Source organism: Empidonax traillii, unplaced genomic scaffold, assembly GCF_003031625.1.
Source record: "Empidonax traillii isolate 1590-97213 ecotype Southwest subspecies unplaced genomic scaffold, ASM303162v1 scaffold20:size5563877, whole genome shotgun sequence".
NCBI classification, from domain to species: Eukaryota; Metazoa; Chordata; class Aves; order Passeriformes; family Tyrannidae; genus Empidonax; species Empidonax traillii.
In genome coordinates, this window is record NW_020955213.1 from 6,158 (window position 1) to 284,923 (window position 278,766).

Sequence of the window (278,766 nt, forward strand, 5' to 3'; positions counted from 1 at the left end):
AAGAGGTGCCCTTTGCAGAAACAAGAGACTTTTTTAAAGAGTTTCCGTTGGCAGTGAGTGAAAGGTGTGACAGAGATTTTCAGTGTGATCTCTTGAGTAAGTCAGCCTTGGAAGCAGGAGGATCACAGAACCAATCTAGGAGCAAGGCCCAGCTCGAGGAGGTTTGGCCGCCAGTCAAGTTGGCCAATTGGTGAGGCAGGCAAAGAGCCGACAGCAGGGATTACTGCACAGCAAACTTCATTAGGCAACAGATAGGCAGGAAGTGCGCCGGTCATGGAGCCTGCAGCCAGAGAGAGCACACAATGGGGACAGTTAGCCAGGCAGAGCTGTGTTTGCAGTGGTAAAAGAGGCTGTAGTGCAAATTAGTTGGAAGTCAAGCTGAATGCGTGGGTCTCCCAGGCTGACTGTCAGTCCCTGCTTTCTGGGGAATGCCTGCGGTGTTTTTGGTGTGAATCACGGCTTTTCCTGGTAGATCAAAGGCTTCAGAAGACATAACAGGCTTGGTCATCAGTGATAGACAAGGAGAACATGCAGGACCTGTCTCTTTGTGAATGAGCAACTTTTTTGCTCATTCATGTTTGCTCGTGTCTGGGGAAGTGGCAGGGCTGACTGTCTAAACACTTGATGGTGAAGAAAATGAAAGAAAGGAAGAAAGGGGAATGATGGCGCTTTTTTTTTTTTTTTCCCAAATAAAGGAGCATCCAAATAACAGAACATAGTGGGAATAAGAGAAGAATGATAGCATGCAGGATACAAAAAGGTCTGGCTGAGAATCTGGGTATAAGTGTAAATTGTATAAAAAAATCTATGAAATGTTGGAGCACTTACCCCATAGGATGAGGGAGCAGCGGGCAGGAAGGGTGCAGCTCATCTGTAGGTATGAGAGTGCAGCGTGGCTGAGGGCAAGATGGCAACTTCTGAAAGGTCCTGCGTAAAAGATTCCCAAGTGTGACAAAAGAGAGGTGTTGGTAAAGCAAGAGTGTCAACTTCTCCCTTGACCTAATTCTGCAAAAGTAGGAGGAATACTCAGGTGTTTGTCAGCCTCCTCCTTTTTAAGCTGTTGATTAGAGACATTTTAGCTGTTGCTCTCTAATAAGTCATAAATCCATTGATAGAACAAGCATATTTTCACAACTATCCAGTGTTGAGCTGATTTGATGAGTGACATGTTACATACTGTTTGACATTCTCCAGAACTGCCAACATAGAAAACTTAAACTTGGAGGGGAGTTGTGAACTGTAACAAGAAAGGGATCCCTGAGTTGTACCAGGTATTTCATTCAGTTACTTGTTTTGGAAAAAGGAACATTTTAGTAGTCTGAAAAGCAGCATAGATACAAATGTCTTTATTCATAATGGGGGATTTTTGAAAGGGGCGTTTTTTAAAAATAAACAGAAGAGTGTTATCAAAACTAATAAACAAAAAGTCAAAGTAATTTAAAATTTTCTGGGTTTAATCCATAATAAATCCATTACAAATTATGCACAACTTTTGAAGGACTACTAAAAAGAAATATCTGGTTGTTTCTTAAAGCTTAATGTACTTTTTTTTTAAATGATCAAAGAGAACTGTCTAATAAAATGACAGCATGTGCTGAATTCTCAGTGTACAAGAAAGGAAGAATTTTTTAGTACCTAGTGTTTAGCACTAAGGGTGATGCAATTCTGCACTAAATTTTGCTTTTTGAAGTTCTATAAAGCTGCTGTGTTTTAAGACAGATCTCTTGGTTGTGTGTTCACATCCACAATATTCTGCTGGAACAGTCTAGCAGAACTTGTTCTGCTGTGTAGCTGAGCTGTGTTCTGTTCACCTGCCCCTGAAGCTGTGATGTGTTTTAGCACAGTGGCAAACCCTCCCCAGCACCAGATTTGTTCAGCTCTGTTGCCAGACAGCACCATCTGCCTGCTTGTGTGTCTGGGTGTTCCTATTTCCTGTCAGGTTCTAAAAACAGAATAAAAATTCCTAAATGTGGAAAAGACTGAGAAATACATCGGTCAGGATATTCTTGCCGTAGCTGTGTTTGCTGCAACTGCTACACTTAGGGGACAGATTTTGTTGTGAAAACAGCTGTAAACTCCAGGAGTGTACATGCTCCTTTGCTCTGGGAGGCAAAATATATCAGATTTTCAGACTTTACCTCTGTGTTAGACATAGTGAACCAAAGAGGTGCCTTGGGTCTGGGCAACAAACATAAATAATCCTGTTTAGTAAAGCGGGATTTTTTTTGCTTATGGATGATTTATTCTTTGTAGCCTGAACTCTTAACTGCAGTGATGGCTCTTTTGGATCGATGAACAATGACATGAGCCTCAGAAGTGCAGAAGTTATAGCTTGTGTACTTTGACAGATCCTTCCTGGGACATGCACAACGAAGTGGTTCTCAATGATTTGGAGCAGTGCAGTGATGCTTCTCATCCCTCACCCCTTCCTGTGCATCCCAGTGCATGTTTATCAGCAATCACATTGGAAACACTGTGGAATGCAGTTCCCCAAATGTACTGAGGACTGCTTACCCTGGCACCATGAACCACACTTTGGGAACAGCTGGAATGTCAATCAGGATATTTTTATATGGGAAATACAGGTAATGGGTATTTTCTAGGAATTTTTTAAACAGGTTTTGTTTTTAATTTGTGAAGCTTCATTTCCCTTTATGTGTTGTCTGTTCTGAATACCTACATGATATTGTGGCATTTCTTTTATTGTGATGACTAATGACTGAGGATCCAGCTGGGATGAGGGAAGTCCTGCAGTGCAGGGCAGTTACAGACATACAGTTGGTGCTCCAAAGTGCTTTCACTCTGTGAGAATGACTTTAGTTCCATGTTTCCTCAAGTTTTAGTAAGAAATCTGTTGCTTTTATTCAACTGTATTTTCAGGGAAGTAGGTGACTTCATAGAAAATATTTTGAAATAAAACTCTGAAAAGTTAGCACTCTGTATTCCTTAAGAGTCCTCTGAAAATAGTTAACCAATTCTTCTGGAATATATTTTCTCTCCAAACTTAGAGACAGTTGAAAGAGAAGATAGCAGAAGAGGTTGTCTTGTCTCTTTTTAATTAGGGCATATCTTCCTAACAGTACAAAGTGGTTTTGGAGGATGTCAACCTTTGGAAGATCCTTAGCAGTAGAAATACAGCCCAGCTTGTCTCACAGCAAATTCAAAATAAAGAAATAATGTCTGCATGCAAAATCAAGGCAGCAGGTGGTCATTCCCTGTATAGCTCCAGCTGCACTTGAGCTGTAAATCCAAAAGCATTACAAAACCAGCAATGGGACACCCAGTGGTTTCTCGCAGCCTTGGATCAGTGTTCCTGGGACTTTAAAGGCAATTTTCCTGAGATTTAATGTTTTCTCTTGGAACAATAAATGACATAAGTGTTATCTCCAGACTTTTTCCAGAGCAGTGAAGTAATTAAACTTCACTTGTTTTTCTAACATCAGGATTAAAACCTGAACTAATCTAGTCTAACCATTCCCTTCTCTTTTATCAGCCGGAATGTGCATTAACTCCTGAGAACCTTTGGGTAAATAGTAGTTCTGCTTACAGTGGCTTTATTTTATGCACTGGGTAACAAAAAATAGTCAGAGTTTCCTTCCCAGAGTTAATTTAGCTGCTGTGTTGTGCACTGTTTTTTCTTGCAGAAGCACATGTCAGGTGTACCACACTTAGGTGCCTTGAGACTGATTTCCTTTGCTAAGACAGCATCTGCTGTGCCTGGGCTCTGTCTGATGCTTTTGTTGGAAGGGGCAAGGAGAAAGAAGGAACATTAGGATTTTTTCCTGTCTTCTATATCACAGTGTAGTTTGCACTGGAGGAAAAAACCAGCATCATTCAAGAGTGATGATGCTTGAAGGATCCTTCCATTTTGTGTAACAGTCTTCTTTGAAACCTCCAGATCTGTGATGTTTTCCAGACCTCCTCTTTGAGCAGCACAGTTTTTGCCATGTTCCCAGGCTGTCATTTGCGGTGCCTCATCAGAAATGCTTAAAAGTGGTTTTCTTGCCTTTGCAAAATGAGTTTGGGATTTTTATTTCATAAAACATTTTAACGACTTCTGAGCGATTGTGGTGCTTGTTGCACCCATTTTAATGGTGTTTTGATGCTTAAAAACCTGCAGAGGAAAATGCAGTTTACGCAGAGTCTTTAATTCTTCCATCTTACACTTTTTCAGTAAATACATCTCTTGGCACAAGGGAAATTGGAGTGGGAGTGTGTTTCACTTTAAAAAATAACATCCTTGTTAAATAATCCTGCACTTAATTAAATTTCCTCTGTTTTAACAGCACATAGAAACAAATAGCTGTGACAAACAAAAATAAAGAATCTTGAGGAATAGTGACTTACCTCTGATAAGAACCTTCTGGCATATACATAATTTTTTTCCTAACTTAGGCTTTACTAACAAGCTTAGCATTTGGTTCACATTTCCTCTTCCTACTTTGGGCTTCCTTATGAGTAAAACCTAATAGATTAAAATATTTGACTGTAAGTCTAAAGCTCGTTTTTTAATCACTCTTTTTGTTACATATTAAAAAGTATATGGTACAACTGGCTTCTGCTTGATAATTACATGAACACAAACAGGTATCACAGTTCCCTAGTTGATAATTGTGAAGAGACTGAAAAGAAAGCAATGACCAGTTCTCATACTGTTAATAGTACAGCTGTGGTTATTATCTTGGTAGCCAGCTATGTTAATATAGGGATTGCTTCATCTATGGCCATAAAAATCGTAGATGACCTGGCAAAACGACCTTGGGAAAGTCGTTTCATGTTTCTGTGACTGTTTCCATTTCCATGGATCTCTGGTCTCAGCTGTTTGTCCCAGGGCTGCCTGGATTGCCTTCAGGAGCGCAGGTCAGAGACTCCCTCAGGCAGGACGTGTGGCTGGCACAGCTGTGGGAAGGTCTCCGGGAACACAGGTAGCTCACCACTCCATCACTCTTCAATTCCTGTCTTTTGGAGAGGGGCAGCTCCTTCTGCTTCCCACACCAGTTATGCTGTGAACTGCAAGGGATTTTGAGTGTTATGGCTCAGGCCAGGAACGTGGACCTGTCCCTTCCAAGCTGTGTGGGAGTGAGCGTGGGGCTTTCATTTGATCTGTCCCCAAACTGATCCGACACCTCCAGCTGTGCAGACACCTGGATCTGCCTGCCTGGGTGCCAGCAAAGCACAGGCTTCGACTTGAGTCAGGTCTACACTCAATATACAGTGCTGATCTGTCTTATAAGTTTACTGTTTAAGATGTCAGAGCACAAGGATGGAGTTTAGCTCAGAGAGGAGCCTGGCCCTGGTTGAGGGTGGAAACAACTTGCTTTTTGTGCCAGTGCTTGTGTGACCTTCAGCATTAGCTGTCATTGTCAGACTCAAATCAAATAGCATTGACAGCCTCACTGAGGACACAAACATGAACAGAAGCTGAGGGCAGTCAGGACATTGCAGGATCAGGTCTTCAAAACAGACTTTTCTTCAACCGTCTGTTGAATAAGTTTGAAGTCGTTTCATTTTAAGAAATTTGACTTGCAGGTCTGGGATTGAAGTGGCTGAGACAGTCCTTTAGCAAGCAGAGTGTCATGGGTGTGGTAGCATCTGTTTTGTGTGGGATACATGAAGCACAGCAGCGTCTTCTCTTGGCATCTGCCATTGATTTTTAACTGGGGTCATATTCCTCTTTGCCAGTGGAAAGGAGCTTATGTTGCACAGGAAAATTCTCGAGTTTCTTCAGGAAAAGGCACCATCAGGTGAGGGGAGGTTGTGAAGTTGGACCTTATCCACATGCACTCTTTAGAGTAAATCCTTCCTCTGTTCCTATACATTATGTTATTGGTGAAATACATCAGCAAATGTTTATAGTCAAGGAAAGTTTGTACTAACACTGTGTCATGCAACTAATCTGTTTATGTTATAAAGAGGGAACACTAAGTTAGCTGCATTTTGCTCCAGACACAAGCATCTTACTAAATATTTATACACAGACTAGACTGTTTACTTTGCACCTCATACTATAGTTGTATTGGGAAGATCCAGAACACCTGGGTTTTAGTGAGGTCTAAGGAAAGTTTGCTACAACTTGGCAAATTACAGATTAAGAGCTCATTGAATTACTGAATATATGCAGGAGAGTTTTAAATGGAGAAGTATCACTTCTAAAATAGTGAATAATAAAATATCAGTGAATACCAGGTCATGATTTCTCTCTGGTTCTGCTGCATTCCTACACTTCTTGAATAGAGAAGTGTCAGAAATATCAGAGAAATACCAGTTTTCCCTGATTTAGCTTTGTTGGAGGTCTTTTCTTTACATTAGTGAAAACCAGTTGCTAGGATTAAGTCACTTGGCAGACTTTGGTGATTCTACTCTAAATTTATGCAAAAAATTGTCAGTGGATAGGATCCTGGATCGCAGTCTCTCAGGTGTCCTGGCTTTGTAAAGCATCCTTTGCTTTTTTTAAGAGGCTGTGTATCTGCTCTTACTTTCCATCTTTAGGTGTAACTCTACATGTAATCTGATGTCTGGAAGTAGAGGCTAGTCAAAGTGGAAGCTCTTTGTTTATGTGTGGTCATCCTCGGCTGTGCTGGTGAGCACCAGTTGCAAGCCATGGCCAGTGTTTTTTAGTGTGCCCTCTCATCTTGCTCAGTCTGCACAACACTGAAAGCGTTGCTGCTGTCCCTTCGTTTTGGAAACCTGGCAAAAGCTTGTCTGGTCAGCACTCACCTCCAGCAAATATCTTCTCACTTGAGATGTGAAGATAAAAGGTTATTAACTGTTTCCCTTAACTGCAGTGGCCTGGGGTCTTAGGCAGCTTTGAATATAAACGGCCTCTGCTAAAATCTAATATCTAGTGCCCCTTGCTCCTAAATGCCACTGCACATCAGAAACTCCCTCCTAAGCACAACTGGCTATTCAAGTTACACACTTTGGAGGTTTTCCAAAAAACATAGCAAGCACCGCTTGTCAGAATTAATAGATTTTACTGCTTTTTGCTAAACATATAGCATTTGATCTCATTTCAGCTTTACAGAAGTTAATGTTTTAACCACTGTATTACAAGAGTGAAGGAGCCTTATCCCTGCAAAATGAAGTAGTAATGAAATGTGGTTATGACTAATAACGTGCTTTGCTTTTTTCTGGTGATTCTGAGCTAATGCTTCCTATGTTTAAATTAATTTCCAAATATTTTGCACAAGTTTTGGAAGTAAACAAAACCTACAGTTCTAGGTATGTACTCTTAAAAACTACTTTGTCCCCGAGTTTGTTTGGATAGGATTTAAGAGTTGTGTGTGCTGTATAAAATTTGTATTCCAGACTAAACAAAAAGTATATTTACAAATTGTCTGCTTAGTTTAATTTTTAAGCTTCTTGACGTGCAAGGTACTGTTTGAGATACTATTTTCTTGATATATCAGTATGAAAAGATTGGATTTTCCCAATAGTCTTGTGCTGAAACCTACTCAGAAAATTTAATTGTGGAAGAGATTTCATTTCAGTCAATTCCTTTTTCCTTACTTATCACTTGGTTACTTTTTCCTTGCATCAAATTTGCATGCTACTTAAAGTACTACAGACATTTCTTACACTATATCTGTAGAAGAATCAATTTATTCCAGTAAATTAGAAATATATCTGTCCTGTAACAACTGTGTTAATGTGGGAGGTAAAACACTCTTTCCGGAAGAATTGGGAGACACCATCCAACTGGATCGTTTTTTGAAAGGAGCATTTGTACAAAGACTCTGGTTTCTTTGGTCTGATGATTGTTTGCAATATTTATAGTACAGCAGGGCCTGGGGCCTGAGTTGCACATCAGGTTAAGTTGTACTTTGTATAAACAATTAAAAAAAGCCTTGCAGCAAAGAACTTTTCTTCTAAGCATTAAATGTCCTGATTTTTTTTTTCAAAAAGCACACAGCTGGGACAAAACCATGGAATGATCCCAAACTGTAGCTGGACACAAGGGCAGATCTGGATTTCTATCCGTCTGCGTTAAACTGTGGAGCATTTGGATTTAGTGTTCAGTGCAGACATAATAGGGATGTTTAAAGATCCATTTAATGGACCCACAGGATAATTAAAATAAAACACCTTCAGTACACACGCAGGCAATGGTGGGTGTGCTCTCAGAGTAGGCAAGCTCTCAGCAGAGTTAAGGAGCCATAAAAACACCACGTGACTCTGTGGAATGTCCTGTTTCCAACTGATACAGCATGGATCAAGTTTTAGCGTTCTTTTGTTAATTTAAAGGATGATAGATCACTAGTTTGACCCTAATTGGGTGGCTGAATGGGTGTAGACCTCATAATTTAGATAGACTTACAGTCAGTGGTGCAAGGTATCTTCAAGGTAGTGTTGTCTTTCCGAGCTTGCTAAGTGTTAAATACAGGGGGGATCCAGTCTCTCTGCTTTCATGGAAGAAGTCTAGTCTTGCTAGACTTTGAGATACTTACCAAAAAAAGCCTTTGAAGCTGCTCAGATTTGGAAAAGGATGTACACTTCACATATTGCCTCAGTGAAGAGGAAAAGAAAATAGTTGGTGTTAATGGTTAGTTGTTTTTTTAATAAATATAGTATGAGCTGTTAGCACTAGAGTGATGTAGTGATATTCAAAAAAATGCTATCAAAACAAGTAATGTTGATTTAATACTGGTAAATCACACTCTGAAGACTAAAAGTCCCAGATTTCTTCCCCACTTGCTGTTGGATCAAGTAACACAAAGACAAGGAAAATGTATTTTTTTCCCCCTCTTATTTGTTCAGCAAATACCAAGGTTCTGGATAGTTAAATTTCACTTTATCAGGATAAAATAGCTGTTGCTCCAGCTGACTGATAAGAGCTTTGACACTGCAGTGTTACTTATGTCAATAGAAAAATGTTGTTTCTGGAAAGCAAAGAGAAGATGATGCAACTTTTGAGACTCGAGTAAAATCACAGTGTTCAGGATGCAAATCCTGTGCTCGGGCACATCCTGTGTGGGAGCTGGAAAATGAATTCCAGGCTCTGCAATCTGCCTTTCCCGTGACCACCTGTGGAACTGCCACTGAGCATCCGTGTGTCTGTTCCTTGGCTTTACCATTTGGAGCAGTAGTAAAGTCAAGCAAGTGGCCACCAGACTCACGTAATAACCAGCTAGCAAGAGTCTCCAATGCTTAGTGTCATGCTGGAAACAAGGATACAGTCCATTTCCTCACCACAAGTTGAGACATTTCGCCTTACCCTACATGCAGGAGCGTTTGTTGACTTTTGTGGGCTTCCCTCTCGTGTGCTCTTCAGTCTGTGCTGCAAACTGAAGGTGGACAGTACAGCTGTGCCTCCTCTGTATTTCTTTACATTATCTCTAATTTCTCAGATTTTTTTTTTTCCTTTATTCTGCTTTTAAGCCTTGACCCTTTAGCCTTCCTCAGTGTCATGGTTCCTCTCAGTCTCTGGTTGGCAGACACTTGCAGAGCTGGCATTTCCAGTCGGTGGCAGATGTAAGAGAACATTTCTGCTGATGCTGATTCAGCCAGGCGAAGATCAGCTGTGCTGGCAAGAGCAAATGGCAGTGAAGGATTGATGCCTACTGGGCCTGATCTTCTGTGTCTGCCATCAGGGCTGTCCTTCCCTGCAGTCACCATTTGTCTGTAGGGATGCCACTGAGAAGACACCAGAGGCTTCATATGATCTAAAATTCCACAGAAGTGAATGTTTGTTCATAGATCCAGATCCAAGGGCTGCATAAGCTCACATTCACAGTTTTGCTGCTCTTGCTGGCTAAAAGATAGGTCATTATAAATCCCTACAGGGATCAACAACTTAATGTAGTGTCTGAAGGGGGCTGGTATGTATGTGTGGGGTTGAGGGCACAGTTTATTGCACACTATGCAAATGCAGCATGGTGCGAGGCTTTGAAAAATACCCTATGGAAAAACATGCAGCTAGCTGTGGTTTAACTGAAATTGGAGGCACGTCAGGAACAAAAGAAGTACAAAGCCAGTTTGTAGCAGTGATCAATAGAGGATTCCTTTTTTCTCTATTCATTCAAAGTATGCTTTGCTTATTTTTCTCAAACAGCAGTCTAATGGTTGTTCCCTAGCTGATGGCTCTAGGGAAAGGGCTTAGAGTAGTTTGTGTAGCTCAACAGTGGCTGTTCTGGCTGCAAAAGAAGCACTGGCAGCAACTTCCAAAGAGTCCTGCTGAGTCTGTGCAGACCAGATCCGCTTCCAGTGCTTGTCCTCCCAGGGTTTCTGGGAGGTTGCAATTTTTTTTGAGCTGCTGGGAGGCTATTTGCAGATCTGAGACGGTTTTGGTTCCTCTCAAATGGCATGTCATCATGTTGGCATATAGTAACACTGCTCTTTGATGTAACAGGATGATGTTGAACCAAAGCATCACTGTATTGTGGTCTCCATTTGTTATTTTTTTAGCAGAGTTTGCTGTCTGAAACAAACCCACAGAAGTGACTGCACTGTGAACTTTGTATCTCTCAGGCCTTAGATAATGCCTGTCATTTACTGCACTCCAAGTGAGTGCAAAATACCATGAGAAATGCAATATCATCTTTCAGGCCAGTATGGCTAAATCAACAAAACCAATAAAAACTGAGAGATGACAGTATTTACTGTTACAGATGTGCTGTCTCTGTACAGACTTTTCCTGATTTCATCATTATACTGTCCTGGCCACAGTAATTCTTTAACTTCGGAACTACTAAGTAGACTCAACCAAAGCTTGGAGTGTCCAGCCACAATGGAGTAAGATTAAGTCCTACTAAAGACTTCTGGTTTTTCGAGGGAAAAACAGTGGATAAAAAATACTCAATATCCTTAAGGTGTTTAAATTTATGTTGTTATTTCAAAGCTTTTTTTCTTGGTTTTATTTTTTTCTTTGGCATACAGAACTCTTAAGTATTCTGAAAACAATCAGCAGCTTTGATTAGGAGCTAAATTAAAATGACTGGTGAGCTACCATACCCCTTCCTTTGTCTTTTTGGCATGTTTGCTTAACTGCAGGATACATTCCTAACCCTTAGACATTTCAGTTCTGCTCGGTGCAGTGAAAGCCATTTTCTGGCTCGCCGTGTGTCAGAACAGGGAACGTTTTCACCTTTTATTTTAAGAAGGAAGAAGCTGCTGATCTGATTTGGAAATAGCAGGCTGGTTATTGTCTGTCTAAAGCTGCTGAGACCTGTGTGCAGGACAGCAGCAGTCAGGTTATCCTGCCATCATACACAGATCGCTGATTATCACACCCCAGTGTTTGTGATCTTCTGCAGCGCTGCTTCCTTCTGTCTCTCATCAAGGCCCAGTGAGCACAGACCGTGACAGGTAAAATCTTCTTCCAGACCTCAGATGCTCCCATACAAAGAGCCATGCTTAATCCCTGGCCTAGTGTGTAATTTAGTAATCTGCATGGTCATGAATTCCAGGGATATATGGGCAGGAAGCGCAGAGCAGTGTGGGTAGCAGAGCAGGCCTACAGAGTCATTTAAGTCTTTGTTGTATTGTGTAGTGAGGGATTTTGGGGACAATGAGACCTGTCTGTCAAAGATTAAGCAGACTGGAAGTGTGGTTTATACCAACAAATGAATGAAGCTTTTTGGAGTGTTAATACAGCCACGTAGTAAATGTCCAAGGACTTAAACATACAATTTATGTGATGACAGGCAACATTGGAATTAATCATTTATTCTATATACCTTAGCCAGTGGGAATTCAAGTAGGTGAAAAGTTCATTTCTGTCCTTATCTTGATCAATATGCAACACTTATATGGGAAAAATAAAAAATCCTCTATTTTTTTTCTCTCCCAGACTTTGGTTTTAAGTTATTTTTACTAACTGCAGTTTATTCTCTGAACACTGCCCAGTAAACTAGCCACTGACTGACTGGCACTTTGTGTTATCAGGCACTGCAATAAAATTTTGCCTGGACCTGCTCTGCTTAAGCCTCTAGAGATAACTGGAATCTTGCCAAATGTTGTCTGTAGATTTGCAGGCCTCTCCTACCCTCCACTCCCGCTTTGGTCTGTACATTTCCAAGCAATGTGTAGATGAGAATTCACAGACTCTATTTTTTCCTTTAAAGTGAATTGTTTACATGTTTGCAAAACTCCCCTCTGCTCTGCTGCGTAACAGGTCTGTGGGAAGAGATTTTGTTCTAAATCTGCTATCTTGAAAAAGCACAAGATGGTTCCCATCTGAGTTTTAAATCTTGACTAATATTATCTGTTCCAGCAGATAATTTTGTTTTCAGCCGAACCCTGTGCAAGGAAAGCTGCTCAGACCTTTCTGAAGTGCCAGGAACATGCTGGGAAGGCTATGGGAGGCAAAATGTAGGGGAAACTGCTCGCAGGGAATCTATTGTTCACTGCTGACCCCATACTGGCCAGATCTGTGCATGGCCTACTTTCCCCGCCTGCCTTTCTAACTAGAAGCATCCTTTGGGGCTGAATGACCTGAGTGGATAATGAGAAGTTTTGCTGTGTTTGTCCCTTGTAAACAGAGTGTTTAGCATGTGGAACATGGTCTGGTGACTAAAATGGATTTTTTTTTTTTTTAAGGGGGGGGGGGGAACTTTGTTGTTGTTGTTTGTTAGTTTTGTATTCTTTTGCTTTCCCCAAAAAAGGGATACTTTCTTCACTAGATGTTTAATGTAAATACATGATACAACAGTAAGGCTTAGAGGTAGTCATGCTGCATAGATTAGATGCCAGGTTCAGACTTGCTTTCAGAATTACATTGTACTAAGCACTAATTTGGTTGTAACAGCACAAAGACTGGGTATTAGACAGGGAATGGGACATAAGTAATGCATCAGTAAGAACAAAGGAGAAAAGACAAGATTGTTTTTCTGGAACATTGCTTAACTTGTGGCAATTTATAGATACACATTTTCTGTGTAACAGTGAAATTTAATAGAATAATTAGATTAGAAAAAGAATAGAACAGTCTGCTATGATAAAAGCGAGCCAAAAAAGCAGTCATAAGATCATCATCCAGAAAAGGTTTAGGCTATGACTTGACTTGCAAGCTAGAGGAAATGGTCAGATTTTAGATTTAGTTATCTCAGCATTTTACAAGCTTTTTTTCTCAGGAGTTTGAGAGGAATTAAGAGAAACTCCTAAAGGCACAAATGAATACAGGCATTTAAATCTGCTTTTAGAATATCAATGTAACATTTGCGATCCAAATCTCTGTTGTTTGTATTCTAATGATTCACTTTACATTCTTCAGAAACAGAGAACACGAGGACAATCATTGAAAAATTTTATTTAATTATTGTATTATTACCACCTGAAAAACCACAGCTATGTTTTATTCCAAATATTGGAAGAAATTTGTTTTATTTCAGTTAGTATTAAGCAGCCTCTGCAACAAATTTCACCTCAATATTTAATTTATTGCAAAATGCAGTAAGGCAAATACCACTGTGATATGAGCAGCCACATTACAAACTGGAATATCTGCTGATAGGCAAAGAGTAATGAGAAAAGACTGAGCAACTTTTGTGAAGATTCAAAGGCAAGCTGTTAAATCCTCGTTCCTTTCTTTACTGGTTGAATGTCGTGTTTGGGGCAGATCTGGTGCAAGGGGACACTCTCTGTTCCCACAGCATGAGGGGAATGGAAAGCTCTCTGTATCATCTGGAGCAGAGGTGGCTTCCATAGCTCCTGTTCCAGATCACACTTCTGGCTCTGTTCCTTATCTCTGAGTTACCTCCTTATCTCTGCGTTATCAGCGAAGCAGGACATATCTTGGCTGTGCTTGATTTCCAGTTCCCAGGCAGGAAAAGTGGTCAAATGTAGATATAACGTAGTACTAGAAACTGTGAGCCAATGGACAGGTACTTTTGACCTTTTTATTACCGATTCCCTGTTCCCTTCTGCCCTTCTTGTCTCAGTCTTCCATTCCAGAATCCCTGATGGGGGTGCAGGGGCTGAAGGACAGGGAATTCTGTGTATGGAAGGGCAAGCTGCCCCCTGAGATGTGCTGTTCCTCCTGCCAGTTTCTCTGTGCAGGATTCCCTTGGGTAGTGCCTGAGTGGGATGTGTGACAGTCAGTGGTTCTGCCCCTCAGTGCCAGAGGGAAGCCCAATCCATCCTATCTGCTAAGGAATAGCAGATGGGAAAATGCTGGTACGGGCAGTCACTTCCTGCTAGATCCTTGTCCACATCCCTGTTCTGTCTCTGAGGAAACACTACCTTTTCACAGCCTTTGCTCGCAAGGGGAGTTAGAAATTTAAAAAAAAAAAAATGGGTTTGCTGTAAAAGAAAGAACTGGAGAGGAGCCCAAAGCAAATTAACAGATCTGGACATAGCAGACCCTGTGGAGGTTTGGAGTCTGTTCGGCTTCAGCATGTGGCTGAACCCTCCCTGCCTTCCTAGATACAATGTCCCTTTAATAGTCTTAACAGGCCTGACACTGGCAAGATTTCACTTGTTCAGTACACTACTTAATACAGCTAATTTTCTACTGACAACATTTTTTTGCAACAATGAATCTTCTGTCACTTGAGCCCATGAGGAAGGCAGCTTGGAAATGCCAGCCAGAGGGGGAGGGAGCAAGTTCATTGTCGCTGTTCACTTAAACGGTTCTTTAGAAACACATTGGCTTGTTTGGTTTGTTCAGTGGGGTGCTAGGAATAAGTGGAAGGGAAAATAACACAACACTGCATGTTCTTTCCTCACCAGCCCATAGCATGTCCCTGGAAAAGTTGTGCCTTGTAGGGTGTATCTTAAGGAGAGCCAGAAGCTGTGGTTTTGTGGGACCAGCCCTGATCTGGATGTCCAGGAAGTTACTATAATTCAGTATCTGTTTTCCTCAAGGGACTTGTGGAATATAAATGATTAGTGTGGTATCTTCTCAGTAATGAGTTAAGGAAAACCCCTTTAGATGGTTTGTGAAAATAACATGCTTGATCTTAGCAAATTTGTTGGAGAGATGATACATATGCACATATGTGTTATTGTGTATATATATGTATTTACACAGTGTACATACTGCACGGCCTGCAGCCAGGGGTTGAGAATTGTATAAACTCAGTTAATAAAGAGAGTTGTCAATAGAACCAGTGGCATCTACACATCAGCCTGGTGAGGGAAAAGCCCTGGCAATGAAAGCCAGTAAAGCCAGGGGCTGTGACCCTCACTTTTCATTCCACCCATCTCCTGTTTCGGTGAGCTGTCATTTGGTCATTTCCATTGCCATGCTTTCATCAGAGGTGACTTATGTGCATTCTGGGGAGGAAAATACTTTGCATATGCTACTTTGTCTACTTTCCTGAACGGCCATCAGGAAAATGGAAAGAAGTCTTAGAGAAAACCCGTGTTTTCTTCTGAAATAACTAATTCTTTTGTATTAAAATTCAATTCAGGACTTGTGCTGCTGTCAAGAGATGTGCACAGTTCTCTTCCTGCAGTTAAGGGCAGGAAAATGTTATGACAGCTGCTGTCCTATGTGAACAGGTCGGGGAACTGTAAAGGCTTTCTAAAACATTTTTTAGAGATTAGGCACTGAGGGCTTGAGGGAGAGAAGATGAACTGAGTTGCAAAAGACCATAAAATCTCATAAACCATCCAAACCTTTGGCTGTACTATGCTCTTTTGTTAAATAAAAAAAAAAAAAAAAAAGCTTAGTTCATAAGTAAATTGAAGTCAGTTAGACCTCCTTGCTAAGATTTCACATTTTTGCTAAGATTTCATAATCAAGTAATCCAGTCTTTCAATATAAGCCCTATTTTTCGGAATGTTGATGAGTGTATTGTACTGCCAGAGCTCCATGAGGTGTAGGAGTGCTTCCTGCCTGTTACCTCCTCATTCATGCCTCATTTCCTCAGTTGCCTCAGTCAGGAGTGAACATGTGTGTGATTTCAGAGGAGTGCCTGTTATCAGCCTCATGTGCTGTCTACATGAATTCTCTCCATTTCTGTATGAACCTAGTATTGCCCTGCCAGTTTAAAACACAAAAAAGGCCCTAAAGGTATCAGTCAGACTAGCAAAAATTTCATCCTAGATGACCATGTGTATCACCTGAGCCTCATGGGCAATTAGCTTAAACAAACAGTGGCTGAGCTGGGGATTCAGGGGTGATCACCTCTGCTGCCATGATACACTGGGGCTGATGTTTCGCGCTGTTTCTGCTCAAAAGCAACCATTATTCTGGCTGATGATCATGGAAAAGGCAGGTAAATGTGATTCCAATACGTAGCATAGCTCCTTAAAAATAAGCTTCAACTCAGAGTTTTCATACATCGATAATTAATTTAATTGAAATACAGTGTGAGTCATCCCTGCACTTTGTAAATCCTGCCGTTGATTCTCGGTTTGAAAAAATCCCCATGACTGAAATCTCTCTGTTTCTGCAGTGCCCATCGTTTGGTGTGGTGCTCAGTGTTACACATGGACCCTCTCTGAAGCCCAGTGCAGGAAAGCTGTTGGATACCTCACTGCTGCATCTCTCACACAGATGTTCCAGCCCACACGGGGCTTTCACTGATTTTGACATTATCTGTGCTCTCTGGAGCCTTTCCACGTGCACTTAACTTTCTTATCTAACTCGGACGTTGCAGAACATCAAAGCAAAAAGGCAGTCAGAGTTAAAGCCATCCTTTTTTACTTTCGTATTTTTTCGTAGTTACTTCAAAAGTCATGAAGTATAAAATGGAATAACTAATTTAAGTTAATACTGAGTCACTCCTGGCATCGTCCGTGGTGGGGAAAAGGATGACAGTATGTGGTCTCTTTGTGTATTATAAATAGAAATAGCAAATATGTGGAATTGATTGGATCAGGATGTTTCATGAAAGTTTTTAACTGGAGATCGAGCATTCTAAGGAACAAACTTTTCATAGATTTAAATATCCGATTTAAAAATAAAGATTTAAAAAAAATTAAAATCTAGGCTTCATATTTATAATGTGGTAAGCCACCCATTGCAACTTTGTTACTGAAGGATGGGATTCATCAAATGAATTTATAGAATCAAATTTCATTGATTTTTTTTTAAAGCAGTTAAAAAATAGGGTGTAAAACCATATATATATATGTATATACACACATATACACATGCATTTTTTAATCACCTAGGTTTTCTGCTTGCAGTCATGTCTAGTGAGGCTTACTGGAAATAACAAGTATTTTTTGAAAATGGAGTTTATGACACGAACTAAAATTGGAAATTGTCATGAGAGCCAGCCTGCAGTTGCTCATTACTACATTAAAAGATTGCTCCTGAGATGACCAGAGTGGCCTTGGCAGTCGGCAGCGTGAACATGCCAACAGAAAACTTCTGAAAGGCATTGTGATACCAAGGAATTTCCCAAGGTACAGGAATAAATTTACTCTTTTCCTAAAATTTAAAAAAAAAAAAAATCATTATTACCCTAATATCTTTCCTTAAATTAAAAGGAGAGCAAAAAAAAAACCCAAACCAAACTATTAGATTTTTGAGAAGTTGCTGAATGAAGCAGGATTGCTGCACAGGATTTTTTTCCAGACCATTATTTTTGTGTGTATGTATAGTTTTGTGTATTCATCTCATGCTGTGTGTGGGCAAAAAGCTGTGCAGAGGAACAGTAAACTATATGGTGGAAATAAAGAAGCCATTTTGAACATGACTTCACCCAAATTTTTACAAGAAAAATTGAAGAATAATTTTCTTTAAAAGTACAAAGCGTTTTTCAGTAGAGAGAACAATTACTTTCTCTGGAATGTGAGCAGGGCACTGGATACCTGACCTGTAATTTAGGAAAATAGTGAAGGGGTTTTCATCAGTAATTATTATTATTATTACAGTAGAACTGTGGGGCCCCAGCTGAGACCAGGACTCTCTTGTGCTGGTCCATTTCTATCTAGCAAGGAATAACCACTGCTGCAGGTTTACCTTCATGTACTCAAACAGGTATAAGATGCTTCCATCTACAAAGCATTTTCTCTAAAAATGTCACTGAATTCTCATAGAGAAGAAACTACGTTTTAGTTTGAGGAAACATGAGCATCTTTAAATTCAGTTGCTCTTGTCATACACAGGATCTTAATTTTGCTGAGAAAATTAATAGTGCTTTGATGCTTGAAATAAGACAGTCTACAAATTTACTAGCAGAAGTAGGGATCAGTTCTGCCCTTCCTCATCAGTAGCATTTTCTGCTTAGTTACTAGACCTGCTGGATTTGTCTCCCCTAGTGAATCTCAGTATCCTTTGTGGTGATGAATCACTGAGCTGGTATTTGACAGGGAGTCAGGCCGGTAGAACTGTTCCCCAAGTAAGTATGTGCTTGTTTTTTGTCCTTGAAATCAGGGACGTGTCCGCTGGTTCCATAGCACTGCCACGTGTGTCGCTTTGCACGGTGACAAATCAAAGAGACAAATCAAATAGATTCACGCTTTGTCCTCCAAGCCCACAGAGGCAATGGGAAATAAGGAATGCTTGGAATTTGCAATGCTATGTGTAGCAGCTCTGCTTCAGTGGGCGAAAATTTATGTGAGGTATTAGAACTGGCAAAAGGGATAGGGACAATAGAGAAAACTGTGATGTGTTTGGTTGTGCAGCAGTAGAGAGGCCCCATCATTATCCACTGTACTGGACTTTCCTCATGACACCCTGGGATGCAGATGGATTAAAAGGGTGTAGGGAAGAAGGTCCATGCTGCAGAACCTTTTCCATCTTGAAAGACGCTGCCATCAAGTTACACTTCCAGGCCGCTGTTTTTACCACCTTCTGCAGTGTGATGACTCAGAAGCAATGGGAGGTTCCTGTTCCAGTCATTTTTTCCTCTTGCTTACCACACATTGAGTATGAAAAGCTGCATTTCTGAGCCAGCTGTGTATTTTTAATGGTTTGCAATGGATATGTGCATAGCAGAGATGCATACGATTCATGCTGCACTTGTTGCACAAACTGATTCAAAATCCTGAAATGATCCATGAAAACACCCTGGGTATGTAAAGAAATAAACCTATTTTTTACCAGCATCATATTTGTGATGGCAGGCATCTCTTCTAGTGCTGCAGCGCAGTAAAAGCCTGGTACACAAATACATTTGAGAATACAGGTCACAGTTCTCAAGTATATGAAATTCGAGTGGGCATTTGAGAAAACACTCACAAGTCACAGTAATTTCATTGGCTTTGTTCTTGCTGGATGTTACTACAGTCTATAATTTTCCTCTTTTTAAAAAATGATTGTCATGCAGGCAGGAAGACAAAATTATACAATTTGCAGTAATTACTAATGGCTTTTCTACAGGCTGCTGGACTACATGTTGAATATTAATGATAAAAACAGGGAGATCCATTGATTAACTGTAGGTTTTGCTTGATGTAATCCACATTTTATATTTAAGCTTGTCCTCACTGCTAAGAAATGTCTTATCCTTCCTGTCCTTTGATTAAGAGCAGTCCTGATGCCAAAGCACAGTAAAGACTAGGCACTTAACTTTCTACCACAAAGTAAACTCAGTGAGGTCAGGCAGTAGTTCCACCTGGTACTGAACTCTGTAAGTTTACCTTGTGGTAAAACCTGAGTCTTGCTTGTGCTTTTATCCTGGAACTGCTCCTGCAGCCACCGTGCCTGCTCTTCCCAATGTGCTGATCTTGGAACAGTTCATGGGAGCGCTACTGAGTGATGAAAAATGCTGCTTTTTCAGCAGTGGAGGCAAGTCCTTTGTTTCAGCATAGAAAACGTGATTTCCATCCACACAGACTTCAAAAGGCACAGTGAGCATTCTTGAGAGCCTGATTATCATGGTATAATCACATTATCAGAGAGATTAGAAGCACTTTACTGTGTCCTTATGCTTTAGTGACACTCTAAGGCACTGGACAAAGTCTTCAAGTGCTGTTAAAATCTTTCTTGTAGGGCACTAAGGCAAAGAGAGATTTTTAGCTGTGGGCCCTGAAATCACAGAGAACATATTTAATTCTTCTGTCAGAGAGCTGCTCATCCAAACACAAGCAGAAGGTGTAGTTGCTGGTCTTTACTGCCCCATCTTAGAGAGCAAAACAAAAGCCTCCTAAAATGTGAATTGCTATCAGTTCCAGTCATTGTGAAACACTATCATTAACCAGGCAATCAAACTAATTGAATACAGAAGTATTAGCAGTTCAAACAAGTGAGGAATTCACAATGTGTTTTCTCTACAAACCTGGGTGGACTCTTGGATGCTGTTGCTTTTGTGGTGGTGGTTGGCTCTAACTGTGCCTGTTTTTAGGGTATGTCTGGTTAGTGCTGTGTTGCCTTGAGGTAAACAGTCTACAATCTGTGATTTTTGAGTTGTTTCTTGAAAGACTGAATATCTAGTGATTATGGGAAATTATAAAGTTAAAGCTGAGACTGAAAGTGAGAGCAAAGCGTGTGATTTCATAACATGCTTCTTGTGTATGGTTGCCAAGGGCCACTGAAGATTTGGGGATTAATATTCTCATTGTATGGTTCCCAATATAAAGGATTCCACTGATAATTAGGCCAGAGTGAAGAGAGCTTAAATTAATCAACAGAAAAGCCTTTTCAGATGGGAGTCTGTGCCTCTGGAAGTGTATACTATGGACAGTGTCTAGACAGAAAAGGTATGAAATATCAAATATGCACTTGACCTCAGTTAAAAGGCCAGGATGAAACAATCACAACAGAAAGACTGACGTGGGAGAACTGTGGCACTTAAAAGAAAACTACTCCAGTAGTGAATAAACGTGGAATACAGAAAAAAAATATTTAAGCCTAAGCAGGTAGTAAAAATGATCCTGAAAAAAGAATTTTTGAAATCAATTACATTTTTTTCCCCTCCACTTTGTTTGATTTTAAACATGTAACAATGCATTTTTAAATTAACTGTAAAAGTCTTTTACCTGCCAAGCCATGGAGGCTGTGTGCCTCCAGCTGAGATTACTAAAACACTTGCAGCAGGGAGCTGCATTCCTTCTGCTGTTTTACAGAGTTAGGGAAATGGAAGAGAAATACTTCCATGGACATGAGTGTAGAGGATAATTGAGGGGGATTTTTTTGTTGTTGTGTTTTTTTTTTTTAACTTCGCCCTCCATTCTATATGTTTTAATGCAATGCATGGATGACTTCATGTAAGCCACTGACTGTCTTTTCTCAGTAGAAAGCAGAGCCATGAACTGCATTTTGTCCCATGGAAAGCAGAGCCATGAAGTGCATTTTGTACCGTTTAAAGCAGGGCCATAAAGTGCGTTTTGTGCCATGGAAAGCAGGGCCACGAAGTGCGTTTTGTCCCATGGAAAGCAGAGCCATGAAGTGCATTTTGGACCATGAAGTGCATTTTCCACCGACACATCCCTGCGGCTGCGGGAGCTGCTCCATCTGCCGGCAGAGCCCCGCCATTGCACCCTGAGGGAGAGCACGGAGCTCCTTCCCCCAGGGCTGTCCATGGCCAGGGACAAACCGCCTGGGAAAGGGGAGATTTCTGCTGAAACTCAGGACGTTGAGGTGTCCAAGGAAGGTTAACAAAGCAGCTGAAGGGTCTGGAGCACAAGTCCCATGAGGAGCGGCTGAGGGAGCTGGGGGTGTTTAGCCTGGAGAAAAGGAGGCTCAGGGATGACGTTTTCGTTCTCTGCAGCCTTCTGGAAGGAGCTTGTGGTGAGCTGGGGAAGTAGCCATAGGACTTGAGGGGAAATGGCCTCAAGCTGGGTCAGGGGAAGTTCAGGTTGGATACTAAGAAAAATTTCCTCGCTGCAGGAATGGTTAAGCACTGTTTTGGATGCCACAACATAAGAAATGTATAAAGGTGTTAGGATGTCCAAAGGAGAGCTTCAGAGGTAGTCCTGGTGAAAGGTCTGGAGGGGAAGCCAAAGGAGCAGCAGAGGAGGAGCAGGTACTGATCTCTCCTCTCTGTGACCAGTGACAGGACCTGAGAGAGTGGTCTGAAGTTGTGCCAGGGGCGGTTTAGTTTATATGTTAGGAAAAGGCTCCTTACATAGAGGGTGGTTCAGGACTGTATCAGGCTCCCCAGGAAAGTGGTCACAGCACAAGCCTGTCTGAGTTTTAGGTGAGTTTGGACAATGCTTTAAGGCACATAATGTGACTCTTGGGGTTGTCCTGTGCAGAGACAGGAGCTGGACTTGATGATCCTTGTGGGTCTCTTCCAACTCAGGATATTCTATTCTGTGATTCTTTGGCTTACCTGAAGTAACCTCTAACAACTCCTTATCTGAGAATGTACAGGGAAAACTTTAGGATGTCCTAACAACCTTGAGATGTATCAAATTCCATTGGAAATTGGGTCAGAAAGAGTGATTACAAAGGAGCTTGTGAATGTGGTGCATTGATTTATTTTTTATTCTATATTAGGGTCGACCAGGACCGGTTGGGCTTCAAGGACCAATAGGAGCACCTGGATTTGCTGGCCCAGAAGGTTTGCCAGGAGCAAAAGGTGAGAGAGGAGCAGTGGGCCCCCCTGGACCAACTGGACAGAAAGGTGACAAGGTAAGCTCAGTGGTGACTTTTCTGTCCCTGCAGTAGATCTATGGCCTTGTATATATTTTTGAGTGATTAAAGATAATCTTAGACTACCTGTCCAGGGGTAAGAACACAACAGCATTTCAAGTATTTCTCTGTAGAGAATTATCTGCATTTATTTTTGAATGAGAATACAGATCCCAAAGCTGCTGAACACTGTACCTGTCCTGGTAGATGAGCTATGGACCAATGACTATTGCTATTTCAAGCAGTCTTTGCCAGGTGCAAAGTTATTTCTAACAGAAAGGATATTATAAACTGTGTCATATTAAATGGAGTAGCCCATAAGGTGGAGGTGTCAATGATTGCAGTGTGCAAGAACAGGCAGAACAGTAAACAGAGAAATGTCTCAATGCCCACAGGATCCGTCGTGTTCCCTTCTTAGGAAGGAATCATCAAATGAGGAGTTTGGAGCAAGGCAAAGAATGAATGGAAGTATGAAAAGGTGCTTTCAGTAATAAAGAGTTGGATATACGTGGGTAGTTTATCTTCATGCAGTGCCTGGTTTCTAAAATCTGAAGGACATCTGGGACACTGGGATGCAGACTTGCATTCTGGGACCGTGTACAGATCTTGCCAGTCTGTTTGATTCAGAGTGCTCAGGTCCTTTAACAAATAGAACCAATTTCCTTGCACTCAAGATATCCCTTATTTACTCCAGAATTGTTCCTATCCACTGAAGTGGATACATGTTCAAGACCAACATGTCATAAGATTCTCTCTCTCTTTATCCTTTGTGGAAGCAATATACTCACCTCTCCAAAGCAGGAGCAATTTAGGCTGGATATTCTGCTTCCACAGTCTGTTTTGCTACTATCCAGAGCAGAGCAGTAAAACCAACAGTGTGGTAATTACTTGTGACTTGGGCAGGGTGGTCTGAAGTTAATGCAGTGGTCTGCATATCTCTGGGGGTCCTATCCACATATAGACAGAAAAACACATAAGTCCTGTTGAAACTCTTGGAAAGTCGAGGGTGACACTGAGAGTTAAGTTTATACCAGATTGTTTGTTTTCCTGGCATCTTGTTTTCCCCAGATGTGCAGTAGGAGATTATTTTTTTACTTTAAATTGCCTGATTAAAACATTCCAGAAACACTCATTTGGCATCCAGTTAGGCTCAGATGCTCAGTTCCTATCTTCCCTGACCCCTGTGGTCAGAGAGAATCTCCATGGGATAATTTTCTCCTTTTGGTTTTGAAAGCTGAAGTCCAAGACCAAAGTGTGGGAGGGAAAAATATCTCCCAGGTAACTGAAATGCACAGACAGATGAACTGAAATATCTGTACTCTTTTTCCTCAGGGTCCCATGGGAGTTCCAGGATTTCAAGGCATCAACGGGATCCCAGTAAGTTTGCATGTATAGAAATAAATTACCAGAATGTGAGTCACAAACAAAAGGACAATGAGACTGTCCTAGCACATGCTTAGTGTCCCTTGCAATTGCTTGCTTCTCGCTGGAGGACAATGGCAGTGCTTGTTAGTTTACCTGGTGATTCCATGCTGCTTTGTAAGAGGTTTGGATCCTCTTATAGGATAATAGAAAGTTGACACCTTTGAGGAATTGAGCCTGAGTTACATGGGGATCCACTGCATCACTGATATGCTTTTCTTTCAGCACCATGTTCCCTCAACACTATGTGTAGACTGTATCATGCAATCATACACTTACTGAATAGAAAGGGACCTCAGAGAGCCAAACAGGCATGATCAGATGTGCTCCAGGCCATTCTCAGGAGGTATTTTCTAATCAATTCTTAAAACCTTGTGATGATGGAGACCAATTTCTCTGTTAGAAAAACTTTGCTAATGCCTCACTTCAGTCTTTCTTTCTGCAGTAACCACTTTCCCTGACCATCAGGAATTTCTTGTTTCTTCCATTCTTTAGGACTTTAACTTTCTAGTGACAGTTGTTCACAAAAAATCATGTGCCTGGAGTGTTTTGGTCAGCTTTCTTCTGCTTTGGTTTTCCCCAGTGATTTTTGCAAAGATTTTTGCTCTACCTCAGGTGAATTGTAACTGGGCCAGCTTTAGAAGTTGCCCCCAAACTTCCTTGGCCTTCCTACATTATTTAGCTCATCCTTCTTTCTCCTTCTGGTATTATAATTCTTTTTATTTCCTTGATGACATTTTTCCATCCTCTGTATCATTGTGCCTTCAGACTACACTCATCCTCTTACTCATCCTCGTAGCTTCCTCAGCTGGCCAGGAGCTCCAACTGTTGAGCTGTGTTTTCTTCCTATCAACAGAATTGTTGTGATAGATTGTCTGAAAATGCTCAGTTGGCCCTGTAAATGAGCTTGCTTGATTCCAGTTCCTTCCTGGCCCTTGTCCTTCACTCCCCCTCTGCTCATCCTTGCCTGTTTTCTCTCCTGCTCTACTCCCTTGCTGCTATTTTTTTTTTTTTTTTTTGTTCTTTTACCACCAGCCAACTCTCTAGGTCTGAAGAGAACAAACAGTTCCCATAATACTTAATTTAATTGAACACACTGTGGGAACATGCTGTTCTCAGGGTATTTTTGCAGATGAGGCTCTGGAGAAAGGGGATTCCCAACAATGAGGGAAGGCAGAGATACAGCAACAGCCAATGCCAGGTAGTTGGCAGCAACAGGCATTCCAAGGAGTGAGTAGGGGAGGCAGATGAGAGGATTCAAAGCCTCCAGCATATGCAGATCTACTCTCTCTGCTTCACAGTGTTCTGCAGGTGGGTGAATGGCAAAGAGGCAGATTTGGCTGGTCATGAACAGCAAAGTGTTCAACACTGTGTCTCTTCTGTGCCACAACTGCAGGGCAGAAAAAGGGGGAAGGGAAACTAGTTCCTACTGTTTGCATTCTAGCCAGTAAGATAAATGCTTCCATTGTAGGGTGAAAATAGCAACCACCACTGCTTGAGAAAATATTTTTTCTTCTGCCATTGCATTTCAGGGTAGGGAGTAGCTTGGGTTTGTTGTGAAATGTATACAAACATATGCATGTTACATGGATATGTGAAATTCAGAGCAGAGGAGAGAGTGCCATGTGTGTGCTGGTAGAGAAAGAGAGAATGAAAATATTACTGCTTTCTCTGCACAAGAATTAACATCTGAATATGAAGGGAGATTCTTTGTATGTGCAGGTCTGTTAGGCTGGGCAGGTGTAGTTTAGTCATCTCCAAAGGACTGCAAGGCTGTTATGCAGAGGGGAATCCCACAGTTGACCTTAAGGGAAATGGTATTCCACAGAGTTCCCTTGGGGAATGCGGGTGGCAAGTAAATCATGTTGTTGCAGCTGGCCTGCCTAATCCCTTTAACCCAGTAAATACAGCAGCTCCATGTGTTTATTGCTGGACTTTCACGTCACGCTGTAGAAGGAACCCTTAAATCCTTAGCCCTACTCTGGGAGTTTTTTTTTTCCTATAGGACAAGATTCAAGGACACCTCTGGCAGAGGCTGGAACTGGGAAATGTGTACAGCTTTTCATGAACTGTCCAAGGAGTTGTAGAAGGAAATACTTTTATGATAAGTGGGCCCTTGTCTGTGCCACAAAAGCCAGAGCTACATGAAGAGGCAGTTTTGTGACCCTCCTAGAGGAAACACAAGCACCTGGTGATGGCTGCAGAAAGGCCACTTTGCCTTAGCAATCCACAAAACTGTTTATTCAGTTAGCTTTGTATTCACCCTTAGTTGTGTTTGTTTCTCTGTTTTTAAATATTTGTTGAGCTCTCCTCTTGGGATTGCCTTTGTGCTGTTTGATTTAGAAAAGGGGTCCCTTGGGATCACAGTGTCAGTGAACAAGCAGGAGTCAGATAAAGTGAGGGCCTACATAACCAGTTCAAGTTTCCTTATCTGTCTCACAGGGAATGTCTCCTTTTGTGAGAACAGAGACCAGGAGTGACCTCTCCAGCCTGTGTTTTAACTCAGATCTGTAAATTAGTCACCCTGACATGTATAAGTAAAGCCTGTGAAAGTCTTCTACCTTAGTCAATGGAGGTGCTCGTGTTGAATTGGCACATCTGCCAAAACAGGAATTAGAGGAGGTGAGAGCAAGGAAACTGTTAATCACCTTTTTTTTTTTTTTTCAGGTGAAAACAGCTCTTTAAATCAGTATTTTAAATCCTTAGGAAAAAGGGTAATTTAAGGCAGAACTTTACAGCTCTCAAGGAAGTCAGTTGTGGGTGTTCAGTATCTTCTCCGGTAAGGTTCTTAAAACAAAACATTATGAGTTCTGATAGCAGATTAGCTGGAAAGTAGGAAACTGTGGATTTTTTTCCTAAAGCAGGAGACAGCATGTGTATGTGTGTGCCTGTGTGTCAGCCTGTGTCACTCCTTGTCTCAGAACCACAGATATGAATGCCATGGGATTAAGTGACAGGCATAGATTTATTGAGCACACAGAACTGTGCTCAGCATACCTGACATCCTCTCTCTGTGAGCCCTTCTCTCACACTGAGAGGATACCAGAATCCCTTGGGCCACTTACAGACTGGGGCAGGAGGAGGAGATCTCACCCAGAGCGTTTCCCAGGACTGAGGACACCAGCCAGCTGTGCCAGGCTGGCTCTTGGCCAGCTCCGAAGCTTTAGCAGCTTGGCTTGCTGTTGCCTCGCTCTGAGGAGCAGATGTTGGCCCTCCAGCTTCACTAAACCTTGCAGCTGGTCACCTTATGCTGTAACCAGATATGTGTGCACTTGTCCCACATAGCTCCTGGTTTTGGTGATGCTGTAAATGAAGTGAAAGACCTGATAGACACTGGTGGGTTGCCACTGATTTGTTCCTGCTTTGGGAACCAAATGAAATAATTTCTAAGAGACAAACACAAGTAGCAATAAATCGGTGCTTCAATTTATTCCTGTGGTTTTACCAGGGCCTGGCAAGTCCCTGCTTGCATACCACATGAGGGTATTTTGACAAACTGACTTTAATCATCAGAGCAACTGGTACTGATGCTAATGCTTTGGGATAACTTTATTGCATGTCTTGTTAAGTCTCAAGCTTGTTTGGCTGAGCTGCCTTGATCCTGTAGTTGAGATGCACTTGACATTCACTCACTTTGTACCTTATTGACTGACAGAAAGCAGATCTGAGCTCTCTCCATTTTGTTGGCACAAATTTCAATGCAGTTGCCAAATGAGCTGGACCAAGGACCTCATTTGGCTGAAAATTAACCCCATTAAGAAACAGAACAGTTATTTCTCTGCTGTGTTTGTTTCCTGCTCTCACTCATCTGTTGTGCCTGTGCCTGTGCCATCACAGGGAGGAGGTAGGTATGAGTAAGCAGGAGTGTGCAGTAGTGCTCCTGGCAGCAGCTGGGACCAGTGATCAGCTTGAGTATTTACGTAATTAGGGCCTAAGTTGCTCTGCAACCTTGGGATAGTCACTCTGCTACTGTGTGCCCCCAACTTCCCACCCATAAAATGAAGACTATAGCATTCCCACATTTCTGCAAGGGGTTTTAAGATCCTTAGATAAAGGGCTTTTCATTACTGTCAAGTTGCAATTGAGTTTGATCAGAGCAAACACAGTTGGCGTAGATCAGGAAGACCTTTAGTGATGCAAATGTGTTTTGTTTTAAGTGTCAGGCATGAAGGATTGTTAATGTTCTGCTTTATCTCCATTTTATCCATTTTTTTTTTTTTTTCTTTGCTAGTGTGAGTCATACCTTGTTTAGTGCCATATCTTAAGGATGGATCTTTGGGATCAAAGTACTTTTGGGATGAGTCAAGATCACCATGTACGGAGAGGAGGGAGAGAACTGTCAAGTTACCGATACTGTCTCCATAAGTTTAATTTTTCTTCCTGCCTCAAAACACTGTCTTTGAGCACCACAGGACTCATTTATAGGGAAAAGGAGTATAGAATAAGGAGCTGCTTGAAACCTGGGCAATATGTGTGACAGCTCTGCCTTTGTGTGTTCCGCCCTCACATACCTGTACGACACTGAAGAAAAAGTAAATAAAGTCTCAAACTTTGATCTGTTTTGCACCAGCACTGTGTTCAGTAAACTCCAAATTACTAGAGCTGTACCAGGGCAAAAGAGATGTGAAATCAAAGTTAGGTACAATTGTATTCTGCTCTGCTTGATTAATAATTGGTATTACAAATACTTTCTAAAAATGTTGTTAATTGAATTGGTACTTTCTCCCAGTTGCTTTGCCTACAGTCTAAAGTTCAGTATAATGAGTAAAGCTATTTTGCTTGAATGGCCTGATGCTGGAGCTTTAACATCTGTTGATCTATTAAAAGAAAGAATCCATGCTGGAGAGGAAGAGAAGTCACTGAAACTCTAAGCAGATTGGAATTATAAATGCTCAGTATTGTTGAGTCTGCCTCTGCTCTTGTTTTCACATGAGCAACCCCCATTCCTGGTGTCAGGTGCACCCTTGTGTGCTGTCTGACACTGTTACGTGCCATATGTTTCAGAACTGCTGTGGGATGAGTATTGCCCTTTAGGGACCTACTCATGCACAAGTTATGTACTTCAGAAAATTATCCCTTGGAGAAAAAGGTAATGAGCTGAATGCAGCCAATGTTCTAGGATTCAACCTTGAGGGAGGATAAACAATGCTGGCTGAAGATGCTGGTTCTGCTGCAGTCTGCTTGACTGGGAGTTGTGCATTTCTTCTGGGTTGCGTTGCCATTTGGAGGGACGAGAGCAGTTTTCTGGAGACAACGTTATTACTAACAAAATAATGGATCCTGTTAGTCATTCTCTTCTTTTCCATTTACACAGGGTCACCCTGGGCAGCCTGGACCGAGAGGTCTGCCCGGCCCCGATGGCTGCAATGGTACCACTGGGAGCCCTGGCATTTCTGGATCAGATGGGTTTCCTGGCCCACCTGGGCTGCCTGTACGTCCCAACCCAAACACAGTGTTCTGGAGTCACCAAGCCAGGGTTTACTTTTCATGGCATTGCTGGAGAAGTAACTGCCAAGTGCTTAGGAAGAACCCAGATGACCCTGAGTTTATTACAACTGTTGGAGCTCAGTATAATTTTCTTACTGAAATCCCACTCTGAGGATGAAATGAAGATCCTGTGGATTCAGCATGATCCCACACCAAGTTATACCATTGTCACTGGCACTGTTCAAGCCAACTCAGAAGAAACAGTGAAACATCTTCTATCTGACACAGTTCAAGTTATTGGCTTGTATATGTATATGAACAGGGGTGTTACACCATGTCAAACAAATTCAAATAGGATCTAAAGTTGTCAAAGACCTAAAATAAAAGGGAAATGTAATATAAGCCGGAAAATTCCAGACATGTTTGCTGAACCTTGTGTTTCTAAAGCTGCAGGAAGCCTTTAGTTCTCATAATAGCACAGCTTCTCTGACAAAGGATCAGTGGTACTTTTACAGTTTACTGGAGCCAGGAGTTTGCCTTGTTCATTATAGATTCTTTCAAAGCTAAAGCAGTATTTTTTTCCCAGAAATTTATTTTTTACCTTTTTTTTTTTCAAACGCAGGGTCGTCCTGGCCCAAAAGGACTTAAAGGAGAACCTGTTTTTGCTCAAGGTGGTCTTAAAGGAATGAAGGTAAGACTTGTCATTACATAGGAGAAAATGCAGCACGAGGAATACTTTGATGTCCTGCAGGCTGCAGGGCTGATACTGCAGGTTTGATTGCTGCAGGTGTCTTGGGCGTGTCTGAATGCAGAGCTGTGCATGGTGTGTTTTGCAGTGTTCTTACAGTTAATAATTTTTGAAAGTTAATTTTCTCTTGTTACACATAAATAAAATGGTTGTAATTTCTCCTGAGTTTTGGAGGCTCTCCATTACCCAATTCAAATATGGTAGCACAGATTTCAAATTATTTTCCCTTTTACACTTAACATAGTGTTTAGTAACAGCAAATATTTCTAGTTATACAATACTTTATGATCCCTTTAGTTTGTTGCAATACTGTTGTGTAATTTTTACTCATGCATTTGTAATTTTTAGGGAGAAAATGGTCTTCCTGGATTGGATGGAATTCCTGTAAGTTATTTAATTTGGAAAATAATGATTTTAAAGAATGTTAAGTAGGTACCTTTTCATGTATTGGTTCTCAAGGACACTTTTCAGATTAGGGGGTATTATTTAATGTTTCTGAGACTCACTCTGTCTTTGCTTGGGGTCTGATGGGGTAAATGCTACACATTCTCTACTTGTCCTCTGTTTTTCTTGTAGGGCCCAAAAGGTTTTCCAGGTCCCGTAGGTTCTGCAGGCCCTATAGGATTACCAGGTTTGCAGGTGAGAGACCTCAGGTATTGCACTTGTTGACAGAACAGTTAAACTCGTGGTAGTTTTCCCTCCTGGTCTGTCTTTGTGTCCTGACAGTGAACAGAAGTGTGTGTGCATCTGACAGCACTGAGCACAGCTGACTTCAAGCCCAGAGTGCTCAGTCTTGGATGGTTTAATCTGATCACAGCTCTGATCTCTGGAGTGTCCAGAGCAACAGTCATGAGTGAGGGCTCCAGCAAAGCTCCAGAGTGCTGTGCACAAACACCACATTATAATGCTCTGAGCCCTTCCTGGTCTCAGGACTAGAGGGAATAGTCTGATCTCTGCATTTTTGGAGCCTTTGTTATCATGAACTGTGCTAGAGTTGCTTCTCAAGATCCTACAGAGAGTTTCCATTGGGAAGAGGTAAAAACAAACTACATGTTTGTTGATTTCAAGTTGAAGTTTGCTCTTAATTAAGGACAGTGTCAAAGGGCTGTGCTATTAGAGATGTAAAGACCTAAGACCACGTGTAGCAGTTTTGGTTTGGAGGCAAGAAAGTTCAGGCACCACTGCAGATCCCAGCATTGCTCCAGTTGTTTGCACCCTAATTAAATCAAGAGGAATAAAATCTTGCTCTTCTTCACATTTAGGGTCCAGTGGGTCCCCCTGGGCCACCAGGTCCAAAAGTAAGTACCTACCTTTCCTGTCTTCCTTTTACACCTGATTGTTGGGTTTTTAACAGTTCTGTGGGCCTAGAGGATAGTGATGCTGTTGTTGCTGTTGTTTTATTATTCATTCATCGTGGGTTTTTTTCTCTCCCAGGGTAACATGGGATTAGGCTTTCAAGGAGAGAAAGGAGAAAAGGTAGGTGAAACTTGTTCTGTTGTGGAAGGAGCATGAAATAATACTGTAGTGCTCCATCACAGCTTATTCCTCTAGAAGTTGTTAGATTCCAGCATTTTCTTCCTTTCCTTTTCCTTTACTTCTCTTGGACTGATTAACAGTCCAAATACTAAAGAGTCTTGCTGGTTCCTTATCTGTTGGTACACAAAAACAGAATGGGAGCTTTCTATGGGTGAAGAGGAGGAAAGGGAAAATATTGAGTATTTTCACGGTTATCAAGACATGAGGTCCTTAGACATCTTTTCAACCTTCTTTCAGTTGCTTTTAACACTCACCTCTTGTTTTGAATTATTCCACTGACTTCTTTCTTTTTAGCTTTCATGGTATTCTTTGGGTCAACCAATGTGTAATTTATTGTCTCAGTACCCTGAGTGAATGCCCTGCAGTCTCTGTGAGAATTTACACTGGCATAATGGGGCTTCTTAAAGTTCTCAATTTGGGACTTGATTTTGTTGCTGTTAAAATTAGTTCTCAGCATTCTACATTTCTAATAGTTCCTTCTCTTCTTTGATATTTCTCCCCAAAGTTTTTCTGGAGTGGTTTCCTGTTGATTTAAGTGCTGAGCCTTTTTTTTTTTTTCCCCTTGCCATGTTTTTTGGAAACAAATTTGTTTTGGTCATCTTAATTTTCCTTCTGAACTTCTGACTTCCATGACCAAGCTCCCGTGCCAGCATTCAGGCACACAGATTTAGATACATGAGATATGATAAGAATTGTTGTTCTCCTGATTTGTTCTGGGACAGTAGGTCACTTCCCTAGAAAATTAAACATGTCCTGACTATGATAATATCTTCCTCTTTTCTCAACAGGGCGACGTGGGGCTGCCTGGTCCTCCAGGTCCCCCACCATCCACTGGAATACTGGAATTCATGGGATTTCCAAAAGGAAAGCAAGGAGAAAAGGTCTGTAAATGCAGTTTATAGACCCTCTCCTCACGCTCCTTCACTCGAGAATTAACGAAATTACTGGACAGCGAGAGCTCTTACATTTCCAAATCAAAATAATTTTCTGTACTAGTTTATTCTGTCAAATGGCTATTGAATAAAAATATTCTTTCCTCAAAGTTGTGGGCCACTAGAGGATGTACACCTCTCAGAAGGAGAAATCTGAAAGCTATTTAAGGTTTTCATCATTAATCCTAAAAATAAATGAACTGTAGTCTGGTTTTGTTGGATTTGTGAAATTGTGTCAGCTGAAGCGAAAAACTCAGAAAAATAAATGAAAGCTCCAGCTCTTGCTTTGGTGCACACTGCTCTGAAATAATCAGATTTCTCACCTTTATGTTGTTACTCTGGAATTTGCTGAGATACATATTGAGGTCATCAGTGTTTTTATAAAAGCTGTATGGATCTTGTTAAAAATTCTCTATACACATTAAAATTAGGCATACTGAATTAACCTGGGATCTGTCCATCTGCTGAGAGACACTTTGTCTGGTACATGGTGACACAAATCCAATGTATTTGCCTTGCTTTAGGTGTCAGGAGTATGAGGGGTGGGCTGGGGAAAGTCTTGCTTTCACAGGCACAGGGATTTATTGTGCTCATGTCTTCCCCCTTGGCAGGGTGAGCCAGGCCCTCGAGGATTACCTGGAGACACAGGATTGCCTGGCATTCCGGTAAGGACAGAGGAGTGTTTTCAATCTGTGCTATAATGTGGGTTAGATGGTTCCACACCCTCTGAAGAACTCACAAGGTCTCCACAGGAGTTTCTAGGCACCAGAGAACTTTGAAAATCTGATAAGAATGTCCACAAGACCTTTTGCAGAGTGTACACACTAATCTGATAGCTTTTTGTGCTGTGGATACGAGGAGGATAATGCTGTCCTACTGTCCACTTAGAAGGCAGCCAGCATTTCAGAGGAAACCTGCATGTGGCTGTACCCAGGACTTGGCCACTTGATGGCAGTGTTCCTTGATGGCCCACAGACATCTTTAAAAATTCTAGTTTTTTCCCTTTAATTATGTCTAAACACATCTTTTGTTATTTTAATTTAAAGCTGTAAAGCACATGCAGATCTTTCTGTGTCTATATATATCCAGTTAAAATGGGCTGTTTAACATTAGTGCTCATAAACTCAGCAATGTTCAGCATCTTCTCTATATGAATCAAGAACAACAATTTATCCATGGATTCCAGAGAACTTTTTCCCAGCTTATAATCTTTTGTAAACAGGGGTTGTTCGCTAAGTTTAGGGTATAAATATTTTGAGGAACTTCTGACTAATAAGATAAATTGTTTGCCAGTTCTTTCAATGTACAGATGTTTCTGGTAGAAATACGTGCAAGAGAAACCTGTACATGAAGTACAATTTATTATTGGCCTCTCTGGACATGCTCCATTATGTGCATGTTTAGCTTTGTGCATCACAAGAGACCCATTGAAGCTGGTGAAGTTGAACATATGTGCAAACTTAACCTCAGCCATAAGATATTTTGAGACTGAAGCCTGAAAATTGCTTAACTACTGCAACTCTTGCTGAAATTAAATCCTGGTGTTCTGTCTCTGGATTTGATAGTTCTTGCTGACTGGGAAAGCCACCAAATGTTGAGCATGAAAATGCTCGTTCTGTGCCATTCTGAGGCTTTAGAAGTGAAAAGTGAGCTCTGAGCACATTGAGCTGCTGATGTTAGGAAATGAGATTTCAAATAATTTCTAAATGTAGAGTGGAACACAGAGTAGCATTGGAGGGTCTTTGCTGTCACTTGAATTTGTAACTGAAATATTTACTGTGATTTAAATGGGTGAAAGTCTCGGGGAATGAAGAAGATACTGCACTGCACGTACTGCCAACTCTGGTTGATAGAGGGTGTGTTTCTGGGGCAAAACAGTGCCAGCAGAAACAGTCTGTTCCCCTTGTCTCTCTGTTGTACTGTTTATATTCATAAATTGGTTTGTGCTCACTTTACTTAACGCTGTGCTATTCAGTTCCAAACAAACAGAACACAGATTTAATGTTGATGTTTTTCCTCAGGGCTTTGGAGGTGTTGGAGAAAAAGGAGAAAAAGGTGTGCCTGGCTTACCAGGTGGCAGGGTAAGTAACTTCCCAAAGTCCTTAAATGCCTGTTTTTAAACACATGAAGTGGGCCCTTCATGAACAGAAGCATTCCCAAAGCATGTAGGAGTCTCAGACATAGGGCTGAGTCCCACATTAGCCAGCACCATACAACAAGAGAACCAATAGATAGTCTTATCATAAGATAAGAATTCTTTTATCAGTTATTCTGTTAAATTCTTCCCATTATGATTGTTAATATTTGAGAGATATAGGAAAATCAGTGGTAGCTTCTCCTTCTGAAAATTTTAACTTCTCATTCTTTGGTGCTGAGATATTTGGAGCCTGATACAATAAGATCGAATTGAGATGAAACCTCTGAAAGGGAATTTTTTTGGCTGCTCTAGGGCCTTTTGGGACTGGATGGATCTGATGGGATTCCAGGGAGAAAGGTGAGATTTCTTTTATTTTTTACTGTACTTACAGAAACCACCTAACTGCTTGAGATCTACTGATTTCCTTATCTAGTGGCTCCAAGTTCTCTGATGGATTAAAATAGTGAAGCTAAGTAGAAAGTCCATGTGAAACTGTAGGTCTCTTGAACTGTCTCTCTAGTTAACCCTGTTAACTTGCACATCCTTGTGCTGCTCACAGGTTCTCACCACCTTTATAGCAAAGGAAGGCCTGAAGGAGCTCTGATATTTTGTGAATGCTGAGAAACTGATGCCATCAGTTTTCTCTTTATTTCTTCTTCAGATGTTTGGTAGGACAATGAGTTGGGTTTGTGAACCAAGTCCAGGCACTGCAGATGTCTCAGCTAACAAATAATGCCACTTATTGCCTCACTGTGTACCAGTGTTCCCTGTGTGATTTTGCAGGGTCATCCAGGTGTCCCAGGCTATCCAGGACTGGATGGAGTTGAAGGCATGAAGGTAACTTCTCACTAAAGCATTGCTCTTTTAAAGATATTTGTATGAATAAAGAAGTATTGTTGCCCTAACTAAACCTTCTCTTTACCTCTGTATTACTGTAATTTTCAGTATGTTTCAGTTCCTCATTTACTTTATTGTTAAGCATAAAAGTGAGTGGTTGTTGAACTTTTAGCACAAGGTGAACAGGTATCATCTACCTGATATGCTGATACAATAACTTCTCCAGTACAGATTGGATATACAAGTCCATGCTTCCTACTGAGGTAATGGGATGCCTTCAGAGGATAGCTGGGTAGTAGCAGCCATCAGCTTCATCAGAGAGGAGGGTGTAATTCGGGAGAGCAGATGATTATGAATAGTAGAACAAAGTGAATTCTTCACCAACACAAGGAATGATGGTTAGAGAATGACCACAGACATGGGTACCACAATACACTGTGTTTCCTGACAAGCTCTCCTCGTCTCCATCACCCATCTCAGTGTGGCATGAATCTGTTTTCTCTGCAGGGTGAATTAGGTGACATCGGTCCCCCAGGCCCTCCTGTCGTTATTGACAGGGAAGGTGTAGTCATTTCAGGTACCCATTTCCATTTTGTTTTGGAACTCATCTAAAGCACTTTCCCTGATCCAACTTACTTTCTTTCTGTATTTTACCACTTCTCCACATTGTATGTGGGGTCTAACCCATCCCTTGTTATTCTTCCTTTAATTTCTATGTTGTTGGCATAGGGATATGTTTGGTCCTTGGTTTATAACTTCAGAGTTTACAGAAAGCCTTTCATCCCCACATTGCAGGATGATCTGTTCCAAGGCAAGTTGACATTTCTTGCCTGGGAGGCAGACTGTGAGCACGGGGAAGTGCTGCGTGTCTGCTCTGTGTCTGTCTTCAGTGTACCAAGGAAAAGTGGCTTCCTTGTGTTGCTTGGTAATGGGTGCTCTGAATGTCATTCTGCTGTTATTTGTTGATTCTGCTGTTATTTGTTGTTCAATGTGGTAAGAATATTGTTGAGAAAATGAGCTTAATTAATGCCACAATTGATTGAGGCCTCAATGGGAACAGTCTGTGAAGCCATAAAGGTAAGGGGGCAAATTGTATAGTCTCTCCTATTCTTCTTCCTTCTCATGTGGTCAAGTTTGAAACAACCTCTGTAACAGCTCAGGAGGAATTTTCCTCATCATTACTAACTTTGACTAACAGGCTTCCTGCTAACAGCTTGGCAGCCCTTGCTGTCCATGAGATCAGTGGTCACTGCAGGAACTGACTGAAGAGGCTTTCAGCAGAAATTCTGACATTTTCTTCCTTGTTTTCCTCTTTGTCTAATAGGTGCACCAGGTGACCCTGGAAACCCAGGAATACCTGGTCCTCCAGGAGATGAAGGGATCAGTGGCTTACCAGGCCTTCCAGGAGCACCAGGGTTTCCAGGCCTGGAGATAGGTAAAGCAGATACTTACAGTGCCCTTACAAGCTGTTTGCTGTGGTTTTTGCTGGGAATTCTCTGGGTAGTGGCCTGGAGATGGTGAAGGTGTCGGAGCAAGCCTCTCCCTGCTCCTTCAACTTATTTGCAGACTGCTGTATGAGAAATAGGAGACAGGGATGACACATAGGGAGGCCAATTGTGTTGACTTGGAAGAGAGCACAGTTAGTGCCACAGTTATTACAGCCCAGGTAAGTCTTCATGTGTGACTATTTGGTGTAGCAGTGCACACAGGAGGCTGTTGTTTGATTTCCATTTTGACTGAGTTGGTTGGAAGAACCCTTCCCACATTTTAAATCCTAGTGAATGCTTCTGAAATCCTTTTAATGACTTTTCATATTTGTAATAACGAGCTAACAGATTATCTGGATAAACCCACAGCTGGTGCAACGCATTTGCCCTGTCAAAAATCTCACTCAGGAGTTTCTGTTTCACTTGAATGTCATCTGTTAAGTTGTGGCCTGCAATGATGCTGTGAGGTTTTTTGAATGACCAAAGGAGTGTGTAAATTTAAGGCTGTTGATGCCTCCAATTAGTACTTTTTCCTTTGTGTACAGTTACAAATTGTTCTGTGCTAACATGGTTGTAGTTCAGGGCCCAACAATCATTTTCCCAGCGTTAAAAATACTGGAATGTGTTTTGTGCTGGAGGACTGCTCATTGTGTCATTGTTGTCTAGATGGAATGGGCCCTGGAGGGTCTCCAGGTATTCCAGGTGTGAAGGGTGAAGTGGGAGAGCCTGGAAGAGCAACAGTTGGATTACCAGGCCCTCCTGGCAGAGGTGGATTACCGGGTCTGCCAGGAGCTCCAGGATTGCCTGGGCCACCACGTATGTACATATTTTACATCTGCTTTTATATTGGATTCAGAGTGAAACAAGACAAATTTATATGTATTTAGTAAATCTTAAATGTTTGACTGACACCTGATTGTAACCCACAAACTTAAGTATAACAGCAACCACTCCTGTGAGGTAAGGAAATAGAGCTAATTATTGTTAAGAGTGGTGGCCTGAAAGACTGAAGCACAAGGTTATGTAAACACAATTTGTGACACTTTGAATTCTAGGCTAGTCTCTTATTAGCTTAGGTAAAGAATAGACCATGATCTTATGAACACGTGAGGTAAATGTCTGTCTCATGAGTGGATACTTTGGGTACCAGGGGTCAGACAGGATGCCTGAAGAGACAGTTCTCAGATCTAATGAAATGTGATTTTATTTTTACACGTTCATTTGTATAGATGGCCTGATTAATTAATTATGCATTGTTTTGTTTTCCTCAGAAATTGAGTGTTAAATGAAAAGGGTTGATTTTACAAAACTTTGTGGTTTACCATTCTGCCATAAGCTGCATCCAAACAGCCTGTTTTATTTTTGAGAGCCAACCTTTCAAACAGGACACGCTTCAGTGATGGAGCCAGCGAGCATGATCTGATGGAATGATTTTCTGTGCAGAAGAAATAAGGGGTGTCGTATCAATAACTGTTTGCCAGTCAAATCTGGCTCACTTTTCTGCAGAGTCTGTAAAGCTCTTGTAGCTGTGTTTAGCTGATGATTGCAGTTTGTTTCCGTGGCACATCAGACGGTGCTGGTCAGCACTTGGTCTTACTGTTGTCACTGAGGGGAAGGGTTTTCAGACAGTGTAGTTTTAGATTGCTGGATCACTTTCCGCTGCTGTTCCCGTCAGCTTATGTTTCATTCTACTCAGCATATAAACAGATGTAGAAAATAATCCTGCAGTCATGAAGTGAGGGACAGGGCAAGTCCCCTTAACCTTTTTGCCATTTAGTGTCTTTCCTGAGCTGCAGCCCCTGAATGAGAAGTCATTTGCCCTTCTTTGTACTTGCTGTTCACAGTTTGATGAGTTCTTTGGGCAACTCAGTCTGTGAAAAGGTGCAGTGGCAGAGTAGAGGAATGAAACCCTGTTGCACCCACATCGTGGGAGCTTTTGCTTTTCTGTATGAGGAGCTGGAAGCAAAGGTGGCAGAGGAATGCAACCCATGAGACCAACCAAGTTCCACCTCCTTGTGTAACTTCCACAGTTACAGTTTCATCCAGTGCCACATCTGTCAGCTGCAAAAGTGACATTATAAGTCAGTAATGAGCTGGAAATCAGCCTTCTCATGGCTTTTCCTTGCCTTCTTTCTGCATATAGGCCCTTCATTCTCCCCAGAGATGATCCTGAGTGGAAGGATTGGGGCCCCAGGGGAGCCTGGACAAAGAGGACTTCCAGGAGCTTTGGGTCCAAAGGGCTACAAAGGTAATTGCCTCTTGTTTCAGGAGACCCTTTTAGCAGTCCCTGGGCCTCAGAAATACATTTACACATGGTTCATATTCTAAGGGATGAGATGTGTCTTTACGACAAATCACAGGAGGTTGAGCTGGGTTAAAGGAGCCAACAGCCTTTACAATTTAGACAGAGTTGTGCCCAGCACTGCTAATAAAATCCTATTTCTACTTCCCACTCTGCTCAGCCAAATAAGCTGATAAATATCTCATACCCAGAAAGTTAACTAAGTTATGCTTTAAAGCCATAAGATGCAGTGAGACTTAGAAATAAAATCTTGTTCACTGCTTTTTGCAATACAGGCTGTAAATGGCAGAGAAACTCAAATTTTATTCTCTTCTGTGCTAAAATTTGTGAGAATTTGGGTCTTAGTGTTTGACAGATTCAGCAGCAAAAGCCATTGTCATGCAGACACCACTGTGCTTGGTGATTGTTTGGATCCATGGCCAATTACACTTCAGGGAAATATAAAGCTTCAGCTGAAGGTCACTGTAACCTACTGTGACTGGGAGTATGGAGTTGCTTTCTCTGACATAATAACTATCTGTAAAAAAAACAACAAGACTTCCCTAAGCCTCTCCTAAACCCATCTGTTTAGGAGAGTTTAAACCTTTGGGAAGAGGTCTAGAAATGCTGAGGTTTATGCTGCACCTGATAATTTGGTGAGGGGCTCTGCACAGAAATTAAACTGGGGAAAATCTGGCTCCGCTTGCTTGGCACTCTCATCAGCTGAGCAGAGGAGGCATAAAATCAAATCATACGAGAATGGCTTTGTCTTAGTTGAATCAAATACTCCTTTTGAAGCTCTTGCAACTGAAAAGGGTCTTTATCCAAATGAAACTGAGTTTGGAGTGTTGACTGTATTTTCCAGGAGAGGCAGGTGATTGTGCTTGTGATGGAGGAGTTACAAGAGCTGGTCTAAAAGGCATCTCAGGTCCACCAGGTCCATCGGGGAGCCCTGGTGTGCCTGGTGCCAAGGGCATTGGTGGAGACCCGGGCACTGTGGGTGCACCAGGACTGCGAGGCCCTCCGGTAAGGCAGGAAGAGTTTATATTGGTTGTCATGAATTAAAGGAAAAGAAGTGCCCTTGTGCAATTGCTGGTGTTGAATGTAGTGAAAGCAGAACACTTTTTTTTTTTTTTTCCATAATGTCTTCTACTTGTTTGGATTTTTAAAAAAAAAAGGCAACCTAGAAACTGATCTGTGAAAAGCTGAAAGTAGGGGCAGTACCACCTACAAAAAACGGGAGAAGAAATGGTCCTTAAGTTCTGAGAACTGCACGTTCAGCAGTCAAGAGGAAAACAGTAGCAGTTATTTACCCCAGGACTTCTTGGACGTAGACATACATGGATTAGACCCAGGGCTCTTCCTGAGTGAGGGCTGGCTGGGGAAGCAGATGTACATGTGCATGGAGAGAAGATCTGAAAAATCAAAGGGTGAGACCTTTCCACATCATTGCTCAATGCTATAAAAACTGTGCCCTGTAGATGCAGTCTGCCTCCTGACTGCTGTATGCTCATTACATTAGAGAGAGTTCAGCTGGGATTTTTATCAAACAGCAACCATAACAAACAGGATTTTCCAAAGTGCTGAACATTGCTCATTCTAAGTATTTACTTTTGAAAATCATAGTCCATAAAGATACCAATCTTTCAGCTTCAGAGTATCTTTATCAGTGTCAGTAAATGCAGCACACCAAGGAATAGGGAAGAAGATTCAGTACTTGGGTCCTGTTATATCATGAGGGATATAATGTTCCCAGATGCCATACAAGATTGCTGTCACTGTAGCACTATATAATAGGGTTTGTCTTGCCATGTTAAGATGTAGTGACAGTAGAAACAGTTGAAAATAATCAAACCTCTCTTTTTTTTTTTTTTTTCTTCTTTTTTTCTTTTTTTTCCAGTGTAATGTATTCAATAGGAAACCCTTTGGAGATCCTTTCCAGCTCCAGTCGTTGTGCCCTTTTCTCATATGACGTTTTTAAGAAGCCAAGCCTTTTCTCTGCGTGTTCATATCCCTGGGGTTTTTATCTTTTGGTCTCTAGGCTTCAGCTGGTCAGCAAGGTCTGCCAGGCCCTAAGGGAGAGAAAGGGGATCCATCCTATGCAACAGCCAAAGGTGCTCGTGGGGACCGTGGTGCCACAGCACCCAGAGGACCTTCAGGCATCCCGGGAACTCCTGGCAGGGATGGACTTCCAGGCTTGCCAGGCCCACCAGGCCCTCCAGTAAGTCCAGATGAATTCAGCAGCAGTGCTTCAAAACTGTAGTAAGGAGCACAGACAGTAGCCAGGCCTAGCTAACTGGTTGTGATCAGCCCTGTGGTAGATCTTTAAATACATGAAAAGTTCACAGTCCCTGAGCACAAAGTTGTCTTCATCAGGGTTAATAATTGCCAGTCCTTAAACCTCTGGCTACCCAGTCAAAAGATAAACTTCAGTAGTGGGGTAGACCCTAATGCTGGTTTTTATTGTGTCCTAAAAGATAATAGACACTGGGGGCATAATCACAAGGGAAATCTCAAAATAGAAAAATCACACCAGAAACCTTTTAATTAAAAAGAAAGCAAAGTCTTTCAGAACTTTCAGAATATGTAATATTTGCATTATTTTGGCAAATAAAACATAAAATATTCTTTTTAATAGCCACTGAGTTTTCCTGCATTTTAAAATAAAGAGAGATAATTTACAGTCCTTTCCAGGCTCATCTGAACCTTTCCACAATGAAACTCTTATGCACTTTAAAAAATGATATATCTTTGATTTTCAGCTGTAATTGTCTTTGCTGCACAGGGTGATGGTGGGCTGGGTTTCCCAGGTGAGAAAGGGCTGCCAGGACTACCTGGCTCCAAAGGCCACCGTGGAGAAATAGGTTCCCCTGGTGTTGGATATCCGGGTCCGAGTGGAGTTCGTGGACCACCAGGTGACCCCGGAATGGATGGGATTCCAGGACAAGCAGGTCTTCCAGGCCCTCCAGGTAGGTGTTGCTGGGCCCTTAGCTTGAAAAGGTGCAATGCTGCAAGTCAAATTGCACTCAATTTACTGCTGTGCTTGCAGCCGGGTAGAAGATTGCATTAGGCTAAAGATTGCTCTTTAAATTAATTGAAACAGGTCTGTGGGCTCACCAACCTCACAGCAGTCACAGCTTTCTCAGGTTGTCATGATCAGGAGGACACAGATAATAAGCAACAAATACTCAAGCACTGCTCAAATACTAAGAGTGTTAGGTGGACCTACTCACTGACTATTGCTGGAGAATCATTTTACACCAAAGGGAGTTAGGAAGAATAATAAAATGAGGTTTTTAAAAAAGCACAGCCTTCTTCGTTGTCAGTGTGTGTACCTAAAGCATACCATAATGACAAGTGATAAAGTAAGTAAATATGGGTTTGATAATGCTTCATATATGATGTTTCATGCTCATTCTCAAATTGAGCTACTTCTAAACGTTTATGGAAAATGCTTTCATAACAAAATGACTGCAGAGAACTAGTCCCAGTGTCTTGATTCCATGTCAGCCATTTAAATATAAATTTAGACAAGCAGTATTTTTTCTTTGTCACTGCTGGTTTTCAGTGTATTTTTCATTCTGTGTGTACTTGGGCTTCTGGGTTTGTAATTCTTTCAGTATCAACAATGCAGAATAATGTACTTGCAGGCATAGGGTGGTACATTGGTTTGTATAGGTTGGTGTATTGTAGCATGGGTTTCTGGACTGATAAACTGATGCTCTGAGCTCAGAAACTTGGTGGTAAGACCAGTGCAGTGTGAGGAGTTGGCAGAGGACCCTCAGAGCCAGAGGGAGGTGAGAGCCAGGCGAGAACAGTGGTGGGAAGGTTGCTGGCTGTGCCGGATGCTATATTACCTCATTACCTCACACCAGTGTCGTGCTGGGTTGTTGGTATGGGCTGAGGAGACAGCATTAATGTCCCCCAGCAACAGTCTGCATAAGCTTTTTTTCCAATCCAAGTCACATGCTAAATGCTAAAAGCTTTACTAACTCATAGCTATGAAATGCTTACGTCTTTGTTCAGGAAATTGTCTCTTACAAAATCTGCCAAATTAAAATTGCATTGTGAGAGAAGTAAAAGTAAAATGCTCTGTGCGTGATGTGAACTCCAGATATTCTGTGGAGCACATCAGGAAACCAGCTTATTATGAATGCTACATCAAAGCTTTGGGAACAATGAGTGGTCCTTTGTAGAAGAGTATCTATAGTCAAAATATGTGGGAAAGTGTGAATAAGTCATTAGCCAGTTCAGTTTGCACCTCCATAGAGATGTGTAAGAAAACTTGTGAATGCATCATTCCCTCCATACTAGGAAATAATTTGCATACATTAAAAGACCCTTTGATGTAGGAAATTTCATCTAATATTAAAGAAACGTGGGTGGGTGGAAGAAATATTCCTTTCTTATGCTGTCCAGACTGAAAGGCCTGAACACAAAAATGTGGAAAGAGTCTGTGACCCACTGAAGTTACCATGTCAAAGATACCACTGAGCAATTTTGCTCAAGTTCATGTCACATCCTGTAAAACAGGGTGAAACTGTCTTGCTTTGGAAGTTTAACTCAGTGTTTCATAAAAAGCTAGACTGGTATTATGAGATAACCCAAAAATGTTGGAATTGCCCATGTTTCACTTTTCTGCCTGACACGATGATTTCATTATTGTTTAATTTCTTTGATACTCAGATATTATTTTGTAAACTGTGATAAGGTAGAGTGTTACGTAGTTGGGGAAGATAAAGTTTTGCTTATATAATTTTTGCAGTAAGACTTGCATACGTAGTTTTGCAAAACACCCAAGGAAACAGTCCTGTTTACATTTCAATGACCCTCCCATGAAATATCCGTTGTTCAAGTACTCTACTGCTGATTAATAATGTAAAATACAGGATATGCTGTTGTATAGAAGTGTTTTTGAAAAACTTGCACAAGGCAGTTCTTAAGGCCATGTGAGGTGAATGGAACAGTATTAATTAAAACTACCCTTTCCATGTCAGTTGTAACCCAAATGCTTGCTTTTTGGAACATGTCATTCTTTACTGTGCTATGTGTGAAGAGGAAAATGTCTCAGAGAAGTTCACTTACAGCCATTTGTGATGTGTCCTGTAAAAAGCATCTGGATACTAAATGTTCCTCTTCTGACCATCTCCCTGAGAGGGGCTGTGTGCAACCTGAGTGTTCCTTTGTTTTAGGCATCACCCTGCCCTGCATAGTTCCTGGAGCGTACGGGCCCCCGGGCACTCCCGGCTTTCCAGGACTGCCAGGTAGGGAGACAACTCATGTAATGCACTGGCTCACTACCAAGAAGCACTTATTCCTCAAGCAAGATAACACCTCCTAATTAATCCTCCTCCAAGTGATAGTTATTCCAGAGAGTTAATTGGCAGAACAATGTCTTTTTTTTTTTTTTTTCAGAGTAACTCAGCTCAGGTCCCATGGACTGTCATGATAACTGCACTATTATTTTCCTTTTCGAGTAGCCTCTGAACACAAACCCTCTGCTTCTGTGTTCATGTAGCCCATGAACAGCTATAGCTTTGAGACTTTATTTAGCTGAAATTGTGTATCCAGCAAGGGTATCCAGCATCAGCTTTGCAGAAAAGATCTGAGCCTGTTTTCTTGTGCTGTTATTTCTGTCTTCCACTATTCATTGTTAGTATTATTAATTAATATATTTCTACCCTTAGGTCCCAAAGGCAGCAAAGGCTTTTCTGGCATTCCAGGCCAACCTGGATTACATGGGTCTAAAGGACAGGCAGGATCTCCAGGAATAATGGGCTTGCAAGGGGAACCTGGTAAGAGGGAAGTTACTGGGGTGACTTTGTCACCAGTTACTGTTTCTAATTCAGTACTGAAACATTCTGCAGCTTTTCAAGCAACTTTTTTTTGCATGGAATTTTGAAGAATGTTGATTTTGTTCAAGATGCCAATGGAAGCAGCTATTCTGTGCTTCTGCTGAGTGTCTTTTACTGGGTTTGTCTTGAAGGTTTCCCTGGACCTCGAGGAGACCAAGGGTCACAAGGACTTCCAGGACTGGATGGAACAGATGGTTTGCCTGGGAAAATGGGAGCTTCAGGCTTAGCTGGAATAAAAGGAGCTCCTGGAGATGTATTTGGTGCTGAGAGTGGAACCCTGGGAGAGCGAGGCCGACCTGGACTCCCAGGTGATAAAGGGCATGCAGGTGATATTGGATTTCCAGGACCAAAAGGTGAGCACTGATACTGCTTGTGTGTGGGAACAGCAAACTGTTTGTCCCTCAAAGACCCTTCCTCTTTCCAGTCTCCTCAAGACTCTGCAACTCCTCAGAGTTGCTCACAGATGGTAATTTGCTGGTTTTCTCTTAGAATCTAATGCAACTCTAAGGCTTTTATTGAAACTCGCTTTTTAATTAAAATTGTGAATTTTGCTTTATTTGTTCTGTAATGTCATATCCCTCTGTTTCCAGGGCTGGATGGAAGACCAGGCCTCCTGGGCATTAAAGGTGAACAGGGTCATGCAGGATACTCAGGTGTCCCTGGACTGCGGGGACCTCCTGGCCCTGGAGGTCCTTTTGGCATTAAGGGAAAACCAGGACCTGTGGGATCAGCTGGCCTTCCAGGAGCACCAGGTATGTCACGTTTTCAAATGCAGACAACTTGCTGGGCTGAACTCTGCAGTGTTGAACAAGTGTGGGAGAGAGTTGGCATTTGCTAGGAGTGAGTTCCTACCTCTAGTTACAAATAACAGTGCAGATTTTGAGACTGTTGCCTTGGACTCTGGGCAGCTCCTAAAAATGTTGTCCCAAAGTATAGCAGAAAGAAGAAATCTTGAATGTCTTGGTATTTTTAACATCTTTGCTCTTACCTGCTGGCTGTATCATTGACTAATCTTCATCTCCCATTTTCATGACAATTAATTCCTAACGTGTGAGGTTGCTTGAAATGTGACTTAGATCAAAAAATTATTGGTTTCCTCAGCACAAGCACTTGTCTTTTCTGTCTTCTCTTCACTGGGGCAGGAGATAAATATATTTCCCTTCACTGAAAGAGAAAAAACCCACCTTTTGAGTATAGCAGTATCTCTCAAGCTGCAGAGACTAAAGTGTTTTGTAATGGTGTATGCCAAACTGGAGAACCAAGCAAAGAGAGACCTGGGAATTGGTAGACAGTGGTCTAGGACATAACTCTGGGATATAACAGTGCCATTGTGATATGTAGAATGACAGGGCTGGAGCACAGTGGCAACAAATGAATGAAAGCAGGAACATCATTTGAGATGAAAATCATAGAGTTTTTAATTTATTTTTAATTTTAATATTAGCATTCCTTCTGCCTCTCTACTGTTTCACATTTATGGTCTGTATACCACATATGACTTTTCTTCAAATGTTTTTAAAAAACCTCCCATTGCTAGGATGATAAGCTCCAAATAATCAAAGTTTTTTGCAGCTGTTGTCTCTCTGAATCATTAATTTCTTTTGTACCCTTGTTCTTTCTGTTCACATATTTTGTCGGTTTTTTCCCTTCACCATGTTTCTATTCCATTTATCATCAACTCTCCATTTCTGATGTCACACTGTTTGGTTATGGGTTCTTCACATAGGCTGTCAAGGTGAGAAAATGCAGTGTAGCATAAAAGCTCCTGGACTAACAACCCGGCTTTTAATGCTACAAGAATTGCATTGACCATAGGTGATACCCCTTATCATTGCTAATCAAACCAGAAGGCAAAGAACCATTGGAAGGAGAATGCTCAGAAGGTAACAAAGCTTCAAGCCTATAAGGAAATCCTTAATATGCAGAGATTTTAAGTGTGTGTGTGTTTTCTTTGTCTTCTTAAGTAAGGCAGCCCTTTCATCGTCTGCTTCAAAAAATACAGGGTTGTAGCTTAGAAGACTATAACAAAGTAGAACAAAGCTTGAATTTTGGGTGCTGCTACTGCTGCAAATGCCATTTTTCAGAAGCCACCCGATTTTTTTTTCCTTCTCTTCATTCTTTTGAATCTGAGCATTCTGTTTTCAGTGGTTTGAGCCTTTATTTAAAATCGTAAACTGTTACAAAGCTTCAGCTAGAAACATTTAGAGGCAAAACAGTGCATATGGTGTTGGTTTTGTGACAGCACAATCAGCTCGTTCCTTTAGTGAGCAATTTGCTCTGGAGTAACTACCAAGGTGGAAAAGAAACTTGTGAAAACAAGCCTCTCCAGCTGATCTCTGGTTCCCCCAGAGGCTGGGGTAGGTAGCAGAAGCTGACAATAATGGTGCTCCCCATTCTGGTGTGGCTGCCTTGATGATAAAGGTAAGGCTGTGCACTACAGGTCAGTGTCTGGTGGTCAGAAACGGCCACGTCATAAGGGGTTTCACTCTCGCCAGTTGTGTAGTGATGTAGGCAGTAACCCTCTCCATAGGTATTTCATCATTAGTTGACTAATGCTTTTGCAGTTCTGAGCTTTCTGCCTTCTCGTAGGCTGCATGTGCCGTAAGGTCCATTTGTCATTAAAAACAACGCTGTGTTTAAAGAGCTTGGGGAGCTGCCCCAGACTGTCCTGGTGCCTGCGTAGTACACTCTGTTGAGGTCCTTCTTGTGTTGATTCAGGGCTTCCTGGAGCCAAAGGCGTGGCTGGGGATGTAGGTCCACAAGGCCCTGCTGGTATGAAAGGCTTCCCAGGTCTCGATGGTGCTCCAGGATCTCCTGGGGAAAGAGGATTTGTGGGGCCACCCGGACCTTTTGGTCAAGACGGACATCCAGGTTTCTCTGGGCCAAAAGGTACGTGTTTCAGTCTTGAGATTACTGTGCTCACTAGTCATAGAGACTAATATGCCCTTTCTATTTCTATTTCTCAACATTTCTGTGCAGGTGAGAAAGGGTCTTCTGGCCTCCTTGGTTTTCCTGGCATGCCAGGACTGCCTGGTGTCCCTGGAGTGAACGGGTTTAAAGGAGCTCCTGGCACAGCTGGAGGAAAAGGAAGCCCTGGAGTTGTGGGACTTCAAGGTCAAAAAGGTGAGAAACAGCTGAAATGGTTTTTCTGGATGTGCAGCAGAGGGACTTGGGAGGCTGTTCTGAGATGTCTGTGTCTGGTACCTTGTTTCAAGCTCTTTTCTTCCCTGTGAAATGCTTTGGCCTGTTTGACAAAGGTGCTGAGCACTTACTGATGAATTTGCATTAGGAGACATGGAAGTTGTGTTTTTGTCTGCAGGCTTCTAGTGCTTTGTCCTTTCCCTGCTGGGTTATTTTGCAAGATTTCCTGACTTCTTATTTCTTCAGGTGACAGAGGTGATATAGGTCCACCAGGTCTTCCTGTTCTTGGGACTTCAGAACAAGCACTGCAAATCAAAGGAGACAAAGGAGATCCTGGATTAGCTGGACTTGGAGGATTCCCTGGACCTAGAGGTATTTCACAACACTGCAGTTGGTTGCTAGTGTCAGTTGTTCAGTAATTGGGCTTGTTGTCAGTGGAGCATGGTCTGCCCTTCTCACAGTGCCTGCAGTATCAGTGTTTTCTGTTCTGCCATTCCAGCAAGGCTTGCATCTGGCAATTCTGAATTTTGAGAAAACAATCTTCCTTTGCAGCTCTGTTCTGCAGATCTAATGCCAGCTCTGTTGTATTATTAACTGACATTACACTCTTCTGTATAACCCAGGTGATAAAGGACTCCCAGGAAGCCCTGGGCAGCCTGGTCTCCCTGGTCCAGTTGGGTCAGCAGGCAAAGAGAAAGGTCTTCATGGTGACCCAGGTTTCCCTGGCCCTCCTGGACAACCTGGGCTGCCAGGGCAGAAGGGCACACATGGTATCGTGGGATTTCCAGGAATGCCAGGAGAGAGGGTAAATACCTTCTTAAGCATCTTCATCTTCTCTGATGCTCTTAGCAGAATCCTGTGTTCTGATTGGTACTTCTGTAGCAAAGCAGCAGAAGCTGGCAGGATTTTTCCTTACAAATATTCCAGATTGTTTTTGTTTGGCTCATACCGTTAAATGACACTTTTGTGGTGTCATTTAATTATTACCATTAATTATTGCTAGAAATGCAGTATTTCTTCCTACATCTTTGTGTTCTGTTATCCCACATAACCCAGACTTGGGACAGCAAGAATGAAAGGGAAAGGCTCATTTTAGTTGGGTTGGTTTTTTTCAGGGTTCAGATGGCATCACAGGAACGCTTGGATTCCCAGGACCTGTGGGCCTCCCTGGTCCAAAGGGTAAGAAATCTTTCACAGTGTACATGGTCTTTCAGTATACACAGTCCTAAAACTAATGACATAAAGGAATGAGTGGTGTTCTGGAAGTGTCCACTGCTCTCCAGTGACTGGCCCAGAAATACATGTCCCCTTGTAAGGGGCTTCATTCAGACAAGACCCATCCTAAGCCTAAATACTTTATGGTCCATTGAAAGTTTGGCCACAGCACTGTGTGAACCATTTCGGACAGTGCAAGAGGCACCTTCTTCTCTCATGTCCTCACATCAAAATGTGAAGTGCAGGATGTTGTGGCATTACCTGTAAATGTCTGTCTTATGCATTTGCATGAGTGGATCTGCATCCATTGCTGGTTACAAGTGTTTTCAGACTCAGATGCATCACTTGCTGTTGACTTTGTTCGCTCCATGAATTTGAAGTTTAGCAAGGTTTATTTCCATAAACAAGAGAGCTCTGGAAACCTCTGTCAATAATCAGTTACAGAATGGCCTTTCTTTCGCAGGTGACCAGGGAGAGTCTCTTGGTGTTCCTGGCATTGCTGGAGCAAAAGGAGAGCGAGGGGACCCAGGGTTCCCAGGTAAAATATCCCTTGATTGCTCACTTGAAGAGTGAAATTCTAGACACTAAACAGGATGACACTGCCAAATTTGGGTATTTTTGTAATCTATGAATTTAAATACTTTAGCCTTCTCCTGGAGGTAAGATCTGAGGAGTCTGGAATCTGGGTGGGGCACAAATCTGGATGACAATGAACATGTCTGAGACCAGCCCAATTCTAATGCTGAGTCCACTTTACTTCTTGAGGAGGAACTTGTGAACTTGCACTGGTATTTGACATCCTGGGAGTCCAGCCCAGGGCCCTGACAATGGCTAAGCAAACACGAGTGCTGCAACCTCAACATACCACGTTTCTCATCCTCTTCACGCCTTTCTCCAGTCTGATTTGTGCTGTATGTTTTTATCCTTTCAGGAGAGAGAGGGAGAGAAGGACTCAAGGGTGAGCCAGGCTACCCAGGAAACACTGGGGTGAATGGACCCAAAGGCAGCCCAGGAGATCTTGGCCAAGAAGGACCAGCAGGTACAGGACGAGGCCTCTTCAGTTCTGCAGCTCAGGGTGTGACTGGAACAACCTCACCTTGATTTCCTTAGCCCTGTTTGGTCTGTCTCAGCTGAGGCTTTGGCAAGGAGACTGGAATTTCTTGACATCAGTGTCCTCTCAGTCAAATATGGTGAATCCTGCACGATCGAAACCTAAAGGAATTCCATTAACAAATAAGAAAGACCTCCCTTAGATACAAGCAGTAGGAGCTTCTTCACAGCTCTTTCATCTCAACACTTCTGTTTGCTCCCTCTCTAGAGCCAAACCTACCCAGAAGGACAGCTACAGGTGCCTTTGGGTTGTGGGGTTACTAGCAGGTAGATTCCCAAATAGTTATCAAGATCAAGGGTTGGGCAACAGTGGAAGTTATTATTGAAGTATTTTATTTGATAAACAGTTCAGTTTTGTGGTATGTGAATTGTTTCAGCGTCTCACTTAGTGGATGATAAAGAATGTCATTGCTATGATTAAAATAAAGAGCCATCAAATGTGATGTGTGATGCTGGTAGTGAGGAGAGATTTGGATCTGCTTTTGCTTTGTTTCAATAGTAGTTTATTCATCCATCTTAGGAGTCAAGTGCAGGAACAGAAGCTGTAAGATGGAGCTGTTTCAGCCTGAATGTGATGTGTAGTACAGAAATATTTGTCTGCTTTTAGGAATCCCTGGAAATGCTGGGCCCAGAGGAGTCCCTGGCCCACCAGGACCCCCAGGACAGCCGGGATCTGTTGGATTCCCTGGAGCTCGTGGAGCAGCAGGACCTAAAGGTATATCTGGAGCCTGCACATGGGGGGAGAAGTTGGGTCAGAAAAGCAGTGTTTTGGCCAAGTTTATCCCAGCAGGCAGGCAGGCAGGCAGCACTGATGTGTGGGCCAGCTGTGCGTGGGAAACCAGCTCTGCTCTTGGCAATCTGTGCAGCACCAGCTGCTAGAAATGAGCAGAGGAGTGGTTGGAAAGGGAGGGGCTCTTGCTTGATCCCAATCACTGGTGGGTGTTCACTGAGAGTAAAATTGGTGAGAACAGTGGGAAGAGCTTCCATGAAGGAAAACTTTGCACTCTGTGTTCCCCTGTGTGCCGGGTTTCTCTTAGGCATTGTATTCTCCATGAAGCATCTTGTGCGTTCCCATCTAACGAGATTGTTCGGTAATTTGTTCACTTACGTGTTCCCATTGTCTCCTCAGGCTTTCATGGATTTCCAGGTTTGAATGGTCTGAATGGCTTGCCAGGCACAAAAGGGTCTCCTGGAACACCAGGTAAAGGAAATGTGTAGTGGAAGTGTCATATCTGGGTAAATGCATACACTGCTCCATCATGAGAGCAGTGTTTCCCACAGAATTCCCCTATTTCATCCAGTTCTGGATTTAATTATGACCTGAGAAAAAGACTTCAGGACGCTGAATGTGCAGGAACAAATTCTCCTGTGCCAGTAAGAACAGGATGCAGCCTGTGGAGCTGAGGAGGCTTTTCTGGTGATGGTTCTCCTTGAATTCCTGAAGGACTATGTCACTGCTGGAAAACTGATGGAGTGAAATCATGAAACTCTTCCATTTCTAATGGATGTTTGATTTGAGCAGGGCAGCACCAAATGCTTGCTTTGAGTTGGGCTTAGTGTTGAAATGTTTCTGTACTGCTTTTTAGAGCCCTCCATTATATGGAGCTCAAGGAAGGCATCAGTAAAATCAGAAGCTTATTTCTTTGATTGTATTCCAGATTCTGCTTTTAGGAAGCTTTTGCTGGATTTTTTTCTTATTTTTGATCATATGAAATAGAATATTCTTCTCTTTCAGTTGCTCTATTGAAAACAGCAGGGACATTAGTAAATGGCTGATTTCTTTTTACCACTTTGTGTAATGATTTAACTGCTATTAGACAATTAGAATAGGCTCTCTTATCTTTGTTAACCGTGTTTATTTAGGTCTGAGTGAACCTGGACTGAAAGGACCTGCAGGTCTCCCGGGTACAAAGGGTGAAGAAGGTTCTCCAGGCCTGGGGAGAGGAGCTGTAGGATTCCCTGGACCAAAAGGCTCAGCAGGAGACATGGGTAAATATTGATGTTCTGTAAGCAAGATGTACTGCAGCTCAGATGAATGGGTTGCATGGTCAGCAGAATTAACAAAGAAAAGCCACAAAGGTGGTTAGAAGTTTGACAGATAAATGTTAGAGCTGTGATGTGGCCCTTTATTTGAGAAACAGTCTTCAAGTTCTGTACCTCTCCTGAACAGCACAATGTGTAATTTTTCCCCTCATGTAGTGAGATGTCTCTTTGTTCTCCTCAATAAAAGTGCTTTTCAGCCACTACTTCTGTCCATGTCTGAAATCCATGAAGGCCTTTGGGGACAGTCTCACTTAGTATTTCTTATCCTAGGTCCCCCTGGGCCTATGGGACTGCCTGGCTTGCCAGGAACACCTGGAGCTTCTGTTCCTTCTGATATCCGTGGGAGGCCTGGAGATGCTGGCCATCCAGGAACTGATGGCAGTCCAGGTATGTGTGTAATTTAAAGGTTTTGTCATGATGTCATTGGTACCCATTCAGTGCCTCACAGCCTTGCTGGGGAGGCTGAGACTTTTCCCTGGCCAAAGATTTGAAGCCACAGCTCTCCTTCTCCTAGGGAATTTCTGAGTCGCCAGGAGCTACCATGTAGGGCAAGGGCTACTCTCAGGCCCAGAATTTGGATCTGGATTATTGTGGTTAAAAGGATTAAAGTGGATATGAGCAGGTGGGGTTTGGATCCTTTCCTTTGGGAGGATGACACCCTTGGAAATGCAGACCCAAACAATTACTGTCCTCTAGAAAGACACACTGGGGGTAGCCCCAGCATTTATTTTGCCCCAGGAACAGATTTTGCTAATTAACTCTGTTGTCTCCAGGTTTTCCAGGTCTACCAGGACCACGAGGGCCCCCTGGCCCAGCTTCTGACCAAGGTGACACAGGCAGTCCAGGTTTCCCCGGTGTCCTTGGCCTGCGAGGCAGTAAGGGCGACGTGGGACTCACTGGTCCAGTTGGACTCCCTGGAGTATCTGGATTCAAAGGTAACCTTGCCTTGAAAGGATCGGGGGGTGGTTTGGCAGATGTCATCTCCCCAGTGTGAATGGCTGTTGGGTGGTGAGTGTGGCCTCATTCAGGTGTAACAGCTGAGTTTCATGTCTAAATCTTCCCTTTTGGCTCATGCAGGTTTTATCTACTGACTCTAAAAGCAGCACAATGAGGCCAGCTCCAGGGCTCCTCAGTGTGCTCTGGATGATTTTTTTCCTCTTACCTTTGGTGGTTTTTTTTCTGAGTAGATGGTGTCCACCTGCAATGGTGCTGTGCTTGTCATCACAGTTACCCCCTTGCATGTGCTCTCTAGGCAAAGACTGGAGATGCTCTTTCATCCCACCTGTCCTGTGTGCTCAGAGGCATTAGTGTGGTGGATTTACGTCTCCACAAGAGCCTAAGAGGATTGTAGGAGTTAAGAGATGTTCTGGGCTAAGGCAGGGAACGTGTTGCTCTCTCTTTGGTCTGTACCAAAGGAGGATAAAGGGCAGCTGCCCACAAGATCTTCAGGAACAAGGTTTCAGAGAAACCACACAGCTCAAAAGCGAGGAAAGGATGCAGAACCACTGTCAGATGAAGACCTGCTGTCTCTGTAGGCTGTTGGACCCCCAGGCCTCTGTGCTGTGCCCAGTGATGGATTCCAAATAGAAAAGATGTGTTCTCCCCAAACATTGTCCCTGGGTTACCCAAAGAAGCAGAGGAGTACTTTCAATCAAGTGTAATTAGGTAGCAGTGGAAATTCTTGCCTTGAGGCTCTGCAGCCATTCTGGATGTCAGAATGGGCACAGATTTCCTTAAGGGTTGTGGTCCCCTCCATCTGAGAGCCAAAATGCAGTGTGCTTCCCAGAGCCCCAGGAGCCTGTGCTGAGCCCCTGAGTGTTGAGCTGTGTCTTTGCAGGTGTCAGAGGAGAGCCTGGCCTGATGGGGATGCCGGGTAAAGATGGGCCCCCGGGGGATCCCGGTCATGCTGGGCTGAAAGGGGAAATGGGCCGTCGAGGTGAGTGCTGGGGGATTTAGAAACCTGCAATTTATTGCACATGGTTTGGGCTGGGGAGGATTTCAGAGCCCCCTTAATGGGATTATTTGGGAGACTCTTAGTTTCTTAGAGATTGAAGTAAATTAGAAAAAGCTTGACATACTTTTTACAAGATCCCCAGTGCTGATGTACAAAGGTGATTTTAATTTCTCATTCTTCTCCTTTGTATCAGAATTGGCACCAAAACTGTGATTGTTTTCTTTTTTTTGTGATGTATTTACACTGTCATTTGCCCCATGTGCAGGTCTCCCTGGCAGACCAGGGGCTCCAGGAATAACCCCACAGCCAGAAGAAGTCACAGCCCCTGCAGGCTTACCTGGTCTGCCAGGAATTGATGGTGTCCCTGGCTTTGATGGAGATCCTGGATTCCCGGGCCCAGCTGGAAAACCAGGTGAAAAGTACACTCAGATCACTGAAATGTAGCAGTCTGTGATGCAGCTGATACAATACCAGGTATTGTATCAGTGGTCAGCATTCAGCACTAGGAATTACTTGAATTGTCAGCAGAATAGAGTAACTGGGGAAGTGGTGGGAGCTTCAGCCTGAGGTTTGTATTGTTTAGCAAAGCAACTTTGGTGGGTCTGGCACCTCTTGGCTCTCCAAGGCCCAGCAAATCACTTTCTCAGCACTGCCATTAAGGTGATTTTTAAATGTTAATATTCTCTTTTACTGAAGCCTGAGTCTTAGGTCTGATGTAGCTTCAGGCTGAAGTTGGTCACTTATCTGAGATCTCAGTGTTGCATTTTCAGCCCTGTGTAAATTCAGCTGTACCTCTCGATCCTTTAAGAGACAGCAGATCAGGTGGAGTCCCTTATGGAGCTGGTTGGTTGTAACCACAGCTAGTGAAGAGTGAGCTCTCACTCAGCATGGCTGCTGACAACCTATTTCCCTTCTGGAAAATGATCACAGGAGTGAAGGCATTCATATGGGGAAATGATGATACAAATAATTGTATTTCAGGTGCAAAAGGTCTGCCAGGAAGATCTGGTTTGAAAGGACGTGATGGCTTACCTGGAACACCTGGCATAGCTGGGGATCCAGGACCTTCAGGTGCCCCAGGACCACAAGGATTTGAAGGTAATTTTATGATTTGGGGAGCACAGATCAAAAAGAAGCAATCAGTAGACTTCTGTTTGATTACAGAAGAGACCCTCCCCAGTAGCCAGTTAGGACCAGAGGGTGTCAGTGGTCTTGTGTTTTGTATCTTCATTGAAGAAAATTCAGTCTTCAGTGAGGAAAGTCTTGTCATATGTCCTTGTTGATGTCACTGCTGGTGTTTCCCTAGGTACAATTCTGAACCCCTTTTGGTTTTAGTGTTTTATGGATGTGGGGATCATCTTGAGAATGTAAAAGAGTGATATAGTATTCACAGTGACCAGAGCTGTGAGGGTTGGACAGCAGAGGAAAAAAGGCACAGTGAGAAAGAGAAGGAATATCATCCTGGAGAGCACTGTAACAAAAATGACTCCATTGGGTTTTGGTTGGTGCTCTGAGATCCTCAGAATGACTGTAGTGTGAGGTACACATTGTTGGGCAAATACAGAAAATTAAATGAGGTAGGGAATGGGTGGGTGCTGAGAAATGAATGATTTGTAACTGATAAGTAGTCTATTTATTCATATAACAACCATCAAAATCTGGGATCCTCCTTGTACAAGATGGACACAAACACAATGCCAGCAGTGCCAAGGTGGGGTAGAGGGCCAGCTGATGCCCACACTGGTTACTGTGACAGTGACTCCTTTTCTCTCTCCCAGGTGTTGCTGGGAAGCCGGGCCCACATGGTCTGCCGGGAATGCCTGGTCGGAGCGTGGGTGTTGGATACACCTTAGTGAAGCACAGTCAGTCAGAGCAAATCCCACCGTGCCCCATAGGAATGAATAAGCTCTGGGATGGCTACAGCCTGCTGTACGTGGAGGGGCAGGAAAAGGCTCACAACCAGGATCTCGGTGAGTTGACAGAATTCTCTAAGGCATAAACAAAGGAGCAATCCTCTCTGGCAGCACAGAGGCTGTAGCAGAGGTGATGGCAGCCTGCTCGGCTGGGATCTGTGCTGGGAGCAGCGTCACTCGTGCCCTCCTCCACCGTGAATGTGCTGTGTGTGAGCTGGAGAGTTTGGCAGATGCCTGGTCTGACCCCTTCTCCAACTGTTCCAGGTTTTGCTGGCTCATGTTTGCCTCGCTTCAGCACCATGCCTTTCATTTACTGCAACATCAACGAGGTGTGCTACTACGCCAGCCGCAATGACAAGTCCTACTGGCTCTCCACCACCGCTCCCATCCCCATGATGCCGGTGGACAGTGCCCAGATCCCACAGTACATCAGTCGCTGCTCTGTGTGTGAGGCACCATCCCAGGCCGTGGCCGTGCACAGCCAGGACATCACCATCCCACAGTGTCCCCTGGGCTGGCGCAGCCTGTGGATAGGATACTCCTTCCTTATGGTAAGGATTCTACTGCTGTAAACATTCCTAGATCTCCTCTTGGTGAGGTCACTGCGACTCTATTCTGTGAGTTACTTACAGGAACCTGAAGCCCTGTCTCTTCTTGCCCCAGTGCATTTCTTCTTCATCAGCTGAGGTGCTGTAGCTCTTGAAGTTTGTTCTGTTTAGCACCTGCCCTGATCAGGTTGGATGGTGATGCTGCTGCCTGAGTTCTGTATTGCCACAGATATTCTTTGTTCTTCATGCATTTGAGTGTGAAAATGCCAATTAAACTACAGCATTGACTTAATCCTCTCTCTCAGTGGAAAAAGTTTTCCATTGCACCCTCCTAGAGGCTCATTAGTGTAAGATTGTTAGGAAAATATGTCAGCATTATTATTTCCAGATGTTCCCAACTTTCAAGTGAAAAGCTGGTTTGCCATTATAACAGGCCTGTAAATTCAGCCTAAGTATGTTCCTTTGCTTCTTCCCCTCTAGCCCTGACTCAGAGGGCAGATGCACAGAGCCAAGGTGTAATTTTGGTTGCCTATTTCACTCCTTTTAGCATCAGAGCTGGCAGAGTCCCCTGGTTACCTCCCCTTCTGTTCCTTTGAGCTCACTAAACTCGCCCTCTTCATTTCAGCACACTGCAGCGGGGGCAGAAGGCGGAGGTCAGTCCCTTGTCTCCCCCGGCTCCTGCCTGGAGGATTTTCGTGCCACTCCGTTCATCGAGTGCAACGGTGCTCGGGGAACGTGCCACTACTTCGCCAACAAGTACAGCTTCTGGCTGACCACGGTGGAGCAGTCGCAGCAGTTTGTGAGTGCCCCCCCCTCGGAGACCCTGAAAGCGGGACAGCTGCGCACTCGGGTCAGCCGCTGCCAGGTCTGCATGAAGAACCTGTAGGAGCAGCAGTGCAGTTCCAGCAGCAGGCCTCGTAACCCCGGATTAGCCATTGCTGATTGAAGGAGGGTGAATCCATGAACCTGTTTGGTGTGTGTTTGGGTGAATCAGGACAGACGGAATTCTACAGAAATCAAGTGTCAAGTCCAGTGACTGCGCACAGAGGAAGGAAAGACCACTTTTTTTAACGAAAATGGTGCTATGCTTTTACTTCAGTGGGTTTTTTCCTCTCATTTGTGGCTACCTCAGGAAGTCTCTGTGAGTTCCTTGTTCAGACTGGAGAGCAGCTGACACCTCACACCACTCATGTCCGAGGCACTTGCCAGTCCTCATCCAGAGAGACTCGTCCAAAGCTGTGCTAATTAGTGTCTTAGCAAACAGTATTTGCTGTAGTGTAAGGGACTGAAGACTCATTCTCCTATAAAATACAGAACTGGCTAAAAATTATGTGTGTTGTAGGTGGCTTGGAAACACCATGCATTAATGGTTGATAACTGATTTTCTTAGAAAGACTCAAAAATTAACGTTTTGCTTTGCTTATTATCCAGATGGAACATTCTTTCTTCCAGTGACAGGTAATCATTTCTAATTCAGACTGTCATCCACAGTTGACCCTAAAGAGCTACGAAAAATGCAGTTTTTGACGTGAAGATGAATCCAAAACACCTCCAGTATTTTGCATAGCTTTATATTGAAATACGTTCCAGGTAAAGTGTTGACTTCACGGTTTGTGCTTATCTACCTGCAGTCAGCAGGAATACTTTTATTACTATGAACACATATTTCCTTTCTGAGGCAGCCTTGGCACATTTGCTTTGTAACTAATCAAGCTGTGTGAGTTTGAGAAGTAGAGCTTTTGCTGGATGGCACACGAGCTTATGCAGACATGAGAGTAAGTGGGTATGGGATGTACATTTTCTACTCCCAGTCAATGTGTTGTAAACTGCTTCCTCTGGGCTTTCTTACTGTTAAAAAACTGTATTTCTAGTGTACACACTGTCAACTAGTCATGCTTTCCTTCAGGGCATAATTAAAGAGAAGTGCCACCAATTGGATTATCCTTGTGTATTTTGAGGGAAAGGACATTTCAAAGGAGTGCCTAGAAAATACACTGTCACCTTGGCTTAAAAATCTAAAATTATTCAGACAATTTTTCTAATGCAAGACTGAGGCATTATTTTGAAGTATGATTTCTTTATGAGGCTCTAGGGCTCTAACTCTGTCCAGCAAAGTACTTGAGAACATATTTGCTTTTGAGCACATAATTTTTTTACCTTTAATGATGATTACATGCATAACACATTATTATCTTCCAAGACAGTGGGGCAGAGAGCTCTGCATGTTCTGGAGTTGAACCACACTGGAGATGAGCAGGGAATTTGTGAAGGACAATGTCGTCTTTCATTTCACTTATTCCTAATTGTGAACGATCAGCAACTGCTTTGGATGTGTTTTGCAGATATCCTTAAGGCATTTTAACCCCTGAGTGGCAATCCTTTCATGCTGGATACCCAGTCTACTTCTTAGCTGCCCTGACAGCATCGTGTTGGATTTACATCCTGGGTTCCATTCCCCATCAGCCCCATTTCCATCAGTTTACCCCACTCCAGAATCCTTCAGGAGCTCTGAGGGGCTCAGGCCTCCTCTGACAGTGCTACCCCATGGCCAGGGGTGGGGAATGAGCACGTTGTGCTCCCTTGAGGGGTTTCTTTAACTGCTTTTCTTCTTTAGCAGTCACTGCTCAAGACTGAGCATTTCAGAGCAAGGGCTCAGGTTTTTTAGTGGGGAGGAGAGGGCTGTAATTGCTGTCACAGGAACAGTAAATTCATGTATTAACAAGTCATGCTTTGTTGTTCTTTTTTTTAAAAAAACCCATGCAGCAAATCCACGGAGAGGGGGAAGAAAGTTCTGGTTTTCCTACGTGTATAGTTTCCAAACCATGATTAATAAACATTGAAGGCAAACAAGGTGAACTGTGAGCAGGTTATGACGATTTTTCTTGGAAATCACACTGGCCCTGATGAAGAAGTGCAAGTGAGAGCAGACAGCATTCACGATTTCTCTATGTTGTCATTTATTGCTGAAGATGAAACTGCGATTCACGTCCATTACACTATCGTGACACAATGACCACAGTGGGGACTGTCTGATAGTAAATAGGAACTGTATGATGGATTAAAAGATCTCTGCCTTTATTCTGAGCTGGTTTTCTTAGAGCTGCAAGAGAGATACTCTGCCTAAGGAACAAAACTGCACCAGCTGTTCTGATAAACCTGGAGAATTAAGGCACTTTTACCAAAACAGATTTCAAAAGGCAACAAGTCAAAACCCAACAATTAAGTAAGTTGCATATGCCTATATATTAAGATAACCTGGGTTATATTTAGTTCACACAAACAAATTAACAAAATATAGCAGCATACAACCTATGAAAAGCTTAAGAAATTTATTAGATGCACAGATAAAGTGCTGTAACAGAGAAACTTGTGTAAATCTTTTTAAAAATAAATAAGGTACAGTTAAACCACCTTTGACTCACTTAAGCTCCAAAGAAAAGTCAGCCTAAGTTGTAATGATTGAATTTTAAGGTCAAGGTGAAATATATCATAACTATAACAGTGGTTGTGATCTGTATCAACTATTTGAGTCTCCTGTTCCTCTTGAGGTTTCCCAGAAACAGGAAGGCTATTGCAAAACGTATACATTAGACATAGTTCCTTTCACAGAAACATTTTTGTAATAAAGTGTGGTTGCTCAAATACATGTTAAAATATTTAACAAGGAAACAATTTTCTCCTGATCCAGTCGATCTTTTAAACAAGACAATGCATTCTTTTCTACGATGCAGCCCATGGGAGGGAACAGAAGTAAACATCCTCCTTAAGTTGAGACTGTTTTGCTTTAAGAACTAAACTATTGCATTATAAGAGAGCAAGAAATACCCATTTTGTGTTATCCCTTTCTCCAAACATACAGCCCATTGACAGACTTATTTTTGCCTTAATGTCAGAGGTCCATTTGTCTTCAGGAAAGACACACATTAAAAACAGGTTCCCTTTCAGGGTCTTAGAATAAAATCTTTCACTGCCTTTCCCTCTGGGGAAGCTCTTTGACAGAAGGAACTGTCACTGTTGGAGTTTTGGATGCTACCAGGTGTTTGTGCTCTGTTATCCATGATTTCAGGCACTTTGGGGCTAACATGGCTGTGTGATTTAAGTCAATGCAGTAATATTAGCAATATGTTCAATACTCAGAAGGGTCACCACAGTTTCCTTCATACGCTCAGGATTTCAAATTCTTCTTCCAATTCAAAGAGCTTGTCTGTAGATTCAATGAGCTCTGGGAAAAAAAATTTAACAAATTAGGATCTAAAGACATGTTTGACTTTGTTTACTTAAAAAAATCCCAAAACAACCCTCCCACTTTTCTGAAATGTGGCCTTTGAAATATTTTGTAAGATTTAAAAATACATTGCGCTAGGAATTGTAAATTGTACATGGCCTGTCTGGATAACTGATACTCTGTAAGACAAATAATCATGTAGTGATTGCTTGATCCTCAGGAAAGCCCAGTTATTCCACCTGTGATGATTCTCCTGTTTGCTGAGGAGAACCACTCTCAGCTGGTACCACACCTGCTCCTGTGGTTGTCACTTCTGGCTTGGTTGGAGGTATGAAAGGAGGCCAGTGTGGTGGGTGCTTCTGGACCAGCTCAAACATCCGCAGACTCTGCTGCTTTAGGATCTCCTGAGGACAGAAGAGAAAACAAAAAAATGTCTTGCCTAATTAAAAACATTTTTAATTATGTATGTCTATCGAAGAACAAAGGCTGTGTGCAGCCAGACAGTGAATACCTGGTATTTCAGGTACCTGCCACTATGAATCACTGCTCACAGATGTCTTTTCCTACTTGAAAATACACCTGAAGGATGGATCTCTTAAACTGTCCTACAAATTATCAGTGTTGTTATTATAGGCTTTGGTATCCACTCACCCATAATTTTGTTTACATGGAGCAGACACCAAGAACATGGTATTTCCTGCCTTTTAAAAGAAAATTATTTGCATGGACCTCTCTTTGTTTAAGTTTTCTGTTGATCAATGAGAACAAAAGACAGATCCATTATCTCAAAAAAAAAATACCCAACAGATTCTGAAAGATAGGCTTAATCAGAAGAAACAAGTTATTATTGAAGCCAAATGTCACTCCTGTTAGGTAAGCTACATCATATCTTCTATTTCAGTTATTTACAAACTGCTTTCCTTAAGCCTTTTTTTTTTTTTTAAATAAATGCCTTTAGAGGTTGGTGTTACTTCACATTCGTATTTCTGTAGTTGGTATCACAACTGCTTGCAGAAATATCCTAAAAAAAATAATTTCCTGTGGCAGGAAGCACCTTCTTTGTATCCCACACTGCAGCAGGAGCTGAAGGGCTTCTGCATTGAGAGAATCAGATCTTTTGTGGTACCAGGGACCAACGCTCAGAATTAGAACACATATTATTATGTCAAAAAATAAATAAGGATCAGGAAACAAACAAATAAATAGATTGCTACAACATGGCAGTTTAACATGTATTTCTCAGTAAATGACCAAGAATCAGCCAGTAACACAGTACTGCTAAAAAAAGCCAAACTCTGTAGGGTTTATATGATCTTGTTTTCCCAGTGCCAGGGCTCAGGGCTGCAAAATGCTGAACAAGCTCCATCAGCAACTCAGCAGTGTCATCTTACCCCGATCTTTAGAGCAGCCTTTGCTGGTGCTTGTTTGATTTGCAAGCAGGGAATTTCCACTTTTAAAAAAAAGAAAAGTAAAACATGGTTTCATATAGAGCAAATAAAGAAAAGAGTATTACCTTTTGTACGAGACTACACCAGTTATCAAAATCACATTCTTCTTTGCAAAAGAAGCCCTAAGGAAAGAATGCACATAGTAGTGTTAAGGAATTACAGTGTGTCAGTCAGTGAGTGAAGGATGCTGTGGATCTATGTATTGGTTGTATCTCAAGTGACAAATCACTCCTAACCCAACCAAAGGATGCTGACATGTGATCAGACGCAGTATTCTTGTTATCTATACTGCATGACTCCTACAAGTAATTCTATTTAAAGATTTGTAAATAATATAAAACAAATTAAGCTCAGGTTAGTATCTTCTCCAGAGCAACCATGCATAGATGCAATAAAACTGATTCAGTTCCTTGCTTTCCCGTTCAAAATACTTCTAGAAAAGGTAATGGCTGCCCAGGAAAGAAAATTCGTTGGCTCCCCAGGATCCACGAGTCAATTCCCTGCTTGATCCAAAATTCATGTATCCAATGCAGTTACTACATAAACTACCACGTGTTGAATTTGTTTGTAGAAGATTGCTCTGTGATCAAGACAACACGTTACTGCCCTTACCAATACCCAGAGGTGCTGCTTTGAATAAAGGACACACATCATTAATTCCCAACACCTACTAAAGCTACTGAAGGGTCCAAGTTCATGATCTTCATTCTGTGTGGGGCTTGCTGGCAGTGGAAGCTCTCGTCATCAACTGTGCCGTTTTCTTCTGAATCTACAAAACTCTGAGTGGTGTGAGGGTCCAAGTAGATCAGCTCATTGCCTGCAGGGGTGAAATCCATATGGTGATAACAGGCAAGAGGCTTTCATAAGCACTTACTGCATCTACAATTGTACACCACCAACTGGATTATCAGCACAGTCCGTATTTTGACTTTCTAGCTGGGGAGTCTTTAAAAGAATTGGAAAATGAGGCACGGTAGCTTCCCACAGGGCATTTAATACACTTTCCTATTGTTACCTGTTAGGGTAGATGTTGTGGATGGTTTGTTGTACCTTTGTCACATCATCTGTGTGAGGTTCAGATTTTTTAGAAATCTCAACTGCTGTAATCCCTAACATTCCACAGGATGACCACAAATGCAATCTGTAATCCCATTAGGCATTCACTCAGAAATTGGAACAAATAAGTCTGACTAAAACAGCTCAGCTTTTACAAAAGAAAGAACAAAATATCCAAAAAGTTATGGATCAAACCAGGGTGAAATCTGAAAGACTGAATCTAGTATCAACTACTGCATTAATTAATAAAGGCAGGCATGGAAGAAGGTGAGAGAGATATTGCATTGAGAAAGTAACTTATGAAAACTCTGAAGCAAAAGGCTAAGCAAAGGCTAAAGCAAAACATCCTTCACAAGAAAGTACTTATCATTGGAAAAAATTCAGTATTCTAGCAGCAATGACACCTGACACCTGTTGAATGCTATCTGTCTTGTTCCTTCCTTCTTGTTCCTGTGTTCTTGTATCATCCCTTATTTTTACATCAACCTTTGCTGCTCTGTTCCTGTAAGGATGGTATCATACTGTTCCTGAAGTGTCCAGGGTATGTTTCTTCATTTCCATTCTCATGCTTAAACTGCTTCCCCTTCCCCAGGAAAACCCTTTCAGTCATATGGATATTCGGAGTAAGTTTCTTTCTTCCTTACCTAAAAATCCTATAAAATAATAGGCATTATTGGGTTTCCCTCCTAATGCTCCCAAAGACTGTGGCATCTTAAAGCATTCCTAGGAGTTCAAAGAGAGAAAAATGAAATTGAAGTTGATTTGTTTATCGATGTATCAGATACCTGAACTTATTCCACAGTAACACACAATCACTGAGAAAAACCCTTACTTTGAACGCGTCAATGTACACTGGGTTTATGTGATTAATCCCTAGGCGGAGAGGTATAATGAGCAGCAGGGGCTTCCAGCCCGTGCAGAGTCCTGCTGTGTTCCTGTTTCGGCCAAGAGCGCTCCTGTGCAGGTGGGCACTGCTGTGGGCAACGCTGCTGCTCTGGGCAGGGGACCAGCACATCTTCTCTGGGAACGGAAACACAGGTCAGTGAGTGCACAGAGGAACACAGAGCACATCTACCACTCCATCCTGGGTTAGTTTGCTTTTCCAGACAGCCCTACAGAGCTGCTGCTCTAAGGCAAAAGGAGCAGGGCATGGAAATCGTTAACACTCTGGTAGAAGTAATTCTGGCAGACAGAATTACAGTACAATACAGGCAGTATGTGCTGGCACATTAGTGAGACATGAGATAAATGGTAGGGGGGTGAAAATTTAGGACTGAAGTTACATTTACTACTAGCAGTATTAATGATGTCAAGCTTTGCCTGGGAAATGATATGGCAGAGATGAAGCATTAGAAATTCTGCAGGGAACTCTTTGCTTCCAGTGGTGCAGACATAAAACAAGCAGAAGTAGGGACAAAAGTAGAACCAGGCTGTGGCTAAACACTGCTTGTAACCCCACCTTTTTTACAACTGAAAATCAACCCTGTGTTTCTCTAGGATCTGACCCTGATTTCTCTTTTGCCTGACAAAAGCAAACTCTGTATTACAAGCAGTTCTCTGGATTTCTGCTTACTGTGCAACTTCATTCCATGGCTGGGGTGGGAGCTTGGATAGCACAGACCAAACTCCACTTTTTCCTCAACTGCACGTAAGTCGGCCACCAAAAAGGCCTCATCATTTTGTGCTAACTTCAGTTTTGGAAACCCCAAACCTGAATTTGTATTTCCTGTATTGCTTTTCTTACCCTGAGAACAAGTAGGGATGGCCCCAAGTATTTTGTTCATATTTAGATACATTCAGGAGAGTGGAGTCAAATCAAAAACTGTAACCAAAGAAATAATCACAGAATCATTTAGGCTGGAAAAGACCTTTAAGATCATCAAGTACTAATGTTACTCTAATGTTGCCAGAATGTAGTTTCCCCAAACAATTAGCCATGATTTTGAGCTACTTTTTATTATTTGCTGAGACATAAAAGTAGTTCTGAAAAAACTTTTGTTTCACTTACTGATGTCTTCAATGACCACTGTATTGTCCATAGACACATAAACTGCTAATGAATTCCATTCATCAAATAAAGCAAGCTTCCTAGAAACATGAAGGTAATACAGGTTAATTAGGACCATGAGGGTAGCTTTTAATTCAGGACGGTTAGATGGTTCTTGAGTAAAAAAATTGGTTTTTTCAAAAAACATACTTGTTGGCTTGGGAGATTTTTTTGTCTCCATATAATAAAAAGATAACTTTAATCCTAATATTAATAATTTAATATATTTAGAAAAAATAAGTACTGAGTGTTTCCAGGAAAAGCACACCCACTGCACTGTGTGAAAGCTGTTTTGACCTTTAGCCAAATGCAGTGATAGTAACAGCTCAACCACATAATTAGATTTATTACTTTTTATTGCATTTAACAGCCTCCACAGCGGGATCCTGCCCACAGTGCCTGGCATTGTCTAGAGAAGGAAAAAAAAAGTCAACTCTCTGAGTGTGGTTTTGGACTAGGAGGAGCTGCCCTGCTTTACAGAGCAGCCTCAGGCAGCACTGCAGCTCAGACAGCAGGGAACTGCACTTCAGGTCCTCCCTGGCCTGGATGGCTGCACTCAGATCCTTCACAGCAGCACTCTAATCTGCATGGTGGCACTCCTGACCTGTCAGGGCTGTGCCAAGGACTGCATATTCCTTGCTGGAGCTTACCAAGGTTAGGGCATGTTGACAGAGAGCCCTTTCTGCAGGTCTTCCCCAGGCTCTTGGTGTATTAAAATTTAGAACTCGCCCAGTCCTGACTCACTACTTGCCCTCCGAGCTGCACCACGGTCTGCACTGTGCTGGCAAACACACAGCACAGACAGTCCCGATTCTGAGGGAGAGGGAGGCAGGGAGATCATCCTCTGGCACAGCCCTGGGGCCTCAGCGTGGTCTGAGCTCAGCTGCCCTGGGGGAACGTTCCCAGTGAGCTCTGGGGACGAGACTTACTTGAGTACTTGAGCAACTGTGTTTGGTCCAAACCATTCTCCGATGGACTTCCCCTCTCCAACACCCATCTGTGCTGTTTGTGGGAGGGAAAACACACACGGTGTGTGTTAAACAGCATGGCCTACTTCTGACACACATTCCAGAGCAACTGCAAACTGTATTTAGCAACAACAATTATTTTCTCCATCTATGCTCTTTTCAAATCTTAATGACTCCTATTCCCTTACTAAAGTTCCTAAACTGTAACAAGAATTACAGGTATGTCCTTAATTACAAATTACTGCACTAAGCTTTGTGACTGTCTATTTTAATACTATCAACTCTGGTACCCAAAGATTGAATACTTTATCAAGAGCTAGAATCTAGCATACAGGCTTATTTAGGTCTTAGTGAATAACATTTCTGAATTACTACACTTTGTACCCACTTGCATGCATTTTTATTTATGTATTAACATATACACTGTCTTCACAATCACCTTTTAAAAATTTTTAATTAACTTATTTCAAAGGAGAAAGTTTCAACCCAGTAGGAATTCCAGTGGACAAAAAAAAGCTGCTGTGTGTTCTTACCCATTTGATGGATGGAATAACAGCAATCTTTTCTATCTAGAAAGCACCGTAAGATTCTATGATATTCTTCTGGTTGTTTTTTGTGTTTTTCCCATTGCCAATCTTACAGGAAGAAAAAAAGTTATACAGATTAAAAAAAATAATGTTTCCATCATACTGATCAAATTTCTAGATGGTAGAAAGCCATACACTGAGATGTTAAGAGACTAATGTACAATCCATCTCTAATATTTACATTTTATGTAGAGATCCTAGAAGTCACAGCTTTGTCCTCCCTCCGTTTCTGTTTCTCTGCTTAAGGCTGGCATGACTTTACCACAGTAGACAAGAATAGTTCACTATTAACATCTATCAGGGCATCAAGGAAAGTTTCACTAACGAATTTAGGTTTTATGTTTTCATGGAAAACTACGAAAGAATCAAACAGTCTCCAAGCAACACAAAAGTTCCCTCAGCAACAGTACTCACCCCTTCCTAAATGTCTGCAGATGAGTGCCTGGGCCAGCATCATCTGCCCACAGCGCAGCATACATCCCCAGCCCGCGTCAGACGAAGGGCCGGTGCCTCCTGAAAGCAAAGCTCATCACAATCAACACGGGCCTTACACTGAGTGCAGCCACTGGGAAAACTTCAAGTTAAATCTTTATCAACTGTCCTACAGACTAAAGGCACTGAGCAAGCTCTTTCCTTTCCATAGTGCTGGCGTAACTTTACTGCTTGCCCTATAAATGTGAAGACCTGATGATACACAGGTAGAGGCAAACAGGGTTTTCAACAGCTCTAATCTTCTGTTTGCATAAACAGTTAAAATTATGCTCAAAATGTTCTAATACTGTAAAAATAATTTTCGAGTCCCTAACATGATCACTCATCCTGCCAATCCATAAGCAGGCAGCTGGACTGCTGCATACTCACCAATAGGAGAAAACTTCCTTCTATACGTAAACCAGAGACGAGCACTTATATCCAACAGCAGCTTAGATTTGTCTGGAACAATTTTAAGAGGAAAGAAATTATTAAAACAGACTTTTAAAACTGAAAAATCCCAATGTGACCTGTGCAGTCTATATATGGAGTGTGTGGAAGGCTCTTGTTCACTTTTACATACAAGACTCTTAATACTTAAAACACTTTTAGCAGTTGAAACACAGAGAGCTTTTGTAGACTGAAAATTAAAGTTAACTTATTAAGGATGAAATAATTACTAGCCAGTGAAGTTTTACACGGTGTTTGGAATGATTATGCCCAGCCTGACTGAAACAGCTCTGGAGAACTATGTCCTCAGGAAAGAACTGGTAAAGCAAGTTAAGAAAGGTGAATAACTTCTACATGCAGACTATCACGGAATTATGCTCTACCTCCAAACCCAATTCAAAGTCACTTTAAGAGCAGGTTAATAACATTAAATTTAATTAAATCTCTTTTTGTTTGTTTGTTTAAACACATGCACTTACAGACTTCTCCCAAAGGCTCTGAAGAATGCTTAAGAATCTCATTTGCTCGTTTTCCCTGAGCTGTGGCTCAGACTGGCTGGGCTCTCCAGAGGCTCCCTCAGCTGATCAAGGCTGCAGGCGGCACCCTGGGCTGTCCTGAACACCAGGCCTGCAACTGCCTTTGACATTAACACAGGATGCCCTTGTCTTCTCCCCCAGGAGCAAAGCTCATCTCTGAATCCTTATTTTTATATAAATACATAGCTCTGCCATAACTTTTAGGTATTTGCTTTCACCAAAGTAGAGTATGTGCAGTAGATTAATTTATTATTCTTATGATATGTCCTTTCAGTTGCAAGTAACTGGCTGCAGACAGCATCCCTCGTGGGGGGGATGAGGGATGAACATTAAAGAGGCTGAACATTTCCCAAAATTTATTTATTTATCTATTTCTGAGGCAGCTGATGTTGGAAACACATAGATACCTGTGTTCAGGTGGTGTTGCCTTCCCAGAATCCACACTGGCTCGTCAGTTTCTGGAAATTCTTCTAAGTAGTCTGACAAAATAGTGATCTGGTTTTCATACCTAGATAAAACTAAACAGCAATACACAAAATTCACACTCCATTTTATCCCTTTGTTCTTTTAGGCACACCTTGGAGCTCTCAGACTGAACTAGTTGCAGCAAGTCCTTGCAGCCTTTGGGGGTTCTGACCAGTGCTGTCAGCTGCTTTGAGTTTTTTCTGTTCTGACACTGAAATATCCAATGCCTTGGCTGGTTTTTATTTTGATCCTCACCAGGACTAACACCTTGATTTAAGCAGTCTGACTTGAAGCCAGTGGCAGAAGTTCAGGATGACTGCAGCGAGAGTGAGATTTGATTCAAGATAATGAGGGAAGGAAAAAACCAATTTAGGCACAATGGCTTGATCTGAAATGTACAAAAAAAAAAAAATACAAATCAGAGCGATTACAGCCTCGTGCTTAATGGGAAGCATGTGAAAAGTGTTAGCAAGACTGGGCTTTACTTTCTCAACTGAAGATTTGAAACACTTCAGGAGGAAGAAAAAAAAGACATAATAATGTTATTATTCAACATTAGATCTATCTAGTGTGAAATAACAAATAATAATTAACACTACTAAAAGAAGACAGTCCAACCAATTTCTAGATTATTAAAGCAGTGCTTTCTGGAATAGTGAGACATGTCTTCAAGCGTAAAAATGAATGTAAAGTCCTTTTAGATAACAATCTTAAGGAATATATTGATAGAAAAATCAATAGCGAAAGCAGACACAATTCTGTTTTACTCTTAGAGTGCACATACATCCACTATAAAGAATGAACAATCAGCTGTTAAGTTCAGACCCCCCGGGAAAGCATAGCCGGGGTCTCTTTTCCCCGCCTGGGGTGTCCTTTCCCCTTCCAAGGCTCCCTCAGAGCGCTCCCGGCCGACCCGCGGCGCCTCCCGGGGCCGGGCTGGCAGCGGCCCCCCCCGGCTCGGGCTGAGCCGCCCCTCACCCGAGCTCTGCACCCGAGCCCCTCACCCGAGCCCCTGAGCCCCGTCCCCGGGAGAGGCCGCGGGACCCCCCGCTCCGTGCGATCCCCTCACGGCGGATCGCAGCCGCCCCCACCCCACTCCGTCCGTCCCTCAGCCCGCCGGCGCTTCCCGACGCTGTGGCCCCCGGGGTGCCGACCCGACCCCTCGCCGCGGCCGCCGAGACACTGTCCCGGCCCGTCGCCGCCGCCCCGCCGGCCGTGCCCGCGCCCCGCGCCCCTCACCGGCCTCCATCCTCCCGCTGTCACCATCCTCCTCCTCCTCCTCGCCCCGACACGGAGGCACGACACGGCCGCGCCGCGGGGCGCCCTGGGAGCTGCAGTCCCACCGCCCGCCCCTAGCGCGCCGCCCCTCCACCCGCGGGACTACAACCCCCAGCGGCCTCCGCGGCAGAGGGGGCGGGCTGAGCGGGCGGGGAGGTGCGATTGGCCGGGCCGGCCGCAGCGGCCTTGTGATTGGCGGGGGGGCGGCGAGGCGGAGGGGCAGCATGGAGGGCGCGGTGTCGGACGTGCCCGTGTGTAACCTCGCCTTCGCCGGGCGCCTCGACGAGCTGCGGGCGCTGCTGCTCCGCGACCGCGCACAGGCCACCCGCGCCGACCAGGTCAGCGGGACGCGGGGCCCCGGCGGGCTGAGGGGGGCGGCTGTCGGCGGGGCGGCTCGTGGCAGCCGCTCCCGGTGCTTGCCGCGCTCGCTCTCTCCATCGCTCTGTCCTTCCCTCCCGCTCTCCCGCAGGATCACCGCACCGCGCTGCACTGGGCCTGCTCGGCGGGGCACACGGATGTCGCCGAGCTGCTCCTCGGGCTCGGCGTGCCCGTGAACGATAAGGACGATGTGAGTGTGGCGGCCCTGCCCGGTTCTGCCGCGGCCCTTGGCTGCCGTGGCTTCCCCAGCCTTCCTCCCTTCCGTCCCTGCCCCTCTCCCGGTGCCCCCAGCGCGGTGTCTGTGAGGCTTGGGAAAGCCCAGGCTGCTGTGTGTGCCCTGGGAAGGCAGTGAAATACTTCGCTGTTCGTGTGGAAATGGGCTTAGAGAGACTTGATGAGTCGTGCTTGTTGTAAAGCAGTTTTAGGAGGACTCTTCTTATGAATGAAGCTGCGAAACCAGCAGTGTTTGTTTGGGTAGTTGCTGGGGTTTTCATGTTGCCTTTATCTCGGTGTGATCCTCCCAAATGTGTTGTGCCAAATCGTGAGGTGCCATGAAGATTTCTTACACTGGGGAAGGCATTACAGAGCAGGTGGCAGGTTCAGTCATTTCACTGAAATGACCCTTGGTGAGGATGGTCTGCTCATGTTCTAGAGGAAGGGTTGAAATATTTACATCCGAATATGTTGCAGTGTGAGCAGCTAAGTCTCAGTTCGGGTTATGCACTGTCATGGTTTTTTTCGCCCGAAACTCGTGTTTTGGATAATGTGGTTTTGTTCTCCCCTCTGTAGGCTGGTTGGAGCCCCTTACACATCGCTGCCTCTGCAGGCCGGGATGAAATTGTGAAAGCCCTCATTGCCAAGGGTGCTCATGTCAACGCTGTCAATCAGAACGGCTGCACGCCCCTGCACTATGCAGCCTCCAAAAATAAGCAGGAGGTACGTTTACCCAGGCTGCTGGAGGTGGTGGTGCTCTGGGAAGAAGGATTTCAATGTGTTAACTTCACATCCTCCTCCCCTGCTCCTTTCTCTTACTACACACTCAGATTGCAATCATGCTGTTGGAGAATGGAGCAGATCCCGATGCGACAGATCATTTTGAATCCACCCCGTTGCACAGAGCAGCAGCCAAAGGGAACCTAAAAATGGTACAGATCCTTGTGCAGCACAATGCCACTGTGGATATGCGGGACTCTGAAGGGAATACTCCCCTGTAAGTATTTTTTTCTTTTTACTTTGCTTGAAACAGCATAATCTCTGTGAAATGAAAGGCCATTACTTCAATTTCTTTTTTTTTAAATATTTTTTGTTGCCTTAAAATACTGCTTTGCTTCACATCCCTGTGCAATTAAAGTGTATTTGAGAAAATCATACTTAGTATTTTGCCTAAGTGTGTCTGTACATGCATACTTTTAATTTGTGTTACCACATCTACTTAAAGAGTGTAGAACACTTTTTGTAATAATTTGGAATACGTTTGGTTGCCACTAGAGGGTAGAGAGTGAGCTAATGACATCAAAGTCAGAGGAAACTGGTCTTGCAGGCTGGCCTACTCTGTCCTGCCAAGCAAGAACTCATTTTACAACCTTTTCTTCACCTCTCTAAGGAAAATAAGTTGCAATTTAAATACAACCAGCCCAGCGTTCGATGTTACCTTAGAGATCAGTTGGAATCTGCAGGGATAAAACCTTAGCTGCTTGGAAGTTAGTGGCAAAACTCTGCCTTGTTTAGAGTGGAATCAAGTGTTTGCTGTGAGTAAGATCAAGCAGTGTGTCTAAGCTGTACATAAACCTTGGAATGGCCCTGGAATGCACACAGTTATTCTCAGGATACTGTGCTGAATGGAAAAATGTGCTCGCTGCATTTGCAGTAACTCGTTACTTCAGATTGTTTTTTAGCCACAAATGATTTCTTTTATCACTTTTGATTCAAATGGAGGTTGCCATTATCCATTTTCACTGTGGATCATGTTCTCCTTTGCTTTGCTGACTGCAGAGCCAAATCCCAATCCAAAGAACTGTCTTAACATTGCAAGGGCAACAGCAGGAGGAATGTTCTTGAGTTGTGACAACAGAGTAATTGGACAGTGTCTGTGTAGGTAGTTGGTTTCGTGTGGTTTTGTTGTTCTAGGATGTATCTCCCCCCAAAATTCGCGCTGTCATTTTGACATGGCCTAATTATTGCTCTTGAGAAGCCTGGACTGTTTAACAGTGGCTGTGGGTTTCTTGTTCCCCCTGCAGTCATTTGGCCTGCGATGAAGAGAGAGTGGAGGAGGCCAAGCTGCTAGTGTCTCACGGTGCAAGCATTCACATTGAGAATAAAGAAGAGCTGACCCCACTGAAAGTGGCAAAGGGTGGCCTGGGAGCCATACTTAAAAGGATGGTGGAGGGCTAGTGGGGGCTTCCCACTCGAGCCTCTCTCCTGTTGCACTTATATTTAAGACTGCAGACTTCGTATTTTGATATTTCAACCAGGATGTCGTGTGTGGGTATCAGCATGGTAATAAAATGTTTTTATTGAAGCTGTTCTTCAAGTGCAGTGCCAAAACAACCGTTTGTACTTCCTGTTAATTAAATAGTTCACTGATTTTAAAGTATTTTTCAATATCTTGCAGTTTTCTTTCAGTTTACAGTATGATCTGTATAAATGTGGTCATTCTTTGTATGTCAGATCTTAGTTCAGAATATTTTCATTCAAGCAACAGGACCAAAAATGCTTTAACAATTTAAAGCAAATTTAATTTTGGAAGCTTGTCCTGGAGTCTTTGGTTTTGCCCTTAGATTTTGTGATTTGTGTGTGGGATTAGTTTTTGTGGGTACAAACTGTCTTTCTTCAGATGATTCTAAACTACACCATATCTCCCTTTGTAGAATGCAGTTTGCTCAGTTGCTTAGGTAAATGTATCCAGTTTTGTTACTCTTGGTCTATTCAAGTGAGATTTGACTGTTCAAAGCTCTTTTGTTGTTGTTATTGTTATTCTGTTTCTCTGCATCTTTAAATACACGTATTTGATGAAGTGCACTGGATTGCTTGCAGAATGCAGCAGCAGTTTCAGGGTTATCTCTGCAAATATAATGTTTTATAATGGATGGCTCTGAATAATTCTCTGGGATATACTTCAGATTTAATGTTTTTTCCTCTTGCTCCTTTTGTAGGTTCCTTTTTTCTGTTTTCTTTGACTCCCACATGCAGCACTGACACTTGCAATTTACCATCTTGTTTTATAACAGAAGCCTGGTTTAATCTCTATTTACTCATAGCAAATGCTGATATTAAGTTATTACAAGGCAAAACTAATGAGACAGAGTCTGAAAAGTGACCTCCTGTCCTGATGTTGGTAAGAGCACTTGTGGCACCAGTGGATAGATTTCCCCTTGAACAAATGATGCTGGTAAGATCCTGTGAAATAAAGAACTTTCCTAAACAACAGTCTTTGGTATTATAAAACTTTATTGGACCTGTATGTAACAAAACCAATATTTTCTAAATAGCTTGTAAGCTTGTACAGCAAGTGAGATGCAACTCTGCCATCCATTCCACAGTGTGGGAATGCAACATATTTGATCTTAAGCCTCAAGGAAAGGTTGAAAGGCAAGCTGGCAGTTTCTACAGTTTGACTTGTAGGGCTTAAGGTAACGCAGTTTATTTTGATAAACAACACAGAAACAACCAAACAGATATCTTCACCAATGACTTTAAACGTATCTTAGAACACAAAATGCAGGTTAAAATTCACTAAGGGGGCACACTGAGAGCAGGAGGGATAACTTGCCTGTACAGTAAGCTCTGGCCATGCAGACCTTGATTGAAGGAGGAACCTGACTGAGTAAATGTTTCTTGTGTATTGCACAGGCACTGCTGAAAATTTGATTTGAGAACAGCTGAAGTGTTCTGTGTTCATCCTTGATCTCTGTGGAGCAACAAAACCCTGCCACAGCTCTGTGGCTTTGTAAATACACTTCCCTAGAAGGTGGTAGCTTGAATGTTGGCTGAGCATCTGGTTTCCATCTGGTTAATGATGCCCACTCCCACAGGAGATGATAAATGGGCCACGCAGCAAAGACTGTCGGAACACGTAAGGCAAATTCTGCAAAATGTCTCTGTGTCCTGCGTGGCTCTGCAGGGTGTTGGAGTTACACACTGTGGATCAGTTCCTAATTTGAATTGTGCCTTGCCCAGAGCATCAGTGGAAAGCTAGGAACAGTGCTCCATCCTTTTAGTAAACGTTTACAGACTTTATAGTGAGAACAAACATCTGCCAGAAGGCTTCCAGAAACACCTCAATATGTTAAGAAACTCTGCTTTGTTTCTTATTTTTGCTTTTTTTTTTTTTAATACTATCTATTACACACTGGTGGGCAGAAGTATGGGAGGAATGATTAGTCATGAATTGTGTTGAATTGTTCTTTTGTTTTATATAAAAACATTAACGTAACTTGAGCAGTTTCTTCTTTTGAACAAACAGAAAACCTGTGACATTCTTGGAAGATTGTATTAGCTACAGAAGGTAATTACAACTTCACCCACATAAGCTCCCATCTTACTGCAGCAAGTTGTGTAAGGAATACCTGCAGATTAATTTGTGTAGGTGCGATTAAGGAAAGATTGGAAAAAATTATAGTAATGATCACATAATGTAGTCCCCTCTTTAATCACAATAATGCTGTTGCAGAGATGGGGAAGCTGGAAAGGTATTGCAGTAAGAAAAATGTGGCTAAGATGCATATATACAGAAGAAGGCTTTAGAAGAACTAATACAGCCATAGTGGTGACATGCAGACAGTTGTTTATAGTTTCCCACAAAGATAAAAAAACAAAGCTTAGGAATATCAGATAAGACATTGTTTTAAATTATTGCTGCTGTCAGCCAAGTCGTGGGCTCCCTCGGACTAATGATTGATTTGAGTTATATCATGGAGAAACACCTTTGGTAAGAAATAGCACCCAAACAGGAGTAGGTAGTCTCTCTCTCGCTGTTTCTGAGCATGTTTACTGTCATCATTCTGCACGTTGACACAACTTTGGGTGTCAATATCAGACTTCCTCAGTAAGCTGCTCAGCCCAGATTGAAGGACGTGAGTTACGGATTTTGCTTGGCACGGTTGCCACAAAAGTCAACAAGAGCTGCCTGATTAAGGAGATCATGACTTAAAGTGTACCCTGGATATTCAGGGAAGAGAGGAATGTGAGGATCCACCGGTAGAACATGGCAGCGTCGGTGTTAGCAAGGTTTTGACCCTCACAGTTTGGCACAAGCAGTTTTTAGCTGGAATAGTATAAGAACACTGTAAATGTCCTTTTACTCTGGAATGAAGCTAAGCACTATGACACACATAACAAAGATAAATATTTGAAAGCCAGAAAGCTGGGTGGAAAGGGCAATGAATACAGTTACGCTTGAAGATCCCAAATGACTCTTAACTAGGACCTTATGCCTTACATCTTCTTTAAATGTTGCCATTTTTTTTCTCCCCCCCCCCCTTTCCTTTCCCCCCCCCCTTTTTTTCCCCTTTTTTTCTTCTAGTTTTGTTTTGGGTTTTTTGTTTTTTTTGTGCTCACTTTCTTGATAAACATACTTAGAGCTGTAGGAACTGAACCTGCAAATTTTAGCCCAGAAACTTTCAAGATGAATGTTGCATGTGTCTGATGATTACAGGCTAAGAAGAGTCACCGATGGATTTATGCATGTTAGGTCCTATAAAAGATTTAAGTGCCAAAAAGTTCCAGATCCCTGAGCCAGATGCCTTTTTGTGCAGTGCATGAGACTGAAACCAGTGTTTCCCTGAGTCAGCGAGGACCGTCCTCGTGCAGTTCAGAAGGGAGCGACTGAGGCTGTGGGTCTGTGTTCACCTGAGCCCCACGGTCCCTGAGGTCTTCTGAAAGTGGAAAATCTTTGGAAAAAGCTCTTTGAAAAACTGTAACCTCAGAAATGAGGCCCAGAGAGAAGAGGTGTCTAGTGATCAAGGTGTGTGTGGCTCAGTTCCCTTTTCTCCTTCCAAGAGAGTGCTCATTATTTGACTGCTGGCTGTCGGTGTGCTTTGCTCTACTCACCTTTCCCCTTGATGCTTTCACCTACAGAAAACAGGCTGTTACACTGGGCTGAGAACTGGAAGAAAAGCAGCATGGGTCTGTTGCTCAGTAGGTAGGACAGTTGCCTGGAAATAGACTGAAATCATCTCAGGCAGAGGAAGCAATCGAAACTCGTGTGCTGTATAGTAGAGAGTATTATTTCTAAGTTTTGAAAGCAGCTGTATCTGCATGTCATGAGAAATCTGATGCTGTGCCTGCCTATTGGAATAAGCCTTGCAAGGGATTTAGATTTCCAGCTCCTGTTCTGTGGTAAACAGTCATTTGGTGTCTGAACTGGGTACCCCAGTGCCAGTTCCATTAAACAGAAAACTGGAACTGCTGGAACACACAACTCTGGAATGCTGGTGCCTTGGGAACTGTGAGCCAAGAAGGTCACTGCTAACAAAATGTATTCCATGTCAGGCAGCAACAGGGTAAAAGTTTCCAGGATCTTTTGTTTGTCTGTTTGTTTGTTTTAATTTAAGTAGAATTCAGACACACAAGATTTCATTGGCCCAGGTCTCAACATCTGTTTCTGCATTCTGATGACATTGATGTAACTGCTTTTTACTTCTGACGTGCAAAATCAGTTCCTTCAAACACTGCAATGTACTGACCATGAGAATTGCTCTTGGTACACAGGGACCAAATTGACCAACACTGTTTCTGGAGAAGGCTGCTGTGGTTCAGAACTGTGTGGATACACACAGCATTACTGGTAGTTGACTGGAAAGCTCTTACTTTGACAATTTCCTAATTAGTTTTGCAAAATAGGTTGGATAAACGTGGATGATAGTCTTTTGATACTTACATTTTTGTACAGTTATAACTAGATAATAAAAGAAATTTGATTAACTTTAAAGGCCAAATCTTCTGCTATTCACATGTAACAGACCCTTTTCAATCTCCAGCCCAGTGGTTCACAATGCAAATGCCCATTTAAGTTTTAGTCAAGCCTCTATGTTAATTCACTGACAACAATTTTTGTATAAAGGGGTCCAAAGCGGACAAGGAAAACTTAAAACTCTAGGCTGTTTCTTCTTTTTCTGCTGCTTGCTTCTCATTGTTTTCAGGTGTTCCAGGGGCTGTTGGTTCATCCACACTCGGGTATTCCATTGTTGCATTGCTGGAGGGGACTGTGGTGGCAGGAATGTTTTCTTCATTAGGTACCTGAACATAGTCTGCATTGGATTGTTTCTGAGCCATTTCTCTGCAGGAAGACAGGAGTAGGATTGTGATTTCACACATGTGGAAGTCTCATGTACACCAGAGTCTCTCAAAAGGATGAACCTTTGTATTTGCTGTCTAAACAGTAACCCCCTCATTATTATGACTGTGTAAAAAGGTAACAACATCCCTGCTGCTGAGACAGAAAGAAGGACAGAATATTAGCTAATAAGACCTTTCCATCACTGGTTTAAGTGATGCCATTAGAATAAAGGGGATTTTAGTACATTTAAATGCTACGCCAGGAAAGTGGAAAGGGAAACTGAGCGATGGCAAACAATGTCTGAGGAGGGGTAGCAAAACATACTGCTTGGTGTGAGCCTTCTGGGAAATTCCATGCAGATGTGGTGTCCCACTGAAGTGCATAAAAATAGAGTGCAGTCAGAAAAGAATTATGAAAAGGCTGAAATCTAGAAAAATATGCTAAAATACATTTAGTATTTTAGAAAATACTGCAATCTAGAAAAATATTTTTAGTAACAAGTATTAATTCAATTTATGTCACCAAAACAATAATAAACTCCCAATACTGAAGCACTGTCACATGCAAAAAATATCAGGTGCTAGTGGATTAATTCAATGCAGTAAGATTTATTAGGATCTGAGCACAAAATTAAATCTTAATGCTACATCAATTGAAAGCAGAAATGAGGTGCATGAGTGACGGGCCACTGGCCTGGGTTAGCAGAATTCCACGTCAGGAAGTCATAGCCCTGTGGTACAGGGAAGTAACAATTTTTTTTTCTGGCCTCAGCTGCATGTATTCATTTAGCATTCAACATGCTAAGGTGACCCTGAGCTGCTGTTTCTTTTTTACTCCCTCCACCCACTGTTCACAGACAGAGCTGATTTTCTAACTCGCCACTTTTAGCGTGTGTTGTTCAAAAACATTTACTTCACTATTTTAGATACTGCTAAGTAGTAGCTGCCTGTTAACCTAAGGAAGAGGGTAATGGCAACTTCTGTTAGGAGAGCAACAGAAGAAAAGTCCCACAAAAGCTAATGTTCTCACTCTGGAAGTTTTCTCAAAACTTGTATTATTTACCCTTCAAAAATGTTTACAGTAATTGTATTTCACTTTAGTTCTGGATTACCAGCAGTGCTTTTTAGAAATATTTGTCTTAAAATGAAGCAAAGAGAAACTCTTACTGCATCTCATTATTTGGTGACTTCCTATTTTTTGCCTTCTTGGTTAAGACCCAGACGATAATGCAAATGACAGCAGCTGCCAGGATCGCTCCAATTAATGCTCCAGCAACAATACCACTGTCTGAATCTGGAAGGAAAAACAAAAAGATTGCTTAACTTTACTTTTAAAAGTAGTAATATAGCAAAATCCCATGGAAATTTAGTGCAGGAGCTTTTAGCAGAAAGAAGGCATCAGATTCAAAGAACTCTTTCCAGCGGGGAGGCCAAAGGAAAGTGAGAATTATGCTTATGAGATCTTTGTTGCCTCCTTTCTTGTTGGTTAGCTCACTATCCCAACAAACTCTCTTTATGTCTGGCTAAGGGAAACTTTGGGCTGTAATACTGACAGCAGGTAAAAGCCTTTGCTCTTCAGTCCTTGCAAACACATTTTAAAATTCAAGTTGCCTTTATTTCTGTCTTTCAGCTGAGATATCAAATGTGTGCTCTGATCATTTGTTTTATTTCCACTTCAGTGCAGCTTCCAGCTCTGACCTGCTATATTCAGGTCATAGTCCACTGAATCACTGAGTGACCATTTCATGGACATCTCTCATGGCTGGTTGTACAACATAGGCTTGGCTCTTGTTAAATGTTACTGGTTCTGTGAAAAATATGCACGCAGGTGTGGTTCACCACTGCTTGAGAACACTCAGGATAAGGTATTTTTCTGTGACTGCAGTATTTTTAGCCAGTGGTTACATCTACAGTGCCCCTGTCCTTGTACTACCACGTTTCAGTGATGGTTTTAATTTCTGGGGTAAGGGGACCTCAGTGGGACCGATGGCTGGAAGGAATTTGCCAAAACTTCATGTCTGTCCATTGTCAGTAAAGGCTCTGCAATCAGAACCGGGTCCAGCTGCTGCTCCCTGTGGGAGTTAAGCTGGAGATGTTAAACCAGTTTTCTAGGTCAGTGTAAATTCTGGGCATGCCTGGATGAAAACTCCAGAGCTCTCCAAATCCTGTTCTGTTCTTACTTGAAGAAAAAAAAAAAATCTCTGCTTCAAAGCTGTCAGAGCATTCTCCTGCAAGCTGTGCCTGCCCTACCTCAGAGATGTGGCTCCTTTCATGCATTAAACTCACGTTTTGCCGTCAGGTCGAGCTCACAGGTGCTGTTCCCCAGCGCGTTGCTGGCTACGCAGCGGTAATAGCCACTTTCAAAGGCGGTGAGATTGCCAATGTAAAGAATGCCAGTGTTTGGATCTGGGACAAACAGGGAACAGGTACAAGTTACTGTTTGTATTCTGCAGAGGCAAACAGTTCTCTGTAGGTGGTAACACTGAGAGCTATTCAGGGATTAGAAATAGGGTTCTCTGATTATTTGGTTATTTGGGGGGGTTTAATATATAAATTCTTTTAATAAAAAACATTTATCTTCCTTGAAAATTGCTCCAGTGGATTCTGCAAAGGCATAAATATTTCTCCCATTTTAACAACTTAAGGTAATGGCATAGATAAGACTCCAACATGCCACACGTTTTTTTATTAAACAGGAAAAGTGTCCTTTGTTTTTGACAGCTGTTGGTCAACTTGAATAAGTAAAAATACAATTTTGTGACATTCGCCGTCAGAAGAGGAGGATCAATTTCAATTAGCCTATGTGGTACACAGTGTTTGAAATGTTGGTACTAGGGAATTTCAGATCTTGGACACAGTGCAATAGTCCTGTAGTTACGTACTAAATTGTTCAGTGGCAGGCTTGAGGGTGTTCCCCTCGACTCTGTACCAGCGGTAGGTGGGATGAGGCAATCCCTCTTCACATCTGCATAGGAGGTAGATTAGATGCCCTTTTTCAGGTGTTCCTTCTATTTTGCAGAAAGGTGTTGATGGTTTGACTGTAAAATAACAAGGAGGAGAACAGACACATCGTGAGTGCCTACCCGGGGCTGCAATAATCCACTTTGAGTTCTGGTACAATTTCATTTACAGATTTCCATCCATGATCAGAGTGTTATTTATGGATCTAACCAAAGCCTCTCCCATAAAAAATTGAGTAATATTAAATATATGTACAAGCCCTAGGATAGTCTGCATATTAACTGTTATTATGGAGGTGTTGAGACAAAGACTTATCAACGACTTTCATTATAACGGGCCACTCACAATTTCTGATACAGTATTCTGCCACACAAAAGTATAATTTTTTTTTTTTTAGGGACATGGCAGGAGCTTTTGCACAGAAGGGGAGAGGATCAAGTCTCGATTCTTTAGTATATTACAACTGTGGAACAAATAAATCAACTATAGTTCTGTTAAAAAAATATCTGTTTTGATTTCATTTCCTCACTTTTCACGCAAGGGAGGATTCTGTCTTCACTTACACTTAGTGTTTTTCATTTCCTACCCACAGAAACGCTGTTGTGGTTCTTTTGAGCACTGCCAGGGAAACTCTACCATCAATGAGCTCAGCCCAATTTTGTGTGCATAAATGAACAACCTTCCTTGGTTTTCGTATGTAAAGTGCAATCTTTAACTCAACTGCTCCAATATTTACTACTCATTTTGGGAATTTCAAATGAAAGTTATCTGTGGTACTTTGATTTTTCAGAGAATGAGTTGACATGTATCTTTTTCTTACTCCTGGAAGATTGGCAGGTGAGGTTGGAATTATGTTTTTTTATGACTGTGATTTGTCACTCTGGCCCTGTATGAACTCTCAAGACAATCAGTGATTAGATGGGGTTAGTACAAACTTTTGTCTTATTAAGACATAAAATATCTATTTCCACAGCTTTTCATCCTTTCTGTCCTGCCTGTTCATGTTCAAACTATTGCTTTCTTCCATCCACAACACACTTTCTACTACTTCCATCCAACACATCCTAAGTTTCTAGAGCTCTTGGGAATTGGTGTGAGCCAGAACTCTTGGGCTGTACTGCTGCCTCTCCCTGGATTTATGCAAATCACCATGACCAACATTAGGTAAAATTAGTGAAGTTTTGGTCTTTTCTGGGGCTGCATGTACTGATTTCAGAGAGAAGTTGTCCCTCCCAGCTAAAAGGGTGTTTTATTTTAATCAGAGCTAGCATCACTCTGTTTTCCAACACGAAAAGCAGAGTGAGCTGGGTAATTCCAGCTACCCTCTTACCTGCTCACAGTAGGTGAGTTTTTGTGAGCACAAAGTGAACCTGAAGGCCACTGGTGGGAGGGTGAGATGTGGCTGCAGGTCAGGCAAGGGCAGCTGTGCATTGGCAGCAGGTCCTCTCTGGCTGGAAGCTAGAGGGCACCCAGGCTCTGCTGCCTCCAGAGCCCTGCAAACCATCTGCGTCAGTGCATCTGGGAGCCTCTTCCCTGCATCACCGGCCTTGTTTACCACAGCTCTGTTATCCCCTCCGGCCCTGCGTGCTCTGAGCAGTTTCATAACACGGGGAGCAAACAGCGATCCAGCAACAGGAAGGGAAGGCACTTACCCAGCACACTGACAATCACAGATTTCTGACTCTGTCCAGCGTCGCCCTGAGGGCTGAAAACTTCACAGGTGTAGGAACCGGTGTCTGAGGGCTGCATGTTGGAAATTGTTATTGATGCATTCCCTGGACTTGTTGCAGCTGTTATCCTGTTCTTAAATGCTCCGTAGGAGTAAGACTGGCCTCCTGAATAATAATAGATCTGTGATAAAGAATCAGTTGTTAGTTTAATAACAAGAGATCTTCTTGCTGCTTGGTTTGGTACTCATAAGATTGTTGATTTCTGATTAAGCCAAGCAGTGTCTTGCCCCTGTATTCCTCCCTTTCCCAAGAAAGCAGAAATAAAAACACGATACATTTGAATGTATATTTGTAATGGTTCTTAAAAGACAAGCTTTTCAGAAATGGCATGTTTAATTGTCTAATTGACAGTAGATAGATCGAAGCACAGACTGATGCATTTGCAAAACAAAGGTGAGACCATTGACCATAAATGACAGTTCTCTGAAAAAATGCTAAGTCGTGGACAGTGAATAGTGGTATCAATTGAAGTACTGATAATTTGTGATAATATTAATAAGTGGCTCAACAGAAGATTATGACAAGGATGGACCTGTCATTGCAAAAACTGGGTGACAGTTCCCCGGTGTCTACATGCACAAACTGGGCTAAGTGAACAGTTCCAGCACACTCAGTCATTTCTTTAAACTGGTGAGAGGTAACCATATAGAATTACAGGTTGTGACCCAAGCAGATATACCATTGTTCCTGCTGACATTCCAGAACCAGCAGTGTAAACGTATTTATTGAAGCTGAACTAACAGCATGTTTTTTTAATGAAAATAGTGGGAAAATGTTTATGGGAAAAAGCTTCACAGACTCCTCTGAAATGCCATTCACACCTGACTAGTATCAAAATTTCCTGTTGGTCAAAGTTCTCTGCCTTTTAGGGACACTGCAGGTCCCCAGGCGAGAAATATAATTTGCTTTACTTTGCAGATCAACTGATTGCATTTTGAACTAAGAATATTTATTCTTAATCCTATTTATCCACCCTGATATGGTATTGACTGAAGTCTTTAAGCAATGTTATCTAAAAGCCTTTATTAGCTCAAGGCAAGGTACACCCCAAAACTGCCGGAGCACGGCTGGTTTATGCAACGATACGGCTTTGAAATGAAGGTCAGAACCCAACCTGCACAGCACCAGCAGCTCCAGGGCTGCAGCTCAGCCCCATCTCAGGTGCAGTTCTGCACACTCCTCAGCCAGGCTTTATCTTTCCCTGCCCCAGGATTACAAACAGCAGGTACAATTGCTGCAGGGCTCTGAACACCGAAGCATTCCCGAGGTGTGGGACCCTGGTGTTGCAGCGAGGGAGCATGAGAGGTCCAGGGGCGGCACAGCGACAGACTGGGTTACAAAGCCTGGGCACAGCTGGAGAGGCCCCCTGCTTTCCATTATGTGCATGTGATACCATCAGTTTTCAAACTGATTTTATGCTTTGCAAACGTTTAGAGATGTATCTCTGTTGCAGAACTATGGCCTGGATGCACACTCAGTGTATTCCCCAGGGAAGGAGAGCATTCAAAATAGGGAGTTTGGTTTAAACGAATTGCTCATCAAAAACCTGGTCTGCCTGGAATTACAAAAACACACTGGCCACATTGGTCTCATGCTACATTTATCTGAGTATGAGCACCAACAAAGTGTTATTTATCACTGTCTGAAGCTACAAGAACTGTGACTTCTGACTTCAGGCTCCTCTTAAGCTGTTGTCCCTAGATAGCTCTCAACAGTGATGGGCTGGATTTCCATCTCCATCAACCACACCTGTTGGAGTTTCCATCAGCTCTTTACACTAATGTGAAATCAGGTTCTACAATGATCTAAATGAAGTAATCTGTGTCTCACCACAGCATGAGAGGAGCGGCAGGCCCTTCATACCCTACTAAAAGGCCTGATTGCTGGAAAAAGGGGCTAAATTCTACTCCACCTTACTCAGAGTGATTTGGGATTTACACGAGAGTGAAGAGTAGCAGGAGGTGCCAATTGAGAATTAGCTTAGCTACAGCACATGTTCCCGGGAAACAGGACTGAAATGCAGTTAGGGCGTGCCAATAAACGCTGCAGAGGAGCCAGTGCTCCTTGGGATAGCTGACCTGAAGTCACGGTGAATGACGTGTAAGTCCTCATACAATGCACTGAGAAATGAATTCCCTGTGTTCTCTCTTTCTGATTGAATGAATGCTGTAAAAATATTTTGTGTACACCGCTAAATCTGAGGCAGGTGTCAACACAGCAGAGACTATTTTTTTTCTTCATGGATTTAAACAGAGTCTTTCTGGGTTGTTTGGGTTTTTTTTTTTGTTTCAAGTATGAACATAAAGGCGGTGGAACATCCTCAGGTAATTCAGTTCCTTTGCAGGCTCCTGCCTGTTCTCTGTTCTGCTCCTGTTTGATGCTTATCTTGCTGGCTCTGGAGTTCATTGCCTGAAGGAAGGTGGTAAACACCAAAAAAGGCTGAGTAATGTTGTGATTAATTACTGAGCGTATATCTTGTCCCAGAGGTATGATTGAATTGTGTACACAGGAAATTTCATTTAAGGGGAACATGTTTTAGTTAATTGGCTGTGAATTCACGGCCCATTTTAAACAATACACTCAAAATGGCTATTTTAAACCCTTGTTCAGAGCAGGTTTATGCTGTCCTTGAAAATCTTGTTGTGGCCCTCAAAAACCTCAAATTAAAATATTTGCAAAAATGTTTCTGTTCCAATTCAAGAGTAAAAAAACTTGTTTTCTGTTGAAGATATAGAAGACTATTTTGGGGCAACTGACAGTTAATGTTTCCTCCTACAGACACACATCTCATTGACATTTCTTTCCATTTTGCCTAAAATGTCTGTATGGGAAAACTGTATTTAGTCAGTGGCAGAATTTTTCTGGAAGCCTTTTAATCTGATGTGATAAATATATTTTAAGTGCACCGTCTTGAATGCAAAAAATATGAAAGAAATCTGTGCTTCTCTTGAAAAAATACGCTTTTCATGTCCTGAAGCAAATCATGAGCAGCTCTAGTGGAGTCGATGATTTACCACAGTAGAAACAACCTTGAAGGTGCAGTAATGGTTGCTGCTTCTCCTTTCCAGCTAGTTTGCTCAAGCAAGTTTTTATATTAATGGTGCCTTTTCACATTTAATGGGAGCAGCTGCCTGGGATGACTAATCAAACAACTGACAGCAAAAAGAGCGGAGTTTATCACTCCTAAAGCTTCTGCCCCTAATGACTGCACAGTCTGAAACACCAGTTTCTGCCGAGTTGCCCAGAAAACATCTCCCTGACTTTAGAAAGCGTTGCAGTTCAGTTGATTACTCAACCTGTGGGCTAGGTGGTGCCTGGAGCTGCTGTCAGCACCCACCCATCCTCGTGGGCTTTCTAAGGCATTGGTGCAGTTACTCTGCATTTCCACAGGCAGTTTCTGCTGCAACCAAGAAAAGGATTTTGGCTCATAGGCTCCCAAGGCAGTTGAGTCCATTATTTGTGTACCTGCTTGGGTTACAAACAGACCAGGGAATTGGGAATGATCACACTCATTTGGAAGAAAATCTTGGTAATCTCAATGCACTCCAGATGCTGGAGATGGTATTATTTGTGTCCCAAATTCTGGAGGATCTGGTACGTGAGATGACATGTGCTTTGCTTCTCCTTTAGCCTGACTTGTGGAGAGGCTGCTCCTCTTCTAGAGGGATGGTGAGGAAGGTTTTTGCCTGCAGAGGAAGCAGTTGGCAAAGCTGACGCTGAGTTGAAGATTTTCAAAAGCTGCCAGAGTGTGAGGAGCCCAACTGCAGGTTTTCTTTATACAAATTCTATAGAAATATCTTCCTTAGGGTGTGGAGGGGGTGTGTGAGAAAGCAGTCAGTAAATTAGGAGAAACTTGCTTCCATCTGCTTCCTTTCTTCTCGGGGCAGGACAAATATATACTCGGATTTGCATAAATATGTGTCTTTCAAATGTCTTTGGATGGACTGATTCATAACTTCCAGGTCAATACTCCTCCCATCCCCCCTCTCCTGGAGTCACTGCATCCCATTGCTGTACATGCCCAGTGCATATGGATATAAGATAAGATGTACTTGAAGATGTGTTAGAAAATGTCCACTTAATCTCCACAGAACTCTTGACTTCCTGACTAGGGGGCAGTTTTAGGACACGACTTCCTTTCCAATTCCCTCCCCCAGCCCCTTCTCCCTTTCCCCAGCAGCACATGCAAAGCTGTAGCATCCTGTTCCATGACGTTTCTCAAGGCTGATGGATTCAGTGTGTGACTCACAGCCTTTGCCTGGAGAGCTGGAAAGCTCAGACGTTCAGAGGGGCCCCATCATTGGGTTAGTTTGTCATTTGCTGTTTGACATTTTCTCAAGCTACCAGAAAAAGAACTGTTAAAGTCTCTTTCTCACTGATAAAAGCACAGGAGGACTGGTTTGAGATCATGATCTCATTTTCAATTCTGAGAACAGAAAGAATTTATAAAATAACAACAAGATAAAAAATTTTCATCACTCCCCTAAGCATCTTACCATCTAATTAGAGAACAAATGCCACGCACTCAGGGTGTTAATGAAGGCCCAAGGCTCAGATTCTGAACTCGAGGAGATGAGAAAGGAAATGCTCACACATGTGTTGGTTTCTCTGACAGTGTGTCACAGGATTGGGTCTGGGCCCACAGGCCTTATTTCATCCACAGCTTCTTTTCACACATTTTTGCCAAAACTCTGATCTGCCAGAAGGTAGTGGGGATATTATATCCTGCATTACTGGGGTTTTTGCATGGGTAATCAAGGGTGTTAACAGTGACTAGAAGTGTCTTGTTGCAACAGCGCTTTGGTAGAAGAGAAAAGGGAAGGAGTCAGAAGCCTTTAGAATCATTCAGCAGCTTTAGCTGGTGCAGAATAGTTTTGAGGAGCAGCTCTCTGATGTTCTCACAGTGTCATTCTTGGGGCTGAACTGTTAGTAAATAATTCCTACAGTGCATCAAGCACAAAACGTGATTTCTCAGTGCCTTTGGTGTAGCTGCTCTTCATCAGTTATTACTGGAGCTCAGTTTACACTGGGCTGTGCCCTGGACTTCATGGTGAGACGGGAATCCCGCTGCAGTCAAAGAGACTTTGGAAGGGATTACAGCTGGAACGCTGAGCTGACAGCTGAGAGGAAGCCAGTTCAGCAGGCAGCTCTGTGCCCTCTGTATCCACTGCATCTCCAAATGTTTTTATAGTCTATAAAGGAGGTCCAGGATGATTTTTTTTTTCACCCATGTAAATATGCAGCCCCAAATTTGGGCTATCCAGACTTGCTTACGTTCAGCCCAGAGACTCCTGGTGTGTGGATATGCCCTTCAGGTACCCTTTGGGTAGAATATTCCTGAAGGTGCTAGTTCAGCCACCTAGAATAGCTGTGGGGGAAAAAAAACCCAACCCAACTACATCCAAAATAATTTTGATAGAGAAAAATGCAATGAAAGAGAGAGTGAGTAAAAAATTCTGAATGATACATCCAATTCAACTTAGTCATGTGCTAGTTTTAAGATTTTAATCCAGAACATGAATATGGGTTTCACAGCAGCATAAATCTAGTAGAAGCTATTTAGGTCTTTTTTTTCCCCTTAAGATTATGGTGATTGTTTTCTTACCTTGTATCTCCAGCTACATCTTCCCCGTGCATCTGTCACATACACCATCTTTTGACATTGACTGACTGACTTTTCATCCATACTCAGAATACCGTGACACGGGGAGTGCTGTATTTGAGTAAAAACGGGCTGATCTGAGAGTTAAATGAGACTTTAAATGTTCCCCCAAAATCAAAGAGCCTCCTCTCCACACAGCTCCCCACCTGCCATCAGCGCTGATGACAAAATCTTCTGCAGATTTTGCAGAAGATGCCTCAAGCCTTGTCAACCGCGAGATGCAACAGAACCGTATTTCTGAGTTTTACCTAAAATTAGGCAAACTAAGATTGAAGTCTAATGTTTGCTCCAAATCCCCTAGTTACAACCTGATCATTTTCTGCTTATCTGCACTTTCCTTTCTGGTAAACAGAGGCAGTCCACCATAATCTCACTGACATCCAGGGAGTCACTCCAGCCGCAGTGATGGAACAACAGCATTTCTGTTCCTCTACACTGGCATTGTTGTCTCTCCTTTCCATGAAGCTGTTCCTTATAAGTGTCTGCTCAGTCATTTAAGTGTTAGATAAAACTCAACTTTAAAAAATCACCTCTGGCAAAAAGAAACGCTGATGTCTCAGAGAGGCCCTTTCCAGGAAGTTTTCCTGTAATACTTCAGGATGTGCTCTCACACGGTAGCCCAGTGCCCACAGCCGTGCCTTGCTTTGTGCTGGGCAGCAGAGCTGTGCTGGCACTGGGACCACTGCTAATCTGAATGTGGGGGTTCAGGGTGAAAGGAGCCAACACAGCTGTGCTCAGATCCCTCCTCTTGCCTCTTTTTCCTTCCTCAGGCTTTCCTTCCCTGGCCCCTGTTGCTGCACATGCCACAGGCGTGTTCCCACTTTGCAAAGTGGCTCCTCAGGCCTGCAAGGGTGGGTGGGTGTGAGGACAGGAGCAGATTGCTCACAAGGGAGCCATCCTCCTCTTCTGTAAGGGGTGCAGTGAGACCCTCCTGTCCACACAGTGCTACTTTCTTGGTAGTTCAGAGGTGAGAAAAGGACAGGGCAAGGTGAAAGCCAATATGTAAAGTAAATGGAAAATATTCTTCTTGTTACGTGCTGCCAACACTCTTCCCCTCTCAACTGCCCATCAGTAATTTTATCAAAGCAGTGTCAGTGTCACTGTGTGCAAATATTTCAAGCTTGCTTTTTTTTTAGAGAGCATTTTCATAAGAAGTCTATCAATAATTCTATTTCTCCCACAAATAACAGGCACCCATGGCCTCTTACTCATCCAGTGAATTTAAAATTTCGATCCAGAATCCTACCCTGGGCACACCTTGAGTAGCCAGGCATGGTCCCTGCTGATTTCATTCATTTAGGCTGTGGGTGGCCTGGGCTGGAGGCTCGAGGTGTGGCCCTGGTTGGGCTCAGGAGTTGTATTTGGCTTTCCAAGGCTGCAGCCCCGCCTGGGCAGAGTCAACAGAGGCTTCAAGCCTTCAAACATTTACTTAGGTGCTTTGCACCGAGGCCAGCCGAGTGACTCAGAGCGTGAAATGAAGCACAGATGTAGGTCTTAGCAGGAGCTGAGACTTCACCTTTTGAACCAGGCCGGGCTGTGATGTACCCTGGGTGAGCTGAATAAATAGTGTTTGCCTCAGTTTGTCGAGATGTAAAATAGAGAGAGCTCAGTGTTGGAAAGTCCTCAAGATCCTTGGCTGGGAGTTATTATTTAAAAATTAAATTTGTCATTAAAGGGCACGTTGCTAAGGGCTAAATGGAAAGCAGAAAAAGTCAAAAATACGTATGGCATCCTATTTTCCATGGTTTTATGCTTGCATGATTGAGTTCAAGCAAGGGGAATTACTTCTACTGGAGAAACTACTTAGGAAAAGAGCAGAGTTAGGCTCAATTAGTAAAAAGCTCTATATTCACACACTATATATAGCTGTGTTGCCTTCAAAGGAGTGCTGTGAACACCTGCCTTTCTGTTTGCTGCCTGTTTGTGATGTCTCACCCTCGCTGCTGTAACTGCCATGGGCTAAGCTGGGAGCACCTGCACCAGCCTTAACTGTAACAATATAGAGCTCGCTTTATTATTTGCTGCCACTGCTGAGAGACAGAGCCATATTCACAATTATTTGAGTAAATAGTATTTATTACAATTAAATTTTTTTTTCCCCGCACATAGTTGTTATGGAGAACATCCCCTTTGCTTAATCTTATTCTTGTGAATATACTGCCCATGTGAATAACAGGGTCATCAAGGCATCTACCATTTAGTAAGATGATAGGAATATTTTAAAATGTAGCAGGTGGGAGAAGAAGATGTATTTTTCTGCAATTTTTTGGAAAAATTGGAAGTTTCCTGTCTTCAAAATATCTGGCAGAAATTTTCAGGTTTCAGAAGTGGAATTTGAAAATGTTATCCATTTAGTTGATGAAAAAAAAATGGCAAATTTTGAATAGAGCCAGAATTGTCAACAAACTTTCTCAGGGCAAATATATGCTATTTATAAGCAGGTGTCTGTTTGTTTATTACAGACATGTTAGTAGAATCTAAATATCTCATACAATTAAATAAGCTTAGTCCACTTAAAATGCAAGCTATTGTTCTTGTATTTAGTAAGATATCTTTAGTAAGATGTCTTTTCAACATAGTTGGTTTCGTCATCTTACCAGCATATTAAATATATTTTTGACTTGCATTTTAGTATTGTTTTACCTGAACAATGAAAGCCAAAGGTGGCAATCTCCTCTATTGCCATACATATGTTCCATCTACTTGGAACAAAATGTGAAACTTAATTCACCTATGTGCCAAGCCACTGGGGCAAAGCCAGGTTTGTAGAGAGATTATTTTTTCTTGTTTAAACTTGTAGGAGAAAGACACGCAGGCTCTCAGGCTCTCAGTCCTTTCTGAAACTCAGAAAAGTCACCAGCCTGAAATAGAAATAGCAACCTCATGGGGAGGGAGGGTGAAAATCCAATTTCATGTTCATCTGTGTTGTGTAATTTCTTAAACCATATTTTCCACAGGCAGTCACAGTCTGTCCTTCCCAGTGTTTGCATTAACACCATTTATTTTATTGTGAATAGGTTCAAAATGGCAAGGAATTGCCATACTGTGGTAAATGGACACAGGGTCAAGTAATAGCAGACTGAATGGGCTGCTGAAAGCATTTTAGAAAGAGCAGTGCCCCAGTCCTGCAGCTCCTCCTACACGTGCACCCTCCAGGCACAGCTCCAGGCTCAGAGGAGCAAAGGGGACCCTCTGAGCTTCACTGAGCCCAAAGCCAAGGAGAAATGGCACTGCAGGAAAGGAGATTGTACCTTGGTGTTCAAGGAGAACAGGATTAGCAACTAACCCATGGCCTTTCCAGACTGAACCGACTTTATTTAATGAAAATGCAAATCATCCATTGCGGTGTGAAAGTGAATTTACCGTGAAATTACTTTCAGACGGGGGAAAACCAGCTGCAATTTTTCCCAGTATTGTTTCTTACACTCCTTGTAGGCACAGCTTTCCCAGGGAGAGCTGCAGCAGCCAGGAGTGAGCGCTGGAGGGATTCATCCGTCGGGTTTCGCTGACATTTGCTAGTCTTGCATCAGTTACTTCTTGTTGAGTGTATTCTGAACCACCCACAGCATTTTATGATTATAATTCTCAGAGGGTATTTTTCTCATCATTGGTCACAGTTTACAAATGGGTTTCCCCCCCTGGATCTCTTGAAGCTGTGTGATTCTCCCTCTAAAATACTTATAACTACAATCTGCTTATTTCCCTTGGTTGTAACCAGAAAATGCATTTCTTGTCTTGCAATATGGAAAATTTGACCCAAGTAGAACAGACACACTCCGACCAAACTTGGAGAAGATAGGCTTGATCCTATCTCAGTACTGCCCTTCCCACCTGAACAAGTGATTAAAATTTAAGATGTAACATATTGGATCAAGATGATAATATACTGTAATGCGTACAACTTACAAAACCTACAGCTACCCCCCTTTCATGAATAATTATTCATTTAATAAAATAGTTTTAACTTGAGGAAGGCAAACAATGAGTAACAGCTACTCATACAGTTAATCAGGTAAGGTATGTCTACATCAGTCTGGCATTCAGCCAGAGTCAGAATTTGGGATGGGCCCAGAGTTTATACTTGGCACGATAGAGGCTTTATCTGTGGCTGTGAGACACTGCAGGAGGGTAAGCAGTTCTGCCTTAGCTTAAATTGCCATTTCTTACATATTGTCAATTCCTGTTCAATGCCAAATACGGTACATCCTGCACATTCTGCCATTTACAGACGGTCTAATTCTGCTATAATTGATAAACCAAATAGAAAGTTTAACTCTATCAACAATGGCAAGCTTCCTATTGTAATATTATTAGGAAATTGGTGAACATGAGAAGAATATTGTCGGTGTGGACTGTGCCACTCCTCTCTTTACATCAAGTCTCAGCTGTAACACCAGGCAGGAGGATTGAACTCTTAAAAAAGAAATGTTAGAAACAGGATAAAACCAAACTGATTGATTCACAGGCACAAGCCTTACTCCAGGGCATGGGAAAAAAAATTCCCAGTCATCTTCAAGGATGCAGTAACACCTCTAATCATCATTTCTTCTTACAAAGGAAGGTGTTGCTGACTGCTCAGCACCTGTCACGACTGAGCTGATGGGAATTTGTACCCTGTGTGTTATGCTGGGAATGAATTCATATCCCCACCACAATGTAAGATTAACAGATATCTCTTGAAGTTTGGGCAGTAGTGTGAGTACACAGAGGAAGTTACACATCCCGTCCCTGACTCCTTCCAGGCAGACCAGGCTGCTCTGCAAGGTCTTCACTGCCACGTGAGAGGCTTGGGCAGTGGTTACAGCGTGGAGCTGTCTGGTTTGGGTGTCCCCTACAATCCCCTTGTGCCTCCGTGCTGACACTCCAGCCTACCACGCGGTCTCATTACACCCCTGGGGTAAAACACTGTTTGTCTTTGCAGCCTCTGGAGTTCTCGGGAAGGGCAGGGAGCATTTGCCTTTCATCTGTCATTGTTCTGCTTCCACAATGACAGCTGTGGGATGCCGTGAAATACCAATGCAAGTTTGCTGTGGCGAATTTCCTGCTGTAACAACTCTCTGCCAAAACACTCCCAGCTAACTTTGTGTTGATAGTCCGTTGTCAGGCATCGTTGCTCTTACTGAGCCACCGAATCAAGGAGCTCTTGTTTGACCCTTAAATGGGGAACACATTGTCATAGGCAAGGGCGTCTCACCAGGAAAGCAGCCTTCACAATGGCAGGAAATATCTGCCAGACAAGAGAAAAGGGAGCTGGTCCAGGGGGTGCAGTGCTTGTGTGATTTTTGGACACCTGGGCTTTGCTTCACACTTCCTGTGTGACTTGGAGCAAGTCCTTTGAGCATCTGAATCACTTTTGTGATTTCTCATCAGTTTCTAAAGGAATTCAGGATGCCAGTGGGATTTAGGAGCCCAGACAATTTGTGCATCTGCCCCTAAATTTCACTGCATCCCAGTCCTTAGTCCTTAGGGTAGGAGCACCAACACTACCTGCCTCCCTGGTCTGTAGTAAGGACAACCTATCAGATGTAACAAAACTCTTTGAGGACTTAAGGATATCTTAAATATAATTTCATAGCAATAATAAATAAATATCTTACAGTGTGCAGCTGGCTCTCCTTGGCACTGTAGAAGCTCCACTGAATGAAGAAGTTTCCCAGCGGTGCAGAACTCGTGTACGTGCACAGGAGGGTGACGTTCCCACCTGTGGTGACATTCACTGTCTGCTCGGGGACGGTCACCACAACACCCCCGACGTGGCCTGTGGGCAGAAAGTGTGGTGAGGAGAGATCCCCCAAGGAGAGATCAGGCCCTGGGAGCTGTGCAGGAGCGTCTCACTCCCGGTGTTAGCAAAGGAATCCATATGACGTGTAGTTGTTCTCCTTTCCAATACAGTTTCCCTTGGGCTTCGTGTGGAAATTTCAGTGGTAACAAGCTGGGAGTGGGTAAAAGCCAGCAGGCAAAGAAATCCCCCAGAATACCTGTGCCCTTACAACAAATAATCTGAAAAAGCAGAGTTCCTAAACCCGTGCTTGCTCTCACTTGCAGATACTCATCTTCTCACTAAGAGCTTGTGGTTAAACTGAACCCTTCTTCTGCACTTGCAGGGCTCTCCTGCACTTGCACTCTCATTCACAGCTGTCTCTTGACCTCTTTTTCAGCCTTTTGGGTTTTTGGGTTTTTTTGCTGTTATTCTTTTAGATGTCTGATCTCCTTCACCTTGGAGCACCATCACCTGTTGTCTCTGACTGGGACTCTGTGGCACTGTTGGGTCCCTCAGGCTGGAGCTGAGCAGCCTTTCTCTGCTTTTCTTTTGCTAATTACTTTGCTTTTGTTAAGATTTCTTAGGGCTGTTTTTTTTTTTTTCTCCACATCAAACCAAACTTTTGGAATGTGGGTTGTTCGAAGTTCTGTGATAACTCGATCAACCCTTTCTGCTGAGCTCAAAGCAGAGAGGGACAAACATAACCTGTGAGCCCTTCCCCATAATATTTTGTTCAGTCTTGAGTATGCAGTCATAGAAATGAAAGGAATCAAGCACCATGTTACAACATTTACCTGTTTCTGTCCTCTGAGTAACCAGCAGCAAAGCTTGAACTGTCAGAAATGTGTCTGAATTTCAGGGGTTTTGTTGTAGGTCGCTGAGCCCAGTTTTAAAGCTACTTTCTAAAGATTCAGAAGGAGGATCTATTTCTTTTGAATGTGATGGAAAGCATAGGTCTTTCTGAGCTTTCTGTGCAAAACAGGCAAGTTGAGAATTTCATCTTATAAATAAGTTCATGTGGGTTTATTGCATATATTAATGATAGAGGCAAAACATGTAAAATCTTCTTCTCAATGTAATATCTGTGCATTTTATGTTCAGATGCTGCTTTTGAGAGTTTAAGCAGAACCTCCGGTAATACCAAATGCTGAAATGATCAGCCCAGTGAGAGAAAACATTGTTTAAAAACCAAACAATCTATTTTGATATTTTTAGCCATATAAATATGGCAGATTTTTCAGTTGCTACAGTATGCAAACCTATCTGAACTCTGGGTACTATTTTCTTTGTTTGATGGCTTCAATAGTAAAAGCTCACTGCAAGGAAGGAAGGAATAATCTACTTTCCATGCTGATGGAGCTAGGAGGAGAATTAGTGGGTTAAACTACATCAAGATTTATATTATTTGTGACGATAGTCTCACAGGAATGGCTGGAGACTGACCTAGATGTGTCAAACCTGCCCTGGGGAAAGAAGGGATCCCAGGGCTGGCTGCCAGTCCTGCTTGTCTTGTGAGTTCACAGCAGCTTAATCCGTACTGAGATCGAATAGAAAAGCTGTGTCATATTATTTTAGGTATCTCAGTTCACAGTTCTCAGCTTTAAGCATTAGTGTTGGCCAGAGGGTGATGGTTTCTTGCCACACAGTTTACACGTGTTTATTTTCTGCTCTTTGCAGGATTAAAGCTACGGTCGTGCAACACAGTGTCGTTGCACTGAAAACATCCATTTTCCAGTCATCTGCTCCACATATTTCCTTTATAATTCTCTGGTTTGGGAGTCAGGAGTGCCACAGAGCCTGACTGTTATAAGCTTTTCCAGAAGAAATTTTTATCAGAGACAGGCATTCTAGTTTCCATAAAACTGTATATTTTGAAGAAAGACAATTAATTGAAATAGGCTTTGCTCTGGTAAAAAGATAAAGTCAAAGCCTATAAGACTGACCTTGTCCTGTGAGCTATTTAAAGCCAACACTAATTGCGAGATGGAGCTTTTGACTGACAGTGGAGTGAACTGGACCCACAGAGCCTGTTCCCTCATCACGGATCTTAATGGGAGTTTCGTGTTGCATTTAGTTCACTGTTTACAGTTTCTAACCCCTAATCCCATTTCATACACACAGGACTTTTGCTTTAAATGATGAAAGTGCATGAGTAAGAACTGGCTCAGTGAAAAAAGCTAGTGTGAACACGACCACAACTTGTTTGGAACAGTTGATCCATGTCTTTCACTCATCAATATTATTGTAAGGCCTTTTCCTTCCTACAGAGAAAGTCTTTGCAGTTAATTTGGAATTCCCCACTTTCACTGAAGTCTTTTGCAGTGTTTAACGCTCATGAAGTAAATCCAAGTTTGCTGACCTTTTTCTAGCCACGACAGAAAACCACAGTCAGCGGCACCCATCAGTCTGGACACACTGCTAGTCTTAAATCCACAACTTTCGCATTAGAAGACATTGTTTTGAAAAGTATTTGTACCAACTCTGAATTATTTTCCACTTCTAAGGCAAAAATCTGTTGGGTTTCTGTCTATGTGAGAGTCAGAACACTGAAACTCCAGGAATATTAATATTTAATATTTAAAATATTTCTATGGCATCCAAACCAGATAACTCCATCTTGAAAAGAACACGTGGGAACAAACTTCCATTTTCTGTAGTGGATACAGGGACTGTTCATCTCTGTGGAACATTAGACTTAAAATGCCTGCTTCTATATATATGAAAAGTAAAGCTTAGCACAATGAAATGTCCTTGAAACAGGAATAACATATAATCTTTAATATGCCATATAATTCCTAGATTCCACAAAATTTATGCGTCACTTAACGTCAGGGAAATCCAAAGATTATTTGCATGCTTAAATTTAAGCACCCCCCCCCAGATTTTTAGGTGGTGGTGGGACTGAGCCATCATTTCCCAACCCTATTACTAAGGGGAGACAAGAGTTGAATGTGGGAAAGCCCAACCTTAAAACACTTGAAAGACCCAAACGCTCCATGCAAGAACTCTTTGCCTCTTCCTGACGTTAGAGCAAAGCATTAATTAATCTACCAAAGCTGAAATTCTGTTCTTGAGCAAAAATCTCTTACCAGGCAATGGTCAGTTTGCAGATTTGCACAAAACGGCCTAGAGTACAGCCATGAGTTTCATTCCATCCTGAAATAAATCCCCTTGAATGCTCTAGTTTGCTGGTCAGGTTCATCTGCTCCCTCACTTCAGCAAGCTCCTTTAGCCCAGTGCTATTTCTATCAGTTTGTTATTCTTACCTGCAAGGACAGCAAGAACTGAAAATATCTCCAGCATCGCTGCACGCATTGTCTTGACTCTGGGAGAGAAAAGAGACCAGATGCTGCTTCTGACTTGCACTGAAACTCAACTATTTTTTTCAGTGGGTTTTTGTTTTCCTTATCACCACGTCAGTGAGCTGTTTCATACTCCTTTATCACATGTGTGCCTTTCTCCGACTAGCGGTGTGACTGTTCACTTGAAACCATTTTGTGGGGTTGGAGCAACTCAGGGGTCTGTTAATAATAAACCTTTAAATCAGAGAAGCCCAGGTTCCCCCACTTTTGCCAGGGCCCAGCAGTATTGGTCCTCACCTAAGTAACTCCATTGAGTACAAGGAAAGTATTTGTGGAGCTATTTAACAGTCAATCTGATTACCAGTTTTGGAGTCAGGCCTAATATGAATAAGAAATAATCTTTATTTCCTGTTAATTCTATAGTTTCTTTCCAAAAATGGGCATGTGGAGGTAAGACATTGTCAGTACATTTTCATTTTAAAACATATATCTTATACAGTTTTGTACAGAATGATTACATTGGACTCAGGATTGCTGTGAAATTTTAATACTGAATATTCAATATTATAATATTGAATATTGAATATTAAAAATTTAATTTTGAATTCACCAATAAGAAAACATACCAAAATATAGATCAAATAAAAGTTATAGTAAAACCTGCTTCATCCAGTTTTAATCCATGAAGTTCAGTGATACTAATTAAAAAAAGTGACAAGGTGAAAATGCTGATTTTTACTTAATTGTTAATACTGGATTTATACAGTGAAAAAGCGGTGGGTGGAGGTTGGAACCTGTCAGTGTGTCCTCTAATTCCCTCTCATTCATCAACACTGAAGTCCTTTCTCTGGCACTTAAGGCTCCTTCAGCAAATATATCTATATCTATATCTATATATATAGATAGATATATTTTACCCTATTACATTCTATTTTTGCCAATTACTACATTCCTGGAGGGTGAAATGCTCAGTCTGACAGAGAACAGGAGCCAAGAACCCAACTTGTGCACTAATCTGTGCCCGTTCAAGCTTGGGGCACAGGGCTGACGTTGCCAATTAGAGAATGGGTGTGGCTCACAGCAAATGATTGCAACCATCCATCCTGTTTTACAGGGGATACCAAACACCAGGAGCATTGACATTTGACTATTACTCGCCTGGGGCCCATTTCCCATGTCAGACCAGAGGTGTGTACCCCAAGACTGACCTTCCCAGCCCTCCGGGGTTATTCTCTCTCAAGGTAACAGATGGCACCTGTCAGCTGCTGATTTTGCATCTGGCTCATTGCTGCTGGAGAGCAGCACTGCCTGTTCACGTCATCTGAGGAGAATTGAACACAGAAGGCAAAAGCTGGTTTGGTTCGATGATTTAAGTGACAGTGGGACAGCAGAGAAGCTCTTGCTTACACTGCCAACCCTCGGCTGAGAGGAGAGAACAGCCCCGAGTGCAGCAGCACAGCAGCCACTTGGCCATGGGTGGAGCAAAGACTCTTATCTGCAGATAAAACAGAAGTGGCCAGTACCAGGAACTGCATGTTAACAGACTTTGTGAGTCAAATCTGTGTACACTGAAACATATTCAGAAATGTTCCCTTTCAAGCAACTCCCTGGTATTCACTCTCTAAATATAAGTGTTGGTCATTAAAAAATGAAGCCCAGAGGCCCACCCTGAGCAAGGCAGCATCATCCAGACAAGCATAGCCTGAATATTTAGGAATTGGTTCTGTTGGCCTGAAACCTAATTAAAAAACTTCCTGTAGAATTCCATGTTTCATTTGACAAAGCTCAGCAGCATTTCAGCAGCTTTGTCCTCTGAAATATGCTAAATCTGTAATTGTGTGAAGACACCAAACCCAACATAACCCAGTGATTTATAAAGCTCTCTGGTTCAGTATCACAGCTGATGGCTGGGGATGAAGAGAAGTGTGTAATTAAAGATTTAAACAAGTACAGTGAAAGAGCTGCTTTAAGCCTTTAAATCCATCATTAGGTTGATTTTCAAATGCACAGTACAGTTTTCCTGCCTATTGCACAACTGTGGTCTAAAAAGATATTTATAAGCTTTTCTGCCTAAAAGTTAATTCATGAACTCACTGCTATTTTTAAACTTGCAGAGAGTAAAAGAGTGTAAAGGTACCAATAATATTAACACTTCTGAGGAGAGCACCATGGCTTGTCACCTGTATTCAGTTCCCAGAATCGGCACAGCTTGTAATCAAAAAGCACAGTTCCATTTTCTTGTAAAGGGTCTGGACTGGTCTTTTTTTTATTGTCCATTTTCTCACTCTGGAAAGAAGGTCTTCTTTCCTTTTAACCATTCAAAAAACAAACAAACAAACAAAAACACCAGTTTCCTAGAGCAAGCTCCCTGTCCAACAGGCTATCCAAGGCTATCCACTTTCTGGGATAAGGAAAAGCACTGAAATGAGATAGAGCAGAACATTGATTGCCAGGAGATCAGAGAGCTGCAGGCCAGGCATCAGCACTTCAGGCACTTCGCCCTGGCTGTGCTGGGATTTCTGCTCAGAGAAGGGGGCTGGCACATCTCGTGCAGAGGGTGTCTTGGGGCAGCTGTTAATGGCCATTTTACATATACCCCTTGTGGGGCTGCAGTGGTCAGCACCAATATTCTAACATTTTCCACATTTCTGGACTATTGCAGATGGGGTAACTTGAACGTTTTAGATTGCTAAAAAATGTGGCAGTCAGTTAGTTCAGCGGGATGTCGCTGAGAGCGTGCAGAGTGCCAGACCTCTGCCATCTGATCTGGCCTGTTTGACAGACACAGATGATGTAAGAAGTTTTTTTATCTTGTATGGCTTTAGGAAGCTGATGCCTGCTGTAGTCAAAGGGATGTGTACAACACATTGCAATAGAACTGTAACACCTGTACCCACAGCAGTGTGTATTTAGTCACCAAGTCCCGTGTGAAATCACTGTGAATGTAAGCACCTGGATAAATTTGTGGATCTGGCTCAGGCCATTTGTGTTGCTGGTAACACTGCTCTGGTTTTCCCTGCCTTCTGTCCTGAGAAAAGCATGAAAAAGCAGAGAAGCAGCTGCTCGTGATGCTTCCCCAGACCTCCTGGGGATGCTGGTGTAGCATCCATGTAGCCTGGGATTGGGCTGTCTTGGACTGTGCTGGACCACGATGAAGGAGATACTGGAGGGAGTTTTGTCAAAGAAGCAGAGGGATGGTTCTGCAGCACTTGAGGTGTTACCACAAATGGTAAGTTTTAACCCCTTGTGTGCAGGTGAGCTGAGCACCACGAGTGCCTTGGCTGATGCAGGCTAAAGGATGACTTTCTAGCAGAAAGTGCCACCATCAAAGAATCCATTTACATGCTGTGGCTCAGGTGTGAAAACCAAAGCAAGCTCTCCACTGCATGATAAATCACAGTAAAATGGTTCTGTCTTTGTACAATTGCTGTTTGCTTGGATTTGCATGGCTGCATCACTTTTTTCCTGCGTATGATTAACTCTCCATGTTATGTCTTCTTTTTTATTCCCCCCCTTTTTCTTTTTCATGTGGTTTCAGAATTGAAGCTAATCAAGCAAAAAAAAAAAAACAAAAAACCACCACCAAAAAAAAAAAAAAAAAAAAAGAAAAGGGAAATTCACAATTAGGATCTGGGGATTAAACTGTCTGTCAATCTTATCAGAGAGAAAGGTCTTTCTTCTAATCATTGTTTGCATTTTCATAGATTAACAATTTTGGAAACTGTTAAATGATATTGTTCCTTCAGTTTGGCAGCATTTGTTGTACTTGTCTAAAATGAAAAATGCTTTCAGCTTAAGAGTGCATGGAACTGTATAATTTGTATGGTGGCTGCCTTAACAGGTATGATAATGTAATTCTAGGATTACTCTGCCAAATTAAAACCTGGCACAAAATTCATGTAATTGGGCTGAAGTCTAGGCTTTCCAGCATCTCCTGCTGCCTCTGAAATAGAGGGTTCAGGTGGATTCGTGTTAAAAGGATGTGTTTCATGCTTTCAAACACACCAGTTCATGCTGTCAAATGAATACAGGGTGATCTCATTCTTTATTTTAAAAAATAGCTGGTTTTTAATTTTCACTGATGCAAGGAAACACTTGGAAATAAGAGGTCTCAGTGCTGACCTCAGCTGCTCCCTACTCCATGCAGGGAGGAACTGCTGCAAATCTCTTTGCTTTTGGCATGTTCCAGTTTAGAAGAGAGACTAAAGCAGCCTGTGTGTCTGAGCATTGCTTTGCCTGCCCAGGTTTGACCTGGCTGTGAATCCTTTCCATTGGAATTTACGTAACTGGTGGAGGGAATCGAGAAGCTCTTTCTGTGTCCAGGCTCTGCAGCTTGGCTGCCCTCTGAAGGAACCTGAGTTTAGTGAGACTGTGTGGCCTTTTCCCTGAGGAGGCGGACTAATATTTCTATATGCCATTAATTATTAATTAATAGTTGTACAGCTCGTTTTGCCTCAGCTGCCCTTCTCCTGGCATGTGTGCCATGGGGTCTCTGGTGGCAGCTGGAGCCTGGCTCTGCCAGTTCCCAGCACTGCTCCAGCACTGGCTCCTCGAGGGGGGATGTGATGGGGCATTTTCCTTGAGAAACTCTGGATTCCTGGAAGCTGGGCAGTGCCTTGGAAATGCTGCAGCTTGATAAGGTGAGCGAGTTAATGTGAAGTGAACCAAGAGTGACTGCTTGCACAGTGCCTTTCTTAATGAGACTTTTCCTTTTGATTCCCAGGAGCTTCCTGCTGGGAGAAGGTTACTTGTTTACTTGGTTTTAATTCTCAGGAAAAATGATAAGATGCTTCCTTTCCTGCTTTGTTAATGATCTCATTAGAGTTGTCTTAATTGTTTTCATTACATTGAGTATGGCAGCACAATGATGTGATGAAGTTGTGGAGCAGAGGATCAGCAATCCTGAATAAAAAACAGTGTGGAAGGCCAGCTGAGATAAACCTAAGCACTTGTTTTGTCCTGCTTTTGATTTGCTTGTGGCAGGCAACCAAAGTTATTCATCAACTGATCCTGTAGCCCGGCAGCTTTGTTACATCTTGCTGTTCGAATTTTTTGGAAGCACTTGTTATCCTTCAGTGATCAAGTGAGTTTGCATAGTGGAGGGAAGTAATGGAAAATGAAACTGTCAGCAGCCTGTACATCGTGGGAGCAGCTGGGAAAGCAATCACTCAGATGACTTCATCTCAAAATCACATGAATCTTAATAGCGTGTAGGGTGTAACCTTTGAAGAACAACTGTCTAATTCAGCTGCACACAGCAATTTGCTTCAGACGAGCTACCAAAGGCAGTGGGGCAGCTCAGCCTGGCACAGTTACATCCCTGTCACGCCTTTCCTCATGGCAGCAGGGGTTTGCAGCTGTGCAAACACGTCCTGTTGGTGAGGAACCCACTGATCCGTATCTGGTCGGTAGCTGTGGCCCATTGCAGGCCAGCTTGTGCCCACAGCCCAGCTCCCTCCTGTGTGATACAGCCAGGCTGTGTCCTGCACATTTCCCATCTCCTTGTTCCTGGCTGGATTTCCCTGGGCCAGGCTGGCAGGTGCTGCAGAACCCCATGCACCAGGCAGTGTCCCCCCACTCCATGAGTGCCCGTGGCACAGGTACCCACAGTGCTGCCCACCAGCCCCTCTCACCAGCTGCCTCCCCTTGCCCAGCTGCTCACCTCTGCACCCACAGAGCACTCAACTTGCTGTAACAATCTTGGTTTGTAAACTACCCTGTAATTGCCAGGCTCTCACAAGGAGAAAGCAAAAAGCCACAGGCTTGTACGGGCATCCCCAAAGAATCAAATTGCTTTGTAAAATTCTCAGAAGGGCAGTTGGGCTCTTTTTTCTGTTTTTCTCCCCAAACACAGAGTACTGATTCTGTGCCAGAGATGATGTAAAACTCCTACTGGGTGGCCTTTGCTATAATGTTCATTAAGTGATATGTTCTTGGAGCCTGTATGAAATGCTGAAAAGCTTCCAATTCTATAAGCAGACAGCCCCCAGAAAGAAAGAAAGGCTTAAAACCTGGTTCAGGGACTTATCTATCAGCACCACTGATGTGACTGGTACTGAATTAGCACGAGCTTTTCATTCTGCCCCTTTTCATCCTGCAGGTTAACGTCACGTATCCAGCTGGGACTGTTCTGTTTGGCATCCATCACGGTCACTGTCTCTGCATCTCTACAAAAAGCTGTTTGCAGTTCACTGTGTGCAGTTCACCCCCCAGTTGAGAACTGACCTGTAGCAGACAGCTCAGAGTGGTTGTACATTGCTAACAGTAATTAAATGCAATTAAAATGCCTTCCTGGGACAGCAAGACCCTGACCTTCAAATGATCATTTGCAGCCTTGATTTGAGTCGTGTGGCGTCAGCGAGACGTCGCAGTGTTGGAGTCAGCCACGGGCACATGTGCTGTAGAAAGTTGCTGTTTAGCCTCTGTGTCTCATCATTAGAATATGTTGTATATGGGAGACATTGACCTGAGGTGTACCAGGATTGTCAAATTTATCATGAACTGTGTAATATTTCGTGGTTTCCTCTAAATCTCTGCCTCTGTGAGATTATTAGTGAATAATGAATGACATGAAAGGTCAGTTTCATTTGCTCTTTCTTGAAGAAAAGGCTGTTTCTATCCTTTCAGTTGCATGGAAAGAATCTTAAAATAGTTCCAAGTATACCCTAAAATAGCAAAAACCTGAAAGGAAATCAATGACATACATAATTTTTATTTTTTTAAAAAGTATGGCCCTACTGAAGCACACAGTGACCTTGAATATGTCATCATATGGCTTTAAAAAGGATGAAAAACTCTTAGCAGTTTCTTGCAGTTTGGACTTTAAAGCCAACCAGGACAATGCCTCTTCCTGGTTTTTCTACTTCAACACTGCATTACTACTAATAATAGTAACATAGCTGACAGTTAGTTGCTGATTTCTAGAAAGACATTTATTTGAATAATATAATCTCTCTTGCAGGTCAAATGCCATTCATAGGGTGCTTGCATTTTTGCAAACGTTCCCTTTTTTAAAACATTAACTGATCGAAGAGATAAACAAATGGTGTGGGAGTTCATCGCAAGGGCTGGCTCTCGATGATTAAAAAGGACTTTTTTAGATGTGCTTGAGCACAAGTACTTGTGACATTTTTTATATACCTTATATGTGTTCTCCCTTGTGTAGCATTAATTTGCACTTCCAAAGAACATCAGCAAATCTTTCCTGTTTCCTTAGAAAATGCTATTTTTGTCATCCCATTCCTGTAAGCAAACTCATTTCATGTAGTAGTCCCTCTGGCCAAATACAGCAAAAGCAATACTTCCTCTAAGCAAATGTCAGCATAATGCATTTAGGCTTTTTTTTTTTTTTCATGTTTTAATAATATAAAATTCTGGCAGAGTCCTGATTTATTCCGTGCATGTTAAGTAAACAGCCTATTTTGATACCCTTTTTTGCAATACAAAAGCTTTGCTTACATTAGTGACTTAAAACCTCACTGGACCCTTTTGAGATGGAAATACACCCAGGTAAGTGTTTCAGCCTTGCTTGGATTGATGGAGCAATGGAAGAAATCAAGGGGTGCCTGTTTCATTGTAAGGGGACAGGAAAAAAGTTCTGATATTTCATAATGAGAAATCATCCTCAAAATAATGCTCCTTTTTCCTTTTTAAAGAGTTATTCTTAAGAATTCTCCTTTCTGCTCTGACTGCTTCTTGAGGCACTACATACCAAATGCATTTTGTCCTTTAAAATTATGGTTATAGGCAGTTTTGAAAACCATTTGAGCAGAGTTCTCACACTGATGCCTGGCAGTTCAGTGGGACTTCTCTCAAGAAAGATGTTTACAATACTTCAAAACTAACTTGGCAAATGTGGACTTTTAGTTCAAAATGACTGTGTCATTAAGGGTCTGATGCAAAGCCCGGTAGAATCCATAAAAATGTCCTAAGAGACAGACAAGATGAGATAGGTTATGTTAAACATGCATGTTATAGGGTGCAGAAAAAGAAATTGCAGAGCTGACCGTGTGCAGTCGAGGTTGTGACAAGGAGTGTTGTGGACCTGAAGTGTTTGTGTGCTTTTGCCTCTGTGTTACCTTTCCTTGTGTGGTACTGGGCAGCAGTGTAGCCTTTACTTGGGACATCCTGTCAGAACCAAAGAGAAATCCAGTTCTAAAACGTGATTTGCACTGCAAGAGGGGCAGCGAATTCACTCGTATTTCAAAGAATGTGAGAGAAGATTTATTGTTTGCTTGTTTCTAAAGGCATGCCCAGGATGTGTTCCCAACAGGAGAGAACTTTGTATTGTTTCCTCTTAAAACACAGGACATTTTTAAAGCCAGTTAGCAGCAAACGTATCTCTGAGGGCTTCCTGCTGATGAGAAGGGAGCATGCAGGGCATCCAGAGGGCAGGGATGGGACAGTGTGCAGGAGGGATATCAGGCAGTGTCACTTTACCATCAACAACACGTTTTCATCTGAAAATGAACCTTTGCTAATTGTCTCTGTGAGAAGTTACCATCTGCTTTATGTTGTCTTCTGCTGTAAGCTGGGTTACTACATTTCTTGGAAGACAGAGAACAGATTTCTCAGGATGCTTTTTTGCTGTAGGCACCATCTGTCTGGCTTAAATCCTCAGTTCAGCACAGCAAACCTGGAGCAGCAGTGGTGGTAAGAGCAGCTGTGTGGTATTTGCTTTTCAGTGCTGGTTTCATTCTGTTGTAGCACTAACCTAGACACATATGGCCAGAAATAAGTGTATTGCAACCAGAGCAGTATGTGTATCAGTATACAATCCATGCTGGTGTAGCTCATGCATGTGTGAACTCTTCACTGTTTCCTTTACAAACACTGATCAATACCAGTCATATGGCTGGAGGTCTTGGGCTTGTTGGTCTGTTTTCCAGAAGGATTTTCCTTGTGCTTGCCAGGATTTGGATGATTACTTGGCTTTCTGGCCACTGGAATGAAATAAGCCTTAAAGCCCACCAGTGGTCTCGAAGGAATCTGGTTTGGGATCAGGCTTTGTTTACCTCGTTTTGAAGCAGGAACGCCTGGCCGTGTCGCCTCAGTTCCGTATGCAGCCGATGGAAGATGAATGGAAGAAGGAGGTTCCCCACATTGTAGGATGGGGAATTCATCTCTACAGGTGCCTGTGTTCCTGCATTTCTACAGGGAAACTTCACCTCTAGTAACCAGATCTTCTCACTCCAGAGAGGAGCCTGGACCTTGCCCCAGTACCTGGTGCAGACTCAAGCCCCTCCAGCTGCTCAAGCCATGGCTGCACTTTGCCATCCCACTCTGTCACTGGTAGCTGGGATGAATGTGGCCTTTAAAACCTGTTGGCTTTGCTGTCAGCAGTTAGTAACATCTTTCCCGTGACTTGGGCCACATGATTTGTAAGCCTCTTGGAAAGTTCCCTGAAACATGAGCCAATTTCTCTTTTAAAACTGTTATTACATTAAAAGAAAAAAAATCATCTTGCAGTGCCGAGCAAGATGGTATCAAAAAACTTTCATAGTTCTTGCTGCCAACCAATACAGATTTATACCTTACAGGGAAAGGATACAGAGCCTCAGTTTTCGATTAAAACAGCTCAGCTTTTCATCAGTAAAAACTGAGGTCCCCAGTGCCAAATAAAATAAGGCCAGGCTCTTAGCTGGTTTAAACTGGATGAGCTCCATGAAGCATCACTTGACCTGGACTGAATTTTACTTGCTGAATTTTGACTGTTACATGACTGTCCTTCTCTAACCAAGTAAGACATTCAGCAGGATTGCAAGGGATGTGTCTAAGGAGACACATTGCTATTCTCTACCTGTCCAGTCTTAGGTTACCAGTTACTGCAGATGCAAATAGGATCCTGCTCATACACAGATGTATCAGCAGGGTTTTTTTTGGTTCTCTCCTATGGAGTCTGCATTTATGTTTATGGCTTGCTGGTGGAGCATTTGTCCTAGTGGACCAGGGGGTTTATTTGTTTTGTTATTCTGGCAAGTTGTAAACTAAACTTTCAACACTCAGTAAGCAAAACTGAGATGCAGTTCTGTGCAGTACAATATTTTTGTGATGACGACACAGTGGGAAGTAAATGGCATCTCCAAAGCACCATGTTCTTCCTTTTGGTGCTTCCAGTAATTTCAGTACTGCAGTTATGTAGCTGGGGAGAAAAGTTACAGAAACCCAGTGGGTTTGCAAAAATTTGAATGAAAGCCCCCAATGAAATAGTTGCTGGTGGTTTTGTCATGCTTCCACATTTAGTTCCTCTAACAGAGCCGAATCGGGAAGAAACTCTGAGAGCATTAATCACACTGCTCTATACTTTCAGCTATCTTTTGGCAGCCTTTTGAAAGTCACAGCTAAAAAGACTGAAAACATTCTAGGCTTAATGGGTTGTGAATTAAGGAAAAGGGTAGCATGGAAAGAAAAAAGCCTGAGAGAGATGGGTTGTGCTATGGTTGTACTTATGGAGGTCCCAACACAGGCAAGGGAACAAAGGGACTGTTCATCCAAGCTAAAGGTGCATCTCAAGAGGAGTCACACACTGCACTCTGAAAAGTCATGTAGGCTTTGAGGCACTTTTCTCCATGATGGGAATATGAATGAAGAAATACCTTTGTGGTGGGTTGACCTTGGCTGGATGCCAGGTGCCCACCAAACTGCTCTATCACTGCCTTCCTCAACAGGACAGGACGGAGTGGAGGAAAGTAAGATGGGAAAAACCCCCGTGAATCAAGATAAAAGCAGCTTAGTAAAGCAAAAGCTGCACAGGAAAGCAAAGAAAAACAAAATATCTATTTTCTACTTCCCATCAGCAGGCAATGCCCAGCCACTTCCAAGGAAGCAGGGCTTCAGTACATATAGCAGTTGTTCTGGAAGACAGAAGTCATGATAATGAATGACATAGGGTCAGGCAGCAATCAGCATCTCTCTGACTCAAAACACCTCCTGGTGCTTTAAGCTTCATAGTCCAAACTATAGACTTGAAACAGGAGTTCATTTTAGGATACAAACCATGAAAGCCTAAATAGAGATCAGCAAGTAAATCCAATTTTTTTCCCACCTCTGCCTACTATTTCAATGTTTTACGTGGCTTCTGCTAGTTGTTCTTTTGAAGATACTAAAAGACTGAAAGTCGAGAAAAGCATGGGAGGCACTAGCTGTGGTAATAAAAAGCACTTCACTGATTTGACAGGCTGTTGTAAAGTTGTCCCCATGTGACTGCATTTACTCATTTCCAAGTCACATTTTTCTCTAGCATTGAACAGGACAAGTAAACCCTACACTAAGCTGTTCCTGCCTCCGCTTGATGCAGAGGCATTGACAGTGCAGCACCCAGAAATTCAAACTTTTAGTGATGTGCAAATGGGACTCGTGTTGCTTCAGCCTTCTCTCTCGTGGTAGATGCAGGGGAGAGGGATGCGTTTTGTTTTAGGAGGAGACTGCACCATCCCGGGAGATGGAGATGGGGCGGCTGCAGGGCTGTACCGAGCCCTAGGGCTGGGGCTGAGGTGGCCTTGCTGCTTACACCTGCTCTCCTAACACGTTACACCTGTTCTCCTAACAACTTACATCTCTCTTAGCACCTTACACCTTGGCTTGCCGGGGTGGGTCCTGCCCCGGCTGAACCAAGGGTGGTACTAGTTACTTTATCTTTACAACCCAAAATATAAAATAAGGGCAAACAACATCCGGGATGACTGAAAGTATCCCCAACCCAGGCCGTTCCCATACCCAAACTGCGCCCCGCCGATCCACCTGAGCCCCGCGCTCGGCCTGCATCTCCACCGGGCCAAGTTTTCCGCGGTGCTGCCGGGCGGGACAGGCACACCCCGCTCCCGCCCCATCCCGGGATAACCCCACTCCTGCCCCGGGATAACCCCGCCCCCGTGCGGGATAACCCCACCCCCTTCCCGGGATAGCCCCTCCCCGGGATAACCCGGCCCCCGCCCCGCGCTGCAGAGGGCAGGTAAGGGCCGGTGGGGCTCCGCTGTCCCGGGCACAGTCCCGGTGTCCGGGGGGGGTGGTGGGTGTGCGGTCCCTAGGCTGGGCTCGGCAGTGGCTGTGAGAGCTCGGGGTCCCTGCCCGTGTCCCGGGACGCTCCGGCACCGCTGCCGGCCCGACCTTGCTCTCCAGGAGCGGAGGCACCGCTGGCAGAGCCGTGCTCGGGGTACCCGCGGTTCCCGGGGGGATGCCCGCCGCTCCCGGGGCGGTTCGGAGCAGGGCAGGGCAAGGCAGAGTCTGCCGTCCGGGGGGACTCGGCAGCGGGGGGAGTGTGGGGCTGGACAGCGAGCGGGGCAGGACACGGGACAGCCCTCGTCGCAGCCCTCTCTCAGCCCTCATCTTCGCCTCGATGGCCGTGCGGGAGCGGCGGTGCCGGTGGGGACCGCGGTGCGGGTGCTCTGTGCTCCGCCGCACCGCTTGGGGCGAGGGGAACGTCTCGGGGCACGCAGGGTCAGGCGGGGATACCTCCCACGGGGTACCTCCCACGGCCCTTCGGGTCACGGCTCGGGGCGGGCCCCACGCGACAGGCTGGCAGGGCATCACACCTGCGGGTCCGGACAGAACGTGGGGCTGTTACTTAAATAAAAGTGTGGTTTTTTTCTTGCGTTGATGAACTGTATTGTCAAGGCTTCTTGCAGTTAGAGTGTTTTTGTGCCATCTCTTAGAATTAAGCTTGTGAGGGGGCTGCTGGCTTTCAGAGGAGAGATCATAGAATGATTTGGGTTGGAAGGGACTTTAAAGACCATCTCATTCCACCCCCCTGCTTACGCTAGATGAGGTTGCTCAAAGCCCTATCCAACCTGGCCTTGAACACTTCCAGGGATGGGTCACCCACAAATTTCTCTGTAGAGAAAGCCTAACATGAACAAGTCTTTAAAAAAGGAAAATGCTACAAAATAGGGAGTACTTCTGATGCTTTGTGTTGTACTTTTTGTTATTGCTTCCCCACTTTGTATTCTAAATTACCTGTGAAGACGTGGAACATCGTGTGTCACTTTCCTGTGACTTATGCTGTTTTGTCTGTATTTTCATAGTCTCTCCCTTCCATGCTGGTTTTATTTACTTCCTTATTTGTGCTTCATTGTTGTAAATATTTGGCATGGCAACAAAAGCAGCAGCATTTATTAATTTCTACTCCCTTTGCAGCCAGCTCTCCAGTGGGATAAGCCATGGTAACCTATGGCCACTGCTGTTTGGTTTACTGTGTCTTACTTTGAGTTTGTTTGGCAGTGAGTCATTTTTATATGAAATAGCTTGTAATGGAGCTTGTTCTCACCAGTGATGTTATATACCGTTCTGGGCCCCCTGAGCCTCTCCCCACAGGGTGTGGTCAGAGAGGTGCAGATCTACCAACCTACCCCGGTGAAACTTGTGTGAGGGTGTCAGCAGGCAGAGATCAGTTGGTTCTGAGGGCTGAACTCATCTCCTCTACCTCCCTCCCCATTTCACCTTTGGCAGAATATCTGAGAAACTCCACGTGGTGACCCAAGTTTCTGCTCTCCTGCACAATTCTGTAATTGAAGTGCAAACTTGTTTTTTGCCCCTGAACTCATAAATCGTGTCCCTTTAATGGGCCTCCATCCCTGGGAAAGAGGCAGCCCTTGCCACAGTATGGCACAACATGGACAAAGTGTTCATTGTCCATCAGACTCGCTTTGATTGCATTTAAATCAATATTGTTATCTGCAGTCAGAGATGTAGCGGGGGAGAAAAGCAAAACAATAATAAATGTTTGCAACAAAGTTGAAAGAAGTATGAGGGTGTCAAGGGGTGGCAGAGCCTGAGAGAAGTAAGGGTCTGTTAGTGATTCTTGAATCAAAAGCAAGTTACTTTTTGCAAGTTAAACCTAATGGTACAGTTGATCTTGGAGGGACAAACCAAGTGGGATTAGGACAGCAGTTCAGTGAAACTCACCCCCCGAGATCTGCTGTGGGAACTGCTCTGGGTGTCTGCTGGGATGAGCCTCCAGCAGGTTCAGCCCAAGCTGTTGCCTTCTCACAGACCTGCAGCTGTCTGGGCTGAATGTAGCACTGCAAAACAGGGTCAGCAGTGTGGGCAGGCATCTCACCCTCTGCAGTGTAACGTGCGCTTTACACAACAGCATCATCATACAGTTGGGTCTGGGCAGAATTATAGTTGTCACTGCTCACATAAAAGCTCCAAATCTTATTTGGCTTGAACACCTAGAAATAAAACTGAATTGTTCAACAGTTCAGGTGATCTTGTTATTCTTATCCAAAAAGTCTGTTTTCCCCACCTCCTTGCAAGATTGGCTAAGTATTCACGGAGCTGCACAGATGGAAAAAACACCTTGTCTGCACAAGAAAATGGTACCAGATGATCATCTGATACTGATTTTATTTTTAGTCATTTAATTAAATTGGTGCAATCTGTATTTGGACTCCTCACTTGAGTTTGCCTAAACTTTTATTTTAGGCTAAACTAAATGACAAGCCATGTCCACATGCAGATTTGTGCTAGTTTAAGCATATCTGTTTATAGCTGTGCCTCTAGCTAATTAATCTCCTGCAACTTTTTCCTGTAGGAAAAGCCTAACATGAGAGCTGTGGCCTTGTTGAAATCAGTGTGGCATCTGATTTATTTAATGATTAATTTCCTTGTGAATCGGGACTGCCCATCTCTGATGGTATTAGCCTCCTCATGACTGTGGGTGTTGTACATCACCCTTCACTGGATAGACTGAAATACAGGATTTTTCACCTAACTCTGAGCACTGCAGGGGACAGACAGTGGAAGCAGGTGCTTTTTTCTTCTTGTAGTAATTAGTGCTTGCAGGACCTCTTGTCCCACTGAAGTCATTCAGCTCCTAGAGCATGTACATGGCTCCAATAAGTGGATTAATGACTGAGTCTGTGTTTGCATTGGAAAGTTGCATTATTCCTGGAAGAAAAGTGACTGTGTAAAAAATATTCTCATGTATGACTTTCTCATAGAGTAAGATCTGAAAGCAGGTGATGTTGCAGCTTCAGCAATGGGCTTACTCTTTCTGGATCTTCCTTTTTACCGTATGTCAGGGTGACAAAGTAAAACAGCTTTATTTAAAATTTTAGTGTAGTGCATTTCTGTGCTCAGACCTGTCCAGTCCTCAGGACATGCTTGGGAATTAGAGGAGAAGGAGCTGTGGATCCCAAATCAGGCATTGGACTTCTGCAGCATTTTTCTCCTTTTCATGATGTGGGGAGTGACCCCAGCCCCTGGACACAGCCCCCTCTGTGTTTTGGCATCACAAACTAGAAACTACAGGTCAGGAGATTACTTCTTAGAATGTTGTATCCAAAACTCTTTTTCCCAGATGTTGGAGGGAATTATACCTTCCAAATACTTCAAGCAATAATGAGATGCACCCTACTGTTTTGCAGTTACTTTCATTCCAGTTTTGAGTTATTTCAGAATCATCCAGGCGTGGTTGAGGCTTAAAAATAATCATTCAGCAGAAGGAAGGATCCCTCAGTATGCAAAGTTTCCTAAACAAACAGTGCTGGTTTCCCTCGGGATTTATCACCGCTCTCTGCCTCGTGCCGTGGAGCTCAGCAGGAACAGGAGTAAACAGGAATCAGGCCCCACCATGTTACAAAATGAGGGGGTTTTGGTGTTGGTTTTATTTAAATAAAATGGCTTCTGATTCTGAGGGCTCCCGACCAGCTCCTCATGGCTGGGTAGGTGTTGCAAGCTCACAATTGCTGGGGCGTAACAATCAGGGTCAGGAAAGCAGTTAATGACATGTCACCACTGCAGGCAAACACGGAGAAATGATGTTTGGAAGGAAGCAAAGTTGAAGTCAGCAGATACTTTTCTGGGTCAAAACTAAAAGCCAGAACTTCTCATGGGTGGCTGTTTTTTCTTCATCTTCCAGTCCTGCAGTTTGTTTTAACTCAGCCAGAACTTATTGTCCATCTCGCCTTTTACATATTGAAAATACCTGGGTTCTGAGGATCAGTGAGTGACAAAGGGGGACAGGGAGATGGTTAGTCTGAATATGTAACCTTCACCTGCAGTGGTCTAGCTCTAAGCTGCTAATTGCTCAATTTTAGATGCCATATACTTATTTATTGTTGCCTTTTCAAGCATAAGAGCTGAGAAGATGCTTTTAGGAGTACCCCTCATACCACGTGGTGTCTAGAAACTGCTAGTGGGACAGCTGAGTTCCTTAAAGCTGATATAAGGTGCCAGGCTGAAAGGGAAGCCTGGACACCAGGGTATTTCTCAGATGGAAATGTCAGTGCAGCAGACACAGCACAACATGCACAAGGAGCCCTGAACTGGCTCCCAGCTAAGCTGTGGGGATACAGGCTTGTTGCAAACTTATAAATAGGGAATGCCAATTCTTGTAAAACTTTTTGAGTTTTCTTGAGGATGTAAATGCAGATTTAGAGCAAACCTCAGCACAAGCCCCTGCCCCCAATCCCAAAGCAAAGGCATGGGAGCACTTCCCTCTTGCCTCCAGAGCTCCCTGAGTAACACCTGGAATGAGCAGAGTGGGTCTGGCAAGGTGACAGACAGAGCAAAGTCTCTGAAATACTGGCATCCTCTCTTGCAGCTGGGAAAGGGCCATCTTTGTTCTCTGAGATCTTAGGGGATTTCTCAGTGGATGGGATATTCGGGGAATTCTCGGTGTCCCAGCTGGCTGTGCTTGTTTATTTGGGTGCTGGCAATCTGCAGAATTACAATGAACTACATCCTGCAAGCTCTGCAAATAATTCCCACCTATGAAATAAACAGAAGTCTCAAATATTTAAACTATAGCATTGGATTATCAGTTTATGACCAGTAAAAGGACTGGTTGCCCTTAAGGAGTCTGAGTCACACTTCTTTGATGTTTTGGTGGTTTTTTTCATTTTGGCAATGCTGGCTCTAGGAAATAATGATTAAGACTGAGAAGTTCAGTCTTTTGTTTATCCTAGGTGGTAACCACAGGATGGTTCATTTAATTAAAAATGGCTAAAAGGAAGTAAATTGTGTGTAATACAAATTCCCCCCATGCAGTTCCTTGCTAGAAGGAGATGAGTAGAGTTCAGTGGGCATAATTATTCATGTGGCAATTACACTGCACTGAGTAGAAATGCACAGGGGAGGAAAAATCCTGATGCATCTTTTTTTTACAAAAGGAAAATGAAGCCTTAACTGAACCTTCTGTAGTCTTGTGGGTCTCAGACCTTCTTCAGAAGCAGTGGAATTTCTGAGGCTGAGTGCAAATAAGCAGAGTTCACCCGCTTCTGATGTGGTCAGTGGAGCATTTCCTCAGTTATTGCATTCCCCACGTGCACTGAATAGGGGAGTTTGCTTGTTTTTTTGGCTTAGCATTGTATTGTTGTTCTAAAATATCTTCTGCTGGCTGCTCTCGAGAGGCTGGGCTGAAGACCTGCTTGCTCTGATAAATTCCTGCAATTCCTCTGCACCTACGAACATCTCAGGGCCATTCCTGATCAATGGACATCCTTCACTAAAGCTGCCCAGGGGGAGGGGGAGGGAAAAGATTTTGATAAAACAGCAGAGATTCTCTATTGTGTTGGATATTATTGGAAAGTGTAATGTGAGAGAATGACTGAATCTGGATGAAACCACCCAGGGCTGTGCTCACAATGAACTGAGCAATGTTTTTTGTTCTGGGATGCACAATAGAGGGGAGAGCCATCACTAGGGTCAGACCTGCTGTGTTCTAGCTGCCCCTTGGGCCTGCCAAAACTGCCCTCAGTGGTGGTTATTGGCAGGCACCAGCTGCTCATCAGCAGGTCTGAGGTGGGAATGGCATGTCGTGTCATGTGCAGCCCTCACTGAATGGAGAGAACTCTGTATGAAGTCTGTGAGTAGTTGAGCTTGAGTAATTCTGGCATTTGTGCCTGGCATTGCCAGAATTTGGCCTTGACATTCTCTATGTAATGGTAACAGATGCATTTATATGTGGGCTGCTCTGGGAGACCACAATTGCCTGCTTTGTTTGAGGTTATTCTTTATCTTATCAGCTGTCTCTCATCTGAAGGCCATTTCTATATGACTTAGCTGCTTAGGAGGTTTTTGGGTAGGAACAGTAGACCTGTTTCCCTCATTTGTCTGGGAAAGTCAGACAAAATATCATTGCACCCTGTGCAGCCACAGCATTTTCTGTGGAATAGCTTTTCAGATAATAATTATATTAAATATATTCTCTGTTCTCGTAGCTCACAGCTGCTCCTGGTCTGTGAAGGACTAGACAGTCCAGAGCTGCAAGTGGCATACGGCAAATTATGAGAAAATACTGCACCTCAGAAGAGCTCTCGTGATGCTTCACTTTGGAATGGCTAAACAAAAGACAGGTATTTTATATATTTATTTCGTTACAGTGAGAGGGGAGATGTGAGCACAGAGAGGGAGAGGGAGGGTTAGTGGTGTGAGTGCAGCCACGGGCAGAACAGTCCTGGGTAGAGGTGTCTGCTGCCCAGCCCTCGCCTTTTCAGTAGGACAGCCCTTGGTGCCTCAGGAGCATTTTCATCCTTTCCAGTGATTTCATACTTTAGCAGCAGTGTTTGTAGGCTGCTGCAGTGCCTCTCCTGTCTGTATTTTTGCACCTTGAGGGCTTGTCCAAGTGTAAAAGGGAGCACTTAGATCAGTCGAGCTGCCACAGGTCTGAGTGAAACTCACCGTGGGCAGGAGGTTTTGTACTGGTTTTCAGCCCATCCTTCCCAAAGAGAAAGACCATCCTGAAGTTTGCTTTTTATTTCTTCTCTGCTGGTAAAGTACATCCATTAAATGTCAGAGTGCTGTGCCTGTGAGCATTATAGTGTCTATCAGTATTTTGCCTGTAAAATAATCATGGCAACGCCTGTGCATATTTCACTGACTGCAGGAGAAACCAGATGGGGGGAAGAGTGGGGCTGGACCTTCCAGCATGAGACAGAGGGAGGTACAAGGCTGATCACAGACTCCACAGGTGTAGCAGTTTTGGTACTAAATCTTTCCGGTCCTGTTGGCTACAGCACATACTGGGAACTGCATTATAGCTGTGGGTGCCAGGACCACATCCATCATTCTTAATACAATGCTACTTTTGGTTTTGACTTGCCCCACAAGAGCTGTCTCGACTAATGAGGGTATTGGGAAGTGTCCACACATTGTAAAGCTAAAGGAGGTTATTTCCTTACATTGTGGCGTGCTGTGTGATAAAGAGGTATGGGCAGAGGCAAGCAGCCTTTCCAGCTTGCTGCTATTTTCATCTGGCTATGAATAGCCTTGTGAGATCAGCGTTATCTGTCCTAGGTTTGTGATGTTTTGGGTTGGGAGGTTTTCATATCTTTATTACATGGACCTGTGTGCAGCTCCAGGTCTCAAAGGGCGAGGTGGGTCTTGATGGTCCTACGCTCACCTTGGGGTTGAAACTGGGGTTTTAAATACTGGGTCCTGACTACCAAATGGGCAGTTTACAGTTCCTAAATTCATCCTTTTCCTTTATATGCAACACAGTGTCTAATCAGTGAAAGCTGCTTGGCCCATGGTGTGTATTATTAATCTGTGCACGTCCCAGTGCTGAAGAAGATGTGCAGGATTTTGAAGGAAAGGTGCACACTGAGAACTCAGGACTGAGACTGAAGTGCCCTGAAGGTGGACTACAGGTAATTTGTGTCTGTAGGCAGATGACATCCAGAGCACTGAGCTGGTACTGTGCATCTGAGCAGTTTGAGCTTGAGTGAAGAGCATTAACATAGTTCAGTTTTGAGCTGGAACTGAGTTAAACCTCCCAGAAATAAAATGAAAATGGAGCACAAAGAATGTGGAAGCCCCTTCAGCATCTGATTTCTAAAACAGGCTATGCTTCATGCCTGCTAGGCTAAACAAGCATTTCATTTTCACCTGATCAAACTGTTTGAAAGAGAGTTATTTAAAAAAATGCAAACAATTCCCCAAACAATGCCCTTCTCCACTAATAAAAAGAGAAACTTGAAGAAAGAGGATATATATTAATTCAGGCAAAAGGTCTGTAACATACCTTCTTTCATAAATAGCTCTTACTGCTGCAGAAACCCTGCATGGTCTTAGTCAAACTATTTATTTTGGAAAGTGCTCCAGAACTACGACACCTTCTTAAGCGTTTCTGTGTGGGCGCAGCTGCAGGCCCATGACCTGTGTGGCCAGCAATGAGAGGAGGCAGGCACTGGGAATTTGGTTGGGTTGGGTCACGTGTGGGGACACTGCAGAGCACCGAGGAACGAGGAAATGAGCGTTGTCCAGCCTGTCTGAGTGTGCTTTCACTTGCTGTGCCCCAGGGCAGGTGTGCTCCCAGCACCAGGATGTTGCTCTCTGCTGAAGAAAGGTTGGTGTTTGTTTGCCCCTTCACTTCTAGGGGCTGGATTTTGGGTTGGTGCTGGGGTAATTCTACCTGGTGCTTTGCTGAAGGGAGAAAGGGGCAGTTGTGGAGAAGTCACAGATGTCTCAGCTGGTGTAAATGGGAGCCCTCCCAGATCCATGATCAACACCTGACCTTTCCCTGTCTGTGAGCTCCAGAACATCTGGAGCTGCTGTTCTCCCTGAGTAGCACTGCTCTTCGCTGGTGCCCTGTCCAAGCAGCCGACAAAGGGAAGGCTTATTCCTTTTATTAGGATCCTTCTTAGCTTTTCTGCAGGTGATCAGAGCTCTCCTTTCTCCAAGGGCTTGGCAGAGCTGTTTTTTGTGCCCTGTGTGAAGACTGGCATTGCCTGTCTCCCTCCTGGTGGCAGAGCTGCAGCCAGGCACGACACCCACCACCTCTCCTGGCGCTGCAAAATCACTCTTGCAGGTGAAGATAGCGGGGGCTACAGTTGTTAGGAAGAGCCTTTTTTCTCCTGAAAACTGTTAAGCAGTTCTGTAGTAAACTAGGTGGGGGGCTGAGGAGGGTGTGAGGAGTGAGCAAAGCTCCCTGAGTAACACCTGGAATGAGTGAGCAACAAACTTCTTTTCTCTGGAAAGAGAAACTGTGGCTGTGACAAAGATCTGCAAAATGCACAGTACGGAGCAGGTGAGTGCAGAGTGATTCTTACGGGTATCCTAATAAAATACTTGAGGATATCAAAAGAAACAAGCAAGCAGCAGGTCAAAACAAATCAAGGGCAGGTACATTTTTGTTTAAAGTGCAGTGAGGCTGTGGGACTGTGGGGCTTTGAGGAGAGTTCAGATGTTTGGGCTCTGTGTTTGACAAGCTGCACAGCAGTGTAATACACCATTATGGATCTTCTCTGGTGACTGGAGCATTGTCTTCTTCCTGGGGAGGTGGCCACAAGAAATCAAAAGCTATCACAGTAAGAGATGCAGCCAGTTATGCCACATGATGGGTCCTTCTGTTGTTTGTCTCCACACCCCCTCCACACCCAGCGTTTGTCAACACGGCTGAGTGTGCGAGTCAGTCTCTGTGATGTTCTCTTCCCTAGAAAAGCAGCTAGAGGAAAGAAAGTCCTTTGGACATCCAGTGTGCTCCTTTGCTCAGATTTGTGGTCTTTCTTGTAGCCCTGATAATCCATTTTGTCCACCTGCTTTGCCATGACAGTGGCAGGACCCAGCAGGGAGGGAAGGAGAGTGCAACTTTCTTTTTGCTTGTCACAGTTTGTCCTAAGCCAGTTTCCATCAGTGGGCTGAAAAAAAGGGCTTCCACTGAAGGGGTCCCACTCTACTGTAAAATCTGCCCCAGCACTGCACAATGACTCCCATCATTGCCCTGCAAACCTGAAAGGCTTTTGTGTTTCCCTTCCCTGCTGTTTGCAGAGGTGGTGGGGTGAGGGCTGGGCAGAACACGCAGAAAACATCCCTGTCTGTGTGGGACCCACGGGGTTCTGGCTTTCTTATGGATCTCTTGGTTTAGGTGTTTGTACTGCATCATCCCTGTGGTGTCTGAACTGTTTATTAACAAGGCTTGGAGGGGGGAGAGGATTATGTGCCATCTAACAGGGCAAATCAAAGCTGTGTGGTGCTGCTTCAGGAGTGTGAGCTCGGGGATTAAGCAACTGTGGGGGAGTGGGCCGTGGTTGAGCACAGTGCAGTGCCTGCCTGATGACAAACTGTACCTATCAGTTGATTCTTACCCTCAATCTATTGCACTTGCACACCCAAGTAAACAAATAGCACACTCTCCCTTACTGCTGTGTCCCTGAGTGGTTAATGGGGAGGTTCTCCTGTTTCAAGCCCCTGCAGTGCCCAAGACAGTGTGGTGCACCCATCAGAGGCTGCAGAGCTCAGATCGCAGCAGGGACAGCCCCGTGGCTGTGCTGCAGGTGGAGATCATTTCCCAGCCTTGTTTACTCCTGCAGGTCTGGGTCAGCAGCTTTGCAGCTCGTAGGACTTCCAGCAAAGCCCCCAGGTGGAGTGGTCTTCTGAACCACCTCACTTTCCCACGGCAAGTGGTTTGATTTTTAACTATATAAAACAAGAGGAGGAGTTGGCTGTTTGGTTTCTGTAAACCTTTTCCTTCTAATGGAGCTATTCCAGTAACATGAAACATTTTCATGGGATAAAAAAAAAAAAAAAAAAGAGAAAAAGGCTCTTTATGAAGAGATGGCCTTTATGCCTAAGAATTAACCTTTATTTTTAATTGACTACCATACTGATGAATAAATATGAGTCTTCACTGAAAATGTTTCCTGAACTAGTTTCAGCCCACATGTCATGGGTTTGTTAAAAATAAATAAAAGTTCCTGAGAAGCAAATACTGTGAAATGTCCCTAGATACCTTTTTAAAAATAAAATCTGTCCCAGAAACTTCTGCAAATGTCTTTGTAGAAGTAGGATTGTGCCTGAGAGCCAGAGGGAGGAGATGGTTGGAATCAAGCAAGGAAGAGCCATGCCAGGCTGGATGAAACGTAGGTTTTAACAGTAGAGATTCACCAGGGCTTTTTATTTCTGTTTCTGTGTTAACTATTTAGAGTGGTATTGGTAGTTTCTCAGATGATAAAGGCTATAATTGTAGTGATACAAGCCTCAGAGAAATGTGAAATGTTTTTTCCTTTTGTCCAACGATTTTTTACAAAAAGTTAGAGGCTTTATGACAGTGGCCATTCCTTTCATGAGCCTTCTCCTGCAGTGTTCTGTGGTATTTCTTTGTAAGCATTAATGTCAGATCTCTATTCTAAGATGCTGTTACACCATTATGAAAAAGACAAACATTTTGGAATGTATCATCCATAAAATAATGTAAATCTGTGAAATGATGTCAAATGAGCAAAGCTCAGCTGAAATGCTTCTCAACTCTGGATATATGCCAGCTGACAGAAGAGGGGCACCATGCAGAGACAGTCCAGAGCAGTGGCAAAAAGGATGAAAACCCCAGCTCTGAGGAACCTGATGGAGCTGTGGTTGGTTAACCTGGAGGCTGAAGTGTCAAACTCTGTGAGGATGGCTCCAAAGGGAGCATCCCCATGGTAGCCAGGACAGACTGACATCTATCAGAGAGACCTGGGAAGGAGTTGCTTGCTGCCAGTTAGCAAAGCACTGAAGTAGGTGGCCTGGAGGGTCTGAGATTGGTGTTCTCAAAATGGCAGATTAGACAGAGAGTAAGGGTGACACAGGCATTGGGTTTAGGGAATGGGCCTGGTGACCTTCAGATCCTGTTTGCCGTGAAGGCTGGGATTTATTAATTTTTAATGACCTAACTCCCAAGGCTGTGGCTTTGGGAGAAATAGCAAAGTATGATGAAACCCACAGTTGCCTGACGGGCTTGGAAACAGTGGAAAAATTCTACCTGGTGAGCTGGAAACTGCCTACATGGACAGGAGCAGGAGGTGTGCCTTCCTGCCCTCAAGTTGGCCAGGTGAGAGGAAAAGGAATAAAGTAGCAAAGCAACGCTTGATTTACTTTTCCTCCACGCCCTGCAGCCTCTGGCCATTTTTGCTGTCTGTTGTAACACAAAGTGATCTGCACCAGTACTGTTTGAATAGCAAATATCAGTGCAGCAGAAAGCAAAGGACACACATATTAGAAAATGAGCAGTCCCTAGTATTTCATGGCATAACGTGCAGCAGTAACACTTGCTGTTCTGTCATTTTCCAATTGCTTTACAAAGGTTGGCTGCTTATCCTTGGTCTCATTTAGGGCAGAAAGAAACAAGGAAAAGAAGAATGGAGGTAAAAAAAACAAGCAAGCAATTCGGTAATTTATATGCATATTTTGCTTGTAGCATGCTGAGTCAACTGTTTACCTGTTAGTAGGAAAGCAGCTAAAGTAAAACATTGTCTTGGTTAGGTTAATACCACGTGAGGAACCACAGGACTGGGAGGAAAGTAGGGCAGCTTGTTTTGGAACTTGTGCTGGAGAACAAATAAAAACCCCCAATGTACACAGTCGGTTACCATATGTCAGGCTTATCATAAAAGGCATCTCGGTGTTATTTCTTTGCAGGGATGCTTGAGCTCCACCGAGGCAGACTTCCCTGGTGAGGACAGCGCATGCCAGAGGTGCTGGGGTTGCCGTTGGTGAGATGAGCTTTGGTGCCTGTTGAGGCAGCCCCGGCGGGCGGCGAGCTCGCTCCTTCCCGTGCTTGCCTGCGTGATTGACGTTGGCTTCCAAAGCGCTGCAACTGCGCCTGAAGAGAAGCAAAGGAGCAGAGTTTTGCTGAGAGAATTTTCCTGGCAGGGGAAGGCAGGCAGTGCAGAAAAATGTGCCAGCCAAGAGCCTGGAAGGGCAAGCCCAGGTGCTAACGCGAGTTCCACCCAAGCCATGCCGCGGTGAAGTCCTTTCTCTCGGCGCACCAGGGTAGGCTGCGAGGGGCTGCCCATGGCACTGGGGTGGGCTGGGCTGGACTAGTTCCTGCTCTGTCATTACTTCAGCTGTCTGAGGAACTGAAGAAGATTGTAGGGAAGATGTTGGACTTGAGCTTCCTGACCGAGGAGGAGTATGAAAAGCTCATGAAGGTTCTGCAGAGAGATGCAGAGCTGAAGAAGAAGGACGGGGATCGCATCAGGTGAGAGGGTGTGCAATAACAGCAGGGTGTGGGCTTCCCTTGGGGGGATTTTTTCACTTCTTTTAGAGAGGAGCATGTGTGTGTGTGTGTGTGTGTCTGTGTACATGCAACAGGGAGACATGCAGGCTGCACCAGTGCTGTCCCTTTTGCTCAGATCCCGATGGATCTTTTCATTGTGCCTCCTGCCTTCTCAGTCATCCTGCTGTTGCTGCTGTCCTCTCTCTGCAGGATTGCAGGACTGAACTCTCCTTTTGAATTAATCATCAGCCCTCAGAGATGCCAAGGGCGTCTTTCTCCTTCCCTGCTCAGGGGAGGAAGATGCTGATTTCTTGGTGTCAGAGGTCTGAGCAGGGAAGTAGCTGCTACCTTGTTTTACTCGCTCAGTAGCACAGAAGTGCCACGGAGTGTTTTAAAATGAGATTTTGCACCCCCTTCTCTGCTTTATGTCCCTTCTTTGCTCTTTGAGGTGGGGTGTGTGTGCACCATCCATCCCGCAGGCAGAGGGGGGGCAGTTGAAGGCCACATGATCTGCCAGAGCTTTGCAGGGACCTGTTTAGAGCCAGGAATTCTCTCTCAGTTCATCTCACTTGCCGTTGGCCATCCCGGAGCTCAGGTCTGGCTGATCAGGATTGCTTGTTGCTGCTGTCACTTTTTAAATGCCACCCATTAGACCATCTGGACTGTCAGTATGTACCAGGCTGAGGGAGCTGGCACCAAATTCTCCATGGCAAGTAGTTCAGTGAGTGTGGGTGGCACTGTGCCAGCGTATCCCAGCTAAGGATGTGAGTCTTCAACTTGCTGTTGAGCCAAAAAAAGAGTAAGCCCCATGTAGGAGGGATGCTCAGGGCTTGAAGGGGGGGCAGGCAGCTTTGCAGCGGGCTCCTGGGATCCTGTGTGCCCTGGCCTCTGCTTGAGGTGAGAGCTGGGGAAACAGAACTGGTGGTGGCGTGAAACAGCTTGATGTGTATGTGTCTGTGTGCTCTTACCTCTGCTTTGGATTGAAACATGGTTTCAGAAAGGTTTTTTCTTTTTTTCTTCTTCTTTGTTGTTGTTGTTGTTCTGAAATGCAGTTTATTTCTGCTCTGCAAGGGAGGTTTGGTGAAAAGAGTGTTTGGTTTCCCCTGGCCTCCCAGGTCTTGCAGGGACCCAGAATTGTGGTGAGCTGTGGGAGGCAGTAACAGCTGAAAGGCAGCTAATTCAGCAAGCCATGGTGTAAACCCAAAAATAACTGGAGGAGGGTTTGAGTACAGGCTAGGAAACAGAGCATTGACGGGTTTAGGTGCCAAAAACCAGCCTTGGGTGTGCCCGAGTGAGTTACAGTAGGAGAATGCTCAGGAAGGAGAACTAACCGTGTGAGTGCCAAAATTGGCATGGCAGGAGGAGCAGGGAGAGGCACGGTGTCCAGGGGGAATGCTGCAGGGGCAGGTTGCTTCCCTGAGTATCATTATTTATTTCCGCAGTTTGCATCAAATTTGATTCAGAAGGCTTTGCCACTCACAAAGAGATTAATAGACAAATAAAATGGAGAAGGGCAAGACATGCAAGCAGCCCCACCCCTTCCTAAACCCCCAGGGCTGCCAAGCAAATGGGCAAATCTCCTTGCCAGGTGACTGATTTGGAATTGTGAAATTCAGAAGAGGTGAAAGCCTGTGTTTACGAGGAGCTCTTCCCATTTCAGATAAAGAATAAATCATCTGTTGTTTCAATGCTGGTTTGACCCTTGTGATTGCAGAGCATAATCTCTGGATCCTTTGTGGTGTCAGTCGGGTGAACCGCGCGGACATCGTTACAAACGTAGCTCGGGGATGGGGGGGAGAGTTGCAACCTGGGAGATTTTTTTTGGTGTGTAATGCTCTTCCTGACTTCCAGGCGGATGCAAGGCTCCATCAAGGATGAAAAGAAGAAGAAGTTTGTGACAGGGGAATGGTTTTCAGAAGTGAAGGCGAAACGGTTTCAGGAAGACTTAGAGGGGCCGGATCTGCTCCGGGCATCGATTAGGAGGAAAAAGGGCAAACTAGAAAGTAAGTATGGTAATGGGTATCTTAAGAAAACAAATTGATGGATCAAAAAAGTGGTCCAGAATGGGAGTCTCCCAGTACTGATAACCTGTTGGGGACCAGCCCTTGTGTTGTGATAAGGGAATTCTCTGCTATGCTTTTAGTACTAGAAAAACATCCTTTGCTATCAAAATCAGGGCCCAAATTAAAAATTACAGTGTGGCAGAGGATCAAGGCAAAAGCCATGTGCAGTGAATGCCTTTTTTCCACTTCAGCTTCTTCTTCCCCAAATTTCTGTTTGTTAGACACCACTGGTATAATTTCTTACCATAGAAGCAAAAAGAGAAGGGGATGATGTAGGACAAGTTCTGACATCAAGCTGATATGTGTGGGTCAAACCCACCGCCCTGCCCCAATTCCTAAAGAAATTTAAAAAAAGCAGCTAGCCAGTTGCTCTCACAGGCCTTTGAGGTGGTGGAGTCAGTCATATCTGTGTGAAGGGATATCTCCTGGCACATATTTACCCACTTGAGAGGGTCCATGCCTGGCTTTTTACATGGAAATAATTCCATGGCATAAAGTGGTTTTTGAAGTAAAAAGGGCTTTATGGCCAAGTCTGAAATGTACCCAGGCTGTGTGACATAGCAAGGGTGTATCTGGGACCATGTGCTAATTCAAAGTCTGCCACCGTCCCTAAAACAAGGACCCTGTAGCTGGGCTCTGTTCTTTTGCAGTAAAGGCTACTGTTAGATAAAGGAGTTGCTGTCCAGCTCTTAAATGTCATCTCTACCAGTTCAGTTCTTTTCCCCGTTCCCGTTCCCCCTCCTGGGGAGCAGCAGCAAAGATCACTCCTTTTTTGATGGGCCTCCTTGGCCAGGATGTCTGTGTAGCATGAATTGCCTGGGTTTGGTGTACCCGTCCTAGCTCCACGTTACTTGGACACATTCTCAAAGCTAAACACTGACCAGGGACTGCACTGAGAGCCTCATTTTCTTTTTGCTTTTTACTTATCCCTGACAGCTCTCACAGCTTAGCATAGTTTCATTAGAACCTCTCATGCAGAACTGGCCCATCATATTTCATATGAAGTTGCTTTTATCCTTGCTATTATGGATTCACGATGTCATTAAATTTACCATTTTATCGTACCTCCAGAGTGCTAAACATATAAAACCTTTTCCAGCTTGGCAGAGTTGCCTGGCCATTTCTGCAGAGCATGCTCTGCTTTTTGAGGATGTGCATTTGTGCACAGTTCAGTCTGCAGTGGGTGAGATAAGGGCCTTTGCTTGCCATGCTGACACCTTATTTTCTGTCCCCCCATGGGAAGGTCACTCACCTTCTGGTGGCTTTCAGAGTGATGAAGGAGTGCATGTTTGTTTAGTCAAAGCCATGTAACATGTTCACGACTTCCAATTTAAGTCTTTAGACTTAAGCCTGTGTTAGGGAGTGAAATGAGAAAATTCCTGCATGGAAAAGCCCCGTTGAGATAATCACTGGCGTTCTCTTTGCAAGGTTAACGAGCTGAGTCGGGGTGGAAATTTGTGCCTGCACAGGAAAATGCCCTGTGACTTTTTCTGGAGGAGGGTTTTAACCTTCAGAAGGGGAGGGTTGTGTGGATCCCTAAGGGTTTTCACTGTTGGTATTGATTCTAATAGAAAACATTAGTCATGGGCAGTAATACAAATCTATAGAACAGATAGATACTATTTAAACTACAGCCTACAGAGCAGCACAGATGGATAAATTTGATGATAACTTCTCCTAAAGCTTATGTGCAATAATTGAGAACTAAAAATCATCTACAAGAGAGACTTTTTTATCCACCCACCAAGACAAGTGAGCCCTGATGCAGGGTTAGTTGTGCTTTCCCCTGGTGAGTATCTTTGTTTTAGAGTGATAGGAAATGAGTAAAGCAGCAAAAAGCGTTAGAGCAGTCTGTAAACATACATATATAAATATATGTGTGGACAAGTTAAACTGGTCAGGCCACTACTAATTTCTGTTGGAATTTGCTTCTTATTTTGTCTCATCCTAAAGTTAACAAAGGCATTTTTGCTTGTCTTGGTGGATTATAACATACTATCAGGCTATTTGTTTGTGGTGATAGAAGCCAGGCATAGCTGTGTCAGTGGCTAAGCCATTTTGCAGGGCAGTGATTTGGATGGGTGGAAGTGAACACCTCCTGCTGCCTCTGCCAGCCAGGAACAGGGAGCTCTGTCTGAGGGGGAAGTGTGAGTGAAAAGCAAATACAACACAGTGCCTTTGGAAGTGAGGTGAGAAGCGAATGCAGTCCTTGGTTGTGAAGGTCTTTTCAACCATGACAGGCAAAGGGAGAACGTGGGAGCTCTGTGTTTGGTTCCTCTACTGCCAGCACAGCTACCTGCTGGCATCTCCCTCCCTCAGGTCTGGGGCAGAAGAGGAGGACGTGGCTCTCTGTATAAATAAACACTCCCATGCCTGCACGTGCCATGGCCTGCACGTGCCACCAACCACACCTCCAGAGACAATGTTCAGTGATGCTTTGTGCACATCTGCATTTACATGGGCAAGACACAGCCCCTCTCTCAGAAACCTGCTCTCTAAAACTGGCTTGTTCCTACACAGCCAGACCCTTGACTTCCAGCGGGAGTGACTCCCTAACTTCCCGGACATGTGGTCCTTGTGCAGCTCTGAGCAGAGGCTGCTGCGTCCCCTGCACCTCGGCCAGGCACTGGGCAGGCAGGAAGAGTTGGGAATGCAGCATTTTTCTCCATGGGGATGCACAGACAAGGGAGAATGAATCTTTGGATACCCCTGTTACTTGTAGGCTGACTGGGCTGGTGCTGGATGGCACCACCTGAGCAGCACTGGTGTGACACTGATATCACAGCTTGTCTGTCAGCAGGACTGGCCCGTTCTTGGGCCTTCTGCACTTTTCTAACCAGATAAAAAGCAAGGCTGTAGTATTTAATGTCACTTCTGAATCCTCTGAGCTTCCTATTCTATTGTATTGTGTGATGAAATATATCCTAAAATGATTTGGCAGTTCTTGTAACAGGTAGATTTGCTCTTTAAAATAGACCTAGCTGCATGTGAATAAATATGTGCAGATCTTGTTAACCAGACTAAGCTGAGTTTTTCCTCGCTGTTTGAGAGTTTAATCCTTTTGGTTTTGCAGTAGCAAGAAAGCCCATTTGCCAACAAAATGTCTAATGCAATTTTATACCCTGGCAGTCTGCTGTAAAGGTTACTGTCTTCTATTGTTTTTTTCTTTAGGGTCTTTGGGAGCTTAGAAGATATAGCTGAGCCCTGTGCCAGTAAAAATAACAGGGATCTCCTCATTAACTATATTGGCCTCCTCCTTTGTTTGCCAAGATCGGATGACTTGAGTCAAAACAGGAAATGGCTGAGTTTAAATCCTGGAACGGATTAACTTTATTGACAGTCATAGCAGTGTCCTGTGAAGGTTTCCAGCGATGCAACAGCTCCTGGCATGAGTCAGGTGTTAGCAGCTCGCTTTGGCCCCCTGGACCTGTGGGGTCTGGAAGTGCCTTTGCTGCATGAGGAGTGCAGTCAGTGCTGCCCTGGGGCCTCCCCCATCTGTGGGGAGAGCAGGCAGAAACCTTGACAGCCATCTCCTCTTAAATCCCCAGTGATTGTGCTGGTGGGACTCATTTTCATTGGGGGGAGCTTTTTCTTTCCCCAGACAAAAGACATCAACCATTACAAGTTCAATGAAATGTCATTTCTCAGTTGTCTCTGTTATATTACAGATGAGGCCAATAAGCACATCGAGATGGGTCTGGAAAGCAAAGATGCCCTGAGTCCTGCCTTCCCTGAGCGCACTGCTGGTGCAGGAGTGGAAAGGTAACCTCTGCTGCAATGCTCTGGCTGCTGCTCTTACTTCTGATGAAAATTGAATGCTACCCATTAAATCCTGGTCTTTAAATGAGGTTCCGAGACTGTATAAGTAATAGGTTCTATAGGATATTTTTTTAAATCCATCTTCCAGGAATTGTCAGAGTATCAATCCTCCCTTAATAACTTAGTGCTAATGTGCTTATCCCACAAAGGCCTTTTCCTGCATGATTTGATAAGCGGTCAGTAAAATGGAAGCTGTCTCTAATGTCAGGATATGCTGGTTAGTTTTTCAAAGTAATTATGGTTTTATTTGTTTAATTTTTACCATGGAGCAACACTAACAAAATGAACTATTTGAGGAAACTGCTCATTTCCTGCTGGTGCCAACCTCCGTGTCCAGTGCTCAGCACTCTCCATCAAGGCTTGGTAGGATTTTACATTGTGCTGACTGAGCAGAAACATCCCCTGATAGCACTGCAACGAGCAAAGCAGTGACCTCACTCGATATCCGTGAACTACGGAGAAGCCATTAAAATATTCACATACTCATGTAGTGTTGTTCCCATCTCATCTGCATTTTTTTGTCAGCAAAATGAGGGACCATTCTTCACAGGTGGGGGTTGCTCCAGTTAAATATTAAATATGAGCCTTGACAGCACTTCCAGATCTCCTGCAGGTGATCAGTGGGTGTTGTTTAATGAAGGATCCAGAGGCAACAAGCCCGAGGTGCTTCTGCATTACCAGCACAACCTCTAAGGTTTTTTCGGGGTTGGATAAATCCTGAAAAGCTTGCTTTGTTTTTCTCATTCAGCTCTAAACAAGGTGTGGCCTGTTCCTTCCTGGGCCATAGCATAGAAATGCATTTCCCTTCTGCATGGCTCTCGGGCTCTTCTGGCACTTCCCAGGAGGGGAAAATCCGAATAAACCAAGTAGTTGACACACATTGTTTTTATTGGGCAAGTTCTGCAACTGAGCAGAACTGAGATGGTGTTGAAGGCTGCCTGATCACCCAACCAGGCACATCACTGCCACAGACCTCCTTGTTCAGGCATTTCTCCTCTCCCACAGGTCCAGCACACCTGCTCTTGAAACTGCAGAGCATCAAATTTTGCCAAAACCAAAGCCAAGACTTCCTGCCCACTTGTCTGCATCACACAAGGTAGTACAGGCCCTGCACTTGGTTTTGTTATTCCTTGGACTTTCACACGGTCTATACCTACCAGCAGGGGCTCCACAGGCTGCCTGCCCTGGTGTCTGTGCTCAAACAAAACACGTTTTTTCCAGTCTTGCTAGTATATATACACTGATAGGATTTGTTTTCTGTTCAGAGGTCCAGTATACATGATGTATCTTCCTCAGACAGTGACACTGGAACAAGTCCATTTGTGGCTGCAACAAACGGCTTTCATTTGTCTAGAAAAGGTAAGTTTGTTGTTCGGTGAGCCATTGATGTTTTTGTTACTCAACATCAAACACCAAGAGACAAAATGCTTTTCAGTGTGTGTACAAATAAATAACAAAGAGTATTTCTTACCTTGGCATGTAAGAATGGGCTGCCAGTATTTGTATGGATTATGCCCAGGGCAACAGGGACCAAGGAAAAAAGCAATCTGATGACTGAAACTTCTCTGGGCTCTTAGTACATTTTACCTTCTCTTTCTGGCCTTGAATGGATAGTGTAGTTTTGATACATAGCAAATAGCCAGTAGGGAACCTGTCAGACTGAAAGGGAAGCTGCCAATAAATCCTGAACTCAGAGCAACATTTTAGGGCTCAGGGGATTTTTTCCATGCCCTGTTGCAGGGAGAAAGGCTGGAGTTTTCAAGGTTTTCTTCAGATGGAAGGGGGCTTTCTAGAGTCTGAATACGGGAAAGAATTAAGAATATACTGATAGTTTCTGAAAATTCCTTCTCGCTTCCCTTTGAGAAACTGCAGCCCAGACCTTCCAGGGAAATTTGATGTGATGCAGTGGGACAGGCTGTGAGCATTTGTTGTCGTTGTAGGTCATGGAGCATCTCCATTGCCTACCAAGCTTTCAGAGGATGCTGTGCCTCAGCCCAGCAGTGCAGCTGGAGGAGAAGCTGTTGATGGGGCCACTGGCACCACAGTGGGGCCAAAAACTCCACCTGAAGAAGCTTATGCTCCCAGCAAGATACCAGTGAAGAGGAAACCAAGCAGAACCTCCCCCAGATCCGAACAGTTTGTGAATCCCATGGGGCCAGCAGAGAACAACCTTACAAAGAAAGAGCTGCTGGCAAGCCCCAAACCACTGCCCACAGAGGGGGAAAGCAGCCAGGCTGGGAAGCAAGGAGTGAACTACACGATCTCATCAATGAGTAACAGAGAGGAGGATATCGGCCTTGATCGAGAACACTTCAAGAACCTGAAGAACTTCTGGGAGAAGGCAGCAGACTCTGTGGCAGTGGGAAGCCCACTGTCAGACCCAAGTGGGGTGGAGGCAGATGGCAGGCAGTTCAAGCTGTGCCGCTCGCTCTCTGTGCAGTCTGGGCAAGGCCACAGCAGTGAAGAGAAACCTGGCACCTTCCCCAAAACAAGAACCCCCTACAAAAGGACAATAACTTTGTCTTCCAGCGAGGAGGAGCCGAGCTACGTCGCTCCCGCGAGGAAAGGCTCAGTGTCTGTCGCTCCTAGATCCACATACGCCAAGAGCAAAGCCGGCCTGCTGACAAGAAATAACTCGCTGAGCGAAAGCAACGGGAAGCTGCTGATGCCAGAGGAGGAGAAGGTGGCACAGCGCTGCTCCAAGAAATCCAGATTGCCTGTGCGAGCGTCTTCCGTCAAAACCGAGTCGCCCACCAAGGAAGTGCCTGGCAGCACGATGGAGCTGGGGACGCCTACGGATGAGCTGATCGTGGCAGAGGAGCGCAAGAACACAGAGAGGTCCCTGGAGAGCAGGGTGCAGATAATGATCGAGCCTGTGCTTACAGATGGTGAAAATGGTGATGGGAAAGATGAAAGATCTGACTTGGGCACTCATGACAACGTGGAAATAAATGGAGAGCTACCTGATGGAAAAATGGGCGAGTCTTCAGACAAGCCAACACCTGGTGAACCTTCTGGAGAGAGAGAAACCGTTCAGGGAACAGACTCAGCTGTTTACTCAGGTACTGAGGGCTGTAACTGCACCCTGTGAAATCCAAATAGAGAGCCATCCCTAAGCCTGTTTTCTTCCCTAACCCTTCTGCATTTGCACATTTTCTTTATTTGTCCATTTATCCTATATTGCAGTTTGTGCAGAGTTAGCATGTGTGGATTGTGTTTAGCAGACAGCTCTGGAAACAACTCTTGTTGTGTAGCCCAGTGTGAGTGTGGAAGGAGGCAGTGCTGTGTTCCCTTGCTTTCCTCCCCACTCCCAGCCCTTGTGCCTTACCTTGGACAGACCTCCATTTTTTTAGCACTACCTACAACATGTCATGGGACCTCACTTATTTCACTCACTGGCAAGATTGTACTTTCTTCAAATGTGGGACTGGAGGAATTATTTGTGTTATTAGAGATAAATCTGACACCAATAGAAGAAATAAAATGTGAAGCAAACGAATACATTGGCTGTTAGACTACCTTGATGAAGTCGCTTGCTGTCAGTGCCTAAATGATATTTTGGGTCTTTTTATAATGCACAAGAATTTGGATATTAAACTGTAAGCAAAGTGGACTGAACAAGGAGTCTGATCTTTCTGTGTTCTGGTGCCATGTTCTCAACCATGATGGTGTCAATAGTATCACCATTTTATCAGCTTCTTCCTCGGGGTTTGAAGGGCTCTTGTAGTGATTGTTACTATGAGCAAAAATTATTGTTCTTTGCAATTCACTTTACATGGGGGCTCTCTGCCAAGCAAAGACTTGAAAGAGAGAGCATCTTACCTCCTTTTTCCAAATTTCCTGTCCTAATGTACCTGGGTAAGGCCTATTTGAGAGGATTTTCCACTCGTCTGATTTTTATTTTTTAATTATGCCATTTCTTGGCTTATTTCCTACCTCACATAAAACTCCTATGAAAATCCTGAGTTACAGCTCAGGTCAATGCCAACATTTCCTTCATAGAATCATAGAATATTTTGGGTTGTAAAAGGCATCTAAGATCACTGAGTCCAACCATTTATACACCAGATCACTCTAATATTTTTCAGGGCTTTTTGCCTTATCATTACATTCATTTCAGGATGGTGTTAGCAGATGGATGTGTTTCACTGGAAGCTCTTTGCAAATGCTGATCTGTCTTAGGGACTGGGTTAATCCAGTATTTACATTTCCTGACATAGTGTGAAGATTCTTTCTCGGGGAGAGACATCAAAGCACGCAGATGATTTGAAAGCAGCCCTGGGTAATGTAATTGCAGTGTGCTCTAAGCAATGAACAAGCCAGGAGAGGCACAACACACACACACACACATACACACATACAATTTGTGTTTATTTATTTACCATGTTGATTTGGCTTTTCATGTATTCCAGAGGAAGATGGGGATCATTCTGCTGCTGCTCAGGCATTGGCCCGAGCAAATAGCATTAATCTTGCAAAGAGCATGGTGAACATTTACACAACCACAGAGAGTGAGTAACATCTTTCTTTCTTTCTTCTTTTTGGTTTACATTTGCTGAAGGTAATATATTATGCCAGTTTTTCATCACCATGCTTCTGTGCATGTACCAGGCACGGAAAATGACATATTGTTTCATCATCAAATTAGAGAGTTTATAGTGCCTAAAATTAAATTCAGAGCCAGGAAATTGCAGCTAGATTGATAGTATGTTACTCAGTGCCTTCAGCAAAAGCACAAGGGCTTTAAAGGGTTGGCAAAGAGCTTGTAGTTGTCTCTCCTGTTCCCCCCTGGAGTGCTGTGGGAGCTGCCTGGCAGCCTGTGCAGTGGATGGAGCAGAGGGGCCAGACCTCGTGTCCAGCGTGTGAGTTGTGCCACAGACTGTGCCTGCAGTGCCCAGCCTGGGCCTCTCACCTCACCCAGAGCAGAGCCTGCTTGCTGAGGAGAAGGCAACCAAGAAAGCAGCAACTACCCTGGAGAATCCCATGGCCAAGAACCCTGACTGTGCAGCCAAGGAGCCCAGGCAAGCTGTGGCCACAGAAGGGGCCCGAGGGAAGGCAGAGCAGCCTTTGTGCCCAGGAAAGCCAATGACAGAGCCAGAGGGTGAGAACTGGCAAGCCTGAAAGGACAGCTAAGAGCTTGCCTGAAAGGGAAGTGGTGAGGTCAAGGCTGCCAGGACTGAGGTGAGAAGGCTGGAAAGGCAATGCCTGAGAAGGGTAAAGCTGCTTAGAGGCTTTGGTCAAGCCCATTTTAGTGCAACCCCTGGTTGTTGGAGGGAGGACAGTCCCCTTTGGGGCTCTGTTGGGGACAGGGAGGCCATCCTGTGGCTGCCCACCCTGAGCCCCAAACCTCATCCTTGGAAGCCCTCCTTGTTACACTTCCTTGTTTGCAGTGTAGCAAGTGGTCTGTGAAGAGGGCTAGATACAGCTATTTGTTCATGTTTGGAAATAAAAGTAGTCAATATCAAATAAATGGTAAATCAAGAAGCTCTTGGGCATTTTGAGCACTGAAGGATGGATCATCGTGGCTAACATGTTAAAAAAGTGTTTACCTGGGCATGCATGTTCATGCAGATTTACCTACTCAAAGCAAATTCTTCCAGGATTCAGAAAGTAATCTTCAAGGGAGTTACTGAGAGAAGATAAAGATAGAAAAATAATTTTTATTTAGATATTTAAGCAGTCCAGTAACCATCTTTGTAAGTTGATAGGAATCATTTTGACTTTCGTCTTTCAGAGAATTTGGCTATTTTCTACCTCTTTGTTTAGAAGAGTATATGAGAGGTCTATGCAATGGTGAAATTATAGGTTCAAATATTTTACAGCTCTTCTGTACATGGCAGTGTGCTATTAAATAAAAATGTGAACGTTTGGTTTCTTGGACAAGGGGGTAGATATGTGTGGTTTTAGTGTAAGTTAAATCCACACAAAGCAAGCAAGATCCACGTCCTTGGGCTAATAAGGGAATTAAATGAGCCACTAGAGGGAGTTTGCACACTCCCACACAGAGAAACACATTGAAAATAGCTTTAAGATGGTAATTAGCAGTTTTCGTCTTGGGGAGGGGCAGTTTCAATGGCAGGTGACAGAGACAGGGCAAGATGGTGGTACTCCAGTGCCTCCCACAAGCTTTTCCTCCTTCTTTGTGCCCTTAAACAAAAATGTGACTTTCTTATATTTTTCTAATTGACAAGCTATCTTGATGCCTTTTTTGTTTGTACCTGCAGCATACAATAAACCTCACTTGATACCCCATCAGTTTCTTGAACCTGAAAGAGTCAAAGAGCTGAGCAGATCCTCTCCTGTCCTGTTGTCTGAGGTAGGCTAGATGCCAGAAATGACTGGGGCAGTGTTCACAGCATCCCAGTTGGCTTCATGAGCACCAACAGCACTTGCTTTACCACATAGCTCGGTTGTGTTATGAATAAATGGGAGAAGCCTTAAGAAAAAAGGCCCCCGGTAAGCCAGGCCAGCTGTTCCGTGCTGGAGCAGCTCAGGTGTTTCCCTGTGCCTCAAACCACGCTGCTCTGTGCCCTTTGCCAGCGCCCAGGCGGGGCAGGCGGCTCTGTTTGGAGGCAGTTCATGCTGACGTTCCCTGCTGGCTGGAGGGGATGCCCCTTGGGAGGCTCCCTGCGCTCTCCTGCGCTCCCCCAACCTCATCCCCGCTAATGGGGCTCTGCCGAGCGATCGGTTTTTCTTTGCGCTGTTGCAAAGTGCTCCTACGGCAGAGCTTAGAGATGCTTGTTGTTTCCTGAGCAGACCGAGTCAGACACGGCGTCGGAAATCAGCTTCCAGTTCAGCAAGCACAAAAAGACGCCGAGCATTGGCAGCCACTCGTCCGACATGGCCTCTGTCTCCTCGGTAGGTACCGAACGCCGACGCCTCACAGGACGGGCTGTCTTGCTCGTTTGTGGTGACACTGCATTCGGGCTGCTGCTGCTGCTGATGTGGCCCCTGGAGTGTCCTGTTGCTCTCTGCATGGCACGTTATTAAAAGAGCAGTGATGGTTAATGACTTGCTTGGTTTAAAGGAGTGAATCCAGGCACCATCTCAGAATAGAGACCCACTGAGTCACCGTTAGTCGAATTCCCTGTAAGTGATAGCCCCCACTCCTCGTGCAGATGATCTGAAGCCCGGCATTGCAGGAGATGGGAAGGGGCCTTTTCTAGGTGGGAAAATGAGACACACAGCTATTAAGTGACATGTTTGTGGTCCAGGACTGCAGATGGGTGCCCTCTGCAAGCTTATCCTTTATCAGCAGATTCGAGGGAGCTCAGAGTCGGAAAGAAAAAGCGTGATTTAGAGCTTCAGCTTCTAAGGAAAGCTGAAAAGAGCTGAGTGTGTTTAATTGAGCATTTTTAAAAGATTTCTTAGAGACAGTGTTTGGGGAGGGAGCTGCTTAAAAGTGCTTGAATTTGCTGTGTTACTGTTACGGGTATTTCCGAGGTGTATATTTGAGATTTAAAGATAATATGGGAAGCAAAGCTGGTAGGGAGAGGTCATGAATGTAGATAAATACATTAAAAACTTGGGGCATCTAAATCCTTCTGCTAATTTGGAGTATCTGGGAGCTGTTAATGAGCCTTTTGTGCCCAAGTCATACAAGTGTTCTTGAAAATCCTATTCAGGATTCTCTGCTGGGATGATGATCCTGATGGGATGGTAAATGCAGCTCCAAGACTGAGAGGAGATGTTTAGCAGGTTTTTGTCAGTTATAATAAAATCCAGAGCCAAAGGAAGTAGGGAAAGACAGAGAAGAATTGAGTTAATTACTAGGAAAGTTTTTTGATAAATGTTCATGACTCTACCACAGGAAAATGCCAAGAGGGTTAATGATTTGCTTTGTAAACAGCATTAGCTTTTATGATATCCTGTCAAGAATCATGAGTGATTGGTTCAATAGAAAATTCTCTCATCTTTCTGGAGCTGGGCTTTACTTGTGCTTCATCACTTTCTGTCAGTGAAAAACAATGTGAAAAAAAGAATTCCACATTGTATGGGCAAATGCAGTTTGTTCTGGGAAATCTGGGTGCCTAGCTGCAGGTTTATATCTACAGAAACCTTTGGGGCAAGTAGATGCACACAGGCTGTCTCTGGTGGGGCAGTGGCTCTCCAGGACAGGAGTTCTATCTGTTTTGTACCACTCTATGCACATTGTGAGTAAGCAACAAGACAGTAATAGTTGTTCCTACATTTCCAGTCTGATAGAGTTTTTACTAGCCTGTCTAAGAAACCGATTGACAGTTGTGTGACAATGGCAGATTATTTCTCTGGGAAAGCACTTCTCAGACCATTATCCTTGTCCAAAGCCAATTCAGGACTGTGCCTGTTTCAGTGGCACTGACCTTGCCCTTTCACATGGCAGGTGAGTGGCAGTGTGCTCAGTGTCTACAGCGGTGATTTTGGGAGTGTGGATGCCCAAGGTACCGTGGAATTTGCTCTGGACTATGACGAGAAGAACCGGGAGTTCCAGGTCCACGTGTCCCAGTGCAAGGACTTGGCTGTAGTGGATGAGAAGAAAGGCAGATCTGACCCGTGAGTGACACTTTGGTGTCTTCTGATTTTCACACTGATGAATTCTGTCTTCTGGAGGATTTTTTTTTCTTCTTAAAATGTCATGGTTTCTTCCTTCCTTCAGACTTCTGGTGCATGCTCAGTGCTGGGACTTTCCTAGCTGATGGTTCTGGAGCCCTTGGCATCAGTGAAAGTGTTGCCAGTCTTAAATTTGAACAGATTGAGAAAGCTTTGATTGCTACAAAGACAGTTCATCTTATCACTGGGATATGTTCTCCCTGCATCCATGTGAACCTTGAATCTTCCTATGGTGAATAGACTTGGTAGTAACTGTGGTGATGCAGACTCATGTCTGTATGAACAGGAATTCCACAGAGAAGTGCTGTTAGGGGCACAGTGGTAGTTGTAGTGGTTGATGATCTCTAGTTTGAAAGATGATGAAGAGGAGCTTGAATTTGAACCCTTAAAGACATTCCACCTCTTTTCTCCTGTCTGTTTTCTCCCTGATTTTGAATGCACAGAGATGCTGCAGTTCTGGTCATTTTAGGAAACAGATACGTGGCCTTGCTGCCTTCCCAGGAAGGCAGCTTAGACAGCTGCCTCTTCTGACTGTTGGTGACATCCATCCATCTCCAGTGAGACTTCTAACTTCACATGCAAGCCAAGTTAATATCCCAGCAGATCTTTTAATTAGTTTTTCCCTTAAAGAGTTGATTCCAGGTCTGCTGTTCCCATGTCACAGTTCACAAGTGTTTCTTGCTTGTTAGAGAGGCTGGTGGTGTGGGACAATATAAAGCTGGAGTTTGTTTTCTTTTCTAGGTATGTTAAAACTTACCTGCTCCCAGACAAAGCTAGGATGGGTAAGAGGAAAACTTCAGTGAAGAAGAGGACAGTGAATCCTATTTACAACGAGGTGTTACGGGTAAGAACAAATACATGCTCTGAAATCCTGTGTTGTAGCAGGCACCTCTCCCAGGTCAGATCTGGAAAGATCCCACCTTCCTGGCCAGGCACCCAAGATTCTCTGTCAAAATCACACAGTGATCTTTGGATGAGACAAGGACCTGCAGCCTGTGCTGCCTTCAGCCAGAGCAAGGGGTGTGTGTCCTCCCCTTCCCTGGAATGCAGTCACAAGGCACGGGACTAGTAAGAAAGGTCTGCATTATGTGATCTTACTCATCAAAGCATAAAGGATTATTTAACAATGCCCAAGCCTGTGTTAATAATTCTTGAAAGAATATTGGTTTTACCCTGTGATGAATGGAGTGCCAGGTTTCCCTGTGCTCAGCAGAAAAGCTTTGTCAGGGCAGTAGTATTGCTGCAGCACAAAAAAGGAGATGCTCAGAGCGAGCCCAAGTCCATTAGTAGTGCATGTGTGGGGTGAGTGTCTCAGAGCTTATTCAAACTTTTGAGTAGTTTATTTCTGGTCTGAGAGAAACAGAAGAAAAATTTGAACAGCCTGGCTTCTCTTTCTCCCTCTAGTATAAAATAGAGAAAATGGTATTGCTGATCCAAAAACTAAATCTGTCTGTTTGGCACAATGATCCACTGGGACGTAACAGTTTCCTGGGAGAGATCGAAATAGACTTGGCCAGCTGGGACTGGAGCAACAGGAAACTCAACTGGTACCCACTGAAGCCCCGGGTAAGAGTGTCTCAGCTGCAATCCCAGTTCTTAGCCCAACCCTGAAGCCTTGAGGGGTGGCACAAGTCCTTCCTGAGTGTTCTGAGGTCTTTGGGTGTGGTGGAGCAGAACAACCTGAACTGTACCCAGAGAACAACCCCTAGACATGTTTGTGCAGCGTTCAGCGCTCTGAACAATGGCCTTCTTGGGTCTTATTTGGTGACTGATCTGTAGGGACACTTTCATAAATGCAACCTGACACTAATCACAGAAACTCTGACATGACTTTGCCACTCTCTCTACTCACATAAAGACCATCCCTTAAAAACAGACAGCACAGTACTGAGTGAAGCAGCTGAATATGCCTTGAGAGGTAAATACTGAGGTGCCACTGCTTGTCGAGCCCGTACAGCTTCCTGCATGCTTCTGGTTTCAGGTATAATTTGAGATCCCTTTCATCAAATAAGGAACATTTGTCTTTCAGAACAAAGAACACTTAATTATATTCAGCTGGACATGCCTGGAAGGGCAGCCTTGCTCTGAATCCTCAGGCTTTTGGTTCTCAGTTTGAGAACAAAGCCACAAAGAAAGAAGGTGCCCTGAGAAGGGGCTGCTCCAGCCATGCAAAATCAGAGTTTGTCCATTTGTGCCCCTCCACTGAACTCAAAAGCTGTTTGCCTTGCTATGTTTACACAACTCTTTGTGTTTCAGAGCCTGTCTGCTGTTAACGGTGTGGATCATCGAGGAGTGATGAGTTTGTCTATTAAGTATGTGCCCCCTGGAAGCCTAGGTAAAATGTGGTTCGTGCTCTTATGTAGACACACAGCTTGCAATGCCTGACCTGTTTAGGGGCTGGTTAAAGAGGAATTCTTCTTAGAGCAAGATCTTAGAGATCAGCACAAGGGCACAACCAGCAGTGCTTGGTAGCATTGCCAAGAGCCTACATCTGATTTTCCCATCTGGGCTTACTGGAAGAGTGCTGGGGAGAGAGGAAGGGCTCAGCAATCTCAGACTCATCAGCTGTTACAAGCACTGTGGGCACTGTAGGGTGCTGTGGGGCAGGCACGAGGCTGGGTTGGCTCAGCAGCTCCTGCTCCTTTGCTGTTTGAAAGCAGCACCAGCACACCGTGCCAGGAGCATCTGCATCTGCTGGGGTGACAGCACTGGCAGTGGTGCTGAGGCACCCAGAGAGGGGGAGTGAGAACCCAGAGGAGTCACTGGCTCCCCCAGCTCCTGCAGAGCAAACCTGTCATCCTGGAGCTCTTGCAGGGACTGGTGTGACAGTTTTTCTCATCTCCTACATGGCAGGTCCCAAGAATCCTCCCTCTGGCGAAGTTCACATTTGGGTCAAAGACGTCAAGGACCTGCTGCAGTTGCGTCCCTCTGGAGTTGACTCCTTTGTGAAATGGTGAGTGCAGGAGCATGGTATGGGCTTTGCTCCTGGGTCTGTGCCTCCCCAGAGCCATGTGGTTCCTTGAGACCCATTCCCTCCTCTCTTCAGAACTTAGGCTTGTTTAGACCAAAGAACAGTCCATATTTTAGGTGCCATTCAATACTTCATGCTGTGTTTTTTCCCCTCTCAAAGCTATGTGCTTCCAGACACCAGTAAGAAGAGTTACCAAAAGACCCGAGTCATAAAAAGAGACACAAACCCCGTTTTCAATCACACTATCGTCTATGATGGCTTTCATACAGAGGATCTAAAGGATGCTTGTGTTGAACTGACTGTGTGGGATCATGAAAAGCTTACCAACCATTTCCTTGGAGGAATCAGGCTGGGCCTTGGGACAGGTAAGTGTTTTCCCTTATAACTCAATACTGTTACCGTAGTGCTGAGCCATGAGATAAAATGCAAAGCTGCAGAGCATTTTGTTGTTGGGGAGAAACCAGGGATGGGGAGTCTCAGTGTCTGGTGAGTGTCTTGGTACCTGCACTGTTTGGATGGAGGGGGCCCTGGTGCCATGATAACAACCCTCTGTTCCCACGTTTTCTGCCAACGTCAGCTCTGAGGTGTGGCAGAGCTCAAGAATCTCCTTTGGGTCTATCAGAGGGTTTCCCTGCTGTTACAAGAAAACAGGCTGCATGACAAACCAACATTATATTGGTGCTCCTCCCAGGAAAGTGTTCAGAGAGAAACTGGAATGTCATACAGGACAGCACCACCTGGTGACTGTCCAGCCTTGAAGTGCTCTCTGAGGGAAGGTTGCAGAATGTTGTTATCAGGGATAACTTTTCCTTGAGGGTATCGGGAAAAGGCTCATGGTAGCTGGAAGTTTTACCTTGCAGGTGCACCTGTGATTATTGGATTTGCTTGTGTGTTCTCTGTTCTCAATCCCTAATGTCCCCAGGAGGGTTGTGAATTATCCAGTGGGAAGGAGCAACAAGAATAAGCCCATAAGCAAGATACAAAAATACCAAACCCAAGATTAGCTGTGATCTAAATTTAGACTTTTATCTCATTAAGAAGCAATTGGCATATGAAAAATTAATTGAATAATTGACTTGGAATTGATGTACACACTTTTCTTCTATGGTATGCTTGATTCCTATACAAATGAAGCAAAAGAATTTTGACAAATACCTCACTGTGTCCACAAGAAAATCTTTTAAGGGGAAAATAAACCCTTTAAGACTTTCTTTACCATCCAAAAAGACACAGGAAGGGCTTGAGCCCAATAGTATTTTCCTTGGCAGGTTATGTTTAGGGCTCTTGCCTTTTACGGCTTTTGCAATGACTTCATTCTGAACTCTGGTGTAAAATGGAGCACATTTGCAGAAGAACAGAAGGTGTTCAGGGTGCAACCTGCTGAGGGAAGTCAGCACCTTTCATGTTAAGGCACTGCCTGCAACAGTTACATCCCATTGCATGTTTTTGAATGGAGTGGAAACTCTTTGTGTAGCTCCCAACGCTGCAGTTTTCTCATTCTTTTCAGGTTTGAGCTATGGCATCTCTGTGGACTGGATGGACTCCACGCAAGAGGAGGTGGCCTTTTGGCAGGAGATGATGCTGGCAGCCAATGAATGGATTGAGGGATTGCTGCCACTGCGCTCACTGGCAGGGAGGAAAAAACTGAAATAACCTATATCTTGTGCCATAGAAATGCTGGATGTGTTCACTAGAATTAGGAAACTTCCTGCACTTGGGAGATGGAGACCATCCATGGGGCTGCAGGTGTCAGGTTAATAAGGCAGTACCTTGGACATGTTAGTGTTAAGCACTTATTCACTGACAGAGGACATGGAAGATGCCAGACTGATGCTGTACTTGATTTTGACCAAGAAGAAACTTAACTTGCCCTTTTACTCGTCATTTGTATTCAGTATATTTGAGTTCCATTAAGCTCCGGGAACATTGGCAGAAGGAAAAGGAGATACGGATACTTTTTTTTTTTTTTTTTTACTGTTTCTTGTGCCATTTTTTTTCCCCGTGCAGAGATGTAGTTGTACTAAAGCAGCAGCGTGGTATTATTCATACTCCCTGCAAGTGGTACACTTTGTACTTGATGTACAATTGCTCTGAGCCACCAGCAGCACAGTTTGAGAAGGGGAGCTTTGCATTTGTCGCTGGTGATAACACGTCTCTGATGTGAGGAAAATTGAGTTCCAAGGTGGATCTGAAGAAAGAGAGGACTATTTGAAGAAGCAAATGGAGCAACCTGAGGAGGATGACAATGAGGAATTCAATATATTAATTTCTTTATGCTTTAATCTGAAAGAGTGCAGTGATGGTCCTACAGCTCGTGGGATTTTGCAGGCAGGGACTGTTGTCCTCGCTTTCCCAGAGGCTTAACTGACCTCAGGCAAGTTTCTCTATTGAAGGGACAGTTGGAGTGCAATATAAATAAAGTGCTTGCCCGAATGTAAAATATGGTTCCATTGCTATCGGGCCTAATTGCAGCTTTGCAATGCCTTGTGTGCAAAACATTTCAGTCTGAACTAATGATGTAGGGGACAGCCTGGCACCACGAGTCAGGAATGAAAGGTCAAAACCACGCTGGAGAAGGCAGGAGATGTTGGGAGCTGTTGGGAGTGTGAGGGGGAGCTGCAGAGCTACGGTTGCCTGGGAGGTCTCCTGCCTCTACATCCCCTGCTGCCCTTCTGGTCTTCATTTCACCTGATGCCTGTATGTGACTTGTCCGTGGCTGGAATTTCCTTTTTGCCAGTAGCTTGCAAAAAAAAAAAACCCCTTTGCATCTGGCACTTTGACCGTGGCAGAGTGGTGTTGTGAATATATTTTGAATTGCAGCTTTGTAATTTCTATTTTGGATGTACATATTGTGATTAAATAGAATGTTTTTCTTCAGCCATCAGCTGGTCTCCTTGTACCTATTTTTATCATGGTCTGAGTTAAAAAAAAAAAAAAAGGCAAGCAAAAAAGGTGTTAAATTTTGTTTTGTCAAGACAAATCATTTTTGCCCAAGGGCAAGTGAAATATCATGGAGAAATATTTGTTGTAGCTATCGTGCCCTAGATTTTGGCTCTGTGAATATTTTGGTATTCCTCTTTAATGGATTGTTTTTATTTAACTCAATTGTAGTGTAAATTTTCAGCTTAGCAAAGATGGTTGTAAATAAATGAATGGAAAAATATACACTCAAAATAACAAGAGTTTTTCATTAAATGGGGAAATTTGGTATATAATCAGCAACTTTCATGGGGAAAAAAAAAAGAAAGTGGTTTTGGGGTTGGAAAAAGACAATTCTTGGAAATGTACCAGCCATAGTACTGAAAGCACTGAGAGAGACTCGTAGAGCAGCAGAATTAAGCAATGAAGAAGCTGCTATGTATGTAACATGTCAACCCAAAGATACTTGGTGTGGGTTCCAGCCTGGCATGTTTTGTTGACCAAGATTTGGTCATTTATTATCTTTGTGGGATAAAATAACTGGGATAAAATAATAGTGGGCCTAAGGTGAGAGTTTTAAAATTATTTTTACCTTAGGTGCTGAAAATGTGAATATTTATACATATGTATAACTTACCTACTATGAGGAGCCCTGGTTGAAGGGTTGGTGGCTTGTTGCAGGGAAGTTATCCACTTGACTGCTGCTCTCCTCCTGAGAGCATCCCTATCCACAGGGTGCTCCTGGGGGTGGAATTTCTGCTGTGGCTTGGGAAGTTGTTGGTAACACTATGGACTTTGTCTTGGACAGGTCCAGGTCTCTTCCTGGTAGGTTGAGTTGATTCCTCTCTGTTGCAAAAATGGAGTCAACACTCCTCCTCCTCCTCCTTTTCTTCCTCCTCCCCCTTGTGCAGTATTAGCACATGATGCTGTTGCCAAAACTGCTGTTTGCATCAATGGAGCTGGAAATGGTTGTGTTGGTGTTTCAGAAAACTAACATCTTTTTCACTGGTGGTGCCAGTAAGGGTAGAAGAAGGGGGTCAGTGGGCCAGTTCATCCCAATGCAGTTACCTTTATGAACTTGGCTTGGGACTTTGTCAACAGGCTGTTTTAGCATTCAGATTCCATTGAGGATTTTCGTTGATCTCTCGCTGGCTTGTTTATTTAAATTAAGCCCTGATTAACTTAAGAAGCTTTCCTTGGCATTTAGTGGTTTATCGAAGTAAAAGATTACACTGCCAAACCACACACACTTTTGTCACACAGTGCTGCTTCTGAGGCAGTGAAATTTGCTATGCTCTATCTGTTTAACTCACTGCGCAGAAAGCACTTTATCATGAAATGATTTAAGGCACATTTATGGCCAGTGTCCTGTGGAGGAGCAGAGGAGCTCGTGGGTATAAGGTTGACTGTTTGCACGTGGTTTATGATGTTGACATTTGTTGTCTGTGGCTGCTGCACGTAACAGAGACTCTGGCCTGTAGGCACGTGCTGATGAAGACATGAGTTGGGTTGTAGCTGGTGAAAAACAAAGAAAAAATGAATGAGAAGTTTTCTGCCTGTATTCACTAGCTCACTGTGGAATGTGTTAAGCAAAGCTCCATGACAAGGTAAGACCTTATGCCTACAGCAAATGTGGGTTGTCTCTCCCATTTCCCTGGATATGAACGTGCTGGTGCCAGCGCCGCACTGGGAGCTGAGTGCAGGCCCTGCTGGATCCAGGAGAGACCCCAGGGACTGAGCAGGCCCAGGAAATGCTGGGTGTGACAGGCTGGGATACAAACCTCAGTATCTACAGGACAGCTGGCAACTGCTTTCCATGAGGGTTCTGCATTTGAGAGTCAATGATTGCTTTGTTCCAGTTTATGTCTGGTTTATATAACTTTTTCTTGGAAATCTTCCAAAATAGAATAAAAAAGGGAGGGAAAGCAAAAGTTGAGAAGCTTTCTGCCTCATCAGGCAAATATAATGTATGCCTATGGCTATTCAAAACTGTTCATATTGCAGGTATCAGGAACTATTGAAAATAGTTTAGAAGCAAACTAAAGAAGAGAAAGAATTATTGCATCTTGAACAACATCCAGTGAATGACTGTCTCAGAGGAGATGGAAAAGTAGTGGTTGAATTAATTATCCATTACTAAATATTTGCCTAGCTTTATCCTTTAAAAAAAAATTAAGTACTGTAGAGATTTGGAGATAAAAGGATGCTGGGTAAATAAACCCATATAATAATGTGATCTGGTGAACTAAGAAATGCTGTATTTTTGCAGTCTTGTTAAGTCAAAAGAGATATCCAATAGACTGGTGTATCAAAAACTGAATAAATATAAATAAACACACTTCTGATCCCGATAACTAAGCGTGAGCATGTTCAGCACCAGGCTCGATTATTTGTTTTAGTTGGCTGATTTGTACTTCTCTATTTTTCATGGCTTAATCCTTTTTCTTTTCCACCTGCTTGCTTTGCACCCCTAAGGTGTTGAGATGGATGCCCAGGAGGAGATGTCCCTCTGTCACAAAGGTTGTCAGGAGGAATTGGGAAGCTCCCTGTGAACACCCATGGAACAGCAATGCTGGCAAAGACGTGCAAGGTACGTGTTCCTGGAGCTCTGTGTCCTACTGACCTCTGGAGAGCCCTTCAGACAGAAGTCCCTTCCTGTGGGGTCAGCCAGGAGAAGCTACTTCATGCCAGGGGCTGCTTTTTGGGAGGCTCCTTGTACTGGTGGCTCTGCCACGAGGAGCAGCTCTCCCAGGATGAAGTTTGTGGTTCCCTGGGATGACTCCGAGTGTGTTTTGGTAGAGCAGTACCAGCTCCTGGCCTGTCATGAGCAGGAGGGGGCTGGTTTGGAGCAATGAGGTTTCAGCAACAGGAGGCAACTCCAGAGTGGCTATTCCCTCTTTTTTTGTTTGCCATTCTTCACCCATGCTCCTGAACACGTTGGTTGGTTGGTTGGTTAGAGGGTGCAAAAACCAGCTATTTGTCTCCAGGAGGCCCATGGAGAAATTACTGTTAATGGTTCATAACAGATCTCTTCTGAGAAAGGGATGGGCATGGTGGAGAGTTGGAAACGTCCCCTCTGGGAGCCCTCCAGGAGTTTGGCAGCCCCAGATTAAGCTCCTTTTTGTTTTGCATTAATTTCCCATTCAGTCAACTTAAATGCCTCATATCAGATAGTGAAATCTGAATGAAGGGTGAAGCTGTCAGCAGGCAGCAACATCCTAGAAAGAGTGGAAAAACACGAACAGGAGCAGAGTCTGAGCTTGCCAGGTTTGCTGGTCACACCAGGTTCCTGGTGGAGGGCTCCAGTTAACATTCCTGCTGGAAAGGGGCTGGTGGTGGTACAGTCACTGCCCTGCAAGTGACCTGAAATAGGTGCTCTCTTAAGCAGGCAGATATTTGCTTTTTAAAATGCTGTAAAATCATGTTATGGCTGAACTTGTCTCTAAGCTGTGGCAATTCAGCCTCTTTTGTAGACTCGAACTAAGCTAAACCAGCCCTGTTTTAAGAAGTTGTTTTAGGAGGAACAGAAGGAGTCCTGAGCATGAAAGCATTTCTGCATGTCAGTTTTCCTTTTTTTTTTTTTTTTTTTTTCAGGACTGCAGCCGGGGTTTAGCAAATTACTTTTTGTATTTTACAAAATGAAAAACACAACACCACAGAGCCACAGCCTTACCCCCTACAGCACCTTAAAGATCCTCAACAGGTGTTTCAGCTTCTGATGAAAAGGCACGTGTTTAGTGGTGTTGAACAGAGCAACTGCAAGGGTATTTTACCTTTTTTTCTACAGGCCTGCCTATGCTGCTGTTAAACTTGAGATGCTACTAATAGGAGCAGAAATCAGATTTCATCCATCTAACAACCCATAATACCATCCTGCTAGTTGTTAGCAATCCAGAGTAGCTCCAATCTGAGCTCTGGACTCAGAGGGGAGGCCAGGGAGCTGTTTTCTGGCACTGTAAGTAGCTCAGACAACCCCTCTATAGCAAGAAAAATCACAATAACCTCTTTTACTTCCCTCTTCTCCCTCTCCCACTCACCATTACTAATTTATCCTGATTGTAATAGCTTCTATTTGCTCTAAGCAGATCCTGTTCCCTTCCTGGGAAGAACAGCTACAAAGACATAATATTCCCAGTGGAGGGTTTGTGCTTGGATTCAGGCAGACTCAGGCAGATATAACGATCTCTTGATGGGAGCCCCCCCTTTTTTACACAGCCAACCCACGACCATTCTAGTGTGATTGTAATCTGAAATAGGACACTGGGAGCTGCATCTGGAGCGAGCCATCCCGTGGCAATGAGCTGACGATTAATTTATTGTCACAGGGAAATATTTGGCCAACGTTTTATGTCTCTTCAGGAAACCCAGCTGACCCGCTGGCATGTGCCAGCCACTGGGGCTGGAGGCTGTGTCATGAGGATGCTGAGTGGCACCAGAGGGTGGCTCTGCCACTTGCAGGGATGCAACCTTATCCTCCGTGCACGTCCACCCATGTGGATCACGCTGTAGGAGAGTTTAATTTTCCCTGTCCTTTCTGGCTGCAAAACAAATGCTAGCACTGCCCTGGAGCACTGCTGTTGACTCAAGAGGCTTCTCTGGTTATTTCTGAAGTTTCTCTGCATTTATGTCTCCTTCACATTCTCCCATTGACAGGGATCCTGGCTGGCTTTGCAGCCCCGTCTCTGTGGCATTGTTAAACTCCTTGTAAGGAGCCAGAGCCTCCTGCTCAGGCAGTGGGGGCAATTCCATCTATCTGAGGTCAGGCAGCTGCTCTGGGCTGGGGCCCTTTGTTCCTCTATGGCCAAGGGACAGAGCAGCAGTGGAGGATGGTTCCTCCCATCAAGCTGAGTGGGATAAATAGCTCTCAAGATGTTCCTGCCTCTCTCAGTTGGGTACAGAAGGTGCTTGGGCACCTCATGTAGGAGAGCCATTTAGATAATGGGTTCCTATATTGATGGGGGCCCATTAATGGGACAGCCAGCATCACTTAGCCATGACTCTTTGTCAAGCCTGTGTCTGCTTTACTGCTTTTGTTTTGGTGGTACCTCTGCAGGATGTCACCCCTGGAGCCCCAGCCAACATGGCTGGAACTGCCTTGGTGTGCAGTACTCACTCCCTTGAGCACTAGAAGCATTTTGCTGACAGGCAGGTGTTTGGGGAGGGAGGTTAGACAGGTTTCCCAGGGACAGAGGCTGCCCCTCTGTCATGGAACTCCACCACTACAAACAGCACTTTAGCCCAGCCAAAAGCCGAGGTGGGACAGAAGTGCCACCATGTGCCTCCTGGCAGTCAGTCCTGCCTGCCCTCCCCTCCTGCTACTGCTGTTGGAGGCTCTAAGGCCGTCACTTTGTCACAAAGTCCTAAATTATGCTCCCAGTGCTTGCTGTCAGCTGGGCTGTCAGTTCCAGAGCACCGTGTGGCGCCCTTGGTTTACGCTTGTCTGCACCGCCCTGACTGACTGTGGGCATTGTATAAATAATAAACACTAATTCGCTTAATGCCTTCCCTCTGTCCTGGGTTTTACAGCAGCACAGATCAGCTAGTAGGTCATGGGTGCAATCACATCCCTGTCAACAGTGTAATCTGTCTCTGTGTCACATCTGGACAGGCCTAATTTAACAGGGATGTTTTTTGGAACTAGCTAATAAATTGTTTGCTCCATGTGGTTACTCAGCCCCGCTCCCAGCACTCCTGTCATCCTGCTGTGTGGCCCGTGACTGTTTTCAGTAACCGGTCTCTGGCCTGTGTGGTTGTGTATGCATCCAGGGCTCTGCTTGGATGCAGTTTATCTCTGCAACAACGAGCAGCTCCATAGGGAGAGTGGCTGGGATGTAATACCTGGGAGGGTGGGGGATGACAGCCTGTGGGTTTGGGTGCTCCAGGTCCCCAGAGTGTTGTGATCGCTGCACTGTTCCAGGCTGGGGCACAGGCACAGCTCCTGTGCAGCAGCCCCGCAGCGAGGGATTGGGTCTCATTGATTGTTTTTTGTATCCTTGGAAACTGAAAGGGCATTAAAATTGCATGGTGTGTGCAGTGCTGATGCACTCTGCTCCTCACAGTGCTGCCTAGGGCTTGGAGATGGCTTCAGCCTCCAGCTGCTGGTGTGCAAAGGGTACTGGCTGGCTGAGGAGAGAAATGAAGCTACGACTGAATGGCAAACTGTTTAGAGGGTCTACTGTCTATTTAGGGGGAATTGAACCAAGGCTAGGTTGGATGGGGCTTTGAGCAACTTGGTTTAGTAGAAGGTGTCCCTGCACATGGCAGGAGGTTTGGAACTGCATGAACTTTAAGGTCCCTTCCAAATCATTCCATGATTCTATGAAGTACCTCTGCACATTAGTCATGGGGTCCAGGGGGGTGTCTGGCTCCAAGACACCCCGAACCATGGTTCAGTACCTTCTCTGTTTTGTTTCTCACAGCAGAGAGCTCCTGCCCAAGAGGAGCTGCCTGCCTCGAGACCATCCCACCCCAGCTATCGGGACTGCTGAGGCCAGTACCAGGCCCTTAAGGTGGGATTCCTGCCTTTGGAGCATGCACAGCAATCACCACCCACCAGCCCGAGGAACTGGGCTTACAAAAGCCCAAGTATCTCGTTAGGGCTTCATCATCTAATGCCAAAAGGGAGTTAACATAATCGCTCTGGGATAGAGAGTACAGGCAGCACAGGGTAGAAAAGGAGTAATTCTCCAGCCCTTACCCCATTTTGTCTGAGCTTTTCTGCCTTAAAATAAATTTACTAAATAAGAAATACCTGCTCCAGTGGCTGATGTGTGGATGTTTGTCACCTTGTGCAGGAGCTGCATGCAGAGGTGTGCACAGTGCTCTTGTGCAGGGCTTTAACCCATGTCTGGCTGTGCAGGCTGTAGGGCAGTGCTGCCTGCATGAGAGTTCCCCTGGGCCTCCCAAGGCAGCACTGGCTGCTGGGCTGGACCCTGTTTGTGGAGTCCCACAGGTGCTGCCAGCAAATGCAAGAGCTCCGAGTTCAGCTGTGCCCTCACCTGTGCTCAGGTAGGTCTCACTAGCAGCTCTGAGGACAAAAGGGTTTCTCTGGAATTGCCCCCAGGCCCACGGGAAGGAGCACTGAAAGGTTTCTTGCCTTTAGTTTGGGGCTGCCGACAGCCCAGGAGGCTGCTCCGAGTGTTGCCATCAGCGCGCCCACTCCCACAGCACCTCACTGGCACCTGCCGTCCTGTCCTCAGCCAACAAACCTGCTTCTGCATCAAATCTAGGTTACTGTCTCTCAGACACCAGATCTTTCATTTCCTAAAATGGTACCAGCACAAAGGCTCTCCCAGGATCTCATTTGCTCCTGCCTTCTCGCTCCTGCTAATTAGTACCGTGGCTGCCGAGTCACGCGGCGGGTGTTCATCTCTGTGCATGTGCTCAGAGAAGATGAACATAATATCTGCATCACGGGATCCTGTGGGTTCGCTGGCTGGGAAAGGCAAGTCCCTGGTGCTCTAGGAATTCCTCCAGCTACAACAGGATCTGCTGGGCACCAGCACACCCTTGGGTGGTCTCCTCAGCTCCGCACAGCCCTGCAAGTCAGGGTGCTCCGGCTGCTCACGCCGCTGCCGGGAAATGTCCACAGGCACCTGTGCCGTGAGATGCTCCTGGAGATGCCGCTGGCGGGTGACTCACAGGCTGCTATGGAGTGCCTCGTGCTTGAGCACATCAGACCCGTGGAAGAAAGGGAGTGGGGCAACTGTGTGTGAGAGTACACGGGGAGGAGAGAGAGACAGTGAAGAGAAACCACAATCTGTTGTGGGCTTCAACTAATGGGCATCAAGTACTCAGAAATCACTCGGTAAAGTGCACCAGATCCCCACAAAGCCTCGCTGGCAATGAGTCACTGGTTAATGTACCGCTAACCTGGATTTATAGGTTTAATATTTTTCTGTTGCACTCTTTCTGTTGCTGTGCAGATTGCTTCATCTGTTTTCTTTCCTGTCTCAAGGTACATTAAAATAGGATCTTTTGGGGTTATTATTTTTTAATAAATAGATTATATTTCAGAGGATATTGAAAAAGTTCCTTGCCATTTATTCCTCAAGACTGGAAATGGTCTGTCTAATGTCCTAGTCCAATTTGCAAGGTGGCTAACTATCTTGCACCTATATAAATATTCTTTTTCTGAGGATCTACTGAATATAATAGCTACTGTGGATATGTTTATTTTAACAGTGGTCATGCAGCAGGAGCTCTTAATGAAACCATCTTTATTTAAAGAAAACACCAACGCATTCATAAATTTTAAAAATATATTCCTCCTTTTTTTTATGCTTGTCTGAATACACACATTTTAGTCACTATTTTTAATCATATACATGTTCATTTTCCCTTCCAGAGATCAAAACTCTTCTCTGGCAAGTGCTGAACAAGTAGGCACTCAAACTCAGCCGTGTCCCACGTGTCCCAGGTGAGAGTGGCCGTGTGCTGCCGTGGCAATGTGTGACACTGCCCGTGTGGGACAGCCTGGTCAAAACTGGGGCTTACAGTCCAAGGTATCTGTGGGAACACTGTGGGACATTCCCTGCCACTCGGGTTCCTGAACACTGTGCTTCACACTGTGGAGCCAAGATACCATTTGAGCAAAGGGAATATGGGTTAAAGGTTTGTGGTATTTAAGTTGCTGGGTATTTATTGGCTGTAATCATTAATTTTTGAGGCTGTATGCACATCATATATACACACTATAGATAAATATATATACAGACACAAACGTATGTGTGTGCATGTGGATATGCTGGGTTTCATGAGTAAGATGCCTTCCTTTTACCACTGTCCCTTTCCAAATCAGGCTCTCCCAGTGCAGGTGGTCCTGGGGCGGTGCAGAGGCTCTCCAGAAGTTCCAGGAGCACTTGGGCTCCTCCGGTAAATTTCAATGGGAACGAAGGAGTGAGAAACCTGAAACTCTCCAGAAACGAAACTCGGTTTTAAAACACAGAAGGGTGTTGTGCACCCCTGTCCTCGGGGAAGCGCTGAGGAAGGTGAGCCTTGGCCTGCGCCCCTTCGCTTGGGGGTCCGCCAGCTCGCAGCTCCCCCGGCCCTGGGCTCAGCACAGCTCTCCTCGGGCCCGCGGACCCCACAGCCACCGGGCATCCCTTCCCTTCTGGTCCCCCGCAGCCACTGGGCATCCCTTCCCTTCTGGTCCCCCAGTCAGCGGGCATCCCTTCTCTCCTGGTCCCCCGCAGCCACCGGGCATCCCTTCTCTCCTGGTCCCCCGGCCGCCCCCGCCGCCCCGCACGGTCCCGCCCCGCCCCGCCCCCGCGCGGCTCCCGCACCGCCGCGTTCCGAGGGTGGCGGCTCCTCCCGGCAGTGCGGTAACAGCGCGGCCGCCATTGCATCGCAGCGCGCCCCGCATCCCTCACCCCCCACCCCGGCACCGGCGGCGAGCGGCGGGGCGAGCGCGGGCTCCGCGGCAGCGACGGGAGCGACCCGCGGCCGGGCCCCAGCGCCGCTGCCGGGAGGGCCCCGCGGTGCTCGCAGCGCTGAGGCGGCGGAGCCCGGGCTCGGGGGGATGCGCCGGTGGTGACGGGGCCGCGGGAGCCGGGCCGGGCCAGCGCCGCCCGCCATGGGCCCCGCCTGAGCGGCGCGGCCGCGGCCGCCCCCGGGCCCGCGGGCCGGGCATGGGCGGTGCGGCGGCGGGCGGGCGCTGAGGGGCCGGCGGCTGCAGGATGGAGGCGATCTGGCTGTACCAGTTCCGCCTGATCGTCATCGGCGACTCCACCGTGGGCAAGTCCTGCCTCATCCGCCGCTTCACCGAGGGGCGCTTCGCCCAGATCTCCGACCCCACCGTGGGCGTGGATTTCTTCTCCAGGCTGGTGGAGATCGAGCCTGGCAAGAGGATCAAGCTGCAGATCTGGGACACGGCCGGGCAGGAGCGGTTCCGGTAAGACCCGCGGGGCCGGGGCCGGGGGCTGCGGGCCGGGCCTGGCCTGGGCGGGGGGGAACGAGGAGGGGGGGGAAGCGCAACTGGGAGAGGCGTTTGGGAATGAGACGGAGTCAAATTGGCACCTTTTGTGCCCCCCCCTGTCCCCCGTTTCGTGTGTCCCTGGGATCCGTGTCCACTCCAAATGGCCAGGCGCGGGATGCACAGGTGTGCGGGATGCGCAGGTGTGGATGTCGCTGGGGAGGGGGACGAGGCCCAGGGCAGCGCTGGGGCCGCGTTTCACCAGCCAGGAGGTGTCCGCGCATCGGCGGATGCAGCCGGCAGGGAAGGCGCCTGCTCCTCGCCGGTGCGGAGGCAGTGACCAGGATGTTTCACAGCCGAACACTTCAGCTGATGCTCGCTAAACGCAGTGGAATGTGTGGTTTGATGCTCTGCAGCGACAGCAGAGCTCAGCTCTCCATAGGACAGAGAAAGGTCGGGACAAACCCTTGGCTGTGGCTGTGCAGGGATGACAGGTGCTTTCTGGAGAGTGCCACGCCGAGCGCTGCACGGGCGCAGGCAATTTGGGAGGTTAAGCAGCAGTAACAAAATCTCGATGAGGAAAAATAAAGGCAGCATGTGGGACCGTGCCAAGTTTCCCACAGAACTGTGGGATAAAAACAGCAGCCATGGTTGGAGCAGGCTCGGCCCCAGCTGAAGAGGGGCTGGTGCTGTGTGACACACGCTGCTCAGACAGTGCTCATTTGGGAGGGCTGTGAGTGTACCCGCAGCTCCTGGCCTCCTGTTGGCTTATATTTTTCATGCGTCTTTAACCCTCATCCGCTCTTTCATCCTGTTCCCTTCGGGAGCACTTTCTGTGCTCCACATCCCTGTGCAGCTTCATAGAGCTTCTACTTCTGTGCTCTGTAATGACTTGCCTGAGGAATGTTTTGGTTTCATTCAGTAGATGAAACCTCCTCTACCCTCACCCCTCTCACCACCTTCCCTCGCATCTGTGGCGCTGGCACCTGGCCCAGGATGTGCAGTAGCTGGTCCTTACCCACTGACAGGTTTTTCCTCTGCTACCTTGCAGCCTTGAGGGTGAGGAGCTGGTGCTTTATTCTGCCGAGAGAGGAGGTGCTTTAGCTTGCAGTTGCATCAGCTTCCAGCTTTGGATCTTGTGCTGAGGTCTGTAGGAAACACACCTGGGTGCTGTTGCCTGTTTCTGCCCTTGCTGTGAAGAGTGAGAGCTGTCGGATGGCTTCGATTTCCTTTCTTTTACACATTAGGAAGTTGGGGGCCCTGGGGGCTGCTTACCCTCGGTGCTGGGGGCTGACCCGGCCTGGCACTCGGGTTGTCAGCATGATGAGCAGGCGACCTTCAGCACAAGGGCAGCTGCACTGCTGCGATGGGCAGCAGCGAGCAAAGGCAGGGAGAGTGCAAGGGGCAGGAATGGTCAATGGCATAAAAAAACCCCCATAGTGCAACTTTGAAACGCCCTTGCCAAAGTGCAGGCTGAGATTCCCGGTGTGAAAAGCTGCAGGGAAATGAGCAAACACAGGTGCCTTTATGGTGCACTCTGAAATATGAAAAAAGTCAGGCAAAAAGTCTGGTTTGTGTTTGACCCTCTCAAATCACCATTAGCCCTGGGGTAAATTGTCCCATGAGGACAACAGCTCTTGGTCTCCTCCTGCAAGGTGTGTTTCTTGGCCAAAGACAAGATTTAGCTATTACTGGAATAAGCCAAAGCCCCTTGGACTTGTGGTTATAAGCAAGAAGCACCATGGAGCAGGTGCTCTCCAGAACCCTTAAACTTTCCCACAGGGAATTTCTTGAGAAGGGAATCCGTAAGAATGAGCTCCACTTTTTCACAGAGTTCTCTGATTTGAGCACTTCTAGCTTGCTTTGCATAGTGTAACAGCTGCCCCACGAGGACAAAACCACTGTAGTTATTTTGAAGACACCTTGGCATTCCCTGAGAGGCAGCTGTGCTACATTTCTGCTCTTCCTGACCCCCTGCTGTGAGCTCTTTCACTCTCCATAAATTAGAAGCAATTTCCATGCAGTCAAGGCTTAAGCTACAGTTAAGCATGTGCCAGTCTATTTTGCCACACCAGCCCCAAAACATCCTGCCTGGGGCAGCACTGAGGCTTCCTTGGAGCTGTAGAAGAGCAGGGTCCAGTTCTTCCTGGGTTTAGCAGGGTTTGCCCATCTCTCTGGTTGCTCAGATACTGTGATTTGCGTGCCTGAAACGTGATGTTGTGTAATGCTAGCAAAACCAAAAGCATGTGCAGCTCTCGCTCCCTGGAGCTGTGTCCCACCACCTACAGAAGAGCTATTTCCTTCCAGCCAGCAGCTCTCCCTTGGCTAGAGAGGCAAGTACTCCAACAAACAGACCTGGGTACGAGTCGCCACCATGGGTACAAACGAGGGGAGAGTTCCCAGACAGAGACAGCACCTTTATGTTAATATTTACCAAAATAGGTGCAAATCCCTGTACTGCTCTGCACCAGCATGTGAGCACGGCAGGAGGGGGAAAGATAGAAGTCTTGGAAGGGAATTTGGGAGGGATGTGCAGCAAGCAGGCAATATACTTTGCTTCAGTAAGGAAAACTGTGGGAAATGTTTTAAGAAAAGGCACTGAGACCTTCACCTAGTTTTACCTCGAAGCAGCATTCAGCTTAGATCCTGTCATGTCTTTCAGAAGTACCTGAGGCATTGTTGATGCTGGCAGAGGAGCCAGGGCTGATGGCATGGAACACAAGGGAGAGGCAGAAATGCCTTTGACAGTGTGGGGGTGAATTCAAAGCGCCAATATCTGTTTGCAGCTGGCTAGATAGCAAAAGGCAGATCTAATTCCCTCAGTGCCAAATGTGCAGAGTGACTGTTGTCCCTCAGCCAGACAATTGGAGAGGACAGATTATCCAAACGCAGCCAACTATGGTTTTTCCCCTGCTTCTGGCTCACTTCAGTTTTGCCTGTGAATTTTCACCCATTACTGCATGTCTGTTGATAAAACAATTCTGCAAAACTCCAGTTCATCCTTTCTTGGGGCCACTTTGGCAGATATAAACACTACAGGACCAAATAACCGGTAACAACACTCTTGCATGGCCAAAAAAAAAGGACTTGTCGCAAGGTAAAAATGCAGCAGTGCCTACATTTCTCCAGCAAGGAAAGTTCAGGCCTGAGTGTCAATTCCTCCAGGGACTGAAATCGATCACTGCTTCTGGATTTAGATGGAATCCATGACTTTGCAGAAACACCACCGTTTTTCAGCTTCTTGGTTTTCCACGTGTAGTAGTCGAACTGTAGCTCTGCTCAGGCTCGTGGCCTCGGCTTCGCTCCCTCGCCCGTGATTCCCTGTGCTTGCTGATTCCCTGCTCCTGGCTGTGTTGGGCTGGCCCTGCTCGGAGGAGCTGTGGGAGATGGACTCCATTTCTCAGCCCACAGTTCCTGGGTCTTTCTGGTGACTGTTAAATGTTGTCAGTATTTGCCAGGAACACGACCAGTGGTGGTGCAGGTTCCCCTTGGAAGCTGTTGTATCATTTTGCTGGTTTTTGGCGGGGGTCAGACGGGCTGCTCCTGTCAGTGCCAGTGCCAGTAACAGTGTCCTGTCACTGCATTGTAGCTTTGACCAGTGGTGTAGTGTGAGAAAGTGTAGGGATGGGTGGATGTCCCTCTGCCTTGGCCCTGGGAGTGTGGAGGGGAGCTACAACCCCATGGTCTGCCTTCCAAATCTCTGACTTCTTGCTTTTATGTATGTCAGACAGCGGGTGTTTGGTTTCAGTTGAATCCTTTAATTTGTCGCAGTGCTTCTAAAGCAGTGGGGTAGCTGAGGTATTCAGAGAACTTACATGGCAGTGGATGGGACTCTTCAGCCCAACAGCCAAGGCCATACAGAGATCTGTGAGAGAAAAGAGACCAGAAGTGGTGAGATTTTGAACTGAGCTGCAATGAATCAGTGGGACAGTTACCCAAGGGTGAAATCTTAGAGCCAAGATAAATTGTCTCTTTGAATGACAAGCTCTACAGAGCACAAGCTAAAAAGTGCTAAGGCATTGCCTGAACGGCATTCTCTGCCTGGTGATCTGCAGGGTAGACAGGGTGGTGGTAATGCTGCTTTCTTGAAGGACAGATGTTCAGAGAGTGGTAACTTAACGCTTTGCTGTGGCTCCTTCCTTTGCAGGTCCATCACCAGAGCCTACTACAGGAACTCGGTGGGAGGACTCCTCCTCTTTGACATTACAAACCGCAGGTCCTTCCAGAACGTCCACGAGTGGCTGGAGGAGACCAAGGTGCACGTCCAGCCCTACCAGATTGTCTTTGTTTTGGTGGGTCACAAGTGTGACCTCGACACGCAGCGGCAAGTGACCCGGCACGAGGCGGAGAAACTGGCAGCTGCTTATGGTATGAAGTACATTGAGACCTCCGCTCGGGATGCCATTAACGTGGAGAAGGCCTTCACTGACCTGACTCGGGACATTTACGAGCTGGTTAAAAGGGGGGACATTTCAATCCAGGAGGGATGGGAAGGGGTAAAGAGCGGGTTTGTCCCAAACGTAGTGCACTCCTCAGAAGAAGTGGTGAAGTCAGATAGGCGGTGCTTGTGCTGAGCTCCTCTAGTGAGGCGAGTGGTGATGAACTCTACTAACCAAACGTACTTTACTAAGCGAACTCGGTGTGACAGAGGGGAGAGCAACACTCCCGTTGGGAACAGCCTCCCACATTGTTTTGGACACCAGAACAGAGCCCGGAAAGAAATGTTCTGTTCCAAATAACCTTTCAGAACTGGGGGCTATAAACCTGAAGCAGAGTGAGTGGAGGGTGCATGTAGATGTTGTAAGGAGACAGGAGGCAGAAATGAAGGGCTGCACAAGACAGGAGAGAGTATACAGAGAGCTGAATGGGCTAGCACATGCCAGGGTACTGTAAATGTCCTCTTTTTAGTAAATCCGTAGCTCCCTGTTGGGTGCTGAAGCCACAGGATGGATACTTTGGTAGTATGACAAATAGGCAGAACGAGAGAAGGCGAGAGGACATCTTTGTTTGTGTCAGCTGTTTATTACCACCAGGAAGGTGTAAAGGCAGATACCATTTCCTCATAAGGTCAGTTCCACAGGCAAAGTTTACTGACATGGTATGCACACATCTGAGTTTCCTTTCTTATGTTCTTGAGCCTAGTTCGATAGCAAAGAATATTCTGTGGGATTTAATAAAGGAACACTGTAGTTATGTGATTGGTTATTTAAATTTAAATTATCCCCCTCCTCAATAGTGCTTTTCTTGCTGTGCTGAACCAGGAACCTAAGTGACAACTCCTGCTGCTGTAGTGATTATTCAGTGCATTTTTTTACGCATTTACTGCCTGGGTGAGTACCTTGAAAGTACCCAGATTCAGGGCTTTCCAGTAGAATTAAGTGATCAAGAGCATAAAGAGAGAACCATGTCCTCAGGTGTTGGATCTTAAGGCCAGGGCATTGCAGCCTGGGGTGGGACACACCAATGTTTCTGTCTTGCTGACAGCTCTGTGCTGACCAGGTCACAGGGAGGAATGGGAAGGAGGGAGGAAAGAAAACAAACCCAACAAAATAAAAAACTTGAAAAGCTTAACTCAGGTGCATCAGACATTCTAAAAGGTGAGATATGCTTTTAAAGAAGTCAAATAGCATGGCAAGCAACAGCTTCCATCTGCACTTTCTGCTGTTGAAGTGTCATTTTCTTTTTTGGCCTCTGTGGAAGAGAACTGGCACTGGGAAGGCAGAACACACAGCAGGAGTGTCTGAGCAGGTGGAAAAGAAAGCCACAAACATGCTCAAGAGTAAAATTTGTTTTCCTCCACGTTTTAGTTTGACAAAAGAGGATCTATCTATCTCAGGTTGGCCATCCTGGGATGGCAGCCACGTTACAAAAGCTGGATGAAGGAGGATGTTTTCTGGGAATGCCATTCACCACTTAGAAGCTTTGCTTCGGCCAAGTTTTAGCTCAAGCTTTTGAAGTGCAGCAGGGTGACTGTGCTCCTGTAGCAAACTAGGGAAAGTTCAGCCTATTGAGCAAACAAACAAAACTGTAGTGACTTTTTTACTTGTGTTTGCAAGCTTTATACACCAAACTGCAGTGGCCAAGAGGAGGGGGTTAGGTAAAAACCACAGGAAGCATCTAGTGTTTGATTTTAGGCCTCTGAGTAGAGAAGAATGAAATACTTATTCCAGCTTTTTAATTTAGCCCATCTATAGAAGTGTGGGTCTTGATTGCTGTTGAGTTCAGATTGTTTCTGCCTTTGAACTTGTTCTCACAGTTTGCAGCAGCACATGGACGGGTCCGTCTTGACTAAAAAACCTGTGGTTTCTGTACTGAAGCTGAAAAAACCCAAACCCAACCCAACAACCCAAACCCTGAACACTTTTATTTTCAGTGTTCAAGGAACAATTTCAGTTCCTGGGGAGGAACCTTCTGGGAGGGTACAGGGAGCAAATGCAAGGAGGGGAGGGGGTAGGAGTGGCCTGGTGCTTTTCAGTGAGCTTGTCACTGCTTGAATAGGCTGTGAACATATCAAACATCTCCTGTTAAAGCCCAGTGAATGCCAGGCACAGTCACTTGTGGTCGAGTTGAGTTCCCTGAAGATTAACAAAAAAAAAAAAAAAGAAAATCCCGTTAGAAAATCTGTTTGTAGGTGAGCAGAGCTGGAGAGGACGGATGCAGGGAGCGCTGCAGGAGCTTGGCTGACGCCCGGGCAGAGCGTTGGGTTTGCTCAGACCAGGTCAGTCAGTTGCATTTTCACAAGAGAAAGGACAGACACCTACCAAAGGGTCATTTTCTTCATGGAAAGCCCACCAAGCAGCCACTTGGGCTTTTCAGAAGCCAGCTGCTCATGAGGTGTGTTTTGGGGTGCCTGGCCAAGGGTTGCAACAGCCCCAGGGGCAGAGCTGGTGTGTGACATGAGGGGCAGGAAGGAGCTGGATCAGTCAGGAGTTGGATCAAATGACATTTTAGCAATAGTAAAATTCTCTAATTCCCTGTGTGAGAACCTGGCCAGAGGGGAAAGATCACTCTTCATGAGACAGCCAGTATTTTATTTAATGGGTTTTGGACGTTCCCCTTTACTGCTCCCAGGGAGAAATTCCAGAAAGCCTAAGCCAGTAAAGTGCATTCAGGCCTTCAGAGTAAACCTTCAATTTAAAAACAGAAGTGTCACAATTCTAAAGAGGAACAGTACAGAAGAAAATGTACACAGTCTTAACTACTTAGAGGTAATAAATTGTTATATTAAATGATAGAGAAATCATTATCTACATCTTTTTCTAATTCCTTGCATTTTCTAGACAGCTTATTAAAATATAGGAAATGTAGATTCATCTGTACAAAATTTGGAATGTTTTTTCTAAGATGAAGAACTTATAGGATATGCTAAGAATTCTTTTCTAACAACTGGTTTTAATGCTTTGACTTAGAGGGACTTCGAGAAATCAGAAGGTGATACCTTTCACAGGATAAAGGTCAGGAGCTCTTATACTCTAGGACAAAAAGAGAAAAAAAAAAAAAAAAAAAGCTAACTTTCTGTGGTCTCTTCCACACGTTAAAAACAATCTGCATGTTAGACTGAACTTGCTCAGAACCTCCAGAATAAAAGCGTACTATCCACTGTCCTCGCTTTGTTATGCACTGTAACGAAATGTGAAAATAACGCTGTATTTAGCTGTCTGTCTGTGACTGAAAACATGCTTGTATTTAGCAAAATGGTTACTACGTGATAATGTGAAATTCAAAACTTGTAAAGAAACTTTGGTGGTTTTTTTTTTTTTTCCTTCCCCCCCTCCCTGCCGTTCTCTCTGAGTGAGCTGCTGCTCCCTGTCCCGCTCGGTACCTCCATACCCAGGCAGTGCCTCACGGCTGCTGTTCACTGTTCTCTGCAGGCCCTGCTTGGCTCTGCAGAGCCAGCCCTCTGCCTCGCTGAGAAAAGACAGCCCAGCTATGCTGAAACACTCCCCGGACAGCCCCTGCTCCCTGCAGCTGCAGCCAAACTTGGCCCTGCAGGAGGCCTCTGTCAGCAGCAGCAGCTACAGCAGCTCCTGCCAACTGACCTGCTGCTCCTGCACAGAGAAGCAAAGACTCAGCAGCACAGGCCAGAGCACACCTGGAGAAAGGCTGATCTTCTACTTCACATCAGACACAAAACCTCTAAAATCTGAGCTGTGATGGCCACAGCCATCTCCCATTCCCCTGCAGCCAGACACCTTTGAACACAGGAGCAATTTCAGCTCCAAGGCTGTCACCCAGTCCCCCCCTACATGCAGCAGTAGGTCCCTGGCAGTGGCAGAGCTGATTTTGCTCACTGCTGCTTTTGCTGTGCAAAAATGCTTAACTGGTCATTTTGTTGTGCACAACAAAGGCAGGCAATTGCTGCCTTAGGACCAGCCCGAGGCGGGGAATACGCTTCAGCCTGCTGGGAGCTCATTAATCCAAACTGAAAATTTTAAGAGAAATCGGGACGTGTTTGCAGCTGCCTTTCCATCACTGCTGTTGCTCAAATAAAAAAAAGGGAAGCAGCAGCCTGACCAGCCCCACATCCTGCCTGCCATAGGAGGTGCCTGTTGGAGAATCCATTAGAGCTCCACATTGCTCTGCTGCAGCCACAGACACTGAAACAGCATCGCCCTGGGGGAAGGTACAGAGAAGCACAGCCCAGGTACTTACTGGTGACACTGCTAAGGGTTTACTTGCTCTGGGCCCTTCCCTGCAGCTCTTTGACAGGAAGAGTGCTGGTAAATCACTTGCTTTCAGTCCCCAGTTCAGATGTGCTGACTCACAGTCCCCCCTTTCATTCACGCCAGGATCCAGCAGCCACACGTCTGCTGCTTACACGGAATTTTTCACCTCCCTCCCCTTTCCCCAATTAAGGGAGGGAAACATTATAAAAGATCACACATCAGATTCATGACTCTCACACAAAGAAAGATGCACAAAAACAGCTGTTTGCCACAACTGTTTAGTTTTACTATTTTAATATAATGAAATAAAAGTACAAAAAATTTACAGGTATATTGTTTCTTACATGAAGATCAAACAGTTAACATTTGCATTTATTTTGCAGTGAAACCTGTACTCTCAGTCACAGAATGTGAATATTAGCCACTGACATCACCACTGAGCATTTTGTTTTAGAAAGAAACTGCAGAGGTAAAAGGCAACAATCTCGCAAGGCTTCGGAAGGACCAGGAAAATACTCCCAACAGTAACACCAGAGGTCACGTTCCAGTCGGGCACCCTGATAACACACAGGCTCCCACCTGGGAGGATGAGAGTGCTCAGACATTGGAACTGGACACCTGGGCTAAGGGGTTGGAAATGGGGGCTCTCACAGGCTCTCGGTGTCGGGGTGTCCTTGTTCAACGCGTTTGCCAAAATAAGCAACGTGTGCACGTGTATGAGGAGGAAGGGGGTGAGAGCTCCTGCGGGCTCCACGTGGCTTGTGCCGCTCACTCCATTTACCACTGCTGAGGACAAATCACAAACTGCTGTGTGCAAAGTGCTGAGGGCTCAGTAACAGGCAGTTAGCTAACCCATAATTACTACAAACAAGTTTATCCAAAGTGGATATCCAGGAATGCTTTGCAGACTGATGCTGCCCATCACCTCACTGAAACAAAATCCAAGACTCCACTCTATTGGTTCTGTTTCCCAGAATGTTACAGCTGCACGTCTTCCCAGCCCAAGTCAAAGTTAACAACTCCATCAGCTGTACACAGAGATGAAAACCCTGCAAAGCCTCAACCCACTAAAATGTCAGGTTCCATTTCACACATGCCCCTCAGCTTTTCAGACAGGCTTTCAGGTAGAAATTTATTTATGACAGACTGGTCTGATCAAAATACTATGTCCTTTGCTGGACTATGTGGTGCCTTTTCAAATCTTTTCATGAAGCATGCATGAAACCAAATTTTGAGTTTACAAATAAATAAAATGGTGCTCACCATTAGTTTTTATATATTTTACCATTTACCGAAATGCTGAAAGTAACTCAGTCCTGAATGAAGTTTGGGGGTGTTTAAATAAAAAATATTTGGAAATTGATACCACATTTAAAATTGGCAAAACTATGCTTTGTTTTTGGAAGGGTCCTGCTTGTTTCTTCTCTTTACGTCCCAATTATAAACTCTAGCCATATCTGAGGGTGTGGAATTAAGGAAACAGCTCATGCAAGCAGAAAAGAGAAACACTTCTAACTCACCCTAGAGCCCCTCTGGGTTGCAACCACCACAGGAGGTTTCATGGGGACACAAACACAAGCTTTGCTACCTCCAACACACCGACCCTCAGCTCAGTCCTGCAAACACAACATTCCACTGCACTGCTAGAACAGGTGAAGTTCACAGATGCTACAGAATTTTAAGGACAGCCAGTCTAGGATAAAGACACATCAGGAAATTGGTTGTTACCTGTTGGCTTTCACATACACCTCCTCCCCCACCGAGGAACAAAAAGGATACTGACTTCTGTAGTGGTGAACTGATCTCTGAGAAAATCCAGGTCTTCCTCTAGAAGATCGAGGTTTTTTGTGGCTGTTGACAAATTCTTCTCTAACAGAGCCTGAGCTTCATCAATATCATATTCAAGCATCACATTGGCCTAAAAAAGGAAGATTCATAAAATCTCTTACTCTTGCATTGTAAGGACTAAGCAATGCCAAACTTATTTCAGTCTGTTTTTCATAACTTATGACATTAACAACAGACTGTCTTGACAGGCCAAGACAACAAGACTCAGGACAGGCAGTGCCAGAATCCAAAGCCTCCACCCCTTCAGCGACTCAGTAATAAATCCCCCTAGTGTGACTTAAAGAAGTTCTCTTCCCATAGCTAAGCAAGAAGGGATTTCTCTCTCTGTGGATCACATTCAGCCTTTCAGGTATCAGCATCTCCCCTTCACTGTATTTGGAAAGTGAGACACCTTGTGTTTCTCAGCAGCACCTTTCAGATGCCACACAACTCTGGAGACAGCTTTGTTGGACTCAAGATTAATCTCAGGCTCTCTGTGTGGAACACTGATCAACAGCTCACTGGCACTGGAACAAGAGCTACTACAGGTATTTAAAGATAGAACAGGTACAGAAGTCCTGTCTGATACTGTGGTGGTGGTTTTTAATCCACAAATGGTTATTTCAGCAAGAAGCTACCCCAGGAAGAGATAAAAGAGCAATGTCAGGTGAAGATGCACCACCGAAGCTTTGTCCCATTCAAGAACTGTGCCCTGAGCAGAGCCATGTGCTGGGACTGACAGGATTCCAGGGAAGGCTGTGCAGAGCTGCCAGAGTTGGATAAAGCTTTCATTTCTAAAGTAAGTGGAAGGCAGAACTGCCCCAGTAACAGTGACAGGCACAGCCCAACATAAAGACTGTAAGCACCACCAAGGAGGAAGGCAGAAGGCCAAGAACACCTATACTGAGTAACTGCTTGTGACATTTCATAATTGCTTTTCAACGTGAACTGTCAATAGGATGAACATTCTCTGATGTTCTGTTATGAAATAAACCTGGGATGCTCCATGAAAGCCACTGTTTGTGGATTCTGAAGACAGTCTCCAGAAAGGAGGTATCAGAAAAATCTTCTCTTTTTATGACAGAACTGGGAGAAGTTGGGAGCAACTGTCCAATTAGTCTGGATTCTTCACGTGTGTAAACAATGTTTCTGTGCTAACCAAGGGGTTTGTCTGGCAGCCAACACTGGGATTTAGGAACATCTGTGATTTAAAGGTCTCAAAATAAGCATCAGCAGGTTATATCAGGAGGTCTCTAAATACAAAATCCCTCAACCTGACATTCCTTAAGTACTTTTAGATATCTGGGGTGTGAGTGCTGATCCCACCAGGCTTTAGCAATAATTCCACCATAAATGCTGGCAGGTACCTGTGAGCAATGGAAATCCCATCTTTCCCTAAAAAGGTGCATGAAAAGGGAAAGCCAGATGCTAAATAGGAATAATGTAGAGGAGATGGGAAGCTACTTGCCAAACTAAGTTATTTTGCTGGGCACATTCCCATCCCAGGCAATACTGGATGATAATTTGAACCAAAAAGTGACAGAAGTGGTAAGGAAAACACAAATAAGGTTTTTGGAAAGAACAATCTAGCAAAATGACAATTCTCTGAAGCCTTAGCACCAAATAAACCAGAACATGAAACCTTCACCAGCACATTGAAGTTGCCTGGTTAGATGTTGCTCTGCTGCCAGGGCACAGCTGTGCCATGCACCCCTGAACAGAATGGTGCCCACAGCCACTACAACTGTGGGGAGACAACAACCAAAACTTCCTTTACAAGCCTTTTAAAAGTTATTTAAAACAGTTTCAGAAAAAGTTCTGTTTTACTTACCCCCAACCACAAACAAACTTTATCTGTAGGAGGAACTGAAGCTTTGCAGTAGAGATTATCTGCCAATAAAAATCTGGTTTCCATTGGTTGTGTGGAATCCTTAAGACAAATGATAAAACTTGCAGTTGCTATTTTCACTGGAAACTTATGTCAAAGACATAAAACTTACAGTAAAGAGCACACTTTTCTGCTTTTTGCCATTGATACAGTATTAAGTTGGGTGGAACTCTATGTAATTTTAATTCAACATTAAAGTTAGCTCCAAGAATAATGCATTTAAAAAATATATTTAAAAACAACACGGAAATCTTTATAAAGAATGGAGATGAAGTCAAAGCTTAGCTGCAATCTATACACTATTGAAAGTTAAGTCTGCATTATAAACATTAACTTTTTTTGAACTAGCTTTCAAAAAGTACTACATACCTTTAAAAACAATTCTGTTATTTATAAAGGCATATTAAGTGTGCTCTCCAAAACATTTCTTGCAATGTGTTCTGTTAGGGTGGAAAGGTAGTTAGCTTTTCTCATACTCATTAGATATTCAAAATAGTTTACCTTTTTCTTCTGCATGTGTTTTAAAATTTCTAATGTCTGTTTAATTTCAGGAATCTGACTTTTTAGCCTGTGAATTAACAACAGTCATGATTTATTATTTTACAGAGACACAGAGTTTCCTAAACAAGTGATCAGTTTTATTATACAATCCAACCTCCCTTTTAAAACTTGACAATCTTAACAGGCTTACAAATGCAGCTTTGAAAGACACAGCATGTAAAGGCAGCTCAGCTCCAGCTTCACCTGCCTCTCACCACACTGAGGTTTGCTGGCCTGGCTTCCAAAGCACAGCAACCCATTCACCCTTCACACAGGAACAACACACAGCAACAGTAACAGACACCTTTTTACTAAAATGGCACGTTTCTGCAGATTTGTAATGTCCTCAGAAGAGAGGGAAACCTCAGCAGAAACAGAGATAGAAACCACTGCATGTAGAACAAACTGAGTGTGTCACTTCTGAGGCTCACAGACTATTCTGACAGGGAGCTGAGAGCCACAGGACTGATCACTGTCCCAGGCAAAGCTCTCCAGAGCTGAGGGCATCCCCCTCCTGACAGCACTGGCAGAGGCACCAGATCCCAAGGCCCTCCCGTTTTCCCGTGGGCTCCCACAGCAGTGACTGCCAGAGCAGGGCTCCAGGTCAGGTCCTGGGGGATCTCTGCCCAGGAAAGGAGCATCATCTAAAAAGAAGGTTACTTAAAGCTTTGATTTTAGACTTTAAATTACAATTTGTTTCTCACCCAGCTTCAGATCAAGCCTGAAGCTACAGGAGAGAGAGGATGTTACTTAACCAATAGTTACAGGCTTGGCACAGTAAACACTGGACAGAAACATGTTCTCATTGACACCAGGCTGACAAAACCAAGAGACACAACAGTCCTTTTTGGCCTCAAGGGCTAAGGACCTATTCAGCAACACTCTTAATTCTTTAACATGTAATTTTCAGGAAGAGGGAAATAAAAAGCTGGGCTTTCCCAAAAGTGCTATAAATATTAGCTCTCCTATCATCAACTTTTTATTTCTTGGGATATTTAAAAAAAAATAGATTTATTTTTTAAAAGAACAGAACTGTGCTAAACATTTCCCAATTCTGCAAAAATTATTACTTACCTCCTTTTCTTTTGAGCAAGATTAAGTTCCAAAAATTTATACTTCTGATACTGCTCATCCAACTTCTTAAGAACTACATCTGCTGTCTCATTTCCAGGCTGTTTCATATAAGAATCTACATCTTCCTTTAAGGGGAGAAAGAAACCCTCAGTGTTAGAAGACTTTTAGAGAAATCCTAGACACAGACATGCTATCATCTTACTGCAGCTACATCTAGAGGGGTTTTTATATGTACAACTTTTTTTCTGGGTGCAGTACAAAATGATTTCGTTTCCTTTCTCAGCCACCTTTTCATTTCCCCCTACCCTCCTTTTTTGGTAGGGAATTAAGGGATAGGTGCAAGGATAATTTCATAACCATATTTGCTGGTACCTGGTTAATGGTGCTTTCAGTCCTGGCTGATGTCAAATGACACCTAACAGGGATGGGTGTCCTGGGAGCACGGATAAATCCGGGTTTCCTACCTGGCTCTTTAGGATAAAACTGAAGAAGGAAAAGAATCATGGCCTGATCAAGAATGTTGTGACAGAGAAAGACACAAAAGGGTGAACTGCGGTATCTGCTCAGGTAGGTGCTGTGACAGTGAACAGTTTGGCTTCAGAAGCTCCTTCTATAATCAGCAGGAAGCCACGGAAACCTCCAGAGAACAACTCCAGCCAGCCCTACCATCAGCTGGAAAAGCTGCCAGGGAAGACAGGCCTGAGCCTGCCGAGGATGCTGACCTTGGCATGCAGCTCCTTCAGGCACCCAGGAAGCAGCTCATGTGCGTGGGGACAGTGTTCCCAGCCTTTGGAAGCTACATCAGGCCAGAGTGTTTCTGGCCTGCCAACATTCACCCATGTACAACTCAAGATGACCCCACTCACCCACTGCAGTAATTCCGCCCTTATTTGTCTACACAGCTCAGTAAAACCCCACAGAAGTCCTACCACAGGCTTCTTCAGCTTCTCCTTTTGAACTCAGTGTCTCCATTCCAGAAGTTTCACATCAGAACAAGACTCTAATACCTTACTAAAGTGATACCAGACAAGGAGCTGCTTTCCCTCATTGTGACTCCTAAAGTTGGAGTTGGAGTCACTCTTGGCTAAAGAAACTCACTGTGAAATTACTGAGTCTGCTAAGAAGTCCCCACCTTCCTTATCATGAAGGAAATTTGCAGCAGAAACACGAACTCCATCCCAGACTGCAGCAGGGAGCACGGCCCAGGGGGCACATCTGAACTCAAGAGACGATGCCCAAGGAATGCCTCGAGCTCCCCCCCCCCACCAACAGACCAGGAAGCATTCCTGCTCCTGACAAAGCCTGGAGAGAAGTTCCAACAAAGAAAACAAAGGTTGTAGGAGTGAGGCCTGAGGATGTTGTGAAATGAAACTCCCTCTGGTGGAAGTGACTCTGCTGGTGTGAACCAGCCAAGGCTGAAAGCAAAGGCAGGTGGGCTCAGCTCCCCCAACCTCCTGTCTGGCACCCCCCTGTGCCCCAGCTCAGTCCGTGTGCACAGACAGAACCCACATCCCCATGGAACAAAGATGCTGGTAAGTGGATCCAGGCCCCCTGCAGACTGGTGATCTCCTCCCACTGCACAATGCCCCATCCAAGGCAGGCTCAGATTTACCCCCCAGGTTTTCCAGCTGGGGTTTCCAAGGCTGCTGGTCAGGCTTTGGACCCACCTTCCCCCTGCAAGGCTGAGGCTTGGTCACCTCCTGGAGCTTGGACAGGACAGTTCTGAGGCACAGCTGGGTGTCAATGCCATCAGGATCCCTGCTTTGTGCTGTATCCTGCAGCATCTCAACCGCAGAATCACCTTACAGGTTCTGCAAGGACCAGCCAAAACTCATCCCCATCTTTTTAGGAAGAAAATTCACTGGTGAAACACTCTGTTTTGTACTGTAGGTACAACACAGTCTTTGCAAACGTCAAGCCAAGGCCCAGGATTGCTCTGTGAGAGCCCTGAAGTGCAGCAGGACAGCACATTCCCACTCATCCCTACAGGTACCTTCTGAGGGATGACCCACATAGAGCACTGCAGGCACTCCCTCTGCAGAGCTGTCAGCACCTGTGGGCATGTGCAGGGAGCAGAGAGAGACACGTGTTTGCAGATTTGCATCCTCACCCCTGCTGAGAAAGGCAGAACAAAGAAGGCTTTTTTGTTTGGAAACATCTGGGCTACAGCTCAAACCCACCAGAGGTGTAAGTTCTATTTGGAGTGTTTCTTAGACTCCAGTAAATCACTGACTCAGGGCTTAACATCACTTGAAACCTGGAGGGGCACAAGAATTCACAGATCAGCGGCTCAGACGAGACATCAGCCATAAACTGTTTGAAGAGCCGCTACTGAACCAAGACACTCGCAGAAAACATCTCTGAAGATTCACAGTCAAGCTGCCCAAGCTGCCCATGTGGTAGGGGAAATGTCAAGCAAATGATCAGAAAGTTTTTATCACCATGACAGGATACAATGTTTTTGGAAGAGAAACCTGTGTTCTGAAGAAAAAGAAAAGGAAACAACGTGGAACCAAACACAGCAGCTGCAACAACAGCCACCAGCACAGGGTGAGGGATGGGACAGGTGCCCTCAAAGTGTTTGGTTATCTCCTGTTCCCTGCTAGGGTGGTACCTCCACTGCAGAGCCAGCACAGAGCACAGGTTCTCCTCTGTCCATTCCTGAAAAACCCCAAAGGAAAGGGAGGATCTGGATGCACTGGGAGCAAGTGTCCTGTATCCTGTGCCTGCTCAGGCCCCACACAGGACAAGCACTACACCTGGGAAACCAAAATGCAAGTCAAGCCCATGCATTTCTGTAAAAGCAGTCAGATCTGATCAGTCCAAACAGCTCTGGTGAAGATGTAAGAGATCTGAGAAATGCAGATTTTCAAAGTCCAAGAACATCTCAGTAACAAAGCAGCACCAGGAACAGACCTCAACACTTCAGGGCAGCCAGGGAAGGCCACCCTGATCAATACTCATTGATCAGATGAGACAAAGCAGCAATTAGGATGGAGCACCAAGAGCCCGTTCACAGCAGAACACGAACAGCAGACAATTGTGAGACTGTGTCACTGCATAAGCAACGATTCCTTCTTTTCAGCCAGTCAAGAGAATCATCAAATGCTTGGTACATCAGTTTTTAGAGTTGGATAATCAAGTTATGCCTGTTTGCTAAAAGACACACGTTTGTTGGTTTTCAAGAAGGACACATGGTCCCTTCTGAAGGACGGATCTGCTCGGCAGTCACAGCCGAGACTGTGGGAGGAAGGTGCCCGGGGCACGGCCCTGCCCAAGGGGGCACAGGGGACACGGGGTGTGCCCGGTGAGGAGGGACCAGGGCACAGTGACAGGGGGGCCCTGAGCCGGGCTGTGCAAGCACACTGTAACGCCTAACGCGGGGGGTGAGCTTCCTATAAAGTTCATTCATGCTTAACAACACCAGGCCGGGAGCAAAACGAGAAAACGCCCAGGCTGAGGCCGTGAGGGAACACCACCCGCCCGCCCGCCAGGCCGCGACCCCGCCGAGGGGCCGCCTCACGGGGCCGGGGCCGCCTGGCGGCGCTTAGCCCACGCCCCCCGGCCGCTCCGGGGCTGCCCGGTGCCCGTCCCCGCTCACCACGAAGGTCGCCTCTGGGATGCCGAGCGGGCCTCGCCGCCCGCCCTGCGCCGCCGCCCCGCCGCCTCCGGCCGCCGCCATCTTGGGAACCGCCGGCACGCGGCGGGCACAACGTCACCGCGTCGGCGTCGCACGCGCGGCCTCGCCATTGGCTGCCGGGCTCCGATGGGCGCGCGGCGTCGGCGCGCGGGGTGGGCGGGGCCGAGTCCCGCAAAGGGCGGCGTCCATTGGGCGGCTGGGACAGGGGGCGGGGCCGGGGGGCTCGGGAGAGGGAGGAGGAGGAGGAGATGGAGGGAAACAACACAACGAACTGTTAACTAGCCCAAGCTCACAACTGAGACCTCTGCAACCTCCCGAAACAAAAATACAACTATTAAAAACACTAGTCATTAAGGCCGCTGCTTTTTGGTACTGAGACTTCGTACAGGGTAACAGGCAGAGCTACCAAAACAACCCTTACACTTCCTCTGCTATCGTGACTTTCAGGTACGAAAACGGTGAGAAAGCCAAATATTTAACTGGGTGTTGGTTAAGGTACCTCAGGACAGAGCCTGAGGTTACCCCTGTGCAGGTCTATTCATTAGGTGTCCACACTTTGCACTAGACGAGGTTGCCTGGAGCCCCAACCTGGCCTTGGACACTTCCAGGGATGGGGATCCACAGCCGCTCTGGGCAACCTGTGCCAGTTCTTCACCACCCCCACAGGAAGAGTTTCTTCCCAATATCTAATCTAACTCTGCCCTCTGTCAGTTTAAGGCCATTCTGCCCTGTCCCACTGCTCCAGGCCCTTGTCCCAAGGCCCTTTTCAGCTCTCCCTGTAGGCAACGGAAGGGGCTCTAAGTTCTTCCTGGAGCCTTCTCTTCTGCAAAGTGAACGCAGAGTGACGAGGCAATCAAGCACCATCATTCAGCCATTATCAGCATTAAAGAAAGCCTTAAGAGCTCAAACACATGAAAAAAATATTCACATACACGCATCTTGCATGTGCCAAAGTTTATTTTTTTCCAAAACTTGTTTCATCAAATAATTGGATATGAGCAGTTTTTAAAAAACAAACAGTTTGCGTATTAACAAATTGTGAAGTTCCACAATTAAAATATCAACACAGCCAGTCTTGTGCTTAGGCTTCTTTTTTAAAAAATTATTCATAGAACATAAACCCTCAAAAATTTTTTTCCAGTTTGTGGCTAGTATATTCCACACATTCTGTATTCTTATAAAATGAAGGAACTCACATAAAGGAACAGCTGTACAAGAATACATCTGAAAAAAAGCAACCTAAATTACCGCAGCTCCTTTTAAATAAATATCCAATAAAAGGCACAAACCTGTCATGGGGGAAAACATAACATACAAAACAAGACCTATCAAATAAATAAAGTGTGGGTTGGGGTGAGGGAAATCTGTTCCAGCACCTATTTTGTCATTGCTCCAAGATGAAATTCTGGCCAAAGATTTGGTAAAGGATTAAACTTAACCACAAGGATACACATTTGAGATATACTGAAAGATTTGTCGTTACAATTCCTGTTGTAACTGTACCACTCACTACAATCTCCTTAAATAAACGAGCATGAGGATCTGCATAAGGTAGCGCTGCAGTGATGTACAGATCAACGACAACTCAGATACATCTTCAGTCATAGCAACAGGTTCTCTATTCCTACCTATCAGTAATGTATAAATGATAACATGTACAGTTTCCATTGCTCAAAAATATAATCTTTTAAATGGAAATAAATGACTGATACACAGTGCCCTTTAGATGCTGTCCTTACAATACAAACTACCAAAACCAAAAAGTCTTCCTTTTTTATGTACAAATTAAGCACCGATCCACAGTGCATTACTATTCTAATTGTAACCCCCCCTCCCTGCCACACATCAAAAAACCCAGCTGGGGATAACACCCTGTATTCAGTCTTGCAGTCAGAAGTTTCATTGTTGTTACTTTTGTATGTGTGGTTTTTGCTGTTGGTTTGCTGTTGGTGGTGGTTTTTTTAAACCAAAAGTCCATTTGTTGTTTTTACCTACAAATATTCCACCACTGTGCACAGAACTGAGATTTCTCTAGTACACATGTTCAAAATTGTTATTTAAAAAAAAAATAAAATCAGTAACTTCTTGGAGGTAAAGTCAAGCTATATCTAGAGAACATTAGAAAACCCCAGTTTTTTAAAAGGAGATACATGTTCAAGTCCAACAGGCCTCACACAATCCACCTTTCCCATTCCCCCAGAAGTTATCCTATGTCGTATCCCATGAGGGACAGCCTGCCTGTAGCAGCACCAGCTCCCCACAGTAAGGTTCAAATGACCCACGACAGGACAATAATGCAAAGCCCACAGAGTACTTGGAGTCTTCCTCCTTGTACAGGCAGACATGGAGAGACATCTCAGTTACCTGCTTTCTGAAGTGTTCACAACATGATTCTGACCAAACAAGCTGGAAGAAAAGTCACATTTCTACACATCTCTCTTCATTGCTTTACTCATCATAACTTCTATTTGCAGCTCCTTGGGCTGTTACAGTCAACCCTCAAGAACAACCTTGGTCTTCAAAGTGTTGGGTTTGTGTTGTTTTTGTTTTTGTTTTTTTTTTTCCTTTTTTTTTTTTTCTGAGCCATAAAAGCCTTGACAGCATCCCAAGTCCTTGGTTTTCACTTCTTATGTATGAATTATGTTATTGAAACACATACTCTGCCATTTTATGCATTCCAATACATGCACCAGGAAGAGGTTGGCCAGTCCTGTGCACTCGTGTGCAGAGAGAAGCAACCTTTGCTTCACAAGGATCAAACTGAATGCTGTGTTTCAAAGTATCAAACACTGTGAAGGAAACTAAAAAGAAGGTAGGCTATAAAGTTTTTAGAATGTACGTTGTGGCTGTTTCTCCTTTTTTAATACTAAATAAATTGGTATCAGACAGCTTTGCTACAAGAAAGCAGACCAAAGAACTATTAAAAAGATCCAGAACTAATCAGAAATAGTGCAAACTATGACCTAGTACTAAATCCATTTCTGAGCCAAGTACATTCCAGATATTCAGAATGCTCTGCAATAAAGTTATAACAAATATATACTGCTTGCCAGGCATTTATTTGCATATTTTATTAAAATAATGCATTATTACTTATACAACTCAGTATGAGAAGGAGACCTAACAGCTTACAGTGCATGGAACTGCCTGCTTGTGGCGCTCTCACCTCTGTCACTAATGCCCAGATATTTGTAACTACAGGTACTGGTCTAATTTGAACACAAGACTTTTCATTGCTGAATAAATCAGTGGAATTCACTATTTCCTAAATAAACAGTCCCCTCAACACAATGACTTATTCTAAATGGCATCTATTCCCTTGTCATGTGGAGGGCAACTATAGGCACTGAAGAACTCATTGGCTTAAAATGGTACAACTGTTCAACCCAGTAAAGGTGGTTTAAAGCTTGAAGCCCTTTGTAATTCAAACTTGAACATTAAATTGCCATATACTGGTCCAAATTCTTTTAAAAATCAATACACATCAAGGAACTCTGAGTTTTAAATTTCTGCAAGATTACATTTCCCAGGAAATCAGCAGTTACAGATTCTAACGGCTGGGGAACGAAGTTTTATTTTGCTTCTTTTATGTTATTTCATTTGGCAAAAATACTTCCATAGGGTTAAGAGAGACTACTTTTGCACTCTTTGGACAGAATTAAGCATTGGGAAAAAGAGAAGGCTTGTTCCCAATTTGAGGAATGTGCTGTAATTTAGAAGTTCTCTACTAGACAGTTTGAAAAGATTCTCAGGCCTACCTGCATTTATGGTGAGAGTCAGAGATATTTCTGCAATTACAGACTCCCCAAAAGATAAAAGACTTACTACTCTGGAGGTCTATTTATTGTAACAATAGAAAACTATTCCTTTTTGGAAAACTCAGCTTTAATATTAATCATTTGGAGAAGTAATTCTATGGGAGAGCTTTTCATTGTGTTCTGCCGTGAAACTTCTGGAGGAAAGGTTGTTCCCAGTTCCATCTACTTATTATAACTATTGGGTTTTTTTAATGCTATCACTTTTTAACAGACAGTTAAAAATAGAAGATAAGGCATTTTCATAGCCAATTTCAGTTCTGGAGGAAGATTTTTAAATACAAAAGATGTGCCAGAAGTCTGTACACATCTGACCCATTGTGAACAGCAATACCTCATAAATTAGTTGATTTAAAAGATTTTCCTCTCAAAAAGAGTCTGCATTTCTTAACATAGCATTTGAACCTTGAAATTACTACAGAAGAAAAAGATTACTGCAGCATCAAAGAAACAATTATCTAAAAGTTTGCACATATTTACACATTTAAAAATAATTACTTTTATATGGTTTACAACTAGGTTCTTATTTCAAAAAAAGCAGCACAAGCTATTCTCTACAGCTGGATAATTTTCATATAGTTGCCAGTTCACAAGAGTCAGCGTGACTGCAAGGTTTGAGTCTTCTGACCTAATGGACTTTAAAAAAGGAAAACTGAATCTCTTGCCTCGATTGCACTTGGCAACAGGATTTAGAAATTGCTCCCCCGTGCTGAGGTTAGGGACACTACAGCCACTGGCTCCCAAAGCTACTCTTCCTTGAAGGATGAAAGATGCCACCTGCAGAGAAGGTACCTGATGGAAGTGCAGCTCCTGTCACCTCTTGCAGGCTGCAAGTGCTGTTCTGTCACACACTTGTTTTCCCTCCTCCACCACAGACCTGCAGCCCATATCAGAGCCCAGCTCTTTTAACTCCCCCTGTAACACTGATATACCAAGGGAGCAATTTATTATTTTTACTATATATATATGTAATAAGTATGTGTCTTGTTGATTCACAGCATTTCAAACTCACATTATAAAGTTTGCAAATTACTATAAGCTACTCTAATGTGAAAAAGCTGTCTGATTTCACACAATATTGGCCTTATGATAATGCAAGCATTGCTCTGTCAGAGTATTTATTAGAGCACATAAAAATTTTATTGCTCAACTTGATTTGTGTTGTGTCTTGGTTACAACAGCCACAGAATTTATGGAGAAAATAAATAGCTTTTGACATCCTCAGTCGATTCCCAAGGTCATCCACTGATGATTAAGGTTGTAGAGCAATCATGTAACCTTCTCTTCAGCTTTGAAGATGATAATCCAGCTTGCACCTTCTGAGTCAACCTCAAAAATACAGTTTTCTGCTGAGCAGTTTAAAAAAAAAAATCAGGGAACAAACATGACTTCACACTGCAGTGACTGTTATAAACAAGAATCTCTAAAGCATTGCAATTCAAAATAATATTGTATTATACAGGGAAAAAACAGTTGCCCTGTTCAAGAACATATCATGGAAAGATTGCAATTCAGTCTTTTCATTTTTTTTACCAGTATTTGGTTGTTCTCACATCTTGTTGCTTTGGTGGCTCTACATAAACTGTATCTGTGAAGCAGAGACAACATATTAATGCCACTTAAATAACACAGAGCTTCTCAGTGTTTTAGAATTATGAATCTATTCCACTGCCTTGTTACTTACAAGTTAAGTCCGTAGGCTTTGGCACTTTAAAACACCCCCAAAAAACATTTAAGACCAACGTATTTGAATGACAGGAATACAAAGTTTCTCCAGTTCGAATGACCTCTGTTCATGCCTTTCTCACTCCCCCATCCCCTGATCCTTCAGGAAGCTTTCAACATTGCTCTAGCCAGTATGACTCAACCAAGTATCCAGCTGATGTCACAGGAAGTCTGAAACCTACTCATCTTCACCACTCCCACTCTCTTAATATTGACACAGTGAGAGACAAACCACTAAATCTCTCATTTTTGATTTCTTCCTCGTTTCCTGCAATTGTGTGATCTCCCATCTGAATTTGTCTCCTGACCATCAAAAGCTGCTGAGGAACCCCCCACTTTCACAGAATGACACCAGTAGCTCTTCACGAAGCATTTGGTTGCTTTTACCAAGACTCAAGTTTCAAAGTCCTGACAAGATTAAAGAGCCCTGTTCACCTGAGTTTCAGAAACAGGTGCAAAAGGATTTGTTGGCCGTAGACCAGGCTGTGTATACATCATTGACTGGGGTGCCATCAAAGGAGCAGCTCCAACCTGAGGAGGTACCTGTTGGAAAAACAAACCCCCCACAAGACAAATATATAAAATTCAAACTAATTCTACAAGACACGTCTTTTTGCATTTAAGTATAGTAGAAAATAAGCATATAGAAACACAAACAGAGTAAAGTCAAAGCTTTTAAAAAACCTGCTATATAAAATTTAGAGTAATCTCTTTCAACGCAGGGTGTGAAAAAGCTTTATCTGATTTCAAACAGTATTGTCAATATATTGAAGTTGCAGAATGATTTGAACATAACAATGCATGCCATGAAACCCACTGGAGGAGATAACTTTCAGGAATACAAAACAATCACATCTCTTACCATTCCATATACAGGCACTTGAGGTGTGGTCAACGGGTATGCGATAGGAGCAGGTACCTTCAATCAAGAAAATGTTAAACATTTTAGAGAAAAACTCACGCATACTAACAATATACATAAAACTTTGAAGAAGACATTTTTCAGTACTTAAAATAACCAACATATTTACAAGAAATCGACTTACATATCCAGGATAATGTACTCCATTCTGGCACAGCAAAAGGATAAGATAGAAGATTATTTAATAGGTATTCGAACTGGAAATTCTAACCAAGGGATGGATTCAAGTCCAGCACCCACAATAGTTTGCAACTATGCTCAACTCATATATTAAAACAATCAAAGTGGGAGGAAAAAAGTGCAAGAACAGTAACAGCAGTAACTATGCTTAGAAAGCTACCATTGATATGACTTACAGAAAAATTGGAAGTTTTACCACACCTAGCCAGATTTGAGTATATTGCTTGCACATGCATGTGTGTGAGAAGCTTTTAGGGGGCACAGCATGAAATATTCCTTCTTCCTCCCACTATGTGAGAAGGGCATAGTAAAAAAAAAAAAAAAAACAAAAAACAAGGAAGGCTGTGACTATTTGGTTTAAAAAACAAATAGCAACAGATGTTCAGTCATGTGAATGTTGCTCCATACCAACATCTGATGTCTGCAACATGTCACAATATGGAAGAAGAAAAAATGAAGAGCATCTTAAGCCAGATATACCTGATATCAGTTATGTTCACAGGCACAGTGGTGCATGCACTTCATATTGCCACACTTTGTTAAACAGCACTAATTATACTGGAAATTAAAGTGCTAAATAAAACACTTGGCTATGGAATAGTAAGCAGGTGATATGTGAATTGGAGGGTTAGCACCCTGAGTGCCACAGGCCAAGCCAGCACTGGGGCACAGATTGTAAAGGTGCTCATAGCTGAGCTAGATCTGTGCATCACCAACTGCTGGGGTTCCACATAAATGCATGAACAGACACCTGGCACAAAACACTCAAAGAAATGCTTATACCAGAAAGCAATAAACATGAACACGTGCAATAAAACCACAAAGCCCAAATCCACACTGCATCAGCATTTTAAGAATACGTTCTAGAGCATCAAGAGGGGTTAAAGAGATGGTGGGATCTCAAAGAACCTCACATGAAAGTGCCATACAACTGAGACACCCAATCATCTAAATCTTTTAGTCTCATTTTTGAGTCCAAAACTGGATGTAATCTTCTAGTCAACTTTGCTAATTCTGAATGAGCATAGTCATGTAAGACAAGGAAAACAGGCATTAGAGGTAAGCTATTCTTATTGCAAAATGCAGACAGCTGTCCAAAATTTATAGCAAATGTGGTGATTACCCTAAATGTACACGTAACTGAGATCTGTATGAATACAAGACACTTGGAAAATCTCTTTTAAAAGCACAAGAAAAGGCAGCTGCCTACAAGTACCCCTCCAAGGAATGAAAATTTTTCATTTAAATAACTGCAAAAGATCCACTTAGCATTTTGTACTGTGTTAAAAACACGAAGCTGCTGTTGAGCATTATCAAAAGTCCAAAGTGCTGCTTGACTTGAAGATTAAGGTGCCTTACAGGGGTTGCAGCAGGTTTCATGTGATAAAACTGAAAAAGGAGCAAAAACTGGAAGGAACAGCAGTTTTACCCTTAAAACACATTCTTAGGATGTGTATCTGTGCACATGTGCCTGGGAAGGGGACTGGGAGCATCTCAAACACGCACATCAGGAATTTTCTGGATTGGGATAATTGTTTTCAATCCAGAAAGAACTTACGAACTGAAATAGATAATCAGCCTTCCATTTGAGACATAAATTTTTAAAGGACAGGTTTTACAATGAGGGGACATACAGCATACTAAAATCTCTATTTAATTCAGTATGATTCTATGATCCTATCAGCACTCCCCCCCTGCTCCCAGTCTTTTCCCAAATGCCTTGGCTGTTCTTTTTAAGTTATTTGGAGCAGGGAAGCAACATTTGCTAGAATGAAGTGTAATTTCATAGCACAGAAATTACCATGTGTGGAATGGTGGGTAGGGGAGTTGGGTTCCACGTGGTTGATGTGCTTGTTTTTGCTTGCCAGTTAGTTCCACCAGTAAGTTTTTTCTCTGTGGGCTGTGACCACTGCATGTCTGACCTAAAATGAAATTGTGGTATTAGTTTTTACAGGGGGGGGCAACAGCAAGAGTAACAATGATGTAACAGGAAACCAAAATATGCTTAAATACATGTACACAGCTGAAATCTATGGGTGGAAGAAACACTCAGGATTTCAGTAACTACTTATGTATCTCTGCTCCATTAAGGATGAGGTCTGGGGGTTCTGCTTGTGTTGAAAGTAAACTATCATTACTGCACTGTACAGCACAATGGTTAAGTGGAGTTTGATGCAACTGCAAGATCTTTCACCATGCTTCATAAAAGTACAGCAATTGCAAAACTCAAATGAACTACTTCAAAAATTAAGGTTGACTGTGCTATGGTGACTGAGCACAAACACACCGTTTCAAGGCAGTTCTTGATTATTTCAGATTCTTTCAACAGCTGAGACTCTTGTCATGTCAGTGCTGGTAAACTGTGCCAGAGTCTACCAAAGAGTCATGTGAGAACACTCTAAGAACATTCATGCACTTACTTTTTGGATGGAGTTCCCCCAAAGCCAAGATCTGTGGGGGAAAAGAAACGGACAAAATCCTTAAGCATTTTGAATTTTGGAGGGGAAAAGCTTGTTTTGCTTTCAGTAACAAATAGGAAAGTTAATTTTAAAAGATTCACACTTACTTCCTACTAGATTAGCAAGTGAAGAATCGAGGTCATTTGCCAAAATTTTTCCACTTTGCTGGCTGGCTCCAGTGGCTCTTTGACTTTGTGGCGGTACTGTGGGTTGCAATACATCATCTAGAAAGGTAAAAGCTAAACCAAGAACACAAAAGCAACTGTTAATAAAATGGTTACATTGCATTTAATAAAAGACATCCACAATCCAGGGAGATATTTTCTATACTAAGTAATTAGAATATTTTTATGTGGAGGTTCAACATGCTGCAAAAGTGTCTAAGACTTGGATTAGAAGCAGAGTTTAACCTCTTTGGTTTTTATTAATATTGTAGCTACTAATCTAGTAAAATCTTTAATTCAGCAGACATTATTGTTATTTTCAAATTAAGATGAATCTCCTCTAAAACTGCAGCAGGAATGGCGTTGTTAGTGTCAATATAGTGGTACTTCCATGATACAGTACCCTGAATGTACACAAGAGCTCCTCTGCTGTACAGAAGAGCAAGGCTGTAACTCAGATATTCTTCAAGCAACACAACCCCCTAGTTTTGCATTTCTGCAAGTACAGTGCCTGTCAGTGGAGCCAGGGGGAATTTATTATCATGTAGCAAGAGAAAACACAAGTCCTAAGCACTGAAAACAAATGAACACGTGAGCTTACCCGTTAGGGGAGATCCAGTGGGCCACGTTCAAAGTTCGCTCCCCCAGAAAGAGAGGAAACCATTATTACACAATGGATGAAATTAGTCAGAGCTAATTTTAAAGTAAATAACTACAACTGAACTGATTGCCTCTTATCAGGCTCATTATCACCTTGCAAATAGGTTAAGTTATTAAATTTTGAACTGCAATAGCAATTATGCTAAGTTGTTAAGCAACTGGTGCCTGTAGGGTATAAATTAGTCATAAGGCAGTTTTTACCACTGGCAGTCCTGTACTCTGGTGCTGAAGATTTTCCTCCAAAAACAGCATCAAAGTCCACATTGATTGATGAAGAGGTGGTACTTGGAGGAGCTGAATGAAGAGGGAAACCTGGAAAAAAGAGTCGAGTAATGAAATACACCCCTGAAGTAATACCACTAAATACAGTGAAAAAGCAAAAAAATCAAATTACCATCAACAGTCAGAGGATGATACACAGAAGCATATGTAGGTTTATGACCACTAAAGTCATCTTTGTAAAAAGAGAGAAGAAAATAAGATCAGTTTTAAAGAGAAAAAGGAAGAGGAGACCCAAGAACTAATTCTGCAGTTAAAATTTAAAAACTTTAAATATTATAAAAAGATTTTTTTATTTTACAGATTTGAAGAGCCAAGTGAACTCCTGCATTCCCCATTACAAAAGAGAAAGGCAGTTGCAGTTTGAAAGAAATCTGCAAAAATTCCAGCACCACTGCAAGTCTCAGGATATCTACGTTGGGCAAGCGCAACAAAATAATAATTTATTTCAACTATAGAAATAAAATTTCAAGGAAACATATAATTTACTACACTTGGAATTAATGCACTGTTTTCACTTCTTAACCAAAAGTGAAAACTGGCCCAAACCACAAACAGATTACATGGCCCACTTTATCAGCATTATTATTATCTCCAGTAGCAAATAAATGACATGGGGTTTATTTGGTTTTTTACCACTAAACAGTTCCACCGTTTGTTTGGAGGAAAAAGAAGAATTGATGAAAGGGGTGGCAGATTTTACAGCTTCTTCAACTGGCTTCATGTCAAAGATGTCCAGATGAGGTGGAGAACCAACACAACCATTTGAAGACGAGAAAGGACCTTTCAGATGCAGAAGTGAAGGAAAGAATACAGAGTACAAATAATGGAAAAGAAAAACAGACTGAAATGACTGAATATGAGAATCTCTAGACAAAGTTCAGTTGTCAATATTCCACCTTGTGATCAGCTCATTTAGATACAAATTCTTAGTTTCAGATAAAAATCCTAATAGTTCTCTCTGTTTAGGAAAAATAGTTCCAGTATTTTCACTGGGGGGAAGGAGAGAATGACAGAACATGCATCAATCAGAGAAGTCAGGTACTACATTTTTGGCTTCAATAATCTATCTTTTAAATAGCACATAAGGGTATCAATTCCACCTATTAAAACACCAACATTTACCATGGTGTTAACACTGTCTTCTTTAGGCATTTGAGCCATTTCTTTGACATCTGATCATTCTTTGGAAGGATGGGTGAGGGTACAGAGAATGCTGTGCCCAAGAAAGTAGGATACACAGCTTAATTATGAGAACTTTGAAGTTAGCAGTACCTTTTAAAGGAAAAGTATATTAAATATTGCTTAATAAAATGGAAATACTATCCAGCATCTTTTCAGTTACATTTGCTTAGTTTATATTTCCCAGCAATTTTAAACCTTGACTTTTAGTTACCACTTTTTCTACCCTTTATTGAAGGGCTCCTTCTTTCCCTCTACTGGACATCAACACTAGTGCTACATGTTAAAGAAAGTTTGCCAGAGCTTTCAGATGATTTCTTTTATATTTTGTTAAGAATAGAAATGTTTGGATGCAAAGTAATTAACGTTTAAGATGCAGATTGAAGTAAGTATTAAACCTGTATTTTCTTCCTGTATTCTAAAAAGTCCCCCCATCCTTCAGACAGTCAAATCAAGGTATGAGCTCACCTCCCCAAGCACTGCTTGCTGATGTTGATATAGCTGGAGTACTCTGCACAGTTGGAACAAATGCAGGCTGAAGATCAAAAAGATCACTAGAAAGGTTGGGCATGCTGAATAAGAAATGAGAGAGAGAGAAATATGAAGATATGTAACAGGCTTTGTATTCTTGGGTGTTATATGAACACTCACACCAATCTCGTTTTCTCTTATTCACTAATAGCCCATCAACAATAGCGGTACAAAAACTCGTAATTTAGCATTTCCTGACTGATACCAAAATTCCTGTGGGTACACAAAGAAGGCATCAGCAAAAGGTACTTGGGAAGTAACTGGGATTGGTGCTTTACAGTGATTGTGGAGCTGTGGGCACTGCAGTAATTTCTGCTTCCTGCAGAAAGTAAAGTATCTCTCACCTGTTTGTTGTGGGTGCTGGTGCAGCAAAGAGGTCAACAGCTACAGTGGTATTCACACTTTTTCCTGATAAAGTGCTTGGGGATGCTGATGTGGAAGTGGAATTTGATACTACAGAAATCTCTCTTAATCGCTGCTCCTGAAAGATGAGATAGATAGATTTTTAGTATTATTAATTTATTAATCTTTCAGTCCTAAACACCTTCTCCAAGAAGAAATTTTAATTATGGTCTTAATAAATAAAAGTTATTCTTCTGTAAAGTTATTCTTCTGAAAACATTACATTGAAATCAGGTGAGATTTCAAGGTGAGACTTGATGTTTTAAATAATTACTTTTTAAGTTACCCACAACTGCCTAGACGTAAACCACTTCTAGTCAAGCTACAGTCTAAACTTCCTTCACAGCCACTCAGAGAAACAGGCCAGTGGACTTTTGATCAGGAAGATGCATCCCCTACTTTATGGATCTTCATAGTTCAATTCAGATGTTCAGAAATCAATGACAATGTACATCCCACTGAGATTCAGGTGGTGCTGCTCTTAAGATGGCAACAGAAAAATCCTGTTTACATTAATTTCAGGTTTACATCCCTCATTACTCCAGATATGCCCACTGCATTTATATAGCAGAGGTGTATGTCATACACAGCTGATGCTCCTCACTGAGTGGCCTTGCAAGGAGCTTCCCCACCTCTTTTAAGCTCATCTTGATTTTTACCTGTATCCAGTTACAAAAAAAAAAAAAATCTTGGAAAACTTGTTGAAAACATGGTACCTTCAATGCCTGCAGTCTAACTTGCTCCTCCTCCAACGCCTGCTGCTTTTCTTTCTCATCCATCCTGCTGAATGACATTCCTGTATTGGCAAGTGAGGAAACAGCACTGGAAAGGGCACTAGCTCTAAAAAAGGTAATAATAAAAAAAAAATATTAAAAAAATACAGTCAGGTCTACATCACTTACAGTCTAATGATCAAATGCTCTTCATAGCTGTGTGCCATTTCCCCCCCCCTCAGTCACTTCTTCCTTTACTCTCTGGTACAAAAAAGCCCATCAACAGGGTTTGGTGACAAAGCACTATGAGGATACCAAATCAATCCCTCAAGTTCCAGTGGGTAGGAACTGGAAAATTTGGAACATACCAGTTGTCTTTTCTCTTTAAATTCACCTAGACTAGACTGGAATGTTATTCAAATGGCAGAGGCACAGAAAGCTTGTTTGTACATTATGTAACAGCAGTCAAAGCACGAGAGTTATTCCCTATTTAGTGCACACTTAAACAGAATCCTGTGGCAGCAAATCCTCAAATTCTTGAGCAAAAAAAAAAAAAAAATAATCTGAGGAGAACACAACTCAGGAATGTAGCTCCCACTGATACATTTATCAACATTTACCAAGTTTCTGTGTGAGAATGTCTGTGCCAAATGAGATCTCTCACTCTTCAGTCAGAAGTACTGTTCATACAATATTGATACCATACTTGACAGAAAGAATAACATAATTCCTATCAGCACACAACATCTAAGCTAGTTTGGCTGTTCTGAGAAGGGACTGAAGAGCTTGCAGACATACCTAGATTTTAAGCATGGCTAAGCTACCAGACTATTACTCACTAGATGCTTCATTTATATTTCTATGAAGAGACATTCAGAAGTGAACAAAACTCAGGAATACCAAGTGTCTGAATCCTGACAATTCTTAGAATAACAATGACAGATATTAAGTATTGGCACTGCTGTAATTCGTTGGGTGCTCACCTGCTGGCAGCAGAGACTTCTTTTGTTTTCTTTCCCTCCACAGAAGCCAAATGCTGTTCCAATGCCTCAAGCAAGCTACTGGGTGCCTAAAATTAAAAGTATTTATAAAACATTGCTTCTAATCAACACATCATCATTTAGCACACAGATGAGTTTTCTCATCCACGAAAAACAAACAAAAACTCACACATTGATAATTGTGCCTTTGGGTTTTGCTGCCACCCTGCACACCCAGATCCTACCCACTCAGGAGTGGTTCTTTAAAAGCAGTGGGACCACAGAGACACGAAGGAAGGATTCCCCCAGAGTGGGTTTGCTTCTGCACATGCAAGTTGCATCCTTGGTTTTGGCAACAGCATTTGCTATGTTAGGATTAACTGAATAATCACAGCTGATTAAGCAGTACTCCCTTAAACTCAGAGAAGTCCCAAAACAAAGACTTGGCATTTCTGATCTCCTTTCTCATGTAACAACAAAAAGCCAGTTGTTCTTCATTCGAGTATTTACAGTCAAAGGCTTGTAGTAAAAACACTTGACTACAGCAGGATGTTGGGTTTGATCAAATAGGGAGTCAAATTCAACCTGATCCCAACAACACTACTGCAGACTGAGCACTGTACAATAAACCAACTCCATTACTCCACGTTAAATAAATCCTACTGCAGGTTCAGATGAAAGGAATGGAGCTCTCAAGTTTTAATCTACTTGCCAGCTCAGCCCTCCTCACCTGGCAGGGTTTCAGAGACATTAAAGCCTCTCTTTACCCCCGCCAACTTTGAGTAGGTAAAACAGATATGACAGGCATTGTTTGGAAGAAAAACAAGCTTGCCCTTGTGTAGCCCTTATGTACCAAAAGGCATTTCCTGGAAAGAGGAAAAGTATTATTTACACAAGGCTTTGGCAACCTCCCCTTTGAAATACTGAGCACAAGTCTAGATTCCCACATTCACTGAAGGCAAATTCAAGCTAGATGAATCAAGAGATGGAGGGGGGAAAAAAAAAAGCACTTATAATAATCCTATAAAACTTCTTGTCTTAAAATTAAGGTCTGAGCTTGTATTTAAGTAGAGCTAGGTAAGCTAAGACAGTGTAGCTACTTCAACAACAGGTCATGAATAAATTTGGTGTTCGACCTGGACAGCTAAATCCCAAGGGGGACATTTTGAAACACCCATCTAGAAAGGTATGAGGGACCAAAAAAACCCACACCTTTCAGGAGGCACAAATATCAATGTAGCTGTGTCATGCAATGCCTTTTGCAAACTAATCTTAATAATAGAAGCCTGTGCCCTAATTCCAGAAAGCTTTTTTTTTTTCTCCCAAAGCCACTCTAAAACTTATTTGTATGGAAAAGCATATTCTATACTTACTATTTCTAAAACCCTCTAAAACAACCCCTCAACCACAAGAACTAAACCAAAGAAACCTCCTCTGAACTTTCTTATTGCTGCACACATCCAACAAAACATCAAATTTTGACTGAACAGAGTAGTTTTATGTCAGAAGAGATGCCTGAGCTAATACAGACATTATGACTTGAGAAGGGCTGTATTTCAGGATTCAGCCTCCCTCCCCCCACACAAAGACATCTGACAGACTGACATCCATACAGAGGAAAATGATCCAGTTACAGTCATGAAAAACAGAGAGCAAGCAACATCACTGTGAAACAGAGCATCTACAAAGGAAAATATTTTCTTTACAGGAACAGGCAAAATGGCAGTATTAAGAAATTCTAGCAAATCCTTTTAATGTGGCACTAAATGGATGTACAATTACTTAACTCACGTTAAATGCCATGAAATTTTCTATGTAAGTGGAAGGCTTAACAGTGGCACTGAAATTGCCAAAATACACAGGATGCTGATGTCTACCACCAGTTCAAAGTTGCCTTTCTTGTGTAAGTACATTTATAAAAAACAGCTGAGCTATTAGGAATAAAATACTGTGGAAACAGTAGAGACTAAGGATTTTCTCACTGAAAGTTTTGGATGAAAAAAGCAGCAACATGAAGTTAAATCCCCCTATTCTCAGTAAATTAAAAAAACCCCACCTGCTTTCAAGAGCCTTATAATGACCCAATTAAGGAGGCAAGGGCACACAAACCCAGTGAGGTATAAATAACTTCAGACTGGAGTATAATGTGATTAGCATAATACAGACCAGCTGAATACTGCACTACTAATCAACAGACAGAGTAAGATGCTAACATCAAACATCAACAGAAAACATCAAACTACTGTTTTCACTCACTACCTGCTCTTACTCTGATGGTTACAGTCATATTTCTTTCCTACCACAAAGGCCTAGAAGTTCTTAGAGGGATTAATATAAATTGCTAGGAGCAAACGTTAGAGATTTGTACTTTGAAGCATGTATGGTTTCAGATGGAAATCATATGTAGGCAGTAATGAATACCACTAACAATGGAAACTCGTGGTTTAGATTTCATTTCCATATTAAAAAGACACTGAAGTTTAGGCAAATCTTTACACTACGTATATTTTTACATGATTAACCCACAAAAGTTAATTTCATGAAGGTAGCGCAGGACTAGATGTAACTGTTCAAAGCTCACACATTTTTACTGTTTCTCAGTGACTCCACTTAAACAGCTCAAGTACTCTGGAGCTCTAAGACACCCCAGTGTCCTGGCAGGTGGCTGTTTATTCCACCCATCAGGTTACTCTGCACTACAGAAACAACAACAAACACCTCTGTGCTGTTGGGTTGACCCTACCTGAGAAACACATCGGCCCTGTGAGCTGAGGGAACTCACAAAGAATACCTTGATTCATTTCTGTGGACTATCAGTGTTTCCTTTCTCCAGGTCACACCACCTTTTTCACCTCCCTTCTGCCCCTCAGTTTACCCTCACTGGAAGGTGTTTCCCTTCACTCCACCTTTCAGAGTAAATTTTCCAGCACATAATCTGCACTGTGCACGTCCCTCACACCACTGAGTGCTACTGAAGCTGGAACCGAGTGCTGATATAGAAACATCCAATTTATTCAGACCTCAGGGGACAGAAAGAAATCCTTGACTGAACTAACTCTCTGTAATCTTTGAGTGTGTTGGAAGACATTAAGTTACAGTGAAATGGAAGGTTTTCCTCTAGGCATGGCAAGATGCTTGTGGCTTACCTTGCCAGGGATCCTCTGTGGAAAAAAGAAACAGAAGTGCTTGAAAAATACTTTCTGTGAGTTTTATTGCTTTAAACAATCAAAAATAAGCTTATTAAGAGCTTCAAAGCTTAAGTATTGAGTACATTTAATGCATGGTAAAAGTTACCAAATTCATTTCCAACCTTTAAAACCATTAAAAACACAAAGAACAAAAGAGTTGGGTTAATCAATATACCATGGACACTGACCTGAGTAAGATCTGGAATGTCACCCTGATCAATTCCAACTTGCTGGGTTTACAAAAAATGAAGAAAAAAAAAGTACATTAATACATGCAGTGGCAGTGAAAATTAAACCCAGCAATATCTGAATGTTACATAGAAACTAACATTTAAAAAGGGATATTTGTAACTTTCTTAGAAATCACAAGTGCATTAAGCTGCATCTCAAGGCAAACCCAACTTTTCATCCTGCCTGACTTTCATGCAGAAAAACCTATTGGGGTCATTAGAAACACCCACATCGCTCACTGCAACTCCGTTTTTTAGCTGCTACATTAAAGGAGAGCACTGTAAATATGCTGTAACATTAAGTTTATACATTGTGGACCATTCATAAAATTTTTATCAACACTTCAGGAAAATTTCCTATGTTATCTAATAAAAAAAAAGGATACCCAAGAATCTCACCTCATGTTAATGAGAGTACACAATCTTTAAAATACCTAATCTAATACTTCACTGTAGAGCAAAGAATCTCTGTGAAGTTGTTTGAACATTGATACTGCACCAGTACAGACAGATAAATTAGATCTTTTCCACAGATGTAGATTTATTTACCTCTGCTACTTTGAGGAATTCTGACAATTTGGTCATTCTGGCTAGAAATTTTTTGTAAATATCCAAGCCTTCTTTGCACTGGTTCTTCTTCATATCAAAATATCTTTCTGAGGATGCAAATAAAACTCTTGTAAGATAATACCCACCCCAGCAAAAAGGTGACACAGTATTATAAAAGTTAATTTGAGACAAGCTTCAGGTAGAGAGCAGACAGGATTAACTCAAAACTATTCAGATTTTAAAGTTTACCTGAACACCTGACACCTTTTGTACTAAGTCAATCAACACAAAACCACTGATTTTTCTGTTTCAGACTATTAAACCATAATGCAAAGCTTTATTAAGCATGGATTTGAAACACTGCAAATTATTAAAGTAGGTATTATGGCGAATATTCTCAAAAATCAGCTTATTAGCTGGCAATGAGGCAAATGATTTTAGCATTTGAAAATATTCCCGGTATATATTTATATTTTTAGATGCTATATCAATACATTTTGATGTCTCTAGATGGGCCTAAAATCCAAAAGGTATTAGAATGGCCACTGAAGTGATTACATATACTGAACTGACCTACCAAAAGGAGCAAACACATCCTTCATTTTTTACGGTTTTGTTCTGTATACTTAAAAAATCGTCTATATTCTTTAATTTTCTCAATACCTTCACAAGTTCAAAAGCTAAAAAAATTCTCACATACCTAAAAGATTAATAATCCCTTCATTGTATGCTGCAAAAAGTCTAATGGAATCTTTAAAGAGGAGCATAAAGGCAGCATTTATAACACCATTTGTTAGTTCATTTGGATTTGCCTGTGTAGAAAGCAATGAGAAAGTAAATTAGTATTTAACAAAACAACCAAACTCTCACTTCAAAATGAGAGTGTTTTACTTAACACTGAGTTTAAAGTACTTGCATCAAAATCAAGGAGTGCATCAAGCTGGTTCTGTATGATTGGAAGGGTTTTCAGAAGCTTTTCAGGATTCATGGTTCTCATCACTCCATCTATCCTACAGAGGAAAAGACACAGATCTACAAGTCAAAAAAGACCTCAGCACATTGTGCTGTTTCAACAATTCAATATTGCTTCCAAGGGTCAAAAGAACACCTTTCTGTGCCAAGCTCAAGAACAACTGGCTCCCAGCCCCTGCAGTAGGAAACATCTGACAAAAGAAGTATCAGTCTTACCCTCTTTTCATTTTGGTGAAGTCAACTGCTACAAGTCTATATGAAAGTGCTTTTTCATTCAAGTATCTGCTGTATCGCCTGATGAAGGTAGACATATCATAGCCTAAAAGTTAAGCATTTATAAGTTAGACATTTTAAAGGGGTACAGTTCATTTTACAGTTCTTTTCAAGAACTAGCCTCCTACTAGCCCATTTTACATCAGCCTGCTTAAAAAGCCCTTCATAGGCACTTTCTAGAGTCTTGAGATCCACTATTTTTCACCTTGAGATGTGATGTTACAGTTTCTTCCCAACTTCCTAAGATTAGGAAAGCATTTATTGCAATTCTGAGAATAAACACCTAAACACATTAAAATATTAGACAAGAACCAAGCATAAAATATCAGGAAAGAACCCAGCAGTTCTTGTTAAGATGTTCTTAAAATTAACTAAAAATGTATTCCTAGTAAAATGCTGGAGAGCTTGGTAACATATTACAACTTATTATAAAAATGGTTTTTTGCCATTACCAAGTATTTAAAGGATTTATCAGAGATCTGAAGTTCTCACTATTTATACAACACATCCTAGTTACCATTCCACGCTCCTTAACAGTAAACATTTACCCCCAAAGCATCAAAATGCAATGGCAAAAGTTATTACTGCGCTGATAATTCATCAGGTTTATTCTAATGAGCCTTAACAGTTCACCTTTTAAAGTTCACAGCTGTATGTGCAATGCTACATAGATTACAGACAAATTTCTAGCACTCACCTAGGTAACTCATGCAATATAAATAATACCCTTCAGTTTAAATGTCATTTGTCTCCTAGAGTGCACCCACACAGGCACTATTGAGAAAAAAAAGCAGTGGAGTTATTTCCTTCAGTGAAAGATCCTTACCCTGCATGGCACTTTTGTCCAGGTAGTTATTTAGGTTGAACAAAGTATTTCGGGATGCAAGATACTGGATAAAGCGCTGTTGGTGAAGAAAAAGTTAGGAATGTAAATTGTTCTGAGAGTCAAAACATTTGAGCAAGAAAACTACACTTACCTTGTAACCTCTATCAACAATAGAATTTGGTTAAAATGGAAAAAATTAGAGGAAAACCTGAAAACACTCACTAACAAAGCCTCTGAAGTCCAAAACTCTATTTGGCAAAAGTACAGATTTAAATTAATAAAGACATCACTGCCTGTGAATAAAATACTAATAATCCTAGAGGAAGCTGCTTTATTAACTTTCTACTTTAGAACAGACAAGCTGGAAAACATCAAACAGAAATACCACTTGCATTATCCAAGCTCCCAAAATTTGCACAACTCTACTGCTGCTGTAGAAGAGGAAGCCAGGCTTAATTACACAGTTTAAAAGTAGTGAATAAGAATAATGGTTCTGAACTGTGGTGAGCAGCACCACTGGGGTGATAACCATATACTTTTTATATATAATGCAGTGATCTGACTAAATAACATTTAAGTTTTGACAAATAATAGCTGGCTTCATAAATAACATCAGAGACAAACACGTCCAGGTAGCAAGGCAGTTTTAAAAGCTCCTCTGCCACTGTCACACACAGATCTCTCGTGATTCTCATTGCTTGACTTTCTTGCTTCTTTGTATGTATTTTAGCCCATAAAAGAGAATTATGATAAATATGGCTTAAGGGACTTGCTTTGATCTGAAATGCTCTGCTGCCACAGAACGTAGGGCCTGTTCCTTCACTCTCCGTGGTGGAAATGCCCCCTCCTGCCAGGCTGGGCCTGTTGTGCTCTGTAAAGCAGCGTGTGTTAAATGTGTGCAGTCAGGCTCAGGAGAGCACCTGCTCTTGGGAACTGTAATAGAGGGCTTAGCCCAGTGACGAGAAAATCCTTCTCACAGGTACTATTTAAACTGAAATCAATTTAACCTCCCAGTGATTCCCCAACTCGTCACGTAGCACCTCATGAGCAACTCCGTGTGTGTTCTCAGCCCACAGCTACGGGGTGAACACAAGTCTACAACACACAGCTTTGCCTACCAACAGTTCAGGCTCTGGTTTTTCTTATTCTGTTTTCCAGCTGACTTATCTGCACATCTTATTACTGCACTCAGAGAGATACAGAAGCAAAGCAGTAGCAACGTGATCAGGAGCAGAACAGTGATATTTGAAATGTGTCTACCCATATATATTTCAAAATTAGCTACTGTTCTGAATCTCATTTTAAAAAGGACAAGGCTAATTCTCAACTACTCAGATGTCAGGGGTCTTGTGCTGCAAAATGCACAGACAAGAGGAGTTTCACCCAAAATTTCACCTCAAGAAACAGGTAGTATGTTGAAAAAAAAACAAGTAAGACAGTGATTGCTCTGGCAACATTTTGACCCTCTCTTATATTTACTTTTACTTAAAACAGAAGTCCAACATCTGATAATTTTATTTGCTTCAGAAAAAGCCTCTTTTAATGTATTAGGAGAGTGAGGAGTACACTCATGTTCCATCTGAAATTACAGAACTAATGTTCCAGCCACGTTATCTCAGCAGGTGTAAAGGAACTCTTTCTCAAATTCCAAATGCGCTCGTTCAAAGCTGAAGGGCAGATTTGGTACTGACATAAAAATTCAACTCTTCTGCCACTACAAAACACTGTATGGGCAAACAGATACTGGCTGGTGGCCCACAACTCTTAAGTTTTGATTTTTTAAATGTTTTCTATGCTTCAGTTTGTGGTTTGTTTGGTTTTCTTCCTTGCAAGTTCCATTGTGCAGATATGAACTGTACTGGGAAAAGAGAGAATAAACAAGCTGCTTTATAGCATTGAGTTTAGCTTTATAATTCTAATAAATAGTAAATTCCACACAGTGAATTTTACTTTGCATTATTTCTTAATTTCAGTCTACTATCTGTTGAAAATACAGCTTAACCAGGTAAATAACCCGAGGGACTGTTAATGAAGAGCACACTGTTTTACAGGTCCTCTCAGTCAAGTTCACAGAGTGTTGCAGAGAGGAGGCAAAGACCAAGGTTTCAGAGCAGTTTAATGGCTGGAAGGTACTTGAGGAGTCATCACTTCAATATTACTGGAGGTCAACAATCATTTCTTAGGTCAATGACTGCAAACAGATTTAGGACTGTCACCTGACCAAAGTTTAGCTTTTAATGTAAGGACTGTACAAAGAAGCTACATTTCTAATGCCATTAGAAATGCACTGGGATGCATTTCATGAATTGTGATGAAATAATTTAAGTGAATCAAATGCAAGAGAAACACTTTTCAGAGGAATGTAAACAGCAACAACATCTGAAGGTTTAGCCCATCAGATGATGATTTGCAGGATCAAATATTCCAGTCACCATATTCCTCTCCCCTTTAGTACATATTCTTCCTTATCTGTTATAAGGTTGGCTGCACATTTATGGAGGGCTAACAGGACTCTTCTGCTGTGCTCTTACTGATAAGCACTATCCTAATGAAGTAAAGCTCATCAGAAGTCTTTCAAGTCTTTATTCTACAAAGGTCACTCATTATTTCCTCACAGCCCAACCCAGGTACCTGCAGGTAAACCGCAAACACTGATATATTTTGGTATTGAAATAATGAAAGATTTTTTTTTTTTTGACAAGTACTTTACAGCCACCAGCTAAGGAAAAACAAAGATCTTGGAAAACTGAAGTACATATCTAATGCCCTAGAGATTGAGACAATTTTTTAAAAGCCATAAAAGAGACCTTAACAGAACTAATCATGTCTTACCTCGTTTCCATACATCATGAGGTGGTGTGTTGTAATTAGAGCTTTGAACACTACGACCCAGCTACTGTTTGCAGTTCTCTCAAAGAGTGTGTCTGCCAACTGTGGAATATTCACATTCATTTCATTTGTGCACTGTATTAGATCTAAATTAAAGGGGAGAAAAGCATAACAATGAGTTACGTGCTCAAAGAGGATCAACATGTTATTTTGTGTTTTTACATAGAGAATTCTTACTGGAAGCATTAACTTCAGTTCTTTGTTTAAGAAATAATTGAGCTCTTTTAGACTCCTTCCTCAAATTCACTACATTTTACTGAAGGACTTGAAGTATGAACTTCAAAGGCATTTCAATAATTTTATGGAGTCCCAATACTTAACTTGTTGCATTAGAAACCCAACAGAGCCCAAATTAGTGTTTGAAAGCCAGTGTAGACTTTCTGGGTGCTCAATGCCTGAGCGAAATGTAACCAAAAAATCAAAAATTAAGAAACAAGGAAAAGCTGAGACATCCACACCTCCTGGGACCAACAAGCAGTAAGTTCTTTGCCACTCCAACCTAAGCCTGAGTACTGACACACATGACAGCACATGAGATGCTACAAAGCTGGAAAATAAACCTCCTTTCTGTAAGAATTAAGAGCAAGAACTTGCATCTACACACCTTTCCACTTAGCTAAAAAAACCTAATCACCAACCTCCTGACTATTTTGTGGTGAATCATGGCAGGTGTCAGGCTTTTGTATAAAAAAAGCTCTTTGTGTCCAAGGCTGATAATAAACTCGACAGTAGAACATTAACTTGGGGGGTCAGACACAGAGCTTCAAGCCTCTGCCCGAGTATTGGTACAAACTGGCCCAGGCTCCAGCAGACACAGGGGAAAGCACCTGCCTGAGAAGAGAGCAAAGAACTGAATCCAGGACTGCTCTAAACCCCTCAAGACATGCACAACAGACATGAATTCTCTCTCTCTCTACTATATTTGGCTCAGGTGTGATCAAAGTACACCCTAAGGACTGGGCAAGGCCAGTAAAACAAACATCTGGTTTGAAAAGCTTCCTTTGTGGCCTCTCCTTTAAGCCAAGCCTGTGAGCAGACCCTTGGTAGCAGAGCCCATTGCTGTTGGTGTGGCTTGTCTGGATAAGGACCTGAGGAAAGTGGCTGGGAAACAACTGAATTCCAAGGAGCTGGCACCACTGAAACAGCCACTGAAACTGCTCTGTCTTAGAAGCAGTATGTAGGGGACAGACTACATTAGCATAAGCAATTTAAACATGAACTTGGAGCTCACACATCAATAGTTTAGGACAAAATACCTCACAGAAATATTACACTTAGAATTTATATCTGTTCTAATGCACAGAATATATTATAGATGTATCTTAATTAAAGATCAGTTTATTAGGAACAAAAAGTCCTTTGATTAAGGATCATGGTTTAAAATAATTTAATAACCAGAGTAATTTTAACAGGGTAAAGAATTTTAGATATTATCTTGTCCAGGTAGAAAGCTATAAAATGGAAATTAGAGTAAGTTATTAATTTCACACTGATGACAAAGGCTTCCAAATATATACAAAACATGCAAGCTGGGATGAAGACTTTCACTCTTATTAGTAATACACAAATATGCTGAAAAAGCACAAAAACAAGAGCCCTGAAATTTTAAGCAAGCTGTACATCAAAATCTTATTGCTGAGTAGTGTTAAAATAGTCCAATATTTACAAAGGTGAAGTTTCTCAAAAAACAAGCCATTTGGTAGTCACTGCTCGTGGTTGCATCATCACCAGATCCTCTGTCATATTAAAAAGTACTTAAACCTAGAAGTCCAAACAGCCCATAGGCAATTAGTGCCCCACAGAATGAAGCAATTTCCAATTCCATAATTTATACTCAGAAATATCTTAAATTTTAATTCCGCAGCCTCATCAACTGAATGAGAACTCAGTTATGACATTTCTAAGTAGTTGTCTCAATACACATTAAGGCAAGTTTGTCTTCCTAAACACAATCAGTTTATCAGCAAACATTATAGACAGACATGGAAATAACAAGCAAGCACCAGTGCCTGAAGTGTCTGTAACCAGCACAGAAATGTTACAGGACTGTTACAAGTCCTACTCTCAGTTTATAAAAACCAAACAACCAAAAAAACAACCAACAAGAAAGCCCCAAACTCTATAAAGAGCAATACCTAAAACACCACTGGGTAACAGTTAAAGAAATTCCATTGATCTGCTGAGGTCAAAGACCACACAGATAGCCTATGGAAAATATTATTTCTGCACAAAGTCCTTTTCCTTCACACAACCACTAAGTCAGATGTTTCACTGAGGATTTTTCAATATTAAGTGTGCATATTAATAATAGATGAAACTGGGAGGGAAGATCCAGGTTAAGACCCAAACTCTTTCTACTCTCCAGTCCGGTTAGCCAAGCTATTTTCACTCCTATTTTGCCAGCGCTCTCCACATCTGGGAGATCCCTTGACAAAGGCTGCTACTGAGTGTTCTCACAGTGCTGTTCAGGCACAGTGTGACAGGAATCCTGCTGTTAGAACCTGTACCTAATGCTGTAGAGCTGATGACCTCTCCTGAAGCCCCACATCCATAAAAAAAGCTTTGGCTTGTCTTGCCAGCACAAGTTCACTTCCACAAGAAGCCATGCCACTTAACACAACCCTGATCTTTCATTCCAAAATCTCCTTCAACACACAAACACATAAGCCACAGTTGCCAACACCAAAGAACACATGCTTAGACAAACAAAACATCTCTAAAATACTAAACTAAGAAAAAAAATCTCTTAGAGGCCAAAATTGGACTTTTTCTTAAGAGCATGTTGCAAAAGCACAAGTTTCAAAAGACTCTCTAATAAGCCTACTCAGGTAATTCTTTAAATTAATACTTTACAGCCAGCAATAAAAAAAAGCTGGCACCACATTTCAATTCTACCAACTGCAATACATAAAAAGCAAGTGCCTTTTCTCTAATACAATTCTTCTGAGCCTGCAATGGGAATATCTACACAGAAACAACTGTATGGATCTGTTACAGCTGGGGGCACAGGAGGAAAAGGCTATTAAACCCAAACATCTGGGAGTGTAAGGAACACATGCACCTGAGAGACTGACAGCTGGGCAACTGTAAATGGGTGTTGGCAGCACAAACTGGAATGAAATGCAGAGGGTGAGTGATGCTCATTTTCTTATCACACTGCTTTTATATAAACACTTCCCAACTCAAAGCGTTTTGCCAATTACCCAGAGGAATCACTGCAACTGCAAGGGAAGCTGTGGTGCTATTTCTAGAATGGAATTTAGAAACATGTTAACATCACACAGGGAAAAAAAAGAAAAAAAAAAAAAAAAGGAAAAAAAAAATCAGCTTTAAACCAGAAGAGCACCATAGGGGTTTTCAAGCAGCCTGGAAGAGCTGTGGAAATTTTACTGCCTAGAAGAGTACTGAGGATTTCTCTTCCACAGCTCATCTGAAATACTGGCACATCATCTATGAAACTATACAGCCCTTTGGAGAGCAGCATGCAAAAATCCAGATATAAAAAAAACAACCCAACCCAAAATATACATATAACAGGTTTTTGGAAAATTCTCAGCCAGGCATTAACAAAAACTGACATACTATTCAGCTTTCAAGGAAGTCATAACTTTCTTGAGTCAGGAATCTCTCTCAAGAGAACTGTAAATACATAGGTTAAAGGCAACCATAATGGTTTAATATTCACATATTTCTTCCATTTTGTCACAGGACAGAAACTGCTCTAAGACAGATGTAGGAATTAAGACCACTTTCCTCAGTCACACAGTCTTGAAAAAAAACCATTTCCTTTTTGAAAGTTGCACCATAGATGACACATTACAAAAAGATATAATATCAGAGCCACTTCAGCAAACTTTCTCAGTGTAGACAGGGAGTGCAACAGTTCTTGCTGAAAGACTTAAAAGATAGCACCCGACTGATACAAATATTTTTATGCTCATGTGCTCTTACAATGCAGAGTTGAGACTAACCTTTTAAAGTTTCAGTTATGTAATAACAGCCAAATCTGAACTTCCAGTCACTTTACTAAAAGAGAGCAATTCAGCTATTCTGTCCCACTTCCCCACTAAACAAGGATTCAGGACAGACAGCCCATAAAGTTTTTTTAAAAAGCTAAACATAAACCCTTACTGATAGATTCCAACAATATTAACTCTTTTTTTGTTCAAGTTAAATTTCCTCCATTACTGTATTGAAAAGCTTCAGTGATTACTAAAGGACTTCAAATTAAACACAACTACGTGCCTGTGTAAAGGGTTCAAGAAAATGTCTTTGTTCTGTGAGACAACTTACACATCTCTGGAAGAACCTCACTGCCTCAGCATTTACCTGAAAGTCCAGAGCTCTGCTGGCTAAAAGGGAGAATGGGCAGCTACAAAATTAACCCCAAACTCTGACAGTCATAATGTGATATTATTGGCAAAACTTACAGTTTGTGATGGTTTGGTGGAGACCTGAACTTTCTCCTAAAACAACAGGCTTAAGAGACTAATTCTGTTCAATAATACAATTGTATACCTGAATTACCATTTGTAACAAGATTTCCAAAGCTTGTGTATGTATAGGAGTTTTAAGTTTTAATGAGTAACATTAATTACTTCCCCCTTCCCTGTTCTTAAGTGGGTTGTATCCAAGTTAAGCAGGAGTTGCTTTTTCCATTATACCTGCGTTCACTGAAAAGTTTAAGATGCAATTGATTTAGGGGTTTGAATTTTTCTAAATTTCAGTCTACACACAAGTCTACTCTGCCAGTTACCAACTCGGCTACAGTTTTAATTCATCCTTTTTCTGTTATGACTCTTCAGTAGTTCGACAAGAAGAGGTTTGTCTCCAAAAGTGTAACAGCCCCACTCCACTGCAAACCAGACTCAGGAGGCTGAGGGCAGTGAGAGAACCCACACTGGGAAAGATGAGACAAGACCTTCAGGTGCTCCACTAAGAGGAAAGATCAGCCTCTATATGACATTTTATATTATCCGAAAATATTACAAAATACTACAGAAATAGATCTGCTGACTTATTTAGGACACCGTGACCTACTTTAAAAGGTAAATCCCCAAGTATTCCCACTGACATTGCTTAGGTTTTGGGGATGGGTTTTTTGTGGGTGTTTTTTCACTCTTCAAGAAAAATATGAGTATACTACTCAACAATTAGTAGTCAGGCAAACCCCAAGATTCCTAAATACTAGTTCACACACTGCATATATAACATTTTCCTGTAAAAACCCATGTTGTCATATCACAGTTTTTCTTCCTGAGAAAACTTGGCAATAAGGGGATTTTCAGAACTAATCTGAACAGAGTGCACCAACTGATACCCCTCCACAATCCCTGACACAACTACAGCAACTCTCCAAAAAAAATGTTCTCGTTAAAGCTTTTTCCTAAGCAGCAATTACAAACAATACCAGATGGTGTATCATTTTGAATGACACGCACATGTAGTGACCAGGGTACAACTACCAGTGTTTTACATTAAATCCAAGCTAATTTTTGTTCATAATTTACTTAAACTGGGAAGTACTTGCCCTGTACCTTGGAAAACATATATTGTGTGATTTTTTTCAGAGATTATACTATTTAATATTTACCTGCTCACATTTAATAAAAGGAAGTCTTGCGAAAATTGTGAAAAATTAAGAAGTGACACTCAAAGGGTTGTAGATGTTTGAAAAGCAGTGCCTGGGTATGCTCAATGAAGACTGGAGCATGTTCATTGGGATTTTTTTTAACCCCTTACAGACATATTTAAGTATGATATTTCACATCTTTTTTTCCCTACCCCACCAAAGCATTCCTGCATTTCAGACACCAGCCACAAGAAAAAGATTTTTGTTTGTCTTCGACCAAAGTCTGAGCAAACGAATTACACCAGAACACAGAACTCATCACAGGAGGGGACCCTTCAGGAGACTGAGTGACAGCTCAAAACAGGTTTAGATCAAAAGACATTCAGAGGAACCTGTTAGTCAAAAAACAATCTCAGTTTATGTTACTCTCAAGAATTTTTCCATGTTTCCATTTTCTTATTTTTTGGGGGTGACTTTTGGTAGATGACATTCTTTTAAGGATATTTTCAAACCACACACTACCTCTTTTAAGATTCAGAAGCTTTCAAACTATTGAGCAAACTGTCACCACTTTCTGGCTTCCTGTTATGTTGCCATTTCTGGACTCAAGGGTTACCTTATTAACTTGTTCTACCACAGACACAACACAAGACAAGAAAAAGGTAAGGTAATGCCAAAAGGTAACTTTAAAAAAGAAAGTGTCAGTTACTCAGGTTTAAAGCTTTTAATTTCAACACAATAGCTGCAATATTCACTACTGTAGCTGGATCCCACACATTCAGATCAGTGACAAATGAAATATCCATTTGGTTATTTTTAACTGCTTGATCCACATCGAAAGGTGTCACACAAGTCTGTAGGAACAGACGAGTGTCACAGCATCACACACAGCCAAATTACCCTCAAACCATACAAAACCCACATCCCCTTCTCCCGAGAGCCTGAACAGCAGACTTCCCTTTAGTACCTTCAACTCGCACCAGGGCTGCAAAACTACCTGCCAGCCTCTGAAGAAATGGGCAAAAGGCTTCACGTCTTTTATCCCTCTCCCTAATGGAAAAGCACACTTATGTCACTTTTACTAGCCGGGGAACGGGTGTGCTGCGGAACGACCAAGGTTTGAAGCACGCAGTGCCCTTCTGAGCAAAGAGCAACTCCAATTGCTATGCTGTTATTAAAACCTGAAGGGAAGCAACATCACTGACAGTTTTGTAGACTTCAAGGGTAACTTTCTGCACCTTTTTGTACACAGTAAGGGGTTTTAACATATTGAATATATCGGCGGCAACATACTCTCATCGAGGAAAAATCCACTGGTCCACCTACGCCCTTCCCTTTACCTCGCTCCTAATCTTTGCACCTCGTTTCACGAGCCGCAAGGCAAAACGCTAAGATAATTCGGGAAATGACAAATATTTAACCGGCTACAGTCCAGCGGATGCACAGAAGGACAGAACAATACTTTAAAAAAATTGCATTCTGGCTCACCTTTTCCCCAGGTGCCAGATTAACAAGCGCCACCGTAGCCAGAGCACACGAGCTAAGAAGCTCTCACCGGGAAGAGCTCTTGAGGTTGGAATATTTTTGCTTCCCGGGCACCACAGGGCACCACAAACCTCACTCCCTCCACGTGGAAAATAAGTTCTGGAGTTCACAGCACTCAGGTCCACCCAGATTTACACGGCACCCCCCACCCCTCCCCAGGTGCGAGCGGCCGGCTCTCGCCTCCCGTCCACCCGCAGCCCCAGGGCAGCAAAGCCACCCCGGAGCTCCAACCCCGGCCCCGCCGCCGGGTCCTACTCACAGTCCAGGTGCTTCTTCTTGGGGCCCATCACCTCGTGGGTCGTCGCCTTGCACACAGCCTTGGCCACGGCCGAGCCGGTCACGCTGTGCTGCGCCGCCGTGATGCGGTCGGTGATCGACTGCCCCGACATCATCGCCGCGGCCCTGCCGGCGGCTCCCCCGCCGTCCCCCCAACAAGGCCGGGGCGGTGGCTCCCCCGCAAGGCCGGGGGCGAGCGCAGCCTCCCGGGGGGAGAGCGCCGGCGGCTCCCTCCGGCGGGAGCGCTCGCCGGGCTCCGCCTCAGCGGCTCCTCTCGGCCGCCGCCGCCACGGGGGCTCTTCCCGCTGCTCCGCGCTGCGGCGGCGGTGCTCCCTCGGCTCCCAGCGGCGGCGATCCCCCGGCTCCCGGCGGCGGTGCTCCCGCTGCTCCCCCGGTTCCCGGCGGCGCTCGGCGCTGCCGCTGCTCCTCCCGCGGGTGCGCCCCGGCTTTCCCTTTCACATTTGCGCTCGCAGACAAAATGGCGGCGGCCGCGGCGTCAGGTGACCGCGCGCCCGCCCCGCTCCCGCCCCGCCGCCCCTGAGCGCGGCCGGAGCCCGGCGGGAATGGGGGTGGAGAGGGGCCGGAGCCCGGCGGGAATGGGGCTGGAGAGGGGCAGGATGCCGCGGGAGTGGGGCAGGATGCCGCGGGAGTGGGGCCGGAGCCCGACCGGAGTGGGGCCGCCCCTCCCGCCCGGCCTCAGGTGTCCCGCGGACGGCGGGGACACCCCCCCTCCTCCAGGTAGCGCCCAGGTGTTCCGTGACCCGCCGCCCCCAGAATCACGGAGTCAGTGAGGTTGGAAAAGGCCACGGAGGTCGTCGAGTCCGACCTGTGACCGAACACCACCGTGTCAACCAGACCAGGGCACTGAGTGCCACATCCAGTGTTTCCTTACACGCCTCCAGGGACGGTGACTCCACCACCTCCCTGGGCAGCTCATTCCAATGTCCAATCACTCTTCCTGTGAAGGAATTCTTCCTAATGCCCAGCCTAAACCTCCACCGGCACAGCTTGAGACTGTGCCCTCTTGTCCTATCGCTGGTCGCCAACCCCCACTTGGCAACAACCTCCTGTCGGAGTTGCCCGACAGCTCTTTGTTCTGTGTGTGGGTGTGACATTAAAAATAAAACCTGCCCGGTCGTCACAGCCTGTCCGGCAGTGAGAGAAGCACCGGCGGCAGAGCCTGGGGTTGGGCTGTCGAGGGGTGACAGAGGGAATGATCAAACAGGGCCTGAGGTTGGATTTTCATCACAGACTTACAGAACGGCCTGAGTTGGAAGGGACCTTAAAGACCACTTAGTTCCACCCCCCTGCCATGGACAGGGACACCCTCAGGTAGACCAGGTTCTACTAGATTTTGGTGGGATGAGTTTTCCTGGGGAGCCCTGTGCAGCAGCATCAGTCTGCAGGGAGGCAGAGGTGTGGAAGGACCTCACGTAGGGTAATTCCCTCACAAGTTGCAGAGAAAGAATAAAAGCTCCTCAGAAAACTTTTCTCTTGCAGGCTTTGATTGCAGAAACAACATTTGGAAAAAAAGAGCCCAACCTCCTCTGCTGAGCCTGTTTCATGGGACTAGAGAATCATTTAGGTTGGAAAAGACCCCTAAGCTCATAGAGTCCAACCATCAACCTGGCACTGCCCAGCCCAGCTACGTCTCCAAGTGCCACATCTACATGTCTTTTAAATCCCTTCAGGGATGGTGACTCCACCACTGCCCTGTGGAGCCTGGTCCTGGTGAAGAATTTTTTTCCTAATATACAATCCAAACCTCCTCTGGCACAACCTGAGGTTATTTCTTGTTGTCCTATCACTTGTTACTTGGGTGAAGAGACTGCCCCCAAACTGTTACCAAACTGCAGCTGAACCACTGGTGGGTTCTCAACATCTTTGCAGCTACTTATATCAGCACAGCCCTGTGGGGGCTGCCATGGGGAAAACTAATTCCATCCCAGCCAAACCTTATACACTGAGGAAAAGCTGCAGCATCACCACTACTCAGTCAGAACACTCTTCCCAGGCCATTCCACAGAAGAATGTTTTTTTAACTTCTGCATTTATAGTACATTAATGTAAGTGTGAACACTCATACAAATAAAAGATGGAACACAGCAATAGTTATTTTAGGTTACAACTTTGAAGTAAAACCACAAAAAGTAAGAGTAATAAGGAGGCTGTTGAATACGAGTGTTATAAACAAGAATCTAGCAGCTTCTGACAGTCAAGTCATATTTTAGGGTACTGATTAAAGCTCTATTGCTTACATTATCCCTAGAGTGAGATGCTCCACAAATACGTGGGCTAGACACACACCCAACCGTCTGCTATAGCAATACATGTATAAAAGCAGTAAAGCAGGAAAACATTCCCTAGATGTACTTGGGCACCTTTTCTCCTTCCACAGCATGTAGGGGTTTTGCTTGGGCAGGACCAGGATGTTTAGCCAATCTGGTGTTAAGCAGCCAAGTGGCTTCTGCTAAATTTATATCCCACTGCTTCCATGCCCCACTGTCCAATACTGTCAGCATAGTCTTTAACAGTCCATTATATCTCTTATTCTTTCAGGATGCTTATGGATAATAGGGGGTGTGATGTACCCACTCAGTGATGTGTTTCTTAGCCCAGGAGTTCATGAGATTATTTTGGAAATGAGCCCCATTGTCAGATTCAATTCTTTCTGGGGTACCATGTCACCACAAAAAGTGCCTGTCAAGGCCTAGGATGGTGTTTCATGGCTTGTTTCTTTGAGGGCTGTTATGGGGAAAATTAAGTCCATTCCAGTCTGACCCGATACAGGTATAAAGAGAACAACAAAGGCAAGCAGGGTCTCTTTCAATGCCACTGAAAAGCACAATGACACTGAACAAATATTAGTGCTCCTATGAACAGGGTGGGTAACATTGTGAATGAAGGATTTCTATAGCCCTAAGGGCATAAATGCATTAAAACATGGTCACTGTTATTAAAATATTGAACATTTCCTGTGCTGGAAAAAGTTACAAACTCTTTAGTCTGGCTGGCAGCAGGCAGTTTCCAGCTGCCTTATTTTTGTTTTAAGGCTTGTAGTTTCTGGGAAAAAAAAAAAAAAAGATCTTAAATCTTCAAAGCCTGAGGAAACATCAAAACAGTAAGAAAAGAAGAGATGGAAAGATTAAACACACATTACATATGTCTACATCTCTTAGGGCCTGTCTAAACAGGGAAGCTGTTTTGCAATAAAGGAGAGTATGAGCTGAAGCACAGTGGCTATTCTATGCTACTTTCTTCCCCAGTAGGGACTCACTTATTTTATTTTGTATTAGGAAGCCTAAATTTCACATAAAATGAGTAGAGTTTTTCCCATTACCATGGCTCTGTCTTTACTTGATGTGCTAGTCAGGCCCAAATATGAGTTCAAATGCCCCCCTCAGTCAGTGCATTGACTTGCTCTGGGTTCAGGCCATCCTGTGCACTGCATGGATGGCTGCAGGTAGAATCACAGAATCACTTAGGCTGGAAAGACCTTTAAGATCATTAAGTCCAACCACTAACCCAGCACTGCCAAGTTCACCACTAAACCATGTCCCTAAATACCACTCTACATGTCTTTTAAACACCTTAAGGGATAGTGAGTCCTCCACTGCGGATATTTTCCTAATATCTGCTCTAAATCTCGCCCGGCACAACTTGAGGCTATTTCCTCTTGTCCTGTCCCTCGTTACTTTGTAGGAGAGGCTGCCCTTCAGTCTAATGGAACAAGTCTTTCTCTTGGCCACTCTCCTGCATCTATGCTTTGGTTCCTTTTTGTAAAGATGAAAGCTGGAAATTATATGTGCAGTTTACCTCTCATTCATTTTGCTGCCCTCTGTTTACTGTAGGGCAGGTAATGAGGGAACCGTAGTCCAGGCATGGATGCACATAAATAGTGCTGGGGGGGCAGTGGCAGTGGAGGCAATGGATGTTTCTGGGCTTCTGCCATGACTGAATGACACAGATGGTTTTCCAGGGAAATGAGTATTTTAGTAATGAGTAGTGAATACGCTTCGGGCTGACTGCACCTACGGCCCCGGGAATGCAAACAGTTTAGCAGCAGGTTTGTCAATAAATACCATCTGCTCAACAGCACTGAGTCCAAAATATTGCAGAACCTACCTTTCTGGTAGCTGCTGTTTTGCTGATAGAGTTGAGATAAAAATCATTACTAATTTTTTTTTTTTTAAATACTGTGATTGTGATCTAAAATCACAAAACTAAATTTAATCGGACTTCTTCAATCCCAGTTTAAACTCAGGAGAGATAAACTGTTGTCATTAGCATTTTTCATGGTGGCCAGTAGGACGTCTGAACGGAAGGGTGAGCTGTAAGCAAAGCTGCTTCTCTCGCAGTTCAGGCCATGGAGGTGTCTGAGGAACACCTTGATTCCACGGTGGCCTGCAAGGAAAGGAAACACAACTCCCAAGCAGCTGTGGCAGTGGAAGAGCTGGAGTTCCTGGAGGCTGCAATGGGGGCTTCATGTGAATTTTCTAACTCAGCACTCCAGTCACCAAAAATGAATGAATCCCTGCCCCAGCCTTTCTCCCTGCAGGGGCACTGCTTGGCTCCCTGTTTTCTGTGAGTTTTGCCAAAGCAGAGTGACTTGGGGATCTTTATTGCTGGCAGGTGTGGTTGAAGTTGCTACTGGATGTGGAGGTTTCTGGAAGAGAGACAAGTCATCAACATCATCTAAAAAGCCAGAGTGAGTTTCAGTGTTAGTTAACTAATTCTTATCTGAACAGAGAGATGAGAGAAAAAAGCTCCATGTATTGTTGAACAACTCAGATTCATGAGCACCATATTCAGTCTCCTTTAAAGATCTTTATTCTCTCTGAGGTGTAAGATGTTGATGAGAAGTTGAACTTCAGAACTGGGTCTCCCTACAGCTGAACTCATCCAAACCTTGCATAACTGCTAAATATGAGAAGATCAGATCATGAGCCCCCTCCTCCAGGACCTCAACTCAGTAGGTGCTGTGTTGTGATCAGGTTTGCCTCAGGGCTGGTTTTGGAGCCCACAAGATGCTAACATTGGCCACAACCCCTGTGGCCTTTAAGCCCCTTTTCCAAGAGCCCTGCAGACATGAAATTTATGCTCAACAGCATAGGACTGCTAAAAGCCACATGCTGGTTTTCTCCTCTCCTGTCACAGGAGGGTAGGTCACGCTTCCTCTGCCCCTTCCTTGCATCCAGCCCCCACCGAGGAGCAGTGGCCTGGGCAGGGCTTGGCACCGGGAGCCCTCCCTCCAGCTCTCAGCCATCTCCAGCTTCTGCCTCTCAAACCTCACTGCTGATGAAGTTTGAACTTTTGAGTTGCTGACTTCGCATAGAGAAGGGAGAAAAGAAAGAAGAGGAAGGAAAAACTAATCTGGAGTTATGCCACAATTACAGAAGTGCTGGGAGGCAGAAAGGCAGGAGTCCTGTGGCTCCCACTGCGGCTGTTGGCTGCCGTTCCTGCCCCTAGGCTCATCGTGTTCCCTGCAGGTGTATGGCTGTCAATAACAACATGTTTGAGAAGATTTCTGCATTATTTCTGAAGTAGTTCCCTGTAAAAGTGTCTCTGTTTGGTTAAGAAGCTGTTCTAGTGCTTGCTGAGCATTCATCCAAGGGTCATGGAAGTCCCCCTTTTCTGACTTCTCTACTTGATATTTCAATTCAGTATTGTTTTTTAAAGAGAAAGCAAAATAAATATTGCAATGTGATACGACTGGTGTAATATAATTACTTCAACCTGTCCTGGTTTGGTCTTTTACTTTCTAAGTAGGTTTATGTGAAGGGTTTTTAAAAGCAGGAGCGGAGTGAGGGATCCCATACAAATTGAGGATCTGAAGTTTAGTCTTGGAAGATTAGTCTTGGTTTATGGGGGTAGGGCTCTGTTCTGGCTTTGGGACTGTCCCAGGACAAGCCTTGTTTATTTTACAGAATCTTGTATATGTGTGTGTGTCTTTATATATGAGCAGTTTTGATATGGGCAGTCACTGCTGGTGTTAGCAGACACCTAATGAAATGTGATTGTCACCTGAGGAAATGGCACTGCTAGCCCTGCTTCAAACATTTCAGAGGGTTTGGGTTGACAGCTGATCAATGTATTCATCCCTTGTTTCTGTCACCTTGGAATTCATTTCAGGGGCTTTTCTGTGAGGCTCAGATGTCAGAATGCGAAGACAAGGTGAGATGCAGGTGGTGCAGCCTTGTGCCCGAGGCTGTAACAGTGATGTTTTGGAAACACCAGAGGTTGCTGCTTGGAGGCCCCTGGGTCAGGAGCAGGAGAGGCATTCCCTGTTCTAACATCGATCATTTTAACCTCAGACTCAATAAACCCTGGAGAAGCAAGAAAGCTAAAATCATCAGCCTAATAAAATTGGGGACCAAACCAGATCTGCAATGTTTCCATCCCTGCCAAGGGGAAGGAGCATACCTGGCTTGGGAAAGAAGCATCTGGGGGGGCTGGGGGATGCTGATGGGTCTGCACCATGGCAACAGAGCAAGGAGACAGCACAGCCTCCAAAAAAAAATATAACACTGCCAATAGAAAATAATCTTGTATTAAAGTCAATTTAAAACACTCCTGGAAATTGCATCCCAATGGGCATTAGTTTCATACCAAATAAATAAATGGGAACAAAAAATGATGATAAACATGAGAGATGTGGCTAAGCAGAAATAAATAGGGACAAATGTGCAGATGTTTATAAAGGAAAACCTTCCATCTCAGAACATAAAATTCCTTGAGTGTGTCAGTGAAATGGAAGATAAGGGCAAACCAGCACATACATTTTATCTAGAAAGAAAAGGCATGGACAAAGGAGTTAAGGCACTTGTGAGATGCCCTCAAGGCATCTCGCTGTATTACTAAGTGTTCACAAACCTCTGAAAAGCTGATCCTGACAGGGGGAAATAGAATTAGATGCAAACAGTAGAGTTTCAAGTGTTTTGAAATCGAAATGCTTATTCACATTACCTGTCCTTGCTGATGGAACGAGCACCGCGTCAATGCCGTTGAAACACAGTGGTTTCAAAATCATCCAGGTGACAGATTTTTGTATTTTTTTTTTTTTTATGCAGGACTAATTTCTTTCGTACAAATTAAAATAAACCAAATTGAGATAATTGAATTTAGCACTTAGCACAAGTACTAAGAATTTAACCAAAAGTGAAGTATTTATGGAGATAGCTGAGAACCTCTAGAGGTAGATGAGGGGCTGGTCAGAGTGGGAGAATGATCCTGAGCTGATGTTGGATGGGATGGGGTAAGATGTCTCCCGCCATACACAACCTGCCTTTTCCACTCATCCTTTCGTCTGTTTTTATGGGGAAATGCTGGATGGAACAAGCAGTCCCATGTGCCACAGAACTAATAAATAAACTAGTAAATAATATTCCGTGGGTTTATGCCTGGGGACTGACTGTGTCCTCCAAGGCTGCAGCACAACTCTTCTGCTTAAAAGACATCAGAGAAGCCACACATTGAGAATGTTCCAACCGCAGGAAAAGCTTTAACGGGAGTTCACGCTTTATTAAACACCAGCAAATCCACATGAGAGAGAAACCTTGACTAAAGAGTGGATTTTCTGGTGTCTAATAAGCCACTGACTCCCATTAAAGTTCTTTCCCAGGGTTTAATTCATTCTCTCTTTTTTTCTTTTTCTCAGCCTGATTACCTGCTCTCACAAAATTTGCAAGACCTTAATATTTTCCAGACATTCACTCCTTTGAGAGTAAGACGGGCAGTGGGCTCAAGGATTACTGGGGAGGGGAAGGATGGAGTGTGATCTTACAGGAAAACGTGTTGAAAATAAGATCCCATCAGCCTGGCAGGGGTGGGAGAAGCTGCTGTGCTGACCATGCTGATGACAGAGCTGAACATGGTATTTTTAGACAGTCAGCCAAGCAGACAGTGCCATGTCCCTTTCTGCACTCTTCCCTTCTTTTTACACAAGCCATCATCATCCCAGAGGTGACAACGGGTGTACAAAATATCAGCTGTAAAATAGCTGGTTCTCCAACGACACCATCATGTCTATTCAACATCATCCCTTTTCCCACATGTCTCACCATCCCTGTGCCCTTAAATGCCACAGCACAACTGCAGTCCTGTTTTTGCAAGGGTTTCCCCTTCTGTGTATAAAATTAATCAGCAAAAATGATTAATACTGGCAACCCCTAATAAATCCTCACTTCTGACAGCTTTTTTCTCTGCTGAATGCAAGAGCAGATGGCCCTGGTGTGGCTTGGGGCCCTTCCACCTTAAAGTCTCTGGGTGTTGCCAGGTTCCCACCCTGTGGCAGGAGCATCCAAGCTCAGAGCAGCCCTGTGCCTGGGCACGGCCAGATATTGCTGCTTATCTCCCTGGGACAAGGAGCCCGAGGCACTGGAGGAGAGATATTTATACTAAGGCATTTCCAGCTTATTCAGCGCTCACACCTCTGCCTTGCTGCATCCCAGAATGCTGTGACAGAAGCTCTGGCACTGCTGGTGGTGAGGAGCTGCAGAGTTGGTGTCACCAGCCCCATCAGTGCAGCAACAGTGGCTGGTATGTTGGTACCCACTTCTGGCAAACCAAAACCAATGGCCAGTATTGCAACAAATCCTACAGGCAACACATCTGCCACCAGGGAGCTGTGCATGGGAGGAGATGACAGGGAAAACAAGCATTTCTCTCTCCCCTTCCAAGCCTGTTGGCTCAGTCAGCACAGCGAGCTGCTGGGGTGGGCACAGACTCCCAGGGTTTGGTGTGCACAGGCACAGCAGGGTAAATACTGGGCAGACAGGCAGACACAAAAATGGGAACTGTGGTCTTCCTGTAGGAATGGTGCAGCTCCAGGCCAGCTCCCACATCCCTCCGTGTCCCAGTGTGAGAGACAGATGTCTTCTGCTTCTTGAGGGTATATACGTATGTGAGTCCTCAAGCTATGTGTGTATGCATTATAGAGATAAAAATCCTTTATACAGGTAGAGGTGCGTTGGTTTTTCAGTTCCAGTGGACACTATTTCTCTGGCAGATCCTCAGGGCTGGGAGTTTCTGAGGTGGGTTGTGAAGTGAAGAACGAGCGCACGTGGAAGGTGTCTGACAGCATGAGGCATGGGGAGGAAGAGGTGAGCCCTGCATGCCAGTTGTCCTCGAGCCTCTCCTGTGTGTCTAACTTGGTGTTACAGAAGAGCAACCCACACTAGTAATCCTGCCTTACTTTGGTAAATCCAAGAGTCAGGTTGCTTGGTGTTGGCAGCAGCAGACTGGATGTCATGGACCTTGGCAGTGGGCACTGCAGGGCTAGGAACAGGCAACTGCTGGTAGTGACTTCTACAGTCAATTTAGCATCAGCCAAAACAGCATGTGGACTGATTTCATTACCAACCAGTTGATGAAAAATGCCCTTTTTTTAAAAGAAATCTAGGTGAGTTTCTTCAACCTGAGGGCCTAAGTCCTGGATTTCCCCTCTATTTTGCACAAAGCTCCACAAGTTACTGCTGGACTTGTTTCCCTCTGCCATGGGCACTCATATGTGAGCAGAGAGCAAGAGGAATACAGCTGAACTTCATCCACTTTAGTAGCACCCTGAACAAAATGTGGCCTGTGGGAACAGCATTTTGTTTATTTTTTCTAAAAAACGCCGTCTTCAGCACTGAGGCATAACATCTATTTGGAGACTTCCATGAAAATTACGCCAAACAACAGCTTGAGATTGACCACTTCCCTCTGAAAGGTTTCACAAGATGAGATGGAAGATCAGTCTTTAAGGCAGCAGCAGCAGCAGTTGTTCCTCTTCTCTGCCTTGACAGCAGCAGAGGTTGATTTTGGGGTTACCTGCAGCCCCAGGTCTTGGCATTGGCTCTGTCTCCCCGATAGCTTTGCCTTGTGATGCTTCCCGAGGCTGGTGTTGCAGATGCGGTGACACCCTTCACTTGTAAGAGGGAAGTAGCAATATATTTATTGAGCTAAACCAGTGATTTAACAAGTTTGATGGTAAATGCAACAGTGGTTTAATAAGATTCAATGGCAAGGTGTGCTTGATTATTAACTGCATAGAGGACAGATCAGCCAGAAGTGTCAGGGAGACCCTCCCAGCGAGACATGAGGTTTAGGAAGGACTGCCTTTTGTTCTAGACTCCTTTCTCAGAGGAGTTTGGGTGCACTGGGATGCAGACTTAGTCCCAGGCTTGGTCAACAGTGTATGTCTAAAGGACTGTATGTACACAACCAACCCTTCACATCACTTAGCTAAGATTTCAGAGTTTCAGCACACTTATTCCCAATTCACTTACCAAGTGTCTGATGTGATAAGGATTCTCTCAGCCTTGAGGAATAACCTTGAGAGGTGTCCCTACTCAAGGGCAGCTCTTGTCCCGCAGCCCACTGCGATGCAGGAGAGCTCAACAGACCCTGGGCTGCCCACTATTTATGGAGTAAGATGATTGACTTATGCTCATATTTACATACCAGCCGTATTTTGGTTGGCACATGCTCAACTAGCCCTCAGCTGTTGAGCAAGACTTATGACCTTTAACTATTGCGTTGTTATCTGTCCTCCCGGAGTCCAAAACCATCACAACCACCACCAGTGGCTGTTGCTTAAGCAGAAAGGGGGGGAGCACACAACCATGGCTGGTTATTCAAAAAAGGCAATCACAGCACTAAGGAGATCCCATGGCAACTGACTGCCTTTAGTGGGGGCCACTTCCTAGTACCAAACCTCTTCTTTCACTAAAGGAGTTTCCCTTTTGTCTCCCCTTCCCTGTTTGGGGTGAACATCAGGTAAGGGTTGTCTCTAGACCTTTTGAAGGACAGCTATTTTCATGCTTTCCAAGCCAAAATAAAAGGTAATGTTTTGGGATGTGGAAGCTTTATTTCCCCGAGCTCCCACCCGCTCAGACAGAGGTCCTTGGACCTTGTGCCTGTCCTAAAACTGCTGCCAGCTTCCCACCAAAGTGAGATTGAATTTTCTGGAGGCTCCTGGGCTGTAATTTCACAGTGGAAGCAGCAGGCAGGCATTGGGCACAGCAGGGCAGGGTTTGCTTTTTGCCCAGCACTGTCTCACCCTGCATCTTGTGGCTTTCCTTGCTGGGTTTGTCCCTGCCTGCCCTGACCTTGGCCCTTTGTACCGGCAGGGCTGGTGTGGAGGGGAAGCAAGCACCTCCCTGGGGAAGCGACCAGATTGCAGTTTGACAAACAGGTTGCTCAACCCTGGGTTGGAGTTACTGATCCCATCTCCCGCTGTCCCGCTGCTCAGCAGCACCAGGAAACCTTTGCGTCAACGTTTTCCAGGCAGAGGACTCCACTTGGCCGCAGTGCAAGTGTCAGAGTTATCAGGGAAACCTGATTTTTAAGTATTTTCTAACCATTCAGAATTCAAAGGGTATTGTGAAAGCAAATCCCAACAGCTGCTAAGATACAATACTTGCAGGCAAGGCTTCCAGCGGAATGTGGTTTTTAGTTCCTCTTCCTGAGGCTGCAGCTTTCCCTCCCCCAGGTACGAGGCTGGGAGTTTCACTTGGGTGCAGGCAGCTGGGTGTATTTTCCTCATGATCCACACGGCAAAAGGAGCTTGCTCAGGACTTCCAAGCAAAGCAACAGCTTGTGGATTTGTCAAACAAAGCCAGCACCCTCATACTGGACCTGGTGGGCACACACTGAGCCTTTCCTCGGTAGAAGGACCTCAGGGGTTTCCTTGTGCCACAGAGCTCCTTGAAGCTGCCCTTTCCCCAGAAAGCAGGATCATAGGCACCCATAGCAAAAATAATCCTGATAAACACAAGATGCAATTCATAGAGCCCTTTTCTCTTTCTGGTGGTAGACTTTGGATGCAGGCTGGGACACACCTGCTTCTCTGCCTGTAGAGGTTGTTTTCCTTATGTGTCTTGGAGCAGCTTGGGGACCTGGTGGCATGGGTCAGGCTCTGCTCTCTGGGACAACAAAAAGGTCCTGAGGGTGAGCCTGGCAGTGTCTGCCTCCCCTGGGAAGCAGAGAGTTAAAGAGTGATGAAAGATCTAAGGCACGATGCTTCGCTGCCTGACCTGGCACACTCACTGCTATGGAGTAATGTGCAGTTCTGGACTGGAACATCTCTTTCTAGCAGAGGCACAGACTTTGTACTGGTCTGCATAAGTGAGTTTGGGGTTGTTCACCCACCTAACCTTTTCTGTGCAGCGTCTCATCTGCAGGATTGAAACAAGCCTCATGGATACAGCTGCTCTACTCTTTGCTTCAAACTCCTGCACATCTGTTTCTCACCTCCTCCCAGTACAGAGCAGCCACTCTGTGTGCTCCTCCATCTGTTTCAGTGAACTGTGGTCAGAAGAGTTAGCAAGAGCTCCTTTGGAGGATTAGCATTATGGTGCCAGTGGAAAAGAATGGTGCTTTTGCTTCCATGCCTCTGTTTTAGCAGCCACAAATGTACAGGCAACCAACCGTATCTGATGGAATAACACCAAAACACCCCTTTCTCTCAGCTCGATCCAGAGAGGCTGGAGGTAAACATCAACATTCAAGAACTTCTTGAGCCAGTCCAGCACTGGATTGTGAAGGGAGTAATGGTATGGGCACTGGTGAGAGAAGCACACGGAGGTGGGCAAGTCTGCAGTTGAAATAAAGCTATTTGGTGAGCTTTGTGTATCATTTAACAGTCAGAACTGTTTAGAGAAAAGCAAAGTCTGAAGAGGTGTGTGGTTGTTAAAAATGTGCACTTTTTTTGCTATATATAAGCATGGAAAAAAGAATTACTGACATTTCTGGAGTTACTCCAAATTTTAATTTGGAGCAAAAGTCAGATTCTGGGTCTACTGATTGTGGAAATCCATCTTTATTTTGTCTCCCTGTCATTTTGTCTTTACATGTCATGTAAGTTTGCTCTGGAGCTGTCTCTGCTGCACTGCTCAGCTCTGCCTGGGAAGAGCCAGGGCCCCCCCTCACCGTCCTCCCCTGCGTGAGCACATTCCTTGTGCTGACCAGGCAGAACAGGACGGATTTCCTTCGGTGCCATTTCCTGATGATTTCTGACTAACTGTGGAGGAAGTTAAACCAAAGAAATGATGAATCTTCTGTTTTGTTTTGGTGGTTGTTTTTTTTTTTTTTTTTTTTTTTAATTTATTTTAAAATCACTTCTAAGAAGACATCTTTTATTTTTGAACTGTAAACAGCCTGCCTGCTGTTCCGCCACCAGCCTTATCTTCATGGATAAAATATACACCACAGGCCAGATACATTTTCTGCTGGGAAGCCCTAACCTTTTTGGGGAAGCTTCATTTGCCACTGTCAGTATACTGGGCTTGCTAAGTGCTTTGAATGAACATACCCTAAGATGTGACTGACAGAGGGCCAAGGCCAAGGGTGTATCTCTCAGCCTCTGGATTTTTGGGGCCCCAAGGGGCCTGGGCACAACTCTGTGGATGTCAGGCTGTTTGACAGGAGAAGCAGCAGCAGAAGGAGGCAGGAGACAGTTGATCTGTCCCTCCAGCCCTTCTGGGACTGCCTGCACCAGGTCACAGCTGTGTTGGAATAGCGTAGTCCATGGTCAGCTATCTCCTAAGGCCGCCCAGTTTTGAAGGGGAACAGCTCAGTGTCTCTGAAACTCCTGCTGTCCACAGGGATCTCAGCTGAATGCCCCAGCAGTGGTGACACCCAAGCCACACCAGGGCTCCTTTTGGAAACTTTGTGTCCCTTTGCCTAGTAAGCCTGGCTGCTTCCCAAAAGCTACATTAATAGTAAACAGAGGGACCAAAGAGCTGCGGAGACCTCAGGGATTTTGTGAATCCCTGTATTGCTCAATCCTCCAGCTCTCTCTGTAGAGGCTGAACAAAAGGTTGCACTTAAAGCTTGTCCTGAACTTTGATCTGGAAACCTAAAGGCAAAAGCTAAATTTGCCTTCTAGCACCTCCTCAAGCACTTGTAGACTCCTACCAGCGTTATCTCCATTTGATGTCTTGCCTTTTTCATTGTTGGAAATGCTCTGTGCCTTCCCAGAGAGAGCAATATTCTGGAGTATGTGACAGAATGAATGCTTTATGGGAGGGATCTGCAGTTTTTCCCTTGTGGGGAAAAATACAGAGCAGGTTTTCCCCATCTCTGTGTGCTGCTCATGTTGGGAAAGACACTAAGAAATTACAGCAGCAGTAGCAAAACCAAGCATCTGGAGATAATGGCATAGTCAGAGCCACTTCCAAGGAACTGAGCTCCTGGACAAAAAAAATTAGCATTTTTTACTGAAGAAACAAACTGAACTGCAAGAACCACCACAAACACATGGAAGGAAAGCACCTCCAAACTGCACTAAGCTTGAAAGACCTCAGTGAGAGCCCACCAGAGAGCAAGGGCTTTTCAGGCTCTTACACAGTGATGGATTTGCCAGTGCTGAGATCCCCAAGCTGTCAGAGTAGCTCGTTGGGACTGTATAACAATGAGCTTATGCTAAAATCGGATGTGAAAGGAAAATCAAATATCAAAGCAGAACAAAACAGGACAGTGAATGAAAGGTTGGGTCACTCCCTGCTTGGTCCTGCATTACAACAGGGCCTGGGATCAGCTCCCCAGGTGGGGAGGGGCTGAGCCTCTGCCAGCTGCATCCTTTGTTTGCACTGGATGTGGTACCCTGGCACCCAGTGTGCTCCCATGAATATGTATAACCACGGAGCCAAGTCCCTCTACGCTCTCTGCCCTAAACAACTGGAAGAGGAGCTTTAGATGCTGTTTGATGGGGAAATGCAGATCTTTAGACCTGTCAAAACACAGCATGCAGCTTGCATTAGTTGCTGGCAAAAGCTCAGGACTAAGACCCCACAAACTCAGTGTTGTCTCTGCTGCTGCCACTGGCCTGGGGGGCAGTCACTGTCCTGCAAAGCCCACATGAAAAATCAGAAATAAAATATGGGTCCTTTGCCAAAGCTCTTAGAGATTTCCTGGAGGAAAATGAGATATCACCACTGTGGCCCAAGACCTGTATCCTTGTGTTGATGAAGTCCCCAGTTTAGGCAGGATTACACAGGAATGCCCATTTTTAAGGCAATGCCCATTTTTAAGGCAATGCTCTGTTGAGCATCTCTGGCTAAAAAACACTAAAGCAATTCCACTCTTAACCAAAAGAGCTGAAGAAACAAAAAGCACTGGGGCAACAGGTTGGGTATTAGGAAAAGGTTCTTCACCCAGAGGATGGCTGGAACAGGCTCCCCAGGGAAGTGGTCACGGCACCAAGCCTGCCAGGGGGTGTTTGAACAACACTCTCAGGCACATGGTGGGATTCTTGGGGCTGTCCTATGCAGGGCCAGGGATTGGGCTCTGATGATCCTTGTGGGTCTCTTCTGCCTCAGGGTATATTGTATGCTTCTATGATAGGACGTTAATGCTTTTTTTTGGGGGGGGTTGTGTTTCATGCCCCATGAAGATAATCTGTTTTGGGTACCTGGCTGGCCACTTTGAGGCTTTTTTTGATGCTGTTTGAAACTGCAGAGGTGATTACTGGGCCAACTTTTACCAAGTGCCTGCACAGCCAGACTTTTTTCTGACAGTTTTTTCAGCTTATTATTGTTGTTGTCCAATCACCGAAGTACTTTGCACGGAGGTGTGAGAAGTCTGGGAGCTTGCTGGCTCGCTCCATGGAGGCAGGGGTGATGGTGGCTGATGGTGGCTTTGGCATGGTTGGTTCCCTCCGAGGCTCTGGGATCTGGTGCAGCAGAGGGAGGCCACTTTTCTGGGGAGTGCTCCCTGATGAAAGGGCCATTCCCATCTCTGCCGGGCAGAGGACACGGAAGCAGCTGTGAATCAGCAGTCAGACTTTATCTGACCTTTTATCTGTCTGACCTGCCCTCCCTACAAGACTGAACACAAAATGTCACGCAGTTCCCTTCTATCAAGCCCACAGGCTAAGGTTTATCTAAATTACATGTGCCTCTGTGTGTTGAGTTGTGCAGCCAATTTTCCATCAGTGGCTCTCTAAGCACTTCATGTCCCTTGATCCACCACAATGGGTATCCAGCCAGGATTACAAAGCATGCAGATCCAAAAGTGACATTAGCCTGAAGCAATAAATAAACTGTTTCCAAACTACCTGTCTTGTTAGCAGCAAGACTTGCTCGGCTCTGCTCCCATGAATGGCCTCATTTCATCTTCCAAATCCCAAGATGAGCATATTGAAAGGATCCCACATCCCCAGCTTGCTGCATGTGGAAATTATATTAACAGCAACTACACTCCTCAGCACAGAGCAATTAAAGGATCAGGTTAAATAACAACTACTCTTTGTATCCAAGCCCAGAGCATGTGCTAAACAAATCTGTGCTTGTGGTCTACATCACTGATCAGTAAGTGGCTGTGGCAGTGGCAGGGATATGGTCAGCAGTTGGGGCTGGGGGGCTGCAACTTACCCTGGCCCCATGGGGACGCAGACATCAGTCCAAGTCACAACTTCATAGTTCTTCATTATTCTGCAAATAATCTCCCTGCAAACATTTCTTTGCAAATTTGTTTGAATTTGCATCCAAATAGTTTATATGAATGAGTCACTGCCTAATAAGAGATTTAAAAAAATGGAAAAAGCATTAAATGAAAAATGTGAAAGTTTCCCCCTTTGCTTATCAAAATAATTAAAGATTACAGCTACCTTTTATATTAATTTATTAGAAAAAAAGATACAGTTTAATGTGCAAATATATACACCAAACATTACAATGAAACATGAGGAAGGTGAGTCCCTTCCCTCTAGCAATGACTAACTCCTTCATAACAGAGATGACTGTTTAATGCTTCCCCACAGATTTACAAAAACAACAAAAAAAAAAATGTATAATGCTTCATTTGCACAAGACAAAAGTTTACTTTTACTTGAAAAAAAAATATTCTGGCTTTGACATGGCAAAAGTCTGCTATTTTGGTGGCTTTTATTTTTTTTTTTAAACCTGAGCAAGTTTTGCAGAATAGGGGAACAAGGGGAAGGCATTGCCATGTGCTTCATTCTCATCACAGCATCTGATGGTCTTTGAATTACTAAACCACTGAATCACTCCAAGTGAATGCAACTCCAAAATCTACATCTATGATGTAGTTAGTGACATGGAAGAAAGCGGGCACTACCATTGGCAAAAGGGAGCTGGCTGAAAACACCTGGCTCCAGTTAAGTGGCTGTTGACATTTCTCAGGTTCATGCCTGTCAGTAAGGACATTAATGCTGCCTCCTGTAATAAAGGAATTGTGAATGTAAAATGCAGTTTAGCCCAAAAAGCAAATGAGTTGTGGATCCTGCTATGCCTTGCTCAAATGTGTGGTCACTGAAGGAGTGCAGAGTGAGGCCATATTAAACCCATCAGTGGGGGAAACCAGATGAGGGCCTCAATAACAACCACAGGACTCAAAGCCTTGAGCTTGGTTATTTTCCACATCATCCCGCACCCAAGCTTTAGCTAGCAACTCCACAGGGTGACACTTCTGATTAAACAAAAACTATTCTGCTCATTTAGAGCTTCTCTCCATTTTAAACAAGAAGCCCCAGCAGTGCTAGAGAAGGCACTGCAAGTCCTGAGCTGGGCAATGCCAGTTCCCCCAGAAGACAAGAGTTTCCTAAGGGACCACTGGCCACTCTCTGCATCAGCTCTCATGACACTTTTGAAAAAAAAAACACATACAAATAACAGATCCATGGCAAAAAGAAGACATCACCAGGGGTGCACCTGGCTGACTCCAGAGCCGCTGCTAAATGAGGGCTCTGGCCTGGGCTGTGCTTTCAGACATGACACTGTCAACAGCTGACTCAGCTTTCAGGTTTTCCTTCCTCTTTGGCCAAGGGATCAGGATTTAAGTACAGACAATTAAACAGTGGCTCCTTTTTGCTCTGTAACTCCCCTCCTCTCCCACCGGTTGGCTCTGTGGGTACTGGCCCACAGGTTTGTCATTGTGCACAGCAAGGGCTACTGTGGGTCCATTCACACCCAAATCCTCATGGATGGGATGGCCTCAGCAGATTTGGCCTTTGTGATCTTCCTACCGTCCTCCTCCTCTTTACCCTCTTTGAAGTATTGTGGAATTTGACCAAAACAATAGGAAAAAAAAAAAAGCCTTGGGGGAAGAATGCTCTGCTTCTGGGTTGATTGTATTTTTTTTAATTTCTCCTGTTTCATGTGTTATACTGGCACAAGAATGCATGTCATGGACCCTGGAGCAGAGGGTGAAAACAGACCTTACATGAAAAATCTGAATAAACCCTCAAACTTAGCTTTTAGTTAAAAAGTGAAAGTTAGAAACCAGTGAGCAACATTTGATCAAGATAAGAGGGCGGTGGGGGCAAGCAGGGGACACAGGAAGTTGAAAGGGGCCATTCTGATCTAAGGACTGTCCTCGCCAAACTGTAGGCTTATGTCCTTTTAGGGGAATAAAAATACTAAGAAATCCCTTTTTTCTCTCCCTTAGCCAGGTTTGTTGAAATTTAAATATTTTACAATAACTAGAATAACATGCGAGTCAGTTGTCTCCAATAACTCAGTGTTTTTCCTCTTCAGAAGATTTTCTGACAGGATGAAAAGAAACACTCCAAACACGATCTGATCTGTATGAGATGCTGATCCGCAACAGAGGCTGCCCTGACATCACTGCACAATCCAAGATCTGCAGTAGCAGAACACAATTTTACCTGCCCTTTGTGGAGATTTTCTGCCCCTAATATAATACACTTCTTAGCTGGTCTTTTAACCCTTTCAGTATGTCAGCAAACACCAAGAGCTTTCAGTGACACATTATTTGTGCACCTTGAAAGAAAGGCAGTTCTTTTGAGCAGAAAGTCAAAGGTCTCAGTATCCATGGCCCTTCCATGCATCCCTCTCTCTGACACCTCTGTGGAGGTGTAGATCTCCACTGCCTCTCCCCAGATCCACTGCCCCTGTTCCAATACCACTCCCAGGGCACGTTTGCTCACAGTTCTGCTAAATCAGTTTGAGGACAGAACCCTGGGTTTTAACAAACTTTCACAAATTTCACACCAGACAGACAGGATGTATACAGAAAAGTTGGAATTATTTTCAAAATTTTTATGAACATCAACTTTCACTTTAGTGCTTTGGTGAGGGGGCGAGGAGGAGCAGGGTGTGGGGGAGCAGCAGGTCAGCTATCTGTAGGATTAACCCCTATTTTCCAAGCAGCTCTGGTGTGGGACACTTGGTGCCTGCAGGCCTGGGTGCCCAGTTTGCCGCAGAATCAATAAAGGTGCTGGTGAACCTTTTTCTTGCAGGGTAAGCTAATGAGAGCCTGGTCACCGCAGATCCCCAGGGTTTGGGCTAAAGAAGCAGTAAGACTTGCAAGCCCTTCAGCTCTCTTGAGGTAGGAGGAAAACTGTGTTTCTGTTGGCTATGCTGCCTCTCCCACAGGACGTGAGACTGGGCCACATCTCTCAGCCTCCCAGAGTGCCCGAATGCTTGGAGCAGAGTGAGTGCAGGGGAGGAAGTTGAGTAGGAGCCTTGAAATGCCAGCGGTTTCTGCAGTGACATTTCTACGACCTCTGTTTGGTAAATCAGCATTTTTGGGATGTCAGGTTACAGTAATGCAATGTGGTAACAACAGGCACACAGAGGGAGGGCAGTGACTTGGCACTGTCAGAGAAGAAATCTTTTGAAAGGGTCCTGCCTGTCTGTCCATGTCGACAGGGTCAGACCTCTTATGGCTACTGGGACTTACCTACAGGAGCAAAGCCTGCGAGACCAAACCCAGTGCGGGTCACTCAGCGCCGCTGCCTGCTTCCATGAGTCGAGTGGCTGTGTGCCACTTCAAAATAAAGACTGCAGCCAAGGGTTTAAAGTTAAATATCTTATAAACTATACACATATGTGATCCTGAGATAGTGCCTGTAACAAGTCCCAAGGTAGATAAGCTTCCTGAACCCAGAGGTCCTCACGCCGCGTGAGCGCATTGTTGTTCTGTTTTGGCAGGCTCCGGCCGCTCTCGGGGCGCGCTGCACTTCCTAACGCTCCTTGGTTGTTTTTTTTTTTTTTTTGTGGGGTGGGTCTAGTGAAACAATCAGATTGACGACTGCTACCAGCAAGCCCAATGGCATTTCTTCTGCCGTTCAGATGAAAGCATTCTTGATCCTTTGCCAGTTCTCTCAAGACTTGCAGAAACAGGCTCGCAGCTTCCCTTTCTGCTTTCTGGCCGGCCAAGGGCTGCGTGGCTGCAGCCTCCTGCTAGAAGAGCAGCTGTGCTGAAGACACTTCTCCAGATAGGGGAGAAAACATCGGTAGGAATCAGACAGAAAGGCGACAAGTATGAGCCACAAAGGAGTAGAGAAGCTTAATACAACGACCGTCGTCCAGAGGGTCAAAAACCATGCGTTCCAGTCGCATGGGGACGTAGTTCAGTTTTGAGTTCTGACAGCATCAGCTCACAGTCAGACCTTTTAAACCCAGGGGGGAAAAAATATTTTTCAAAATTCTCTTTGCTTAAGCACTATATATTCAAAAAGTTCTTTTTATTGTTTCAGCATTTTAGCCCTTAGTTGATTAGTCACCAATACCTGTCAGATGCTCGCTGCCATAAAAGCACTCCAAGCACCTCCAGTATTTGTAGGAATATCAAAAAATAGCTTTAGCAACTAGGAATTATGTAACTGAGGAAGAAGGCAGGATGAACTAGATTAATGCAACTTGTAGTGGATTTGTTAACGTTAAGTGTATGACTCGTCGCAGAATCATGCCAGAAAATGGTACCATGTAGCTTAGTGGTAAGGGCAGTAGAAAGGGTAATGCATTACTTTAATCATCAGTGAACCACTCACTCACTCAACATACTATTTCCAGCTGAAATCAAAGGTTTCCAGTAAAAATGCCTCTACAGGTTGTAAGTGTCTTACAACTCTCTCTGCCTTTGAACTCTACTGTGATAGCTGCTTCATCAACATTGTGGTTCCAGTGCAAAAAAAAAAAAAAAGTCTTCCAGATCCCAAATCTTCTTCCTTTAGACTTTTGATTGTCTTTCATCTGTCCATTCCTGCTTAGTGTTCTGTAAAGCCTGAGTCTTCTGTTCATCTACCTGGACATAGTCCACCCTCTGTTCCTCAGACAGAAAAGGTTTCTGTGGGACAGAGAAGAAAAAAACATTGTGTTAATTTCCAGGTTGAAAAGGGATGCTAGTGAAACTTGTCTTGATTTTCTGTTTTTCCTTTCCCTCGTTCCTTGATTGCTTCACTTCACCTTGAAGCTCACAGTGACATCAGCTGACAAAAGCATTGCTTTACAGCTTGCTTTAGCTATAATTATCCATCTGTTACCCTGTCACTCAGCCCAGCACAGTGAGCGAGGGAAACGTGCTGTGCTGGCTATTTCCATGCAGATAATCATTCCCTGCCCATCTGAGTGATCCTGCTGCAGGGATAAACTCGCTGCATTTTGGCTACAGGGAAGGTTTAAATAAGAAAGCTTGAGAGCTTTGAGTATTTTGCATCTAAGGAGTATTGGCTGATGGGGAAAATTATACACAGGACATAAAATGACCCAAACTGACAACAGTTCATTTCTTTGCAGTGCTACCTACCCACCACCTGGGCAGGTTAAAAGCTCTTTGGAACAAAGAAAGTATCTTCTCAGCAAAGGAAATTGAAATGGTTTTGGTGATGCAAGGATAAAGATGCACATTTTGCCATGTTACAAGAGATGGTACAGTTTTACCCCATGAATTTATCACGGGCCATAAATTTGTTACTGCCAAGAGATTTTGGGGCAGACTAGCAGGGGAGGCTTTGTGGAAACTTGATGAAAATGAAAGAGCATGCAGAGATCCTGCAGGCATCAACCAGCTTGCCCACAAGCCCTCACGGCTGCACATCCCAGCGCTGTCTCATGCGCTGTGCTGAGCTCGTGTTTACGGCACCCCTGTGAGTCACACTGAGGACACCTCATCATCACCATAATCGTGCTCTTATTCTATTAATCTTGAGCCTGCCACGAACGCAGTCAGCTGGAAACATGACTGCCTTCATCGTGACACGCAGGGCACCTGGCAGAACGTGACCCTGGGTCTCGGTTTCCTCCCAGACAAACAGACAGGAGGCTGTGGGATTTTTCAGATGACTCGTACCTTCTGCACAGGGGATGGGGAAGCAGAATTAAAATCCAGTGCTAAGTAATCAAGGTTAGATTTCCTTGTCCATGGAAAAGCACCACTGTAGGGAGATGTTGCCTGTCTGTGTTCCTGTCAGGAAAGAAGAAAAACTTTTAATGCTCTTAAGACATGATCCTAAAAGGAAGCAGGACCACAACTGTGAGATTTGCCAGGTAAAATGAGTGAGGACAGTCAGAACCCACCTAATTTTCTATGGCAAGGCTGCATTTGGTTATTAACTGCAGCATAACATTGATAATTGTGGGATGATAAAAAGAAACCATGAGAGCCTTTTTCTTCTGGTAATTATGGCAAAACAAACCAACCAGACTGATTTACATTCAATTTTATCAGGAAGAACTTGTGCCCAGCTTCTCAACCCAAGCCCTCGGAAGGCTCAGTGTTGCAGGGGTGTCCTCTTAAACATCATCATTCAATGAATTTGAGGAAATTGTGAAAATTCTGTTCCAATCTAGCAACAGAAGATTAATCTCATGAAAATCACAGATGACCACAAATGCATGGAAGGGTTTATGGGACCAGAAAAATCAAATGGGAAGTGGTTACATCTGGAACTGCCCTCCTGAGCACATTTTAATCTGGTAGAGATGTGGGTTAAAATTTTAGACTATGTTTCATGGAGGCTGTGGTCAGTTTTGCAATATATTTTTATAGACATTACTCCTGAGCTTTGGCAATGGAGCCAGATCAGCCAGTAGACATTGGCTCAGAAAAAGGGATTTGAGATCCATTTGCACCTAGAATTCAAAGGAAACCAAGATTATGGTCTTTCGCAAGATATGGCTAAAGAGTAAATGAAGAAAAGGAAACCACGAAGCCAGATGTTCTTCTTTCATGGGATGGGAAGTGGGGTTAGTGCCACCAGCCAAAGCAGAAGCAACAAGAGACTTTAATGGGAGTTCTGTTTCTGCACAATATTTGGTGTGTTCCTTTAGGAAGTGCACTAACGGCTTTCTGTCATTTCCTGGGAGATTCTGCAGGGCACGCTTTTAAAAAGTGAAAAGATTTAATTTCCCTTTGCCTTAATGAGTTCTCATGTAAATATGGCTGATCCCTGTGATCTCTTGGAACTGCTCAGCAACATTCGTGGGCGAACAGCTGAGTTCTGCAGAGCAGGAAAAGGGCTTCCCTTATCTCTCCATAATTGGTCCCAGTGTCTATGGTTTAAAACCGTTTCATCATTTAAAAAAAAAACACAGAAGGCAAACGTTTTTTCTTACAACACAAACTTCTGCATTCTCCATCAATGTGACAGAGCAGAATAAAGCAAAGGATGGCTGTGTGAAAATGAAGATTACCATATGAATGTAACTTTCTTCCTCTTCTCCGGAAACTGAATTGGCAAATATTCTTGCTGAATTAATACCGTCTCTTTCTGGTGAGATAAAGCTCATTCGATTGCTATGAAGAAAAACACAGGAGAGGTTAAGGAAGCATCTTACAGATGCTCTGAAATGAAGCCAAAGCCTGACACAGTCCATATGGTGAAGAAACTCACACTAACGCTGCAGCCTTTATGGAGAGAATGTCCCAAACCACTCCTCAGTTCTAGAAATGGTGTGCTATGTTGCTATGAGTGGTTTTGTTGATTTTGGGTTTCTTTTCCTGAGATTTATGAAAATTTGCTTTCTGGTATGACAGAAAGCATAAAACATTGAAGCAATTGTCCAGCAAGGAGCACAGAGACAGCGATCATTCATTTGGATAATAATGAGGGCAGTTACTTAGCTGTGCTGGTATCCACGTTTTGGAGATTGATGTGATTTAATCAGTTACTGGAGGTCCATGCAGAGGAACTTGTCTGGCTTTGCACACAGTGTCAACACACGCTATCCCTGCTGTGGAGATGGCTGTGACTCAGCCCCTGCACAAGAAATCTCTTCCACTGCCATGACTGTCAGAGGTACAGGGTGAGTAAGTGACTGCAGGCGAGCACAGTGGGGTCAGTCAGTGGGAAATTAGGTGGCCACTTTGAGCAGCATGAACAGCAAAATTCCTTTTGCTTTATTAGTTCCGGGCATGTTTCTTTTTTAGCTTTGTTAGTGTAGAACATGCACACTCCCCCTGAGCTCGTTATCCTCCAGGACTCTGCACTGTGTCAGCACTGATTAACCCCAGTGCTCTGGCAGGGATGCTTGGGAGGCAGGCTGTTGGCTTTCCCTGGGAGGCAATGCCAAAGGGCTTAACCAGTTTGGGACTCAATGGGCTGTGAGAGGGGTCTGAAACTGAGAAACTGCCCGTCTTGTGTCTCTTTTGCCCTTCACAGGACAACCTGAAGTGAGTGGAAATGCCCTGCCTGGCCCCCATGTTAGCAAAACCCCACATTTCCTGGAGTGCCTGGGGTGTGCAGAGGAGGGTGGTGGGAATTCCTGGCTCTCACATGCACACTCCAGCACAGCTGCTTTCCCTTTTGTGCCAAGATCCCCCAGCCAGCAGGCTGCAGTCCTCCCCTGCTCATGAATTCCCTGAAAATAAGTCTTCTGCTGCCCTTGGAGCCCAACAGCATCATCTGTTCATACTACCTGGGCCTTGAGATCAAAAGCATTTATTTTACTAACAACTAATTTCCAGTGACAAAAGGCCACACCAGCAGTTCAAGTCTGAATTGCTGTGTGGCACTGCAGAATTCTACACTCAGGCGACAAGTCAGGCAGGTCTTTATATCTCATTTGGTTCTCCCTTGCTATAATAATTTTCAGGAACAAAAATGGCTCTTTCACTTTGGAAAAAAAAAAAAAGAGTTTAGGCATGCAAAGCTTTCAGCCAGCATAGCAGCCACAGCAGAGTGCAGACCAGCTCCAGGCTGCTTAAAAGGAGCCTTTAAACCAAACTGAGCATCACTGCATGAGGCTGAGTGCACTGGAGCTGCCCATCGTGAAAGGGAGCCTTGCTTTTTAGAGACAGCAAAAGCCTGGGGGATGCTGGAAGTAACCCTGGGGAATTTTTGTTTGTGGACTTTGCCAGGAAACTGCTTCTTGTGGGATGTGATAAGTTATTTTTAACTCTAATCCACAATGCTAATGCTGAAAAGATTGGAATGGCAGGTTTCTTGTTGACGTACTAAGGCACAGTCCACATCCTGGTCACGGCAGCGTGCTCCCGGATGGTGGAGAGGTTCCTCAAGTCCAGAGGAGGTGGCCGTGCTGCAAGGAGATACAAAAACAATTACATTTCCAATAGCAGAGCTAATGAGAAGCACAGAGTGTTTAGAAAAATGCGGTTTTATATTAACAGAAAGAAACTAACAGGGTATTTCACAGAACATGGCCAAGACAGAAATCAGTAACAAATGACTGCTTCGGTCATGGCTGGAAAGCAAAGTCCCTCAATCACCTCAACAACATGCCAATAACACAGTAAATACATAAGGAGGGCAAATGCCCCACAGGATCTGTGAGTTTGCCCCAAATCTGCTCTGCATACACTGCCACCGGGAGGCTGGTTCAGCCTGTGGGTCATAACGGGTTTCAGGCTCTGTTCTAAACAAAAAGGCCCCACACATTGGGGTCCAAGATCCTTCCTGTCACCAATCAATGTGCACATGCTCTCCATTCTCAAAACCCTTTCAGAAAGGACACGAACTTGCTTCACTTCATGGGAATGGTCTAAATTTCTGCCCCCACTTTACAGTAACATCTCCTGTACCAATTTCTGAGTAACTCTGTGGCTCTGCAGCCCTGAGACCTTTACTGAAGGCTAGGTTTAGGCAATTTCTCCACTGCAAACCTGAATTTTGTCCCCAGTATATTCTCTAGACATGCAACCCAGATTTTGGAGATGCCATGAAAACCAGGAGTGGAAAATTACCACCAGCAAAAGCATCTGCAGGAAGTTCTAATGAAACCAAACATCTGTGCCTACCCAACAGAGGTTTAACCAACAGCCCACACATCAAGTTTGAGCATTTGAGTGTTTGGATGCCCCATTCCTGGAAGGTCAGGGAACTGGTGAGACAGCAGTACATGTACTTCAGAGCAGCAGGTTTAGTCTGCTGTGTCTCCAGGGCTGTGTTCCTTTGGCTGTTTGCAGCTGGAGTGGATCTGAAGCTGGGCTATGCAGCCACCTGGGCTTTGACTGTGAAAGTACCCATGGATGCTCTTCCTCTGCTCACAAACCACCCTGCAGGCACATCCCCTGGTTACAGTACTGTGAGTCACTTACACAGCATTTCAACCCATCTTGTGGAGTGGGAACGGCTTTAGAACATGCCAAGGACACTGTGGAAGGAGGCCACCCCTGTCCCCACCATCAGGACCCCCCGGCTGCCGTTCGCACTTGGGGCTGGGCTTACGTTTCCTGCGAGGCTTGAGGTCCCGGTTCACTGGAGGGGGCTCCACGTCCGAGGGCAGCTCAGGTAAGGGGCTGGTGAGTTTTTCAGTGCTGACGACAGGGAAGGTGAGGGTGGCCGAGCCGGGGCTCATGGGGATGTAGCCGTCGGGGGAGCAGTCGGAGGCGGGCGCGGAAGGGGAGGCGCTGGGGCGCATGGGCACGTAGCTGTCCTCCCCGCTGTCCGGGGCCGTCGAGTACAGCGGGGAGAACCGGCAGGGCTTCGGAAGGGAAGGAGGACAAGAAAGAGAAACGGGTCAATAAATGCACAGCCAACCCCCTGCAAGCCTGCAAGTTGCTGTGAGCTGGGAATGGATCGGAGCCAAGCCCAGGCCAGGAGAGCTCTGATGGGACCTTTCAGAGAGGTGCAAGATGGACGGACAGGAGACAAACTCATGAGTTCAGAGGCACACCCCAGCTTTGGAGAGGTCCACTTCTGAGCTTTGCAACCCACTGCTGGAAACTAGAGCCAAACTTATCCGTGACTTTAGTAGGTTAAATCCTCTGACTTCAGTGAGGTTGCACTCGCCCCTCTCAGCAGTAATTCTGACCTATAAAATGAGGGAGGCTCCTTCAAACAAAAAAAACCCAAACATCTGAAAGGAGAACATCTGATGAACTAGATTTTTGCAAATGTGGATGCTGAAAGAGCAGACACAGACTTACAAGTTGCTTCTGATCGCTGAGAGGCTGCTGTAACCTTTTTCATAACAGCCCCAGCATCATCTGCCTTAAAAACAGGGTGCTTAATTTTGTGGCCTCTCCCTCCCTCCTCCTTCAAAAGCCTCCTGAGGCCACAAAGCAGCAGCACAGAAGTTGGCCAAAGCCAAGTGCTTCTTCCATTTTTTTAATTCTTCTGCTGAACACAGGAGGGGAATGATTAAATATCAGGATGTGAAATGATTCACTCTCTGAAGTTTGCCATGTGCCAGTGTTTTAAATTTGTGCAAGCAGAGTACTTACCAAATTCAAGCTAAGCCTCTTATCTCGACTTCTTAAGGAACTGCCTTCCATGTCTGCTGCAAGGAAAATAGATGTGATTAAAAATGTGATAAGGCAGTGCAACCTTACGGAGATAATTCTGGAGTAAAACTCCTAAATGAGGAAATCCAATGACACTTAAGACCAGATCCAACTCAGTAGCATTTCAAGAGTGATTACATCCATTTTAAGTAAGATGAAACCAAGGAACATGTTCATGTATAATCCAGCTGTAACTTGTGCTTCCTGCAACGCAAGCAGTTGGGGTGAATGGCTGGTGTGGGAGCAAGGAAGCAAAACTTTAAACCCAGAGAGCTCTAGTCACTCTCTGTCAAACTGAGGAAATCATATGAAAAGGGACTGCAGGGAATATTATTTCATTATTGCTTGGAAAGTTATTTGGGAGCCTGGTATGTAAGGTGTAATGGAAATAAGTGTTATTGTGCCGAGAGTGGTGCATGGGGAAACTTAATGGTAGGAGAAAAATTCTTTGCTTTGTCATCCAGAAGTGCTGATGTGGTGCAAGTGGCTCAAGCTGACGGGGAACAAACAGCCAGAGAAACAGTTACCAATTTCAGTGTCCCCTTTTGCAGGTGGGCCTTTGTCTTGGTGCAGGTCAATTTTGTTTTTTTGAAGCAAAACCCCAAAACCTCAAAATCCACCACTCAGTGCACAGAAGATCAGCTGTGGGAGATGCTTACAAACACCATTTTTTTTCTGGAAAGGGATTTTCGGTGCAGAAAATGGCTTTTCTATGGGAATGCCTTAAAACCCTTCAACCATGTTAATCCACTCTCTGCTCTTATGAAGGAGATGTCAGTACTGCACTGCAACTGGGGGCATTTGTGGTGGTTCCAGCAAAAAAGACCAAACAAGAACAAAGCAATTCTGTTAGTGCAGATATATATTAAGACAGACACAGTCACTGTCCTGGGACAGCTACATTTATTTATTATTTTGGAACGAGGCTCCATCAGATGCCAGGATACAGGTGCCTTACACGTGTACAGCTCATCCCCCTTCACAGCACTTCCACCAGCACATGCTGCCTTTACACAGGCTTAATTACATCTGTGCATCTTTTGCAGGTTGCCAAGGGCAAAAAGTGAAGCAAATAACTCAAGTGGGCTCACTGTGGGAGCTGGTGAGGAAGAGCTGCTTTCTCCCTGTTTCTTTTTCTGATCTTTCTTGTAAAACACATTTTAATTCAGGGTTTAACCTTTCAAATAGTTTCAGCTTCACTTAGGGCAAGAAAAAGTGGCAGCACTTGTTAATTCATTGCTGCCCCCGTCAGGCAGAGATAACCCTGCAGCACCGCGGCACAACGTGACATTTGGCCACTTAATCCTCTTAAAACATTTTGGTGTAAATTGGGTTGGAGGAACATGAATGGCTCAAGTGGGCCGGCGATGCTGGAGCAGCCCATGTGCAGAAGCAAGAGCAGCACCTTCCAGGGAGCAAAAAAATGTAGCTGATAATCAAGAATAGCAATTCCACTGATGGGTGTTTCTCTAGAAACCTTCCAAGAATTGTTTGTACACTGATAAACAGGCTGCTTTGCCTTCTGAGCTTTAAGAGAAGATCTAACAGCCCATTGTCGGGCCATTCAAACTACAGGAGTCTAAAGGATGCTTGTCCTTAAAAACCTACTTTTTTTTTTCCTAATCAAAACTGAATGTTTTCATATCTCTGCAGTATACTTGATGATTTCCAGCCAGGTATCCCAGCTGCCTTTCTCTGTTCTGTGGCTCTATACATAATAAAGTTTTCTTATACTGCCTATGTTGGTTTCTGCCACCTTGCTATTCTGGGTTTTTGACTGTAATTTTTGTTTGTGATTATGGTTTAAGGAACAAGTGGAAAAGCCAGCTCAGCTCAGAGCAGAGTCTATTTTGCAGCCAGGCTTCACCCTGTAGCAGCAGGTTTTCAGACTACTTTGCCTGAAGTGCAAGGACAGAGTGGGATTTGTTCAAGGACACACAGAGTCCCTGGTTCAACTGGGATTACATCCCATCCCCAGTGTCTCCCTGACTTCCTGGTCTTTACTCTAAGCTGCAAAAAGACATGCTGCTCTTGTGGAATGGGCTGGACGTAGCAAAGCATCACAGCTCCAAAGGAATTTCCCATGTGCAAGCTCACATTTTGACCTTCCTAAACAGAGATTTGGGCATTACCTGATTCAGTGGCTGACTTTTCGTTTTTGGAGAGGGAGAGGGCATGGAAAACTAGCAAGTCATGAGGCACCCTGAAGGGATCATGGCCAAACTGCTGCCCATGTGTACACACACTGAGGGGCTTCTACAGAGCAGGAGATGAACATGAGGGACAGGCCTGAATCCTGCTTGCTAATTCATTTGAAAGAAGTATTTTGTGTTGCTTTGGGTGCTGTATGATTCCATAGAGGGGAGGACAGAAAGGCACAACTGGAAGTCGGCCCCGGTTCTGTGCTTATGGACAGATGCATCCCTCACATTGGTCCTGCCTTGCCAGCTCTCAGCAGTGCACTCACCTTTCCAGTTCCTCATGTTGTCCAAGCTGGACAGGGAGATCCTTCTGGGCACCAGAGCCACCTGAGCCCTGCAGATCCCTGCGTGTCCGTTCTGGAGGGCCCCACCACACACCTCATCCCCTCTCCTGTCGGAGAAGTGGGTTGGTTTGGGGGGCCGCGGTGGAGGCGTGTTGGACAGGACGTCCAGCTGGGTTACGCCGTAGGGCAGCGCGTTTTGGCTCTTGTCCATCTGAAAGGTTGGTGTCAGCGGCGTCCCCAGCAGGGGAGAAGAGGAGGAAAAGTCACTGGATGGCCCACTAATGTCTGTGTTCCTGGACACCGTGCTGGGATTTGCAAGTGGGGCCCCATCCTGGTGCACAGTGCCAGCACTGGTTGGCTGTATAAGGTACAAGGAGGGCTGGGATTGCAAGGAGTCAACAAAAACATCGTCTGATGATGTTTGCTCCAGAGATCTGTCTGAATTTGACCAGCTGTCACACCTGCAAGAGACAGAGGTCAGGAACTGAGATTTCTTTTTCCCCTTGTTTGCAAGAACACAGCAAACAAAAAACCCAACCCCGGAGTTCAGGGCAAGATCTGTCCCTTCCCTGTGACTGTGGAGGGTTCCTCCTGAGCTGGCTGAGGAGCTGGGACACTCTGTGGAGCACCTCCACAGCAGCAGGTGTCTGGAGGGAGGCTGTGTGTGAGGTCCCCAGCCAGCCACCCTGGAAAGGGACAGGCCCAACATATGACGCTCGGCCGCTAATCTGTGCTATGAAAAGCACCCTCCAAATTGGATTAGGCTGGTGGACCCCTGCTGTGCTCGGGAGCCTACCCTGAGTGGCAGGGCTGCAGGACCAGCGCGCCCCAGTTTCGTCACGGGCAGAGGCAGAGGGTGGCTCCAGCCTGACACGTCCAGCGGACCCCAGACTTACCTGTTGTGGCTGAGCTTGCCCGACTCGCAGTTGGAGAGGAAGAGGTAGTCGGGGAGGAAGACTGACTCTGACTCGCTGGGGGTCTCCTCGGCGGCAGACGCATCGGCAGCAGCGTGGTCGACAGAGAAGGAGGGGTCGGCGATGCGGGAGGCGTGGGTGGAGGCGGCCGGCGATGGCTGTGGGGATGAGGTGGTGTGGGACAGGCTCTCCACGGAACCTGCAACAGGAATGGATGGCCCCGGCTGAGGGACGGCTCCAACTCACCTTGGCCCTCTGCCTCTTCTGGCTGTCACCACCTTGCTCATCACCAGGGGTGTTCCACCCCAGAGGGGTGGTGAGTCAAGGCAAAAACTGGTTCTGGGGAGAGGGGAGCCTGATTTTGCAGCTCCCCCTGCCCAGGCTATCAAATTGAAGGGCTGTAGGAGGTACAGATCCTCTTCCTCTGGGGTCCCCCACTACTGAGGGGCTGGGGCATCCCTCCTGCAGCCAGCAATGAAGACAGACTCTGCTGAAGAAAGAGCTGAGGCACAGCTGCCTGCTTTATCAAGTATTTTTTGAGTATCTATTGCAAATAATTTATTATTCATCTCCAACACTTCAAATTAATGATGACAAGGAAAGGGATTGATTTCTTCCCACTTTCTAGATCTCAGTGGGCAAAACTGAGCTTTGCAGCTCATGGAGTAGCCAGACAAGCTCTGAACTTGCCTGAAAACTCCTTATGCCTCTCTGGGCTGGACATCAAAGCCACAAAAGCTGTGGTGTGGCTGTTTCTGCCCAGCTGGAGGTTTCTTGGCTCTGCTGAGAAAAGTAACACTACTTTTCTGGAGGCCATAAGACACAGGGGAGCCAGTTCTCAGTGACACCTTCCCTGGGCATAACACTCCAGTCACTCTGGCACAGAGCAGGGTGGCAGTAGGAGAGAAACAGCTCTGGGCTGCAGCCAACAGGGCCCAGAGCTCAAGACCATCAAGACCATCCTTCCCTGGCAGCGTGTGGCCAAGGCACTCAGGCCCATCTGGCCTGGGAACTGCCAGGCAGCACAGATAATTTGGTTCTGTTCCTCTCCCAGCCTCCATCCCTGCTAGAGAGATGGGAACATTGAGCTGGGGAGATGAAGGAGTGATGGCTGAGCCACACAGAGCGAAGGCTAAACACAGACTCTGGCCCAGCTTTTGGGGCATTTCAATGCAAAAAATCAAGTCCTCAGTGCAAGCTGGACCTCCCACCATGGGCAGCTGTGGAGTGGGAAGGGTGTCTTTGCAGAGCAGCTCCCTAAAGCCTCTGCTCCTGGCAGGAAGCTCAAACAGCAGCACCAAGAGCACAAGTCCTCAGTTAGAGAATATGATATTTCTAATGAAGTTTCAGGTTGTGCATGGCAGTTCCCTCACCAGGGTTGTGCAGGGACCAGGCAGTACTCACTGGGTGTCCCAACTGTCCCTGCAGGGCTCAGCAATGGGTGCCCATCTCTCTGGCTGAGGTGCAGACACTGCCTGAGTCAAAGCTGCAAACCCCTTCTTCAAAATGAAAAACCCCACAGGAAAACAAACACAAGAAAACAGCCACTGCTGATAAAACCACACTAAGCATAAACATGTCTCCAAAGTGTTGCAGGATGGCAAATTTCTCTAACACCGATATCCAGAATTTGCTGGAAAAGCTGGGAACCAGCTGCATGCAGCCTGCAGGTCAGATCCTGCACTGTGTGATGAGGTCCTGAGATGCTCCAGCAGGTCCAGCCTAGTCCTCAGCTCAATAGAGCCACAAGTCTTGGCACTGTACCAGGTTGCTGTAGTCACTTCTCAACCCAGGGAGGTGCTGGGTGTATGTACAAGCAGATCAGGAGGGACGCAGAGCGCTGCCAAGACTTGGGTGGTTAGACAGCAAATCTCTAAACACAAACTAAACTCTCTCATGGTGCAGTTCTTGGGGCTGTCGTGCACAGGGCCAGGAGTTTGGCTCAATGATCCCTGTGAGTCCCTTCCAACTGAGGATATTCTATGATTCTAATGACCCAGAGCCTCGTGCCAACCACAGCAACATTCACACCTCATCTTTCTGATCACAGTCAGAAGAATAAAACAGCTGATCTTCCCTCCCTGCACTATCCCACACCTCATCCCTTTGAACTGGGGAGGGAGCTGCCTCTTTCATTCCCATCTACCAGTATGTACTCATTGCTGCTTCCTGCCATTAGCTTTGGAGGTCTGGGGCACTGGTGGGCCTCAGGTCAGCAAACCATAGAAGCACGTGCTTAAATTCAAGCTTAAGCAAATGATTTGCTTTAATTTTGAGCAGGTGCTTGTAGCAGCAGAGTTTCAGCAGTGAGCATCTGGAAGGAATGGCTTTTACAAGGTTTCACATTTGCAAGGCAGAACTGAGGGCTGCAGCCTTCCCATCTGAAAAATAACTTTTTTTCATCGTGCTGGCTCAGACAGTAACTCTGCTCTCAAATCTTGGACTCGGAGAGCTGTCTTGCAAGTTGACGATGATCAAATATGCACTGGGCTGACTCCCTAGGGATCTCGGAAAAGCATGTTCACATCACCATCTGACTACATTAAAAAAAGCCCAAACCAACAACTAAAACTGCCACAATGCATAAGAAAGAAATTAATGACATTCTGGGTTATTAACACAGAGAACGAACAGGCCTGAACTCCATCTGGTACTCACAGGGTTTAGCCATGGATTATCCCATCAGGAAAGGCTGTGAGCTGCAGACCACATGGCAACGGTTGTGAGCAGCAGGGAAGGATGGGGACAGTACAGACCTGCCCTTTTCTAACCTTCAGGAGCTCAGGGACCTGCAGTCAGCTCCTAACAGACTGTCCCTGCCCCTGCCAGCTCTGCTGGTAACCCAATCCTGTGCATTAGAGCTGTACCACAACAGCAGCTGGGCAGAATAAATTATGCATGGCTACTTTTAACGGTGAGAAGGCAGACAATAGGTTTGGTGCCTGCCCTACCCTTTGCCAGAGAGACAGCAGGAGGCTTCAGCTGCCAAAATAACTGCTTTGGTGGGTACTAACCCAAAAAATTCTGCCCTGCTATCCTGCTCTACTGTGGCCTTGGGTGCTGTGGGAGAGAGTACAGCAACAGATAAGGATCTGCAGGGATCTTCAGGAAAGGGATGCATCCAGAACGAGCAAGGTGTTTATATAGGATATGGAACAACATCTGGAAGCTGTGGATGGAGTGAAGGTGAAAAAAGGTCCCTCTTGGGCTGAGGAGCTGCCTGTCAAGGTATTATCTTTAACAGTAAGGCCTCCTAATGAAACAGGTTAAATAACCTTCCCAGCAGTTTCTCCAGTGAAAAGCTGCTATATTGGATTGTATCAATTAGTCATGGTTTCAGCTTGCACATGGGGTAAACTGTGCCCCTGATATCCCACTGCCACCTCATTTCATCCCCTTCTCTGCCCCAACCACTTGGGCCAAGCATCCTCTTGATCCCTTGCATGGCCATGGGTCCCACGGGGTTGGGGAATGATGGCTCTACTGGGACACTTCCCCGAAGGTGAAAGCAAGATTTTACGTAGAAATGGAAGGAAAAAGGGGAGCAAGGCCTCTTTCTCTCTCCCCCAGCTGATTCCTCCGAAGGTGCAAACACCCCTGTCATTTCCAGCACAGCCAGTGCCACGGTTTCTCGTGGCAGCTGAGTGTCGCAGTGTGCTGAGAGCTGCTGGCAACTCCTTCCCAACAGCCGCCCTCCCAGGTGCTTCCTGACATCTGCCTGGAGCTTGCATTTCAGCTCTGTCTCTCAGCCGTCCCTCTCCTGTTGACAACAAAGTTGTCCCTCACAGGAGCCACAGCTCTGGTAACTTTGCTCTGCATCTGGCTGCTAATGCCCCGTGCTGGAGGCCTCTGGTGATGGAGAACCAGCTGTTCCTCCGGCTTCCTTGCTGCTGGAAGGGACTGACTGGGAACGACAGGACAGCGCTTAAAGCTGAGTCACTGCCTAAACCTGCGGCTGCACTTGGGGCATCAAACAAAGAAAGCAGCAGATTGAGGGTTTCGTCCTCAAAGTCCCAGCAAATTTTGAGACTTGCAGAGATTAAGAATGATTGATTTCAAAATATATAATATTGCCTTTTAGCTTCATTTTAAAATGCAGAACAGCTTATTAAAATTTTCTGCAATGGTTGTGTCTTTCTGCTGATGATTCGTATCAGGGACTATTGTGTTTTTTTTTTTTATCACAGTAGCATTCAAGTTAAAAAAAATATGACATTTAATAGGGCTTTTCTCTTCTAATGTTAATTTTTTTAAGGGCAATTTGTTTAAATCTACAGGCTCTTGTGGGATTTAGGAGCTTCTGAAAAGCTGAAGCAATTAACAACTGTTTGAAATATGATGTGCAACTTGTGTAGATTTAAATCAGAGGATCTGAATGTGCCCAGCAGCCTGACCTGAATACACCCCAGACTTGAGCTCACCGGCATGAGCTGCAGGATAAATAGAAGCTCTTATGAGCTATTTGGCATTAGAGATACAGTAAGTGCATGTCTGGAGGCTTAGCTCACGCCATCCCTGATGAGGGCTGCAAGTTCAGGTGCCAGACGTTGCACTGAACCAAGGCAAAACACTCTGCACTGCTGAACTTCGTGTGGGGCAATGTCTGCCTTGGAGAGCTGGGGTGTCATCTCTCCCAGCTGCTGCTGCAGGAGCTGCCATTTCTCATCCATCAGTGTCCACGCTGGCAATTTTTGCAGGGAGAGAAACACGACTGTTTACTACTGTGAGTATTGCCCATGTGCAAGTCTTACAGGCAATGCTGCACTGCAACAGCAAAGCAGAACAGGCACTTCCCAGGATAATACCTCTATCCAGGGACATCCAATGTCCTAGCTCCTCTGCTACAGATCACATTCCCCTATGCACATCCTTACACAGTGCCAGGAGAAGGCTGCCTACATATTTGAGAGAAAAAAAATATTTTTTTCGCTTCTGTTTTATGTGGAAGGGCTTACCTTAATTTCAGAGTAATTGGTAAAGCTATATCTAAAATAATTGTGCACCAGAAGTAACAATGCAAGAGCAACGTCTCAGTGTCAACAAAGGCAGAACAGTAAGAAGGTCATTATCCCAAATTACATGCAAGCTCCAAAGGGCTGTTGATGCCAATGCCTCAAAGCTACCAGCTCTAGTTTGGGATTTGTATCCATGGGCAGGTTGTACCAACACAAAAATCTGCCAGCACGTTTTCCTGGTGGTTTCTAAACCAAATGGGAACAGATATCACATTTGTCACAGGACCACTGTAGTGTTCTTCACACTCACATTTCCCTCAGAAGACACTACTCAAGACAAGGTTAAGGAATGCCAGGAACCATGATATATTAAAATAAAACCTCTCCCATAGCCTTTTGTTTTCTTTCAAGTTATGAGGTAATGGTGTGGCCATGCAGCAGTTGCAGGCACCAGTAGCACTCTGAGTGCAGCACCATAGAGATCATGGCAGGATAACCTGCCTGGCCACACCACAATACTCCCAAACATGTTACTGCCCTTGGGATCAAGTCCTTCCATTGCCACCCTTTTCTGCTCTTGCACTGCCTCTTATCATACTGAACGACTTCATTCTGACTCACTTCCTCTAAAATTCTCAGATTGCTGCTGTATCTGCCTCTTGGAAATGTCAGGGGAAAGACAAATTCCTGTTATCTGAGACCAGTTGTCTCATTTAAAAGGTAAGTTAATGATGATACAGGTCCTGACTTTAATTACTGGCTACATCCATCTTGGAGTGGTTAATTCTTGGAAGCTTTCCAAGAAATCCACCCTGCTGAGTATATACAGGTGTAGGGCCTGGCAAAACAGCTGCCTTTATGCTTCACTGGTAGGGCCATCTTTTGAGCCTAGATACACACTTCTAATGCTCTCCTGTCCTCTGCCTTATCTTTCTTTTGTCTTATTAACAGACTAAGCTTACTATTTCTGTCATTGATTTATGTACATGCAAATACACCGAGTCTGTGCACATTCCACATCCAGCAATGCCTGAGAAAATGGGAGGTTTGCAGGACGCTTTCCTGGAACAGGTGTCTTACATTAGGCCAAACTAAATAAATACAGGACATGTAATGAAATACATGACCCCAGAAGACAACACACAGTCAGCTTTTCACATAAACAGTACCTTTTCTTATTAAGGACCTGCTGTTTGTTCTAGCAGGAATGGCTTCATCAAAGTGAGACCAAGCAGCCCGTTAGTATTTCCAGCCAGCAGCAGTGAGATCCCTGAGAACTTTCAAATCAGGGTTTAGCAGCATCTCAGTGCTTACTGAGGATGGAGCTGTAGGAATCACAGTCCTATTACACCTGCCCAGCCCAACCAGCCAGCAAGGCCCATGACTCCTGTCACCCCGGGCATTCTCCCGGCCCTCAAGATGAGCATGATCCTACCTGTGCCATCTTCCAGGTGTCCAAAGTTACAGATCTGGCTGATATTGTGCACCCAGATCTGCATCTCCTCCTCAGTCTTGGCTACCAGGTAGAAGGTGCGGTAGGTGGTCCTCACGATGAAGACAAAGTTGTTCTGAAATTCCTTCTTGATGAAGTTGGGCCCCGAGTGCTTCAGCACTTCGCACTCATTGAGGTCGATGATGCGGATGGGCTTTTTGGAGTGGCTGTTCCTGTAGTACTCCAGCACATCTGGGTTCCCGCTCATGCGGCCTCTGCGCAGCACGAACCAGCGCTTCCTCCACGCCTGCAAGGGTCACAAACAGGGCTCCTTTAGTGCCAAACATGTGACACAGCAACCAGCCCACACGTGGGCTCGGTGAGGTTGGAAAAGACCTCCAAGCTCCTCGCGCCCAACCATCAACCCGGCACCGCCAAGCCCACCATGTCCCTACATCTGCGTGGTTTTTGTGGATTCCAGGGATGGTGACTCTGCCATTGCCCTGGGCAGCCTGTTCCAATGATTGGCCACCCTTTCAGAGAAGAGATTTTTCCTAATGTCGAAACTAAACCTCCCCTGACACAACTTGGGGCTGTTTCCTCTTGCTTGTTACCTGGGAGAAGAGAGAGACCCCCAGCTGGCTACACCCTCCTTTCAGGGAGTTGTAGAGAGCGAGAAAATCCCCCCTCAACCTCCTCTTCTCCAGGCTGACCAACTCCAGCTCCCTCAGCCACTCCTCACAGGACTTGTGCTCCGTGCTTGTTTTCTTTCAGGTTTTATGGTTGTTTGGATAACCTGGCCAAATCATGGCTTTGATTTGATGTGCTTGCCATCAGCTTGCATTTGAGACCAGAAAAAAGACAAAGGATTGTCCCTTTGGAGGTCAAGAGGAGCAAGACTTCTCTGTTCCCCTCAGTCTGCCTGCATGGTGTAATCAAAACGACCCAACGCTTCACCAACACATTCATATAAGAGATTTTCCCACAAAGACATTTTTCTTTGTGAAATGAAAACACCTAGGACTGCACATATCTGGAAACAAGTGCCTTTTGCCTAGCAAAGCCAAGGGTTCCAAATGACCTGTGCAGCTTCCCTCCTATGGTTTTCAGTGCTAATAAAAAGCTGTTAATGAGCTGCCAGTTACTTCTGAAAGCCCAGAACAAACCTTAAGGAAGTTGTAGCATTTAAAGAGAAAATGTCAACACCTTACAAAAGGATGATTATTTACACAGCCAGCCAGCCCCCTGTCCAGCTGAAAAACAAGTAGATTTTTCTTGTGGGGGTAACATACTGAGCGTAGGAAACATGCAGGAAGGTGGGGGGTGGAGTGAGACAGAGGAACTACCCTTTGGTGATAGTGTAAGCTCAGAAAAGCCAACAGCCCCTGGCTGCCACTGTTCAACGCCCCAAATATTAATGTGGGCTGTAGCGACCAAAGCAAATCCCCTGCCTGTGCTGCTGACCCACTGCTGAACCTGGGAATGGAGAGGAGGGAGAGGCACTGAGGGACGGCAGCCTGAGTCAGCAGTGCAGGTGAATCAGCATGCACAGGCTCAGATCTTCACAGATATATAACCACTCAACCCCTCTTGAAATCAGTGCAGGTGCCACGGCAGGCTGGCAGCAGCACAGGACGATGGGGAGTCTGCTGGAAGCAGCTGGGGAGCTCACCCACTGCCCTGTGCCAGGGGTGCTCCATGCCTGCCACCGAAGGGAGCCACCTCAGGGGGCAAAATTGCCTCATCCAATACTGGGAAAAGAGGACTGCTGCCAGCCCAGTGCCCCATCACCCAGCCTGGGCTGGACACAGACAGGTCAGCAGGTTTGCCATTGCCAATTCACAGGACTCGCTTTGCTCCGTGGTGTAGGCAAAGCAGGGGCTTTGGTTCTGGCACACCTGAAAGCAGGAGGCTTTTATCTCTGAGTCAAATACACTCTCCTCATTTTCCTGGAGTTTGCCTGCAATTTGCTATCTCCTTTCCCCAGGGAAAGGGGAGGCAGCACACTGGGGTCACTGGGAGCCCAGCTGTGGCAAGCCTTGGACAGACAGGCTGTTGACAGCAGCTTTTTAGCTCACAGGGACCCAGTCAGATCGTGCAATCACGCGCAGAGAGTGCCAGGCACTTTGCCCTCCCTGTCTGCAAGGCAGGCAGTTGTGTCCTTCCCCAGTACCCACCCCAGCCCTGTGGCAGAGCATGGTGTGTTTTACACAGTTTTACATCCCTGAGAGTTTTCTTTTTACCCTTTCCAATCACAAATCCTTTCCCTGTTACAGTTCTTACTGCCATCCCTGCTTTTGTGCCTGTGTTGCGTGACCTTCACCCACAGATGTGATGGGGTGTGGCACATGCTTGCCTTCCCTTCCCATCTCCCACCCTGTGCTGACACCAGGACACGAGGCACTGAGCACCTGAGGAGGCAGCATGGCCAGAGCGGCGGTGCTGGGGTGAGGAGAGATTTATTTCAGCTGCTCAGAGCCAATAACGTCTGACAATATTTAGTCTGGAGCTGCACATGCTGCCAAATGTACAATAGAATTTGGATCAATTTAAGGGTGAAAGACTGCACTCCATTTACTTAAATAGGAGCTGATTCCTGGGATTCAGCCTAAGCTCCTCACTCACACTATGGAAACAATCTACATGTCCAGACAAAATATTACATTTATTTGGGGGCCTCCTAAAATAATTTTTTTCTTTATGAGGAATGATAGGATGATGATCCATTTACATGTCCTCCAAAGCTTTGTGGGCATTAGAGAGAGGCTGTATGAGAAAAAAAACCACTAGCATCAGGCAAGAGACAACATAAATCTGGCATAATTTTCATCTGTCCTTCATAAGTGAAATAGTTTAGTGCCAAAAGGAAGAAAGAATTTGCAGCAGCGTTGGTCAGCCGCCAGCACATTGCTTTGTGTAACACAAGCCATCAGTGTTTTCATCTTGATACTGAATTTTTGACTCCAGGAATTCCAGAGCCACTTCTGAAGGCAAGAGGAATAGCTCTGTTTCCGTGTCAGTAGGGTTTCTAAGAAAGCAGTCACTCCCTCCACGACCTGACACCTCTGCTTCTGCTGAACAGGTGGTGTGAGGTTTAGAGGGTTGCTCTTACCTGTGAGCATTTGATCTGCCACAGCAATGTGGGATAAAACAGGCCATGAGTAAACCTACTCTGTGCTGAAAAACAGCTGGCTAGGGAGCGAGGCAGAATGAAAGCTGGAAAGGTTTGGCCAAGGACCTTCATCGCTTACCTTCTGCCTGAGGACCGTGTTTTCATTTGTTTTTACAAAATACCCAGTATTTGAGATCTAAATAATTAACTGGAGCACATACAAGCTCAGAGAGGTAAATTGGCCTAAAAGGTAATTTTTCCTGGGGGGGGTTGTTTTTTTTTCTGGTTTTAATAACAAAACAAAGAATAGCCAACAAAATTCTTGACCAGCTATATTAATGCTCACAACTCCCCCATGAGGATAATCTTCATTTTACAGAATGCAGCAAGGGAGATGGCGAGGGGAAGCAGAAGGAAAGGTGCATGTGTGCTGACTCCTTGTCTGCCTGGTGACCTTGCAGCCATGCTTCTGGGCACAGGACATGTGCTGGTCCCCAGGTCTGCTCTGGCTGGAAGAGGAGTTTGAGAGCTCATCAACGGGGGTGACTGCAAAAGGTTTGACCATTTGTGTCATCCCAAAAAATCTCTTGGAGAGAGGAGAGCAGCAAATCCCACCAGTGAAGGGCCTGGCACAGATTCCCTCCCACAGCTGGCTGAGGGTTGGGAGTGCTGGTGTGCATAGTGCTCCTCCTGCCACTCAATGTGGGCCCATGTCTTGACCCACAAGGCATCCCTGGGGCAAGAGAACTAGCAGAGCTGCAGGAAGATGGTCCCACAGGAGTGCGACAGCACTTGAGACAAGTTTTCACTGCTTGTCTTTTTTAGATAGAAGTTTTTAAACATATTCCTGTGGGAGGGAAAAAAAAAAGGCAGAACTGTATAGCATTTCCTTTAAATTACTTAAAAGAGGAAGTTAAAATTCACATGTAGATGTGTTTGTAAGCAGCTGATTCTAAGCCCATTAAGACCATATATGTTAACAAGGTTTCTCTGCCTACACAGAGTGGGAGATGTTGGGACTGCAATCCCTGCAAGAGGGGCCCATACTGGGAAGGAGTCAGGACCAGCTCCCAGCAAACATGCTTGTATTCAAAGAGGACATTGCTGAGAGCTTTTTGTGCCACTCTTTCAAGAGCAGCCTCATGCAACCCACGCTCCTTGGACTGGGAGACCCTTGCAGGAGGGCTCACGCCTTCTGTCGGCAGCCTGCAGGGCTCGGCAATAACACTTGATTTACTCACTCACAGAAATTTGAGATGAAAAAGACCTCTTAAACCACTCAGCCTCTCCCCCAGCTGGAGTTATGGTTTCGCTGTTTCAGTTGTGGCTGTTGATGTGCAGCACCCACCAGCTCTGCATAATAAATCTCTCCCTGATGAGGCTGCCTGCTTGTCTCTTCCAGTGTGTCCCCGTGCAGTGCTCTGGGAGCAGATGAACTCATTGCCCATCAACAAACTGGTTTAATGCTTTTCTTGGATTTTTGTCTGCCTTATTTTCTTCTCAGCTCTCACAAACTTCTTCAGCAGTGAGAGGCTGAAATTATGGTTTATGACTGAGAAAGAAAAATCAATAAATACTCAATCTCAGAGAGGGATACTCCTCCCTTAGGCCCTTCCTGTGCCTCCACAGCCACATAATTTTATTTAAGCTAGAGAATAGAAGGAGAAATTTTCTGCAGTCATTTTTGTCCCTTTGCTTGAGTGTCTGGAAGTTGAGGTGCATTCCTGGAGCTGCTGGAAAGGCATCAGCTCTCCTTTCCCCTGCCTGTTTGTGCCCACTGCACCTTTTTCTCAAGGTTAGGGCTCAGCTCTGGTGGAAAGAAGGTTTGAGGCTAACCAGTGTTTCCACACAAAACAACTTTCCACACAGACTGGCACAAAAGGTCTGGCTCATCCTGTGCCAAGGGCCATCACATGAGTTCAGGACAGAACACAGACTAACAGCAGATTACGTCTGCTACGTCGTAAATCCTTTACTGAGTCACTTGTCTTTCTGATTGTGGTAGTTTCAGTATGACTCCAAATGAACCTTTTTTCAAGAAAGTCATCATGAGTCTTCCTCGGAGGAGATGTGATGGGTGCATGGTGCAAGGGGAAACACCTTCTTCCATTCAAGGTGATACAGCTGCATCAACTGACGAAAAACACCAGTCAAAAAATTTCCTGCACTGCAAGTGCAATGAGAGCTTTGTAATAAAGCATCTAAGAGGACATCCTGTAGAAGCAGACAGGTTTCCTTTGTTCTTCTTTTTTTTTTTTTACAAAGAGAAACCTGTGGTTTGTGAAGAAAAAATGACACACACTTAACAAAAGGAGAAAAAAAATCCCGGAGTCTTACGTTGCCTGCTAACCTACACGCATTCCTGTTGCCAGCTCTCCATCTTAATCCATAATATTTATAGTGCTTTACGTATACAAACATCTGCAACAGAATGAGTCACTGCTATTTAATAAACATGTAGATTCTTTGTAATGCTAATGGGTTTGTTTGGGTATGAAGGGTCAAAGTTGTAGTGACCCAAAAACTCGGGAGTTCTAAGTTCTTAAAAACCTTGTGGAAGGTAAGAAAACAAGTTCTGAAAATAAAGTTAATAGTACAACCACTGCATTTTGGGGAGGGAGAAAGGAGCCAGGAACTTGGATGAAGAAATGTCATTTCAATCACATCCCCTGTCCTTTAGTAAGAGCAGTAAAGAACCAAGAACTGTGCTTCTCACAGACATTTTGATTAGAGGTTTCCTCTGAGGACACTGGCAAGGTGACAGAGCATCCACTTGCCTGACAGGAGTAGAAATTGTTTGACAGGACACTGCTGGCTGAAGGGGAGTAGCACTGCTGTGCTCTCCTGGCTTTTCCCATGGCTCCTGGTAGGTGGATCTCAAGGGGCTTTCCCACAGAGAAGAAATGTTGGTGCTGTGGTCATGCTGCCCAGATGGGCCCCTGGATTTTGCAGGGGAAGATGCTGTTGGAGCATCTCATCCCACAAGACCTTGCTCTAAGGAAAAACCTGCTGGCTTTGATCCCAGCTACAACAAACCCTACCACAGCAGGAAAACACCACACCTCACCTAGGTGGGCTGCAATGTGTCACATGGCTTTGAAAGGCCTAACCCTAACCCTAACCCTGCCCTGGGACACGTGGGGCAGGCAAGACCCCACTGCCCCGTGAAGGCTTCACAGAGCTCACTGCCTACTCGTGTCCCGTGGCTATGGAAATGCCTCTGGGATGGTAAAGCCCTACCTGTGAAATACACAGCAACAAAACACCAAAGAAGTGGTGGCAGAATGATAATCCTATTTCAGTGTTTTTTTTGAACAGTGACATCCTGAAACAGACACGGAATCAATGAGCTGCCCTCCCAACTGCCAACCCAGGACATCACTTCTCCATTCCTCCTCCTGTTTTAACAGCAATGGTGCTGAAAGCTTGGAGCTTTCCTTGTTAACAGCTGCCCTGCCAACATGTGCAGGCCTCTTTGAGCTCATTTATAGAATGCATAAGGATCAGTCACTATGAAATTATGGCTAATTTCCACTGCAGGGCAGGAGCCCAGCCCTGCCCCGGAGAGCTGCACCTCCCAGGAAGGGGCTTGTGGCTGAGTGGGGTTTGTCAGGAGCACCACGAGACCAGGGCCAACCGGCAATCTCGGCAGCATCTGCAGGGCGCCAGGAAAAAGACACAGTTGGTGTTAATAAAAAAATGAAGTAACTCCCCAGCTGCACTTGGCTGGGTTTCATCGGGACTAACAAGACGGTAAAGACGTTCTCACACGCTTTCAGGAAACAACCAGAATTTTTGTGACTCGGCATCACTATAAAGCTGTGCCCAAAGGGATCTGGAGAACTGATGAAAAATCAGGCTGGGGAGAAGAAAGCCAGCTGTGGTGTGAGATCTGCGCAAGGGAGAAGCCTTGGCCCCGGGATGGCCACCTTCCCTCTGGGCTGCCAGCGCTTCCACTGGGCCGCGAGGTCTCAGCAAGGGGATCCTGTGATGGGTGAGCAAAAGCCCTGGGTGGAGGGAAGCAGGTTTTGGCCAGCTGACCTTGTCCCTGCCCTGGGCAGGCAGGAGGACCCTGTCCCACCTGCATTCTGGCACATTCTAGCCCAGGCAGCCTTGGTGCTGGGTGGGGGAAACCAAACTGCTGGGGCACCAGAGGTGGACTGACTCACACTGTGAGCATCCTCACAGTCTCTGTTTCATTTTGTCTTTTTCACTATCCGTAGGGATGCAAAGTAGGTCGCAGCTCAGAGCAGAGGTCCCAACAGCAGAAGACGGCACTGGAGTGATTAAAGCCTTTTATGGATCTCCTCCCAGCCAGAACCCTCCGCTTCTCTGACACATTTTTTAATTTCTGAGGGCAGGCAGGCACAGTGAAACATTAATGCCTTTAAACTGCCCCCCAAATGACACCACCTGACTGCTGCTACATTTTTGCAGGCATTTAAGCTCCCTGACAGTGAAGACTTACAGGCAGGACTCTTTATGTGAGGATGTTTACAGGCTCTCCAGCTAGCCAAGAGTTTTAGTTCCATATTCCCTCCCTTCATGTTTATATGTAGTATCTAAAATGACATTATCATCCTGAATGCAGCTTAAATTTCTGGAGTGCTTTTTTTCACCTTTGAATCCTGAAGCTGTTGACAACTGGTACATGATCTGGTACAGCCTGCATCTGCTGTGATTTGTTCACCTGTCACAGGGATACACCTGCCTCTGAAGTTACACTTTGTTCCTGATAACTGGGATGCTTCTCCATACACCCACAGGGATGCACTCCCACCTGTGTGCTTGGCTTCAGACAGTATGCAGTGAAACTTTTGCATCTGAAATCCTTTTTCACCTGAGTAAGGCAGCAGAGGTTGATGGACAGAGGACTGCTTATCTGGCTTGGTGCCACTCCTCTAGTCAGTAAAAAATAAAATTCAGATTTCTCAGGATACAGGAATTGGGCTTTTTAAAGAAACAAGTTGAAAACAGAGAGAAAAGAGAAACTTAATACACTGACACAGGTCTTCCTGGATTTAACAATTAACTTTGTTTTCTGTTAGTGGGAAAAGTGCCACTGAAACCTTATGTTGCCCGATAGGAATTCCTACTTTACATGAAAGCTAGTTGTGTCAAATGGCCTGGAAACTCTTAACTTGTTCACAATAAATTCTTTAATACCGACTTTAGTGATAAGACATAATCCTGAATAGAGGTAAACTTCGATTGCTTAGAATGGCTTTAATCCAAAAGTCTTGCATAGTCTTAAAGGATTTTTAGAAGATTCTGCATGGATCCTTGAGATCTTAATAGAAAGTAGGTTGCTCCCAGGCTGTTTAAGAAGCAACAGTTCTGAAATACAAATGCTGGGTATAAACATGTGCTGGATAACCGAAGCTAGCAAAGTCACAGCAGTCTTAAGTCATTTTTAGAAGAAAGTATAGGAAAAAAGTATAGGAAAATGCATATATCAAAGGGACTGAAGTTTGAACAAATTTTGAGCAAATTCGTGAAACTAATAGCTTTTATGGAAGGACTCCAAACTTGCTTCACTAAGGAAAGAAACAGAGTTGGGGCTAATCCCCTTTCTTGTCACTCCCAAGCACAATGTGAATACAGATGTGCAAAGCAGTTAAAGACTAGAAAGAACTGCCAGGAGATTGCGCCCTGCCTTAAGCTATCGGGAGTCCCTCTCCCTCTGTTTTACTTGGAACTGGCACTTTTCTCAGTATTCTTTACACAAACAGAGCAGATTTTGCTGTTTCACCTTGTTAACTGAACATGTGGTGTGAGGTCAGCAACAGTCGCCAGCCTATCTACAACTGTCTGTGCTCACATGATGCCGGGGCTCCAGCATAAACAGGAAATTGGGCAAGTGACTCTTTTACTAGGGGACCACAACACTGCTTTTTTTAAAAAAAAAACCAAAACCTAAAACCTTCAACAACACACTGTCAGACCTAATGAAGAAAAGCAGGGTAGCCGGCAGGATCAGAATAAAATCCGCAAATGTTTAGGCTGTAACACTCTTGCCCGATCATAACAACGTGGTTCAGAGTCAGGAAATGCAGCAGCGCTTGGCGTTCTGCTCAGCTGATCTGGGTGAGCACAGAGGGGAAGAGCCATGTGCGCCACATCCACTGTGGGCCAGCGTTCTCTTTTACATCCTTGTTGACTTCACGGCTGCACGCTGCAAAGACTTTGACCTTTGCACTTCGTTTCACTCCTAAAATTGCCTGGAGAAAGGAAGTGTGCAGGAGGCAAGCAGAAAAAACAGGGAGGAGGCGCACATGTGTGGGAGGACTTGTTGTAGAGAACAGGTCACTTTTGTTGAAAATGAAAACCAACCTCTCTGCACGTATGTACAAAGATAGAAAGAAAAATAGGAACAGGTCCAATATCATAACAGCAGCCATCTAGTATCCAGATGAGCTCTGGTTTTAGGCATGTGGAGGGGGACACTGATTTCATTGCATGCTTCTAGCTATACAGGCTCAAAGATCTCCACTGGGATCTACTTACTGGCTGGAAATCAGTCCCACGGGAACCACCCGGCCTTTGCGGTGACATTTAAACTCCACTGATGTAAATGGCAACACTCCCATTTGCTCCGAGGGGGCCAGGTCCTCCTCTTGACAGGAAGCCCTGAGAAATGCAGATTCCCAAAAATGGAAACACGATACGAAGAAATGATCTGAATAAAGAAAATCTGCCTCTGGACTGATGAGGAGCATTTCTATCAACCACATCAGAGGATGAACTCTCCCTTCGTGGGTCTAGCCTGGGTTTTGTGGGTTGCACACAGGCTGCCCTCAACACTCAACAGAGAGCAAACATCTGCTAGTGACTTCAGGCACGGTAGAAGCCCTGGCAGGCTGCCCCCATGGCTCTTGCCCTGACCACGCCTGGTTGGGGCAGGCATCATGCAGCACAAACACCGACTGACAGCAACACGGGGCAGAGCAGTGGGCTGGGTACCAGGGCAGGCTGCCAGTGCTCCTGAGGGAGCAGAGGGTGTCTGGTGCATTGTGAGGGCTGTCAGAACACAACCAGGAAACAAATGAATCATGGTGAAATAAGATGCAGTTTGGAAAGGTCTGTATTTGTCACAGACTGGAGAAATTTGGTCTCTCCAGCTTCAGACTGGAAACGGTGCTGCGTGATTCAGATGCTCAGCCGAAGCCAGTCATCACCGGCCAGATTCCCTCACTGAATATTTACAGAAAACAAACCAGATTATAAACTAAGAGTTATTTGTCAGACCTATTTAGTAAATATTATAATTGTATTGGAGAGTACACCAAGTGTGTGGGTAAGACACAAACCAAAACAGACGGTGGAATGAGTTGGACTGAAATCTGTACACAAGTACAGATGTGTTTGAGAGAGGATATATTTAGGTGGCCCATGTTTCCTTTAAAGGGGGTTGAGTTGAACCTCAGCAACATTGTAAGGAGGCTGAAAGTGCTCAAGAGGTGGTTTTACACCCATTTGCTCATTTCAATGTACACTATTAGAAAACCAACTACACTAAGGAATTTAAAAATATATTTTGATCGCAGTTCTGCTGTTTTCAGCTTTCTTCTCATCAACTAAATTGTGTCGTTTAACCCTAAAGGGTTCTGCTACGCAGTGTTACATCTACAGACCTGGGTTTTCTTCTTCTTTAAAAACTGTCTTAAATTAGTTTCTGCTTTACACTTCAGAGGAGGTGGAGCTGGTTGTTAAACATTTTTAGAGTCATTTTTTTGTTCTCCTTAGTTTGTGTAAAAGTGGTCATCACTCACATGGCTCATAATATATAGCACCCTCTGCCTGTCATTTTTTATTTTAAAATACATAAATGTTAGGAAAAATATAAACAATGCTCCTTGTGCCAGGTTTTCTTTTGTTTGTTTAAGAATTCTCTCTGAATTGTCAGAATTCTTTTTGTTAGTGTTGTGCTCTGTGTCTCATCCAAGAAAACAGCGTTTCAGGACTAATGGTTTGAAGAAATAGCACCCTGCGAGCTCCGTTTTCCTTCACGTTTGAGGTGCTTTTCATGAAGTCAGCTGGTTAAAGTCAGCTTGAGTATCCAAACATTCATTGTGTAAACTTCCCATGCTCAGGAGATAACTGCGTGTTCCCCCTCTCTGCTGTGGGAAGGCGACTCTGCCTGTGAAATTCTGCAGACCTGCGCTTTTTCTCTCAGTGCTCTGCCTGCTTCACACCGGCCTGTGGAGCACAACACTCCAGTGGAGCTGGGAATGAACACCAGGGCACAAACCCTCTGGCACAGACTGGGGACTGTGAGCCTGGATCCTCAGCTGTGTGCTCCTCGAATCATAGAACACCCTGAGCACGAGGGGACCCACAAGGATCATCAAGTCCAACCCTTAGCCCTGCACAAGACCATCCCCAAGAGTCACATCATGTGCCTGAGAGCATTGTCCAAACACTTCTGGAACTCTGGCAGCCTTGGTGCTGTGGCCATTTCCCTGGGAAGCCTGTTCCAGTGTGTGACCATCCTCTGGGTGAAGAACCTTTCCCTAATAGCCAACCTAAACCTCCCCTGACACAACTTCATGTTGTTCCCTTGGTTCTCTCACTGGTCACCAGATAGAAGATCAGTGCCTGCCCCTCCTCCCCTCATGAGGAAGCATCCTCAGTCCTTTTTCTCTTCACCTCCTGAGACAGGTTTTTCCAATTGCAAACGTGTAGTTTTAGCTTTTTTTGGCCCCTGTTAGCACTGCAACTTTTGTTTGGAGACACTGATGTGCCCAGGGCTGGCATGCACTGTATAGCACTGCTGTTGAAAACACACGGTGTGGCAAATAAAGCCCTAACAGTGTATTTAATGTTTATCTTCATTTGCATGACTTCTCAAGCTTCCCTTGCTGAACGAAATGCTGAAATCACAACATGTTCAAAAATATTAAATCATTTCCTCAACATCTGAATATAACAGGCTGCAGAAGGAAAACAATTACTCTTGGCATGTTGCACACTTTATCCCTAACACTCAGAATTCTGGCATCCCTGCGTTTTTACAGGCTTGCACTCCGATCACAGCAGCTTTAAGAACAGCTAGGGACCACGATTTATTTCCTAGGAAACATCCCGGGCTTGCCAAACACCAGCTTTGCCTGTACAGTGTGGATTTTACGTGGCCAGACAATGCACACACCAGGCAGGAACTTCAGGATGCCCCAAACAAGCTTCCTGCTGGTGGCCTGTGGGCAGCACAGTGGTGCTGCTCAGGAATGTGCCTCACCTCGCACCGGGTAGTGTCCTGCTGTCTCCACGGTGTAGAAAGCCCAAATTCAATGTGGCACTAGAAGGATGAGGTGTGATGCCACATAAAAGCTGGGTCCCCACGCATGTGAAATCCTGGGAGGGCTGCTGGGTGCCAGGGAGATCAACAGGGGCTCCCCAAATGGAAAAGAAAGTGAGAAAAGAAATAAAAGTGCTCATTTCTGCAGGACCCCATGGATTTCATATCCAGAAGGGTTCGTTGCTGTGAGCTGATGAAGCTGCAGCTTGCAAAAAGACAGGCTAGCTTTCCTGAGCAGGTGCCTTCTCTTTGGGGTTATATTCAGTCAGTTGTCAGGGGTTTGTAATGCAGATTTTTTGTGAGTACAGCAGGAGTAAAACTCACTGCCAAACTCCACAAATAGTGGAACAATTTGGGAGTAAAAACAGATTTCAGAAATGAAAGTTCAGCTTGATCTATTGAGAACAACGTGCAATTAATATGCTTAGCAATGTCTTAAATATGAGCAATGTGGGAGAAGGGTAATAGCTCCCTTTCTATCATTTTTCAACCTGTCAGCACACTAATCTACGAAGCACCAAAAGCCAGATTCTTAGTAAATGTAAACTGGTAAACGTGGTTGAAGGCAGTGGTGTTGTGCAGCCTATCTGGATCTACATCTTTTTTAAACCATAAAACTATCAGAAGAGCATGTGCTTGTGGGATGGTGAAATAGGATCAATGTTGCTGTTACAAAAGTGAGGACAATGAGCCAGCTGGGTTTTTCCACAGGCATTTTCAAAACTGCAGCGTTTATTTCTGCTTTTCTGCAACTTCTTCTCTATCTCTTCTCCTCCCTTCCCTATTCCCTTTCTTTTTTTTTTTTTTTCTGTGGTTTATGCACTCTGAGCTACACCCAGAGAATGAGGTCACCAGGGAGCAGTAAGGATGTGGATGCAGTCTGTGACTGCATCATTTGCTGTGTGCATGCTGCCGGCTGCCTCCCCACACCAGGGCTCCCTGGAGGCAGCCAGGGGAAGGACCAGGAAGGAGGAGAAGGCACTGAGACTGAACTGCTGCTGTGTGGGGATGTCCCACTCCCTCTGCTGCTGGCGCTGGTTGAACGGGCACTGGAGAAACATGTGGCATCGGTGCTTCCCAGAGACAAAAGGGATGCTGCTGCAGGGAGAGGTGCCTCCTTGTGCCCTCCTGGTGTCTGCAGCTAGAGAATGAGGGATCCTTCAGACCTAGACAGCTGTGTCACATGAACATGGGGCTGGAGGGGTCTGTCACACCTCTACCCAGCCACCCTCTCCCATGCCAAAGTTGCAAGCAAATGGGGAATGCGAAAAGGTCCACTAGCTCCTTGGCCATCCCCTTTCCTCTCTGTTACACTGCCTCATCTGAGTGTGACATGTGCCTTCCCAGCCTCCTGTGCCTTGGGCAGCCCCTCATGGCTGGTCACAGCAGGTCAGAACCACCACCTTTGTGTGACGTTCACCTTCACACCTTCTGCCCTAAGGTAAATGTCTGCACATCTGCTCCCCCTGTGCCCTGAAATGTGGGGAGCACCTGAAGCACACCTGGGGAACCTGAATCACATCTGGCTCCAGCCCTTCTGAGGCTGCAGGGCTTCCCAGGGTAATGCAATCCCAACAAGATGGTGAGACCACGCTGATGTGTTGAGGTGAAAGACCTCGGTAATGACCAAAAAGTCTGTGTTCTGCTTTCCTTTGATGGGAAGAGTTGGTCAACTGGCTTAAAATCATACCTCACCCAGCCCAAATTTGTAAATCTTCAAAACCAAAAGCATGCAGTCCTCTGCACAAAATGCAGTGCTTGCATATGCTTCTGAAGGAAGTGAATGTAAGGATGGCTGATGCTAATGCTTAAGCTGCTTGAATGCTGTCAACTTGAACTGCAAAACAGGAGTTGAAGTGAAATTCTGGCTGGTTTAGAGTTCCTCTGCTGATTTTTGAGATCATATAACCTCATCTTCAGTTTTTAAGTGGGTTTTATTGCTTCTAATCCCATGGGAAAGATTCATGAAGACAGAGAAACTAGCAGCAGAAATGTCAAGACAGCCTTTTACACTGAGATCTGCTCCAACCACAACGTACACACATAAAAACTCCAAATTCTTCACAGATATAACCATTTCCTGATCAGCTGAATGTGCAAGCAGAGTTAATCCCCAGGGCCCTCCCTTCTTTGTTGAGGACACAGCACTCCCTTCCACTGTTGAATTCTTTTCCTCCCATCAGTGATGCCCCAGCCACAGAACGGTTAAATAACTGAAGGCTTGTGCCCAACAATTTGCTTTCAGCTTGCTTTAAAGAGTGCAGATCTGGACAGTCAGTGCCTTCACACTGGCTAAGAAACCCCTGCTCAGAACATTTGTCTTAGGGAGGGTGTGGACACAGACAACTTTACAACCAAGAAACCATACGCAACGTCCTCGGCTCTGTGCTGAACTTACAATGTTCAGTCTATCAGAGAAAAACAAAAACTTTCCCCATGGCTGCCCTCAGTTGTAATGGGGTGTTTGGGAGCCATGGGGGACTCAAATTTTTTATAACAGGTCTCACATCCACTTCTGTTTCAGCAGGCAATGTTTTGCCCCCTGGTTCTGCCACTTAGGCTCCTGCCTAGTTAATTTAGGAGCAACAGCATGTGGGTATCACAGGCCTGTTGGCCTGTTGGCAATTGCAGTGATGGGAGAAGGGATGCAGGCTTTGTTTCAAGAGGGGTCATTTCAAGGGTGTTTATGTTCTAGGAGCAAAGCAAGAGTAGAGCAATAATAAATGTTTTCAAAGGGAGAGTTAAAGTGAGAACTAAAAAGGGAGAGTAGGGGAGTCCCAAATGAGCAAGAAAATTGGAAGGACAGGAATGGGAGGAGCAGGAAAGCTGAAGGAAGAAGGACAAATTAAAAATGAACCGTGGGGACCATGCAGAGAGAGGACTGGGCTCTGCAGCTCTGTGGGTAGGGTGTCGTGGAGGAGCAGCTCCATCCCCAGCAGCTCTCATTGCCACAACCCACTGAAGGCTGATAGCAAATCCCTGCCCCCAGGTTGAGGAAGGCATGGCTCCTCCAGCAAGGGTTCTCAAAATCACACTCAAGTTTTTACTGTGGGTGGAGTAGCCCCATCTCGTTCTGAATCATCGTGCTGTGGGCTGGCCACTGTATGCATTGTTATGAGGTATCTTCTTTGCTAAAGCCAAGCAGAAAGGCCAGCAAAGCAACAGCAGGGAAGAGGCCGTTACTGAAGTCCTATGAGAACTGTGAGGAATGATGATAGACTATGGCTCACATCCCTGCTTTGATTGCAGGAGCTGCCACTGCAAAGAGCACAATGTCCAAAGCGCTGTGGCCAGGGCGGCTCGGGGAACTGGCTCTGGAGCACCTCTGGCTGCTGAGAGAGAATTGCAGGGAGCCTTAGAAACCTCCTGTTTTGCTAGTACACTGCAAGCAGAGGGCAAGAGCTAATCAGGACTTGTGCTAATTAAGCTGCCTATTGCTGGGAGAGGATGGGGATGTGGCTGGATGCCAACAGTAATATGGTGGGCGGGACCAGAGGGCTCCACTGACTCCCAGGGAAAGGCTGCTTTGGTAACCTGGTACTTACGCTTTCCTTTTTCCCTCTCCTGGGGTTGCTTGTGGAATGACACAGCCCGTGAAGCCCTTTTGGATCCCCACACACCTCCTAGAGATGTGTGGGCAGGAGCCACTGATCCTGCTGGGAGGGCAGAGCTGTGCTGGGTGGCAGCCGCTGGCCTCGCGTCCCCTCTGCTCAGCCCCGCCGTGGGCTGTGACGGCTGGGGCTGGTGCTGCTGGCAGAGCTACAGCCTCGTGTTTTTTGACCTTTTACTCTTCCAGAGATAGAAATGGGATTTGTCTGAGGCTTGGAATAACTTCCTGCGATTGTGCTGGAGAGGGCTAGTCTGGCTTGCTAGATAGCTGTGTCTGTCGGGCTGGCTCGGGAACGGAGAAAGCCTCTGCTCTGTGACTAAGCCGAAGACAGATTTAAAGGAGCCTAAAGACACCAGCTGTGCCTTGGAGAAAAATAAGCTGAGAGCACTGTACATTGTTCCCAGTAGGACAACTGGGCCTAGGCTGCTTCTGGGTTTGGGCATTAGCCATTACTGGAGAACCACAAACAACCCCTAAAGCAAATGGTGTCTGTGTTTTGATAGTGATTCCTCAGATGGTAAGTTATAAATCCCCTCCGGATCAGTGACATACGTGTGTCTGCATGTGTGGGAAAGTAGGTAATGGTCGGAAAATTGATCCTTTGGGATGATGAGAGCAAGCAATAGTTGTGCAAGCTTCCCCTTCCTCCTCCTCCAGCGCTCCTCTGGCTCTGCTGCCAGCACAGGCAGTGACACTGGGCAGGCACCGGGGCTGAGGTGAGGGCTACTCCACTTTTCCTGCATCTTTTGACACTCTTCTGCATCTTTTTTTGTTCCATCTCTAACTGACTTCTGGCAGCCTTTATAGGTGACATTGCCAGGTGAGGTGTTTACAGCAGAACTGTTTGCCTGGAGAGGTGGAGGAGCCTCATCACCTTTGCTAGGCTGATGGCCCCTGCACTGGCTGGAGTAGGGACACCTGGAGAAAGGCACTGGGACACTCTCTTGCTGACCATTAAAGAGGCTAATACCTACAGTCTGACAAACCTGTGCATCCCTGGGAATCCAAAAAAGGGCTAGATGCAGACATACTACTGCAATGCTCTTTGACAACCTTCATCCATGGCCCGTGGATGTCTGTTGCACCAGATAAAATTATTAAAGCCCAAAATGACAGGTTTCTATCCAAGGTGTTTACAATCACAACTAGTGCACTAGAAAATGTAATGGTACCTGCAAGAGTTGCTCCCAGGTAAAAAAGAGCCAGCCTGTGCAACTAGGACATCCTCCACCTTAACCCCTGGGTAAAGGTTTTACCTAACTGTTTGGTACTGCAGCTGTGATTACTGTCCTTCCACCTTTGGCACATGGTGCCACTGCTGGTAAAGGCAAGGTAGGACCTCACCTAAGGTGGTCTCTCGTAATTCAACAGATCTCTTGGGATCTCCTAAAGAACTAAGAAAATGTATTTCAAACAAAGGCTTTTTAAAGCAAGCTTTTAGTTGTTTCTTATATTTTACTCATCAGTAGGCAAAATCACTACGTACGAGATGTGTGCTGGTGTATTCCTGCGTGACTCACCTTACTTAAGGCTGCTTCTGACTCTCCTTACTTAAAATTTGGAGTAGGAATGATCTTGGCCATTTACTGGCATTCCTTTGAATAACTGAACATACAGCACCTGGCTGAAAATGGTAAATTTTGTTCTCTTCTGGCCAACAGCAGTGCCAGCCGGGGATCCCCTGGCATATACCAGGGAATACTCAGGCCACATCCAGTTCAACCCAGCTACAAATCCCATCTCCTCCTCGGTTGTCTTTCTGCAAGCATTTGACATCAGCCCTCCCTGCTTGGATGGGACTGGGACAACAGCTTTCCTCACCTCTGCAGCTGGTGGTTGAATCTGTGCTGTTCCCGATGTCCCATGAGTGTGTTTCATAGCGGGTAAGAAATAAAAGATTTGGCTCTTCCTGCCCAGCAAAAGCAGAGCTGTCCCAAAGCCAAGTCACGTTTCTGTTGCAAACAAGTCCTAACACACAAGTTCAACATGCTTAACACTTCTGTGAGTGGACACCATACACAGGCTTTCAGCCTCAGGGGAATTCAGGGTGTTAGGGGTATGAATCAGCAAATGTGATTTATAATGTCATTGTATAATATGGTAAGAGTGTAACATTAGGCCTTTGAGCTTCAGCACACTGCAGGCCTCTTAAATAGCAGAAGGAAGCACTACTGGACTGCACTGCGGAGCTTCTCATACTGGTGGATTTTACCCCTGCTCTCACTGTTAGCAGGCTCTGAGCTGATGACTACAGTCACAGCTGGAGTTTTATGTAAGAACAGATATGCAAATATACCTGATATCACTGACGACCAGGTCATGCTATATATGTAACAGTTCACACTTTGATGAGCATGTGTAAAGTAGGGCAGTGATGAGAGTGTCTGTCTAGGCATAACATAATGCAGTGTGTAGGTGTGAGAGCAGTCTTAGCACACTGAAACCAACAACAAATCTCCCAAATAAACAACACCCAAAAAAGATGTAAAACAGTGCAGCTCAGCTCCCTGCAGGCTTAGGCTCTTTCTCTACTACAGCAGAGAAACAACGCCCAGAAGAGAGAGCCTGTTACTCAAACTTGCTTCAGAGTTCAGCTCTTTTTATGTTTTTGCTCCCCATAACAAAGCATCTCAGGGTTTGTTTATTTTTCCATCCAGACCTCTTGGGCCTCTGACACAAACCCCACACTGCAACACAAACCCACGTAGGCATCCCACACCATGGCCCTGCGTGGTCCTCCTGCATCAAGATGTTCTCTCATAGTAACAGACAAATTTCAAGTCAGCAAAAATGTTGGATCATCCTGAATTTCTGTGTGCATTCCCATGGAGTTTCTGGAATTCTCTGCAAAAAAGAGGTCTGCAGGTTGGCTGCAGAGCTGAGAGCTTCCTGCCCCATTCCTGAAGCTACATGTCTTCTAACCCTTCAACAGCCACCTGCTGTTATTGCCTGACCCAGTTCTTGGGCTTGCCCGCAGAGCAGGAAGCTGTGCCACTGCAATGCCACAGCCCCTGGTACGGTATCTTCACCTGACAACCAAACTCAGCACGATCTGCTCTTGTCTTCAGAGCACTGATGGTGGCAGGAGCTGTAAGCAGAAGCGTGAAGTTCACAGTCGCTGGTTTTGTTAACTGAATCCCACAAAAAGTGATGTGAGATAAGGGCTGTTTGAGCACAGAGCAAACAAACACTCCAGATAAGCACTTTGATCCTGAGACTCCAGTGAGGTTAGCACAATTAGAAGAGTCCCTATCTCACATGTCCAAAAGATAACAACCTCTGAAATTCAACCTGACAGAAACTATTCTGTCAAAGGCTGTTTCCTGAGGGTACCAAAAAGTCTAATCATTTATAACCAAATAATTTGCCCTCCAAGTTTAGATCCCAGTTACAGAAAGCACTTGAGCACATGCTTCACAGCAAGATCAGGAGTAGTCTTTAACCTCATTTAAATTAACATACTCTTAAGAAATTGAGCCCACATCTTTTTGACTATAGTCCAAATTTATCCTGCCATTTCCACTGCCCAAAGTCTGAGCAGTGGCTGGCAAGATGAAGGGAGAATCTTGACTTCAACTAAATGATGTGCTCCTATTTAACCATCTTCTCACTTCAAAGACAATGAAGTTTTTCTTTCTGAAAAATGCTATTTCACAGTATGTATTTGACACACACACATTATGTATGATATGAAACTGAGGGGACACTTCCTCTTCTAATGTAAAAACCATACACCACTGAGAGGCAAGTGAGCACAATGCATGAATGTGTGCACGAGAGGGACATGGAAAACTTCTTGGGTGCTGAATGTTTGATGTCCACTAATTTTGCTTTGCAAATGGGCCATGCAAAACCAGCAGCACGATTAACCTCTCCCTGTCTGGGAGCTGCCTGGGAAGAAGTCTGCCCCAGGTTCAGCAGAGAGAGAGAGGCAGTGGTTGCTTCTGCAAGCCTTGCAATGATTCCTTAAGTATTTCTTTGGAAGTGGTGGAGTCACCATCCCTGAAGGTATTTAAAAGACGTGTAGATGTGGTACTTGGAGGCATGGTTTAGTGGTGGGCTTGGCTCTGCTGCATTAATGGTTGGACTCCATGATTTCGAAGGGTTTTTCCCAACCTAAATGGTTCTGTGATTCTGTGATTCTGTGATAAGGGATCTTGGGGTATGGGAGCTCGGACTTTGTAAATAGAAGAGCTGTTTATGCTCTGAGTAAGGAAGTTTAAATTTGACCTGCAGTGAGTGTGTATGGCTGCACAGAGGAAGGGCTTTCTCTACTGCTGCACTCAGAGCAATCTCTCTTTTGTCTCAAAGGCCACTGTGGCTATGACTCACACACAGTCATCAGACTATTAACACTTTTATTCCAACTAGTTATTTCTGGCTTTGGGCAGTCAAAATACCTAAATGCCCAGAGTGCTTCCAGGGTAACTATAGTAATTACAAAAACAAACAACAGCAGCTCGACCCAGGGGTCAGCTGAAGCCAAACTCTGAATCACACACTTCTTTTTTACCTATAGTTATGAAAAGGAATTTAAGCCTGGACGACAAGGCAGCACATTTCGCACCTCCCTGGAAGATGCTCAGCCAGACAAGCGCAGTGCAGGTGGTGGTACCTGCTCCCCCCTTCCACGGGAGATGCTGAGGGGTGGGGCTGTAAATCTTCCTTGAGCAATAGGCAGCCCCCAAACTGAACGTCATCACACGGACTTTGTAAATCCACTGGAGGCTGAGGAGCTGTATGAATGCTGTGAACTGATCTCCTGTGTATTCATAATCTCTGTGTTTCGGAGAGCTCTGTTAGGGTTTCTCTCTGTTATTTTTCTGAAGTTAGGAGAAAGACTTTGTTTGAGCTCTAGACCTCCTTTGCACTTTCAGTCTTCCTATTCCTGCAACAGCGGTCAGTCCACTATCAGCTGTGTCAGGAATTAGAAACTTCTCTGCCTCTCTAAAAAAGTCAAAATTTACTCTCTATTTTGATTTTTTGGCATATTGTAGAGAAAGGTGGCTCAGTAACCAGACACTTTCCAAGTACATAAGCCAAACGTTAAAGTGCAATATGAGAAACCAGATTAATCACAAATGAAGAACAAATATATTATGGAGAATAATACATGTTTTAAACAGAGAGAATGGTCATTGATCCTTCAGATGTGTTTCCATTTTACTTATTTGTTATAAAAAACACTTTGCTAAACTAGAGGGCTCTGAGGTATGTGTCATCAGTAAATAAACCAGACCAGAATACAAGACCTTTATGATTCACTAATAAACCATGAGGAAAAAACACCAGTCTGGAAGCATCAAACCTTTCAGCAGAATAAGGACTAATAAAATGTGTGACAGGAGCAGCCAAGCCAGCTTGGTGAGAGCTCCCAGTTCCCTAAAGCCCTGTGCCTCCTCTTAACTGAACAAGATCTAAACTAAATTAAATCCAAAAGCTCAAAGTTGACAAAAATAAACTAATTCACTAAAGAGGAAAAGGAAACATATAATGAAGCTATTGTTTCTTCTGGTTTTCATTAAAATATACCAGTACAAAACTCTGTCTAAAGACATGAAGCCAGAGTTGCACAGCGGAGAGAAATTCTGTCCTGCGTAGGCTGAGATAATTCTTGCACAGGATACCTCAAAAGGGTGGCCCCGAGTGAGAAGAGGGATATTCTTTAAGGTGTTGTCCTTGTTGCCTGGGTGTTGCACAGAGCAACAGTGCAGAGAACAGTGCACAGAAAGGTCCTCTGTAAAACCACAGGTGCTGTCAGGAGCATTTGGGGATGGGCGCCGTGTTTGGAACCTTTACAGTTTTCTACTATGGATTAACTGACATTCTGAATAACAAATCTTTCGCATTCTGCAGGGACAGACAAGGTTCATCCTCGTGCCGTTCCCCATGTCCTTGCTGTTTTCCAGGGGAAGAATACTGCAGGAGTTCCCTTCAAGGAGAAAACCAAGCTAGTAAAATCCTTTCCTATGATCCCTCCTACCCCAACAATGCAGAATATTGTTGAGTAAAAATGGAGTCATAGTCGCAGGCAGCAGATATAAAAGAGACTTCTGAAAGCAGTGGTTGTACACAGAAAGCAGTAACTGCTTTCCTTTTTTAGACTTCATGGCTTATTTTTTTTTTAACCACAAAGAGACATTTGCATGTTACCCTTTTCTGGTCAGACACAAAAAACTAACCTAGAAATAAATGCAAGAACAAGTAACACCTCCTGCTAACTTTCAAGTTTAATTTTAACTCATGAAACACTTTAACAAAGATCCATTGCTTGAATTTACATTTTAAAAGAAGCAAAATGTATGATCAGAACTGACTTCTCTAAGAGGTGGAAAGAAACAGCAGAACCCCAACTATTATCTTTTCTTATTTTAAACTTCATCCCACACTTGACACAAATTTAGATCTGAATGCGGAATTACTCCTACTCTTCTCCTTCACTTATGACTCTCTCTTAGCATGAGAAGGAGTTTGAAACTGTGACTGGTTAGGATGCAGTGTAACAAGTAGCATGGATGGTCTATGCCCCAGCCAGCAGCCACACCAGGCTGCGTGTCGCTGATGCAGGGACTAACGTGTTAAATCTAATTGCAAGTTTCAAATGGGAGGTAAAACACCCCCTGGTCAGGGCATGGATTTGCGTTACAAAACCAGTGATGCTAAATCAGCCAGAAGGAAGTAGAATCTAAAATCTAAGTTTATGTAGGTTTTTCAGCCATGGAGTAAGTGTGGCTGCAGCAGAGATGCTGCCACTCAGAGGGCACTGGCACAGACTAATGGTTTTAGGAGGCCTTTAAAAGGCAGGCTGAGAGAGATGGCAAAAGACAAGCGTAAATGTGAACTTGTGAGGGAGTTTAATGGGTGATCTAGTCCTTCTGCAGAGAGAAAAGCCTTTTCTCAGAAGAAAATAAGTTTTTTAATACTTAACAAAGCCAAGGAAGAATCATATGGTGATGCTGGCTTGATGTTTGTGCTAAAAGTCATTGCAAAATCCCAGGGAGCTGTTTATCCAAGGGTATGCCAAGGGAAGTGCCTCTTCTGTTCCTAAAGACTCTGATTAAGAGGGAAGACTGGAGAACAAGAAAACAGTATCACACAGGAAGATGAAGAATGGCATCCTGGCCTTAGGGAAACAAGGGGAAAAATTCCTTTTCTGACTTCAGCAGGTTACAAGAATAATCAGTCACACACACAAAAGCCACACGTATTGTGCATGGTAAAGATGAGCGATACAATGTGATGTCTCAAACCATGATCTACCCAGAGAGCTGATAGATTTACTGTAAGATGTAGAGGAAAACTGAAAAAGCTTCCAAGGAAGGCAGTGGAGATTTTTATGACGTGACTCCTTGCCCAGCAAACTGTATTTTCTTGGGGAAATTTCCAGGATTGCAACAGGCAGAAAAAGCTGCAGCCACTTTCTGGTTTCACACTCAACACTGCCTGAAATTGGTGGTTTCTGAGGGGTTTGGTCTGTACCAGGTACGACTCAAAGAATTTTGGTCCTCCCTGTGGTGCTGCCATAGCTACCTTTGTGTGCAATCAGAGCAGAAGTTGGACAGATGAAGGCTTGAGGTGAAATGTGAGGCATTACTATTGCCAGGTAGCTCCAATACTTGCAACTATTTGCTCAGCTGGGTTCCTGGAGATTTTAAAGGAAAATCAGCCATACTGATTTTTATGGCATTCCAGTGTGCTTTTTGTTTTAGATGAAACAGTCCTGATGCCATTATTTAACGTTCACATCCATCAAAGACTGTGTGATGCTGATTTTCCTTCACTCTATCAGCATGGATGCTCAGCCTATCTTTGATACACCAACTACCTTTTATTGTGAGATCAAATCACTACCAAAGAACTTGCATAGGAAACGAAATGGATTTAGATGCTTAAATAACTTATGCAATCTTACAAATACTACAGTCTAGCGTGGCAGCAATGGGAAATTTGTACCTGGATTACTCAAAAGGGCACCTCTAAACCAATAACGCAGCAAACTAATGGTGCCATGCTCTTCTGCATACTTCACCCTGCTTTGCAAATGTAATAATTAGCACTATTTTTTTCATTTCTGAAAAAAAAGAGTTTGAAATACGTCTTCCAATAATTTATTCATGCCGTGTAATCAAGCACAGAATCTGACACAACTCAGCAGATGCACGATTTCCAGCTCTGTGGTTTTTCACCTCTGAGAGTACTTACTATTTGCTTGCTAGCAGTTACCACAACCATCTCCTGCTTTGAATTCCGGTACAGATAAAAGGTTTCCCGTTTGTTTCTTTAAACTTGAAGGGAATTTAGTTTTAAAACTCAGCTGAATGGAGAACTTCCACAAATCAGGTAAAAAAACCAGTTGCAAGTTTTTTCTTCTTACTTGTTCACCAAGTGAGGCATTATTATTGGCTTCCTTCTAAAATGCCCTGGTCAACAATTCTTTTCTGTCCCTGAAGTATTTTTTATTTTTGTTGTTTAATACACCCTGTGCCCAAAGGGACAAATACTTGGAAGTGTTTACATTTTTCACTCGTTTCTTGGAAATCATGACCCACAGATAAAAAGAATACTTCTGCAACAATAATTTGGCACTTAGAAAGCTTCTGGTCTTCCTGATTGTTTGAATTAATTTTTTAAAAACCCATCACATATGTTCATATTTTATTCTGTGACCTTCTTATTGCTTAACATAAGTTGAGAATGACAGCGCTTACTAATATTACTGCACTGCTACTGTCATGAAGTTACAATACACATAATTTACACAGTGAGTTACTGAAAAAAAAATGGAGGCAGAATTTTAAGCCTATCTAGGAATTTGGGGTATTTATTTGAGTAGTCGTCTTTTAATGAATCCAGTAGGAGGCTATCCTGCTGGTGTTTTAAATATGTCATAGGATATCTCTGTTATTCTGTTTGAATGTTAATTTTGATCCTGTAACCCGAGTCTTCTCTCCATTATGGTTTATTTCAATTCTTACTAAAATTAGGCAGAATAATCCAATTGCCTTGAATCCAGCTGGATAAGGACTTTGTGTTTGTTTAATCCAAGGCTCCTTCTCCATGGCTGATTTTGTGTTTGTTCCAATTTGACAGTTAAAAGAGGAACTAAAGATTTTCTTGAGTGCAAAATCATGTGCAAAACCAGACCCATAATGTACAACTGAAGCTGAAGGTGAATGAAGCACTAAAAACCATCCTGTGCCCCTTCCCAGTAGGATTTCTTGCATCCAATTAAAAAAATTGGTATTTGAAGGCCAGGGTACTCTTTGTTTTATTGGTTTTCAGGATATTTTCTCTTTCATTCTTTTGCTGTAAAGAATCTCTGTCTTTAGAAACATTGCTGCTTGCACACTTTCTAGTCCACATTTAAATCAAAACCCGTGACATATAATTATGATTAATTCCACTTCACAAAGTGAAGAGGTAGAAACACTGTTTTTCTCATGGCATTATGTGATAGATGTCACGTGTTCTGTGTTAGAAAACCCTCTGATATGTAGCTCAGCTCCTCTAGAGCCCCAGGACCACAGCCCTCCCAGGACTCACAGGCAGAGTTACCCTGCTCCATGAGCTGCTTTACAGCCTGTGATTAAAGAGGCTGCCGGTCAAGGCAAAGAAACAGCAATGAGAGATCTTTTTCCTTGTTTGCCATCTCCTAAACCTGTGGCTACTTTGCTTTTATGTGGGCTAGCATGGGCCACAGCCACCTGAGGAGGCCAGGGAAGCACCTGCATGGATGCTGAGGGTTAGCCAGGAAAACCATCAAAGGAAGAAAGCGGGAGAGGAGGGGCTGGCTGGACATCATCAAAAGCAAGAAAGCCAAAGGCCTCTAAAGAGACCTCCAAATCCTGGGCTGCACAGAACATAGGACTCTTTTGGGGATTTTTGTGTTGTATTCCCACACCACAAAGCTGCTGCCCTGTCCTGCTCCAGTATTCCATGTGTCAGACACATCTGAGCAGAGATCTGTGACTCAGGGAAAAAGTACCAGGCCTGCATTTGCAGTGTGTAACTGGGAGGCAAGTTCCCCAACCCCATCCAGGCACTATTTCCACACAGATTTACTACCACTGACTCCCGATACCTAAGAATCCTCTCCATGGTGCTCTGCTTCTGGTTTGGTCCTTGATTAATTAATGGCTCGACACTGTGAAACTCAAAATTTTCCTAACAGCATCATTTGCAGGAAAGAGCAATTACAGGCTCAGGATTGAAACCACTAAATGCACTACACATACACCGCTGGACTCATTTCACAGAATTAAATTAGTAATTAATGACAATTTCACCAAAAAGCCAAGCAAATACAGAAATAATAGTAATGTCAGATGTGGGTGTCAAAAGAACAGGGGACAAAGTTGCCAAGGCCTCCTGTAGATGCATAACTAGATGGATACCTCAGCTCTTCTTTCCACCCAGCTGAAATGTCCCCAGCATTTACCACAGTTATACCCCTGGCTGCAGGAGGGGAGCATCAGCAGAGTTCCCTTCTGACATAGCAGGTGTTTGGTTAGAAGTTCATCAAGTCAACATTTATTTTCAATAACTGGATTGCCAGCAGGCATTGGACGTGTCCCCCTCTCCCTGTTGCCTGTTGTTGACTCCCTGCCCTGGGGCTTTGGTATTTGCTGACTGAGGAGAGCATCTGTAGCCTGTTCCCAGAACAGACCCCTCCACGGCTCAGGGTTTTTACTGGGAACAGAAGAGGAAACACCCTGCACCAGCAGAGTGATAACTGGCCGTTCCAGACAAAGTGTTTCAAAGAAGTTGCTACAGGCAGAAAGGGTTTCTGCACGGGCAGGGCCCTTGAAAGAAGTGGTTTGTGCTTCCTTCAAGATCTTCCTACAAAAGGAAAAGATTTTGTCCAACATTTCCCTTTGCTGCTCTGGAGGCTCCTCCACTGCCTTTGGCAGCTCCATGGCAGGCCTGTTGCCACCATCCCTGATTGAGGACAGTCCCTGGATGAGTCAGGAGGCTGGGACTGGGTTCCTGAGCAGTGTTAGCACCCTGGTGCCAAATGACACCATCTCTGGGGAGGGATGGTAGCAAACAAGATTTTTTTTTGTCCTCTTTATATTTCTTCCTGGCAAAAGTCAACCAACACAGACACATAAAACTAATTTTAGTTTCCTTGGAGGTGACCTCCTCACCTAGCCAATTCACTGAATATAGGGAACATGCAATTTTCCAGACAGTCACTAATGTTCAAACATGGAAAAAACATAGTCTGATTATTGCTTTCTGACTCTATTGCACAAGTATGTTTGAACACAAAAGTAATGCAGTATAATAGTGGATTTCACTATTTCTTACGTAACTGTTTTACTGTAAGCATTAAAATGCCCCCAAAAATCATCTTTGTAGAAAAAGAATCAGCCAGCATAGGACATTTTTTAACATCCCTCTGCTTCTTTACAATAAGACAGATGATCATGATGTTTAATATTTCCCCTTACTAAGTTAATATTTTCCCCTTTGACTCACAGTCCCTACACTGCGAGACACTTCAGAGAGTTTGATTTTACAAGCAGTGCATACAGATCTGCATTTTCTGTTGGTGGTTGGTTTCTGTACATACAGAATTGAATTATGAAAGATCAGAGCATTCTTTCTCCTAAATACTCTGTAGAAGTCCAATAATGAAACATCCTTGACCATGTATCCCAGTCCACCACCTGGTCCAAAGAATCTTCATGGGGGACTCACAGAATTACTGTTGTCCCAATGACTGGCCAACCCATGATGGAAATAACAATATCCTTGGAGGAGCTCAGTGAGTTGGGTAGTCTTAGTGTAGGCTCGAAGGGACCATAGCAAAAATAGGAGGGATTAAAGAATCTCTTTGTTTGAAATTCCAGTAAATACACCAAGGGCAAAGGAGATACAAAGCCTGAACTATGCTCTCGGAACTGCAAGATATTAAAAGGAATCTGAGAGGATAGTGTGTGGGAAAGCAGGGATTACCAACTGCTTGTGTTGCTGCTGCTGGAATCTAAGGGTTGTCTGCATTTTTACTAGCCCAGCTGAGCTGCCATGTATCTGCTGGCTCGAGTATGCCATGGGAACACTCTGATATTGATAAAAAGAACGTTGTTCCCAGCTTAGTTTATATTGCATCAGAAGCAGTTTAAGATAAACGAAAAAGATGTCACTCACCCCAAGAACATCTCAGAAGATGTTTATCAGCATAATTACAGTGATTTGAGTTCATTCATCATGATATGTCCATGTGATTTTCCTGCAGATTACACTGGAAATGAAGCTTCTTGAAACAACTTAGTGGCATTCATTTCATCAATGTTACACGCAAACTGGTTGGTGAGACAGATCTTTGCTGTGTCACAAAACATGGATTACTGGAATTTCCCATATGAATATATTGCTCTGAATTAACAGTGGTTTGTTAGAAAACCACTGGAAAAGAAGCTTCTCACACTGATATGCTGAGTGGCATCACAGCGTGACTGTGAGGGGGCAATGGCCACTCTAAGCTATTAGTGGTAAAGATGATTCTTCCAGGATCTGGATATAAGTTTGGGGTGCGAGCAAGCAAGGCATCCAGATGGGGAGGGAAGGCCCAGGTGGGGTAAGGAACATAGCACCTGATGTTACCCTGTACCACCAAAGGGCAGGGCTTTGCTTCTGCATGGTGCCACACCACTACTCTCATGTTTAGATTAGATGATAAGAAGTTCTTTACTCAGAGGATGGTGAGGCACCAGAACAGGTTTCCCAGAGAAGCCATGGCTGCCTCATCCCTGGAAGTGTTCAGAACCAGGCTGGATGGTGCCCTGAGCAACCCGATCCAGAGGGTGGCATCCCTGCCCGTGGCAGGAGGGCTGGAATGAGCTGAGCTGTAAGGTCCCTTCCAACCCAAGGCACTCTGTGATTCTGTGTTCTCACACATACTGTGATGCAAAGCAGCTCATCTGCTGGGCCATCTGCTGAGCTCTCTGTGTACTTGAATTAGGACTGCGACTCCTCATTCCTACGTGCAGCCTTTCAGATTTTACACCCTCCTAACTGCAAACTTTCTTCTCCTGCTCGATCCATTACATCATCCATCCTCACCAGCTGGGGCTGACTTCTAGGACAGCAGTGTTTGGCAGCCTTTGCACTTGCTCTTACCCTTCAGGTTAATAACCTCATCTGCTGGAGAAGCATTATATGCACTTGTCTGCACTCTGTGTCTTGCTCCATCAAAGAGGGTCATCAGAGATGGTGCAGGAATCCCCCAGCCAGAATCCAGCATCTGCTTTTGTATTCTTTATTTCTAGGTCCTCAGCATACTGCTGGCCATGAGTCATGCAAATCCCATGCCAGGCAAAGCAAAAATGGCTGCACCATGCATAGATTTTATCTCTCAAATAGAAAGTGAAATGTTTCAGTGACAGCTTATTCTTCTTAAGAAGTTACCAATTTCTCTGCAACTCTGCTGCTATATTTCACCATCATCTATCTGGCTGAAATCTCTTTTTGGGGAAAGTGTTGTGAGAGAGATGTTACACAAAATGAACTGAAATGGTGCATTTTAATGTATTCATGTCAATTCATTGTCTTCAATTTCCATTTACAAGCTGGTAAATGCTGCAGTTCCCATACCACACACCATCTCTCCCAGTGGCACTGGAGCTACCAGGAGCTCTGATAATGGCAGATCTGGGAATTTTCATTGGGAGGTAAAAATTCTCCCATCTGCCTTTCTCTTCCCATTCCCTTGTTTCTGAAGACCATGGCTCTGTGCTTGATCTGCATCCAGCCAATTCTTACAAAAGCTGAAGAGAAGCCTCAAGCTCAACTCTGATATTCCAGTTTAGTGTTTAATGACGATGAGAGATCACCAGTCACAAGGTACTATTGTTAGTAGTAAAGAATATGTAGGAAAAACAGCTCAGATCATTTAAATTTTCCTCATAAATACAGTCATAATGGGTTAGAGTTTGGGAATGCATTTGTTTAGCTTCTAGTTTCTCCCTAAGCTCCTGTTTTGCTAGAGAACATGGGGTGCCATTTCTATTTCAAGGTATTTTTTTCTGATGAGTCTGAATACTTTGTACCTGAAATCTTTTGAAAGAGGACAAAGAGGTATTCCAAGCAGATAAAGGCAAATGAAAGCTTCAGATCTAACCTTCCAGTTTGACTGTGCACCTGCACAATTCCAGCAGCTTATTAAAGCCAATGTTTACTTGGTCCAGTGACCAACTGCCCTACAACAAACTGATCTTATGCTTTATGTCCATTAATGGTACAAGGTCTAATACCCGAGTGCTTTCCTCTGCTCCTTTTCTCTTATCCATATGCATATATGGCACATAAAATAGTTGCTTTCTTAAAAAAACCTACCAATCTCTGAACTAAAATCTACAACAATATGTTCATATAGAGATCCCAGTTCCATTTCCAAATCTGAGGAACAAGTCAAACTGAAACCTGCCCGTGGGTGCACAGTGAGCTCTGAGCATATGAGAATTAGGGCACCGCTGCTGAAGTCTTCACATAGCTCAGGTTGCTAAACTACATGCAAATCATTTGCCTGGAAATATTCTTGAGACATGGGACTGGGGTGCATCTCTGTGACTATCCCCCTCCATCACCACATTCCTGAAAGGACTTCACAGCCCCCACTTTGCACAAGGATCCCTCCGTTTCTTCACCTCACAAGCGTGTTCTCCAACGACAAACCTCACTAAAGCACCTCTGACCCCACAGCGAGGTAAGTGCCACAGTGAGGGGAGTTCTTAGTGATTTAAAGCAGCAATGTAAATACACTGAATCTTCATGTAGCTTATCTGAAACCTGGCTGTGTCTGCCATTTTCTGCCTTGACATAATTTCATTCAGTTTAACAATCACGCTGTTTGCCCCAACAAGAGCACAGGCAAAAACATCACTGCGGCCCATTTGGAGTGCTCTGATGGGTGAACTGCTCTCATCCACCAGCCAGCAAACCAAGTTTACTTACAAATTTTAGAAGATCATTTCAAGGACCTGGAAATATAATGAAAGACAAATATGTCCCCTGGGAGGATAACATAACAGAAGTGCAGAGAAGTATACTTCATCCTTCATTCCATTTAGCAGTGCTGCTGCTGGTTAAAACTGGGCAGTTTGCTGAGCATAGGCAGCACAGCCCTGGAAAGGACAGGCTGTAGGTTGCACTTCTCCCAGCTGGAGACTTCTGTGCAGAAAATGCCTGGTAAAATCTTATTCACTCCAAAGACTGATAAATCATAATAATTGCACTTAAGGGTTTGAGATAAATGCAGTCTCTGGCAAGGGTAAAGGATTTGACAGAGTCCAAATGAGGGTTTGAACTCCACAGGGGACAGAAAGCCTCTAACACCCACTCCTTCAGTGTGAGGCTGAATACTGATTGTGCTAGAAAACAACCAGTGTCTCCAATCACAGCAACAGCAACTTCTGATGTAAGTAAATAAACAACCCTGATGGATCCTAAATTACTTATTTGTTTTCTGACACAGAAAGTCAGGAATTCTGCAGACATCCCTCAAGGTCTAAGGCACTAGGGGTTGGCTTGGGGCTGAAAATTAGGAAAAATTAGGAAAGTTTCTTATTAAGCCAGCTGTTCACATGCACCGTTTCCACATGTTAGGAAATGCTCCTAGTCATTCTATCCAGTTCCCTCCCTTCATTCAAGGAGTATTAACAAAGAAAAAGAAAAATTTAAACCCCCTGCAATGTAGGATCAACACTAGTCATACTTAGCATCACTGGGTCTTGTTGTACCCTCTAATTTAATCCTCCTCTATAAGTTTTATGGTAAATGTGGGGTTTTCTGGAATGCCTCATATCTAAAGGTTTCTTGGGTAGGGGGAACACTTACTTGGTTCTTTGTAGAAAAGCAGCAGACTTGTGGAACTACAAAAACAACACCGAGAAATCTCTAACAGGATTGCATGCACTGAACTGGTTCAGGTTATGGCCGTGGACACAGGAATTAGAGCCCTTATACTGTGTCACGTGAACAATTTGTTTATACGTAAACATATACATTTAGAGAAAAGATCCTCCAGATTAATTACAAATCTGCTAAATTAACTCACGGGTGAGTGAGCTTGGTCCAGTTCCCGTGTCCCACCTCCTGCCAGCGGGAAGGTCTGACAGCTCTCAGCTGCTGTGGGCCCGGAGCTGCCAGCGCTCCCAGGACAGCAGCGGGGCCGGGGGCGAGGCAGGACCACCAGGGTGCTGTGCCTCGGAGAGGGGCTTCGTGCTGGGGGAACACAGCCCAGAGCTCCCAGCATCTGCAGTGACGTGGTGGAAACAAAGTCAGGGGCTGCTCTTTGCCAGCACCGAGGCTGCCAGGCTCATTCCTGGGATAAAGGGCTGCTTCTGCTCCGACTGGGTTTGATCCTCGTGTGGGCCATGCACTGAGGGGATGGACTCGATGATCCCTGTGGGTCTCTTCAAACCCAGAATGTTCTGTGATTCCGTGACTGAGATGGATGGAGGGAGGGCTGGGCTCTGGTTTTCATATTGGTGGCTTGCAGCTCCCACCATTTACTGAATCAGCCCCTGGAGCTCAAACAAGAGCTCGTGGTGCTGAGGTACCTCAGGAGCACACACAGGCAGCAGAGGGGGATAAAACGACCCTGCGCTTGAGCACGATCATGAGCCAGGCTCACAAAGATGTTGAGGCAGCTGAAGGTGCAGGCAGGTACCTGGGATTACTCATAAAGAATCTAAGCACGTTTTTGTATATCTGGTCCTTGGTAACCTGCCAGACTACTCCAAAAAGGACAATGGACTCAAATTTCCTGTTTCTGGCTTCACGGGAGCACATTTTCTCAAAGCTTGTTCCTTCTGTCGGATTTTCCCTTCAGAGCAAGCCTTTGCAGAGTGAATTTTCAACAGTTCTCCATGTTCTTTGATACCTCCAAGTAGCTACTCGATTCATAAGAGTGTGAGGTGCCATGGTTTTACCAGTTTCCCTTGCAAATTTGATTTTGCAAAGAACAAAGCCAAAAGACTTAGCAGAACTCCCAAGGTGTCATTTTTTTAGAACTCTCACATGCTCAGAAATTCTGTTGTAACTTCCTTCTAAGTAGATGGGGGTTAATGAGACTGAAGAGAATGATAGGAAGGAAAGAAATAATTATATATTCTGTTTTTTTCTCAACATGTCCCAAATGTCAACCTCTGACCTGGCTTTCTATTTTTGGCATGGACTAAACTCTCTCTATTTATTTAGCAGCCTACACACCATTACAGTAACATAGCAACAGTACTTTCAGTTGTGAATTTGAAAAAAAAGGGAAAAAAAGGAACATATGAACATGTTAAAATTGTTAAAGCATCGCAGTCTAGTAACACTTCAATAAATGCTTCTTTTTTTTTTTTTTCCTTTAAATGACAGAATTATTAAGTATTCAATCTGCAAACCCAAAAAAGAGGGTTGCACAGGGGAACCAAAACAGTGTCACCACCACAAAGCCTGTTCTTCCTATGCCAATCCAACTGTCCCTTAACCTTTCTGCTGGTTTGTCTTAATGATCTTTCAGCTCGACTATTTCTCAGGCTCAGCACAGATGAAAGCGGGAGTTTGGGGAGGATACTGAAATAATGATGAGATTTATCTGGTGGTTTTCCCTCTCTTTTGAAAAACAGTTCACCATTATTTTAGAATTCATAGCTCAAGGGTGATATGACGCTCAGAGTTATCTGTCAGAAAGGAACATTTTAAAAAGTATAAAGTGGAGTTGGAGTAACCGTGCCATTTCCAGCTGACAATCCAAATCCCACTGTTTTACAGGAAAAGTTAATCAGCGTAAAAGCAGCTCCAGAGTCAGGGGAGGATCCAGTGAAAACATGTTGTAAATCTTATTTAGTGGGAGCAAAGTACCCGAAAATCTCCAAAAAAACCCCCAATTCCCTGAGCTACCTGAGTGTTAGTTTTAAACCTAAGACCTCAATGAGAACGCAATTATTTTCTTAGGATGGGTTCAGAATGCTGAACTTATTAAAAATCAAACTTCTTAAGCTTGCAAAGCTTCCACTATAAATATTAGTAAACAATACTGATGACGTAGCTGGAATAGCAGTGAACACTTGGCCAAGGAGTGTATGACTTCTCCTGAAACTGTTTCTTCATTGCTACTGTAAACTCAGCTGGCACCTCTTCAGATGTTTCTTCTCCTCTCACAGGGATTTGATCAGCACAGTCACCTCTCAACACTGAGGGCTTTTCTGTGGAATTGGGAGCAGAGCCTGGAAGCTCAGCTTTACAGCAGGGACACACGGTCAGCCTGCTCAGCGCTCACAGACTCAGATCTTTCCTAAACTTAGTGGCTTCACTGCACAGTTTGTAAAGTCTGCAAGTAAAACACAGCTCACGCTTGTTCTGAACTATTGGCTTCTCCTTGGCACGACCAGCTCATGTCAGCATGAAAAAATGGCCTCACAACCGTAAAATCCTTGAACTTCTACAAACAGTTTGCAAGTCTGGTATGTAAAAACAGATTGTTCAGAAACTATGAGCTCTGCTGACACTACAGCAGTTGTGAAGTTAGAAAGTGTCCCCTTATGGCCATTATTCTGTCCAACAGAAATATGAATACATAACCCACGGATCCCTGGGACTTGGGAGTCACGGGATGAATATTTATCACTAACAGGGCTCACAGAAACAATTGCCTTAAAAAAAAAAAAGTCAAAAACAAGTTGAAAGCTTTCATATGACAATCTAAGTTCCATTTAAATTAACACTCTCGTTTAAGTAATTTCAAATTCATATTAATAGCAACATTGTACTGACTTTCTGTAAAATGCTGTATGGGAAGAGATCCTGGATAACTGAAATGGGCTGTTCAGGGCTTTTGTGGAACACTACAAAGCAGTTTTGACTGCAAGGGTCAGGTGGGGTTTCTGGCATCAGATGGGAAGGGAATAACAAAATCTCTAAGAACAGTTGTCTCATTCTAACAATTACAAAGCCATGAATGAGTTAGCCTCAGAAAGGGAGTGTTTTTCTGCCACAAGAACTAGACATCAGTTTTGGTGGTCTTTTTTAACAAATACTAAGTTGCAGCAGATTTTAAAACTGAGTTTTGCACAGCTATGTGTTTGTTGGCTTGTTTATTTGTTCTCCTGATGCAACACAAACTGAAACAAGTCAAGGATATTCTAAAGCAAAAAATTTTAAAAGTTCAAATATTACATTTTATTCAACAATTAAATGAGAGAGAAGAAAATGTATTTTATCTGGCTGGAAGTAATGTTTTGACATGCAAATTTTATTTCAAAACCAGCCTTTTTTTCCTTATCTTATCACATTACTAATTCATTTCCAAATCAAATGAAAAGGACAAGAAAGCAAATAAAATTACTGTTTCTCTACCGAATAACATTTTAGGCTCAAACTCATCCCTTTCCCTAAAAACCTATCAAATTTTCATATTGCACATTCATAGCAATTTGATGCATCACTGGTAGAAGTAATGTGTTTATCCATGGTTTTCATGCTACAAAAAAGAGCTCACCAAAGTATGACTTGCAATGCTTTTTCCTCTAAGCCATGTTTGACTGTGTCGCTAGTTGGACTACCACTCCACTTAACATTTCCTTCTCCATTTCAAACTAGCACGTTTTTTTCCCCTCCAAGTCTCTATTTTTGAATGCAAAGACCTGATAACGTGTGAGTTTCTGTTTTGAAGAGAAACCCATAGCTGGACATTCCTGTGCACTGAAAACATGAAGTCAAAGATTAAACTGGGGCTTCAGGACTATTACGGCTCCACCCAAATAAATAGTCCAAGGGAAATTATTCTGATACACAGGTTGCCAAGAACAGCAGTGTTTTTTTCGAAATTATTTCTTTCTTAGAAGTCAACCTATCTCGTTAAACATTGCATTTAAACTATCAAAACACGGTTAAAATGGGAGAAAACAGCCTAGAATAAACATCACACTCAACCTGCCAAAACAAGTTTAAGTGTGGAAAATGGTCTGATTTGCAATTAGCTAATTGCAAATGCTTAACTCCAGTGATGGAAACTCCTCCCTAACATAAATATTCTGCTGTTATTTTACCAGTGAGATCAATTTGTACAGGATTTCACAGAGAAGGGAACGTGTAGACTGCCACATAGGAGCTTCTGTTTGAAGGCCTTCATTTACTTAAAATTCAGTTCTTAATATACAAACCAGATAGACCAGAATATACACTGGATTTTAAAATGAAGTAACAACAGGAAAAACATAGGTACAAAACTTACAACTAGAACAAGCTACAGGCCCTGATGCCTTTCTCCACCACATGGGACTCCTATTTCCACCCAAACTATGAACTGGAGTTTCAAACCCCAAGCAAATTGGTTAAATAAAGTCAGTTATTTCAATGAGAACTTGGGATATTGGTTCCAGAAAGGTATTAATGGTGACCATAGTTCTCTATTCAGAGGGGAGAGGATTCGAGAGGTGAAAGTTTGTAGAAAGCATTTGGAAATAAAAAGACTTCATGTCTAGTTGGTTTTTTTGTTTGTGTGGTTTTTTTTTTTTTTTTTTTTTAATGGATAAAAATTAAGTTCAGATTTCAATTCGATAGTTATTTTTTGGAAACTTCCCCCAAGCCCCAAACCAGCAGACAAGGTACTTGACCTCTCATAGCACTTGGGGATTTCTTTAGGGGAGGGTGGCAGTGTCCTGTGCTGCCAGTGGTCCAGTGTTAGATGTGGGAGCAGATGCTCTCCCACGCGCCCACGGCACTGCTCTGCCACTCTTGTTCCTATTACTTCAGCAAAACTCTTCCATAATTCTACTTTACTTTTTCTTCTTAGTGGCCAGTAACTTCCCGTTTGCTCTCCTGATAAATACCAGAACTTCAGCTAAAAATGGAGAAGTTGTCTACACTCTCTTATCTCCCAAAGCCCTGGCCGTGGTGTGCTGCGGTCGGGTCCCGGCAGATCCCCCAACGGTCAGAGATGTGGGGCTGCGCCTGCGCCTCGCTGGGCCCCTCTGACAGCCCAGAGCACAGACACAGCAGGAGCAGACACTGCTTTACTCTCTTTTTCCATCTGGTACACTAATTTACACCTCTATTTGTCTTCCCAGACCAGACACTCCGAGAAGAAGCGTGGTGGGAAATGCAAGGCTACATCTTCTAATACAGGGTCCATTTTGGACTCTTGTTCTGGAGATGTTGACAAGGAACTTTGATTTTCAACAACGTTTGAAGAAATCAGTCACTCAAGTAAAGCGGGAAACTTGCCTTTTTTTTGAGCAAGTGGTCTTCCCTCATCAATTTGTATAGTACTGAAGATTAAAAATAGCTCTTCAGCTGGGGGACAGCTGTGCAGCAGTGACTTAAATGGAGCTGCACTGACTCACAACAAGCAAGCATCTGTATATAGCCCTTTACTACTGCAAACCACGTACCTTAACACTAACAGTAAGTAAACACTGGTGTGTCATTCAGCAGAGCTACTGCTGCTGTTCCTCACTGGTGTGACAAACTATGGGACAGTGGTTTAAGGACAAGTTGCAATTAGCTGTGTGTTAAAAGTCCCATCTCCTTATCAGCACATGAGCAATGTGCCTTCTCAATGGCACTGCTCTCTTATTTCATTAGACATCTTCTTCCATGTTGTTTTTCCTCTCACAGTGACTTTTTGCACTGGCTGTGGTAAGTCCTTTGTTTCCTAGGCCATGAAACCATTCCTTCCTTCCACCTCCACCAATAAATAGAAAACAAATAAGAGCAATGAGATATATTTCCATATGAAAATTATCAAAAAGCCAGCTGTTCAATGCTGGCGTTACAGAATTGGGATGGATGTATTCAGCACTAATATAAGGAACTGTGAAACCCATCAAACTTGAAGCAAATCCTCCCATGGCATCCAATTTCCTCATGATCCACTTACATCAATACCAAAATTTCCAGTGGGGCCAGATTTTCCTCCTGTGGGGCTGAATGTCAAGCTATGCCTGACACTTAGCATTTATGGTCTGGAGCAGGATGGACTTCACCTCCATCACCACCACTTCTTAGTTTTCATTAGCAGCTTCTTCCCCTCTCTCTCCGCCCCATACCCAGCTTCCCCCAAGCTTTGGGTGTTCCTTGGCACCCCTCAGGCCCACACAGCCCTGATCAGGGAGAAAAGCTGGATCCAAGTGGGGAAATGAGAGCAACACAGCTTTCAGGTCACACTTACAGGACAAAGAACTGCAACACACACCAAAGAGTCTCCTGGGAGACTCCTTGCACAACTGCCTCTTTAGATAGGCTGACGTGGTGGTTTCATGGTTCAAGTATCAGACAGAGGGAAAAGCATTGCCCATGCTATTAAACCACTATTAGAGTATTTGCCTGCTGTAGCAAAGCTCCCTGTGCTTTCTAATGAATTCTGTGCGTTTAGCATTAAGTTCTCTGTTTTTACAGAAAGTTACACTTGGGCAATTAATCTCATGTTCGTTTCCTGCACATGCAAGAGAGAAGCCTTTGTTAGGGAATGATAAGACACTTCTAAGAATAGTGCTACTAAGAGCATCAGCTTTGTAAGACATTACAGGAAAAATATAGATTCTTAACACCTGCTTTTTGCTTTTCAAAGTTTTGAAAACAATGTTCTGCTTACCTAGAGCCAAATACTGACTTGTTTACGCACAGAAAACCTAATTGTTTTCATCAGAGAACAAACATAAATGAAGGTATACTTTGGTCTTTAGGCTCCAGTCTTGGAAAGATTAATTTGTTTAATTTGATAAACACTGTAAATATTCTCAATGGCTTCAGTGGGACTATCTGCAGTTCCCAGTCTCACAACCTGAATTCATCTCTTTGTCTAATTTCTTAACTATAGATTCAACTGAAATTATTTGGATTTTCTTAGTGATTGCAATAGATGGAGGATTAAGAATTTCTCTATGTGTAAAACAAGGTGACCCTCAGGTTGGACCTTACAAAGACCGGATGCTGAACTCAGGAAAATGTAAACTGGGAGACAACCCCATGAGAGCAGCGGAGCCTCGGCAGTTGTAGGAGAGGTCTCATGAGCAGCAGACCAAGCTGGCATTTGAAGCTCCCTTGAAGCTTCAGCTCAGACCGTGGGCTTTGCCAGCTGAACACAAAGGGTGGTGTACATTTTGGGGATTTATGTATGTTGTCAGTTCAGAACCAGAGCCAACACCATTCTCCTGTAAGCGGTTGACACTTGACACCTACTGAAGTCAGTTTAAACAGTCATTGTTTTAAAGCTTTGTTGTTTTTAAGCAGTTACTGTGGTTCAGGCTGAGCTATCTGCCACCCCAGTGCAAGATGCAAAAGCTGCCATGCTGGTGAAACTATATAAAAAGTGGAGGGAAAATAATTTACAGCAGGTGAGAGACGATTTCCATTTGGTTTGTAGCATCCACTGTGTAACCAGTCTTACGAGAAAGGACATTAAGCTTTCCTGTACTTGCAGCAGATTTATTTCTGCTTTATGATGGACAAAGGAGTAGCTTATCCTCCTAACCAGACAACAGAGCCTAATCTGCAGAGATCTGGCTAATCTAGTGGTTGATGTTTGCAGAATAACATAGAACAAATTTTCCTTGGTTTTGTTGTGCAAAATCTGAGCAGAACAGACTGCAACTAGTCTTGTGAGCTGATCAGAGCCCCTGTTGTGACTATTATCTTGACTGCATAATGGGGGCTTTCAAATCCCAGCTTTATCACATTCTGTTTTCTCTACTTTGCCCTTTTATGAATATTGAGTCATCAAAAATAGCTTCACTGACAGAGTTACTAATGATACCAGCTGGGTGAATCAGTGGCTCTTACACTGTGTCTGCTATACAGTCCTATTAGTACACTCGTTACAAATTATAGCAAAAATTAGAGACCCCTATGTTATTTGCAGCTCCCCTGAGACACATCATAGTAGTTATTTCGGAACTGGAAAATACTAACAGAAAAAAAGCAAATATTCAGCCATTTCAATGCAATACTGTGGTCTAAAAGAAGAAACTCTGGTTTCGAAGAAGTTAAAAGTAAAATCTAACATCAGGAAATCATCCTTAGTGCTAAGAAAAAATACGCTACCAAATGATATCCACCACATTCTTCACGATACAGTTATGCCTCATATTACTAGAAACAGCTAACATCAGCAGTCCGGAGAAAACGCTGATAAACAGAAGTGAATATGACAAATGATGTAAGCCATGCATTCGGCTCGGCAGCGAGAGACACGTACGGTGGCATCCTACTAGTACAGAGCTCGGGGGTAAGTTGGGTTAGAAGGGCATGACTCAAACGGGTATTACCGAATGCAAAAGTGTGACAACACAACAACACATCAACATGCCTGACAAAGAACCATCACAAATGAGTATGCAAAATGGCCCACGACGGGCTTTACGTTTTTAATGCTGTCCCAAGCAAATTTTTAAGGGTCATTTATTCCTACCCGGAGTGCCTTCCTCACAGCCCTGCAACGAGACAGTTTCCTATGTTTGCAACACACATCCTTTTTTTTTTTTTTTTTTTTTTTTTTTTTTTTTTTTTTTTTTTTTTTTTTTTTTTTTTTTTCCAAACAGGCAGGCAGAGAACGAAACAAGGGGCCCCCTTCACACATAACGCAGTCGCAGCTCTCCATGCAAGGTTCGCTTATTCTTGCCAGCCCCCTTCACCTTCCAGCTATCAGGAACTTTACAGAACAGCATCTTCCAGCACCTCTTTATCACGGACCAAAAGTGAAGCTTTCTGCTGGCAACTGCATCTGGTATTGGTAAATAAAACTGCTGCAGATGTTGCCTTTATCAAGTGTCATAGCAATTA

At 44.2% G+C, this 278,766-nt stretch overlaps 8 protein-coding genes and 1 long non-coding RNA gene across 20 annotated transcripts; 4 read left to right on the forward strand and 5 right to left on the reverse strand.

The window, feature by feature from the left end:
• Positions 1 to 21,526: 21,526 nt before the first annotated feature.
• Positions 21,527 to 59,735, forward strand: LOC114065833 (collagen alpha-6(IV) chain-like). Its single transcript, XM_027900024.1, has 44 exons — positions 21,527 to 21,568; positions 22,280 to 22,414; positions 23,747 to 23,791; positions 29,151 to 29,267; positions 29,886 to 29,954; positions 30,360 to 30,395; positions 30,588 to 30,650; positions 31,274 to 31,309; positions 31,446 to 31,487; positions 32,336 to 32,428; positions 33,091 to 33,144; positions 34,501 to 34,560; positions 34,929 to 34,973; positions 35,400 to 35,453; positions 35,961 to 36,030; positions 36,778 to 36,888; positions 37,607 to 37,756; positions 39,084 to 39,188; positions 40,087 to 40,247; positions 41,263 to 41,442; positions 42,007 to 42,190; positions 44,414 to 44,485; positions 44,909 to 45,016; positions 45,208 to 45,429; positions 45,667 to 45,828; positions 46,803 to 46,811; positions 47,795 to 47,965; positions 48,056 to 48,199; positions 48,464 to 48,589; positions 48,841 to 49,022; positions 49,333 to 49,396; positions 49,896 to 49,970; positions 50,364 to 50,471; positions 51,150 to 51,257; positions 51,672 to 51,743; positions 52,406 to 52,531; positions 52,856 to 52,972; positions 53,359 to 53,520; positions 54,423 to 54,521; positions 54,805 to 54,951; positions 55,521 to 55,637; positions 56,318 to 56,509; positions 56,717 to 57,003; positions 57,626 to 59,735. Exons 1-44 carry the CDS (start codon positions 21,527 to 21,529, stop codon positions 57,884 to 57,886), a joined length of 4,983 nt encoding a protein of 1,660 aa, XP_027755825.1. The 3' UTR covers positions 57,887 to 59,735.
• Positions 59,736 to 60,053: 318 nt separating this feature from the next.
• On the reverse strand, positions 60,054 to 70,611 carry ATG4A (autophagy related 4A cysteine peptidase). The gene is made up of 13 exons (XM_027897913.1): positions 70,493 to 70,611; positions 69,196 to 69,306; positions 68,193 to 68,264; positions 67,746 to 67,844; positions 67,278 to 67,379; positions 66,706 to 66,778; positions 65,738 to 65,817; positions 64,562 to 64,749; positions 64,374 to 64,452; positions 63,345 to 63,490; positions 62,739 to 62,795; positions 61,518 to 61,629; positions 60,054 to 61,222 (listed from the first exon to the last, which is right to left on the reverse strand). The coding sequence occupies exons 1-13, from the start codon at positions 70,500 to 70,502 to the stop codon at positions 61,158 to 61,160; spliced, it is 1,194 nt and encodes a 397-aa protein (XP_027753714.1). The 5' UTR covers positions 70,503 to 70,611; the 3' UTR covers positions 60,054 to 61,157.
• Positions 70,612 to 70,742: 131 nt separating this feature from the next.
• On the forward strand, positions 70,743 to 74,335 carry PSMD10 (proteasome 26S subunit, non-ATPase 10). Its single transcript, XM_027897927.1, has 5 exons — positions 70,743 to 70,869; positions 71,001 to 71,099; positions 71,699 to 71,845; positions 71,953 to 72,119; positions 73,147 to 74,335. The coding sequence occupies exons 1-5, from the start codon at positions 70,756 to 70,758 to the stop codon at positions 73,298 to 73,300; spliced, it is 681 nt and encodes a 226-aa protein (XP_027753728.1). The 5' UTR covers positions 70,743 to 70,755; the 3' UTR covers positions 73,301 to 74,335.
• Positions 74,336 to 77,635: 3,300 nt separating this feature from the next.
• Positions 77,636 to 97,613, reverse strand: VSIG1 (V-set and immunoglobulin domain containing 1). The gene is made up of 7 exons (XM_027899865.1): positions 97,565 to 97,613; positions 94,135 to 94,295; positions 82,798 to 82,996; positions 81,067 to 81,222; positions 80,471 to 80,590; positions 79,352 to 79,478; positions 77,636 to 78,185 (listed from the first exon to the last, which is right to left on the reverse strand). The coding sequence occupies exons 1-7, from the start codon at positions 97,611 to 97,613 to the stop codon at positions 78,002 to 78,004; spliced, it is 996 nt and encodes a 331-aa protein (XP_027755666.1). The 3' UTR covers positions 77,636 to 78,001.
• An 11,913-nt stretch (positions 97,614 to 109,526) lies between these two features.
• Positions 109,527 to 154,424, forward strand: LOC114064683 (synaptotagmin-like protein 2). Of its 4 annotated transcripts, XR_003572797.1 has the most exons (21): positions 109,527 to 109,550; positions 115,762 to 115,896; positions 121,934 to 122,495; positions 124,365 to 124,516; positions 128,245 to 128,338; positions 129,401 to 129,491; positions 129,661 to 129,754; positions 130,336 to 131,457; positions 132,808 to 132,906; positions 134,620 to 134,711; positions 135,152 to 135,253; positions 136,758 to 136,927; positions 137,726 to 137,828; positions 138,389 to 138,550; positions 139,241 to 139,319; positions 139,838 to 139,937; positions 140,115 to 140,320; positions 141,463 to 141,720; positions 141,965 to 141,966; positions 142,253 to 142,257; positions 154,414 to 154,424. XR_003572797.1 is itself a non-coding variant. In XM_027897949.1 (19 exons), the coding sequence occupies exons 4-19, from the start codon at positions 122,395 to 122,397 to the stop codon at positions 141,606 to 141,608; spliced, it is 2,913 nt and encodes a 970-aa protein (XP_027753750.1). In that variant the 5' UTR covers positions 109,527 to 109,550; positions 115,762 to 115,896; positions 117,041 to 117,189; positions 121,934 to 122,394; the 3' UTR covers positions 141,609 to 142,562. The 4 variants fall into 4 exon arrangements, 3 of the variants coding, with proteins under 3 accessions (XP_027753750.1, XP_027753740.1, XP_027753758.1); XM_027897949.1 differs by lacking the exon at positions 154,414 to 154,424 and adding an exon at positions 117,041 to 117,189 and having other exon boundaries at positions 141,463 to 142,562; XM_027897939.1 differs by lacking the exon at positions 154,414 to 154,424 and having other exon boundaries at positions 141,463 to 142,562.
• Positions 152,512 to 159,201, forward strand: LOC114064739 (ras-related protein Rab-39B). The gene is made up of 2 exons (XM_027898057.1): positions 152,512 to 152,766; positions 156,935 to 159,201. The coding sequence occupies exons 1-2, from the start codon at positions 152,552 to 152,554 to the stop codon at positions 157,359 to 157,361; spliced, it is 642 nt and encodes a 213-aa protein (XP_027753858.1). The 5' UTR covers positions 152,512 to 152,551; the 3' UTR covers positions 157,362 to 159,201.
• A 2,516-nt stretch (positions 159,202 to 161,717) lies between these two features.
• On the reverse strand, positions 161,718 to 201,187 carry LOC114064698 (prefoldin subunit 3). Of its 9 annotated transcripts, XM_027898046.1 has the most exons (26): positions 200,738 to 200,939; positions 193,305 to 193,447; positions 190,473 to 190,548; positions 189,590 to 189,692; positions 189,318 to 189,411; positions 189,102 to 189,213; positions 188,402 to 188,508; positions 187,811 to 187,852; positions 187,581 to 187,595; positions 184,438 to 184,523; positions 183,458 to 183,581; positions 182,684 to 182,820; positions 182,277 to 182,380; positions 181,263 to 181,409; positions 180,742 to 180,801; positions 180,549 to 180,659; positions 179,631 to 179,747; positions 179,485 to 179,515; positions 178,866 to 178,986; positions 176,825 to 176,881; positions 176,398 to 176,505; positions 166,783 to 166,907; positions 165,670 to 165,736; positions 165,112 to 165,210; positions 163,233 to 163,371; positions 161,718 to 162,910 (listed from the first exon to the last, which is right to left on the reverse strand). In XM_027898046.1, the coding sequence occupies exons 1-26, from the start codon at positions 200,868 to 200,870 to the stop codon at positions 162,840 to 162,842; spliced, it is 2,529 nt and encodes an 842-aa protein (XP_027753847.1). In that variant the 5' UTR covers positions 200,871 to 200,939; the 3' UTR covers positions 161,718 to 162,839. The 9 variants fall into 9 exon arrangements, with proteins under 9 accessions (XP_027753847.1, XP_027753839.1, XP_027753794.1 ...); XM_027897993.1 differs by lacking the exons at positions 161,718 to 162,910; positions 163,233 to 163,371; positions 165,112 to 165,210; positions 165,670 to 165,736; positions 166,783 to 166,907 and adding exons at positions 173,045 to 175,160; positions 175,771 to 175,825; XM_027897985.1 differs by lacking the exons at positions 161,718 to 162,910; positions 163,233 to 163,371; positions 165,112 to 165,210; positions 165,670 to 165,736; positions 166,783 to 166,907 and adding exons at positions 173,045 to 175,586; positions 175,771 to 175,825.
• Positions 201,188 to 210,329: 9,142 nt separating this feature from the next.
• Positions 210,330 to 211,125, reverse strand: LOC114065797. Its single transcript, XR_003573049.1, has 2 exons — positions 211,023 to 211,125; positions 210,330 to 210,661 (listed from the first exon to the last, which is right to left on the reverse strand). It is a non-coding gene; the product is annotated as an uncharacterized LOC114065797 (long non-coding RNA).
• A 10,044-nt stretch (positions 211,126 to 221,169) lies between these two features.
• GAB3 (GRB2 associated binding protein 3) lies at positions 221,170 to 238,419 on the reverse strand. Its single transcript, XM_027899876.1, has 10 exons — positions 238,405 to 238,419; positions 237,976 to 238,279; positions 231,568 to 231,784; positions 230,654 to 231,132; positions 228,127 to 228,182; positions 227,129 to 227,384; positions 225,899 to 225,980; positions 224,136 to 224,238; positions 222,793 to 222,906; positions 221,170 to 221,790 (listed from the first exon to the last, which is right to left on the reverse strand). The coding sequence occupies exons 1-10, from the start codon at positions 238,417 to 238,419 to the stop codon at positions 221,674 to 221,676; spliced, it is 1,743 nt and encodes a 580-aa protein (XP_027755677.1). The 3' UTR covers positions 221,170 to 221,673.
• Positions 238,420 to 278,766: the final 40,347 nt, after the last annotated feature.

Excerpts from the sequence above, each read along its gene's own strand:
- LOC114065833 (XM_027900024.1), top strand. The coding sequence starts at position 21,527 with ATGACGTTTTCGTTCTCTGCAGCCTTCTGGAAGGAGCTTGTG. Across the intron at positions 49,397-49,895 it reads GGGCCTCCCTGGTCCAAAGG|GTGACCAGGGAGAGTCTCTT; the intron begins GTAAGAAATCTT and ends TTTCTTTCGCAG. Across the intron at positions 49,971-50,363 it reads AGGGGACCCAGGGTTCCCAG|GAGAGAGAGGGAGAGAAGGA; the intron begins GTAAAATATCCC and ends TTATCCTTTCAG.
- ATG4A (XM_027897913.1), bottom strand. Across the intron at positions 64,750-65,737 it reads AGTGGTCATTGAAGACATCA|AGAAGATGTGCTGGTCCCCT; the intron begins GTAAGTGAAACA and ends TTCCGTTCCCAG. Across the intron at positions 64,453-64,561 it reads TGTACATTGACGCGTTCAAA|GAATGCTTTAAGATGCCACA; the intron begins GTAAGGGTTTTT and ends TTGAACTCCTAG.
- PSMD10 (XM_027897927.1), top strand. The coding sequence starts at position 70,756 with ATGGAGGGCGCGGTGTCGGACGTGCCCGTGTGTAACCTCGCCTTCGCC. Across the intron at positions 70,870-71,000 it reads AGGCCACCCGCGCCGACCAG|GATCACCGCACCGCGCTGCA; the intron begins GTCAGCGGGACG and ends GCTCTCCCGCAG. Across the intron at positions 71,100-71,698 it reads CCGTGAACGATAAGGACGAT|GCTGGTTGGAGCCCCTTACA; the intron begins GTGAGTGTGGCG and ends TCCCCTCTGTAG.
- VSIG1 (XM_027899865.1), bottom strand. The coding sequence starts at position 97,613 with ATGCGTGCAGCGATGCTGGAGATATTTTCAGTTCTTGCTGTCCTTGCA. Across the intron at positions 94,296-97,564 it reads AGTTCTTGCTGTCCTTGCAG|GCCACGTCGGGGGTGTTGTG; the intron begins GTAAGAATAACA and ends TTCTGCCCACAG. Across the intron at positions 78,186-79,351 it reads TCACCAAATAATGAGATGCA|AGAAATGGCTCAGAAACAAT; the intron begins GTAAGAGTTTCT and ends GTCTTCCTGCAG.
- LOC114064683 (XM_027897949.1), top strand. The coding sequence starts at position 122,395 with ATGTTGGACTTGAGCTTCCTGACCGAGGAGGAGTATGAAAAGCTCATG. Across the intron at positions 131,458-132,807 it reads AGACTCAGCTGTTTACTCAG|AGGAAGATGGGGATCATTCT; the intron begins GTACTGAGGGCT and ends CATGTATTCCAG. Across the intron at positions 132,907-134,619 it reads CATTTACACAACCACAGAGA|CATACAATAAACCTCACTTG; the intron begins GTGAGTAACATC and ends TTGTACCTGCAG.
- LOC114064739 (XM_027898057.1), top strand. The coding sequence starts at position 152,552 with ATGGAGGCGATCTGGCTGTACCAGTTCCGCCTGATCGTCATCGGCGAC. Across the intron at positions 152,767-156,934 it reads GCCGGGCAGGAGCGGTTCCG|GTCCATCACCAGAGCCTACT; the intron begins GTAAGACCCGCG and ends CTTCCTTTGCAG.
- LOC114064698 (XM_027898046.1), bottom strand. The coding sequence starts at position 200,870 with ATGATGTCGGGGCAGTCGATCACCGACCGCATCACGGCGGCGCAGCAC. Across the intron at positions 188,509-189,101 it reads AGGGATTATTAATCTTTTAG|AAAGATATTTTGATATGAAG; the intron begins GTATGTGAGAAT and ends TTGCATCCTCAG. Across the intron at positions 163,372-165,111 it reads AAGTTTGTTTGTGGTTGGGG|GCCAATGTGATGCTTGAATA; the intron begins GTAAGTAAAACA and ends TTCCTTTTTTAG.
- GAB3 (XM_027899876.1), bottom strand. Across the intron at positions 231,785-237,975 it reads ACACCTGGAAGATGGCACAG|GTTCCGTGGAGAGCCTGTCC; the intron begins GTAGGATCATGC and ends TTCCTGTTGCAG. Across the intron at positions 231,133-231,567 it reads GGCAAGCTCAGCCACAACAG|GTGTGACAGCTGGTCAAATT; the intron begins GTAAGTCTGGGG and ends TGTCTCTTGCAG.